Source organism: Sinohyriopsis cumingii, chromosome 11, assembly GCF_028554795.1.
Source record: "Sinohyriopsis cumingii isolate HCF-2022 chromosome 11, ASM2855479v2, whole genome shotgun sequence".
In the NCBI taxonomy this organism is placed as follows: domain Eukaryota; kingdom Metazoa; phylum Mollusca; class Bivalvia; order Unionida; family Unionidae; genus Sinohyriopsis; species Sinohyriopsis cumingii.
Window position 1 is genome coordinate 84,646,442 of NC_142971.1, and position 288,358 is coordinate 84,934,799.

At 34.5% G+C, this 288,358-nt stretch overlaps 3 protein-coding genes across 3 annotated transcripts; all 3 read right to left on the reverse strand.

The window, feature by feature from the left end:
* Window positions 1–1,705: 1,705 nt before the first annotated feature.
* LOC149788890 (plexin-A4-like) lies at window positions 1,706–98,287 on the reverse strand. Its single transcript, XM_089973563.1, has 19 exons — window positions 98,213–98,287; window positions 91,443–91,733; window positions 79,375–79,521; window positions 78,863–79,100; window positions 70,298–70,446; window positions 65,969–66,105; window positions 65,209–65,268; window positions 62,658–62,732; window positions 60,976–61,042; window positions 59,898–60,065; window positions 55,975–56,122; window positions 50,595–50,756; window positions 43,075–43,205; window positions 40,734–40,817; window positions 29,535–29,689; window positions 21,656–21,803; window positions 20,215–20,355; window positions 10,361–10,441; window positions 1,706–9,139 (listed from the first exon to the last, which is right to left on the reverse strand). Exons 1-19 carry the CDS (start codon window positions 98,285–98,287, stop codon window positions 9,005–9,007), a joined length of 2,592 nt encoding a protein of 863 aa, XP_089829689.1. The 3' UTR covers window positions 1,706–9,004.
* Window positions 98,288–99,609: 1,322 nt separating this feature from the next.
* LOC149788891 (hepatocyte growth factor receptor-like) lies at window positions 99,610–130,592 on the reverse strand. The gene is made up of 4 exons (XM_089975023.1): window positions 130,080–130,592; window positions 125,617–125,783; window positions 113,279–113,449; window positions 99,610–99,754 (listed from the first exon to the last, which is right to left on the reverse strand). Exons 1-4 carry the CDS (start codon window positions 130,200–130,202, stop codon window positions 99,634–99,636), a joined length of 582 nt encoding a protein of 193 aa, XP_089831149.1. The 5' UTR covers window positions 130,203–130,592; the 3' UTR covers window positions 99,610–99,633.
* A 5,793-nt stretch (window positions 130,593–136,385) lies between these two features.
* Window positions 136,386–201,162, reverse strand: LOC149788892 (plexin A3-like). The gene is made up of 8 exons (XM_089973564.1): window positions 201,068–201,162; window positions 194,500–194,611; window positions 178,718–178,813; window positions 170,012–170,104; window positions 158,373–158,463; window positions 154,330–154,514; window positions 139,537–139,682; window positions 136,386–136,428 (listed from the first exon to the last, which is right to left on the reverse strand). The coding sequence occupies exons 1-8, from the start codon at window positions 201,160–201,162 to the stop codon at window positions 136,386–136,388; spliced, it is 861 nt and encodes a 286-aa protein (XP_089829690.1).
* Window positions 201,163–288,358: the final 87,196 nt, after the last annotated feature.

Here is a 288,358-nt window from a genome sequence, read left to right on the forward strand (position 1 = left end):
TATAGAACATAAAATCCCTGAATTATATCCAGCTTATGCAGTTACTAGAGATATGCGAAAAGAGCTCCTGAGAATGATATTAATCAGGAAATGATTCCTTTGGCTGACAAATTTATTGGTCATTCTTTTGATGACGTCATGTTTGCTCCTCGTATTCATCAATCAACATATATTGATTGCAATGATCCTCTTTTTCCTACTCATTCTCTTTATTCTAATTATTGTGAGAAAAGAAAACCACTCGTCTTCTAACATTAGCAATATCCTGATATATCCTGTCAAATAGCAGAAAAACAATGAGAATGTACACAAGTCTGCAATTTATTTCTGTGTCCGTCTCTTACAAAAGACCAAGTCAGGCAACCAATGTTTTCTGACCACAATGTTTGCGTCTACGAAATTTCCAGAGGCAATTCTTTTGAGGATTATTAAAACTAATACCATAGTAAAAACGTCGTCAAAGGTTATTCGTTTACCCTTTTGTCTTTCCAAAATCTGTGTAAACTGATCAATGGTCACATTTTATGTCTGGAAGTTATTCATGATTTAAGCATACAACAATTTATCAACTTGACAGTCAAGGTACTTTAGAAATTTCATTTAACTTTGAAACATTTGATCATATTGGTTTGATACAGGAAAAGATTGTAAAGAGTTCATTTGTTGTTGCATACTGTTTCAGAACCAGTTCAAAAGTCTTTAGGTTTAGTCCTTTTGTATTAGTTTTTGGACTTTTGTCCTTGGTCTATTGAAGATATTTCAACAACAACAAAAGAACTTCTTTCAAATGAAGATTCAGAAATTAAGCTTCTTGACTATTTTATCTGCCTTAAGATATAAATTGTCAAAGGTTTATGAAGTAGGAAGAACTAATCTTCACTTTGCTTAGTTAAAAGTGAACTTATGGTATAACAGATATACAAAGGAAATGAGTTTTCAGCTTGGTGATAGAGTTCTGGCTCTCCTGCCCTTTCCTCAAAATCCTATTCAAGGTAAGCATTATGGTCCTGATACAGTTGAAAAGAATCTACGTGACTTGAATTATATCATTAACACTCCTGGGAGGCGAAAAGAGAAACAACTTTGCCATAGAAATATTTTCAAATAATATATTATTAGTGATAACCCTGTTAATCATTCCATGAATTTAGTTCTACCTGTCCCACAGAGGGAGGATTTAATTGATAGTATGCATTCTGACTGTACTGACTTTGGTGTGACCAATCTCCGAAATTCAGGTATGTTGAAAAATAAATATCATAAACATTCACATCTACAGCCATAAGAAACTGAAAACTAAAACAACTATTGCATGATTATGATCACTTGTTTCCATGTCGTTTAACATGAATAAATAAACTCTTCCATGACGCTGAAATTGCAGACTTTACACGTATGAAAGGGAGTTCTTAGGAGATGTATCCTCTAAAGCAGGCACGTTTTGAAGAAAAAATCCAATATTTTCTGAAGAATTATTTCATTGAATCAAGGAAAAGTAACTGGAGTTTACCATTATTCCAGTGCCGAAAGCAGATAACTCTTTCTGCATCTGCACCGACTATAAAAAACTGAATGTCACCAGAATGATTCCTAATTCCAAAAATCGATGACACATTGAAAAAATTGGAAATATATATACACACACACACAAACACACACACTCCTCCAAAGAGAGGGGTATAATGAATAACAAATAAAAATCAGTGAAAGTTATTACCACTAGTAAAAGCTAAATCTTGGCTCTGTGGAAATTTTTTTTACTGGCTATAAGTGTCAAACAAAGTTTTTGACGTGTAGACATTTTGATAATTCTGGCTGGAAAAAATTAAGATTATCATTTACACTTTAACAGTTTATTGTAACTCTGAAAGACTCAACTGCAAAAGATGAAACTTTCCCATGATGCACAGGGTTTACAAGTACAATGGCTAAAAATGGAAGCAGAATACAGGATAAACAGATCTAAATGCTACGTATGCACGTGTTTCACATAATCTACATTCAGGATAATCAATTCAAGACAATGTTCAGGATAATCAATTCAAGACAATGTTTTAAAATTTGAACTGAAACAGGCTGGTCCTTGTTAATGCAAAATGATGTAGCAATAATGAGACATGAAACCCTTTGCCTATATATTGGTCTAGCATCATTATACAAGTCTTTATGTCATATGTAGAAATTAGAAACATACCTACAAACAAGCACTTGATGTGGCAAGGAATGTTATCAAAAATTACAGTAGAATATACAGTAACTCATGTTAATTTTGGAACAACAAAAAGAACCATTAAAACAGGCAAGTGTCTTATTGGGACTGAATATTAAAAAGAATATTGAATACACATATTATTTCATGTACAGATAAATGTTATCAGAGTTGCCACTAAGACAGATTTCAGTAGAACTGTCAATTAGGGTTAATTAGCTGAAAAGACATTATTTTGTACAAAATGCTACTATTTTGGAATAACATACAAAAATAATGTATAACATTTAAATGCGATTACATTACATTTACAGATTGTTATGACACGTCCTCTGTACATTTTGATGAAGACATACTGATTCCTTATAAAATAAATTCAATCAAATGGGGCAAAGGAGTCCAATGTTAATGTCAACAAAAGGCACAAAGGTAATAAAAACATTTCAGTTCAGTTTCATTTGGATAAACTTAAAATTTCCTCCAGTAAAATTCTGAAAATTTTGAGCCACTCTTAGCTCTTTTGTGAGCTGACAGAAAGTTCATAGAAGCCACTGTCAGCTGTATTACTCTGAATTTCCCAATAATACAATCGAAATTGTAAAGATGTTAATGACGTATGTGTATCTATTTGACTTCAAAACTCAATCTGAAAAACCAGCATTTACATTCTATACTTTCTTAAATGAAGAATGCCATTTTAGATATAATATTCTGGTGGTCACATTTCTTTAAGGTGAAAAAATAAGATATGTACATACATGAAATATTCTTGAATAAAAATATATTTCAAACAAATCCTCATTAGATGTTTAATTATATACAGTTATGTTCACAAGCAATCACAATAACAATATCCTCTGAATAATCCATCATAAAACACTGAATGTTTTGAACAATACATCATCACCATCGACTGTTTTGAACAATCCATCATAAACACTAACTGCTTTAAACCAAATATCATAAACATACTATTGTGAACAACTCATCATAAACATAGACTGTTCTAAACAAGCCATCATCAACATAGACTGTTTTAAACATGCCCTCATAAAACATACTGTTTTAAACAAGCCATCATAAAAGATACTGTTTTAAATAATCCATCAAAAAGTGACTGTTTTTAACAAGCAATCACAAAGAGACTATTTTGAGAAAATGTACCTTAATCCTAATGAGAAATTTAATGATGAATCTGGCACAGAAAAAAAGTAAAAATAAGAAGAATCTTGCAAATTTAAAAAGTTCAAAAAAGTTTTACAAAACAGTTTTCCCAAGGCTAAGCTGTTTTGCATCAAATACAACAACATGCATGTAAATATGTATTAATAATTTTAAAAGTTACAAAAATAGTTTAGTACTATACATCTAGCTGAAATACTGAACTACTATGAACAACCTTTAGCAAAAATATGGTTAAGAACACCCTACCTGTAATTGTTTGAACAAAGAACTTTTCAGTTCATGCATTCTGCATCAGTCTTCATCATTAAAAATAGTGCAATGCTTCTCTCTGTTTCTTAAGAACACACAACTGAATTAAGTACAAAAGTCTTATTCCAACATCTTTCACTGAAGCAAATATGGCATTGCACAACATTATTCCTTTAATGCCTGTCCTTATTAAAACTTCCATGACCCAGGTTACAAAAATCTCAGACTTTCCTGAAAACTAAAATGCCTTTACTTATCCTTAACATATGGAAACCAATGACAAATATAAAAGTCATTATAAAAGTACATAAATCATGCAAACACATGTATTTGATTATAAGACATGGGGCTCCACTTAAATAAAATATACATTATAGGGCAGTGACCTTATATTTTGTTAAAATTGTTAATAAAAACAAATTAAAACAAGAAGTGTAACAGACAAAATAAAATTAAGACAGACTAAATGCTAATGCAAGTAGATGCATGAATGCTTCTAGGTTCTGAAATAAGAAAAATAAATTGTCAATGCATGATGCTTGTCAGATTGTCAACAACATCTTACTAACCAAACAAGAACAAAAATAGGGACAAAGAAAGAAGCATTTTAAAACTCCCTCATGACCTCTGTTTTTCTAAGTGTTGTTATAACAGATGGATTGGCATTATTTTCAGTGAAATCATTTTTGTTCGAAACAGTATATAATGCCAAATGTAAATAAAATACTTTGTGATATTTTTGTTTTAAATAGTATCTATTGAAAAAATACTCTGAGATACTTTTGGTCTAAACCTATCTAATGCAAAAACACACTTTGTGATATTTTTGTTCTAAACATTATCTAATGAAAAAGAAATACTTTGAGATATTTTGTTCTACTTAAACCTTAAATGTATAGCAGGGAAAAGATTAATCATCACAGATATCTTTCATTAAATAGTAATTAAACAGCCACAAAAGTGGGGACAAAGAAAGAAGCCTTTTCAAAATTCCTCATGACCCTTGTTTTTCTAAGTGTTGTTATAACAGATGGATTGCATTATTTTCGGTGAAATAATTTTTGTTCTAAATGGCATATAATGCCAAATGTAAATAAAATACTTGGAGATATTTTTGTTCTAAACAGTATGCGATGCAAAAACAAATACTTTGAGATATTTTTGTTGTAAACAGTATCTAAATGCAAAAATATACTTTGAGATATTTTCTTCTAAATAAGCCTTATATGTAGAGTAGGGAAAAGATTAATAATCTCAGATATCTTCCATCAAGCGATGTTGAAAGTCAGTTGAGATCACATCAGTCTGCTGATGAAGTCCTTAGTGCAAGGACATAAGCTTCAGGTTAGTTTTCTCTATTTTTGTGTATCTATTTGAAAAGTTAAATACATTGTTAAATATAAATATTACTACACAGTTAAGTTTTCACTAAAGCTTCATTTGATATATACTATAATTTAATTAATTATGAAAGACGAATATATACTAAAAAACTTCCACCATTGTTAGCAATTACTTTTTTTTATACCTTTATCTTTATTTAAGACCGATAATGCCAACTCAAACACTATAATATCTCCTGACTATAAAACCTACCATATTTTATGTAATGTATCATACACAAAAAGCAATTATTAATTTCAGTGTACGAAAAACTATATGTAAACAAATACATAATGGTACAAAGACACAAAGTAAACATATTTTCTGTCTCATTCTGCTCTCAACTCAAGAACCAAATTACAATAAAAAATAAAAGCACTCAAAAACTTTTTGTTGTTATTAGTGAGCAAGAGAGAGGATAATGTCTCAGTGTGCAAGCTCATCTGCATTTAGAGCATATGTAGCTGTTATGTTGTGTAGTGTTGGTAAAATGATTAAGATGGTTTCAGGCCAGACCCTAGGGCAAGGCAAATGAGGCAACTACCTTTGGCCTTGCACTTTCAGGCGCCCCACGCTGCTGATGGAAATCAATGCCCCAATGCAATTTTTTTTGCTTGGGGCCATGCTCATTGCTTGCTGCCTTGGGTCCTGCACATCTTAGGGATGTTTCTGGATGGTATGAACATTTATTAGTTATGGGTATTATTTATTAGCAAATTGTACTCAACGATATGAGTCCACATTGTCAAGAAATTAAGCTTGTATTGTTAGAGCAACAATAATCTCATTATCAAATTGCAATACAAAAAATAAAGAACTAAAATCACATTTTTGTTAATGCATGCGAGCGTGTGTGTGTGTGTGCATGCAAGAGAGAGATAAATGAAACAAAATTTTGACACTGCACAAGGACCACATTTATTCAGGGCGGTTTTTATTTGTAGCTTTTGCAAAGAGAAGCAAGGCCATATTTTCAGTTACCTGACAATTGTGATAATCATCATGTATTACGACCCTACAAAATATATTCCAATATGTTTGCAGACATTATCATTTTGTTCATTCTTTGATCTCTGGCATAAATTAAAAAATTCATAGCTCACAAAGAGTATCTGTCAGAGACTTCATTAAAAGTGGTCACAATCTGCAATCCATGAGATATGATGTGACAACTGACACAGGTCAGAGGCACAAGGAAAAAGAACATGAATTCTGATACTGGCAAATTATTTATAAAAATTGTAGCTTGAATATACCAAGAAGAAAGATATACAAATATTTATCAAGTGTGATAATTTTGAAGTTATTTTCAAGGTGATGGCTATATAATAAGCATGTAATTAAGTATCAACAAAGATATACTTCCAGGAAAAATATCCTCTGTATGTAAAAGAAAAATTTGCATACATTTTACCCTTTACCTTGTATAACAGCTTTCTGATGCCTGTACCACATTCTCAAAGAAACTGATATTGGATGCCTGTACCACATTCTCAAAGAAACGTTACTGGATGCCTGTACCACATCCTCACAGAAATGCTCTTGGATGCATGTACCACAACCTCAAAGAAATGCAACTGGATGCCGGTACCACATCCTCACAGAAACACTATTGGATGCCTGCACCACAACCTCAAAGAAACACTACTGGATGCCTGTACCACATCCTCACAGAAACACTATTGGATGCCTATGTTTCAGCAACTGGAATTCTGTTTACAGCACACTGTACTGTGTAGCTTTGACACATGTACACAAACTGCTACACAGTACAAGTTTATAGGAAATAATGCTGAATGTGAAAGTTTCAAAAGGAATGTGAGAGTAAAAACATACATCATATACCACAGGGAGAATATACAGTCAGCTTATATCAATCCAATATATAGCAGATATTAACAAAGAAAGAAATGTTTCCAGAAAAATACACCCTGCAGATAATTAAAATATTTAAGTGAAAAGCTCATATATAAATTCAAGTGAACTAGTGCTTTAAGCCTAAGGGCAATTTGATTATGTTGAGCCCAGGATTGAAGCATGGCTTTTAAATGTGTAAGCTTGACCCATATGTCAAAAAGCTGCACAAGTGTGTTGCAAAATGACTTTGTCAAGACTGATTAGGATTCATCCCAGGAATGAATAGAACCCACAGAGATTTAGGAAGTCATCACTTACTCATTACAGCACACATGGATAACTTGTGAGACCACTTATAATGTGGGGGATAGCTGTGGATCATATTTTTTTGCTTATAAAAAAATAGCCCCCCCCCCATTTCCCTATTTGCAGAATACTAACAAAATCATGATAAAAATTGGCAAATGAAACCTTGATATCTCACTCACTTAATCATCAAAAACTGGTTAGTGTCCAGAAAATGTATTCTAAATCATCCAATTTATTCCAAATTTGAGTATTTTGTTAAATTTTCTTTAATACAACCCCCAATTCTTGGTATACTGTAAACAGTAATATATGACAAAACTATAGATCAATTAAACTGTTAGCAATGCTTACTGATAGCATCACTTTAAGAAATTAATACCAATTAAAATAAGTCTTGTCAAGTGAAATTTGTGCTTCAGTTTATGTTTTGATTCTGTTTCAGAGTAATCATAATTATTATAATGTGCCCTCTTGCATTCAAACGTGAGAAGTGTCATTTGACTATCACAGTGATGTCTAAAGGCATTTCAGCAAGAACCTGCTTAAGTACCAACTGTGTTTTCATCTTGCGAAAGTGGTGGTTATTGTTAAATCAATTAAAAGCTCACCTGCATTATACTATTGCATTAATTAGTGTTATGTATCAAATCAAGTAATGTGGGTAGAATTTTTTAAAAAGCAATAAATGTATGGAAATCCTATTTGAGAAAGAGTTAGGAATTATGGTATTGTATTAACTCACTTCAAAAGACTATTCAACAGAACATTGCAAGTATGTCTAAGATAACTAAAGAATCTAGCATTAATCAGTAGTTTATCATATTCATTTGCAAATATGATCAATGAGAGGAGAGGAGAGTAACCAAGCATTATATGCTTACTTTCACAGATAGGATTCATTATGGAGAAGAGAGTTCCAAAGTTTATAGTGAACTTAAAATTCCTGATTTGGCACTCAGATTTGCTCAAGACTGTTAAATTAAAAAAATGTAATCAATGGCGCATTAAAAGTAGATTACTGAATCTACATTTGCTTGTGGTAGTACTTTCCAAATAGATCTTTCTAGATTAATTACTGTACATAGACCAGCGTCAGCGAAACTCGATTAAATGTAACAAGATAGTCACTAGAGCACATTAAATAGTTCACTTTGACCTATATTTGCCTGTGGAGGGCAATACCCTGCAATGTAAATACACACATGAAGTATCAACACTGTAAGCAAAATGGTGTCAGAGAAAAACTGAGGCTGATGACAGAAAAGTTCTACTTATGCTTCACAATCAAGAAAAAAGGGAGGAAGCAAACATGTGTATATTAGTACTGTATTTATCAACACACACATAAGTATATCTTATGTTTATGTATTGGAATAGGCAAAACATCATTTACACTTCAATATGAAATACAGCAATGCTTACCTGATTGATTGTTTAAATGACTATTTGTGCATCTCTTCAATGTAGCATCTCACACATGGCAAGTTGTGTGTATGTGTGCGTCTGGGTGATCAACTAGTATTATAATAATAATATTAGTACATAAAATGTTTATCAAACATTACTTTTGATATTCTGAAATTGTTAATCAATATGAAAAATATTTTTACAATATACTGCCTGGCAAAATCATCTTTACATTTTATTATAGACTTGCATTTACATATGCACTGCACATAAGTCAGCTTCTAAGAAAATAAAGCAAAATTTAAAGTGATCCCTTTCTTCACAGAAACTGCTTTTGTGTGTGTAATGTTATAATTTCGATTTAGTCCAAAACCTTCATACAAGTCAATGTACTGCTGATGTGGATTAATCATGACCACCAGGAAAATCAGAGTAAGTTGTTTTCTCTTCACTCTCTTGTATTATGCTGACAAGTTCATCCAAACGGTCTGCCAGCCGTAAAGTTCTTGCCTCTGGGCTCTCTTGCAAGTCATCAATTACCTTCAAATAGAGATCAGGATAAATGCTAAGTGAGATAAATCATCATCTGATGATGATGATGATCATGACAATAATCAGCATTTAAAATCTATACTTGTAAATAGGCATTATATCCGATGATATACATGAGGCAAATTGACTTTTTCTACCCAAATTTTATTAATTTCACTGGGTAATTATTAAAAATCAATCACTAGTTAATTTTCTATTGTTTGTGTCAAGACTCAAAAGTATGTTTAATATGTTTAATAGCAATGACAGACTGCACCATTTGTGTGTGTTTGTGTGCATGCATGTGTGAGAGAGATTTTTGTTGTTGTTATGGGGTTTAATGCGATTTTCAGCAAAAGATATAACTGGTGGAGGAAGAACTCAGGAAAACTGCATGATCAACTATGTACCCATGAGAACCTACACAAGCTACAAATGCCCTGTGGAGAATACTTTACCTCTGAGAGGAGTTTATTAAAGCAAATCATCTGCATAACTAGCAAAACTTTGTCACAAGACTTCACAATACATATGATTTGACAGTTTACATATTATAATGTAAAAGCTCAAAAATGATTTCTCCAGTTACAGCTCAGCACTGTGTATTCATTTGTCAAGTAAAGAAACAATCAATAAAACTATTTTATTTTCTCCAATATGAAACAGGTGCAACTTAATGTTGATTATTTATTTACATAATACACAGAATAATAATATCATTACTAGACCATATCTGTTTTCTGGGTAATGGTGGAAGAAACTGAGTTTGCAATTAATTAATCGGTTAACATATCACATGTTTTTTGCAAAGCTACAGACTGTGACAGTGAATATGTAACCAGTCTCATCTTCATGTGACCTCTACTTAGATAATTCCGTTGAATATAATGTAAATGCTTCAAATCAAGGAATTCATCTGCAGCACTGATATTACAGACTTGTGATTTGTTTAACATAGTTCATATGCAAACATATGCTTATATTATACTCTTTTGAATAAGTCAAATGTCTAAGAGACCAGTGTTTTCTAAGTCAGTAAAGCTGATATCTAAGTCAAATTGACTTTCTCTTGTTGTGAGGGTATTGTACTAACAGAACATAGGATCATCTGGTTTGATGATTCTAGCATGAACAGAACTTGAGAAAGTCAATGAAGTATGAAATATGAGGTGACCTACCTTTAGCATTCATCAAAATGAACTAAAACAACAAGACAAAAACTTGACTTACATCAACCATAAAGTTGTCAATGACTTTGAAGATCTCATACAATGCTGATATTTTATTGTAGGCCAACTCTTGGTTTTGTTTCTGAAATAAAAAAGGCAAAATGTCTTTTCTTTAATCTGATTGTACTAAAGGCAACATTTTGACTTATTCTGGATCCATACAGAAGTTTACACATGTATACTTGGATGAATGCAGGTTATCATTTCACCGAGACACTAAATAATTTTCCATGTAAAAGTATCAATCTTTTCTTAAACAAATGTAAAGATTTGCATTTAAATTATTCAATATTCAAAGTATTTTCATTTCAATTGGTTCTGGACTAACATGTGGGATACTTTGGGGCAGGGGTAAACTAATGTTTATCATGTAATATTACCTGATGCTGTTGCATAGCTTACTCTTTTCTGGGACAGATGGATGATGAGAATTCATACTCCCAAAAAGGTAACTTTCCAGAAATATTTTGGAAATCATCCTTGTGACATGGCACATGCCCAGTATTCCTCACCCTTTTCCAAGGGCATATATACACCACTTGTGGGGGATCACAGTGGGGTGGGATGAGGGAAACTGACAATAGCAATAGATAAGCAATACATTATTAAAATTAGTTCAACACCCCCACCCCTCATTTTAATATCAGCACTGTGTTATCTGTTATTTTGTAGATGAATTTCCAGATCAGTGGGAGGCTGATGACCCACTAAACTGGAAAAGAAAAAGAAGGAATTACTAACCCTAATGGTAGAACTGTACAATACTGTAAGATTGTATCCACTTGGATCACTTTCTGTGCCACAACTATGGACCCCAGACAAAAACATTGTGTTTACTTTGGTGCACATCAGAATAAAGATCGATGGAGGAGAGAAAGGTAGTGTGGGATCACTGAAAGGTGGCTTTCATCACATCCTCCAAAGATGAATGAGTTAGATAGGTCCATGATTTAGCAATGGCTCAAACCTTATGGACTTTAATAAGCTCTTTCAATTGTCATGACAATCCACCTCTAAACAGTGGAAGCAAAAATATCAGCCAAGCCTTTTAACGGAAGAAAACTATAATTCCTACTCTTTGTTCTCCCTTTAGTGGCTGTCAAACAGAAATGTGCAGCCCTAACTGGGTATAGAAATAAATTTTGACCATCCCCAGCACAGATACAACTGAGACTGGGATCTGTAAAGGAAGTGAAGGTACTGAAGGAAGCTTGATTTTTTTTTAAAGAAACTGACTCATAAATGCAACTGGACCACAGAGAGTTCAAGTTCCATAGACAGAACATGAACCTCACTGCTTTGTATCAAAGATACTATGGAAAGCAATAAAACATCTTGAGGGCAAGGTTTTTGAAAGACGCTTCACCAAGGACTTAAGGGGGGGGGCAGTTAAAATCACAAGACAAAAGAGATTCCATGTCAGCATTAGAGACTGAACCACGAATTTTTTTGTTACTCAAAATATTTGATCACGACTGCAATATGAGATTCTGAACTAATGGTCAGGCCTATTGAAAATTTGTGTGTATTCGAAAGGGCTGCCCTATTAACCTTGATATTATAAACTGAGCCCTGTCTATCTTCACAAATGACAAGAAGAAAAACGGCCACTGTGCTCTAAGATTAGAACATTTTTTACTGCACCAGTTGCTAAAGATTATAGACCTTGGATGTAGTGTGTCTACTGGCCTTAGCGTTGCACTTGGCAACTTTGTTTGAAATCGTGTCCTGGTGGATAGATCATTTGAGATGAGTCAATCATAAGGTGGAGAATATGGGGTCTGTTTTGTCGTGTGGAGCAATGTACATAGCTGGTCAATCAGAAGGTCAAAAAGATCAGTGAACCATGATCATTGGGGTCACAGAGAGGCTCAAAATGAGCTCAGTAGTACTTGTAGGATCATCCTGAAGGGTGGGAAGTGAACAGATGATCCCACTTCCTAAATGCTCTTGTCTGTGACTGAGGAAACATAAATGTGAAGATTGTTGTTTAGCCTTGTTGCAAATAAGTCCACCAAGATCCTTGAGGACCATCCTGTCCCTCCTTGATGGACTGTCAACCAAATTATTCTATTTTGTGAAGATTATTGTGAACTCAAGGGGTAATCCTTTCCAATTTTTCCCAGTCAAAGATGTTTAAAACCTCCATGCAGTGAGAAGGAACATATGTGCCTCAAATTTACCTGAGGTATACTATGAAAATGTGTTGTTGGAGGAGACCATCATGTGGACATACTCCTAATAAGTTAAGAACACTGACCTCATTTCCAAATTGTTGATGTGGATGGCATACTCTTCTGGGAACCATAAACCCTGAAGAATTGGCCTGTCTGGCTCCAGATAAGTGCCACTCCATGAATATGATGCATCTGCAGAACAGAAAGGAGTGGGGTTTGGGGGCATGCATTTGGTCTCTGACAAGAAACTGGGCAATATGATCTGTCATATGATGCAGTTTCCAGTTTGCTAGGAGACACTGGTGGAGGTGCTGGTGCAGTCTGTCTAGAGGAACCAGATCTGCTGCTGAGTTTGATGTTGCTAGAAGGAACAGATCTCACAAGGTCTGGGCTCTGAGCATCTTTGTCTACTCTTTCCTGCAGGACATGGACTAATCCCCTTCTTTGTCAGGAAATTCATCCCCATGAATATAAAATCTTGAGATTGAAACAGTTCGAATTTCTCTAGGTTCAGTAATAGACACAGTCTGGTCACAATGGAAAAATGTGTATGAGGGATTGTAACCAGCCATTGGGGATCAAACAGTCATGAAATATACTGGAGGATTGGGATCCACAGTGACAATGGGTGGATGACAACTTCTCCCAAAAAAGCTCAGATTGTGGAAGCTAGGTCAAATGGCAGAGTGCAAAAGTGTAACACCTCTCTATCAAAGCAAATCCATTAAGTCTTAAGGTATTCATGACAGAGACTGTCTCTCTCCAAGTTGCCATTATCAATAATTATTGCAGAACACAGCCATTGCTGCTTGTGTTCGGAATGAAGACTTACATAAAATCTATTTGTTGTATTATCAATGGTTAGTCAATTTTAACTATAAAAAAAAATCAAACCAATCACCATTTCAGGAAAATCGCAAAAGGAACATTGCTCAAAATTATTGGTGAGCGATAGTTATGAGGAATGTCACTTTTCATAATTTCCTGGGCCTCAGCCTGGATGAAACTCTATCTTGGCATATAAATATACCAGAAAAAAACTACAAAAGCATCAGACATGTTATACATACTACAAAGTTTGGAATTTGCTTTTTTTATTTCATCTTTACATAATCTATTTTTGGAGCACAGTGATATTATTCAGGTTAAGCAGACCCAGTATAAAAAATGATATCGAAAAAATATAAACTGAAGCAGGAATCATGTGCAAGTCAACCAAATCTACATCATATGCTAGAATATCAGAGGAGATAAAAACTTTCAACAAGATGTTACAAACAAAGATATCATTTTTCAAATGCAACAGGGCACAAGTCCTAGAAACCAGTAGGGCCTTAGTTTTTAAATGCACCCGGGTGCAAGTCCTGGATACCAGTAGGGTCTTAATATTTTCAAATGTTCCAGTGCAGGAGTCCTGGAAACCCTGGGGCCTTAGTTTTTTAATGTACCAGGGCACAAGTAATGGATCTCAGTGGGACTTTAGGCTTTTCAAATGTACCTGGGCACAAGTCCTGGAAACTAGTAGGGCCTTAGTTTTTAAATGCACCTGGGTGCAAGTCCTGGATACCAGTGGGGTCTTAATATTTTAAAATGTTCCAGTGCAGGAGTCCTGGAAACCCTGGGGCCTTAGTTTTTTCAAATGTACCAGGGTACAAGTCCTGGAAACCAGTAGGGCTTTAGTTTCTAAATGCACCTGGGTGCAAGTCCTGGATACCAGTGGGGCCTTAATATTTTCATATGCACCAGGGCATGAGTCCTGGAAACCAGTCGGACCTTAGTATTTAAATGCACCCAGGTGCAAGTCCTGGATACCAGTGGGGTCTTAATATTTTCAAATGCACCAGGGCATGAGTCCAGGAAATCAGTGGGGACTTAGTTTTTTTTAATGTACCAGAGCATGAGTCCTGGATACTAGTGGGGTCTTAGTTCCCACAAGTGTCCAGCAGGTTAGTAATAGCCATCTTTGTGAGATGTAAGGTGTAAGAATGATTGCCAACTATCAATTTTCCAGAGCTGATGTTCAGGAAAAACAATACTTATCACATAAATTATTTGTACTGAGAAAACAGAATTTGTTTTTCTATGTCCTGATATTTACATTAATGAATGAGGACTGTATGCCGTAGGCAATTAAATATTACTTATTTTTGTTTGATGATATTTGACTGGGTTAAAAAATGGGCAGTTGGTTATCTTATTAATTCCACAATCAAATATATAATCATTCATCCTTTTCAAGCAAAACCTTGAAAAAAGGCATCTTTGCATATTTATTTTTTTCCTTTCTTTTTTCTTTTCATTTCTGAATACTTTTAAAAAGTTAAAGTGATCTAAAAAATTAGGTGTAAAAAGTTACTTTTGTGATATGTCAATGTTAATAAGCAAAATCTACCCTTAAGCATTGTAAACCTTGATAGCCTGGATTTGTACTTTAGATGTATTGTTAACCTAGATTGCCTGGATTTGTACTTTAGATGTATTGTAAACCTAGATTGCCTGGATTTGTACTTTAAATATATTGTAAAGTTTAACCTAAATTGCCTGGATTTGTACTTTAGATCTATTGTAAACCTAGATTGCCTGGATTTGTACTTTATATGTATTGTAAACCTAGATTGCCTGGATTTGTACTTTAGATGTATTGTAAACCTAGACTGCCTGGATTTGTACTTTAGATCTATTGTAAACCTAGACTGCCTGGATTTGTACTTTAGATCTATTGTAAATATGGCACATTATCCAACACTAATCTTTCCTGTGGAATAAACATAAAATGAGTCTGGATTCCTTGTTTAGTTTGAGGAATACTGAAAAATATCTGTAGAAATAAGCTGATGCTTGAATATGGACAAGTTTTAAATTAAAAATTCCTGCTAAAGCCTTCCATGTACTTTAACCATATCTATTTATCTGACAGCCACATGTTATGGAAACCTATCAACCTTCTCCACATAAATATTCCTTTCTAAAATACAGGTAACAGCGACATATTCAAGTTTAAGTATTTCTTGGATATCCATCCTGTGCTCTACTTGCATTCACTCAAAAAATTGCTTCACACAATTTAATTGACAGTGCTTTAAAAATAATATATTCTGTTGGCTAAACAAAGCTCAGAGAAGATGAAAATCCAGGGGCCATAACTCTTCTGGTGATGACATTGAATGGTGGAAATCTAACTCATTCAGAATCTCATCAATATAAAGGTGCATGATAACCTTTCATTAATTTGGCATATACCGTATTTATCATTTATATTGGGTCACAATAAAATAAATTTTTTCTTCTTCCTGTCCCAGAACTTATGATAAAACTTTTTTTCACTTAGGTCATATGTCCCAAGATGTAAGAGATGAAATAAATTTGTATTGCATTTGTGCTCTTCCCCCCCCCCCCAATTGCAAGGTGCAACAAAATAAATATATAAAACACTTATCTGATAATAAAAATAAAAAAAAAACTAACCTTATATTGTTATCATTTATTCCTTTTTTCAACAAGAACATTAAGAAATAAAATATATCCATGAAATCCATATACATGTATGTAGCATAGGCTTCCATACTGTAGAGTGTATTGCCTATGTCCAATAACACATGCCACGTTGTTCACTGACATGAACATTGAGCAACAAATTGTGTGTGGTTGTGCTTGAAGGTTTGAATATGTTATCTGGACTGAAAACTGGTTCCAGGAAAATCACAAACAAGAAGGAAATAATTAACCAATATCTTGAAGACAACTGTCATTATACATGACATAGTATTAGGTGCAAAAAAATCAAGACTGAATTATATCCAGGTCTACTGTATGACAGTATCTTGCAAATAAAAATCATTATTTGAACACACTTTCACTTGATCATAATTAGTGACAATCTTTTTGGCAGCATGGGTTACAAAAGTATCATTACTATTGACCCCAAGACAGCAACGCTCCTTTATATTAATCATAACTACAGATGCCAAGCAAATAGAAGCCCAGGTGGTGAATAAACATAACTGGCAGCAAGCAGTAAACTCCTTCTTCGAACCTACTGACAGGACATAAAAGACAAAGGTTATTTTTATTACAAATCAAACTGACTGCAGAAGCCGACTTTTGTTATTATTTTTTTTAAAGGACATCACTACAAAGGTTATTTTATTGCAAAGCAAGCCAGCATCAGAAGCCAACTATGAATACTTTTAAAGAAGCCAATTTTTTTTTTTGACTATACAAAGACGGCCAAGATATGGAAGCAAACTTTTGTTACTTTTTACTGGTATTCATGGGAATTCTGAAAATAAATTGAAACAATGGAACAAATTTTAAAGCAACACAATACAGTGCTTCTTGAATGGATGTCGATGACTCAGCATCACCCAGAATATTTGGAGAAAATAAAATCATGTGATGAATTCGTGAAGGCCAGAAGACAAAGAAGCAGACATTTTTGCAAATGAGAGGGAAGTAATCAACCAATATATTGAAGACAACTGCCATTCATGCATGACACGGTGTTAGGTGCAAAATAACCAAGACTCAATCATATCCAGGTCTACAGTATCACAGTATCTCACAGATAAAAATCATTATTTGAAAAGATGTTCACTTGAATGCAAGTAACAATCGTTTCATTAGCACAGTTTACAAAAGTATCGTTACTATTTACCCGCTGACATCAATGCTCATTTGTATTAAATGTAATAGTTCTACAGATGCCAAGCACATAGAAGCCTGTGTGGTGAATAAACACAGCTGGAAGTGAGCAGTAAACTCCTTCTTCAAACCGTCTGACAGGACATCAAAGACAAAGGTTATTTTTATTACAAAGCAAGCTAACCTTGGAAGTCAACTTTGGGCACTCTGAAGTCATTTGTTTTTAAAGGATATTAATACAAAGGTTATTTTATTGCAAAGCAAGCTGACATTGGAAGCTGACAATGGATTCTTTTAAGTGTGCTTATTTTTTTTTTAAATATGCAAAGACGGTAGAGATATGGAAGCTAACTTTGGTTCCTTTTCACCGGTATTCATGGGAATTTTTCAATAAATTGAAACAATGGAACAATTTTGAAAGTGGCACAATATATTGCTTCATGCATGGACATCGGTGACCCAGCGATGCCCAGAAGATTTGGAGAAAATAAAATCATGTGATGAATTTGTGAAGGTCAGAAGAGAAGCTGATGATTTCACTGATAATATGATCATTAACATGGATGAAATTCTAGTGTACTTTGATGGCATACTTGGATGTACTGACGATAAGATGGGGGTCAAAAGTGTGAGAATTAGACTGGTGCATATTTGAAAAAACCTGACTTTAGTCCATGCAGTTTCTGCTTCAGGTGACGTGTTGCCTCTAGCAATTTTTCATGGTATTAGAAAGCTAAAAGAACATATTTATGTACCAAAAGAATGGCTTGTTCATGTGCAGGAGAAGGGTTGTGTTGATGAGATGTTGCTGCAATGGATTAACGAGTTTTATCTCCAGTACAGTTTTATATTTTTTTAAATAAAATTTCAGTTGGAGTGCATTTTATGACATGTAATTTTCGAATGATTTAAAAGGTGTCCCACAACTTATGACTTGAAAAAAACTATGTGTCCCAGAACAGAGAGTGCAAAAATAAATTACTTTTAAAATTAATTTATGGTGTCCCAACATATACGGTAAATATGGTACACAATATTCCTGAATAAAGTTATGCTGTGGAAAAAAGTTAGGGGGATGGGTAAGCAGGTGCCATAACTCTTCTAAGCTATAACATGGAACACTAGAATTACACTTGAGTCTAAATTAGTTCAATTGGTCTTGTCATTATTAAAGCAAATTTGTCTGACATCCAACAAAACTTAGAGGATGGACAATCTGGGTCCATCACTCCTGCAAATAATGTCATGGAAATGATAGTGACTCAAGAGCTCGTTAACCTGAAGCCTTTGAAATTCAAAATCTGGTTGAAATCAAACACAACTTTATAAATTTATATTGTGGAAGTAGTCATGAGAATTATCACGGAGCCACAACTCTTCTAAAACACACACATAATATGAGACAGTGTACACCACAGACTGTATCAGAATACTCTAATCAGTTTCAGAACTATGCTGAGTGGATGAATCTGCTGTAGTAGGTAAGTAATAATGAGGGGAAAAGGGCAATAACTCTGTCATAATTGGAACTGACAAGACACCCAAGCACAATAGACAAATAATGAGGAAAAGGGCAATAACTCTGACATAATTGGACCTGACAAGACACCCAAGAAAAAATAGACAATATACATATCCTCCACCTGTCATGGTTTATACCCTTAATGTGAATTTTATCAGAAGCATTATAATAATGTGAGAAACTACTGATGTCACAAAGTGTTCAGCTGAATCGATTTAATTAATTTGTCATTGAAAAGTGTTTATATTTTCTCTAAATCTTTTGCAACCTATCATTTTTCTGCTGGGTTTCAAAATTTGTGTGTATCTAGAAGTTTGTCCATGATCTGTGTCCCTGTAATAAAGGCCATATGACATACGATTGGAATGTGACAATTAGATTTTTTTTTACCTCCATATTAAAATAATCCAATGAAGAATTTCATAATGCATATTTTTCTACTGGACTTATTTTTTAAACATGATATAAAAAGTGTATGTTATAGTAACCAAGAATTTGCATTGGCTCTGTCATCTCAGAAATATCTGTGGTGGGTTTCCTACTAACAAAAAGGAGAAAGAAAACCAACATGCAAATAGTGGCCCTGGTTTTATCAGTTAACACTAACAGCGGGGTTACAAATTTGAGGCAAATATGACATTAGATAAATTAGACAATTTTATTGTATTTCATTGGATTTGAATTTTAGTATTTATTTAAATCTCATTTCATCAATCATTTACTTTATAAATGATGTCAGGATCTTAAAACAAGTGCATGAAGTCATGAGAAATATGGCACACAAATCAAGGGCATGCATGAAATTGGGTTGGTCAATGATATCAAATGACATCCTAGTATGTGTAATACTTGTATAGCTATGCTGGTTACAAGAAGTATGAAAGGATGAACAGACTGGTTTATAAAGAGACAGGTTAAATGGTGATTATGATAGTATTACCGCATCTTGATGTGAGTCTCTAATAAGGGTCAACCACTATTTTTAATATTAATTAGTTAGGCAACTTTTAACTGGTCCAGATCAATCCTATACAGAAGCTCCATTCAGGCAGATGGATATCCAAACAAATAAATGACTACACAATTTGAGGACTGTACCTTATTGAGTTCCTTATACAAACAAATAAATGACTACAATTGTGAGGACTGTACCTTACTGAGTTCCTTATACAAATAAATGACTTCAATTGTGAGGACTGTACCTTACTGTGTTCCTTATACAAACAAAGTGACTACTATTGTGAGGACTGTACCTTATTGACTGTGAGGACTGTCCCTTAATGACTGTGAGGACTGTACCTTATTGAATTCCTTATACAAACAAATAAATGACTACAACTGTGAGGACTGTACCTTACTGAGTTCCTTATACAAACAAATAAATGACTACAATTGTGAGGACTGTACCTTATTGAATTCTTTATACAAACAAATAAATGACTACAACTTTGAGGACTGTACCTTACTGAGTTCCTTATACAAAAAAATAAATGACTACAATTGTGAGGAGCGTACCTTATTGAGTTCCTTCATGTCCTGCTGGAAATCTATTGCAGGGATGGCTGTTGCAGACTTCACATCTGAGTAGAATTCATTAACCTTGTCACGGTACTCATCCATCTCAGCAGTGAACAGTAATTTGTGGGTAGCAGACTCCTGGAATGTTACAGAACAGTATCTTCAGTTAATGTTCAAACAAACCTTTGTTCAAAATAATCATGAGGAAAAATTTATGATGAAGGAATGACTTAGCACTGTTAAGTTCAAATCCAAACTTATATATTAACAGTGAGTACTCATAGTTTTAATCAAAAGCTTTCTCCAACATTTACTCATTCAATCCATTATCCATCCTAGATGACTAATGTTTCTTCTTATTTATTCTATCCTATACCTTAACCTCAACCAAATTGTAATGCTTTAGGGAGTATCCTACTTAAATTACAAAATGTTCATCATGAAAGAAATGAGAACAAAATATAAACCGTAAAAAATGAGGACAAGAAATCCATTACTGGCACTATGTCCAGATTGCAGTACTTTCTATCCTGTGTCCTATTGATCAAAGTACATAACACAGTATTGACAGCATTGACGAAAAGAAGTTTAGCAAAAAGATTAATGTGGATCACTGGAACATGAGTCAGTTGTTTTTAGTGAAGAGAGTTCTACTATTCATGAAACATATACTTACCCGACTTTACAGGCAACTGTATCTAAGAAATCAAGCTAAACAAGGAGGTTAATTCATGTCACTGCATTTGAAATATAGGACATAATTACCTAGTATGTAATTAAGTTTAAAGCACTCCTTCATGTTGAATCTATACACCAAGTTGCATTATTTTGTTTTGTCTAAATGGTGTAGTACCATGCATCTGATCAGGTTATATTACTATGCATAGAGCACAGTGACGAAGTTTCGATTGATTAGGTATACAGCTTTATACCATGTTACATGACTCTGCAAGCAATTGTGTCAGAGGAACTAATATAAATACAAAGTCTAAATCAAAGAAATTTAGCTTAAAGCAAAGGTGGGCACTATTCTGAGAACCAAAATATATATATTAAAGTGATCAACCAGTTTTTACTTTTTGGTATAGTACTACTCAGGACAAAAATGTACAAACCAAGCCATTTGATTATCTAAGTAACAGTGACTGAGAAAATGACTCAAGCATTCACACTAACCTTAGTGTCGATCTCAGACAGACTGATATCAACAATCTACAAGCAGAAATTGCTTTGAAATTTTGCCATATTAAAATCTATCTCAAAAATAAAAAGTCAATAAACAATTTTATAATTTATGATAACCTTCTTAATACTTGAGATCTACATGGTTATTTTAAGCATCAGATGAGTCATTTATTGGCCTTAAACCTATAAAACAAAGAGTCTGAAATACTTTCCACATGTCCCTATTGTAAAAGCTAGGAAACAATAGACCAACCTTGTTAAGATTATGGGAGGTGGTAGAAAAGCTATCGATGAAGGTCTGACTGATGACCTCCAGGCACTGGTCTGTGTATCCCGGCTTGTTGATGTCAAACACTACATCTGGCTTGGTGATAAGAAAAGCCCAAAATCGGATTGGATAACTGAAAGCAATGTGTGACTTTAATTAATGGGGGTACAGGATTTGCAGCTTTTTATGCATCTTCAGGCATCATAGATCGAAGTCTTAAGTCATGGTTACCAAGGAAAAAATGTATGTTGAAGTGACTAAACCTCTTTTGGTCAAAAAGACAGAAATTCACATTAATTTTCTTTAATTCGTTTATTCCTTCTAATTACAAAGTATAAAACCATCAGACATTTCTGTGAAACTCTAACATACCAAATTTAGTAGCAAAACTATTTTGTTACATTGACCAGTAGAGCTAAAAATGACCTTTTCATTGAATATGCCTCATAAGCAAGTAATTGTAAAATATTTTGCTATCTAAAAATAAACTGGTATTTAACTTGTTTCAATTTGTCTAACTCTTCATAAATCATTGTCCTCCAGAATCTACTGCTCACCCATAATTTAAGTAAAATGGAAACAGCTGCTACTTTGAATAATTTTGTTTATAATTAATATTTAAATGCTCTAATTAATATTCAAATGCTTTAATTAATATTAAAATGCTTTTATTTAAAATAATACCTTTGCAAATTTACAGAAATATTCTAGTCACTTTTTCTGCTTCTAGTTATCAAAATGAGAAGCCATTGTTTATAAATAATAAAACAAGACCAGAACATCAAGTTCATGATATTGAAAAAAACTGTGACTAAACTATATATATATATATATATATATATATATATATATATATATATATATATATATATATATATATGTATATACCTAATCTCTTTAAATTTGATAGATTTCTAAAAATAATAAAAATATTTGCAATAATTTCACCTGCTCATCCATGATGGAAAAGAAATCTGTTCATTTTAACACTGGAAGAAAGGATTAATGTCATTGAAAGAAATGAAAAAGGGGAGACCGCTCGCAAAATTGCCGTCAGCTTAAGTGTCTGTAAAAGTTCAAAATGTAATCAAAGACAAGGAGTCCATTAGAAACGAATGGCAGAAATGTGCACAAGCACAGAGGAAATATGCCACGGCATGATGGACAGTTTACGGAGACCAAACAGCTGAGTAAAACATGTCAACAAAGAAGTATAATGGATTTCTTAAAAAACAAGTGAATAAGTGTATAGAATAAGATATATACATCATATCTAACTGTTCATTTTTTGTACATATTAATTTGATGTTGAAATATAAATTTTATTCTCGTTGTTTGGTAGATGTATATCTTTATTATATAAAGATATTTTGAGAGGAATGCATGCAATATTTAACAAGATTTATGAATAAAGGATATGATACATGTACAGTGAGTATGGGTATTATTTATTTTTCAACACTGCTAACTACTGACCCTGAAAACCAGTCCATTTTCACACACCTCTTATGAGAGACCATCTGTCTTGAGAGACTGCTTTTGGTTGGCAGAAGGGGCGGTCTCTCATAACAGGTTTTACTGTATAATATTTTTCCTAACTATTATTATCTGGGATCAGCATGTAGTAAATTTTAAGGTCCAATAAAGCTACATTTAGTACAACCAACAAAGATCTTCTTGAACTTCACCTTTAGCATCTTTCTAGTTTGTCAATACAGTGAAAAACTGTTATACATGCTTTGTTATTAAACCAAATAGAATACTGCAAGCTTGTGGCATGGCTCCTGAAATTTCATGAATTGCTTGAAGTTCTTCAAAAACTTTAGTGCCAAAATCAGATTTAATAATTTGGCAAGATAGGTTATAATCTTTATGAAAATATCATTGCTTCTTCCTTATCTTGAGTTAACTCTTTCAAAAGTTGATAATTGTTAATTACTCCTGAACCATTAACAACAAATCCATTAAAACTTTTTCGGTGTTTGTCTTCAGTACATCCTTGGTAGAATCATTGCTGAATCAGGGTAAACTGACAACACTCTGATGTTTGCCTGAATACATACCCAAGCACCAAACAATGTGGTGGTCTACAAATGTTTCTCACCTGAATTTATAAATCAATTAATATACCAACCTATGTGAGGAAAAACAAGAGATCACCAATGCCTGTGCAATCAATTATCAAACACAACTGTTGAAACATGTTTATTGCCATACACCCCTCTGCCCTTCACCTTAATCTCATCATTATAAAGTCAGAAATGCAGACATCAGTTCCGAATCACTATCATGCATGAAAGAAAAGCTTCTTTGTCATTCTAATCCAATAGTCTCATGTTTTATACATGTCCTGTACAGCTGTACTGTTGTAAACCATTGACTGGAGCAGAACCATTTAAGTTATAGGGCTGGTGGGATTTCATATTATATTCAAAGGTATTATTGCTCCCTGTTTTTGCTCTGCAATAGTGCAAAGTCAGTTATACACTTCTTCCAGGCAATTATACAAACTTTTTAAATTGTTCATATCAAGTACATTATAATATCCATATCAAAGACCAACTGTATGAATTTCAGTTAAAATATTCTGCAAGACTAAATACAAGTTTTTCTTTAGAAACTCCCAATGTCTGATTCATGCATTTTTATGTCAGCAAAATTATATGTTTCTAGCAAATATGAATGTATGTACCAAAGAATGGTTTCTCTGCACCCCAATTTATTAAATATGTATTAACTGTTTCAAGTCTTTCTCATTTAATGTCTATCAAGTTGGTAACTGCATCAGTGAAGTCCATAGTTTTGCAGACACATACCCTCCCCCACTCCATCTTGTAAGGTTAAGAGGAATCATGTGCAATACTTTCTTCAGTTAACCGACTTGGTTGGATACTGCATAAAGCAGTGCACAACAAGATGCCACTTGTGTACCAAAACTGTTGTGATATAGCAAATTTTACAGTACTCTAATTTGGTATCATTAAAGCAGTATTACCACAGCCATGTGCTGGGATGTACCTCTTGTTGAAATGAGTGATTTACTTTTATTTGATTATATAAGTTACTGAATTGACCCTTACCACAAAGTGTGGCACAGACGCACTGTGGCTAGTACAATATCTTGTCTTATACACATGTTGTACCTGTTCTTTTGAGTGCTGAGGGTAGCAGATAGGCCTGATAATAACCTTCCTTGAAAATATTCACATTGATTAAATGTCACTTGGTTTAAAATCAACTGACTTATCTAAAAGATTATTTTACATTCAAGCTGTGAACCCAAGTCAGAAATGTGCAGCTGTCCAACTGAAACAAAAACCAATTTGTCCCAAACATGGCCTGACTATAAATGTCATTTATCATGGATGCTGGGCTGTCAGGATTGCTTCAGCCATAAAGTTAGTAAAATTCTGTAAGCAGCATTTTGAGATGAAGTTGTTTAAATGTTTTTGGATTTTTAGTAATGGTAGCCATATCTGATGGTATTACTTGAACAAATTTTAAAACCTTTCATGCAAGGGTACTCTCTTTCAGATTTAAGGGAAATTCTTTTGAGCAGTTCTTGACAAAAAGTTTGTCTAGTTTTGGTTAACTGTGTCAATATTTAATAGTGGATTTGTCCCATTTGTGTACATTTGAAGGCCATTAATTGCAATGATGCTTTCTGTCAAATTTGGTCAAACTTGTTGAGTGATTTTTGAAATGTCATTGAAATATTTTTGTAGTTTTAGTAACAGCAGCCAAACATGATGGTAGATCAGCACCACGTGTTCTCTGATGGCAGATCAGAATCATCTGTACATTTTGAAGACAGACTAGAACCATCTGTACACTTTGATGGCAGACTGTTACCATCTGTACACTCTGATGGCAGGCCAGAAATATCTATACACTTTGATGGCAGTCTCACACCATATGTATACTCTTATGGCAGATCAGCACCATTTGTACACTTTGTTGGCAGATGAGGACCATATGTATACTTTGATGGCATACTGGCACGATCTGTACACTTTGATGGAAGATCAGAATTATCTATATACTTTGATAGCAGACCAGCACCATCTGTACACTCTGATGGCAGGCCAGAATTATCTATACACTTTGATGGCAGACTGGCACCATCTGTATACTTTGCTGGAAGACTGGCACCATCTGTACACTCTGATGGAAGATGGGCACCATATGTACACTTTGATGCAGATCAGCACAGAACAGGACCATCTATACACTTTGCTGGCAGACTGGCACCATCTGTACACTTTGATGGAAGATGGGCACCATCTGTATACGTTGATTGCATACTGGCACCATCTGTATACTTTGATGGCAGACTGGCACCATCTGTACACTTTGATGGAAGATGGGCACCATATGTACACTTTGATAGCAGATAGCACAGATCAGGACCATCTATACACTTTGCTGGCAGACTGGCACAATCTGTACACTTTGATGGAAGATGGGCACCATCTGTACACTCTGATTGCAGATCAGCACCATTTGTACACTTTGAAACCTCCTTAAGAATGGATGCCTTTTGTCAAATTTGGTCATATTCTGATAAATAGTCTTCGAGAAGTCATTGAAAGGTTTTTATATTTTTAGTAATGACAGTTATAGCTGCTGATGGATCCCCACGACTTGTATAAATCTGAAGGCAGTTATACCATGATACCCCAAATAAAATTTGGTAAAACATTCCAATGATCAATTTTTAAGATAAAGCTGTTTAAAGGCTGCTTAACACATTCTGAAAGGTCCTAAGAGCCAGCATATTCCATGTAAGATCATGTAGAAATTGCTCCAGTTTTTTTAAGAAGCAAAGAATAGTGAATAGATGATTGAAGACAAATGATGGACAAAATACCATACAATAAAATGGCTTGGTGAGCTAAAAATGGAATATATGATGACATGTAAAGGTACAAGGCATGAAATTATGTCAAGGTGACCTACATTTGATTCCTCTGTAACCAATAAAAAGAATCGTATAGAGGAACATAAAGCATTACTAATTATGTATACCATAAACATAAAGCATTGCTAATTATGTATACCATGAACTTAAAGTATTACTAGTTATATATACCATGAACATAAAGCATTACTAATTATAATAACTATGAACATAAAGCATTACTAATTATGTATACCATTAACATAACACATTATTAATTATATATACTATGAACATAAAGCATTACTAATTACATATATTATGAACATAAAACATTACTAATTAAATATATTATGAACATAAAGCATTACTAATTATATATACTATGAACATAAAGCATTACTAATTATATATATCTATATGTATACTATGAACATAAAGCATTACTAATTATATATACTATGAACATAAAGCATTAATAATTATATATATTATGAACATAAAGCATTACTAATTATATATACTATGAACATAAAGCATTACTATGAACATAAAACATTACTAATTATATATATCTATATATATATACTATGAACATAAATCATTACTAATTATATATACTACGAACATAAAGCATTACTATATATATATATATATGCATCAAGGTCATTTAAGATACATCAATGTGAGTGGTATTAAAAAAAGCAGACAGATATAGCTCTAAAATGTGACCAAATAATCTGGAAGTTCTAGTTTACTACAAAATACAGAGGGAAAAACCTCATTTTTTGGACCCAATTTCTTTTCACGCAAAATTAGCTCGAGGTCAGAATGCGATTTTGTGTCCTGATTTTAGACCTTTTGGCCTCAGATCTAAGGCATACCAGTCTAAAATGCACACAGACAGGTGATTCTTTGCAAAAACTAGGATAAGGTGGGCATTTGGAATAAATTGTGGTCTCCATATGAAAATGATGGGTCCATTAAGCCAAAAACAAAAAAAAAAAAAAATTCCAACTCTTACCTTTCTGCTCATGCGCAAGCAAAATAACCAATGGAAAATTATGTTTCTAATACAACTAGGCATTAGTCTCATGGAAAATCGGTTGAAAGCCGATGTATTACGATGCATTCAGAAATAGCCCCTCAAATGTCTTTCCTACGCACATTTCAGGCAAAAACGACAAAAGCCTCTGGGCTGAATGAGTTAAACTATGTAACAGAAAGCAAATCCAACAAGTGTAGTAAAATCAACAAATAATTTATTTCCCTAAAATACAAAGTGAAAATTCAAAACACACAGTATTGTGAATTAAATCCCATAAATTCTCAATGTTTATCACAAGTCCCAAAGTAAAGAATGAATTCCAATGATACTGAATGTCTTGATTTATCATAATCATACAATCCAGAATGTCTTTGAATGAGTCCTCAATAATTCCAAAGTAGTGATTTACTCCAAATATTCAACGAGCACTTTGCAATTCCAATGAATAAATTGAATAAACAATGCCTCTTAAATTATATCTGAACACAACTATAAGCGACTCAAGAGACTGATCTTAAAACAGGAATGAATAACTGTTTACCAAGTTTCCTCTGTATAGACTGTCACTTGACCTATGATGCAATGGTATTGTTTGGTCACTTGACCTATGATGCAATAGTATTGTTAGGAACAGTAATGATTTCTAATGGAACATTCCATCAAAAAGTAAACAAGGCCTGAACTTAAAAAATTGATAAACTACTTATAATCGTGACAAAAATCAGGTAGACAAAAACATGACAAAAATCAGGTAGGTAAAAGACTATACTCTCAATCACGAACAAAGATTAATCATGCAATATAAATTAAATACACATAACAGTATATATATCAATAGCATCAAGTATTACTAAGTATATAATAAGACCATTAAGTATTACTAAGTATATATGCTATGATCATTAAGTATTACTAAGTATATATACTAAGTGCATTAAGTATTACTAATTATATCTATTAAGACCATTAAGTATTTATAAGTATATTTACTAACAGCATTAAGTATTACTAAGTATATACTAAGATCATTAAGTATTACTAAGTATATACTAAGACAATTAGGTTTTACTAAGTATATACTAAGAGCAAAAATATTACCAAGTATATATACTATGAGCATTAAGTACTACTAAGTATATATACTATGAGTATTAAGTATTACTAAGTATATACTATGAGCATTAAGTATTACTAAGTATATACTAAGAGCATTAATTATTACTAAGTATACAATAAGAACATTAAGTATTGCTAAGTGTATACTAAGAGCATTAAGTATTGCTAAGTATATATACTAAGAGCATTAAGTATTACTAAGTATATATACTAAGAAAATGAAGTGTTTTTAAGCATATATACTAAGAGAATTATGTATTACTATATATATATATATATATGTGTGTGTGTGTGTGTGTGTGTGTGTGTGTACTAGGATCATCAATATCATTAAATATACAATTGCAAAAAGCAGGTGGTTCCTTATGTAACAACTCTAAAGATAATCATATCTGTTACCATTTCGGAAAACTTAATTATCTGGAAATTTAATTTGTTTCCAATAATGCTACACTCCTGGACTACAACCTTACCTCAACCTTTTAACTTTCATGACCAACAATTTCCAAGGCTGCTCGTTTTGTTTTTGTGACCCAATTTTCCTCTTTGCTGACATTGTTGTAGGCAAGACAACAAGTTTAAACTTGTATGTCACTACAAATAAGATGATCATATTGTTCTTTTACAACAATGTTTAACGCATTTTTGTCTATATGATGCTGGGACCTTGTCTGGCCTTGGCAGGTAGCCAACCCATGACCCTTTGATTGCAAATCTGACACTCTACCAACTGAGTCATGAGCTATCATGTCACCTTACAGTATAGGAGGATAACGACAAATGTGAGCTAAAATATGTACCTATGACTTTTCCAAACATGCAGTGTATCTTCGTCTAATTTATGCTGATCTGCCAGATCATCCAGTAGATCGTAGAGGGTCTTCACCATGCTGGGAACTCCATTTGCATCAAGAATACTGTCAAATAATTCCTTTATGTATGGCAAGATGGAGATCTGAAATGAATCAAATTTGATCAGTTTCAAAGAAATAACACTTCTGCATCTTTCGTATGGAGACTAAAGATGTGTCCAGCAGGTACAATCTCAAAACAATTCCAGAATTCAGTCTCACTCCACAAGTCTACATTCTACAAGAAAAGAAGCTGAAATGCTACTGTTTCTTGCTGATGTTTTGGATGGTGATAATAATAATAAATAAAAACTGATGATAGTAATAATAATAATAATAATACCTTTCAAGCTTTAATAAGAAGTATAACAATATAATAAAATAGTAGTTTTTATTAAGTTTAACATGTCTTATGTATTATAAATACTAAATTCTATTAGTATTGGTAAACTGTACATACTTATGATATATTTCTAAATATTGTAATATTTCCATGATTTTACATGAAGTGGAAGAATATTTCATTGAACAGCGCTGAAGCACTATTGGTTTTTCTTAAACTGCCCTATGCTTGGTTTCGGTTGATGAAAACTTCCATGTGATGTTGACCCGATGGGTAAAATGTGCCGAATAAGGCCTGAAAAAATCAGCAGGTACTTTGGTTAGCTCCATGCAGAATTGATGTACAAAATCTGCACAGACAAAAAATCTAGCCTATCATACAATGTAAGCCATTTTAATTCTGTACACAGTTCTTTTGGTGAAAATTAAAATGGTGCATATAAAATAACACATGCTGCCATTTGTCTGAAGTTTATAATTTTGTATCAAGATGAGATTTGGCAGAGTTTCCAAAAACAGTAAAACAGGAATCAAATGTTGGAAGATTATATGCACTGTAATACAGAATATGAGTTTCTGTAAATAAACTTTTTATTAATTTTACTGAGTAAGGCAATTTTTGAAGATGGTATTTTACTGAACACAAATGGGACCAAGTAGAAATTTTAGTCTTGATGGGTTTTTGGTTTACCAAGTTCTTCAGACATCAAAAAAAAGATGCAAATTCAGTTATGTCCCCTTAGAACAAAATGTGAATATTGGTTTGTACCAACTTTGTTTTACTAATACATTAATCATGGTTTCTATTGGTATTTATTGAGTTACTGTTTACACTAAATATTTATTGAGTTATTGTTTACACTAATTTTGTTTCAACAGGAGCACATTTATGGAAACTGACATTTTTATGTTGCTAGCTGGAAAATGTGAGACAACATGGTTGCAAAATTATTTTTTGCTGGTCTTTGTTGACACTATTGTGAAAGGTGAGTACGCCTGTCTTGTTCCAATTCCAAAATTCACTGACTGAGGATCATTTAGGTGTGTAGTATCAGACATGGATGACCAGCCAAAAAATATAAGCTGCTTCGACTTGCACAACCAATGGTTCTACAAAAATATAACTTTCAAGGCTGATGCTTGAGGCAGGTATAAAGACTAACATTTTCCTCTTGTCAACACTGGCCATAATCTGTGCAATTGCATGTAATGGACATGGTTTATTTTATGCTTTTTTTGGACCTCACAACTGGGATCTGGCAGCTATTTAGTCATGCTTAAGTAAGGTTTTATGGGGTTCATTTTAGGACAAGGGATTTCAGTTTACTCAATACTTCTGTATTGAAATTAAAAAGGAAACAATTCATTACCAGTATTGAAATTAAAAAAGGAAACAAGTCGGGACCAGAAAACCATCTTGGTTTAAGAGGATTCCAGTTTAGTGAGGTTCTGGATATGGAGTTTTGCTGTATTTTCAACATGGTAGTCTCAATGTAAATTATTATCTACAGATACACATAATGTTCGTCATCCATGACATTTTCCAACTTACAAATATTTATTATGAGAAATAGTTTTGATTTCTCAAACTGATGTACCCAGCATTATAAACTTTATTCTATATGCATGTATTACCAACTTATTTTGTTGTGCCTAACTTTGAACTCTAATAAGGCTGGAGTCCTTAGCATTGGAACTAGATATATACACATCTGCAAGCAAATCTGTATTCATGAATTCAGTACTTAACAAAGGATTGGATGCATCAGTAGCTAAGAGGAGAAGATATAAAACAAAACACTGAGGATAATACAATTTTGTGAGTGAATACTGCCATTGGCTGAAACATGTGATTTAGGTCTGATCTAGAAGAATACATTGATAACCCTGTAAATCATCAATCAAAGTAAAAACATAATATTTTCTGTGTCATCTTAAATGATCTTGCTGGAGAAATGATTCAGCAGCCTACAGATGAAAGAATTGTGCATAATTCTGTGCATACACTTTAAAATCTGTGATTTGTAGAACCCTACATAATACTTTCCATTTTCGGTCAATGCACATACACACCCTACAGAATACTTTCCATTTTCAGTCAATGCACATACACACCCTACAGAATACTTTACATTTTTGGTCAATGCACATAGAACCCTACAGAATACTTTCCACTTTCGGTCAATGCACATAGAACCCTACAGAATACTTTCCATTTTCGGTCAAAGCACATAGAAGAATTCTGCAAAACCTTTGAGCAAATGATTACCTCTTACTGAATGAAATTACCAGATCTCAAGCTTACAGAATATGATCACTAGATCTCAAGCTTACAGAACATGATCACTAGATCTCAATCTTACATAATATGATCACTAGATCGCAAGCTTACAGAATATGATCACTAGATCTCAAGCTTACAGAACATGATCACTAGATCTCAAGCTTACAGAATATGATCACTAGATCTCAAGCTTACAGAATATGATCACTAGATCTAAAGCTTACAGAAGATGATCACTAGGATCTCTTACATCTGCGCCAAAAGATATCACACGTGTTCCAATTATAATTTGGACATTCCCGTCATACCATTTATACTCTCTAACAAGTCGACCATTCTTACTGAAAATTTAATTCATGCAGAGTATGGGTTGTCTTAGAAGTGCAACATACAAAACGTTGTATAAATCGAGAACAACGGAGAATTCAGATGCTTGCAATACACAAAAATACTAAGAATTCAAATTTAATGTTTTTATGCCACTATTTTTGATCAGAAATGTGTATATGGTATGCACCGTGTTCATCCTTTCATCATGGTATTGTTTATACAATACTTGTATCAACAGTTATTTGGATTTTGAAATATTGCTGGTAAATTAAATACTATCCACTGCAAGCGTCAAGTCAATGTAGTTTACTGTGGTGTTAACCAATGTGGGTATGTGAGGAAGCTTGCCAGTAGGTTCTCGTGGGTCGGTAGTTCTTTCTGGGGTTTTCCCAGATTCTTCCTCCATCTTTAATACTGGCTGCCATGTATAGCCTTTCGTTTGCTGAAAAATGGTGTTAAACCCTACAACGACAACAACTGTGGTGTTTGCTAGAAAGAATATAGCTTCCACTTTTGTGCAAGTCCTAACAACCTGTATTTATAATAATAATTGTGTTTTGCTGTATATACACTGTATTTTATACAATAAAAAATTTGTTTTAGTTGTATTTTGGATTCTTTATTTACAAGTAATATTTCCAAGTCTTCTGTCAGTGCATGTGACCTGAGCCCTGGCATGCAAAGGCAGTACTCACTTGTTTTCAGGCTGACAATCCTTTTAATCTAGCTACAAATTAAAAATGGGTATATCATATATATTTACAACAAAAATCAGGCTAGAAAAGATGATGCAAAATATAATGCGCATATTGAAAAAATAAATAATTTTTATATGGACTTACGTATACAACAACAATCTCAACCTAAGCCACAAAATCCTCCATCAAAACTTCCAGAGCCACAAAGTTTTAAAACGAAAAATTCAAGAACAACCTCAACCATAATCTTTTAAACTACAATCTCTGAAACCACAAATTTTACAACCACAATTTCTACAAGTAATTAATATTAAGAAATAAATTTATGACTAAGGGGCATGAAATCAAAATACTTAGACGCAGTAAATAATGCCACATAAGGATACAATCAAAAAAAAATATGCAAAACCTCAATATGTTGGATCTAGGACAAAAGATGATTGGGTTAAAGATGTATATTCCATATTTACTAATAAACTTGCTGAAGATGACGACACTAATTTTAATCAATATAGAAAGAATGTAAGACAAAGAAAATCTGGCACACCTCCTGGTGCTAATGTAAGTGGTTTTGTTACTCAAGGAAGCAGCCTTAATACTTGTCCTAACAGTGTTCTTTCTGATGTTGAACTATTAGAAATTCTGATTGGAGGAAAACGAGCTGGAAATAATTCTTCAGAAATTATTAATGAAATATCTGATATATGTTGAAAATTATTTGCAGGAGGTATTATGCATATTAATTTTTATTAGTCTCTCATTTATGAAATCATCAATGATAATTACAGCGATTGAAACTTGTGATTAATCAACTTGTAATTTAAAAAATGATCATACATAATGGTCAACATGGACCTGTAATGGTCAGAATAATAAATTCACAATTATCAGCGTACAAAGCAATCTATGGAGATGGACTCGGTGATGTTGTTCAAGGTTTATTTAACTCATTCGGCCCCAATCCCGCTTGTAGGTATGATGAGGCTGTACCCTTATTCAAGGTCATTTAAGATACACCAAAGTGGGTGATATTCCAAAAAAGCAGACAGATATAGCTCTACAATGATAACAAATGATCGGGAAGTTCTAGTTACGTTACAAAATAAAGAGGGAAAAACCTATTTTTTGGACCCATTTTTTTAAAACCAAAGTTCATTCATGGATTAGAATGCGATTTTGTGTATGGATTTTAGACCTTTTGGCCTCAGATCTAAGGCAGACTGGTCTGAATTGCATACAGACAGGTGAACCTTTACAAAAACTAGGATAAGATGGGCATTTGGAATAAAAAAGTGGTCTCCATATGAAAATGATGGATCCATTAAGCAAAAAAAACCCCACAAAACACAAAATAAATTAATAAAAAATCCAACTTTTACCCTTCTGCTCACGCACAAGCAAAATAACCAATGGAAAACGATGTTTCTAATACAACTAGGCATTAGTCTCAGGCCAAATTTGTTGAAAGCTGATGTATTAGAATGAATACAGAAATAGCCCCCAAAATGTTTTTCCGACTCGCAATTCAGGCAAAAACTTACAAAAAACTCCAGGGCCAAATGAGTTAAGAGAATAACTCCAAAACCAATACCAATTGCAAAACAATTAGAAATGAAAACTATTGACACTATTGGCAATAAAGGTATCAGTGCTGTTGGCAATGTTGTCAGTAAAGCATTTTCAGCAATCAAAGAAAGATTAGCTCACTTATTATGAAGAAAACCACAACCAGTAAAATTACCCAGTGCTGAAGTTATGACTGCAAATAACAGTAAAAAAAAGAAATCAAGCTGCAAATCCAAAATTAGCAGAATTGGATGATATACTCAGTCAGAAATAAATACAAATTTAATAGCAGGAAGTGGCCTTCTAGCTAGATGATCATAATTATAACAAAATGTGTAAGCATATATCCAATCTAGCATTTGATATGGATGCACCAATGCTTAAAGATGAATATGTTCATAATTATTAGTATTATTCCTATGAAGCACAACAGCCATATCAACGTGGACGAATTGAATTACAAGTTTAGGATACAAGCAGATATTTCTTACCAGCTGAAGCATTTACTGAAGTAGAAGAAATTGTAACATATGTCGTCGCTAATTTACCATATGGAGCTGATGCCATAGTTGGTTTTGTTAATAATGGTATTATGACATTATTCAGAAGTGCTGTGTACATGACTGATGGAAAAGAGATTGAATCAATTCCAGATAATGTTGATGTTGTTACAACCATAGTAGGTCTAGCGAGATATTCAGATGATTATACAAGATCAGCTGGTTCGTCAATGATGTTTGCAAAGGATAATTTGGACCATCCTAATGACAGACATTTAATGGCACAAACAGCATGGAACACTGCGACTGATCCACAACCAGCTGGAATAGATGCTGATGCTAATTTGATATTAAGACCTAATCCAGATTTTAATTTAGGATGCAGAATTCATTGATTAATGTTGAAAGGTTATCATTGAAGATTTTCATGCTCATTTCTATTGTCCCACGTCTTTGGATTTTGTAGAAATGTTAGAAAGGTAATTTTCGGAGCTAAGCAAACAACTGTACTTGTAAGAAAAGGTGAAGACAATGATGCAATCTGGCGACCAAATGCTGTTGCTGCTGGTAAAGTAATATTATTTAAACTTTCACTGTGGATACCAGTAATGACCACATTACTTGTTGAAGAAGAAAAATCACATGCTTTTATGAATTCAGGTGGTAAATCATTGTTATCATGGTTGACAATGACTAGAGATAGTGTTCAAAGTGTAGTTGATGGTTTATTTACATGGCATATAGCATCACAACAAGGTGTTTCTGCACCACGACATATATTTATTGCTTTACAAAATGCTGAAAGGTTAAACTCTCAAGAACGAAGTCCAATGTTATTTGACAGACTTGGAGTTAGTGAGTTTTATTAAGGATAAACGGACATCAAGAATCATCTGAAGATATATTGTTAACCTTGATCAAATTTACATACTGCATGTATGTCATTATTTAATGACTTTGATGGGACATGATCAAAATGTTGACATTGGTTTACAAATATCACAGCTAAATTTCACAACACTGTATCCAATCTGTTACTTTTCACTGTAACATATAAATTTATTTAAACAATCTGTCGTTGAGATTCATTTTCAAGCTTGCATAAACACCAGTGGTGGTGTTAATTCCAGAGCAATTGCAGTTATACTCAGTGATAAAGCAATGTTACTTGAATGTACTGGTGGACAAATGAGAGTTATTGATGCACCAGTAAAAAATATGTAAATTAAATCACTCACAATGTCATATCATCATGTTAGCGTTACTCTGACTCCTGGTCAGATTAAAAAACTTTAATCAAAATCAGCAAAAAATTGTGGAATACAAATATCACTAAAAGAAGATCAGATCACAGGTGGTCAAAATAAATCATTATCAGAATGTCAACTCAGGCATTTCAATGATGCCAAAGAATCAAAAACCGGTGTTAGACTTAATCTTTCTGCTGTTGTAGTTAAGACTCAATTAAAATGAGTGGTATATTTCCACTTCTTGCAGCTATGCCAGCTATACCAGCTTTATTAGCCGCTGTAGCCCCAGCTGTTGCAAAAGCAGCTGCACTTGGTGCTTTTGGAGCTGCTGATGGATTAGCAGCAAAAAAAGGTACTAGGACAAGGAAGAAAAATAGGGAATGGCTCTAATATTTATAGCTACCCCTCATTGGTAAGGAAAGGGTTTGAGACTTCCAGGGACGCTTTGCTGATTCTTCCTATGTCCAATTTTGATTTACTCGATGCTACTAAAAAATTAAATATAAAAAATTAATGGTGTTTTTATGCATGACAAATTACCCAAACAACCAAACAATTGTGAAACCAGTATCATCAATCTCAATAAAAGTTCTGGTTCAGGTACTCATTGGGCTGCATACGCGATTGATCCACGTGGAATTATTTATTTTGATTTGTATGGGTTGGCTCCACCAAAAGAATTTTTAAATTATGTAAACACAATAAAAACTCCAGTCTGGTATTCAACATTACCAACACAAACAATAACCGATCCACCAATATGCGACCGTAAAGTAATTTCTGTACTCAATGCTGTCATCATCAACATTACCACCTCATAAAGTCGTGTATGAATATACAAGCAGACGGTCCATCATTTCAAACAGATCTTAAAGTATAATAGTTGATATTTATGGAAGATCTTCTAATAAACAAAAACAAAAAACCAATGGAATAACCTATGAAAATGTAAGTAAACAGATTAGTGATGAAATATTTGAATTATTAAATCTTGCAAATGTAGATCCAAATGAAGTTGTTGTATTTCAAGATAAGCAAGGAAAATTAAAAACAAGCATTCTTTCATTGAAAGATATTATCGTTAAAATTATTGGAATAACTGAAAATAGCATAGCTGTGTTTGATAGCAATGGAAAAACTAAACCCAGTGTTATTTTGTCAATGATATTAGATATTATTCGTGGTCTGAGTACAAAAATCCGGTGATATCATGACTGGTTCTCTCAATATGTCTAATAATAAAATGACTGACCATGGAGAACCAGAATCAGACATTGATGCTGTAATGAAGAAATACATCGATAATAAGAACCACCCAATCATGAACTCATTAGTTTCAGTTAATAATGAAATGACCTCATTTAGAACTGATTATTCTAATCATGTACAATTGTTTATGAGTTTTGTAGAAACATAAATAGATCCATTAATGAATTTTTTGGAAGTCAACCAGTCATCGACACTAAAGTCTCTGACAAAAAAATTACCGACCTTTCAGTATATACAGTTGCGTCTGGACAAACATTATGATCACCACTTAACAAATCCATCAAACATTGTGCTGAGGTTACCGGTATATACAGGTTCACAGTACCTGGCATTATGACATTTACAATATCTACCACATTTCATGGTGTTCCACTGACTCCATCAGGTGGATCTCCTGGATATATGTTATTGATGTTGGAACAAAATGACGAGGAAAACATGGTAATCTTGCAACCCATTTGCAAGATCTCATATCTTTCTGAATTATTTCCTGCACATATTGATATCCAAATAACCGCTCATCAAGTGTTCCATTAAATCGTTCAACAATTGCCTAATCACTATGAAATGCGGAATGTCCTTGTCTAATTCTGACATTATATTTTTTCATCAGAGATGATACAGCACCAAGAAATTCTTTGCCAGAATCAATCTGTAGCAACTGTGGCCATCACAAGGGTCCTCATTGATAAATTCATTCAAAAGCAGATGCAATTTCAACTGCTGTACAGTTTTAGTTCATAGTGGTTCTGCTTTTTTATATCTGCTTGCAAAGTCAATGACCGTTTATGTGATTTGTATGCACAAGATTTACATCTAACAATTTTAATAGTATCTTGTGGTAAAAATAAAATATCTGCCTGATGAACTTCATTAGAAGTGCTGACATCAAAATGTGCATGCTAACTTTTTTAGGTGATGGTAGTTAGATTTGCCATTTTGCCTCTCATGCTAACCAATTTGCAGCAAGAGAATGTGTAACATTTGCTGCATCAGCGAGTTTACTAATCACTGTTCCACCCCTCCAATATCCTCTTGGGCTATACTAAATCAATTCAAGTATGTTATAATATTCGGTTGATTAATTACCAGCCCCTAATACTAGTGTATCTTTCATTGCAGATCTTACCAACTAAATAGCTAATGATTCTCTGAAAGATTTATTTTTTATGGAATTTAACAAGTGAATCAACTTCACATCTGCAATATTCATTGTTGTAAATCTTTACTTTAATAAGCTGCATCACGGATGTGACATGATTTATTTATTTGTTTGATTATAGTGACATGCACACAATTGTTCATGTGCCACTGCATGAATGTGACATGCTTGATCAATTGCATTTATTGGATACTCTAAAGATCTTGGTTGATCTCGCTTGTCAAGTCGGATATCAAGTTGGGTATTTAGCCCATGGAACTCCTGGTAATTTTACTAATGAAGCAGTGATATCAACACCTGTCTTCGTAAAAATGAAATAAATTTATATTTATTTGTACCACATTTCACACATTTACCTGTAAGTGCAGGTTTTTTATTTTTTGTTATTATTGTTGTTAAAACACTTGTGGTGGTGGATGCTATGCATTGAGCACAATATAGATCCATATTTTTTTTATATATTTGTACAATAAGGATGTCATTGATTTCTCAGCAACACGAAAGCTAGAACCAGTAAAACATAGTTCAGCATTACCAGATTCAATCAGAATGATATTAATAGGTCCATCTGGATCGGGTAAAAGACAATTATAAGTTATATTTAATGGCACCATCCGTAGATGATCCCAGATGTTATGTTGTGCTTAAAGATTTAATGAAAATGCAAAATTGTGGACGAGGACAACAATGATATTATTGATTTTATCACTGATATTGATGAAGCCCCACTTGTGGATGACCTCGATGGATTTATTAATAATCTTGTTGTATACTATGATGTAATGCTGGGAAAAAAATCAAATCCAACAAGAATATTTTCTTGAGGCAGACACAAAAACACAGATGTGATTACTGTTACTCAACAATATACACAAATACCTAAAGTGATGAGAGATAACCTTAATATTTTAGCTGTGTTTAATGGAGTCGATACACATACTCTGAGAAATATTCATCAGACTTGGTGTTCAGGGGACATGGACATGATTAGGTTCAAAAACTTCTTTTCAAAAGCACAATCTGCTCCACATGGATTTATCACGATAAATTTACATGATTCTCGGTTGTAATATCTTACAGGTCTTGATAAAACCTTTGGTTGAGAGACTGATATAATAATGATTTAATTACTCACACATTATAGAAGCAACCACAAATAAGTGTCACGGTAAACAAAACATTGACATTATTAACCTTTGATTTTCATTTTTCATAGAAAGCTTTAATTTTCAAAAAATGGACCTGCCAGCAAATGGTTTGTTCACCTCTCTGCTGCTAAAGTTGCATTTTGTCTAATTAAACAGGTCCACATGTTACTTTGGACTGAAACTCATGCCCGACATAATGGGGTTATAAATTTAATAGGGGTCGAGACAAGCGGGTGAAAATGAGCATAACAAAGGATTGTTTGGGACCGGACCAAAACACTTGACATACACGAGTTCTAGAGATAACGGTGGTCAAGATAAATGGGTTCGACTGTATCTATCTAATTATCTATCTGTATATATCTATCTATCAATATATCCAGTTGGGGTAGTTTATTTTTCCAAAAGTGTAATTCTGAATCACCTTTAGATGGATCTGACCTGCAAAATACAAGACTTAAAGGAGCATCAAAGAGAAATTGGCTTTTTGTAGCTCAAAAATGTTTGTGTCTGTTTGACGTTAAAAGTGAGTATATGTTACTAGACAATTTGAGACACTTCTGTTTTCTCCCTAACAACTTCATATGCACAATTCCTACCTTCATACTAAGGAGTCTGTTGAGATACAGTTCTACTAAGTCTTTGGTCTTGCCTCTCTTCTGAGACTCATCTTCCGGTTTCACCTGCAAGACATGCATAAACTGTTCTAATTTATGTCTTGCTTAATTTGCAATACTATTTAGTACCAATCCACATGGACTCTTTAGAATCATGGATTGGTACACCGTACATACCGTATATGTGGTTTATTATTATTTATATGTCAACATGACAACATATCACTTTCTGTGAATTAGATTGGTCAGAATACACCCATGAAAACATTTTGTAGTACTCTTATTTTTGGCTGGCTGTTGCTTTTATAATTATCAACAATATGACAGTTGCCATCTAACCAGTAGCAGAGTGGACACTGGAAACAAGCTGCCAACTATCAGAGAAACATACAGTACATGCACTGTAGTCATCTCCTACCATGTGCGATTTGATGATAATGATAAAGAGGAACAAATCCCAGCAGAAAGAAGACAAAGTATGATCCCTCCAACTAAATTCCAGCAGAAAGAAGACAAAGTATGATCCCTCCAACTAAATTCCAGCAGAAAGAAGACAAATTATGATCCCTCCAACTTTAGCTCAGCCATGACTATTGCTACAGATGGCAGCACTGAGCAAAGTTCATGAGATTGTCATAAATGAAATATCCATAACATAGAATCATACAAACTGTGCCCATTGCTCTGTAAATTTTTCACAAGTGTTAAAACAAACCCAAAGAATTCATTCCAGTGGTTCCTTTCAAGCTGAAAGGCAGCTTAAGTTTGCAATCTGGAATCAAATTAGCAAAGCAGAAAGTAGAATAAAGTAGTACACAGCAAAGGATTACAACATGTGAAGGCAATGGAAAGTTTCCCAGAAGAGCTGAGGTGATCCCTGATAAAGAAATTGAAATACAAAAGAGATCTCAACTGTAGATTCAATTAACACAAAATGGCACTTTAACACCACACATTTTGGACAGACAAAGTTATGTCTTGGGGTGATACTAATCAGAACAATGACTCATATGGCCAGGTTTCCTTCTGTGAACTTCCACATCCATTGGACACCCCTTAGCTCCAAACTCCCAAAATTGGAATGCTGCTACATCTACCAATAAATAAAATATTGCAAGTGTTGACATACACCATGGAGGCATGAGAGAATAGCAGCTACATTGAGATACAGGTACATGATACCAGAACTCCAGTCATTTACCTGGCATAGTGAATTAAGCTATGTCAACAGATATTTCCAGTGAAAGTGATGAACATTTCAAATTTACATACACTTGTTAATTGTTATGTGAAAATCAAAGAAAGTGTCTTTCTTTAAATATGGATAAGTGCTTATTGTCAACTTGAAAATGGGATCATTTTGTCATTGCTGTATTTAAGGCAGCAGCATGAATTGTTCTAAATTATTTTCTGTTCTTCTATGTGTCTCTCATTACTAATCTCTTAAAATAAAAACAGATTCTCCAATCAGTAATGACTAAATGAAGAACATTGTCAGACAAATTCCAGCGTCTCTATGGCAACAAATGTTAGAAATTATTAACTTTTTTAGTAAATTCAACATTAAATCATGATTTGTTTGAAATCCTCTGTGTATGATATACAAAGACTATTTAAAAAGGACTATATAAGATGCTAATAAGGATGAGGAGTCAGTGTTCTACAACCAACTGGTATGATGTTACCCTTAATATTTATTACACTATCAAGTTTCATCTGCATAAGAACACTAACCCATAAAATCTCATATTAGCTGGCTTTCTGACCTTGACACATCCATTCCCTTAAGTGGAATAACCATTATATTTCATAAGATTACACTGGCCATTATTATTTATAAAATGTCTAAGACGGCATGAATATAATTGTATATTTTCTCTCTCACAACAGCATATAAGGATTAATGAAATTCAGATTCTTCACTTTACTCTGCTTGAGCCATCACAGAACTAATGGAAACTCAAACTGAACCCCAAGAGATCTACAGCTCAAATCCTAATCACTTTGGTTATATGATGAATTCCCATATATTTGTAATCCAATTTCATGAAATCAGAGTAAAATGTTATAAAGAACCAATTTATTGCCCAGAATTCATAGTCAAATTTACACACAAAACCCCCAGTGAACTTGGACTTTGTACATACTAGTTTAATTTGGACCTTGTGCAAACTGGTTTAATCTGGACCATGTACAAACTGGTTTAATCTGGACCTTGTACAAACTGGTATAATCTGGACCTTGAACAAACTGTTTTAAACTGGACTTTGTACAAACTGTTTTAATCTGGACCTTGTACATACTGGTTTCATGACCAACTCACCAGATGCCACAGCTTAATCTCCCGAAGACTGTCTACCTCAGAGGTGGTGCTTTTGGGGCTACCGGACATCAGCCGAAATGATTCAGTGGCTCCAGTCATCTCAGAAGTAATCTGTTTAGGACTAAGGTTTGCTACAATAGAAAAGTAATACAGTAAACCTGTCTTGAAAGATCATCCTTTTGCTAACAAACAATTGGTCTCCTGAAACTGATGGTCTCATATTTAGGTCATCAAGTTATAAAACATTTGATTTTTCATGAAAAATGTGGTCTTTCATGAGTGGTAGTTTTCTAAAACAGAAACCTTCCATGTCAGGTTTTACTGTGCACAAAACTTTGTTAAGCACATATTACAGTATTATTACAAAAATGTACAGGTTGGAGAGTGATTCTCGCCACTTTTTCCTCGTTCTTTCATAACCATCCACTAATGACCGTAACTTGCTCCTTGGCAATAGAATACATAAAGACAGAGCCTTTAACAATACTTTCCCTCATGTTATTGTTGTTGTTGTAAGACTTTTTACGCCATGTTTCAGCACACGATATGCTATACATGGCAGCCAGTATTAATGGTGGAGGAAGAACCAGGGAAAACCCCGGAAAGAACCACCGATCCACGAGAAGCTACTGGAAGCTTTCTCACATACCCACATTAGCCGATTCCTCGACTCGAACCCATGCAGACAGAGGTGATATGGCAGTGATCCATAACGGATAGCACTTTAGACCATTTGGCCACTCTGGGCCCCTCCCTCATGTTAAATGTGACATCAGCAACATGAATGGTTTTACATGGGGAATGTTAATCAAGACGGTCTTGGTGATGAACTTTGCAAAAGAGTTAGTACCAATTGTCACCACATGTTTATTAGATTATATTTGCTCTTTAATTAAATGAAAATATATTTATTTCAGGTTATTGAAACTTTAATTTGTGTTGCTTTGTAATTCAAAATAATATTTCTTTACATGTTATGAATTATGATAGGAATGTAAGTAGTTTTAATTATTCATTGGTTGAAAAACTGTGATATTTGTAAAACACACTTTAACATGAAAAGGTTACAATAACATCTACTTCTTTGCAGTATTAATAAATATCTTGAGAAAATGAAGTTTAAGGAGTCAATGATATTTCATTTGAAATATAATTACATATGCAACAGGCATTTGTTTCTGCTGAGAATTCATCTGTTATCATTTCACAGTGAACAGCGAGGTGAGTAGTCAAATCATTTTTATAATGGACACCAATTTTGTGTAATTATTGGGCTGCCTCATTGGAATTAATTATCAGAAAAATCATGAAAGCAAATACACAATTAATAACAGGAATAAAAATAATTATTATAAATTGTTGTATTTCTCCAGAATATCATAGATGGTATCAGTGCTCAGTTTTTAAAATGAGGAAAATAATGGGCTTTTTCTAGAATTCCTGGAAATTCTTTTAAGACATTGAGTTAAGTCCCTTTGAAAGACTCTTGCTATCTGTAATAGTTCGTATGCATGATAACACAAATAAGTTTGAACTGATTCCTATTAAACCCAGATTATGAATATGTATGAAGAACACCAAATGACACCTTCAGTAAGCAGGGTGTATGAAGAACACCAATGATGCCTTCAGTAAGTAGTGTGCATGAAGAACACCAAATGACACCTTCAGCAAGTAGTGTATGAGAACACCAAATGATGCCTTCAGTAAGTAGTGTGTATGAAGAACACCAAATGACACCTTCAGCAAGTAGTGTATAAGAACACCAAATGAAACCTTCAGTAAGTAGAGTGTATGAAGAACACCACATAATGCCTTCAGTAAGTAGTGTGTATGAAGAACACCAAATGATGCCTTCAGTAAGTAGTGTGTACGAAGAACACCAAATGATGCCTTCAGTAAGTAGTGTGTATGAAGAACACCAAATGATGCCTTCAGTAAGTAGTGTGTATGAAGAACACCAAATGATGCCTTCAGTAAGTAGTGTGTATGAAGAACACCAAATGATGCCTTCAGTAAGTAGTGTGTATGAAGAACACCAAATGAAACCTTCAGTAAGTAGGGTATATGTAGAACACCAGATCATGCTGTCAGTAATTAGGGTGTTTAAAAATAAATAAATACTAATTAATGAGACAAAGATGAGTAACATTTATTTTTGAGAAATGCCATTTTTTTCAAGTTTATAATCCACTGCAGTTTATTATAGTCACTGTGGATCCTACAAAAGTAGTGTGTGTACATGAACAGGCAGTATGTCCAGTTCAGTGGTCAGTTTTTGTATGATGTGAATATATCTACAAAATGATATCAGAATGGTCCTAAGGATGTTTCACCTGAAGTATTAGATATTTCAAACAAAAGACTGGTTTTAAAAAATTATTTTTTTCTTAGAAAGAGGTAAAAAGTATACAACAAATGAAACAAATACAAGCCTAGCAAGGTTTGTAATGTATATTGTCAATGGGTTACTTGTAAATAGCTAAGCTATCAGCCATAAGCCTAATGTGCAGATTGGGGGAAAGGTTGAGTCTTTTTATCATACAGCATCATTTCTCATTGTATGCTATGTAAACATTTAGAAACTTTGGTAAACATTGTAACCTTACACCAGGGAGTTCATTGACATGAAAAATGAATTTTGTCTTGTCTGTGGATGGCAATACCTAGGTATCACTTTTCCACCAGAGAAAGTGTTGTCAATACTATTAATGTCATGTCTTAAAGTTCATTCATTGGTAGACATGAAATTGAGAGGATTTTAACCTTGTCAGTGTGGGGCCCCGAGTGGCCGAGTGGTCTAAAGCGCTGTCCATTACGAATCACTGCCATCTCACCTCTGTCTGCATGGGTTCGAGTCTTGGATTCGGCTAATGTGGGTATGTGAGAAAGCTTGTTAGCAGCTTCTTGTGGGTTGGTGGTTCTTTCTGGGGTTTGCCCGGGTTCTTCCTCCACCATTAATACTGGCCGCCATGTATAGCCTATCTTGTGCTGACAAATGGCGTTAAACTCCACAACAACAACAACCTTGTCAGTGGATAGTAAGACACTGGTATCACTTTTTCACCTGTGACAGTGCTGTCAGCAGTGTTGAGGCCCATTGTTAGAGGTAGAGAGTTCATTGACATGACTTGAGAGGACTGTTGTCATGTTTGTACTGCTCTGATGTCAGTAGATGTAAATATGCTTTCATGTGTGTGAATGCCCATAGTGATGCCAACACTGATGACTACATATTACTATGCTTTTATGTGTGTGGATGCCCATACTGATACCAACACTGATGGCAGTACATACAAATATGCTTTTATATGTGTGTGGATGCCCATACTGATGCCCACATGGATGGCAGTACATATAAATATGCTTTTATGTGTGTGGATGCCCATACTGATGCCAACACTGATGGCAATACATATAAATATGCTTTATTATGTGTGTGAATGCCAATAATGATGCCAACATTGATGGCAGTACATATAAATATGATTTTATGTGTGTGGATATCCATACTGATGCCAACACTGATGAAGTACATATGATTTTCTGTGTGTAGATGCGCATACTGATGGCAGTACATGCAAATATGCTTTTATGTGTATGGATGCCATCACTGATGGCAGTATAATAGCTAATAGCTAAACTCTACTTTGTAGAGCTAACAATGCAATCTTTACACATGCAAATGGCTTTGTTTCAATTACTGCATATCAATGCTGATAAAGTCAGTAATCATGTCAACACATGCTGGTACTTTTGGCTGTCGCTGATGATGTACAGACCCATGTAATTCTTTGGTTACACTAGACTAGGGATAATTTTTGGGGGTATTTTCGGGTTTAAAAAATGGGATCCATGCCTGACATGGCGTTATAAGCGGGATCGCAAGTTATCAGGGCGCTAGTTATTGAGGAAGTGGTGTATTGAGTTCTTGTCATGTACATCAATATTGCACTATAAAACAGTATCATTATGATCCTAAGGATATTTTAAAGACATTTACTGATATATTCAACAGTGACAGGTTTTACAAACTAAATAATGTCAAAATAAGATGTAACAGACAGTTATTAAAAACTAAATTTTGTCAAAATAAAATATAAAAGATGTTTAACGAACTAAATCATGTTATAATAAGACATAAAAGACAGGTATTGCAAACAAAATCATGTTATAATAAGACATAAAAGACATGTATTACCAACTAAAGTATGTTATAATAAGACATAAAAGACATGTATTACCAACTAAATTATGTTATAATAAGACATAAAAGACAGGTATTGCAAACAAAATCATGTTATAATAAGACATAAAAGACATGTATTGCAAACAAAATCATGTTATAATAAGACATAAAAGACAGGTATTGCAAACAAATTCATGTTATAATAAGACATAAAAGACATGTATTACCAACTAAATTATGTTATAATAAGACAAAAAAGACATGTATTACCAACTAAATTATGTTATAATAAGACATAAAAGACAGGTATTGCAAACAAAATCAAGTTATATAGGACATAAAAGACAGATATTACAAACTAAGTGATGTCATCAACAGAGGTCAAAAAACATGCAGCAAATGAAATAATTGCAACCTGAGCCTGAATATAAATAGCTAAATGTTTTAAGAGCTTGGGAAAGGTCCAGTTTCAATTCAGTTCAATTAAATATTTATGTTCAAGTTATTGCATACTGAGTATGTAATGTTATTTGTTCTTGAAGAATAACTGCAGAAGGCATTCAATACTACAGTGTGACCTCCCTATAAGACGGTAGTTGGGCAACATAGAACCTGACTGTGTTATAGACTGAACAGTGTTATAAGCAGCTAGGTCAGTTAACTGAAGACAATGATGCATGTACCCTAAAATAAATTGTGTGCGGTGGGTGGGTGGGTAGGTAATAAATGCAGGCAGTAAAATATGTGCTTCATCATCACAGTTACCATCTTAAATCAATGCATATTAAATGAGAAATGCACCTGTAGTGAAACAGAGAAGGCATATATAATATTTTAATTTATTTAGAGAACCACGAATTGCTACATATATGTGAATACTCTTTATATATACATGTCTAATATATAGCATGAATAGAGTATCAACAACATGTACTCACCCATGAAACTCATCATATATGCTGAATCCACAATACATGTGATTCCATCAAAAATATGCAAGGTTTGATTTTCAAAATAATATTTCTTCTTCATAACAACAGAGCACAACAAATATTCAAGTTGCAGCATGTAAACTTTCAATGATCAATTTAATTTGATCTCTAAGATTCTGCACCCAGAAAGATGCTGGCAGCAATTCATTTATTTAAATGCATGTGGCTAGCTGATGACTTCCACTGAAAGCATCCTTATTTAATGAAATAACACTGATCAAATAATGAGTAATACATCAGAAAGATATTGTACACAAAAGCACAAATTTGGAATTGTTACTCTTTAAGTATGGCACAATCTGACTTGTACTGGGGCTGTGACAGCATGTGGCATTAGTACTGGGACAAACACCTATCACATTATGATTAGGAAAGCCTGACTCGGACTGTTAATAGTTCCCAATGACAGCATATGGAATTTGTGTTGGGACAAACACCTATCACATCATGATTAGGAAAGCCTGATTTGGACTGTTGCTAGTTCCAAATGACAGGATATGGTATTTGCTCAGACCTAATGGCTGGCTGGCTGGATGCATATATACATCTATGTCTGCCATGCATAATTATGTAATAGTTTGTGTCATGGTGTATCTAAGTGCATGCATCTATGTTAATTCATAACCTTCATGACGAAAAAGTGTTGACTGGTATTTGCTTTTATTTGCTCTAATTGTTGTTTATGTAACTTTATCAGAGCTTGTGTTTTCATATTTACATTCCACTTTAAATGAGTATTACATAAATCTGACTAGTGCTAGTCTGTTGGTAGAATTTGAACATGCAGCCTTTTGGTCTCAAGTCTGACACAATAACCACTAAGCCAAGACAAATAAAGGAAAATTACTGTCTGATGATAATTAATGAAGTGTTCATTGCTTCGTTAAATTAATTTATTGCTTTCTCAAAGAAAGTAGAGAAGATTCAGTACTGTATATTAATGTGTTTGACACAATTTCTAAAGCACTAAGCCACTGTTTCTGGAAGTCATAATGCACATTTTACAACCTGCAAAACTGAACCAGAAACATGATAACCATGTAATTTAGTTAGCAATGTACATTTTCTAGTCAACCGAAGACTGCTTTAAAGAGTTGTCTAGATATGTTCATTACAGATGTATTTTGGTTGAAAGTGAAAGTTTTATGCAATCCAGACCAAACATAATATTTTAAACACCAGACATAATCTTTTAAACACTGAATTTATAGTTGATATATAGTTTAAACTGTCCAAGTGTTTAATGATCTTCTGGACAACAAACATTTTCATGATCAGCCACGCTTAGCACAACAAGTGCAATAATAAAAATAATAAAAACAAATAAAACATTGCCAGGGCTAGAATGGCAAGTAGCCAACTGGAGTATTTAATACAAATATTGCCAGGAATAGAATGACTAGTGAACCATTGGAATATTTAATAAACATCAAACTCTGACAAGACAAGAATGGATAGTTGCAACCCATTGGTATATTTAATAAAGAACCAATAAATGACAGCAATCTGTAATTGGTGTGTGTGTGTGTGTGTGTGTACAGACACATTTATTTAGAGAGAAAGAGCAAAAACAAGCTATGAATAACCCATAAGTAACAGGTTTTATATATGTTTGTTGAATTACTACCATTTGTTTATTAGCAGTTACTAATATTTTCACAATGCATGGTACAATTATTGGTTATAAAATGTTAACAACAGTCTGACCTGGCCTGCATGCCCCCAGGCTTAGATAATGATGGCAAGTAAAAAAAAACTTTAACACTGATATTAATCTAGCATGTGGACAGACATATGAATGGACAAGCATGAAGACACTTAAGGCTAAAGGCATGTCAAGCATGGTGACACCTAAGGGATAGCCATGTCAAGCATGGTGACACCAGGATAGCCATGTCAAACATTGTGACATCTAAGGGATAGCCATGTCAAGCATTGTGACAGCTAATGGATAACCATGTCAAGCATTGTGACACCTAAGGGACAGCCATGTCAAGCATTGTGACACCTAAGGGACAGCCATGTCAAGCATTGTGACATCTAAGGGTAGCCATGTCAAGCATTGTGACACCTAAGGGATAACCATGTCAAGCATGGTGACACCTAAGGGATAGCCATGTCAAGCATTGTGACAACTATTGGATAGCCATGTCAAGCATTGTGACACCTAAGGGATAACTGTGATAAGCATGGTGACACCTAAGGGATAGCCATGACAAGCATGGTGAAAAACTTCTGCCAAGGTGGACTCAATAAAAACTGGGGCCATGACACAACGGTTTGAATCATGTATATGTTACAGCATAGTCCCTTACACTTATGACAGTACTTTTACATACCATAGTCCTCCTCTTGTATATTTGTTTCAACCAGTGCCATCTTGCAGCCATCAAAAACATTATAGTGGGCTAAAGTATTCAGCCGCTTCCATCCATCTGACACATGATTGGAAACATCAATGTCATGTAGCAGCAAGCAACCGCTGCTCCCAGCATGCCATTCTGAAATCATCAAAACACAGATAAACATGAGTCTAGTAATTTCATACAAATCTGTATTTGCAATCTTTCATTCAGCCCATATAAAAAAATTAAAATCACATTGACAGATTCAATAATATGAATGATCACCTGCAAAAAGGCACATATTTAACATATTAATTTTCTCTAGTTTTAAGCACATGTTAATAATTTATCATATTGTGATTTAGCATAGTTTATAGTGAATTTACAGACATAAGCAAAATAAAAATGCTTACTTAAGCTAGTCAAGTGTTAAATGTAGGTTACAGAGATCTTCTTTTGAACCATTTCAATCATAAGTCCAGCACATTTCCCACTGCATAACTGTGGTTCCTGCCTTCATCAGACATGTGGGATGGTGCATTGGGTCTATTCTACATCCCTAAGCCTGCAGGTCATATTTTGTGATGGTGAGTATTTACTCATCAAGATACATCCCCAAGCCTGGAGGTCATATTTTGTGATGGTGTATATTTACTCATTAAGATACATCCCTAAGTCTGTAGGTCATCGTTTATGATGGTGAGTATTTACTAAGATACATCCCCAAGCCTGCAGGTCATATTTTGTGATGGTACATATTTACTCATTAAGATACATCCCTAAGCCTGCAGGTCATATTTTGTGATAGTGTATATTTACTCATTAAGAAACATCGCTAAGCCTGTAGGTCATCATTTGTGATGGTGTATATTTACTCAATAAGATACATCCCCAAGCATGCAGATCATTGTTTGTGATGTATGTTTACTCATTAAGATACATCCCCAAGCATGAAGGTCATTGTTTGTGATGGTGTATATTTACTCATTAAGGAACAACCCAAAGCCTGCAGGTCATATTTTGTGATGGTGTATATTTACTCATTAAGATACATCCCTAAGTCTGTAGGTCATCGTTTGTGATGGTGAGTATTTACTCATTAAGATACATCCTTAAGCCTGTAGGTCATATTTTGTGATCATGTATATTTACTCATTAAGATACATCCCTAAGCCTGCATGTCATATTTTGTGATGGTGTATATTTACTCATTAAGATACATCCCTAAGTCTGTAGGTCATCGTTTGTGATGGTGACTAATTACTTATTAAGATACATCCCTAAGCCTGCAGGTCATATTTTGTGATGGTGTATATTTTCTCATTAAGATACATCCCTAAGTCTGTAGGTCATCGTTTGTGATGGTGAGTATTTACTCATTAAGATACATCCCTAAGCCTGCAGGTCATATTTTGTGATGGTGTATATTTACTCATTAAGATACATCCCTAAGTCTGTAGGTCATCGTTTGTGATGGTGACTATTTACTTATTAAGATACATCCCTAAGTGTGTAGGTCATATTTTGTGATCGTGTATATTTACTCATTAAGATACATCCCCAAGCATGCAGGTCATATTTTTTGATCGTGTATATTTACTCATTATGATACATCCCTAAGCCTTTAGGTCATCGTTTGTGATGGTGTACATTTACTCATTAAGATACATCCCCAAGCATGCAGATCATCATTTGTGATGTATATCTACTCATTAAGATACATCCCCAAGCATGCACATCATCGTTTATGATGGTGTATATTTACTCATTAAGAAGCATCCCCAAGCCTGCAGGTTATATTTTGTGATGGTGCATATTTACTAATTAAGATACATCCCCAAGTCTGTAGGTCATCTTTTGTGATGTATATTTACTCATCAAGAAACATCCCCAAGCTTGCAGGTCATATCTTGTGATGGTGTATATTTACTCATTAAGATACATCCCTAAGCCTGTAGGTCATCTTTTGTGATGGTATTTTCTCATTAAGGTACATCCCCAAGCCTGCAGGTCATATTTTGTGATGGTGTATATTTACTCATTAGGATACATCCCTAAGCCTGTAGGTCATCATTTGTGATGGTGTATATTTACTCATTAAGATACATACCCAAGCCTGGAGGTCATATTTTGTGATGGTTTATATTTACTCATTAAGATACATCCCTAAGTCTGTAGGTCATCGTTTATGATGGTGAGTATTTACTAAGATACATCCCCAAGCATGCAGGTCATATTTTGTGATGGTATATATTTACTCATTAAGATACATCCTAAGCCTGTAGGTCATCATTTGTGATGGTGTATATTTACTCACTAAGATACATATCCAAGCCTGCATGTCATATTTTGTGATGGTGTGTATTTATCGTCAAGATACATGACATCCCCCCACTAAGTTATAGTTTTATCAGTTTTTTCGATAATTCTATAATGACCAGAGCTTGAGAAATAAACTTAAAACTTAAACTCAACCAAAATCAATGAAGCATGAAATTTTAAACACAGTGATATATTTTTCTGATAAAGGTGTAGCACTCACCAAAATGCATCCACTCACTAAGTTTTGTGATTTCATGTATAAAATTAATAGTTTTCAGAAAGGGTTAAACAAAAAATGGAGAAAAAGAAAATATGATAGTTTTAACAATGGCACCATAAATGGTACATTATGTGTCTGCCATATAGTAAATAGTATTATTATACATTTTTATGTAAAATCCTTATTCAGTGATTTGATACTTGGGTACTAAAAGATACAGGATTTGCTTAAGTCATATTCAGATCCCTTGCCACTATTGCTAAGCTACATTTTCAAACAATACTGAAACAAACTATTTCATTGGTCAATGATATCATTGGGTGTTTTGAAAGTTACATCATGGCATGTGCTAGACTAATGGGTGTCAATATGGTGTCAGCAGGATTCATTTTCCCTTTTGTGATGTGCGATTATGTTTGTGTTTTGTCATTTAACTAAAGTTAGTTTGAAGAACTATTTTTCTTCTTGTTTTGATTAATTCTGGAAGACAAAATGTCAAAATGTAGCTGTGGTTCAGGGAAGGATAAGCTATCTGCAAAGTGGGAAAATCCCAGCAAAATTTAAGAATACATGAATTGTGGAGTTTGAATTTGTGAAGCTCAGCAGTAGGATGGGGCATTTTATTAGTTGCACATGCTACAAACACCATACCGACATGAGTCATTCTAGAGAGTACAGGCATCTTTGACTCTGTTAACACAGCAACATCATCCAGAATTGGGACAATGCATTAAAGCAGAGCTCAATCCCCTAAGAAGCTAATGTATTTAAACAATCACTGACAAACCAAGTCACAAGAGTTGAAGTACATTTCTGCAATTGTTTTGCAGAGTGAAATCTGCCATTTGTAGTTGCAAATAATTGTTCAGACCTGTATGTATGACATTCCTTCACAGCAATGCTAATGCACAAAGATCATTTTCTATGCAGAGAAAAATTCAAAAATATCGTTATATAAGTCTGAACAACAATACCATCTAGTCTCATATGAGTGCAATACTGAATACAAATTATAATGGCATTATATTCACCACTACCCCCCAAATGATCTATGAACAGTGGCAAATACTGCATCTGATTAAGACTGTATACCACTGCCTAATGGATTTTAAATGTAAAAAATTGTGAAATATGTATTTAATATATGTGTGGTTATGATTAAGTGAGTGTGGGCACATATGTGTATATATGTTTGTGATCATGATATTTAACAATGCTCAGTGTACCAGCTAATTTGTGATCATGATATTTGAGAATTCTCAGTGTACCAACTAATTTTTGTTTGTAATGGTATTAAATGCTTCAAAGAAAACATCCTAGTTTGTTTATTCAGATCTGAACTTTCAGTCATTTTCCATAGGCTCATTTGAGTAGAGAATTTATAACCAACTGTACAACTATATTTTATTGGGGGGGTCGCATGCACTGAACCCCTTATTCAATTCTCACTCCACAGCAGTGTTTAGGAGGTTATGCGTATGTAATTAATGATGGCTCCTTTGCTGATCACCATACTGACATAGGCAGGGTCATATGATGCATACTGTACAGATGGCACCTTTGCTGATCACCATACTAACATAGACTGGGAAATGATGCAAACTGTACAGATGACACCTTTGCTGATCACCATACTGACATAGGCTGGGTCATATGATACAAACTGTACAGATGACTCCTTTGCTGATCACCATACTGACGTAGACTGGGAAATGATGCAAACTGTACAGATGACATGTTTGCTGATCACCATACTGACATAGGCTGGATCATATGATACAAACTGTACAGATGGCACCTTTGCTGATCACTATACTGACATAGACTGGGAAATGATGCAAACTGTACAGATGGCTATCTGCTGATCACCATACTGGCATAGACTGGGAAATGATGCAAACTGTACAGATGACACCTTTGCTGATCACCATACTGATATAGACTGGGAAATAATGCAAACTGTACAGATGGCACCCTTGCTGATCACCATACTAACATAGACTTGGAAATGATGCATACTGTACGGATGACACCTTTGCTGATCACCATACTGATATAGGCTGGGTCATATGATGCAAACTGTACAGATGGCTCCTCTGCTGATCACCATACTAAGATAGACTGGGAAATAATGCAAACTACAGATGACACCTTTGCTGACCACCATACAAACATATACTGGGAAATGATGCAACCTGTACAGATGACACCTTTTGCTGATCATCATACTGACATAGGCTGGCTAATATGATGCAAAGTGTACAAAATATGGAGGGAAATCAGAGATTCTTACCAAGGACAACATCATCTACAAAATATGGAGGGAAAACAGAGATTCTTACCAGGGACAAAATCATTTACGTATTATGGAGGGAAATCAGAGATTCTTACCAAGGACAACATCATCATTATATTATGGAGGGAAATCAGAGATTGTTACCAAGGACAACATCATCTACATATTATGGAGGGAAATCAGAGATTCTTACCAAGGACAACATCATCTACATATTATGGAGGGAAATCAGAGATTCTTACCAAGGACAACATCATCTACAAAATATGGAGGGAAAACAGAGATTCTTACCAAGGACAAAATCATTTACGTATTATGGATGGAAATCAGAGATTCTTACCAAGGACAACATCATCATTATATTATGGAGGGAAATCAGAGATTGTTACCAAGGACAACATCATCTACATATTATGGAGGGAAATCATAGATTCTTACCATGGATAACATCATCTATGTATTATGGAGGGAAATCAGAGGTTCTTACCAAGAACAACATCATTTATGTATTATGGAGGGAAATCAGAGATTCTTACCAAGGACAACATCATCTGCTGCTCCTCTGTTGGATGCAGGGAAATTGATGTAGATCTGGGCCAGGCATTTATCCTTCACCTGTGTTATTGTGTCACAATCCAGTACGGTGCATTCATAATATTGGTCCAGCACACTTACACTCAATTTCTGAAATAATACAGAGAAGTCAGATAAAATTACAACTAGCTGGAGAAATTCTTATAATGGCATCAGAATAAACATGATATGCCATACAGATAAAAGATAATCAGAAACAGCATTATCTGCTCTGTGAATCATATAAAATAGAAACTTTTATGTTAAACGTAGAGGACTCTATAATCATGTTTACTTGGAAAATTATTTATTTATGCTATAAGATCTTGAGGCAGAATTATTTGTTGTGTTCAGTGTTTAATTTGGGCTGGAATTTATTTATTCTACTTATTTATTCACTGGAAATGCAAAGTGCTTATGGATAACATTCTTGAGGAGATATATTAACTTGGAATTATGTGATTATAATACTATGTATTAACTTGGAATTATGTGATTATAATATGTATTAACTTGGAATTATTAGGTGATTCAACAAAAGACTGGCACCATTTTCATTGAGGATAAGATAGATATCATACAAAGCCTTTCTGTGAAAATCCTATGTCAAAATGACCACCCATTCAGGAGTTGTAATGATTAAAAGATTTTAAAGACGGGCAATGTGGCAACAATATTAGATCACTTTTTAAGAATATTCTCAAACTTATATAAGTGAAATTAAAGAGATGATGATAACAATAAAAACAGCTTTTTACTGCTGTATTTTTATCTTTTGATGTCCCAAAACAGTGCAATGCCTATACAGTCTGGCGGAGAATGTAAGTTGGTGAATAACAAATAATGATTATGCCAAAATTCTAATGATTGGCATCTATGACTCAGAGCTGCCTGTGTAAATTTGCAATTTATTAAATTTTCTGTAGAAATTACACTTGATTCATCACTTTATTTCTCATCTTAAATCACAATATTTGATACCTTTTTGTGACATACAGTAGTTAATGCTCTATTTATTGTGTGGTTTGTTGAGATAATGACTGCAATCGAAAGCTTGGATACTGTTAGCACAAGTCCAATGCACTGTCAAGGTAACTTTAATTTTTTCTTTCGAAAATAAACTTGGTTCTTTTATGTGATGTTACAGTGAGCAATGCTTCAATGACTCAGCCTGATGTTTTCAAAGGTAATCCATGCCAACCAAAGCTTTAATGTTTCCAACATAATTATGATACTCTCTCTGGGTAAATTTTAACTTAGACACCAAGATGTATTCAGAGGTGTCAGGCATTAGCAGAAATACTGAATCTAAACTTTCACATAACATTTTGTTTTCGATCTTGAACCTGAATGAATATAGAGACTAAATATCAACATGGGTCACATAAGAAACTCCGACACCATGAGAGTCAAGCTATCAGCCACATACAGATACTAAGCATTGTTCTAATGTAAATTAATCAAATCTCAAATAACAAAGGACCATTGGAGCACTATTTGATATAAAGATAATTTATACGCTATAAAATGCACAAGATGACTATCTTAATTTATGGCATGATGACCATCCACACTGAATGGTGAACATCTAGACTGAGAGTTCCAAAATAAGTCATGATTACCATTATGAATGACAGTTCCAATAACAACCATGGTGACCATCTGGGCTAAATGTTCCACAGCAGACATGGTGAACATTCAGTTTGATGGTTCCGACACCATCTGGACTGACAGTTTTAATATCAAACATGGTGAACATTCAGTTTGATGGTTCCAACACCGTCTGGACTGACAGTTTTAATATCAGACATGGTGATGATCTGGACCAACAGTCATGGTGATCATTTTAACTGATGGTTCTTGGCTGACCATCCTGACTGACAGTTTCAACATCATTTGATAAAAATTGAAAGAATTCATGCCAGGATGCTTTGTGTCAAACATTTTTTTGGTATTATGTTGTGTCATTTTGAGAAGATGTCAAGTACAGATTTAAAAGTTTATCTCTCTTTAGTAATGGTTGTCATACTTGATGCTAGATTGGAATCGTGTGAACAATTTTGAAAGATCATCTATGCTGGGACACTTTCTATCAAAGGTGACCAATTATTATATGCTCATTTTTTCCCCGTTAACTTTACATTGTCAGAATCGTGCAGTATTACCCGATACTGAACCTGTGTGGCAATACACATATAGCATTCATGTGCATAAAGGAACTACTTTCTATTGTAAACAAACAATGGATAAAGACGCCAGCACTTTTGATCTGCAAACAAATCATTTATGCTTGCGTAAGAGGCGCTTTACGTTGTGGTTGTTTAAATTTGTTTCTGAATGAACTAAAACAGAATTTTCGTGGGCTGCCACATACCAGCTGCTTTGGCACATTCCACGCTGATACAATGTTTCAGATTTAGGCTAGCTACAGTATACAACAGATGCAAGAAAAGGTCCTTACAAATAACATACAAGTGACAAGTCATATACTGTCTTCTTTAGCTGGTGAAAAGAATGGTAAGAAAGATAAACTTACAGTTTTACATCCAGAATTTCCTCAAAATGTACTTTCTTAGTTCTGCAAATCTGAATTACATGAGCCATGTTATAGGTTCTCAATCTTGATTACACATTTCGAAATTGTACTGTAATTTCGATTTTAAGTGCAATTACATCCTCCTTGTTGCACTCAAAATGAAATAAGCATTAAATTCCATAGCGTCTTTTTGATGATTGCAATTGAAAGACTTCATATTTTTCCCACAGTATGATTTCAAACAGTCAATGACAGAAACAGGAACACATTCACAGATGTCCCTAGCTTCTTCAATCCCATTTATTTCATGTGGAATTGTCACATAAAAATCCAGTCCATAATCATGAAATTTCGTTGAATCAAAAGAAATACCAAAATATATTCATTTCAGATCAAATGTTAAAGTTGTTGCAATGCACATTCATTCACAATAGGACTCCAAATTTCAATTTTAACAATTTTCTTTCGAAAGTTATTTCGAGCACGCGACTAAGTTCAAATTTATCTGGGTTGAGTTATGTGCACAGTAATAATGTTGTTGTTGTGTAATGATGAATATGCACTTGTGTATTTAGTTTGGAAAATGACACACATTCATTTATGTTGTTCTTGTAGTGTATTTTGTTTATATAATTAAGCCTTAGGTAGAGTAAGAAAATGAGCATATAATGAAAAGGTTACTGCATTTATGTGGGGAAAATATGAACTCGTTTTGTGAGATGGATATACTGCATATTCCATCCAAAAAGCTCGTTCATATTTTCCCATACAAATGCAGTAACCTATAATTCCAGTTGAGTAGTTTTGGAAGTCATCTAAAGGTTTGTCTGTCTTCATTAATGGCAACCAAATTTATGGTGGATCAGCATAATTAGACTAAATATGAAATCCTTCATGCCAGGATACTTATTGACAATTTCGACAAATTGAAAATACAAACTGTTATTGGATGGCACATAACAGATAAATGATATTACCATGGCAACCAACTTGGCCTTAAGACCTGGCCAGACAAATGACCATATCATAACAAGACTTGGCCTTAAGCCTGGCCAGACAAATGACTATACCATAACAACAGACTTGGCCTTAAGGCATGGCCAGACAAAAGACTATACCATAACAACTCACTTGGCGTTAAGGCCTGGTCAGACAAATGACCATACCATAATAACACACTTGACCTTGAGCCTGGCAAAAAATGACCATACCATGAAAACACACTTGGCCTCAAGACCTGGCCAGACAAATGACCATAGTATGGCAATTAACTTGGCCTTAAGGCCCGGGAAACTCAAACATACATCTCATTTTGTGTTTCAAAAGTGAGTTAAAATTTTCTAAACAGACCAGTGAATTGGACTCTAAAACAAGTTCACTTCCAGTTGCTGACTGTTTCTTTAGAAGCTGATTCTCTGACAGGGTGTATTTGGCATGGCCTGTGAGCTGGTCAATAGGTCCCTTCTCCATCCGAATCTGGATAGCCTTCAACATCATGTACAACGAGGAGCCATGTTTCTGTAGATGTGAAGCAATGCAATGAAATATCTTAGAATATAACAATGATAACTAATATGCTCTTTTTTATATTTAACACATGGAAAAAATATTTAACACGTGGAAAATTATTTAACACATGGTAAAATATTTAAAGTTGCAAAGATAAGAGAGACTTAGTCAAAGCTTTTCAATGAAGACAATAAATTAAAAATTTAGACATTTCCAAGATTTATGCAGATAAGTTTTATATAATTCTCATTATGTGCACAGTACCACTGTCCCCAACTATAACATACCTCATTATAATGTGACTACAGATATAATGTGATACTAATATGCACCCCATGAAAAATCACACCAATGTGTATAACAAATTAGGCTAAAAGAAATCACAGTGAAACGTAGTCTTTTATCTCCATTGCCATTTCAAAACACCATTATTAACAAATTTTGATAGTGAACACTATATCACAGCTGGGAATGCACACTATATCACAGTTGGGTATTTTTTACTTTCTTAGTGAAACATGCAATGTAAGTTGCAGCAACCTAATTTTAGTTAATGGCTTTAGTACTCATCATGATGCAAGTACATATTAAGAAGTTATATGGCATTTATAAGTAATTATGCCTGGAAAATTACCTAAATGCAAACCTACCCAGTGTTCACACAATGGATGGAAGTATGGCTGGATGTGCAGAAAGACATCATCAATCAACAACCCAGAATTGCTTTGCAATCTGGTAAAAATCTAATCCATTTAAAATTAGACCAAAAATAAGTTTCCTCAGTGTTTTAATATTAAATCTGTCCGAAAAAAATTTAGAATTTCTTTTCTTTTAAATCAAATAACTAACTCTTAAGTGAATAATAGAGTAGTATCTGATAATAAAAAAAACAGGTTTAAAGAGACACATGACATCTAACCTTGAGATATGGGTACAGGCATAATGAAATCAGATTCATCAGAAGCTTTTCTGTTACACTTTCACATCTGAAAGGATATATGCAAAACTATAGTGCAATCAAGTGTCTCAAAATAGGTTGTTTAAAATCAAACATAACTTGAGCCATAAAGAATAATAATGATAATGCTGCTACTAATAATAATAACAAAAACACCCTATCAACAACAACAGTGATAATAATAATAATAATAATAATAACTGAAAGAAGGTAACTCAATTAGTAAACACAGGCATTCCACAGAATAGTTTGTTCTGCTGGCTCATAGTGCCATAATCCAAATAGCCTTGCAGAGATGGAAGAGGAAAAAAGTATGAATTTATGCATGCACAAAATTCAATGACACATCAGCAAAATACTAGACATAAGGTTGCGGAATAAGTTTAAGTATCAAAAAAAAAAGTTATACAAAACAAAGATAAAAAGAAAAAAGGTAAACAATTCCTGAAATGCAAAGTTTTCAGTAAAGCCACATGCCACTAAAATGTCCAAGGCCTCAGCTGGAACATCATCACAGGATAGTAAAAGGATTGTTTCTAACTCAATTCAATAAAACCCATGCTCAATTTGGTTCCACAAAACTGCTTCTCTCTTGATGATTTAATGAAAGCTTTTCCATTCACACACCACAAAACCTTTTCTGTCTTGATGAGAAATGAAAACTCGTACATTCACACATCACAAAACTGCTTCAATCTGATGATTAATCAAAGCTCTTCCATGCACACACCACAAAACCTTTTCTGTCTTGATGAGAAATGAAAACTCGTACATTCACACACCACAAAACTGCTTCTCTATTGATGATGAATGAAAGATTCTCCATTCACACACCACAAAACTGCTTCTCTATTGATGATGAATGAAAGATTCTCCATTCACACACCACAAAACTGCTTCTCTATTGATGATGAATGAAAGATTCTCCATTCACACACCACAAAACTGCTTCTCTATTGATGATGAATGAAAGCTCTTCCATTCACACACCACAAAACTGCTTCTCTGTTGATGATGAATTTAAGCTCTTTTATTCGCACATAACAAAACTACTTGTCTCTTGATGATGGATGAAACCACTTCCATTCACACATCAAAAAACTAATTTTTTCCTAATGATGAATGAAAACTCTTCCATTCACAGACCAAAACTGGCTTGAAAGTTCAGATAAGCAAAAGGATAACTGAGCATATTATCTGACACAAATTAACAAAAATTAATATAAAAAGTCAAGCAAAGCGTAATCACTGAATAAACAAATGTGAAAAGTCTAACAGAGTGTAAAATATAAAATTAGAGTGTAAAATATAAAAGGTCAAACAGAGTGTAAAATATAAAAATTCAAACAGAGTGTAAAATATAAAAAGTCAAACAGAGTGTAATCACAGAATAAACAAATGTAAGTTGTAAGTTGAACACAGCATGATTACTGAATAATCATCAAAATGTAATGGGATCAAATGACTTTGCAAATAAATAGGAAAAGAGGAGCAGAAAAACTCCAGTGAATTTCTTGTTACTGTTAGAAGAAAATAATGTAAGTATTAATAAAAGTCCCATGCATTTTTAAAACTTTTACTTCATGGAGAGAAGGAAGGATCATGAATATGGAAATCTGAATAAAAGCTTTATAAATACTAACCTTCTAAAAAGTGCCTTGTGGGATTTCTTGTTAATGGACTCTTGCACTAAGTCTGGTAGTAAAATTTCAAGAATTCTGCAAATTAAATAACCATTTCTCAGGAGGTGTGATAATATAGAACTGGAAATCAATTACAGTTAACATTTTCTCACTATCTAACAAATGGTTTTATAATGTAATCAAGTCAAAACTTCATACCAAAGTTATCAGAAAAATTAGTCTACATATGCTAAGGCTTGTGTACATATCTTAATGTTTGTGTACACATCCTAAGGTTTGCATACATATGCTAAGGTTTGTTTATATATCCTAAGGTTTGTGTACACATCCTAAGGTTTGTATATATGCTAAGGCTTGCATACATATGCTAAGGTTTGTGTATATATCTTAATGTTTATGTATACATCATATGGTTTGTGTACATATGCTAAGGCTTGTGTATATATCCTAATGTTTGTGTATACATCATATGGTTTGTGTACATATGCTAAGGCTTGTGTATATATCCTAATGTTTGTGTACATATCACAAGTTTTGTGTACATATGCTAATGTTTGTGTACACATCCTAATATGAGTATACATATGCTAAGGTTTGTATATATAGCCTGATGTTTGTGTACACTCAGCCGCTCTCAAATGCCATAGATCATCATCCAGTGTCTCACCAATTGTACGCTGATGACACCCAAATATACAAATCTAGCCACCCAACTGAAGTTGATGCTATATCAAAGGTGTAGAGAGGTGCATATCTGGTGTGAAATCATGGATGACATGCAACAAGCTGCAGATGAATGATGATAAAACTGAGGCCATTATGATTACAACACAACAACTTTCTCATTCACATCTTTTATCTCAGACAATAAATATCTGCAACACCAACATTAAATTCACACAATCAGTACAAAACCTAGGTGTTACTCTGGACAGTATTCTCACATTGCACCAACATGTCATGAACATATGCAAGGCGGCATATCTTGAGCTGAGATGTATCAGCTCCATTTGCAAACAAATATCTTTCAGATGATGCCACTAAAACACTTGTGTGTTCATTAGTACTTTCAAGACTGTATTACTGTAACTCAATTCTGTCTGGTTCATCTCAATATCTACTCCAAAAACTTCAAAAAGTTCAAAACACAGTTGCTCGGATCATAGAGCACACCTCCCCACTGCTCTGTACCCTATACTGGCTATCCATTCGATCCAGAATCAAACACAAAATCTGTTTTTTGTGCTACATTTCACTGATGGACTCTAGTCCAACTTACTTATCTGACCTCACCCAAGTGTACACACCAGCAAGATAATTACGTTCCTCTTCTGACAATCGTATGCTCATTATTCCCACTTGAAAACGAAGTCATATGGACAGTGTTCTTTTGCATACCAGGGCCCAGCAACGTGGAATGAATTGCCCACTGAACTTAGACACAAAGATACAGTGATCCCATTCAAGAGTGCTCTCAAAACTCACTTATTTCGACTGCAAGAACAAACTTAAAGACCTAAATATATTTTCTAATTTCATGGTGTTTGTGTTTGTAATCAGATCATTATATATGTTTTTTATCTTATAGGTGTTGTCTAATGTTGTAAAGTGCTTAGAGCTTCTAAAGATTAGGCGCTATACAAAGTCCTGATTATTATTATTATTATTATTATTACTCATCACAAGGTTCATGTACATATTCTAATGTTTGTGTGCACATCCTAAGGTTTGTGTATACATCGTAAGGTTTGTGAATTACTGTCAATCATTATGTATATGCATCTTCTATCATGAAAAGCATAGAAACAAATTTTATTCAAGCTTTAATCAATCAAAAAAACATATAAATATTTATTTTAATACCTATCTCACTGGATATCGTATGATGAAATGACTTTAAGAACCTACAAACAAATCTCCTATAGGTCATTTTTGATAAATCTGCAGTGTTAATCCAAACATTTTTGTAAGACAGTATAATCCAAACTTTAGGAATAGAAGAATATATTATTTTATCTCAAGTAACAAATGCATAAGAATTTATTCATTACTGTAAATATAATAATTAAAATACCTCACTTATGTTCTAGTTATTGAGCTCTACGGGTGGGGGGTAGCTATCTGAAATGCATGCTGTTTCTTTATAATCAACATATTTTCTATCGACACTTAAGATGGACTCAATCTACTGTTTACTACTGCCCTATTGACACGTAAGATGGACTCAATCTACTGTTCACTATTGCTCTATTGACACGTAAGATGTACTCAATCTACTGTTTACTATTGCCCTATTGACACGTAAGATGGACTCAATCTACTGTTTACTACTGCCCTATTGACACGTAAGATGGACTCAATCTACTGTTTACTACTGCCCTACTGACATGCAAGATGGACTCAATCTACTGTTTAATATTGCCCATTATCTACCATGAGCTAGCTATACAGGGATTAATCTGGACTGGGCAAAATAACACTGCTAATTTGATCTGGTTTACATGGACTTTGTTACATAAAAAGGCAATCAATAAGGTACTTAAATACAAACTCATAAAAGTATTCCATCTTCCCAAGAAGCACAACACTCAGCACTGAAGAAAAATTGGCCCTGAAATAAAACAAACATTAAAGCTGTGAAATGACTGATAGGTTATCAACCCTGACAGAATGCAAGACAAAGAGTCCTTTGAAAGGACTGATGCTCTGACAGAATACAAAACAAAGAGTCCTTTGAAAGGCTGACAGAATGCAAAACAAAGAGTCCTTTGAAAGGACTGATGCTCTACTAGTAAAAAATAAAATTTCCAGGAAACCAAGGTAAGATCTTTCTTTTTTAAACTGCTTATTGTTGAAACCATCAGGTATTCTTCAGCAATAACAATATTTTCAAGACAGCCACCATGGTGAGCATACTGCAACTGCAGTTTTAAATTATGACCAACAATGTGTCTTAAGAAATCTATTGGTGAAAACCCCAAGCTGAAAAACTGAAATTTTTTAAAATCCCTGATAACATCATATTCTTGTTAGGCATATCTTGAGCTGAGATGCATCAGCTTCCTTTGCAAATATCTTTCAGATGATGCCACTAAAACACTTGTGTGTTCATTAGTACTGTACTATTGTAACTCAATTCTGTCTGGTTCATCTCAATATCTACTCCAAAAACTTCAAAAAGTTCAAAACACAGTTTTAAAATCTTAATGGATTTTCAGGAATTACATTTTATGTTTGTTAAACAAATTTATACATGAAATAAACAATAAATCCAATACAATTAAATGATACTATATGTAATGCCATTTTACCTTTCCCTCTGAGAAAACTTTTTCTGTGGCTGTCTCTCCATGGTCTGAATTAGGGATTTGAGGAAGAATTTGTTGTATAACAAATCTTCCAAAATATCTGTTCCCTTTTTAAGTCTAATCCTCATATCATGAGAAACCTGAAATAATCAGCAATTTATTATTACTGGAAGCATCTGGAATCATTTTTAACTTTAAGAATAAGAAAGAATCACTGTCAGTAATAAATTATAAACAAGGGTCTGTTGAAGAAAAGATCTTCTACTGGTTGAAAACAATTTTGAGGGAATCCAACACAAGGAAATTGCAACATTTCAACTGCTGAATGCTGAAACCATATGATATACTTGAGAGATAACAAACTGGCCACTGCGGTGACCATACTGAATATACACAGCACCATTCTAATTTAGAACCAACCAAACATCATTTAAAGTCTTTTCATAAAGAACCCCATGTCAATATGACCATTCAATCCGGAGGAGCAATAGTAAAAGGATTTTGAAAATGGCCATCGAGACAGATATACTGGGTGTATATACGACTAAGACAATTTTCATTTAGGGCCAACCACACATTCTGTTCCCATCACAACCTCCATCATAAGAAGTATTCTGGTTAAAACTCCATGTCAATATGTCTTTCTTTGCAGGAGAAGTCTTGCTATCAAGATTTAAAAGATGGCTGCCTTGTTGGCCATATTTGATGTAAGACCAACACCATTTTTATTTAGGACCAACTAGACATCACAAAAAGTTTTTCAGTAAAAAAAAACACCATCTTTAAACAACCATCCATTCAGTAGCAATAACATGATTTTCAAGATGGTGATGTGGTGGACATATTGGACGTCTGAGTCACGCCATTACAATTTCGGACCAACTAGACCTAGGATAAATGAGTGTGAAAAGTTTTGTTGCAAGCCTCCAAACAGTTTAGGAGAAATATTGATAACAAACTTGTGACAATGGAGGGATGGGTGACACAATGAACACTTCTGCTCTATGAACAGCTGAGCTAGAAATAAATAATTTCTTGAAAAACAAAGGAAAAGGAACAAAATATCCAATCTAGGTTTGTCAGATGAAGCAAAATAATTGATACCTCAGTGCATTTTATATTACATTGATGGGAGAGAGAAATAGAGAGAATGAGAGGTAGTGTGTGTGTGTGTGTAAAACAAAACTTAACCACTTCAGTAATTTCTTCTAGGATTAGTACGTATGTTTATAATAAGAAGTCTCCAAATTTTCCTACTTTAATTCCACTAAAGAATATTTCATGTGAACAGGTGGTTTTATATCTATGTATTTATTTACAATGTAGTTTTGGAGATAATCCAAACGTTGCAATTCTGAAATAATTTCATTACTGTTATTATTATTATTATTATTGTTATTATTATTACTTGGTAGTTGCAAAAGAGAAGTTTGTAAAAGCAGTAGCATCCATATTGTATGTCTTGGGTTTAATGGTACATTAGACAAATACTCACTGTATATTGCCTATCAGAAGGATATTACGAAAATGCAAAATGAAAGAACTGAAGAAAAAAAACTTAGGAAGATACACTCTTCCATATCAATGTAAACATGTAGACTAGGACAAAGGTAACGATGTTCAAACTATGTCAGAGGTTACAACAGTAAAATAAAAGACAACGTTGAAAAATAACATCTTTAAAATATAGGGTCATGACTCAAAAGAATGCATTGCATTGACAGATAACATTGGCAGAGTAGGCACTGTGGCCAAGGTTCACCCTACAGATTGCATTGACAGATAACATTGGCAGAGTAGGTACTGTGGCTGAGGTTCATGCTTCAGATTGCATTGACAGATAACATTGGCAGAATAGGCACTGTGGCTGAGGTTTACCCTTCAAATTGCATTGACAGATAACATGGCAGAATAGGCACTGTGGCTGAGGTTCACCATTCAAATTGCATCAACAGATAACATTGGCAGAGTAGGCACTGTTGCTCAGGTTAACCTTTCAGGAGCTTTACATGAGTCAGGTATATATGTATCATGTAAGATAAGCACAATTCCACCTCATTGCTGTAATTAGTTCTATCAGGGATGATAATTTCCAATGATGGGTTCGATATTCTGAAGCCTGTCTGTTTAGTTTTCATTCCATGTATTCTGCCCAGTATGAAAAACATGCTGCTTTATGGAATATTTTGAGGTCGGCAGATGGAATCTTCTACTCAGCAACGGCTGACTGCAGAGCAACTTTGGCTGTTTTCTGTACACTTCTATGACCTCAATTAAAAATGTAAAAAATGCAGAATCATCATAGTTTAACTCGCTAAGTTTTGCATAACAAGTCTCCAACTTTATTGCATGCTGGAAAGTCCTACACTATCAGTTGAAAGCAGTTGATTTATCAGTCATTATTCCAGTGACTGCGGGCTGTTTTTCCAAGTTCTGGAGATGTCATCCTCTAAAATAGTGGAAATTATCTGAATGAATCACATATCTGCTGTAACGTCTTGGTACAACTCTTGAGTAATCACTGCTCCATTCTACTGAATTAACTCATCCAGGAAGTGAAACTTGATGATGGGAAGACTTTCCTTCACAATGAAAAAAGCATTCAGAAATAATGTCAAATCTTTATCTGCACTGTATTACACTATCAAATATCAGCAGAATAATGCTATGTTTTGCTGCAGTTCTGAGTCAAAATAGAATAAAAGTTCATGATATCCCACATGGTCAAAAGGAACTGTCTTCTGAAAATCTGCAGCACTAGGAATGTCAAATTTGTTCTTGTGCTTGTGTTTCTGACATACCAATTAACTTGTCTTTCTGACACACCCTTTAACTTTTCTTGCTGACATACCCATTAACTTGTCTTTCTGACACACCAGTAACTTCTGTTTCTGACATACCCATTAACTTGTCTTTCTGACACACCCAGTAACTTGTCTTTCTGACACACCCAGTAACTCATCTTTCTGACACACCCATTAACTTTTCTTTCTGACATACCCATTAACTTTTTTTTCTGACATGCCCATTTACTTTTCTTTCTGACACACCCAGTAACTTGTGTTTGTGACATACCCATTAACTTTTCTTTCTGACACACCCAGTAACTTGTCTTTCTGACACACACAGGAATTTTTGTTTCTTAAATAAACAGTAACCCAGTAACTTGCAAAACAATGTATCCAAAGTTTTATAAGATCATAGCCATGATAATTAGTCAAACAATACTGTAATGAAACTTGCTGACTTATTCTGATTAAAATTTGTATTCCAAAATCCAATATGATCATATTAATTGAATGTCTAATAAGTCATGATTTAACGTATTTGATTGGTTGTCATAACTAGTGAACATCAAATTAACAAAACTCCAATGGTGCTTTGATTAATCATTCTTGTTCTCTTTTGTTCTTTGCATCAATACTTATCTTCAAAGCAAAGCCATGACAGTAATTACTGTGATAAAAATAATGACATTCCGTTATAGAAGTGTCAGTGTATTCTCTAATCCACTTGACAGTACCCATAGCAAGAGAGTACAGTGTATTCTATAATCTACATGACAGAATGCATAACAACTGAGTATAGGAGTGTTAGTATATGCTGTAATCCACTTGATAGTATCCATAGCAAGAGAGTATAGGCTTGGCAGTGTATTCTGTAATCCACATGACAGAATGCATAACAATTGAGTATAGGAGTGTCAGTATATTCTGTAATCCACTTGACAGTATCCATAGCAAGAGTGTATAGGCTTGGCATTGTTTTCTGTAATCCACATAACAGAATGCATAAAAACTGAGTAATAAGGAGTGTCAGTGTATTCTGTAATCCACATGATGGAATGCATAGCAGTAATGTATAAGAGTGGCAGTGTATTCTATAATCCACTTGACAGAATGCACAGCAGTACAGTACAGGATCAACAGTGTATTTTGTAATCCATACGCTTGGTGAAAGCATGATGCCATTAAAGGAGGGCTTTAACTGACTGATGCTCAAAGCAGATGAGTTTATATAAAGACTGGCCATCCTGTTCTAGTTTCATCAGACTACGACTTAAATTAACTTCATTTTACAGATATTAAGTTAAATGTAAGAAAAAGAAAAAGATATGTTTGCAATCTCAGAAGTTCAAGCATTGTGCAACCAAATATCATTAATGTCAGATAGGTATGGCATATTGTATTTCTGTAACACTAATACATTTAGACAAACTAATATGCACACACACACAGACACACACACACACACAAACACACACACACACACACATATATATATATATATATATATATATATATATATATATATATATATATATATATATACTTGAGGGTCCCGCATAACTGTGTGAGTCGCCATGTCTGCTGTGGGGAAGAGCAGTTTGAAGCTGTAGTACTGGTAGTCACGATATGGAAATCCCCTCTCTATTAGAGAACTGGTCATCTCCTTAATACTGGTCTGCAGATCTGCAAACTCTGAATAATACATAATAGTAAAGTATATAAGTGATGTGGCTTAAGTCTTGTACTTCTAGCTTTCTCTCCATCTGAAATAAAATTAGTTACCTGTAAGTGCACATGCATTAGTTTTGTTCCTTCAGGTTGCAGAGATCAAAGATCATCCTGTGTAATAATCAAAGTGGCTCATTGGTCAGCATGCCAGATTTGCAACCAAATGGGTTCAAATTCAAATCCTATCACACTATAAGCCCAGCATGCCTATCACAATGAGCCACCATGCAAAGTCTTTACACACATTGTCTCAACACTATATAATCATGTAATACCAAACAAATCAAACCAAGCAGCTTGAATGTTTGCTTGGCGTATTGGTGGGATGGGATTGTAAAGGTAGTGATATAATGGGTACTGGATAACTCCACATTTAATTGTGCATTATTATACAGTGATGGAACTAACTTGTCTAAATCGTCATAACACTTGCCAATTTTGTGGCAGACCACCTCAGTAGAATGCACAAACACATACCATTCATGCTTAAGCTTATCAAACAGATTCATAATAATCCTAAGCACCAGATTTCATTCCAATCTGTTAACAAGCAAGGCATTTTGAACTGTAAAAGTCAACCCTTGATAGATGACAGACAAAGGGCAATGCACAAAGCACAACAAACCTTAGGCCATACAACCAGTTCAAATGAGCTAATTGTAAATGTATCAATCCAGAAATGAACTGTTAGATGTGAATATCAGTGAGAATCCTTTGGAAAGTCAAGTGTCTAAATGCCTTGTTCATTTCATTTTCACTGAGTATTATTTTTATGCTTTTACACAAAATTAATTTTCATTAGTGTTTAAGGTCATGGATATAAGCAATTAGGCCCTTAGAGCAAAGATATTTACATTATTGGCAAGTTATGGTTTGAAGCAACCATGAAACACATACTAACTGATGCACCACGAGTGACAGTAATGTAAGACCATGCAGCTAAAACATGAGATCCAGGTGAGTTTGAGTTTGCTTGCCTAACTGATATTTGCCTATGAGGCAAATGCAAGAGCAGCTAGTAAATCTGGTTCAAAAGGATGCATCCGATCTGAAAATTTAAAACTTCATTTACTGGTTTTGAGAATAAAAAAAAAATTGCCATCGTCTTCTCTTAAGACACACTTAACACTGAAAGACCTTCAAGCCAAGATGCTCTGTGTCAAATTTTGTCATTCTCTGTTGAGCAGTATTTGGAGAATTCATTTATGGAGATTTCAGTTTTAAGTACAGAAAGCCATGTTGGATGGCAATTGAAATCTTTTTCATAAAAAAAAAGCTTTGGTCAAATTTTGTCAAAACTAATAAGCTGCTTTTGAGAATAAATCATTAAAAAATGTTATTATATCTTTAAGTGTGAGTTACTGAAACCTCTTGGCAAAATAATTTTCGTATTTGGTTCATTCATTCATTTTCACATGTGAAAAATATATCCTTATATTTTCATGTGTGATAATATAAGATTTCACATCATGGCTTGCAACACATGACTGTGTGCCTACAGAAGTTGTAGCAACAAAAATGAGCACTTTGTGAGCTAAAACAAATAAATAGAAAACGCATTATATTTCAGATATGAAAGGTAATTTGTTTTAAAGATATCTAAATTGATGCTGTTCACAGCTATATGGGGTTTTATTTCCTTACTTCCATGACAACAACGATAAACTCGCTGTGATTCATTGTTAAATCAGACTTACTTTGTTGTCAGATATAATCTAAAAGTTTACAAAATTTCAAAAATGTAACTTATTGTTGCATATTATGTCTTTCCAATCCTAACACTATCTTGAGTCACTGTTATGTTTTATACATCAGCCTAGGAAACTGAAGTGAATTTACAAAATGAGGAAGGGGTATTTCAATCGTTTAAGCTTTGATTCTGCAGCAAATCTGGTAAATAAGAAAAACAAAACTTTCTTTTCATCATACGTACCAGATATATTTCACCTTGTGGTGTGAAAAGCTATATATTTTAACTTTTGCCTTAACATATATTTTTTGTACCACATGATGAAAAAAGAAAATATCCTCTATATTTGATGTGAAGCCAATGCTAGCATGACATCACCAACCTACCTTATATAACTTACAGTTGGCTTGTTAACTAAGCTGGGTTATGTAATACTGTAAGATTATAACCTACATAAACTATTTATTTAACCTGTTGATTTTAAACTAATTTAACTTATTTTACTAAAATCGTATAAACGTTCATTATACAGCTATAGTTATAAATAATATGCACACTGTATTTGCAGTATGTCTTCAGGTACTATTTGTTTATGGACACCATACACCAATCATACATATATCAATCAAATATCAACCATTCATAAATAGTCATCAATCATATATATATATATATATATATATATATATATATATATATATATATATATCATACATATAGACACCAATTATACGAATATCAATAAATATATATATACCAATTATACATACATATATCAAATCATACATGCATACTTATGTAAATCAATTATACATACATATATCAATCATACATACATATTTATTAATAAAACATACATATATTAATCATACATACATGTACCAATCATACATACATATACCAATCAAACAATCATATATTAATCATACATACATATATCAATCATACATGCATAAATCAATTATACATACATATATCAATCATACATACATATATCAACCATATATATGTAAGTCAATTATACATACAGATATCAATCATACATACATAATTGAATCATACATACAGAAATCAATCATATATATATATATATATATATATATATATATATATATCAATCATACATAAAGAACTACAGGTTCTGTGTTTTTTGTTGTTGTGCATACATAAATCGGAGTGCTAGGCTAATCAATGCTCTTCCTATAATTCCATGCTATAGTTTCATTCCAATTATGAAGATTATTTCATAACTAACCATGTTACAGATTCAGTATTTTATAAAATGAAAAGATTCTGTGGTGGGCTTTTTTGGACATTTACAGTACATATTTTTTTGAATATCTCCTGATATGATCTTTCTTGGAGGTCATGCATAGAAACAGGGCTCCAATTAAGGATGCTCTCTGCCAATACTGGTCAATCTCTGCTGGGTGGCCATATTAAATAGTAGATCAGCATCAATGGAAGGCTTTCATGCATTCTATCTATCAAAGTTGGCTAAATTCCATCAAACAATTTTTGAGATGGTGGCAGGACAATAAACCCCTGGTCATTTACCTCCCCCTATATCACTTACCCCCTGGATAACTACCCCCATGACATGGTCATTCCCCTGCACATACACTGAATAAAAAAGAAAAACCAGAAGTAAGAATGAGGCATGATATTAATGACAAGAAGATGCCTTCATGTGAGAAAGGTGTTTAATCAAACAAAGTCATATGTTCCAATACAATATGGGGCCCCGAGTGGCCGAGTGGTCTAAAGCACTCTCCATTATGGATCACTGCCATCTCACCTCTTTCTGTGTGGGTTCGAGTCTCGGATTCAGCCAATGTGGGTATGTGAGAAAGCTTGCCAGTAGCTTCTCATGGGTCGGTGGTTCTTTCCGGGGTTTTCCGGGTTTTTCCTCCACCATTAATACTGGCCGCCATGTATAGCCTATCGTGTGCTGAACAATGGCGTTAAACCCTACAACAACAACAACCAATACAATATATTACCTGTAAAGAACAGGCTTTATGACCTTAAGTGGCATGCTTCCTTGTGACTTGGATAAGTTCCAAAATTCTTTAATTGTTCAGGCATTGTGTCATTAATCCACCTATTCAGTGTATAACAGATGTTTCTATACAATATATTACCTGTAAATAACAAGTTTTATAACCTTAATTCAGTGGCAAACTTTTTTATAACTTGCATAAGTTCCATAACTCTATAATTAACCAGGTACTGTATCTTAATTTGTCTACTGTGTGTATAACATATGCTTCTATACAACATATTAGGCATGATGAGGCCATCTGATAACAAGGATATGCCAAGCAGTTAATAATTTTTTGACTTATCTGTCATCAGCAGCTGTCAGAAAATGTTATATTGCATGCTAAACTGAATTTGATCCACATCTTGTGCATCTGCAGATGTATTTCAAATATGACCGATTTTTAGATGATTAAGTATAACAACAATTTTGAAGCGAAAAACAAATGTATCATAACTACCAGAAGTATTAATGCAATAAAACTAATACATAATTGTTGTCACTTACATTAAATTCCAGTTATCCCTAGTGTACACTCCTAACTGTGACTCACTTTGTACTTTTCAAGTTCGTTTGTCCTAAACATAAAATACAATTCTTTTTCCTTGTGATACAAAATTGTTCTGTTTCAGGAATTACAAAATAATGCAATATTCTAATAATGTGGTATAAACTATCACGGGGGTAGATGTCCAAAAGGTAATTGACATGGGTGGGGTTAATTGATGGGGGGGGGGGGGTAATAGACCAGGAGGTCAATGACTGGGGGGTAATTGTCCTAGAACCTTTTCAGATGCCATCAGTGAAAGGAATTTCAAATGCCAGAATGCTTTCGGTGAAACTAACTTAAGGAGTTTTTATGATGATGTTGTTTAAAGGTTTTTCATACATTTTTTTATATAGAAATTGCAGCTACATTGGCTGAAGAATTAGCATCACTTGTAAAAACCTTGAAGGCTTATACTCTTTTCTGACAGATATGGCAGTGGATTTGAAATTATTGCCATTTTTCAAATTAAATTTTTTAAATTTCTGTATTAACATTTTGACATTCAAGCCAACATGCACTCTGTCCAATTTGGTCAAATTCCACTGAGTGTTTTTGGAAAAGATGTATGTAGCAGGCTTGTCTATTTTAGGTAAAGGCAGCCATACTGGATGGCTAATCAACATCATACTTGAAAGGACTTAATACTAGGTTTGGTTTCTTTTAAATTTGGTCAAATTCTGTTTATTGTTGCTTAAGAAGAAAATGACAAATAAGAAGCTATTTGATGTTGTTAAATTTTTTACTGTAAATAAGAGCCACAATTCTGGATGGCATGTCATCTGCAGTTGTATAAACTAGAAAGGCTGTCATGCTGAATGCTTTCAGGATGAAATTGGTTTTGTGATGTAGGAAAAGAATTTGAAATTAGTAAATGTTGCCGGATGGATGTTAGAAAATGCACAATGGATACAAGCCATCAATACCACATGCTTACCTAGCCTCAAGAGCTAAAATGAAACTGGTGAAGAGCACCATCAGATTATATAGTTTAATATGACACATCAGGTACTAGATGGCTCAGAAAATGTGTCAAAAAATGATACTAGAAAAGCTCTTGAAGCTGAGATATGGACGTGCTGGTTCCATGCATGATCTAGTTGTAGCCAAGATATGCATGAGCTAGTTGTAGCCAAGATATACAGGAGCTTATCCTAGCCAAGATATGCATGAGTTCATCCTAGCCAAGATATGCATGAGCTGGTTGTAGCCAAGATATGAATGAGCTGATCCTAGCTAAATACATATCAGCTAGTCCTAGTCAAGATATGCATCAGCTGGTCCTAGCCAGATATACACGAGTTGGTCCTAGCCAAGATATCATGAGCTAGTCCTAGCCAAGATATGCATGAGCTGGTCCAAGCTAAATAGACATGAGCTGGTTGTAGCCATGACATGCATGAGCTGATCCTAGCTAGATATACACAAGTTGGTCCAAGCCAAGATATCCATGAACTGGTCTTAGCCAAGATATTGATGGGAGCTGGTCCTAGCCAAGATATCCATGAGCTGCGCCTAGCCAAGATACGCATGAGCTGGTTGTAGCCAAGATATGCATGAGGTGGTCCTAGGTAGATATACACGAGGTAGTCATAGAAAAGATATCATATGCTAGTCCTAGCCAAGTTATGCATGAGCTAGTCCTAGCTAAATATACATGAGATGGTCCTAGCCAACATATGCATGAGTTGGTTGTAGCCAAGATATGCATGAGCTGGTTCTAGCTAAATATGCATCAGTCGGTCCTAGCCAAGATATCCAGGAGCTAGTCATAGCCAAAATATGCATGAGTTGGTCTTAGCCAAAATATCCAGGAGCTGATCCTAGCCAAGATATGCATGAACTGGTCCTAGCCAAGATATGCATGAGCTGGTCCTAGCTAAATAGACATGAGCTGGTTGTAGCCATGACATGCATGAGCTGATCCTAGCTAGATATACACAAGTTGGTCCAAGCCAAGATATCCATGAGCTGGTCCTAGCCAAGATATTGATGACAGCTGGTCCTAGCCAAGATATCCATGAGCTGGTCCTAACCAAGATATGCATGAGCTGTTCCTAGCCAAGATATGCATGAGCTGGTCCTAGCCAATATATGCATGAGCTGGTTGCAGCCAAGATATGCATTAGCTGGTTCTAGCTAAGATATACGTGAGATGGTCCTAGCCAAAATATGCAGGAGTCGGTCCTAGCCAAGATATCTATGAGCTGGTCCTAGCCAAGATTCGCACGAGCTGGTCCTAGCCAAGATATGCATGAGATGGTCCTAGCCATGATATGCATGAACTGGTCCTTTCCAAGATATGCATGAACTGGTCCTAGCCAAGATATGAATGAGCTGGTTGTAGCAAAGATATGCATGAGCCGGTTGTAGCCAAGATATGCAAGAGCTGGTTTTAGCCAAGATATGCCTGAATGGTCCTAGGTAGATATACATGAGTTTGTCCTAGCCAACATATTATGAGCTAGTAATAGCCTAGATATGCATGACCGGGTCCTGGCCAATATATGCATAAGCTATTCCTAGCCTAGTTATGCATGATATGGTCCTAGCTAGATATACATGAGTTGGTCCTAGCCAAGATATGCAAGAGTTGGTCCAAGCCAAGATATGCATGAGCTGGTTGTAGTCAAGATATGCATGAGCTAATCATAACTAAGATATGCATGAGCTAGTCCTAGCTAAATATACATGAGCTGGTCTAGTCAAGATACGCATGAGCTGATCCTAGGCAAAATATGCATGAGGTGGTTGTACCAAGATATGCAAGACCTGGTCCCCAGCTAAATACGCATGAGTTGGTCCTAGCCAAGATATCCTTAAGATGGTCCTAGCCAAGATATGTATGACCTGGTCCTAGCCAAGATATGCATGAGATGGTCCTAACCAAGATATGCATAAGCTGGTTGTAGCCAAGATATGCATGAGCTCACTGTAGCCAAGATATGCATGATGGTCCTAGCCAAAAATATGCATGAGCTGGTCCTAGCCAAGATATGCATGAGCTGGTTGTAGCCAAGTTATGCATGATGGTCCTAGCCAAAAATATGCATGAGCTGGTCCTAGCCAAGATATGCATGAGCTGGTTGTAGCCAAGTTATGCATGAGCTGGTCCTAGCCAAGATATGTATGTGCTTGTCCTAGCAAAGATATGCATCAGATGGTCTGAGCCAAAATATGCATGAGTCGGTCCTAGCCAAGATATTCATGAGCTAGTCCAAGCCAAGATATGCATGAGATTGTCCTAGCCAAAATATGCAAGAGATGGTTATAGTCAAGATAATCATGAGCTGGTCCTAGCCAAGATATACATGAGCTGATCCTAGCTAGATATGCATGAGTTGGTCCTAGACAAGATATGCAAGAGCTGGTCTTATCCAAGATATGCCTGAGCTGGTCCTAGGTAGATATACACAAGTTGGTCCTAGCCAAGATATGAATGAGATGGTCCTAGTCAAGATATCCATGGGTTGGTCCTAGCCAAGATATACAAAAACTTGTCCTAGCCATGGTATGCATGAGCTAGTCCTAGCCAAAATATGTATGAATTGGCCCTAGCCAAGATATGCTTGAGTTGATCCTAGCCAAGATATCCATGAGTTGGTTCTAGCCAAGATATCCACAAGTTGGTCCTAGCCAAGTTATTCAAAAAGTTGTCCTAGCCAAGGTATGCATGAGCTGGTCCTAACCAAGGTATGCATGAGTTGGTCCTAGACAAGATATACAAGAGCTGGTCCTAGCCAAGATATGCATGAGCTGGTTGTAACCAAGATATGCATGAGCTGGTCTTCACTAGATATACATGAGATGGTCAGATCTCAGATGTGCATGATGAACTGATCCTAAAGCTATAAGAGACAATCTAACAGGTAACAAGACAATATACTTCTGATTTTAAAAACGTCATTTGTATACATGTATGTATAACAATAAGTCTTCTACTGAATGACATCTAGTAAATGATGTCATTAGGTTGCATTGAATTTACAATAATCCATTTTAGTATTTACGAATACATATATCCAACTGGATGTTGAGTTTTAATTGTCTTTCAGACGGGTAAAAGCAGCAGAGGTCAATCAATGTCTTGATTACATACCTTCTCGACTGACATTCCTAATTTCCATTTCCCAGTCTTCAATTTGTTTTTCCAATTCCGCTGCCTTCCTGCTGAGTTGTCGAGATTTTCGTAAACAAAAAACTGCAACCAATACTAACACTAGAAGCAGAACTCCTCCAATACTGGCAATCACACCAATGATAGTTTTTGACATTGTTTCATTTTCAACTTCATACTTCAAATAGCCAACAGTTTGCTTGAAATTGCCAATCTTCACCTGCAAAAAAAAGACATTCAAGATATTCCATTCAACACTGTTATTTTTGAGGGGTAGGAGGGATGTTGGCACCCACACTTCATGTCTAAATTATACGAATATAGCCAATAAAAACTTGAACCAAAACAATTGGAAATGTCAAGAAAGATAAAGATGTTTAATAGATATTCTAATTTTGACTTTGTTAGTCATATCCTGAATGAAACTTCAAATAAAAACAATTTGATATAGAAACATGGTGTTAAATGAAAGTAATGAGTGATGGTGTACATACAGAAACATCTGGAAACTGTTGGTCTGATCCGGGCTGCTGAGCTGGAGGACTGCATGATATGTTATTCTCTGTAACTTCCACCAATGTACAGTTTCCATAGCCAATGGTGATAATGATATCTCCTCTCTCCCACAGCAAGTTATTGCCCTGTTGAAAGTAGAAAAACTGCAAATAAATCATAATGTTTAGTGCAAACAATTAATTGCCCTTCACATGAAATCTGTATCCTCATTTGTGATAAATATTGCTTCCCTGATGGCCCCTGTTAACTAGATAGTCACTCTTTGGGTCTCAACAAGCTCATAGTTTACTGTCTTTATAAATAGTGGAAGTTGTGTATAATGATCATAAAGTAACAAAATTATTTGGCTTGGTATCTGTTGGCTGGAATAATTTGTATCATTATAATTGTTACATGGCTGCAAGAAGAAAAAAATCATGAATATTCAGTGTCTGGTTAATAAAAGTTCCATGATATAAAAGCAGAAACACGATAAATTTGTTGGATTCCAATTTTGTGGTTTCCATGGGTGAGCTAGACTACAAATTTAAAAGTCAGAACAAAATATCTGCTTCTTTATTTTTTTGGAATAACATGGTTTCCTATAGTGCTGAGAATGTGAAATGTACATTAGGATAACATGGTTTTCTATAGTCCTGAGAATGTGAAATGTACATTAGGATAACATGGTTTCCCATAGCGCTGAGAGTGTGAAATGTACATTAGGATAACATGGTTTCCTATAGCACTGAGAATTTGAAATGTACATTATTATGACATGGTTTCCTATAGCGCTGAGAATGTGAAAAGTACATTAGGATAACATGGTTTCCTATAGTGCTGAGAATGTGAAATGTATATTTGGATAAGTACATGAACAACAAGGAAAAATGGAACTAATTTTTTTATGATTACAATTTAATCTGAATGCAAAAAAAGTTCATGAGCATGAAAACTAGTGTAAGGTTGTAAAGACTATACCTGATGTATAGCAATATTTTGCAAATTTATTCAATGTCCGTGTCCTTCTTAATTTTCCAAAGCACATATTATTCCCATATTCCCATTTATATATATACATTTTTGAACATAACAACAAACTGTTAAATAATCAATCAGCAGAATAGTCCTGCTTTTTCAAAGCCCATTTCAGTCAGGTCTTTCCAATGAGCTGTTTTGTCATGTCAAAAGATAAGCCACTTAGTGTGAATTGGCTTAATGGAAGATGATTTCTGGTCTCAATGCACATCTTCACTGCTGTCTGCATCTTTGCAGTTTAGGTTTAGCATATTTTGTAACAATTTCTTCAGCACCAGCCATCGCAATGTATGCATTAATAACACCAGCATTCATCAGAGCTTTACAGGTCCAACTCTGGACCAAAACCCTGGCTTCGTAATGGGACAATTTTGGCAGGATTGTTTCACACAAAATAGGTTTACAATCAATGGCATTGTTTGGCACATAACCCATAATTGTTGAGAACTTTATTCTTTGATAGTGAACCTAATTACTTAAGATTACAACAATGGTATTCCACAATTAAATTTCCATGTCATATTATCACTGCACTTGTAACAGCAGGACAGAAAATGTAAATTTCCAATAAAGTCATGAATTGGAAATCTCCTCAAAGTCATTACACACTTTGTTAGAGCTGTGTACCAGTATTGTATTATACCATGGCTACCAAAGAACTTTAACAAATTATAACTGATGAAAGTGAAAAGTTGTCCTAATAAAATATATTAATTAATCATTATTTTCTTATGACATCCATTGATCAAATGTGATATTAGAGTGATAATATGAAATGTTTTTCATTTCTATTTTCTCATGCATAGAACATGTGTACTTAGCTTTGAAGGGTCACCCCATTGCACTCATTAAAATATTTGTATTAATGTGCAGTGTTTAAAAACAATAGCATATTGCTCCAGGCACTCATGGTGCAATACTTGCATAACAATTATATTTTTTTGCCTGTATTGTTTTTCTTTCTAAGATCAGCCTGTATCTCAGGTTCTACTTAGATAATTATTCAGATTTTCATAAAACAATACAAGGCCTGATGTCCTTTAGATACAGTGAAAGGCAATGCTAGTAACGTACAAGGCCTGATGGCCTTTAGATACAGTGAAAGGCAATGATAGTAACAGTACAAGGCCTGATGGCCTTTATATGCAGCGAAAGGCAATGATAGCAACTGTACAAGGCCTGATGGCCTTTATATACAGTGAAAGGCAACGATAGTAACTGTACAAGGCCTGATGGCCTTTATATGCAGTGAAAGGCAAAGATAGTAACTGTACAAGGCCTGTTCACCTTGTATACAGTATAAGGCAATGATAGTAATTGTACAAGGCCTGATGGCCCTTATATACAGTGAAAGGCAATGATAGTAACTGTACAAGGCCTGATGGCCCTTATATACAGTGAAAGGCAAAGATAGCAACAGTACTAGGCCTGATGGCCTTTATAGACAGTGAAAGGCAATGATAGTAACAGTACAAGGCCTGATGGCCTTTATATACAGTGAAAGGCAATGATAGTAACTGATTAATCCCAGCTGTACTTTTTCCATAACATACTCTGGAAAAGGACATAATACCTTGGAAAAACATGGAAACTGAAAAAATGAATTATCTTGCATTTATCCTGGAAACCCTGGATACTGGCCATGGAATGGCTGGACAATACCTGAAAAAGTATGGACAGTTTGGACTTAGAATCTTTTTTGATACATTTCAGCCTGGAAAACCCCAGAAAAAAACTTAGTCAATTTTCAAGATTGGCACTTAGAATTATATTTCATTTCTTCTGCTCAACAGATTAGTTATATGTGCAGAAAAAACTCGCCAATTCTCATAAGCTTCTCATAAACTGAACATAAGAACCTTTTTAGAAATGTATGCAAATAGAGTAGTTTTTACAAGCTCATATGTGATAGATATTGTTAGCCAAGGAAAAACTAACCAAATTATCACATGTATAGATCTTGCTCATGTGAGAATTTAAGTGCTCTCATAAGAAAGTTTAACATAGAAAACATTCTTTTCAATTAATCTATGCTTGAAAATAAAGCAGAATTCTAATTTCTCATGTGAGTTATCATGTTGGAATACAATATTACTCAATGTTGATGGAATATATTATTACTCAATGTGGTTGGAATACCATATCACTCAATGTGTCTGGAATACCATATTACTCAATGTGGTTGGACTATAACATTACTCAATGTTGTTGGAATACCATATTACTCAATGTGGTTGGAATACCATATTACTCAATGTGGTTGGACTAAAACATTACTCAATGTGGTTGGAATACAACATTACTCAATGTGGTTGGAATACAATATTACTCAATGTGGTTGGAATACAATATTACTCAATGAGGTTGGAATGCAATATTACTCAATGTGGTTGGAATACAATATTACCCAATGTGGTTGGAATACAATATTACTCAATGTAGTTGAAATACAACATTACTCAATGTGGTTGGAATACAATATTATTCAATGTGGATGGAATACAACATTACTCAATGAGGTTGGAATGCAATATTACTCAATGTGGTTGGAATACAATATTACCCAATGTGGTTGAAATACAATATTACTCAATGTAGTTGAAATACAACATTACTCAATGTGATTAGAATACAATATTACTTAATGTGGTTGGAATACAATATTACTCAATGTGGTTGGAATATAATATTACACAATGTGGTTAGAATACAATATTAATCAATGTAGTTGGAATACAACATTACTCAATGTGGTTGGAATACAATATTACTCAATGTGGTTGGAATACCATATTACTCAATGTGGTTGGACTATAACATTACTCAATGTGGTTGGAATACAATATTATTCAATGTGGATGGAATACAACATTACTCAATGTGGTTGGAATACAATATTACCCAATGTGGTTGGAATACAATATTACTCAATGTAGTTGAAATACAACATTACTCAATGTGATTAGAATACAATATTACTCAATGTGGTTGGAATACAATATTACTCAATGTTGTTGGAATATAATATTATGCAATGTGGTTAGAATACAATATTAATCAATGTTGTTGGAATACAGCATTACTCAATGTGGTTGGAATACAATATTAATCAATGTGGTTGGAATACAACATTACTCAATGTGGTTGGAATACAAAATTACTCAATGTGGTTGGAATACAATATTGCTCAATCTGGTTGGAATACAACATTACTCAATTTGGTTGGAATACAACATTACTTAATGTGGTTGGAATACAATATTACTCAATGTGGTTGGAATACATCATTACTCAATGTGGTTGGAATACAATATTACTCAATGTGGTTGGAATATAACATTAGTCAATGTGGTTGGAATACAACATTACTCATTGTGGTTGGAATACAATATTGCTCAAAGACAAGATTCTAATGTTTAAGTACCCTATCTGCACAGCATATTTGATGAATGGTATATAAAACTGAATTTTTAAACAATTTCAAGTAGTAATTGTACAAGAAATAATTTTATGCAAATGATGCCCTGAGTTAAATTAATCATGAAGATTGTTTTTTATTTCCACTAATTCTTTTTTGTTATATTTAATAATACCAGATTTATACATTTCTGAATGATGTAAATATCAAAACTTTTAATAATAATAGTAATAATAATAATAATAAACAACTCCAGTATTTATAGATTTAAGATAAGTAAATAATGTGATATTAATTTCCTGTATTATTCATATCCATACAATATCAATACTTAAAAAATCATTATCCATTCTTCTGAATCTTTTGCTTCTTACCATTTTGCTGACAGAATAAAAAACAGCTGTCAGTTATTTTCATATAATTTTGTTTTCTTTGACAGATGCCCATCCCATTCTGCTAGCATTCTGTACAGAGTTATGTTTCACTTTTTAACAAACAAATCAAACAATAAAATCATGCAAGAGGAAATGTGGTTTTCTGTGAAGAGACCTAATTTGGTATTGAGACCTAACATTAGTTATTTCCCTAGTTTACAGCCTGGAGACTAGTTTACAAACCTTCAAATATGCAGACAACATATATGATGTAATTAAATGACAGAACTACCATGACAAACTCGTTTTCAAAATGGCTCCATTCTTAAGACTGAACCATCACAATATTGCTTGTTAATTCAGGAATTTTTATTGCAAGCAGTATACCAATCCATGTACAGTAACTGATCATACAACCCATACAATAATTTAAAGTCACTGAGTTACTACATGTATGGTGAGTAAAATCAAGACTGTTGAATTTTCCCAGTTTTTGGAAATGCGGTTTAGGGCCGTTTTATAATTATACTGTACTCACTACAATTGCTGCAGTTGTAATGTTGCTTCACATAATCACTGAGATAATAACTTTGTAAATCAATATTGTTTATAGCTACACCTGCCAAACTAGTTTTTGATGCAGTGATGTCAGTTATCAACGCTCAGTTGACAAGATTAGCAAATCTCATGCAAGCTTTCTATACTGAACAGCCACAAAAGTTAGCAAGTTAATGCAGGAAATTTACTGCAAGCAGCACCACCACATGTGCACCAACTGATCCCAGAAGCTCCAAAATAATTTAAGTTATCATGTTGGTGAGTAAAATAAAGGCTGTATTACATTTTGTCAGTTTACAGGACCAGTTTGGTAGCTGTAGGGCCAATACATATGTCTGCTGCTGCACAGCTTTCATGTAAGATTTAATATGTTAGATGAGATTTTGTAATCTTGCTTCATGTAATCATTGAGATAATAACATTGCAGATCATTATTATTTATGGCTGCGGCTCCCAAACCACAGTTCTCCATGCATTGTTGTCAGTTATCACTGATGAAATTACAAATTCCAAGCAAGCTGGTTGATGTAATTTCCGTTTTTCTTCTCATGTATCAAATTCTGCAATTGTTCAGGGGTCACTGCACCTACTTGTTTCATTTTTAAACAAGACTGAAGTCATTCTATTTCAACGTATCAAGTGAGTAATTTCATTGCTTTTATTTTGTTCACAGACATAGCCTAAAGTACTAATTGTTTGACATATGGCCCTTTCAAAATGGATGTCAAAAACAGAATTTGGGATCTCTTTCAATTATCATGAATAACACTTACAGGTGTTTATTAGAAAATGTGAAGTGATTTTTGAATATTGAACTAAGAAACGAAATGTTTTTGGGAATCAAGTAAACAGATTTTTTGGGCAGGCTAATACAGTGTAGTAACATGCTGTTGTAATGTATTTCAGTGGATGGTACCTGAATCATAAAAAATACAAGAAAGCAAGGGAGGATGCATGATTTTTTCTGAGAGGACTTGTTTATAAGAGGTGGTTAAATGTTAACAGTGCTCAAAGAAATTTATTTTTAGATACAGGCCCCTAAGACTCAAAGAAATTTATATTTAGATACAGGCCCCTAGGGCTCAAAGAAATTTATTTTTAGATACTGACCCCTAGGGCTCAAAGAAGTTTATTTTTAGATACAGGCCCCAAGGGCTCAGGTGACTTAAAAAAAATAACAAGCCCAGACTCAATCTATACAGGCCTGGACTGCAATTTCCATGTATTCAAAATTGCCCCTTTCTCAGTATTAGTTTTACACATCATTACAATTGCTACATTTCAAATATGAAAAAATAAAACAAAATCATATTAAATTGACTTGTGTTTTTACTTGAATAAAAAATGACACTGAAAGCAATGTTTTCCACCAGGTCCTGAGGTCATCCATTGTCTAATTACTCTAACAATATCTGTCTTACTCGGTGGATCAACAGTGTTTGTGATCATTAACATTGGAAGTGTTTTGATTTATATACAGTTTCCATTAGCACATTTTAAGTTGTTCACAGATGCCCCTTAATTTGCTCAAATATTATTTCATAAATAAATCAGAATACTTGCACAAGGTTTTTGCCACAAACGTTTTTAGTTGGTCTTTTCTATTTATCTCAAGGTCAGCGATTTTTGTAATTAAAGACTCAAAAGTCAACACAACGACATTTGACCCCTTTATTACTTATAATACCTGAAAAAACATCCTGCATGTGGCCTAAACTCTTCAGATTACAACAACAACAAAGTAATCGGTTAACAGTTTGTTATCTATACTCACTAGCTTTAATGGCATTATGTGGCCATTCATATTTGCACCAATTGGTGGAACAGCATCTGTTTCCACTAGAATGGTTCTGGCTGGCTTCTGGCACATAAATATCCAAAACAGTCATTTAGAATCACATGTATGTTAATGCCATGTGAGAACTAGTTATTGTAACACAGACAATCTGTTCCCCATTCATGGATTACAATAATTATGCCTTGATTTGTACTCAAAGTTTACCACTTTCAATATAAGTATGGGGTAAGGGGCATATATGGGGATAAATATTAATAATTTACCAGTTTTCCAACATCTTGAAATTAAATTTAAACATTTCATCAACATGATCAATGTGTTCTCAGATGAATTAGATTTTTTGACAAGCCCAATGGGCACCTCACTTAGAAAACAGTAGGGGCTTGATCTGAAATTAGAGGGGCCCTGGGCATTGGACTATACGACTTTTGAGCACTGAATGTAATTCAAATGGCTAATATTCTTCTTTTTCACCTAATAGCATACAATCTTAACAGATGGAATGGGGATCCTGTCAGGGTCTCAGTCAAATGAGTGTGTGTGTGTGTGTATGTCTGATTTGTGTTTTAATATAGCTTTAACAATTTTTCAGTCATATCACTATGACTTCTGCAGTGTGGCAGTTTATAGTGATGTCTAGTACTGAGGCATCATGCCACAGACATGTAGCATGATGTCCTACCCAGTCACATTATCCTGACACCTGAGGCCGACCAGTCCTAACACAAACCTCTTAATGCAGACTGTCAAACGAGGCAGCTGTGAGTACCATTTGTGTAAGTCTTTGGTATGACTCGGCCAGGGATCGAAACCCATGACCTCCCACATCCGAGGCAGATGCTCTAACCACTAAGCCACCAGAGCGGTCTTCTCAGCCAAGTGAAAATTATTTTCTATGGAAATCTCTTATCTTTGTGAAAAAATTTCATGGTCTTCCAGTCAAATATTAGTTCTGTTGAGGCTAATATTCCAGGATTTTCCATGCAATATTCCAGGGTTTTCCAGCATAGCCTGGACAGAGCCTGGAATATTAGTCCGAATACTCCATGGTTTTCCATGCTAGAATTTTCCATAGTTTCTATGCAAGAATTTTCCAAGGTTTTCCATCCAATATTCCAAGGTTTTCCAGCCTACCCTGGATAGAGCCTGGAATATAAGTCCAAATACTCCATGGTTTTCCATGCTAGAATTTTCCAGGGGTTTCCATGTTAGAGTTCTCCAGGGTTTTCCAGCCTGGAATATAAGCCCAAATACTCCATGGTTTTCCATACTAGAATTGTCCAAGGGTTTCCATGCCAATATTCCATGCTACTCCATGTCTTTTTTCCATGGTTTTCCAGTCTACCCTGGAAGAAGCCTGGAATATTAGTCCATACACTCCGTGGTTTTCCATGCTTTTTCCTGGAATACCATGGAAAATCTACAGCCAGGTTATGTAAAATGAAAGGGGATATGCCTAGATTAGATGTGTTGAAAGTTTTTCTTAAGGAACACTATAATTTGGAAAAATATTTTGCAATCAAATCTGAAAAGAAAGAAGCATTTATGTTGATTTAGGAACAATTTGAACATTTATTCCACCAGTAACTAAGAAATGTGTTACAAATCAAAAGCATCATGTTATAGTGTATAATATGTTTGTAATACAAACTAAAACAATATTTAATTTAGTCTGAGTTGATGGTAAACAGGAACAAAAGACTATAATATCAGAAGCTCTGTCACCTAGATCCTGTATATTTGTATCTGTTTATCTCAATAGTGTATAAAAAACAGAGATTGTATACTGCATCAATGTGTATTTGCATGTGTTTTTTCTACACTACATTTATTGTCCCTAGATTATGTTAGATAATAAGCTGACCATGGAATGGTTCCCCCAATGGTCAAACAATTATAGGGAAAATAAAATAAAAACAGAAACTGTTTTAGTGAAATATCTTGTTTTCAAGAACAATTTAAAGGGTTTTCCAGCTAAATATTACAGTTCTGTCCAGGTCAATGATTCAGGGTTTTCCAACCTAACCTTGACAATGCCTGGAATATTATCCAAATACTCATTTTTTCCATGCTAGGATTATCCAGGATTTTCCATGCTGATTGTCCATGTTTATCCTTGTCTGTTATCCATGGTTTACCAGCCTACCCTGGAAGAAGCATGGAATATCCAAATACTCCAGGGTATTCCATGCTATTATTCTCCAGGGTGTTTCAGGGTTTTTCCTGGAACACCATGGATAATCTACAGCCAGGATACAGTATGTGATGAGTCTGCTAATACCAGTATATTGCAAAAGTGCAAGTTATTTTAATTTGAATGAAAATGGTTGGTTGAGAAAAATAATTTATGGTCATGTTTGTACCAAGACAAGGAAATCCCAGTCATAGGGTTAGATTATTTGTCTCCCCGAGGCAGACAGGGGATATCCTGGTGTCCGTGCGAAACCCACCATAGATTATATTAGTTTCATTCTCTGCAATAGAGGTTGCAGACACGATGATAACTTCATTATGTTGGTCATCTTATTTGCAAATAGTACTAATAAAAGCATTTATATAAAGAAAATGAGTAGCCAAAAGAGAAGATGCTTATAAAATGAAAGATTACCAGACATTTTCAGTCTTTTCAAAAATGCCAATTAAGTTTTTAGATAATATTAATTTTGTTCTATTATAAAAATACCAACACCGATTGCATCAAGTTAGATATATTTTGAGCTTATCACTGGCAGGCCAATTTAGGAGAAATGATATCCAGCAAACTAATACATTTTCAGAGTACTAGACTCATTGATTGCTCTCACTGCTTCACTCCATGCATACATTCTTAACATTTTTTAAAAAGCTATTTTTAACAAGAAACATGATTTGTAATTTGACCAACTAAAAATCATATGTAATTTAACTGACAAAAAATTATGTCATTTTACCACCAGAAAATATAAGTAATTGAATCTCCTAAAAATTATATGTAATTTAATCACATAAAATTATATATAATTTAACCACCTAAAATTATATGCCATTTAACCACCTACAAATTATAAGAAGTCTGACATTATTATGAAAATGCATGTGTCAATAGATTTCAGTGCAGAAAGACATTTATTTTCACTGGAAAGGTGACAATAAAGGTAGTCTATCTTTTTACATAAAACATGATAGTGTATACTGATCTATAATCTGGAGCCAGCCCTTTCTGAATCATACCCCTACCTTGGATCTCTGAAAATAATTACCTGGCACTTTTAAAATTTAGCTCAAAATAATTTAATCCCTTCAAACCCTTATACATTTTTTAATTATTCCTTCCTCACCCATGTGACTGGAAACAGACAATGCAAATAATACATTTTTAAATCCACGCTAGTTTTAGAAAAAGGAGCAATCTAACGTACATGATGAGGTGCATTGGCTTGATGAGGACTAGTATGTAGGTTTTAATATAATAAACATTCTCAGTATATATATATATATATATACAATTTGCACAAAATCCATCGCTACACTGGCTACAATTAAAATGTAGATGAAACCATGGTGACAAAATATTCAGAATCTTTCAAATGTACTATTAGTACAGTCTGAACTTCATTTTTTTAAAAATATCATATCAAAATTAATAAACATAAATTATGATCAGTATTATCCTTATTCTTATTAAAATAAATGTACTGACTTGCAAATTATGATGAATACATTACAGACAATCTGTACAAGATTATTTCCATTTCTATATTTTTATTAGTATTTTATTCCGAGTTATCTGAACCTTTTGATTATTACTTAGATTCTAAATGCATATGTTAATAATTCTTTCTGTCTTTATCTATAATAATAATAATAATAATAATAATAAATTACTTATTTACTAATTGTTATTAAAATTTTCAGCATCATAAATTCCATTCAAGTCTGAGTCAAACAAGTTTCAATAATAATGATACTTTATTAAGAATATTTATTGTCGACAGCTTGATAATTATGTGAAAAAGTGAAAAATTCCTGACTTCACTTACAGTACATCTTTGAGATTCTGAAGATATTGTCACTATGACTTTTGTACCCATTTTAACTGTAGCTGTTGTAGTGGTTTATATCTAGCAAGCTCTGTATAGCATACATTATCTATTGATGTTTTTCTTTTTGTCATCTATGCACAAATCCACTTCAAGCCCTTGCACTTCATCATGAATAACAAGTCACTGTCTCCCCAAAACAGCATGTGGAAATTGTGATAGCTTACTTGGTAGAGCATACGAATTATAATGCAATAGTCATGGGTTCAATACAAGCCAAGGACAGCCCTGGTGTCTCCTTGTGAAAGGCACTTTGCTCTGATTGGCATGATATAGACAATAATGTTGGAAGTGACATTAAAACCAACCAACCAATGAAAATAGCAAGAATTTAGAATTCTACATGCTATTCACATGGTAACCAATCAACCAATGAAAATAGCATGAATTTAGTATTCTACATGCTATTCGCATGCTAATCAACCAACCAATAAAAATAGCATGAATTTAGCATTATATGTGCTATTTACATGCTAACCAATCAACCAATGAAAATAGCAAGAATTTTGCATTCTACATGCTATTCACATGGTAACCAACCAACCAATAAAAATAGCATGAATTTAGCATTCTACATGCTATTCACATGCTAACCAACTAACCAATGAAAATAGCATGAATTTAGCATTTTACATGCTATTCACATTTACCTCTTTCAAACTGATACATTCTACATGGACCCAGGAAGAAACAAATTTATTTTATTTCATAATTAATGAAATTGTAATATATAACTGTAATACAGAATGTTTTCTACAAAATGTTATGCAACAGTCTAAGCCAAGATACTTGGTTTACATACCTTTAATGTGAGAGTTCTCTCTTTACTTGTGGAGAAAATTTTAACTGAGTTATCTCCAGTTAGATTAAGAAGGGAAGGATCCACAGTATAGGACAGGGTAAAATTTGACTCAAAGCCATCCATCTTAATCACTATCTCAAAGCAATCATAACACAATCTACTGGTGCTCCTTCTTTTTCTTTTGGTACTATTGCTTTTAACTTGGATAAGGTTCTTCTTTTGTTCCTCAGGAAGTTCAGGAGTGTTACATATCATTTTGGTGCCATTATCAGACACATCACAAGGCTGTTCCTGGAAAAGATAGTGAATATGGTGCACATTACACTGTACATACCACATGATTTGAAAGCAGTCAAATTTGCTTTCTTGTTTTATCTATATGTCATATTTCCTAAATCTACATATTGTTTTTTGCTGATGTCTTGTACTCAGTATGGAGAACTTAAGACTCTTAATTTAAAACCATGAAGCTAAGAATTTCCTATTTGAAAAAGTGACAGCAGACCTATAATAGTAACATTTTTGTTGTTGATTTACAGGGATGATAAAAGCAAGGGTTCAGTTCTAGATGCAGGCTCAGTCTTTAGTGCGTGCAACAAGAGTTGTTCTAACAGAATGACAATCTAGAAAAGAATGTGGGAATCCCATAGAGGTCCATTTATACCCTAATTTTCTTCTTTTTAAATGCTGAGTAATGAAACAATGTTAGATAATCTTAAGAAACCCACCATAATGAATTCAATGAAAAAAATCTACTCCTATTTGTCTGAGTTAACATTATGGTGAAACAATCGATATATTGATACATCAATATTTGTACATATCGATGCCAATATTGACACAACTGGTGAAGAATTTATGCAAAACAATACTTACCCGATATAGGTTACTTTAATCTTCATGAATAATGAATTATTTATCATTTGCCTTTTAATTCTTGAAACTAAAAACTCATCTGAGACAGCTGTAGCAGACACATACATTTATTTATGTCAGTAACAAAGAAAAACTGCTGAAAACACCCACTTGCCTTAAATTGACAAATTAGCATACACAATGTGACTTACTCACATGGTGTGACAACCTCCCACAATTCCATGCAGATTATTTTATCCCATCAACATGCTCAGTCACTCATAAAATATATCAACTTAAGGAAGACATTCCAGATTTGTTTCCCCTACATGATTAAAAAACTTTACTGATCTATGAATAATCACTTTTATGCGAAGTTTCATTGTTGCTTCACACCTTGTCTACTTGTATCAAACATGAGGCTACATATCCCAGATGTCTTCCAATGAAATATGTTACATTCAGTTCTGATTGGTGGTTATTGTTTGTTCAAGTCAAGAGTAAAACACCACCAATAAGAACTGTAGCTTATTTAACACATGACACATGAGAAGTATTCACATCTGAACTTATCCTAAATATACACAAAACAAGAGAAAAACTTTGTGCAAACATGGCTATCAAATTATATGCAAAGTACTTATATCGTACATGGAGAACAAGTTTGGAATGTTGCTGTTTTAAGCTGATATGTGTAATCAATGACTAAACATTCTGATGGGATAAAAAGTTAACAAAGAATTGGCAAAGGGGCAGTTTCAAACTGCACAACTTATAATCACAATGTTAATTTGCAGGAAAGAATTGGGTGCTGTCAATAATTTCCTTTTACTCTCACAGTGTCTATGTCTGCAGTAGTTGTTTTGCAACTGCAGGAAGGAAATGGTTACTGGTTATTCTCACTCCGATGTTAGGACTTGTTCTAGATAACAAGTCCAAGTTCTTGTTCTTGTGTGGGAACTGCATTATTTCTTCTGCTTTAAATTAGAAACAATATACCTTTCAAATTTAATTGAATGTTTAAGAAGCATTCGTGCAGTGCAAATCAAAGGGTGTGGTAACCAAGATGAGACCTTGCAATGGGGAAGCCTAAAATGGCCCAAGAGGTTGAATAAAAATCACTGACACCTAACAGGTAGTCGGTTTGTAAGTATTTCTCTTGTTAAATTTGAGAATAGCATATGAACAGATGACAGGCCTATTTATGTTTGTAATTCTAGAAATATAACCAATATATCAACACATACATAACAGCACCACCATACAAGTGAGGGACCTTCTAAAGATGAAAAGACCATCAAGTTGATATGTGTATTGATAATGTATGATATTGTATGCTGTGTGTTATAAATTATATCAATACACAATAATTTTAGGTGGTTAAGTGACATAATTTAACCCCTAGTTATCATGTTCAGAATATAAGTTCCAAGGTCTAAATCTTGATCTTAGAACTTGATATTATGGATAAAAGATCATGGAACCTGTCTCTGATACATTCTGTTCTTACTACTTATTTACAAGAGTTGTATCCACAAGCCATTACATTTTTATGATGAACCCATTTAAGGGATTCTGCTGCAATTACCGCAAACCAGGTATGATAGAAATCAATTCAAACTTGCTTATCATACTTAAGTCACCATAGGTTAAACTCTACATCAAGCAAATTGTTCTTGAAATGAATGCTGACAAAATATAAAGTCAGAACAAAACCCATTTTTAAAGTGATCCCCCTTTTATAAGGCCAATGCTGAAGAAGGGATTCAGCAGTTGGCCTTATAAAACGGGCGACCTTTCCAGAAGCAGATCACACAGATTGTAGTAATAATTAGATATGAAATATAAGGGGGCATGACTAAGTTTTACATAGTTGCTATTTTTCATTAAATTTAACGGGCATGGTAAGTTATCACTGTAATCAAACTTGTATCATGTGATTTAAAATGACTGGTGCAAAACCAAAGTGTGAAAGCATCTGGCTGTAACCATAATTGTTTGTCCATTCCATTTTCTTGCTGCTGTAGAATTGTAATTTTACAATGTTTATTGGAATCTTTCTGGCATTTCATAGCAGTAATCAAAGGATTGTTCCTCATTTCATTTAGTCAAACTGCTTTCACATTGACTTTTAAACTGAGAATATCTGATGACATTTTGCACTTTTAGGAACTACTTTTATTACTTTACTGGCAATCTGTAGTTATTACACAAAATGCTTGTGTTTACAACAGAAGTAAGCTTGTAATGTGATCAACTGGCTTTAGTCCAGTTCCCTTTCAAGTACATTTGACCATCCATGAGTAAGAAGCCTCAACAGCTCCCATACAATTTTTACATTATGGTGACCGGATCTCACATTGACTTGAGCCGAACAATACAGTGAGTCTCAGTGGTTAGCTTTTGTTATGATAGTTATTAATAGTAATAACAGCCAGTAATTATCAGTGTGACACAATCTGACATCTAAGGAATACACAGTTGTAAGGATAATCAGATTACTTGCCTCTTTGTATTGGTTAATGTTAGGTACTTCATTGGTATGTTGGAACAAATGTCAACATGCTGAGTTTTAGATCAGCAAATATTAGTGACATTTTTATATGTAAACCCCACTATCTGGCCACTCTTAAATAGAGGATCTCAAATGATTAATGATTTAATACTGAATTTATGAAATGAGTTGAATAATGCCCAGCTTTTGCGAGCCTTGGCAAGCAAAAGGTGGACATTATTTAACAAGTTTCATAAATTTGTTATTAAATCATTACCCATTTGAGATTCCTTTTATCACATAGTTTTATTTCAGAAGAAATTATTTAGACAGAAAGAAGAATGAATAAATTTGTTCATTCTGACAGATGCTGTAACGTTCATTTTTGTGCATAAAAAGTATTCCCAACAAAGTTGAAATAGTAAAAGTATATTATACATTTTTGCTAACAATAAATCAAAGAATAAACATCCATCCAAATAAACTGAACATTTTACAAAAGGCGAAACATTTGTCAACACAAAATGATGTCACATGTTTGATACGGTGCACAATACCAGTTTGAGTTGGCCTACACAACACAGTGCCAGTGTTTATGTTGAAAGTCCACATCACAACAAATGATTACATTCTTGTGATATTTTTGTGCAAAGATTACTGGTTGCAGAAACACACATATTTACTGTAATGTATTTCTGACCGGATATTTGCAGCATTTGATTTAGAATATTAGACTGTACAAAAGACGTAAACAAACCTCTTTTTGAGTTGAACTTGCATCACATATTTACCACATAAATATGCTGTGGTTGGATAAAATTCCGTCAGCTGGGGAGACCGGTTTATATTTATATTCTTCTGTGAACAAAGGTAAGTTTATTTACTTCAGTAAGTTCACATTTAAACCAAGCTTGTATATAGGGTGGATTTCATGCTACAAATATACTGCCCCTCCCTCTCCACCCCCACCCGCACTATCATCTGAGCAATACCCATAGTTTTTCTTGTTGTTATTGTTCTTGTCTTGGTTTTTTTTATACACTTTTCATGTTATGATATGTTATGCATGACATAACAAATCCTTGTGGGAGTAAATTGGCAATATTGAAACAAATGACACCATTTTCCCCAATTCCCTTTCATGCGTCAAATAAAAAAATGGCAGCCAAAAATGTTCAATGAAAACAAAAATTCCAGAAGGCGGGGTTAACATTTTTTCCCATGATCATAGCCAATCAGCAAAAAGAATAATGCACAATAATTTCATTGGCATATTTGGACCAATCAGAATCACATAAAGTGATATGAACACATGATATAATATCAAAAATATTAAACTGCACACACTATAGGGAAAGTGTACTATGTGACAAGATGTAAATATGACATTTCCATCTGTAAACCTCATTACCTACCCATTCTTACAATGTAAATATGACATTTCCATCTGTAAACTCCATTACTTGGCCACAATTAAATGTAAATTTGACAGCTTTTGCACTAAAATGCAGCCATGAGAGGTGGCCTTCCTAAAGGCAAACTTTTGGACACAGAGTCATCCATGCCTAAAGATTCTTGCCATATCTAGCTGGTGGTCATTGGTCACAGGGGTCATTCAAGAATAGGACCACTGTACAAGTTGCTGTGTTCATAAGGTGACTGAAGTACAAAAATCTAAGAAGTTACATTTGAACTTGACCTCAAGGCCAAGGTCAAGTAAGGCTGAAGTTGTTTTTAATAGTGCTTAGATATACCAGGATACTAAGTTTGATCAAACCTAATCATAGCTGTAAAAGTTACTTTGACAACAAGCCATTACAGATTAACCAGAGCCAACTAAATGTCATGATAAGTCCTTCAATGACAACCATCCATGTAAAAGGAATAGTGACAAAAAGATCTTCTGGATGCAGTGATTTTTCCAGCATTTTCACAGAGAGGGGAGGTTCACCTACTAGAATTTTTATAAGGGAGTTTGTATATTTTTGGAGGAGGGATGGGAGGGGCAGTTTTATATGGGGAAACATTTATGAATAGACCTCATAAAATATGTTTCAAAAAATGTGTTTGTGATAATTCACTCTTAATGACAAGCATAAACTTTATCCTAGTTATCAGCACAGATGCATAAATTGTCTTATTAGCTGGATTTGTACAGCCTCATGATTCAGTTAGTAAATATGAACATCACGGATGGGAAGGTCTTCCTCCCAAGATGAGGGTGTCTCCCATCCCTCTCATCTCCCAATGAAATGTCCAGTGTATGCAAAATTATTATTGAAAAATGTTTCCTTCATCTTTTCACAGTGTAGTATATTTACAGTGATCACATGAACTAACTTAAGAAGGGCACAATGATTTAGTTGCTAATTTCAAGCTGCATAAAAAAATTACCATCCCTTTGACTCTGTCAGCAGGCTCAGTTGGCTTCATTATCTTAAGTTTGTGGACATCGATTATACCTTGTGTGCTAAGAGGTAATTACAAAAGGATTAAAAAGATGAAATGATTATAGTTGGATTACTAAGGAATCAATCTGCATTAAATAGAGTGACTTCGGTGTTTAAGGTTTGTTCAGATGTCTATGTGTTCATTATCTCCAAATGCTAAAATGCTACACTCTAAGCAACCCAGACACCAAGTTCAAAAATATCTGCTATGGTTGCAAGAATGAGTGGCATCATGCAGCAAGTTAAACATGACAATGTATATGGCATCAAAGAAATCCATGTTAGTGGAATTTGAATCACATGTGGATAAAGACATATTTGTGCCAACTTTATAGGTGAACAAAAACTCTTGTTTACTGCAGCATATCATTTTTTTCAGATCTGTGAAAATAATCTTCCCTGACTCAGAAATCCCAAAACAGTTCTATATCGACAGGCAAAAGCTACTGATATAGTGACCAAAGCTTGTGTCTTCATTGGGACAAGATAGTAAGAAATGAGCCACAATGAAAAATTTTCCATTCTCGTGGAATATCCCCCCTCTTTTGAAATCAAAACCCCAACCAGATTTTGCAAATCTCCCTTTTGTTGTCCTAAGCTCACTTCTGTTTTGTCACATGTATGAATGCTTTTAATAACTAGATTACTTAATGACTCTATCCCATTACTCAACTTCAAAAACTCCCTAGGTAAGTACTTGATTATGGCTCTTGATCTACAAGTCAAGCACTCATGTGATCAGAATGAGCTTTGTTATTACTCAATATGCTCATGGAAAATTCATTCACTATGATCATTTTTAAGTGTGGGGGGTCCTTAAATTTAGTGACGATTCATGCAATTGCGCATCACGGTGAAAATACTGAGGTGGCAGCCATACTTAAGATCAGAGCTTCACATTTTCATTTTGCAAAAAGTCCTTCACTGAAAACACTAAATTATGTAACAAACTTTTCTTAAGAGGAACATACATGTGAACCTCCTGCATCGAAGGGTTTAGCTCCTGAGATGACCGGTGTCTCCTTGCCTTCAATGAAATTTCCCATGTAAGCATGATTATTGTAACAAAATAAAATAAATTCCATTCAAGTTCACACATTTCTGTCAATGTAATATATTTGTGGTAAGACTGCCTGTAATCGTATGACTGCAAACTGAATGAAGCACAGCAAAAACAATTCAGTATATTTGTGCTAAGACTGTATGATCAAATGACTACAAACTTACTGAAGCATGGCAAAAACAATTTAGTATATTTGTGGTAAGACTACCTGTGATCACATGATTGCAAACTGACTGAAGCATGGCAAAAACAATTTTGTATATTTGTGGTAAGACTACCTGTGATCACATGACTGCAAAATGACTGAAGCATGGCAAAAACAATTTAGTTGTTAATATCAAGCAGCACCACAAAATTGCCCTTTCATTTCATTAGCAGGGTCACTGTGACTTTGTTTGGACTAAAATTCAACAAACAATTTATTTACCTAGAAAACTAAGTGAAAATTCAAAAGACACAGTACTGTGAATTAAATCCCAAATAATTTTCAATGTACTATCAGTCATATTGGTTTTATTCTATGAAATCATTCAAATGATATTGTGTGGAAATGGAATTCATGATACAAAGGCAAATTTTAAAGTCATACTGGGGTCCAAACATGGTCCATTTTTCAATATGGAAATTGGTAGAAACAAAATTTCATCTTCTTTACTCTGCTTTCAATCCATAAAGTTCTTCAAAAGTTATTAAGTGACTAGCTGGACAGATATAGTAAAACTATATGTTCCCCAAAAGAATTTGACATTTTTAAAAGGTTACTGAATGGAAATGAAATCTATGACACAAATGACAGAAATAGGTAACACTACAAGTCCCCCCCATATAATTTGACATTTTTAAAAGGCTACTGAATAGAAATGCAATCTGTGACATGGCTGACAGAATTAGTTAACATTACATGTCCCCTGCAAGGAATATGACATTTTAAAAAGGTTAGTGAATGGAAATGAAGTTTGTGACATGACTGACAGAAACAGGTAACATTACATATCGCCCCCATAAAATTTGATATTATAAAAAGGTTACTGAATGGAAATGAAATCTGTGACACAACTGATAGAAATAGGTAATACTACATGTCCCCTCAATAGAACTTGATATTTTAAAATGGTTACTGAATGGAAATGAAATCTGTGACAAAACTGACAGACACAGGTAACACTACATGTATCCTCCACTGAAGTGGACGTTTTAAAAAAGTTATCAACAAAAAGAAGACTACAACAGAGACAGAGTTTATGATTATATTTACGGCAGGAAACAAAACAATGCACACCAAATGTTGTTAATGTTTGGGTTATACTCCGCAGCCCCAGACAAACTAAATCATCTATCTATATAGTTTTGGGCTCTTTTACATACCGTACTGCTATTCCCAGCCATTCCAATTCTGATGTGATGGGCATTATTAAGGTATTTTCCTGTAATTGTAAGCTTTATTCCACCACTACAAAAGAAGATAAGATTTATTTCATGAATCATTTTTCTAGCACTAAATTATGTAAGCATAACATGTAAAATTACATCCCTTCTGAGTATGAAATATTCAGTCCTAACACCTGCACTTATATTCAAGTGTGAGATTAAGTTAAAAGAAGATAAGGCCAGTCAACAATGGTGACCTTGACACTAATCATCCCAAGAAACTATCTGGACACTTTCTCATTGTTATTCATTCAACCAGCAAGCTCATTCCTATGAAACAGAAAACACGTTCTTCTGTTGTAATTTCATTCAATAATAAATAGTTAAAATGCCAACTCAAAATCCAATATTGTCTTTTCCATTTATCTGAACAGTTCAGAAAGGAATAATGTCTCAAGTTGTTCAAGTTTTTTAGATCATTTATTTTCAGAAAATTCACCTGCTTGATTTTGTAATGTTGGATATCAGACTCAAGTTATATTTTGGATTGGTTTGTCATTTTATTGCAAAGCAAACACAAGTAGCTTATTTAATGCCGATGTAATTTGAGTAAAGTGACTTGCCCATGGATGCACCATGGTAGCCAACCCAGGCAGATAAGACAGTAGAATTTGAACCTGTACACGTTTGGGTAAGAGTCCAGCACACTAACCAGTGAACCACCACAGCTGCTGCCTCTGTTAGTCGGCTGTTACAACATGCAGGAGGGTAAGTCTTTATTTTATGAAGGAAACTGAGTTAGCTATAATAGATTATTATCCACTAAGGCCCTACAGATGGATATGAGATTATAAATACAAAACAAACAAAAATAATAAAAATATAACAAACATATTAAAGTCTGCTTAAACAAAATAAGCATAAAAACACAAAGTGTATATGATATGTATTAAATGAATAAATGGAGTGCATGTATTGCAATGTTTAGAAAGAAAATTCTTTTTTGAGACAATGGTCATACATTTTTGTTTTAAACACACTTAGATTTGTTTCTCATCTAATAGGTTTGGAAAATTCATTCCATGATATGGCACCAAAGTAAGCAAATGACTGTTTTAAGTATTTGTTTTTAGTAGTGTTGTTCTGGCATTTATCATTTTTAACTGATCACAATTTGAGTTTTTGGTACTGTTTTTCTGACTTAAAAGGAAACATATCATGTAAACATTGTGGTCATTCTTTACAATGAACATTATTATCAACTTTTGTTACAGTAATTCATAGTTAAATTAAGCCATTTCAATCTCAAGAACAGAATTTTGGTATATCAGATAGTAAAGTCAGGATAATTCTTGCTGCCCTTTTTGAAGTTTGTGCATTGTTTTAATATTACTATCAGTCATATTTCCCCAAAATGTACAGCAGTAGTCCAAAAGAGGATGAATGAGTGCACTGTAAAATAATTTCCAATATCTGAGTGGTTGATAACATTTTATCCTCTGTAAAAGATTGAGTTTTGAGATTACTGCAAAACGAAGATGTTTCAGTTGCTTACACAAGTCCAAATTCTTAACAATATGAACTCGCAAAACTTTTCTGTATAAACTGTGCCAATTAGATTACTGACATTGCCAATTAGATCACTGCCATTGCCAATTAGATCACTGCCATTGCCAATTAGATCACTGGCAATATACAGCTCAGGATTTGTTCAGTAATAAATCTTTACTTAGTTGCAAGCAACACTGCCTTCATTTCTAGGGAATTTATAACAATGTTAATCAGTGAGAACCAATATTTGACTTAATATAAATCTTCACCCATTTTGTTTTGAAGGTATAACATGAGTTTTAGGATGGCAAAGTTGTATCATCAATCTTAAGGTCAGTTTATGTGGCAAGTCATTTATAAACAATATGAATGATACGTGCAACCATCATCTATGATTTAATGTTTCCTTTATCAATGATACAAGCAACCATTAGCTATGATTTAATGTTACCAAAAGGAATGATACAGGCAACCATCAGCTATGATTTAATGTTTCCTATATGAATCATACAAACAACCATCAGCTATGATTTAATGTTAGAAATATGAATGACACAGGTAACCATCAGCTATGATTTAATGTTACCAATATTAATGATACAGGCAACCATCAGCTTTGATTTAATGTTACCAATATGAATGATATGGGCTTTGACCATCAGCTTTGATTTAATGTTACCAATAAAAATGAAAAAGACAACCATCAGCTATGATTTAATGTTACCATACCAATATGAATGATCCTGGCAACCATCAGCTATGATTTAATGTTACCAATATGAATGACACAGGCAACAAGCAGCTTTGATTTAATGTTACCAATAAGAATGATACAGGCAACCATCAGCTAACATTTAATGTTACCAATATGAATGATACAGGCAGCCATGAGCTTTCATTTAATGTTACCAATAAGAATGATACAGGCAACCATCAGCTTTGATTTAATGTTACCAATAAGAATGATACAGGCAACCATCAGCTATGATTTAATGTTACAAATATGAATGATACAGGCAACCATCAGTTTTGATTTAATGTTACAAATAGGAATGATACAGGCAACAATCAGCTATGATTTAATGTTACAAATATGAATGATACAGGCAACCATCAGCTATGATTTAATGTTACAAATGTGAATGGTAGTGGCAATAATCAGCTTTGATTAATGTTACAAATATGAATGGTACAGGCAACCATGAGGCAATAATCAACTGTGATTTAATGCTACCAATATGAATGATATTGGCAACCATCAGCTTTGATTTAATGTAACCAATATGGATGATACAGGCAACCATTAGCTAACATTTAATGTTAGCAATATGAATGATACAGGCAAATATCAGCTATGATTTAATGTTACCAATACAAACGATACAGGAAACCATCAGCCATGATATAATGTTACCAATATGAATGAAACAGGAAACTATCAGCTATGATTTAATGTTACCAATATGAATGATACAGGCAACCATCAGTCATGATTTAATGTTACCAATATGATTGATACAGGCAACCAACAGCCATGATTTAATGTCACAAATGTGAATGATACAGGCAACCATGAGCTTTGATTTAATGTTACCAATAAGAATGTTACAGGCAATAATCAACTATGATTTAATGCTACCAATATGAATGATATTGGCAACCATCAGCTTCTATTTAATGTTACCAATATGAATGATACAGGCAACCATCAGCTTTGATTTAATGTTACAAATAGGAATGATACAGGCAACAATCAGCTTTGATTTAATGTTACCAATATGAATGATACAGGCAACCATCAGCTATGATTTAATGTTACCAATACAAATGATACAGACAACCATTACCCATGATTTAATGTGACCAAAATGAATGATACAGGCAACCATCAGCCATGATTTAATGTTACCAATAAAAATGATACAGGCAACCATCAGCTATGATTTAATGTTACCAGTAAGAATGATACAGGCAACCATCAGATATGATTTAATGTTACAAATATGAATGATACAGGCAACCATCAGCTTTGATTTAATGTTACCAATACGAATGACACAGGCAACCATCAGCAGTTATGATTTAATATTACCAATACAAATGATACAGGAAACCATCAGCCATGATATAATGTTACCAATATGAATGATACAGGAAACCATCAGCTATGATTTAATGTTACCAATATGAATGATACAGGCACCTAACCATCAGCTATGATTTAATGTGACCAAAATGAATGATACAGGCAACCATCAGCCATGATTTAATGTTACCAATAAGAATGATACAGGCAACCATCAGCTAACTTTTAATTTTACCAATATGAATGATACAGGCAACCATCAGCTATGATTTAATGTTACCAATATGAATGATACAGGCAACCATCAGCTTTGATTTAATGTTACCAATATGAATGATACAGGCAACCATCAGCTTTGATTTAATGTTACCAATAAGAATGATACAGACAACCATCAGCTATGATTTAATGTTACTAATATAAATGATACAGGCAACCATCAGCTATGATTTAATGTTACAAATGTGAATGGTACAGGCAACCATGAGCTTTGATTTAATGTTACCAATAAGAATGTTACAGGCAATAATCAACTATGATTTAATGCTACCAATATGAATGATATTGGCAACCATCAGCTTTGATTTAATGTAACCAATATGAATGATACAGGCAACCATCAGCTAACATTTAATGTTAGCAATATGAATGATACAGGCAAATATCAGCTATGATTTAATGTTACCAATACAAACGATACAGGAAACCATCAGCCATGATATAATGTTACCAATATGAATGAAACAGGAAACTATCAGCTATGATTTAATGTTACCAATATGAATGATACAGGCAACCAACAGCTATGACATAATGTTACCAAAATGAATTTATACTGGCAACCAACAGCCATGATTTAATGTTACCAATATGAATGATATAGGCAACCATCAGCTATGATTTAATGTTACCAATATGAATGATACCGGCTTTGACCAACAGCTATGATTTAATGTTACCAATATGAATGATACCGGCTTTGACCAACAGCTATGATTTAATGTTACCAATATGAATGATACAGGCAACCAACATCCATGATTTAATGTTACCAATATGAATGATACAGGCAACCAACAGCCATGATTTAATGTTACCAAAAACAACCTGCTATCTTAGAGGTATTAGAATCATGAAAATGAGAACATTTGTACTTTTAAAATTTCAATGCAAGTATAGCATGTCAGCCATGTCAAAAGTCTTCATAAAGTCAAGGCATATAGTACCAACAGATTCTCCACTGTCCATGGCAAGCAACTATTCATCAACAACCTTTGCTAGCATAGAGTAACATGAGCGGTTTTGTTTAAATTTAGACTGGGATGGGTATTGACATATCAGTCCCTAACCCTCCACCTTTATCTGCTACTAAGAGAAACTTCCGTATGATAAATAGAACCAAACTAATGCACGACATCCAAGCAAACCTAACAACCTGCTTACCTCCAACAGCAGAACAACTCGATAACTGCCTGCATTCATTGCTATACAAACATGCCCCAGCTACCAAGTGCAGAGTATCAGTTCAAAAGTGTTCTCGATGGTATAGCAGTGTTAGGGACCTGCTTCACACTGCTAGAACAGACCGCCATAAAGCTGAGAGGCTTTGGCTTTCCACAAGACTCACTACTCATAAGCAAATATATAAAGCCACTAAGAAGAATGTCACAAATATAGTCCATGCAGCGAAATCAGCCCACTACACTACTAAGATCATCGAAAGTTCCAGTTGCAAAGAGCTCTTTGAGATTACTAACAAGCTAATGTCAAGGAACAAATCTACACTACTTCCAACTACCTTCTCTCCAGTCGACCTTCCGGACATGTTTGCAAATTTTTTCCAAAACAAAATACCATTAAAGATAAGCTTGACACAACAATTTCAATTGACTCGTCATCACCATACAGTTGTGATGCAGAATTTGAGAGGCAACCATTAGCAGCATTTGAATCTGTATCTATGGATTTCGTACGTACAATCATGATGAAGAGTGCACCAAAGTCATCTGGACTTGACCCAATTCCAACATCACTGCTGCTTGAGTGCTTAGATCCAGTATTGCCTTCACTAACTGATGTTATTAATACATCTCTCTCATCCAGGGAATTCCCATCATTTTTCAAAACTGCCATTGTAAAGCCTCTGCTGAAGAAACCAACACTAGACCATAACGATTTAAAGAACTACTGCCCAGTTTCTAATCTCCCATTCATATCAAAAATCTTAGAAAAGATTGTTCTATCCCAGCTTGTATCTCATCTGAATTCAAACAGTCTTTTTAGCAGTGTATAATCTGCATATCGCCCTTTCCACAGTAATGAAACTACTCTTCTAAAAGTAGCTAATGACATTCTCTCTGCGTTGGATAGCGGAAAGATTACAGTCCTCATCTTCCTTGATTTGTCTGCAGCATTTGACAAAATAGACCATGATATATTACTTCACCGTCTCCAGCACGTATTTGGCATTCATGACACAGCCTTACTGTGGTTCAAGTCCTACTTGTTCAACAGGACACAAATTGTATCTGCAAATGGAATACACTCCAGCCCAGTTGATCTATGTTGTGGTGTTCCACAGAGGTCTGTTCTTAGACCTGTTGTCTTCATTCTATACACCCAGCCTCTCTCAAGTGTCATAGATCATCATCCAGTGTCTCACCAATTGTATGCTGATGGCACCCAAATATACAAATCTAGCCACCCAACTGAAGTTGATGCTACCATCAAAGGTGTAGAGAGGTGCATTTCTGACGTGAAATCATGGATGACTTGTAACAAGCTGCCGATAAATGATGACAAAACTGAGGCCATTCTGACCACAAAACAAAGACTTTCTCATTCACATCCTTTATCTCAAACAATAAATATCAGCAACACCAACATTAAATTCACACAATCAGTACAAAACCTAGGTGTTACTCTGGACAGTACTCTCACATTGCACCAACACGTCATGAACATATGCAAGGCTGCATATCTTGAGCTGAGACGCATCAGCTCCATTCGCAAACATCTTTCAGTTGATGCCACTAAAACACTTGGGTGTTCATTAGCACTTTCAAGACTGGACTATTGTAACTCAGTTCTGTCTGGTTCATCTCAATATCTACTCCAGAAACTTCAAAAAGTTCAAAACACAGCTGCTCAGATCATACGTAGAGTACCACGATCAGAGCACACTTCCCCGCTGCTCTGCACCCTACAATGGCTATCCATTCGATCCAGAATCAAACACAAAATTTGTTCTCTGTGCTACGTTTCACTGTCGGACCCTAGTCCAACATACCTATCCGACCTCACCCATGTGTACACACCAGCAAGATACTTACGCTCCTCTTCTGACAATCGTATGCGCATTATTCCCACATAGAAAACAAAGTCAAATGGACAGCATTCTTTTGAATAAAAGGCCCCAGCAACGTGGAATGAATTGCCCACTGAACTTAGACACAAAGACAGAGTGATCACATTCAAGAGTGCTCTCAAAACTCACTTATTTCGACTGCAAGAACAAACTTAAAGACCTAATAATGTTTCCTACCTTAAATATTCTCAGCATGTTCTTTTATGTTTTCTAACTTCATGGTGTTTGATTTTGTAATCATATCATTATATGTTTTTTATCTTATAGGTGTTGTCTAATGTTGTAAAGCACTTAGAGATTCTAAAGATTAGGCTCTATACAAAGTCCTCATTATTATTATTATCATGAGCGAATTGAATGGTACATCGACAGGTAGCCATAGAGATGTATGGAAATAGAGTAAAGATTGTTTATAATGTTTCACAGCAGGCTGGGCTTTTAGAATATTATAATGGTAAAACATTATAATAACATTTTCAAACATACGTTTGTATGAATTATATGTTATCTTGAAGGAAGGAAAAGACAAACCAGTAAATTTTTGCATTAGATGAAAATCAGTGAATCATAAAAATTAGTTTTTTGTGACATCATCTTTTTGTTCAATAACTCGGTGGTTTGTTGGCAGTCACTTATTTCACAAACAATATCCTCATGGTACAACAAATTTACATTTCTCTGTAAGCATAACACTATGGACCACTCTGGTGGCCTAGTGGTTATTTTACTAGAAAAAATTAGTTTCTTCTTGGACTACATCACCAAATCATAAAACCTTTGGAGAATAGGTAAGTGGCTGAGGGAGATTTATCACCTTCCCCTTGAAGATGCCATCTCCAGTCCACTAAATTATGTGATACAGCTTCTAGATAACCCAACTGGAGAAAACTCCCATTTGTCAGCGAGCGGCTTTAAAATGGGAAAATATTCGCGAATCCAGCAGAAGTTGTGAAGCCATGTCTTGTGAAACTGTAAAATGACCTGGAAAGGTGACCTGTTGTGCCACAGCTATAGGTCCTACAAGATAGAGTTGAGCCCTTTGGGATGAAAGATCGCTTAGATAAAAAAATCTCCATCCCACAGTCTGGATAAAGTCAGTTATCAGTTATAAACAGCTCTGGTCAAATGCCATGCTTGTGGCAAATGCTCTAGCCTTGTAAGCCGGAATACATAACAAATTCATTGGAGATGTGGTTATTGCTAAATATGTAGAGTAAATAACCCACATAATCCAGTATGAAATGGAATGCAGAATGAGTGCAAAGTGAACATAAATAAAATGCAAAATCAATGCACAAGAAACGGAGGAGACAAATGATAAACATAGAATGAATGATAATTGAAAACAGAATGAACATGAATAAAATAAACGAATGGACTTGAAAATACAAAATTCCCAATGTTTGATAGTCCTTTCACATAATAACTGAGGATCAGATTCTTTACACTTTCAAACTATTTTTCTCCTCTTTCATGTGATGATATTGTTCCTGCAAAGGAAGATGTAGCAAATGTAACTGACATAATGTCATTGGTGGTTGAATCTGAACAATTTTATAACTAAATGAGATAACAAAATAAAATTTGCTGACAAATACACTACAACAGTATTTTACACTTAATGCAGTTACAATTATACTTTTATTTATTAGTTATTTACATCACTTGCATTTATGCATTTTCCAATTCATTAAAGCACACTTTTAATAAGACAAGATGTACATGCTACAGTTCTATCCCTTTAACACTCTTGAAAATGGAAAATATGACACATGTAAATTCATGTTCATTTCGTGTTGCTCCATGCAAATGAAAATGAACAAAGACAAGTAATATGCACAAACTCTAACTGCACTTCTGTGACCATAAAAGAACAATGAAATGGGATGTAAACAGACGGAATATAAAAAACAATTAAATGGGATGCAAACAGAGGGAATATAAACAACAATGAAATGGAATGTAAACAGAGGGAATATAAACAACAATGAAATAGAATGTAAACAGATGGAATATAAACAACAATGAAATGGGATGTAAACAGAGGGAATATAAACAACAATGAAATGGGATGCAAACAGATGGAATATAAACAACAATGAAATTGAATGTAAACAGATGGAATATAAACAACAATGAAATAGAATGTAAACAGATGGAATATAAACAACAATGAAATGGGATGCAAACAGAGGGAATATAAACAACAATGAAATTGAATGTAAACAGATGGAACATAAACAACAATGAAATGGGATGTAAACAGATGGAATATAAACAACAATGAAATGGGATGTAAACAGAGGGAATATAAACAACAATGAAATTGAATGTAAACAGATGGAATATAAACAATAATGAAATGGGATGTAAACAGATGGAATATAAACAACAATGAAATGGGATGTAAACAGATGGAATATAAACAACAATGAAATGGGATGTAAGCAGAGGGAATATAAACAACAATGAAATGGGATGTAAACAGAAAGAATATAAACAACAATGAAATGGAATGTAAACAGAGAGAATATAAACAACAATGAAATGGAATGTAAACAGATGGAATATAAACAAAATGCAAGTGAAATACTCATTTGGTAAATTTATCTGTTTTAGAGTCTGTCACTGAATAATGTCATGAAAAAATGTTTCATATTGTTTGTAAAAAAATCTTTAACTGCAGTGCACAATTTCCAAAAATAACAGAATCAAAAGCAGGAAGATATGATTTAAGCTACTTACATTTCCCTCTGTTTAAGAAACTATACACAGGACCAAAAACATTATATCGCTTAATATTGTACTGTCTGCTAACACAGTAATAAGAATTATTTAACTTCTCATGAACAAATTAAACTCCCATATGAAGATGGATCTGTGGTGGTCTATAGCATCGTGAATGAGAGCCATGACACCGCGTGTTTTTGATTATATTGGATGTTACAGCAAATCAGTGCAATCCTGACTAACCTTGTGAAAATGTGACTGAAATTTCAGCGAAATTTGCTGAAATGTCCTTTGTTCACCAAAATTATGGTATTTCACCAAAAGTCAGCCAGATTTAGCCAAAGTTTATAAAAATATCAGTGTGATTTTGTGATTGTAATCTCACTAAAATTTCAATGAATAAAATATCACTGAGAAACAGTACTTTACTGATATACAAAATGAACCTTTATCCATTTTAACCATTTATTTTTGTTTCGTATACATTTTTAATTATTTTCATCATTTTTGTTTCTGGTAGCTCTGATTTTACTGTTGATTTTGGGAACAATAACTTCTATCCACATCTTTCTTTGTCATTTTTCCTCTTTTTTATTGTTTAACTTGAATTGGATTTAACTGCCCCTGGATGACAAGATTGTTTTCCATTTTAAAGCAGAATTCCACTTTTCTCATGACCAATTTTCCTCGATATGGACCGTTTTTTCATATCATCTCCGTAGCTGTTTCTTTCATAAAAAAAAACAGTCTGTCTGTTCCATTCTGCAACAATCCTTATAAAAGTATTTGTTCCAAATATTATTTAGGAGATGATCACTATAAACAGCTTTTTCATTGGTCAAAAGTCTGTACTTGCCCAATCAATCATCATGTAACATAAACAAAGGGAAAGAGCAAGCTTGCCAAACATGGCAATTCAGATTTTCCAGTTGGACATGAGTTTGAATAATAGTTTGAAAAATATGTGGAAATGAGAATGGCTTGAAAGCAAAGTCGATGGCAATGTAGCTGGTCAGTCTGTAATAAAACTGAATGCCAGGACTAGCATTTTGCAATTTTTGCCATACAGATTTGAATTACCAACTTTACTGTACAGTAACAGCTCACATGTTAAATGATAAGCTATAGAAATCCAAACTGATTAACTTTGGAATGTAAGTAGAGACAACGTATAGATCACTCGGGGTAAGTGATGATATTGTTGCCAGATATCCATGTCTATCAAAGATGGTCATCTTTGTAGGGTTTCATGGCCCACAAGTAGAGTAATCTTTCAATGTCATGAGTGATATTGTTTTTATATTAGCAAAATATTTTAGTTGTGTTATGAATCTGAGTAAAATCAGTTATTTTAACTTGTTAAACATTTGTCATGGCTGTTTATGGATCGGGGGCTCATTCAAATGATCAAAATAGCATCAGTTTGTACATTCAAACAACGTTTGCAGTATGATGTTCGCAAATACTGTGACTCTCATAATTATAGCAGCTGTATAATTGTTGTCCATTTATATTTTAATATTACAGTTTAATAAAGTGCCGTATTATTTGTATCCACTATTTCATTTGAAACTTATTGAAATGTCTTAAAAATTACTGAAGCTTCTGTTAAATACTATATATAGTAACTCAGAAATTTCACTATTTCAGTTAAATTTCACTAGTAATTCAATGAAATTTCAATGAAAATTTTCGTAAAAATTTTAGTGAGATGTCACCAAAAGTTTAGTAACATCTCACCATAGTTTAATTGAAAGTTTAATCAGATCTCACTAAGATTTCACTGAAAGTTTTGGTCACTATTTTTGTGAACTCTAACCAAAATTTCAGTTACATTTTAGTGAGATCTTACTAAAACTTTAGTGAAAAGTTTAGTCCAGACTTTTATGAAATTGCAACAAAATTTGAGTGAAAGATTTGGTCAAAATGTTTGTGAAATCTCACCAAAATTTTAGTTATAATTTTGTGACACCTCTAAAAAATGTTAAGTAAATTCTTACTAATATTTTGCCCAAAACTTAAGAACCTTACCTGACTTGGCACTGTAAACCCTAATAAAAATGTGACTGAAATCTCATGAAATTTCTTAAATTTCAGCACATTTTCACTAGGGTATACTGTGCCAAGTCAAGTAAGGTTGTTAAATTATAAAATATAAAAATGACCACGACAATATAAATGGCATGACAATAAAAATACACCTTCTACAGTACAGCTGATATGTAGTTTTGGAACCCTACACATTGTGTGTGGGACTTAATCTCTCCAATTCACTCTGTGATAACACTTTGCGATGGAGTGATAAAATACTTGCAAATATCCACCACACTTCAGCCGACAGGCCAATGTCATCTTCACCATGGATCAGCTGATCGGCATTATTGATTTACATTTGTAACATCCAATCAGTGAAGATGACCCATGGGCCCTTACAAGAACAAACAAATAATAGGAAATATACAGATACAACCATGCAGAATGTCTTAAATTTGTTGAACATATAAGATTTTAAAGTTTTCAACAATAATTTATTTATTTCAACAATAATTGATTAATTAGGATTAATTACCAACCTTCCGCTGTTAATAATGGGACCATAATTTGAGGTGTAAAGTACAACGCACCAAGTCAGATGGCTTTATGTTAGAAACATTGTCATCTGATGCTAAAAAAAGTGTTTACAATGATCACTGTCATTATTTCTGCAGAACATCTGCTCAAGCCAATTCTTTATTAAAGAGAGGCCATTTAAGTTTCCAAATGGTTACATTATTTGAAACAAATTTATCTCAAGATGAATAAAAGAAAAATAAAATACCCCATCAGAAAGAACAATAAATTGAATGACCAATCCCATACAGCATAAATGTAATCAGAATTGAATTAAAGTTTGTAGCTGTGTACATCTATATTCAACCTTGTGACTGGGTCATATCTTTTCAAGGACAAAACGTAGTTCGCATTTAAGTGTAAATTCTGTGTTTTCTGTTTTGTTGTTGTTTTTCTTAAACAGAATCAACAGTCATTGGGAATTTAAATGTTCATACTTCCAAGGATGACTCTTCATGTTTAAACAGTAGGATAACTTTGCACTCTTCTAGAGAAAACCAACAAGGTCTTGTCAAAGTCTGTGCCTAAGTTTGTTCAGATTTATTTGAATAAAGCAGAAACGTAAACTTATTGCAAAAGGTGTCATTCAACCTTTTGTAAATGAAAAAAGTACAGTAGTAATAGTACAGTTTTTGAGGCATTGCAACTATGTTAATATTACCTAAAATTTGATTTGTTATTAAATCTATTAGATAATCTTCAAATAAACTAGGAAATGTCTATATTAATCTGATAATGATGTCGATAAAAGTGTCTCTGTCTCTTTTCATAAACCTCTAAAGAGCATGCTTGCAGGAGTCATACAGTAAACTACAACCATTTGATAGAGACCATTCATTGATGACTTAGTGAGAAAGCACGGTGTGCAGAGCATTTCTCCCCAAGCTGCCGCATCAGGATGTGCAGAGAGATGGCGGATGGTATTTTTTCTTAATCATCTCCACTCTCTCCACCCCCATCACAATGCATGGAGTTCCAAAAATACACATCAGCTGTACTGTATATGGGGAGAAAACCACCAACTTCAATAAAAAAGAAGAAAGGTGAGGAAACAATTATACACTTCATTTTCTAGGCAACAACCTGGAAATAGTTAAAAACAGTTCTGAAATATTAAAATCATTTAACAGCATTTAAAGAAGCAAAAACATTTAGGTCGATATTAGTTATCAACCAAACCATGCACAACAGAAAGTAAATGCATGAATTCAATTTCAGATATATTTATTTGGTGATTTTACTTTTCCAGACTTACAACTTACCTTGCCATACTTTTGTTGGGTTGAGTTTGTTCTGTTACAGGATTTGCCAAATACGTGAAGCTTTTGGGAACAGTTTTATTTGTCTGATTATCAAATATCAAAATGATGCTTGTTGTTGCAGTCTTCTCCATTTGTGGTGTTCTGCATATAATTTTGTCTTTAATTCCAGCCCTGCCAGAAAAAAAAGAGAATCTTCAATGAAATTTAAACATTACATATTACTAACTCATGTAACCAAGTTCAATGACAAGGGAAAGGGGCTGGGGGGATGGTGAAGATGGGCATGATAGATAGAAGAAAATAAAGTACGTTTAAAAAGAATCAGTAATACATATTTTTTAAAATCTGACAATATGCATGCCGAAACTTAGTTGGGGGCTTCTTGGGGGAGGGGAGGTAAAACTAATTTAAATTATGTAACACTTACCTGCTACTATTGCATTGCTTCCATTACCGGGACTTCACCCTCTGGAGGGCCAGAATTAAATAGAACTTGATTCCAGTCCAACTCCTTCATCATTACGAACACAGGGATTTCTTCTTCTTTTGACTTGGAACTAGAGTACAGGACATCAGAGAATGATGGGCAATTGGAATCTTTGCATTAGCAGCAGGCAAGTATTTCACAATTAAAACTAGCTTGACTCACCCCACCCCTAAGACTATGTGTTAACAGCATTAATACATTACTTGCACTGCTGTATTAGTGAATTTACCAGTTAGGAAAGAGGGTGATAGCCTCAACAAATCTTGCAGAGAAAACAAATACACTTATCCATATGGTAGGAGTGCTCACTAATGTAAACTGGTTGAAGACTGGGCCTCCCCAATCACACATCTAATGTGTCAGTGTACAGAAAGAGTTAAGGATATGAAATGGGACTCTGGTTAGAAACCAAACCCAATTTAGACACCTAGGCAGATATTGGTGAAAGTCAGCTATCAGGAGGATTGGAGCTGATAGCAGGTCCTTGTGTGGTCACCAGCTTGCTAGAAACAGAAACTGGAGTAGACACAAGTGAAGCCTCCCTAATCTCTGCAGCCAATTTCAGAGTTCCCAGGAAAGAGAGGTAATGGCAAGCTGACAATGAATTCTTGGCCAGAAGACCTATTATGAAGGCCAGCATATGGTCAATTCTATCTAGAGAAACATGAACTTTCCCTAGGCTGGTGAAAAAGTTCTGAAATGGGATCAAATTGGACTTTACCAGGTTTCCGATAAGACCAAGACGAGTTTCTGTCAACCAAGAGAGGGACAGACCCTTCTGAAGAGAAGTTTCTGAGGATGCTGTGCATCAACTAGCCATAAAATAATTAAAGACAGATATCCTTAGCGATCTCATGTGGGTTGCTACTACCCCCATGTACCTCTTGGTCAAGAGTTATTTTACGTGTGGCGGGAAGACTGGGATGTAAAGGAATGCATCCTGAAGATCAGATGAGACCATCCAGTCACATGGCCTTATGTTGTTACTGACCATGGTGGTAGTCTCCATTGTAAGGAAGAGAAAAGCACTGCAAGAGAGGATGCAACTACCTAAGGCTGATCACCTCCCTCCTATGTGGAGGGATGAGTCCAAAAAGACTTTATCCCTCTAAACCTTGCCTAGTGTAGGATGGGCAGGAATGAGCATTGAACTCAGGCTGCTTGTGAGACTGTTGATGCCATACCTCCTTGAAGAACTTAGAATAAGGTCCCACAGGGAGGTCAGGGTGGGTTTACACTTCCAGCCAGTTTCAACATCTCCAATGCAGCATCCCTGTCAAAGATGAAGAAGCTCTGCCAAGGGATTTATTAACATGTTGAGCGAATGACAAAATATCTTCACTATGGCCTAAACCAAACACTGAAGCACAACTGGAGACAATGATTACTCCCTCAAGAGAACATGTTAAGATTAAAGATCTCTAGTACCAAGGCATCACAAGTGTTTACTGGAAGGTCAGCCCAGGCCCCAGCTATCCAAATTTGAGACATGCACACGTCCAAGCGAAGAAGGCTTAAGAGCTAATCTGGAGAATTAGCTCAAATAGCTGGATTGAGAATACATTAGATGGAGCATAGCACAAGAGACAAATAACACCTACTGCTGACTGGCAAACCCCTAGTGCCAGGAAAACTTCTGTGTCAGCTTAAAGACCATCATTGAGTGCAGAAACTGGAGATCTCAACGAAAGGAGGCCACAGAAGGCCTCTACAGAATAGAGATTATTCTTATCTTCTGTGCGAGAAGATTTTAAACAAACATTGGGTGGTGGGGGGCAACTTCATTCATTGTCTCAATGAATGTCCAAACTTCCTCTCCCTCCAGCACCCGATTTGAGAGATGGGAAGTAGCTGGGGACCAATCGAGGCAGAGAGACCATTGTCACTGGTTCCTCCAGAAATTATTTGCATCTGCCATGATGGAAAAGACATCAATATCCTAAGTCAGCTCCTGAGATGAGTAAGGACTGTCCTTAACAGTTTCTCACTCCAGAGAGGGAGACATTAAAATGGGTTCCTATCTTCCCATAATCACTCACTGGAGGTGAATAACTCTAGCAGTTGTCCTCTGAAGCAAAATGATATCTCTGATCACTGCCTTGGAGGTTAGTGGCATTTGCCCCTCCTTTATGTTAGGCAAGACCAGATGCAATGAAGCACCCATGACCAGTCATGTGAGCATCACCCTGAAACCAAGACAGAGACATAAATGATATCATGGGGATAAAGGACAATTTGCTTCCCAGTATAGGTGATGCATACTATAGGAATCAAACAGGACCACTGGGTAGGTTGGGATGCCGATATGATCCCCATCCGTAGTTTATCATGTACAACCTGAATCCTTATTCCCATAGCGATCAAGAAGAAACATAGAAACAGATGTGAAATGTAATTGATCCCTTTCTCCAGACTGAAAATCAAAACCTGGTAATCAGCGACCAATGCTCAAAGTCAGTGATCAGTAAGTAGATCACTGTTGACTGGTACCTAGTCACTTGTGAATTGTGCCCAGTGACTAATGCTTGGAAAAATAACAAAGACCCATCCAGTAATGAAGATCTGACTAACAACTCCATTTCAGATCACCACTCTTCCTTCTGAAGAAGGTGCAATTTGCTCTTCTCTGCCAGTGGGACATCAGTCTTCATAGGGCACTGCTCATCAGTAATTGGGAGGTGCAACTCACTATCTGGTGTTCTCCTTCCCTTTGAAAGGAACAAGGAAGGATCCCCCATGGACACTAATGGTTTGAAATGAGTGCCAGGGATCCCTGGGCTTTGGAAAATCACAACGGACTTTCTAGAGCATTCCTGCCCCACATGGGTTAATATTACATCAATATGGGCTGCGATCCAGACACTTCATTTGAAAAGGGTGGGTTATCCAGTGATGAAGATGAAGATGTAAGATGTTTCTTCCTCCTTCTGTATGTGTGGTGACTTTTCATGAAATCTTATACTCGATCAGTCCAGAGACAACTAATCAGGCACAACCTGAGCACAGCAGGCAAAAGGGGTGTGTGTCTGATGGGACCCTCTTGTAGACTCACTTATGCAAACCGAGTGACATAGTAATCACTAACGAGAAAATAAACTCACAGAAAACAAACAAATTCTGGGAATCATAACAGGACAAGTAATGGATACTCTGGCACATAACTAGGATGGGGAAGAACTTTTTTAAAGAAATGTACAAAAACCCTATCAATTTTACTGAGAAAACAATCAAATAAATCAAGGACTAAGGAGGATAAATACCATATGTTGGCTATGACTAAGGCATCAGACTGGGATCATGTTCTTTTTAATTCTGGCCCTCCAGTACTGAGTGGAGGAGGGAATAATTAGCTTGGACTGGAACTAGGAGTTCTGGTAAAGGAAAGCAATTTATGTATTACTGTTATTACAATGCATTTTAATACTGTTTCTTGCAAAATAAATCTTGAATTTCATTGCAAGTAGCATCATAGATGAAAACAAAGTGGCAAAATTATCTATCTATCTATCTATCTATCTCTCTATGTTTCTATCTATCTATCTTTGAAAAGATATTTGGAGAGTTGACAGGGCATCTTAGAAGAAAAGGATACAGAAATGCTACACTAAGAGGGTTATTAACGAAACTAAACTTAAATAGGAGCACTTCTAAAATATAAACCAAGACAACCAACAAATGTGTCCCCTTTCCAGCCCAATGCCCCAAACTTAGAACAGATCATTTGGAAGCATTGGGAAAAGGCTGAATCATCCAAATGTCTGAAGGGCATATTACAAGACATTCCAATGGCTGTGTACTGTAGACTTAAAGATCTGACAGCCCATCTAGTACATGTCAAGTCAGCTTCAGGCACATACTGCTGCAAAGACAAGAGTTGCCTAATTTGCAAACATATGCCAAAATCAAATCATTTATAAGTTCGATGACAGGTGTTATCTTCACTATTACTCAGAATCAGTATACCATGTAGATAGATTATTTAACACAAACTGAAAATGGGGTGGGGTGTGGGGTCAAACTGATTTTAACTAAGCAATACTTACCTGTTGTGACAGTGCAGCTGGTACTCTCATGGGCTGCAAATAACATGACTGTATGACAAGAATTTGCCCTACTAATAGGGTGGACCAGATGATTCCAGAACACAATAGATCATGCCAGGACAAAGTATAGATATGTTGCCCATGCACACTGTCCTTCGTTCATTTAACACACAGCTTAGTTTACTGGGGAATTAATGTAGTACAGGAGGAGGGAATGTGGCAATAGCAACAGGTAAGTATTACATCATTAAAATTAGTCCCCCTTCAACACAGGAAGGGACTTATAAGCTCCCCTTATAGTATATGCAACCCACGTTGAATTGGTAGAAGCTGAAAGACTACCTGAACCATTAAGGGTGTGTAAAAAATGTCTCATAGCCTTTATTTTCCATTTAAAAGTTGCCAAAATAAAAGCATAAGTTCTAAATGGGCATAAAAGTATTATTGGATCATCCCCAGACTGAAACTGGTGATCTCAATCAGGAGTGGAGCAACCGATAGGAGTTGGTGCTAAAAACCTGGTTGGCAAAGGGAAGAAGTGGACTCGTAGATCCATAGAACTTATACAGCCTGTTTCTATGGATAGGCCAAAAAGCTTACTCCATCGTCATGAAGATGCTAATGAGAGCAAGAAAAGAGGCTTGAGGGTAAGCTTCTCAAAGGAAGGTTCATCTCAAGGTTCATTAGTTAGAGATTATACATGTGACTGAACCAGAACAATATATCAGTAGATTTACACATTTTTATCAGTAGATTCTGTTCTAAATATGGCTTTTTATCAACAACAATTTTATTCATTTTAAGTGTTGTTAAAAGAAGAATAATTGCTCCAGTGCAATAGTTGGCATATACTTTTGTTATAGAGTTTCTTCCACCATATACTATCTTAAACGTAACTTTGAAACATAGTTACTTCCTAACTGTACCCACTTATTCTTATTACCAGGAATTGTTGAACTTGTAATATTTAATTTCCTTTCTTTCAATTTAGAGAAAGTGTGCATTTTGACATTTTGACATTTTGGCATTTTGACATTTTAACATGAATTGACAAAATAAAAAGAACTGCCTTAAATATTTATCTCTAAAACAGCTTGACACCAAAAACAACAATTAAACAAGACAAATCTTTAAAACTATTTTGGGATTGATCATTTCCTTTCAGTGGGTGGATATTCTTGCTTACTACAGGTTTTTAAAAAAATAATGTATGTAAAAAGAAGAAGAAAAAAGTATGGCTTGAAGGAAAATTCCAAGTCACCACCTCCAGAAAATTGATGACTAATTCTTTTTGCAAATGTTTCTACCAAAATCATTTTTTCCAAAGTCTTGACCTTTCCATCTCACTTCTACTAAAGTTCAGAAGTTTATTTTATTCTGAGATGCACAAGCCATAATGGCGCACCTTTGCTCTCTTTGTAACTATCACACCTTGATAAGTATTTGGCTTTAAGCTCTCCAATTACGTTATTACTTTAATCAATTTACAGCTTGTTTTGCATGTGTCAGTCTTATCAGATAACTTAGCATACATTATTGCAGAGATAATTGCATGGGTGTAATTGCATGGGTGTAACCTGTCCCCAGTTGACTGGTTCTAACTGGTTTCTGTAATGTATGGATAGAGTGCATCAAAATGCTGGGGGGAAGAGTTATTCTTTTTAAAATCTTTTAACTTTGAAAAATGGTAGATTACAACAATAAAATGGCATTTACATTCAATGTCCTTTAAAAAATGTATTTTAGTCATACTGCCAGTAAAATCAAATTACGAAAACCACAAGATGTAAGTGAGATTCCGACTACGCATCAGCAAGCTAAACTTGGCAGCCTGAAATAGCTGAAGAGGCCTGCTAAGTGAGACTCTCATCCCAATGTCCTTGTGAATATAAAATTTGAATGTGTTGGGTTGCCCGGTAGCCCTTGATCATTACTTCTCTTCAAAAGGGAGGAGAATAAATCAATCACTGCTCACAGAAGGACAGTAGGATTGACACATTTAATATTGCACCAATCTCTAAGGATTCTCCACTTGGCATCAAAGACGTTAGATATGGATCATCTCCTGGACTTAATAAGGAACTAATAACAATAATAATAATAATAATAATAATAATAATAAGAAGAAGAAGAAGAATGACTTTATTTAAAGAGGGTAACACAACTAGCTAAGAACTAATCTACCTTGAGGCCCTCATACCAAGGAATTTATTTATTTTAGCTGCATCTCTGAAGCCACTGGATATATTGGGTTTGGAAGAAGGAAATAAAGTGGGCATTTCTAATTTCAACTGGAATACTACTCCAGAGCAAAGTTCCAGAGTATTGGAAACATTTTTTTTAAAAAATAATTCCTTATTTGTTTTGGGAATTTTTTACTGTTTGGATTGACATGGATCGCTGGTTTGGAGTTTTGCCAGGTAGCCTATACTGGAATAGTGATTGTAAATATTCAGGAGCACTATTATGGGATATACTGTACATTAATTTGGCTTTTCTCAAACAGATTTTGTCTTTCATAGGTAATATTTTTAACTTACCAGCTGAATTTTCTTTGCTTTCTTTCTGGATTGATATTAGCCCAATGGCTCTTTTTTGAAGATGTGCCAGCTTTGCTGTTTCTATCATTTGAATTACACAAGACTGTATTACAGTAGCCTAAAAAGAGTTGTATGTTTCTATAATCTGACAATACAAACCCGTTTGTTTGTACCGCCCCTACCGATTTAAATTATGGAAACCTTTAATGTGATAAAAAGTGCAAGGAACTTAATCAATTCATTCGCTGATTTATAGTTTCTAACCTGACTGTGAGTAGAGTGGCCCTAACACCATCATTTTTGCGCATTTCATGCTTAACGGAAGTTTTCAGTGTAATAGATGGACATGCTCAGATCCATTTCCAGTTTCTGGACAAGTCCATTTTCAGCAAAGGGGCGTATCCCGACTACAGATGTACATGCATAAGTCGTCTGCTTCCGATATTTACAATATCGAATCAAGCAAAGGAAAATAATGACAACTGCAATTTTGCTTTTCATGTGGATTTAACAAGTGGATTAATTTCTATGTTCAAATATGCAAAGGGATATAATTCCAAACTCTCAACGTTATGCAATTTACACAATTATTCATCAGTTGCTGAACAGGATGAACTAAGTCATTATGTTTTCTGATGGAAAAAAAACTAGCCTATAGGGTATGCAATATGGCGCTGTGTTAGTATGGAAAGTCCGTTAAGCATGAAATGATGCAGGGGATTCCAGCATTAGTGTCATTCTGGTCACAGTCAGGTTAGAAATTAAAAATCAATGATTCAATTGACTTAGTTCTGTGCACTTTTTATCACATTAAACGTTCTCATTTTTGAAATCGGTAGGGGGTACAAACAAACGGGCATGTAAAGTCAGACTATAGTTTAAAAACTGGTCCTGGCAGATATATTGTTCAAGATGAGGCAAATGAAAAGATGGAGAATATGCAGGCTGTTTTGCAGAGAAAAGTGCCTGTACTGCAACAGGACATCCATACCTAAAGACCTAGGATGGTCCACAGTGGGGCCACAGGGGTGTTATCAAAATGAACTGAGATGTGGAATTCCTTACTTGTGAAGTACAAGAGGGATTATCCTGATGGAGAGAAAGGCATGATAACACAATAAGGATGAAAGCATCCATTGCCCAACTCCTCTGCATGGGTGCTAGGAAAACCAACAAAGGGAGCTTATTGTTTAGCTTTCAAACAAGTGTGTCCCCCAAGCTTGGAACAGGGAATCTGATACAGATTGGTGTAGAGACCATTTGTGAGAACTATCAAGTCCATGGCAGAAAGTGAAATGGATGAGTCAACAACTTGGTCGTTGCTCTCAGCGCCTCTAACAGGGACAGGATCTTGACTACTCAGACGTGAGGGACACAGACTAATACCGTTTGCTTGGTAATGCATCACCACATAGACAAAATCTTCAGACGGAATAAGCTCCAATTTCTCTAGGTTGGGTAGGAAATCCAGCCTGGTCACTGTGGACCAATAACAAAACAGATCTAAGGGTTTCTATCTGGCTCACTGTGGATCAATGAATCATCAAAAAAGAATTTAGATACCTAGTGACATTTGGGCTGAACAACCTCTCTAATGCACTCTTCTAATGAAGGGAGTGCACCTCTTCCTTTAATTACACCGGATTCAACTTGTGGAAGAGCATGGCAGACCCAATTAGACAATGTGACCCCAAACCTGAAGCTGGTAACCACCTCTATAATATAAAAGACCCAGTCATTGAATGTTATGCCAGAAAGACTCTGAAATAGGGTCTAGATAGTGGAACGTACTGGAACCAAAGATGACCACTCAGCAGGAGAGGAAGCAGGCCCCTATTGCTACCCACCCTTGTCCTTTTGACAGAGGGAAAGACATGCAAACTTCCCTATCTGGGCCTTTGTTGTGCTTCTTCCTAGGGTTCAACAGATGAGGTGGAGTTTTCAAATGGGATGGGGTTGTTGCTGTGATACAGCCAGCATGGCTTTAAAGATCTCACTGATAAATCCTTTGGGCGATTTCAATTTTGGGCCAGTTTGAAAGACAAGGAACAGATGTGAAGGACCAGGAAACAAAGAGGGGATGAACTCACCAAAGATATGTTCTGCTTCCAGGGCAGCAGCCTCAGAAGTGTTTAAACCGAGAGGCATGCCCAAGTTCCCATGGAAATATACACCCGAGTTGTTTCAGCATCCAAAGTGGGAGGAACATGAATTAACCATATAGCTTTATACAGATACTAAGGGTCTCAACGTCCGGGGTGGGGTGGGGGCAGGAAAGGCAGGATGATGCAACCCAATATCCATTAATCGTGTGGGAGGTAAGAAGGATCTGATTCTTAACCCCTAACATGGAGTTAATGTCTTTCTCTCTCTCTTTGACATGAGGTCATGAGGAAATCGAGGTCCACAGCTCACAGCATCAACCTCTATACCATGTGGCCAAGATCCTAAAGATTATGTCTGTATGCCAGGGAGGAAAGAATAAATAATTTTCCTGCAGTGGAAGGACTCACATCGCATATAAATTTTGAGGAATTATATGGAAAAAAGGTGGATACCTTGATCTGAAACCCCTCCCTAGTCTGCTATCCTTACAATGATTCCTAATCCCCAATGAGATGAAACCAGACTGGAGAGAAGGTGGTCTAGATCTGTCTTTATCCCCAACCAAACATGCTCATCTGACTGGTAACCAATATCCAGGAGCCCAGTGACCATTCCATGCATGTTAACTGGTTCCTAGTGCCCAGTGACTGGTGAAAGACCAGTCAGGCAACTCAGATCAGCAGAAAAGCCTTGCCCAGATCTGATAGACTTAGATCTGAGCTCTCCCCGTACCAGGCGGTTCGATCCCATCACCAAAAATGGGCCCTGGGGACTTGAAGAGAGCTGCTGTCTACCATAAAGGGTGGGGGGGAGGTGTCAGCAGTTCATTTCTAACCTTCACCGAGCTGTGGATGAATAGTGGGTACTGAAAAGGGAGTGGTGGTGGGACTCACTCTCTGCCATTCTGGATGAAAGGGGGTCCCACTACTTCCTGTGGGAAAATGGCTCGCTCTTCATCCTAATAGAAAAGATAGGGTGAAACTTGTCCTTCACAGGTGGGTGTGATGTGCTCTCTGCCCTCGTAGAATGGGGTAGGTGCTGTTCCTCAATATTGGAAGGCGCAACTGTTTACAGTCTCCTTGAGAAGGAGTTCACCAACCCAGAGTCTTCATTAATTTAAGCAGCATTTAACTGCTGTGATGAAAACAAGAATGAAGGACAGAATGCATGGGAAACATATTTATTGGGTGTCCCAGGGGTGATCTAGTGTTCTAGAATTTGCTGCATCCTTAATCTAATGGAGGATGAATTCTCACTATACTGTTATGGTGTGTGTCTGACTGGATTTTTGATGTAGCTTTTTTTAAAAATTCAGTCATATTGCTATAATGTCTGCAATGTGGCAGTTTAAAGTGATGTCTAGCACTGGGGCATCAATGCTGCAGACATGCAGCATGATGTTCCACCCGGTCACATTATCCTGACACCAGGCCAACCAGTCCTAACACTAACCTCTTAATGCTGAGCGAAAAGCAAGGTAGCTGTTAGTACAATTTTGTAAGTCTTCGGTATGACTTGGCCTGGGATTGAACCCAAGACCTCCTGCATCTGAGGTGGACGCTCTAACCACTAGGCCATCGGAAGTTATACTCTCATGGTATTTTCCACAGGAAAAATATCAGCTATGAAATAGCAACAGGTTTTGTATTACTGATATTAAAAAGAATACTGATTTCTTATTGAACATATAGTCCAAACATTTACATTTTAAAAAATATGACCAAGTTTTGTATTAAAAGGCAAGCTGTTCCAGACAAGAACCCTTACAATTTTAAGCTCTGCTTGAATTGCTGTGTTTTAGGTTTCTGAAGCAAGAGCTTTCCAACATTTGCAGTGTGTAATGCATAATGAGATTTTATCTGCCAAAACATGCCTATTAAATAAAGTGATACATTTCCATTTACAGCCTTCTATATTAAACAGATTTTATGTGATCAGATCTTTTGTCAGTTATAAGCTGAACTTAATTTTCAGAAGATCAATCAAAAGGCTTACCTAAAAGTATATCTGCTGCTCTTTTTTGTCATTTTAAAATCCTATCAAGGTCTTTATTGCTCTGCATTACTTTATACACCATAGCAACACATGCTTTATGATTCAGTATAACTAAAACTCAATGACAATTCTAATAACTTATGGACTTACAAATGGATGGGCCTGATATTAGGAATGTCTCCATTCAAAGTACTGCTTTAGAATTTCCATATATATATATATACATATATATATATATATATATATATATATATATATATATATATATATATATATATATATATACACATACATATATTCATGCAATTTACATTTGTACCTTCTAAAGGAGACAGTAAGTTTAGCTGACAATGATTTTTCAAGGTTGTCACTCTAGCATTTTTGTTCACGGAAGCATTTTCAAATTTTTTCCCAGTATTTTGCTTTTTTCACATGAAAGCATACATGAATGCATTTGGGATAAATGTATCCAACATGAGTGAACCTTAATGACAACACATTTAATATGATAATCAAATTCCAAGTCCTTTCTTCATCATAATATTTAAGGTCAAAGTGTCTAAAATCCTAACACAAACTCTAGTTTCTGAACAGGTAACCTTTGGCCTTTCAGAAAAAAAGAACTGGTCTAAAAAAAAAATCTTTTGTTCCACTGTATTTTTTAACACAAGTAGAAAGTCTACATCATTTAGTCTTTGTTACATTTGTTTCAGTGATTTTCATTTAACCAGATGCTTAAGTGCAAATTAGTTTTTTTAAATAAATTTGGCCATTTTGCCTAAGCATGTGCAGAAGGAGCAAACTTGGGTTTGTTTTTATTTTGTTATTTTTTTATTGAACCCATGATTTTCATGTCCTGGCCCCCTTTTACTCCAACTCTCAAACATATCCTACTTTTTGCAAAGTTTCATCTGTCTGTTTGCAGTTCAGACTGGTCTGCTTTAGATGTAAAGCACAGAAGTCTAAAATCCAGATGTAAACTCCAGTTTTGAAACTAGTATTTTTTGGCCTAAAACAAAACAGGTCTCAAAAAGTATGATTTCTCTGCTGTATTTTTTAACACGAGTAGAAAGTCTACATTGTACAACAACATATTTCTCTTTCTGTAATAATACTTTCTTTGATTTATCATACATGATGTCAATATTGCAGCATTAATTATCTTACAGAGTTCCAACAATCTTCAAAATCGTGCAGCTGCTATTAACGGGTCCATCAAAAACAAAGATCTTGATGTTTTTGTTACCAATGAGGACGTTTGTACCACTGATGGTTATCACTGTTCCCCCTGCCAAAGGGCCTGTGGTAGGTGAGACATCTGTGATGTTTGGATCCTAAATAAAAATAAGACATATATCCATCAGACGAAAACAGAAGTCCTCTGCAGACTGGTGTTAAGAAGCATTTGATAATGAAACATCAAAAATCAAAGCAAGAAAAACTGATATTGCCACAGTGACAATAAAAGTGACATTGCTACTGTGGTCATACCACCTCTGGAACTACTTTCTTCTCCCATTTAGGGAATATACATATTCTTACACAAGATGATTTTCCATGCTTCATTTTTCTTCTCTCTTCAAGGCATGAACAAATAAATGTGCCTGAAATTTAAATGTATGGGTATATTATAAAGCAATGAAGTAAAAGAAAGCTGCCACATTAATCATCTATTATACAAACCATCCCTGACTGAACTTACCATGCTCTGTTTCTATTTGATAATCAGTGTCATCTATTATCAAAATACCTCTTCAATGTCACAGCCATCTAATTGTTTTACGAGTGATGGGACCACCCTATATGTTGTTATACATTAAATTCTGTAACTTGAAGAATGAATGTTGCTGTTTGGCTGAAAATTTTAACTTCAATTTTTCTGCAGAAGTCTATGTATATGTAGCATGAGCATAGATTTTATAATTTTATATAATTCATATTTTAATTAGACTGAAGTAGGTATTTTATTATTTGATGTAATTAACGTTCATGGATGAGTGAAATAAAGTCATCAGTTGCAATTATTGTGTTATCCTCATTTTACATATATTTAGCCCTCTAGGCAACCTTGGGCCAGGATTACCTGTTGGAGTTTTGTTCACTGAGCAATGAAGCTACCCTGATTACTGTTCAGGCTGGGTTGTTCTATTGCAGTGCTGTCCAACTTTTTTGACACCATGGGCTACTTAATTTTTTTATTTGAAGCCAAGGGCCACATCAGAAAACTGAAAAGCAATGACTATATAGCTGCTCAAGCTATGGCGGGCCATTTAAAATCAGCCCGCAGGCAGCGGGTTGGACAACACTGTTCTATTGTATGAAAAGTGGTAAGTAACTTTCTGATTGGTTAATTTGCTACTTGTCTGTATAAACAACATAGCATGAGCAGCATAATAGTGGTGGTCATTCCATTGGAGCTTCTGAAGGCTGCTGGTTATGGAATTGCAGTAAGAAAAGTGCCTGATGATTCTTTTGCTTCAAGGAAAATGTGACTTGACCTTTGTCCCATTTGATACGATAAATAGATTTAGAATATGGTTAATGTAACAGTTTATTTTATATGTACTCTGTATATTTCTCCGAAATGTATATTGATGTAGTTTTAGCACCTTTAAGTCGTTATCAACCTGCATATTTTTTTCTGAGGTTATCGTTCTGTCCATACTCATGTCTGTCTTCTCTCTACTTTTCCTCTACACACTGATTGTTGTGTTTAGGTTTATTTGGTCCACTATCTCTCTAGACGGATAATTAATAAATATATAGGGATAGTAAGTCATTCGTATTTAATGTACTGTAAACAGAATCAATGTATACATGGAGAACAATAAGGCACTGATGACGGTATTATTTATAGCTGTAGTAAATGTATTTTTATTGTATTTGCAGGGTGTAACAAAGCCGGAGAAATGTAATTATCTGGACTTGCATTGTCTATTCTGTGAGTAGAAAGCAAGTGCTGTAACATTTGGAGCCCACTGTCGGACAAATTATGCTCAAGCCAATGTTGGGTATATGGGTATGATGGAACCAGAACTGGATCAAGTGGATTAAACAAGAATAGACAGAGACGCAATTCCTTTCAGTATCACACTGACAGTGGATGTGTACATGTCGGTACTCCAGCCATATAGATTTATAAAAACATCATATAAGAATACACATGGAACTCCGGCTGTGTTTATTCTCTGCTTCATTCATGGGATTCAGGAAATGTATGTGTGAGTATTTTCATTAATAATCTGTGGATCATCTGAACCTTGTGATTGACAGTGATATTATTCCTGTGCTTATATAAACTGATATTTATACACTGTGACTAATTAGGACACTGTATAATTTGTTTGAGCATTTAACCTGGACCAACTTATTCTTTGAAGTAGGTAAGAATGGTTATCATCAGTACAAGTTGAATTAATTTATATTTATTACACAAACCTATATTTTAAGTCTATCATACAGCAACCCATCATAACAGATGCTCATATTAATGGAATTTTCTTCCTGAACTTTAATTTTGTTGCCACTCATTTTATTTCTCTTTTGTACAATTTTAGGAAATATGTTTGTATAGTTATTTTACATCTATAAATCTGCATTATGCCAGAATTAGAATACAGGTAGTTCTGGTTCAATTGATTCTAATAGAACCTATTTTCCCATAGCCTGTTTTTTTAAATGATACAATATTCACTACTGACAACACAACAATTGTTCTTACAAAGTGATCCTTATTGCAATATTTTTGCTGAACTGGCCCTATATATATATATATATATATATATATATATATATATATATATATATATATATGTTAAATTGAAATAAATATATATTAAATCAGATATAATTAAATCAAATATACATAACACTACCAAAGGTTCATCAACCAGATAACAACTTTATCCAGACAAAAATCAATGTCGAACAATGAGCAAGGCTAACTTATATATACTCAAAACATGAAAATGCAGTTACAAAATAGCTTCCCAACATATATTACTATATATATGCAAAAAAAAAATAAGCCCACAAAATTTCATTTCCTTATATCAAGTAGTTTTTGCACAACCTAGCTCCTTAGCTTCAATATACAAACATACTGACGGATGATGGGACAAAACAAAATTTCTCCACTGCAATTAGTGCGGACATTAAGATGGTGGTGGCAGTGGTGGGGTGGGAGATGGGGATTTGGGGGCTAAATTTTACAGATCTGGCTTCAAGTTAATTTTATCCTAGCATTAACAAACTCGTACTGTTTAATATAGACATTCCATAAATTCTTATAAATACTGATGGACACAGAACATATATAATGAATACTGAAAATAAAGCTGGCAGTAAATACATCTTCACCACAATTTTGGTCTTTTAAATATTGGGATTGGAACAAAATGTCTCACCTCATAATACAAATCTCATGTCAGTTTATTTGTTGAGTGGAATGGTGCCATACTTACAAGTTCCTAAATTGGATAAAGTAAAAAAAAAACTGGATACTTAATAATGTTGCTGAATATGGGCAGTTGTTTCAAAATAATGATTAACTGCACAAATCAACTGCCAGAATGCAAAATTCAATATATTTCGTACATAATATACACTTTAAGATCTCTTTTTTCTGTGAAATATCTCTTATTTCATTTTTGTATATAAAACTGCATAATACCTGTCTATCCCAATTTTTTAAAAATTGTTATAGGGTTTAATGCCAGTTTTCAGCACAAGATAGGCTATACATGGTGGCCAGTATAAATGGTGGAAGAAGAACTGGGGAAAGAACCACCAGCCCACAAGAAGCTACTAGCAAGCTTTCTCACGTACCCACTTTGGCTAACCATAAGACTCGAACCCACACAGACAGAGGTGTGATGTCAGTGATCCATAATGGTGACTTTTTACTTCTCTTTTCCTTGTTTTGATATTCCACCCCATATTTATAATCAGAGTGAATGAAAATGCCATCCCCAAAAGGAGTAATATTTCAATTTCCATATTTATCAAGTCAGAATAATAACAGATACATGCATAAACTTGACTACAACATCATACATTTGTTGATACTTATTCCCATTTTTGAAAGTTTCCATTTGTGCTCAAAATACTTTCACAACTTGTAATCAATTCCATGGTCACATGAACTTTGTGTACCTGACTGTAAATCCTCCTCCTACTCTACTTCAATTTCAAACAAAGACATGTATTATTGTTTACCTCTCCCTTTGCCAACATTCACAACTAAAACTTTACTCTATTTATTTCACCCTACCAGTTATATATTATACAGAAATACTTCATCATGTTTATCTCTTTTTCTTCTCTATTTCTTTTTCACAACTACAAATGATATCATTCTTTTCCTATTCCTAATATGTTGATCTCCAAAGCATTCCAAATGTTATCACTCTTTTCCTATTCTTAATATGTTGATCTCTAAAGCACTCCAAATGCTATCACTCTTTTCCTATTCTTAATATGTTGATCTCCAAAGCATTCCAAATGTTATCACTCTTTTCCTATTCTTAATATGTTAATCTCCAAAGCATTCCAAACCTTACCACTCTTTTCCTATTTTTTATATGTTGATCTTCAAAGCATTCTTACTTTGCATCCTTAGCATTATTTACCTTATAGGTGAAAATTCCATTCTGTCCACTTTTGCCAAGCACACTAATAATGATGGGTCCTTGAGTTTCTTTAACACTGGACATGGTTATACAAGTCACACTGAAAAGAATGATTTGGAACATTACAGAAAACCCGTTAATTAGTCACTACCAATGAGTCATCACATGAAAGCATAATACATGCTCATCCACTCATCCAATTTCTATATTTATTCATATTCAAAATTTGCAGTTAATCTATGTTATGGGTAACCTGTCAAAATGTACAATATATAGTCATTAATAAGAAAGCTGAGTTATAGAGCATGTCAACTGTTTTTATTTCTGTTTGCAGACAACACTTCAGTGAATTCATTCCTACAAAGTCAGATTTAAAAAGGTTGACTTTATTTAGTAGTTTTTGTAATTTCATGTGGCTGCTATGGAAAAACAAAAACATGATCAGGAGCTTGTAAGAAAAAGCCACTTCTGTGGTAGGAGTTGGTATCATTATAACTGTTTAAGTGACCATGTACATGTAGGTCACATCAACCCCATTTTTTATGTGACTCAGCTTAATCTCAGTATACACAAACAATGCAGTTTTGCTGGCTGGAATAGATGTCACAGTGACACATTTCTCTTTAGAAGTTTGGTAACAATAGGTGAAAAGGTTCTAGAATGGGAGCCCAGACACAACTGTATAACCATTTCGCATTAAATCCAGTAAAGCATGTCACAGTGACCCAATTTTTGTGCAGATACATGTTCATCTTTAGATACATACAAATTATAAAGTTCCATGTCAACTTGAATAACACTCATGAAGAATGAGCACATTTTTTGAGAATTTGACAAAATATAAACTTTAGTGCCCCAGTTTTAATTTATGACAGCCATTGTAAAATAAATCATCAGTGGATAGTTTAACATTTTAATGGTAATAGAAAAAAGGTGATACATTAAAACATGGACATGTGTGTGTATGTGTGTGTGTGTGTGTGTATATATATATATATATATATATATATATATATATATATAACCTAGAAAGTACAAATCCAGTTTGGTGAAATACACATCTGACAATGACTTCCTTTCATCATGATGACATTCATGACTTCCTTTCATCATGATGACATTCTCATGATGACTTCCTTTCATCATGATGACATTCATGACTTCCTTTCATCATGATGACATTCTCATGATGACTTCCTTTCATCATGATGACATTCTCACGATGACTTCCTTTCATCATGATGACATTCTCACGATGACTTCCTTTCATCATGATGACATTCTCACAATGACTTGCTTAAAAACTGTAGACATATCACACATACATTATTTTCAATATGCACAAGTCCATGCTTTCAGATAATATTTCTCCATTTTTAATAATCCTAGATGCAGCACACATGCTCACCTCAAAGTGACTTGCTTGAAACATTTAGATATATGATGGAGTGTTATTAATACACACATGTCCATGCTTTTATAAAATTGCTTGGCAAGGATTTACAAATCAATTTGTCCCAGGACAATCTCAAATTTGGTTCAAGCAAGTTCACGTTTCTAGCTACTTGCCTGTGGGCAAATCATGCGAAAATGCAAGAGAAAAGGAGAAAAAGGTTATGTTCCATCCATAATGATTTATGGTCTGCAAGTTTTACACCCTGTGATATCACCATATTACATATATCAGCAACTTTGTTTATTGTTTAGTATAAACAAATCTTTCAGTTGTCAGTGTAAATAAAGAACTACAAACAGTTAAGCTTTCATTATTTCTCACATAGTTGATGAGATTAGACTGCTATATTATCTAGGCAAGATAAACATTTCTAGCTTTTATGCAGGGATGTAGGGATTTACACATCTTATAAAAGTCTGTTTGCCCCAGGGATTTACACAGCTTATAAAAGTCTGTCTGTCCCAGGAATTTACACATTTTATAAAAGTCTGTTTGCCCCAGGGATTTGCAAATTTTATAAAAGTCTGTTTGCCCCAGGGATTTACAAATTTTATAAAAGTCTGTTTGCCCCAGGGATTTACACATTTTATAAAAGTCTGTTTGCAACAGGGAAGCAGAAGCTGACTGAAAATACAACTGTTTTTTCTTTTTGTCTTCTAATTATATCTGTATTTTAACCCTTTCTCATCTACTTATCTATTTATGTATACTTTTTTGGAAACTTTAATTGTCAGCAAAAAGTTTTTAGGAGTCAACAGTTGCAAAGAAAATAAAAGTCAAAATAAATATTCATGTAATGTGATAGCCATAAAATAATTTCATATCTACAAAATATCTCCTATTTTATCTTCTGATGTTGGGATGTTCCATTCGTTTTACATTGTTAATATTCAACCATTTTACAATCACAGATTTAAAGATGTTGTCTCTAGCTTTCATTGCTTTGTCTTCTGCTCCTAAGGCCCACAGTATTATGTCACTGAACCTGAACAATGTGACTGTGTTTCAATAATAAATATGTTGTTCACTTTTTCTGACCTCTTAAAAACCTACAAATGGGAGAAATATTTCCCACTGACATATAACGTAGCAACCATGCACACTTTATTGTCTTATGTTAGAAAGACAAAGGACATCAGGACAAATTGCACACTTTATTGTCTTATGTTAGAAAGACAAAGGACATCAGGACAAATAATCAAAAGACAGTGTCATATTATTCTCTGGAAGCTGGGACTTCAAGCACTTGTGTCAGATGCTGAAAGGTAGTTTTATCTTTAACTGGAATTTATACGAATGAATCTAAAATGTGTTTCTTTTGCATTGCATCTGTTTCTGCACCTGTGAAAGGAAAATGGTCTACTTAGGACATTTTGAAAACTGCTGACTGGAATTCAGCAAACTATTTTAGGTATTTACCCCATACTATGTATCAGTTTCACACCTGGAATGCCATTTCACACTGAACTTTCACAACAAAATATTCATAACGGAATATTCATAATAGAATTTTCGTAACAGAATATTCATAAAGTCAATAATCTGGCATGCCATACACGCTACATCTTGTACAATAATCATTTTCTGAATTGTGGGTAATTTGTTGTTGATATAGGATGTGTATTTACTTAATGCATATTGCATGTATATACACTATGTGGGTTCATTATGTATGGATGAGTATCCATCTTGGGAGACAAAGGAAAGAAAATGAATATATTCTTGTATATGCATATACATGCTGCTAAGTATATGTATGCATGTGTATGTATATGTGTGCATTTGTATATAAATAAGTTCCTTTGTATGAAGGTGCCTCGATAGATTAGTTCTTCTGCTAACTGTATCATCTTCTTTAAATAAAGTCATTATTATTACAGTATTATGATTATTATTATTGGGTATGCTTTGCTTCAGTATTTAAGGATGATACAATTGCCATGGCAACCAAACCTGCCTAGAATTTATCAAATTTATAGCAATTTACCAAAATTATCAAATTCGAGTTTTCATCTTTTGTTCCTAATTAGTTGTGCTTTAAATTATCTTAATTTACAATTAAGAAACAGACCATTTAGTTTTCATGTCTACATTTGCCAAAACATTCCACAAAAAATAGGCATGACAGGTGTTTTGTTTTAAATGAAGTGGCAAGTCTGAACACTTGCTGACAGTACATCTTTTTTGCTGCATATTCCAGGTTTTTATTTTTCTATGACATACTCCAATAATCTTATGTATGTATAAAAGAAGTGATGTTTTGGTTGAACTATTATTGGCCAAAAATTTGAACAAAAAACTTGGTTACCAAGAGAGAAGTTTAAAAGTGCAGCAATAATATTAAGAAGGTATTGAAACTATTGTATAGCATTTCCCTCCAATTCAAACCTTTTCAGTTGTGTTAATATGAATATCTACATGTAAGTTGAAAAGAAGATAAGTAGACTTACGACTGAAAATTCATTTGAAGAAACAGTGAATATTTGTTAATATCTATGTTTCAGATAATAATTACATAATCAACTTACTCAATATACATTTGGTTTAAAACAACACCATTTTTGAAACAAACCAAAGAATATGACTGGCATTAGTTGATGCCTGTATTTCATGATTTGGCAGTATTTTAGACTAAACTACTGTCCCTGCCAGCAAATGTACAAACATTTTTACAAACATCATTATGTGGGCAATAAAACACATCGCCTTTTAGGCTTTAGTGAGAAAACAAGCTTTCTGGTTTGAAACTGAACATTCGCGTCATATAGTAATTAAATTTCAGGCATATATCTTAGCAAGCAATTCCAGGAGTCAGTAAATAAAAAAGGTACATTAGTTAAGGAAAACATTACTGATATAAGTTGTCAGTACATTAATAAAAGAAACCAGATCCCACTGAAGTTATATCAATATAAAGCTTCAAGTCCAATAGTAAAAATAATGGGAATAACTGTATGGAAAAAAATAATGGGCCAGAAGCCTACTAAATTATATTTATACCTGATATTGAAAAATCAAAAGATACTATAAACTCCTCAGAATAAAGCAGCATATCAAGGTAATCATTGCACAAAATGAAATGGGGATAGTCTGATAATCAAGGGTCATAACTCTGCTAAAGATGATATTGCATACTGAACATATACCGAAACAACACTGATAATCCAACTCAGACTTGTCTCATTAATATCAAGCTGCATACTCAATTTGTTGAAAATCCAATAAAGGTGTCCTTTAAGTGTAAAAGCATGTTTAGAAGATGGATAAGAAATTCAGGGTTTTTTAAATGATGTATCATCAATATCAAACTGCATACCAAATTTGGATAAAATCAAACTAACTTTTATTTGAGTTAATAAGCATATTTCATTTTTTAGACAGTGAACCTGACTGTTAACCCACAAAATCAATATGCTTCTTCCTCACCTAAATGTAAATCATCCACAAAGTTTGGTCCATGTCTAAAGCTACTGTACAGAAACTGATTGGTGTACTGTTTGGTCCATGCCTGAAGTAAAGCTACTGTACAGAAACAATTTCTTTTAGTCAGACCTGTTATTTTTAACCCCAAAATAAATAGGCTTCTTAGAAATGCATGTAATAAACCAAAGTTTGGTGAAGCAGATGGTATAAAACTAAAGTCATTGTGTGAAAGAGAAAGAAATGAATAGATGTACAGATGGATGGCAGGCATTAAGACATTACAGATCTTTGAAACACTAGGCTCGAAGAAAAACAACAAGGCATAAAGGCAGTATTGGAATATCAAGTACTTGTTCTCAACCAGTGCAAGGTTAGAGTCACTTCTTGAGGAACTCCAGATATTGTGCACCAACTGCCCAAAGAAATTAATCAAATTTTAAATGAGATTTTACACCATAAATAGACTTAAATAGAAAGAAACACATTTTATGAACAACAAAGCCTGACTTATATGATGATAACCATGTGATTAATCATGAAGGTTTTGAACTGAATTACAGTGTCATGTGGCCAAAGATTTTTCCTAATTTCAAAAACCAGATTAATATTTTAGCAGCTTTGTTTGTATATCTGTTGTACTGATGGATTATAAGACCTGTAACAAAATGTTTTTGACATTAAAAATCTAATTTGTTTTTTATCATGTTTCTTGGTCATATCCACATGTTGGAAGCACACAATCTGAGTGGTGTACAGTTTGATATTTTAGTACATAACCTCATTCCAATATCTGCTCACATCTACAACTATTTTTGTGAAGCCTTAATAACAATTAATGAATCTGGTTCAGAGGCTACTATTTTTGTCATCTATTTTACTACATTGCCAAGTGGTACTGATATAACTCACCTAGCTTACAGAACAGCTAACCACAATTCACTAAGCAGACTGTCACCCAATGTAAACTATCTCCCAACCTTTTATCATGTTGATTTTACTTTATATATAAGATAATATCTTGCCCATTATAAAACTTGTAAAACGTCAGGGCTTTTATTAGTACTAGCAGCATTTTGATAGTCATAACTGGTAAAAACTTGGCTATTTTCAATGTTCACAATTAAACTTCATGCTCTAAAAAGAAAACATTTACCCACACTTCCAAAATATCACTAGCAAGAAAGTCACTTTTTTTCAGCTAGCAATATCAAAATTGTAACTATCAAAATGCCGACTTGCTGGTGTAATTTTCTAGCCCTGAACATCTTGATGATACAACACTATTTAACAACTTGCTCAAAATCAGATCACAAATAGAGTCACTACTATGTCAAACAGATGCAAACATTTCATTAACACATAGCGATGTCATTCATTATCAAAACTGTCACTGAAAGTGATGATATAAGCCCTTATTAAACGTTTTATCAAATCAGACCAGAACTATTACCTCCAGAATGGTAACCAGCTCTGTCAAACATATTAATAAGCATTATTCACAGTCCTTACTGAACTCGTCTGACATTTTGATAATATCAGCTATGTAGTAATTAAACTGATCCAGATAAGATTTTTTCTTACCAAAGACTTTTTGATGCAAGAACATATGACATAAATGATCAGATCACATAAATTGAACATTAATTTCTGTGTGTGTGTATATATATAATGATACTATTGTTTGTGTGTATATATATATATATATATATATATATATATATATATATATATATATATATATATAATGATTCTGTTGTTGTGTATATATTATATAATGATTCTGTTGTTCTTTTTACACATGCTAGTGCATCAATGTGGAGGTTGGAAAATGTGGAAAATAATGCTCCCTTCAACTAAGCATATTTGTGATGGATGAGGAGCATTATTGGAGTTAAGCCAAAGACCATGAACATAGTCCCTGCCTGCTTTTTCATTGGTCATGGTGATTATATATTACATGTTTGTCTATCCTAAGTTAACAGCAATCAATAAATGTACTGCAGTATTTAATTCATGTACAAAGACTGCTGTACATATACATTTCTAATGATTATTGTGCATGTATATGGAGGTAGCAAAGGCACATATATCAAGTAGTCTCATTTCTGGAGTAAACATAAAAAAGATATCTTTATGCATGCAATCAGCTGCTTGCCTCTACCCCACTTGACTTATGAACCATGGTTCTCAGCCGTGAACTGACATCAATTTGCACTGGTTGTTAATTATATTCTTCTCCAATTATACTGTTCTTTCATTAATAGTTTAATTAGATTGATTATGTTATACAGATGGGTGTCGTGGCTTTTTTTCATGCACACAGATATATATAAAATAGTCTGGGATTTTTTAGGTCAAGATTACAATAAGTTTTTAAACTACTGCCCAAAACATATGAAAATAGGTAAGAATCATGGGCTATCCTTGATATACTATAAAATGGAAGCATCTGATCAAACATAAAATTTTGCATACATGTGTAATATTGTAATTCATGACATACAATTTATTCAGTAATAAAGACTTCCTAACCATGACAGTAATCTAGATAATATGAAAAATTTAACGTTTGATCAGATACTTCCATTTTATAGCATATCAAGAATAGCCCATGATTCTTTACTGTGATGGTTAGGAAGTCTTTATTACTGAATAAATTGTATGTCATGAATTACAATATTACACATGTACTAACAAATATTAAGCATTATTTTTACCACAGATATAATATTCTACATTGTATCCCCTAATATGTCCATGTACATGCAGTTTTGATCACTAGTGGGTGCATGTACTCAAAATTACAAATGTATGGGAGAATGCTGGTTAGTTGGCTGACTTAAATATAACAACAAAATCATTTAATTCTTGCATTCTAAATAAAATAAAATGGTCATAAATGAACCCATAACAAAATGTATGGTCATAACCTCATCTAAGAAGCATTTTACTTGAGATAACAATCAAGTAACTGAAAACATTGAGATGATAAGCTTTAAAGGTTGATAGCTGGATAAGATTTAAAATTGAATAAATATGTTGACAATGTCTGTAAAACACTTACATGTAAAAAAATACTTTGTTAAGTAAAATTCAGAAATACCTACCTAAACAACTAATAATTTACAATGATGCCAACATTCTGACAGGTACTGACTATTGTTTGACAAAATGGGGAATGATAATTTACAATAATGCCAACACTTTGACAGGTATTGACTATTGCTTGACAAAATTGGGAATGATAATTTACAATAATGCCAACATTCTGACAGGTACTGAGTATTGTTTGACAAAACTGGGAATGATAATTTACAATAATGACAACATTCTAACAGGTATTGACTATTGTTTCACAAAATGGGGAATAATAATTTACAATAAAGCCAACATTCTGACAGGTATTGACTATTGTTTGACAAAATGGAGAATGACAACTTACAGTAATGCCAACATTCTGACAGGTATTGACTATTGTTTGACAAAATGGGGAATCTGCACTAAGAATCAATTAACAAGATTCAAAAGTGAACTGCTTACTTAATTCTGAATGCTAATTTTGATACACCATCTGAAACTCCGTTTAAATGACAAAGAGTGTGTGTGTGATTGTATGTGTGTGTGTGTGATTTGGATTTTGAACATAGCTTTAACAATTCTTCAGCCATATCATTATGCTGTCTGCAGTGTGGCAGTTTAAAGTGATGTCTAGCACTGGGCCATCATGGCACAGACATGTAGCATGATATCCCACCCAGTCACATTATCCTGACACCAAGCTGACCAGTCCTAACTTTAACATCTTAATGCCGAGCACCAAGCAAGGCAGCTGTTAGTACCCAAGACCTCCCACATCCAAGGTGGATGCTCTAACCACTAGGTCACTGGAGCAGTCTGACCAAAACTAAGTGAGTGAATAAACTTTGATCATGCATTGCATGTTTACAGATGTGTAAAGTGTAATTATGGGCCACATACTTTAAGATCAACCTTACAAAGCCATTTCACAAGACTAATACTGAAAAGCTTAGGTGTAGGTTGAAACATTCTGAAGCAATGATACAGACCTCTTACATGCATATTAAAGATACATATTAAAGGAGCAAAATCTGTTAAAAGTTGTAAAGAAAAAAACATGACATTTTTTAACCATGCTTTTTCAATAATTTGTTATACTTCACCGCTTGAAACCTTGTACTTGTACAGTACATTTCACCATCTATTATTTTGTTGATGTGTTGTGTTTGGTTTTTTTTTTATGTTAGAAGACCTGATTTCAACACTGCTAATCATTATGCAACTTTCTGTTCATGAACTAGAACTTTCTGGTATATAAAAAAAAAGACTCTAAGTATGGGTCAACTTTGGTTCTGTAGTCTACTGTGAAAGCTAAATGGTTGTAGGGAATACCACTACAACAAAAGCTTATAACATGTTCTAAGAAGCATTCCATTAAGTCAGATTAAAAGTGACTCTGTAGTTTGAATGTTTAAAATGTGGGCAAGGATACAATGCAGATCATAAAGCAGACCTATGGTCATGACAGCCAATTTAAATAGATTCTATTAATGTACTTACGTCCCTCTAACATCAAAAAATATTTCTCTTTGGCAATTTACTCCAGCAACTGTGATATTATCAATCTCATTAGCAGAGATTCCAAAGTTTTTCCCTTTAATTGTGAGAACAGTTCCTCCTCCAACTGGTCCATCACTGGGCTCAAACTGCAAGCAGAGAAAGAATTAAAAGACCAACAGTTTTAAAGAAAGATGACCTGTAATCATTAAATCTTAAAACTGTGGACATAAACGGCTAAGTGGCCAGAGCCAGGAAAGTGCAAGCCATATATTTCATTCTAGGTCAAACAGGCACCACTTTGAAAGTCCGGTCCAGTCCATTTTTCTACATACTGGAAAAGATCACCAAGGACACCAAAAAGTTGTACACAGTATTTACTGCAAATATTTACTTTGGGAAAAATACAAGTTGGTTTATCTTCTATGGTTTTGGTATCTTAAATCTTTGATAAATGTCATGGGCAATTTTGCCATCCTATGTCATGAACTTATGAAATAATATGGGCAGTAGATATATACTTGGAGTATGAGATTTTCAGACCAATTAATGGTTTCTAATCCCTAAACCTCATCTATATCCTCCATAACGTTTCCCCACTTGATATGTTTCACACATGGATGGATCTGTAATTATAACCCATGTGCACCCTCAAGCAAAGCTTCCAAGGTGCTCTGTACATGTATTATGTTAACCTTAGATCAGTACAATGATGCAGATATTTACTCAGATTTTTCTGACTGTAAATCTGCTACCTGTTTTGGATCACTAATGCCCAAATTATGTATGTGTGTGGAGACAACAGTGGTTTTCCATTCAACCCACACCATTCTGAACTCACCCATGCTTATTGTTTTATCTTGATAGCCATCAAGTACAGCTTGGCATTTGTGCCAAGATTACTTTTTGTCACTACAAGAAGTTCTGAATAGACACATAATCAATGAATGTATCCATAATGAAATTATTTTTCAAGCACCACCAGTGACACTGGTTAGTATTGATATACACACAAAACCAAATCTGACTGGTGTACCTATGATGGTTGGTGCAGTCACCAACTCTAGCACTACCATGGTCAATGGTGGTCAGGGCAGTGATTCTAAAAATACATCTAGGATAACACATGCATTTGTATTTCAAGAGTAAAAGAGTTTTCTCAACAATTTCATCTCCCAGCTGTTGTTTTGCTTTGATTATTTTCTTGTGTGGGTAACTTTGAGGGTCCATCATAGTTCCTCTATTAACATTGTGTCATGTGTATCTATAATGTGTGATTAACTTTTATCCATGACTGTAGGTTTCAATTTAAGATAATGGACATTTGTAAATAACATTTTTAGATGGTTAACTTTTACCAATGTTTGTAACTTATAAATGAGCTGCTTTCTGATTTCTGAGTTCAAGTTTCAGCTTTATTTAAAAAAACAATTAAAATGTTCTGGAAGCAAACTTTTGACCACAATTTGGTCTTTTTCTTGTGTGTTAGTTTTTCATATAAAGTTTGAGGTAAACAAAATTATTCATTCTGAGTTTAAGTTCAATCTGTAGAATCATTGTTAGTTGTGTTTTGATATAATCTGAGAAGAATCATTTAAAATATTTATTGAAAATACAAAGTGTTCATTGACTTCTGGACTAATAAACTATTACGAGAATATTGTGAATTCATTCAAAGATATTTTGGATTATATCTAATAAATCAAGACTGCTGATAAATCAACCTATGCAAGATTATTGTACATCAGCATATTCAAGATTTTGAATTTATTTGGAATATTCTATACTGTTGGACTTGTGCTTTAACATTAAGGGTTATTTAGGACTTAATTGACAATACTGTAAGTTTCTTTAAATGTTCACTTTGTGTTAAAGGGAAATAAATTGTGAATTTTACTAAACTTGTTGGTTTCACTTCTTCCTGTTACTTAGTTTACGACCATAGAGTTGTAACAATTGTCATTGTGAAGTAAAAATGATTTATAGTCTGGCTTTGTTCAATTGCAAGGTGCACACTCACTTCTACCCAATTACCATTTTCATTGGTACAACTGCTAAGCAATCAAATAAAATATCTACCTGGATAATATTTAAGTCTCAGATGATTGTGTATTCTGAGGGCCGTACACGACATCCATATGGAACCATAACCAACATCCACACAGAACCATAATCCATGTCTATAATGAACCATAATCCATGTCCATATGGAACCATTATCCATGTCCATATGGAACCATAATCCACATCCATACTGAACCATAATCTATGTTCATATGGAACCATAATCCAAGTCCATATGGAACCATAATCCATGTCCATATAGAGCCATAATCCACGTCCATACTGAACCATAATCCATGTCCATATGGAACCAAAATCCATGTCCATATGAACCATAATCCATGTCAATATGCAACCATAATCCACGTCCATAGTGAAATATAATCCACGTCCATACTGAACCATAATCCATGTCCATATGGAACCATAATCTTCATCCATATGGAACCATAATCCATGTCCATATGGAACCAAAATTCATGTTGATATGGAAACATAATCCACATCCATAATGAACCATAACCCATGTCCATACTGAACCATAATTCATGTTGATATGGAACCATAATCCATGTCCATATGGAACCATAATTCATGTCCATATGGACCATAATCCACGTCCATACTGAACCATAATCCATGTCCATACTGAACCATAATCCATGTCCATATGGAACCATAATCCATGTCCATATAGAACCATAATCCATGTCCATACTGAACCATAATCCATGTCCATATGGAACTGGAATCCACATCCATACTGAACCATACTGATTATGCTAGTAAGATATGATTCTTTTTGTTTTTGCCCAAATATTTTTACATGGACAAGTGGATAACTGTTGAAAATTAGCTGAGATTTATCTCTTTTTGATTGAGTCGATGTTGGTGCAACATAATCAGTGGGGAATATATTGGGAAAAGGGGGGCATTGCTAGTGAATTCTACTCAATTGCTGGTGAAACAATAATTGAATGTTTTTACTCAAGGCAATGTAGTCAATGACTTGGTGTTTTTGCGTGCTAATGTGATGACTCCAACATGACCTCAAGTTGGTATTAGTATATCAGTGTTGTTCCGACTGCTGATTTCTATTTGGTCAATAACAAGATTATACTTCAATGTTAAACACAAGGGTTCGTTGACACCACTCTTATGCAGATAGTTATCAATGAGTGAAAAAAATCACCATTGATGTCAGAATCCCCTGTCAGCTTATCCAACACCCTATTAGTAAATTCTGCAACATTGTGACCCTTCAGAATCCATCATGTGTATGTATTGATAAATCTTAAACACAAATACCCAAGATGGTTAAGAGTGCCTCTGGATAGATGCCAAGTCCTTTAAACTGAATTTCATCTCCAGGTGACTTATTAAATGGTAAAAATGCTGCATATGTGAAAGTTACTGGAACATTAATGGTTGTGGTGGTATGCATTAAAGATGAACTAGTTTGCCAGTGATCATTTACTAAGTCTGCCATTGTTGCCTACCACCCTCTAAATTCAGTGAAATATGATCCAGAATTGTGCACGTTTAAGATGAGAGGTTCGGGTTTATCAAAACTATCACTGACAACAGCGAAACCAAGTCTACCATTTCCTAAGTGTGTTCCTCCATTTATCCGATTATAGTGGCCACCAATTCTGCACTGGGAAAACGGCCTTATAAGATGGGTGGTCTCTCCTGAGGGGGACTAAATATTTTGTGAAAAGTATATGTAATGTACGTAGTAAGAAAGCTACATAATTCAAAGCATTTAATATCTTCATTTAAAAGTAATATTAATTATTAAAGGTTCTTCTTGTTATAATAATATACTTATTTACGCTGAATGTACATTAATAGTTCTTATTCTTGGCATAAGTGTGATATGCAAGCAGGTATTGTTGTCATGCACATTAAAAATCATTCAAAAACGTCATTTATATGTTTGCTCCATTTTCCTACTGCTGCTGAATAACCTCATTATCAGTTACAACATTGTTATTCGAGTCTTTTTAACATAAAATTGTTTTATTTGAGTCTTTTCAGCATACAATTATTCGGAAAGCCCCCCCCCCCACCTTGCCCAATGTCGTCGAGCAGAATAATTGACTTTCTTCTAAAATAATACATCTCCATTTACGTGATGACATGTTAATGTTTGGTAATGATTTATTCAGATATTGCTAACTGTATGTGATTTAATTATGCAGATGAAAATTTTGTCAATTGGACGAAATGCCTTCTTCGTAAAGGAACCGATAAATGTGTTATAACGTGATTTTTCTGTCTTTGTCTGGTACTCTGTTTTCTTCAGTGTTAATTTCCCAGTGTGTGTGTTAATGCACAAAATCTATTTATAGCCTATGCTGACCCTGTTATGATCTTGACAATTACGTTTGTTTGTAATCATCAAAGAGAAGAACTCGACAGATATGTGAAGCTGAAAACTCTATCATAACATTGTTGAGCACATTTCCTGTAAATGTTGGCTTTTATAGACAATGTTATAATATTAACTGTTACATCTACTTTAGTCAATACTTCTTTCAGCAATGGAAACTTAACATTGGGGACATGTATCGACAATAGAGATAATCTGATTACTTACCTCACGTCACAACATGAATTAATTATTGGTTCTGGATACATCATGTCATTATGCCAATCAAAATTGGTCGACGCCACAAAGGAAGACTGTTTCCACTCATGCTTCACTGACTCTGATGACTGGGTAATTGAAGATAATTTTTCTCTTTTTTATTGTCTAAAAGACTATACATCCACTAAACATCTTTAACAAAGCCATTCTGGATGCAGTTCTGATGGCCATTAATAAAACTGCTTTTGCAGCCATTAGAGCTGCAGCTACCAAAAGCACTGGGATCATAGTGAGGAATGGAAATATTCAACTGCTATTATGCACTACCATCACATCTGACTTTAATAACTTTAATGTCACTGAGGTGTTCTTTTGTTTGGCCACCTTGTGCTGGTCAAGCTGTGTTTTATATAGCCACAAAGGGGTATTTCCAGACAACTTTGCCAAAGAATTCTTTAATGTGAGCCTGCTGTCTTTTCTTGTTGCACTCTTCATTTCGTACACTCAGGTTTTCACCAAGTCCAACTTTAAATCTGTGATATGACATTATTTTTAATTATGCTGTTTAATTACAACAATTACAGGTTTTCCACAGATGTGTCAATGACCCTTTACAGCCACCTATGCATTCCAACATCTTTTCACAGCAATGAATCTGTAATCACGAATGTGGCCCTGAGTTACACATTTATGAAAGTGCTCTTCTGACATGCACATGTGATATGATTGTGAAGTCAAGCAAAATTTATTTGGGAGTTCCTGATGACTGTTTGTAATCGCAAAGAAACTTCAGACACTCCTACCTGGTTCAGTACTATTGCACACAATCCATAGTTTAAAATGCTATGAATACGTGTCTCAGTGTGCTGGTAGTTATTTGCCATGATCACAGCTGATACCTTGTGGTGTAGTTATTTGCCATGATAACTGCTGATACCTTGTTGGGTAGTTATTTACCATGATAACTGTGAACGTTGCCTTCATATGAGTCTGTGGTGAGTGTGAGAAATGACCATGTTAATGATCCTCCAAACTCATAAATGACAATAAATGTGTTTCTGCAGCCTTTGGAGAGATTATCACAGGCATCCACAATGTCAAGTTTTAAAATAAAACTTTGCCATCAATCTCTCCATGATGCCAAATTGCATCATTGCTGCTTGGTATGATGTGACTGTTTGGCTCCAAAATATTGTTGTGGTCATCACAGCAAACTCGAATATATGACTGAAAGAATCCCACAGAAAACAAGAATCAATTAAGTTGTCCTTGACTGTACAAATCCATGACTGTAATTTTGGACTGCTACCAATTCAATTACAGCAGTTATTTTCACATCTCCTCCTACATTTCTGGCATTTGCAATGGTATACAGAGTAGGATCCACATGAAAGGATCCATCCTTGTCAAACATAATAAGATGAGACAGTTGATCTGGCATAATCATCAATGTACCTGGCAAGTCCAAGAATCATCACTGTACCTGGCAAGTCCACTAATCATCATGGTAATGTCAATATTGCTCAAACATGCTTTGATTTCCTTTACAGTTATGAGATAATGTATGCTGCTCAATAATGCCGTCATATGGTTATTGACAAATCCAACTCAGGCACCACCAGGACAATTCAGCATTTTCCATTGATTTCCAAGAAGGCCTCACACAGTAGAAAATACAAAGATGTATCATCCACTTGTAATTATATTCAGTCTGTTTGATTAGGAACCTAAGCCAGGTATGAATAATACTGAAAGTCTCTTTTACTTTCATCTGTCATCACAAGGATATCCATATAAAATGCAGTATCAGGTACTTCTTTGAATTTTGCCACTACTTATACATTATCAATTTCATTAATACCTTTTTCAACCAATCTGCAGAAGCACTTTTGATGCTATCAATGACAAGCATTTCAACTTGTTTAGCAATTAGTGAAGCATGCAAAAATATTGCCGCTAGCAACTTAGGTCCACCTGTGAATATTCCACTACCAATATCACTGAGACCATATCCGTAACATGTCATGATAACAAGATTTCTAGCATTGTCAGCACACACATGTATTGCATACATATCCACATATGACTGTTATTGTATTAAATAGTCTGATCTCTTATGTACTATGTCTCCTCGCACAGATCAAACCCATGCTTTTCCTGGTTGTTGTTGTTGTTGTTGTAGGGTTTAACGCCATTTTTCAGCACACGATAGGCTATACATGGCGGCCAGTATTAATGGTGGAGGAAAAACCCAGGAAAAACCCCGGAAAAAAACACCGACCCACGAGAAGCTACTGGCAAGCTTTCTCACATACCCACATTGGCCGAATCTGAGACTCGAACCCATGCAGACAGAGGTGAGATGGCATTGATCCATAACGGAGAGTGCTTTAGACCACTCGGCCACCCTGGGCCCCGCTTTTCCTGGTAAAACAAGGATGAAACTAAGATATGTCAACCGGGATTGCTTAAAGATACAAAGGTGCAGAAGGAGTAATTGACATCAAATCACCTGGGGTGACATTTAGGGTTAATCTGAGCAATAAGTACCTTCAGATGCTATTCTTCTGGAAGTACGGCTTTCATAACTGCCATTGATGGCATCACTGGTCAAACTGATTCATGGCGGTAATCCTGACAATGTCAGGTACAATACTGGAACTGATACCATCAAAACCTACAGTCAGAATTTGTTGGTGCACTGGAATCTTATTAATATCATTGGACCAATCCAGAATTATTTTCAGTGACGACTGTGCAATGGCAACCACATACTGTGGAGTTTCAAAAGGTATGGCAGAGCTTAGTGTAGACTCATGTTTGTATATGTAGATTCTAGAATCATGCTTGGTCACCAAAGAAATTGTCAGTCAGATATCATCACTGTACATCACAATCAATCTCCTACACACCCAGGACAAGTTAAATAACATTCCAGGTAGCATCTCGCCCGCCTTCTGACAAAAACACAAGTGAGTTTTTTAGTTCAAACCCACAAATGGCAATCAAATATTAGGCCAAATCAAATAAACATGCAACAATGTTAATGCTATTTCAATATGCAGGATTCCCACTCAGTAATTGGCATTGCAAAAACCACATAAAATTCCAGTTTTGTTGAAGAGACTGTAGTCATCAAGGTAGTGCATTGCAGCATTGGTTTGTTGAAGAAAGAGTTGCCAAAATAACAAGCTTGCCAACATGTATTTTTAGGTTCAAACTATCTTTTTTTCTTTCCTGTCCTAGGATGGGAAATTAACCTAGTGTGTTGACAGAGTTGCTAATTAGATAAATACAACCTTAATCCTTTAGCATGTAAAAGCAACACCACTACTTTGTTTTTCACAGTAGACATTCTGCAGCACTATTGTTTTTCTCTGTGAAGACTACAACTAGTGATACTTGTTCAGTGCATTGTTTAGTCTGTATCATCATACCATGCAACTGACATCTGTTCAGTTTCAGCAATCCTTTGATGTGATTTCAAGGACGTCAAACTGTCTCTTACAGACCCCAATCTCAACCTATACATAAATAATTGCCCAAGTTAATGAATAGTCAGTGTATTGTCAATTACAGTGTACTTTGTCACTTAGATATCATACATGGCTAATTTATAAAATTAGGTACTTTCACCAATATGGGGAAATGAAAACATAATGCAATTGAGCATTAAAGTTAACGGTTATAGACTTTGCCGTGAAAAACAACACTTGTTCTGCTAAATGTGAATTTGGTGTGTTAGAGAAACAAATATGTGACTGGTGCAAGAAAGAGTCAGTATTATTTAATAGTGCCAGATGTCTTAAGAAAACCTGAATAATGGAAAGCCCTTTGGCAAACTGTGAGTTTTGGTTTGAAAAAATGGGTTCTAGAGCAGTGTGTTTCACGCACAATTGATGCAGTCTGTGAAAACTCTCACTCACTGACCACATTTCACCACTTGCAGATGGGTCTGACTTGCAAAAAATACCTCAACTTATAGGAGGGTTATGGAGAAATTCCCTTTTTGCAGTCAAAAGGTGGGGGGTATCGACATATAGTTGAATCAATTTATAAATGAGTACATACAGTAGCACCAATTTATGAGAGTGGGGTAAGGATGATCCCAGTAATTACATGCTAATTTAAGTTTTATTAACACTTTAAAGTCTATGAAAAACATTAACATCACTTACTTCTAACTGAATGATAATCTTGTATACAATGTGCTGTGCTAGTTTTAGGATTTACCATTCCTGTCAAACAGTCCTCACATAAATCCAATGCCAGTGTTCAATGAAATAAATAAAGGAAATATAATTCATGTTTTTACCTTTTCTTTAAAAATCAGTTGATTATAGTAGATCATAATATCCTTATCTCCAAATTACAATGCTATAATTCTGATGACAACACAGACAGAAGCATGTATATATAGGCAGCACTGGTTTTTGCAGAAGGGTTAGTAGTGGGTCCATTGTTATTTTTTAACCAGATTAATGATCTAAGAACACCCATATGCAGATGACGCTACATTCCTGCTTCTATTCATCTTTAATTACCATCCAAACCATGTTAAACACATCTCTGAAGAGGAATGATGTAGAAATAACAAAATCGTTCCAAACCAAAACAAGACTAGGCAAGTTAATAACAAAAGCTCAGAAATTGGCTCACATGGACCAGAAGTATCTCAGTTCACATCATGAGAATGCGACCGTTAAAATGTTAATTATAAACTTCCTGGCATTCATGCTGACAGTTTTCTTCTTTGGATTGTACAGTAAATCTACAGCATTTACTAATCGTTTTAAAAAGTATCCACAGTTTACAATAACTGACACAATGCTGTTTAATCTAAATGATTACTTAAAATTTCCCCCTATTTAACCATTAGACCTACCAAATAGTTGGCAGCTGTTATAATGAGCAAACCATACCTAGGTCAACTTGTAACTACCAGTATTTCATTTGCTGCACATCATTAACTTCTTGCTATGACAAGTTTTAGTTTGTAAGACATGAATTTATTAAATACATCAGTAAATGTCAGTATTCCATTATCAACAAAGACCATTAAATCAACAATTCATTCTTGCATTAATTACAATGTACATTGTCATAATAACCACATGGCTATGCAGTGTTATTAACACAGTAATTAAACATGCTTAGTGCTTTGGTTATCTAGCTGAAACCAAATTGAGGGCAAGAATGGACAGAAGAGGTCACATCAGCTCGTTGTAAAATGTGATGTTTTGTTATGGTGACGGCCTTAATAAGGATAACTAATTAACGATAATAGTTAAAGGTATGGTCTGTGAAGTCATTTGTCCTTTTGTTAATAAACACCAGTAGATATTGTAATGACAATAAGAGAACTTATGCACATGGGTTCCTGCATAATTTTTTTGCATGCGGGGGGAGGGGGGCAGTCAAGGGTTTTTGTAGGGAGGTTCAATCAGGCACGGCCGCAAGAGTTAGTAATGTAAGCAGTCTGAAACTAAAGCTGATATGTACTAAGCATTTTGAACTCAATTTTATGACCTATTTTCAGCTTCATTTACACAATTAAAATTATCGGAATTTATATATATGTCTATATATTTTTGCAGTATGATGGGGGGGGGCATGTGACCCCTTTGACCTATGCTGCGGGTGTCCATGTTTATGCATCAATCATTGTATTTTCTCACCAAACAATGAATTATTAATTTTTGTAAAAACAAAATAGCAATTCAGTATTTTCGATCTTTTTTGCAAATGTAAATCTTCTTAGTAGAAATTTTATGTCCGATAATTTGATGTTTTTATTCGAAAGTGATATGGGAATAATCATTATTTTATAACTGGACTGTGTACAAAAAATTAAAGGGTAAAAAAAATACGTGAAATACGATATAACCAATTCTTATCAATTTCTGCTTTTCCCTAGCAGTGTCACATTCAGTCTAAAATACGCAGACACATACTTGAAGATAAGAACAGAAAAATCCAACTGATCAATCCTCTTAATCAAAGATGAAGAATTAACTGAAATGGAACAGGTAGTTCTTGTGTCAGTGACAGTCACATGACTCTTTGTTTACACATTTACTATGGCAACCATGTGTAAACCTCAAAGCCTAAGTGCACAGGTTAATAATGTACATAAAAGGCTTTCTTGTAAAATAACATTGCTTGCTAAAATTAAGAAATAACTTCTTCCTGATGTCATAACAGAATCCTATATTTAATGTATATATTCAACCAAGGCAAAACTATTGTCTTATTACACCTCTCCCTCAATAGTTCATGCCCAACAGGGTCCATAGACAACACTATAAGCAAGGGCATGAGTTGCCGAGGGAAAATGAGTGATCATATCCCTGCTGGACATACAGAAAAACTGCAGGATGGAGGGTAAATGTACTGTTTAATATCTGGTAATTTGTTTTATATTCGTGTCGAGAATACTTGTCAACACTTTTTATAATGAAGTTGTTGGTTATTCTGTATGAATTACATTTATTTTCAAGATGCCCAACATCTCAAAGATCGTTAACATTATTCCAACCTGTTTCAAACAGCATTCAAGTGCATGCAAGAACATTTGTGTATTACATCACTGCTTTTTGTTGTTGATTATTTTGGTTTCCTACTCCTTATGTGGCCATGAAGTACGAAACAGGGAGTCAATTAATAAGGACCAGACTAACTGTTAATACACCAAGAAACAAGATTCCTTTCTCCAAAAACTAGTGACACTTATTTTGTGAAATAATCATCTACATCAAAACTAAATTATTGTATTGCTCAATTAGTAAAATACTGATGCCATGATTTCATTGCAAATATTAATGATACTCCTCCTCATTCCTGAGAACATCACTTCAGGAATTCTCTGAAACTCATTTCTCCACAATGATCCTATCTCTGAAACAAATCTCTTTATTTGACAAAGCTTGGTTGCCTTGCTATCTTTGATCACATTTCTGAATGAGTATGTTAATTTAAGGTAGATTAATTATATTACGTACACAGTAATATTTATAACAGTGTTTCATTGATCAATTGGAATGAGTTCAACCAATTTATGACCTGGCTCTCTAGATCTGACACATGTTGGATTTGCATGCCTTTTCACTTTTCTTTTATTAATCCTCCTTGATTTGATACAAAAGAGGCAATTAACATGATAATACAAAGGAGGTCACCTTTTAATTCATCGCAACCATACAACAAATACTTCCACAAGTCAGATATAAAAACAAGGTTGGCACTTAATTAATTTCTCATGCTCATGGACATAGCTGTAATGGTTGATTGATGCATTTTATGTTTCAATACATGAGGGCACATCAAATTTATGATGATTACACTTAAACTGAACTAAATCATGGGACTAAAATACAAAATTTGCTTGATAAAATTATATTTAAATATTTTTTAATAAAGTAATGCCTCAAGCAAGCATCAGTAACATTTTCATTGATACTTTTTTTTTGTTGAATATTGTTATTTACAGTGTATAAAGAAGGACACTTGGAATGAACAAGGAACGAAATACATGACTTCTTAAAAGTTGATAATTTCAAAATGTTCCAGTCTACAGTTTTTGACAATAAAACAAGAGATACATCAATGTTTCATTTACCATTTGTGGTCATGATTTTCAACAAGTTCAACAATTAGGGGTGACATAATTTTTTGCACTTTCTAGTAAAATAAAAACATGGGGTCCACGCCCAACCCTGCATTTTAAGCGGGTTCATAAATTATTGTGGTGTGAGTTATCAAGGTATTGGTGTATGTGAAAAATAGTTCCAGACAAGACAGTGACAAAATTATTAACTTACAATGAAAGAACAGCATGAATATTTCTCAGTAAACTGTTTCATTTACAGTTTGAAACCCTGATATAAAATTAAGTTTAAAGGAATCTGACAAAAAAATTGGTTACATAAATCTATTTTAGTTTATAAATCTCTAAGTGGAATTGCATGACAATATCTACAAGACATTTTGAGCCATATACAATCTAGTTGATAATGCACTACACTTGTTAGATCCTGGTAATATTTTGCTACCAAAACTTAAATTAGAAAAGCTTTAAACTTTATGGGGTTCTTGTCTGGAACAGCTTGCCTATTAATGTAAAATAATAACATTTTCTCAGTGCTATTAAACATCAATGCTTGGACTAAATGTCAAATAATAAATCAGGATTTTATTTCGCCTAGCATTAAATAACGTATTTACAGATTATAGAGAAGGCCATAAAGGAGAATAGTTTTGTATTGTTACCTTCTGGAAATAAATCACAATTATTATTATTGTTATTATTAACAAATTCTGCATTGCACCCCATTCAGACCATTCACAAAGTCTGTGCCAACTGTAATGTTTTCTATATTTTCATAAAAGAAAGTTATAAATCCACAATAAGAAAAGTCATGGGATAATCTGTCATATATTGGTGCTAATAGGTGGCCTTCAAACCATACAAGAATCTTCAATACCTCTTTTGATTTCAAGATGAGATGGTTTCAGTAACACTTTGAAATTAATATTTACCACACAACCAGTCTGATTACCATCTCATGATACAACCTCTTTAACAAAGACAATGAAACCACCTTTTCATATACTGTCCAAATAGTAATGCCTTTTGGTGGACCTTTAACACTTTTATAAACTGTTGGACAAACACACAAATTGAGATAACCAATGATACTATCCTGTTTGATTTTAATATAAAAGATAAATCATACAGCAAAAGCCAAGTGGCTTATTTATTGGTTTAAATTGAAGAAAAACAATCTTTATTTTTTCTGTATTCATAAACCTTCTAATAGTCCTTTATTAAGAAAAACGATTTCTACAAAAAGTACAAATTTAAGATCTTTAAAATGTACTGGGATCCTTGAAGAATAATGAAACATAAATCATTGTAGCAATGACCACTATTTAGTTTTTTTTATTATTTTTCTTTCCTATAACATTATCTTCTCTGAACATGAAATCTGTAATAAATGATTTAAATGTACATTGCATGACTATGTTTCTTCTCTGCATTTCTTCTTTCACTCCCTGTTTCCTTCACCTGTTCTTCCTTTCCTCTTATGCTGATTAACAGTCTACACTTTCATAAGTGGTCTATACCCTGCTTGCTGTATCAAATTAATTACATGTCAAAATATATATTTTGACTTTGAGGGCTGTTCCAGTTAAATATACCTGGGACCCAGAGAATACATTTTTTATGTGAACTAGCCACCCATTGATGCAATTTAGAATTCTATCATGTTCATATGAACTTTTTCATGAATCATAGAACCACTGCATATTGTTTTAAAATGGTGCCTTTCCTGGGTATCATGTAGATTAAATGGAACAGCCCTGACAAATGAATAGTTATGCTTTTGTATTTAAGTTTTCTTGATTGTGTCACTAATAAAATTTGTATGAGGTAATTTGAATTATTCCATTCAAGTGTTTATGTATTCTGTCTTAGAAATATTGTGAATTTAAAGAAAAATGTTAGAAGAATGGTGAGACAAGTAATTAAGAAAATACATGCATTGTTTGCTGGACCATCTATAGTGTACATGTATTATTTTGTACAAGGTAAACACTTGAAATCATTATAATGAGTTGTCAGTCAGAAATTAAATCCACTGGCTAGACTGACTTTGACTTTTAAAGTATGGAACCACAAAATAATTCCAACCAAGACAAAATATGTGTGTGTGTGTGATTTGGATTTTTAAAGTAGCTATAACACTTTTTCAGTCATATCGCTACGATGTCTGCAATGTGGCAGTTTATAGTGATGTCTAGCACTGGGGCATCATGCCACAGACATGTAGCATTATGTCCCACTCAGCCACATTATCCTCACACCAGACCGACCAGTCCTAACACTAACCTTTTAATGCTGAGCACCAAGCGAAGCAGCCGTTAGTACCATTTTTGTAAGTCTTTGGTATGACTTGGCTGGGGATCTAACCCACAACTTCCCACATCCAAGGTGGATGCTCTAACCACTAGGCCATCAGAATTGTTGACAAAAGATGAAATTCAGTGCAATTTCATGAAAGCCAGAGATATTAAGTGCTTAATTAAAATTTTGAGTCATGAACAGAATATGTCTATGACATGTTTATGATACCTACTGAACTTATTTCAGGGGGTCCACATAGCACAAACTGGTTCACGCAGTGAGTACTGTGGAAGCAACCTGCTGTGGAAGATGTGCTGTTGACACACCAACGGCAACGGTATGGGCCATTTATGTCCACTTCATATTCTCTACACTGACTGCAGTTTGGACCAAGTTTGTCACACCGGTACACCTCCACTGAAATGTCAAGAAGAAAATTCAGTGAATATTTGTCCCACACACACAATGACAAAGTCACAATTACTCACAAAAATGAAATCTGACTGTGACCTTCAAGACAGTAGTAAAAATAATAATTAGACATCGAATGTATAAGTAAATTTCATTGCTCTATCTCAAAAGACATCAGAAAAAGGGCAGAAAAGGGTTTTAAAAAAGTTAATTAGTGACCTTGACCTTAAAGATAAACATTGACTGTAATACACTAGATGCCATCAAACTGAGAAACATAAGCATAGTATATTTCACCACTGTTCCTAAAACAGCTTGTACAATGTAAACCGAAAGAAACCTAAAAAATTGACACATAACCTTGACATGGGAACAAGACCCCAAATATACAACACATCTTCCAATGACAATATATAAGTATACCAAAATGTGTCCATTTATCTTAAAATGCTCTTAAAGTTCAAAAGCAAAAGGGCTTATGTGACCTGAACTTAAATATTGATGTGTGACCATAACTTTGAATACAGGAACCCCAATTCATACATGACACACCTTTTAGTGATGATATATAGTCTTGTGAAGTTTCATCACTTCATCTGAAATTGCTCTGAGAATACAGAATGGAAATGAACGTGTAAAGAAAAAAATTATATCACTTGAACATTTGTATCCTAAGGGACCACACAAGACATAGCATAGGTCATGTGACTGGTCAAAATATTCAGCAGAAATGAACACATAAAACAAACAAATATATATATATATATATATATATATATATATATATATATATATATATATATATATATATATATATATATATATGCTTTGTAAATACTTTGGAGTTCTTTTTACAAGAATAATAGCAACATTTGTGGGAATAGTTGTATAAAACCCTTAATTATGTTCATTTAAAGGTTATCTTTGACAGCAAGAACCATAACTCTTCCCAGTATGTGACTACATACAAAATGCAAACAAGGAAAACATTATGACATATATTAAGTTTAAAACCACATAAAATTTCATTTTATGAAAAAGCAAACATTTAAAACAATGAATCAGAATATATAAATGTAATGTTACTCATTGTAAAAAATTTATTACAAAATATTAATCCATTTTTTATTAAGTATAATATATTTTCAAAGCTACACTCAACACATGTGACTGTTAGAATTACTGAGCTATTATCAAAGTCAGGCATCAACTCTGGGTAAGATACTCATCGTGAGACGCTAGTACATTAATGACTTTTTTTCAATTTAATCCATTTTGCCAAATTTGGAAGAAAGGAAAACCAATTTCATGTCATTTTCTTTGTGAATATCAATATGAATACGGACATATTGAAGAACAGAAAATTGATTTATCTTGTTTCTCAATTTAAAAATGTCTTCAGTATATCTGTTACACCTATGCTTTCTTACATACCCATTTAATCTTATATGGCTGATCTGGCATTCAGTACAGATGTCAATCTGATTCTGTATCGCACACCTAAAATTCCTGTATTGCACACTGCCTGAAACTACTTTTTAAAACTTGAAATATTCAGTTATAGTCCACTCATAAAATACTGTGAATGATTTCTTGCTATATGTTTTAAATTATTAAAAAATGCCAGTACACATTTGTAATTTTAAGAAATCCAGTCATACTGGGTGAAAATGGATTCCTTTAACACTGGGGATAATGAGGAGTGCCATATGTAGCAATGAGGAGTTTAAAGGATTTTCATGGAATCTACCATTAAGAAGAAAAAAAAATAGTTTAGGTTGACAATACGATTTTCGAAGAAGTTACAACAAGTTCTTAGATGAAGACTGTGCAAATAGACACCAAACGGATGAGAGACTGAGCGAGAGAGACCAAGTACTTTGTAGCTGAATTATTGTATTGAAAGTTTCAAAAATCCAGACAAAGCATGAATGATTCAGGGAGTCATATCAGGATAAAAAGATTATTAAGGGACAGTAACTATGGCTACAGCATTTGAACTTCAAATGAGTTTTCTAACTGCCAGAAACTGTTGAAATGTGCAGTGAACTTAAAATAGTTAAGAAACCAAAGAACAAAAACTTCTGAACCTGCTGATCTTACTACAGCATTGATGATACACAGAGGAGACATTCCTTTCAATTTGTCTATTAATATTACTGAGGAATCAAATTTGTAAATCTGATGATAAAACAGGAAACATTAGAAAATAGTGGCAGATGTGACACAGAAGCTGTTTTGACTGTGAAACTTGCCTAAAAAATTTCTTTGAAGGAGAGTGTGTGTATTTAGAAAGAAGGGTGTAAGAAAAAGGGTCACTTGCTGGACCAAAACCTATCTTCCAATTTGAGAAATAAGGAAAAATGTCCACTTACCTATGACTGCAGTTTAAATCCATGCATATGTCATATACAATATTTTTAAAAACTCCAAGTTAAAGAGTAAATAACCATATCTGCATTACAGACAGACCAATGATGCAACTGTAGAGAAAGTTATGGTTATGTACAGGTGGATTTTTGAGAAGGTTGGACAATATCTTTCATAAAATAAGTTTTCTAAAATTTTAAATTAAATTTTTTTAAAAGAATGTGTGAAAATAATAGGGAGTCAGAGGAAAGAATTTGTTTGATGTGGCAAATAAACATACTGTACATCTCAGCCTGACAATCTTGACATTCCTATAATGCTATCAAATTCATTCTCTCTGCATACTATATACTTTGTAATAACCATTTCTGTATGTTAATTCCTGAACAAAATACCAGGACATATATGACATTCAGTGTTGAAACCAGTTAAGTTTAACATATGAATGTCTTGTTTATTGTCTCTACCAACCAGCATTCCTTTTCCTTACTGACATAAACTTATCATATTTATAGGTCACTGTATTACTCTTGACCTAAACAGTAAATTTACTTTCAATAATGGGATATTTTCATGGATTTAGTGGTTTCCATGAGTCAAGAATTTCAAATCCAATCAACAATAATTCATCTATGAGGACACTATGGCACATTGCCCTAAGAAAGGCATGCCCACAAAATGAAGTGTTATGACTCTATGGTCTTAAAGTAAGAGAAAGAAACAAAATCAACAAGTTTGTAAAATCAACAAGTACTTTATTTCTCTATGTTACAAAACAAAAATTTAAGAGGATCTTAAAGTATTATAAATAATATCCCAAATAATCCTAAAAGTTTTAGTCCAACAATAAATATAGTGTTCCGAATGTATTCCAAGAATCTTGAATGTACTGATTTACCAATAGTCTTGATGTATCACAATGATATTATCCAGAATGTCTTTGAAGGAATTCACAATAGTAATAATTTTATTTATCAGAACCTTATACAAACACCTAAGACACAATATTATGACCAGGATGTGGGTCATAAGTTAGCTGCCAGAGATTTCTAGGATCAAAACGCCAGGTCAACATGTTCACAGATATTATTTTAAAGGACAACCCAAAATCACAGACAAAGGTAAACAAACATTAGCTTAAACTATAACCTACAATCGTGGATAAGATTTATGTACATAATACAACTGTACATAAGATGAAGGAACAAGAAAAATTACAATTCTCAAAGCACAAAACTAAAAATTAAATGGAAAACGAATTCACATTCAGTACATCAAATTAAACAAAAATGTGTACATGTGTTTTGAGGAAGGGGGAGGGAGGCAGACAGAAAAAGAGATCCAAAACTATTATTACAGTGAGATTCTAAATTCTTAAACAACCAACCAAATTTATATTATTTTAATAAAATATAAATAAGTTATTTGGGAAAGAAAAGAAAAATGGGAAGTGTGCTTCATCATTACTGAGTGTATGTGCGATTCATTACTTACCTCTGTTTCCATACTCATCATCCACAGAATGGTTATTAGGATACAGCAGCTTTATGGACAGATTCTGTGTGGCATTCTTAGCATTTCCTATCTGTAGAAAAACAATGGAAAATGCCTAAGTTTCATCAATTAAAACTGTGGAGAATAATAAATATGTTAAAAGGTTATTGTATAAAATTCTTCCAAATGCTACACGCACACACAAGACATGTAGCTTGCCACATTTTTACGGGTAGCATGTCCTAAGTAGAGATAACTAGCCTCTGATGTCTTTTTTATCTTCAGTTCCATGAATAACAGTATCAGGAATGAAAATATCCTAAACCTTACTCATAAATTACAAGAGCAATATGAATGCACATTATACACCTGCCCGATGTTTAATAGTTCTCTATGCTGATAAATGAATCTTTGTACTAAAACTAAATTTCTTCTTTCTGTCATATAGATCTTTACCTTTGACCCCAAAAATGAAATGGTTCCTCCTTCCCAAGTCAAAATTGCAAACTTGTTTTACAAACTCCTAAACAAATTTATGAAGCATGTGACAAGCTTGGATTTGGAACAATTCGTCACAAGAAATATATATGCATGAGCTTGTTACTTATCTAAGAATATCATATGCATGTACAAACTTGTTACTAGCTTGCACAAGCTTCTCGCTAGTTTGTAACAAGCTTGCGCAGATTCGAGGCTGAGTGAAGAACAAACATGATGCTGGGAAGTCATGTACAGACTAGATAGTAACACTCCATATTATCATAGAACAGTCCCTCGGAATGCAGTATGGAAATTTTGTAGACTTCAGGGAAAGCATTTTACATGGTGTATAGAAGCACCATCTGGAGCAGCACTGAAGGCAAACAGACCACTTGGTTGAAATATAATTTGCTTAAAACAAAACATCATAAGAAAAAAGCATGTACTTTGTTTATATATATGAGGTCGCACCTTCCCTGCTGATATTAATTTATCCAAATATTTTATCAAATCCGATTCGATATCGTGTTCTGGGATCATGTAAATTTCTTGTTATAAATCCATGCGGAGAAGCTTGCGCTCGTGAAAAAAGTGTCTAAATTTATCTATATCCATGTCACCGCCACACCAAGTTTGATGAATATTTCACAACGTATGTGTATCAACTCCATTAAACACAACTAAAATATTACAGTTGTCTCTGATCACCTTTGGTATTTGTGTGTATCGCTGAGTAACATAAATCACATCAATATTTTTATGCCTACCTCAAGAAAAAATTCTAGCTGGATTTGATTGTTTATTCAGCATCACATCATTGTATACAACTAAATTATTAATAAATCCATCAATAGAATCTACAGATGGTGTTTCATCAATATCAGTTATAAACTCGATAACATCGTTATCTTTGTCCAATAATCTTGCATTTTCATTAAAATCTTTAAGCACATCATAACATCGTTGATCATCTACAGACGGGGCTACCAAATACAACTTATCCCATTTTAGCCATCTCATTATAAGAATAAGTAACAACTGTGTCTTTCCACTTCCAGATGGTCCTATTATTATCATCCTAATCGAGTTCGGTAACGCAGGATGGTGCTTGACAGGTTCTAGTTTTCGAGTCGCTGAGAATTCAATTATATCCATATTATATTAACATATGAATCTATATTGTTTACACTGTAGAACTAAAACCGCAACTAATGATCTATCCATGGTTACAACAAAAAATGCGAGAATAGCATATGGTGGGAAATGTGCAGTATGCAACAGAAAAAAGTTTTCTTTTTTACCTAAGAAAGATGGTGGTGATATTGCTAAATTAATGTCAAAGTTCCCAGGAACTCCGTGGGCTAAATACTAAGGAGAAAAACATCTACCAGGATATAATTACTGTGGCCCTGGAACCCGACTTGATATCAGTCTTGATAATCACAATCAACCAAAACCAGGCGAGGAACCAATAAACGCTATTGATAAAGCATGTCATGTTCATGATGTAGCTTATAAAAGGAAAAACCTATAAGACAGACATATTGCAGATGTGAAATTGATTCATTCATTAAATTCTATAAAAAAATAAAAATATAAGAGAATCATTAGCTAATTGGTTAGTAAGATCCGCAATGAAAGGTAAATTAGCGCTAGGTGCTGGCAATATATAAAATGGAATCGATTTATTATTCCCCAATTGGATACTGGAGGGGTAAAGCAGCAATTAGTAAACTTGCTGATGCAGCAAAAGTCAAGTACTCTACAACCGGAAAATGGTTATCCAAACAAGCAATATGGCAAATTTATCTACCGCCACCTAAGCAAATTCGATTTGCACATTTCGATGTTAGTGTTCCTAATGAAGTTCATCAGGCTGATATATTATTCTTACCACATGATGCCATTAAAATTGGTCGACGTCAAATAACATATAAATATGTGCTAACTGTTGTTGATGTTGCAAGTAGATACAAAGATGCAGAACCATTATCAACTAAAACAGCATCTGAAGTAGCCGATGCGTTTGAACGAATTTATCAACGAGGTGGTCTGCGATGGCCACAACTATTACAGGTTGATCAAGGAATTTCTTGGTCCAGTATCATCGTTGATGAAGCGACATAATGTCAAAATACGACGAGGACATACTGCAATTCATCGTGTTCAAGCAATTGTTAAACGATTTAATCGAACACTCGCTGAGCGGTTATTTGGATATCAATACGCGAAGGAATTTATTCAGGATACGAGATCTCGCGAATGGGTGGCAAGATTACCAAATGTGATAACTGCATTAAATAATGAGATTACTCGAACAACCAACATGAAACCTATTCACGCAATCACAAAAGCGCATATACCAACACAAGAACCTGATTTTTCAACACAACCAGTATTAGGTAATACCACTGTCAGGTATTTATATGAACCCGGTGCACCTGAAGGTGGTAAAAAAAGAGTGACTGATCATATTTGGAGCATTACAACGCACAAGATATTTAGCGTAACAAGATCCACTGGTAGACCCGCAATCTAGCAGTTGAAATGATTCAACTGCTGCTCAACGTGGATTTTACATGAACAATTACAAATAATTCCTGAGGACACACAATTACCACCCAAATCACTTAAATAGCACCTCTACGTCGATTACACTCAAGACAGGTCAACATAGTATTTTCTCGTGTTTGACCAAGACTTATTTTTTCTATCTACGGTAAATTGTCTTGGATCATTTTTCAGATACTGCCATAACATTATACAATTACAACTTGAACAATGATTATTCTGTTGTTGTTTCAGTGTGTTAATATATTCAATATCAAGATCAAAATCGCGGGGGTTTTTTTTTTGTCACTTTGTATACAACCAGCCATTTTTTATCTTATTATATCACCGTCGAGGTCATCATTGATCACTGACGAGTCCATGACGTTTCTCCGCAGTTGAGATATTTTTCTAACGATCCAAACAACTGTATCAATAATAGTTAATCCCTTAGATGAATGAATCGTCATCACGTATCCAAGCGGCCACGGGGATTTATCAGCATGTAGAGCATCTTCAACAACATCAACATCAACTGCGACAATATCATTCAGCACAATATTCTGTTTCCCCTGTCCTGGTATATCAACGTCAATATTTTGCCGTCGCGTTTCTGCTGGTCGATAACATAACGGAACTGGCAACGTTGGAAATTTTTCTCACTGTAACTGAAACAACTCCCGATGAAGTGTATCACGAACTATCTTTCTACTTGCAACTATCAAATCGTTTGGTCTCCACGTTTGTAGAAAGTCGTTCATGGGTGTTTCTGAAATTATCTCCCGCATTACCTCACACTGAATTTTATTCGGTTGTAGTCTGATTAATTTTTTAAATTCCTTTAATTCTGCATCAAGTGCTTTATGATCATCATTTATTTCTCGTAATAATCAACAAAATTTCTCAGCCAATCATGTGGAGATGGTCCATCTATAGGTGGTGGTTGGCCGTGACCGCCGTACATTATCACAGCAGTATTTCTTGTTAATAACCAATCGAGAAACTGTTTTTAATACTTCCAACGACACAGTACATATTTCATCCCAAACGATAATCCTCGGAATATATTTTTCTCCTATTCGATCAAAAGTCCATGCATCACCTTTGTACCTAAAAAAGCTATGATAAGTACATGATTGTACTCCTCGTTGTTTCATTTCTCGCACGAGTCTGTGTGTAGGTGTTATGATAAATACTTGCCACGCTCCAAATAATGATTATAGATTTTCCACTGGTGCATCAATGATTCTCATTCGACCACTACCACCCTCAAGTAACATTGCTTTGTCACTAAGTATAACCGCGATTGCTCTGTAATTAACACCACCACCTGTATTCACGCTGGCTTTAAAGTGTATATCAACGACAGATTGCTTCGATAAATCAAGATGCTCCAGCGAAAAATAATAAATCGGATACAAAGTTCTAAAATCATGTTGTGATATTTGCAAACTGGTATCCACATTTTCATCACGTCCCATGATGTCATCAAACGATGATATACACATGCTATATGATTTTGTTCATAATTTAGTAGTATATTTTCTGTTGGTTCTTGTTGTCCGTTTATCCGTAAAGAAACCTCGGTGACATTTAGTTGGTCAAATATATGAGAGTGAGTTTGTGAGTTTAATCGATTAATGATTTTGCAGTGCTATAAAAATATGTCGCAGTACAGAAACACCTTGCTGTGATACTATATGCCATGCAAACTGACCGTTGGTATCACTTTGTGCACTATCTGTGGTTGTTGTTAACCACGACAACAGAGACTTACCACCTGTATCCATGAAAGAAAGCAATTTTTTGTTCTTCTGTGATCGTTGGAGTCATTACCGGCATCCACAATGATAGTTTTTTAGTACTACTTTACCATCATCACCAGCAGGTCTCCAGAGAGCATCGTTATCATCACCTTTTCTCACAAGAGCAACCGTGTGTCTAGCTCCAAAGATAACTTTTCTAACATTTCTACAAAATCCAAAGACGTGTGATAACGGAATAGCACACGAAAAATTTCTCCTCCCTGTATTCAACATTGATCGGCATGTTGCAAATCCCAAGTTGAAATTTGGGTTAGCTTCATGAACCACTGGCCACACATCAGCATCAGCGTTATTGGCATTGTTTCTTGGTCGTCTTATATTATACTGATCGCTTTCAGGGTGATCGGAATTATCTTTTACAAACATCATCGTGGGACCTGCTGATCTTGTATAATCATCAGAGTATCTTGCCAACCCTATTATTGTTGTAGCAACGTCGACATCTTTCTGAATCGATTCAACATTTTTTCCATCAATCATATATATGGCGCTATCAAATAGTGCCATAATACCATTGTTGACAAAACCAACTTTTACTGCATCTGTGTATTCAGTATTATCCGATTTTATAATTTCACCTTCTACCTCAATAAAAGCCTCAGCGGGTAAAAAATATCTACTTGTGTCATGAACTTGTAGTTCAATTCTTCCATGTTGATCTGGTAATCGTGTATCATAGGAATAAAACTGATAATCACGTACCGATTCATCCTTACAGACAGGTGCTTCCATATCAAATGCTTCATTGGATACGTGCTTTAACATTTTATTATAATTATTTTCGTCTAACACCAGACTCATTGTGTTCGGGAAATTCCGCTTCCTGATATTAAACTTGAAATATTATTCCTTGGTTCACCGAGCCCTTGATCTGCTAGTGCTGCTAGTCTCTGATGTGCAGCTTGATTTATTATTTTACTGACATCTGCGGGCATAATTTCAGTACTTGGTAATTTTACTGGTTGTGATTTTTGTCTTATTAATCGTGCTAGTCTATCCTTGAATGCAGAGAATGCCCTACCAGCAACATTGACAACTGCACCAGGAGTTTTTCACGAACAATATCAATAGCCTTCATTGATAATTGTTTTGCAATAGGCGCTGCTTTTGGGGCTGTCCTTGTAAATAATCCTCGTACAGCATCACCAAGTCCATCTCCGTAAAATACCTCGTAGACTGGTAATCGTGAGTTCACTACTCTGACAGGTACAGATTTACGATGATTATTGTGTACAATCATCTTATTTTATTTACCATTTATCTAACAACTAGTCACTGTAATCATCAACAAGTTCATCGATAAGTTCTCGGTAAACACCGATATCCATAATACCACCTTGAAATAATTGCCGACAAATATCAGTTGCTTCATTAATTATTTCTGGTGAGTTATTTCCGGCACATTTTCCCCCAATGAGAACTTCTAACCGTGACACTTCATTGATGATATTATCAGGACAAACATAATTATTTTCTCCTGATGTAGTCAGGAAACCACTTCCTACAGCGCTCGGAGGATCATCATCATCCTTTCCTGCTAACATCTCTTCCCTTTCTCTTTTAAACTCTTCAATTTTTTTCTTCATTTTAGTATGTTGTCGGGCGTATAATCGCTGCAGGGGTGAAGGCTTTTGTTGCGGTGAAGAAGATTGTTGTTGTTCTATCTGTTGCAGAGGTGGAGGAAGTTGATATGAAGGTTCCGGCTGTTGTTCTATTTGTTCCAGTCTCTCTCTATTAAGTCTTTTTATTTCTTTAACAAGTGCATTGTATCTATAATCATTATTTTTTACTTTATTTATATTGTAATATATACGATATACCCATCTAATAAAATCTTCGTTGTTTGTTTTTTCATAACCGGGTTTTAAAATATCAGATTTATTAAATATACTAAATAATATTTTTTCAGGTAATTTTTCTTTTTTAGTATCTCCAATATCGTCGATAGACACTTCGTTAAATTTTGCAATCAATTTAACATTTCCTCTTCCTATTTTAGGTTTAGGTGCAAGTTCTTTTTTCACGTTCGCGACTTCAGTATGAAGTTTTCCAATACCTTCAAGTATTTCTTCACTGACAGGTGGAAGCTGAGCTGCAGCTATATTAGTTGGAAGATCTTTTAAAATCTTTTTTGTTTGTTTGGTTCTTCTTGCTATTTTTTCAGTTTGTTCTGCAGTTTGTTTTAATACTGGAAAAATACCCTTTTTCCTCTTCTCATCCTCCTCCTTAATATCTCCCCATATAGTTTTTTCAGCAGCCGCTGCAGCTTTTTCAGTAGCCGCTGCAACTTTCTCAGTAGCTGCAGTGACGGGTTTAAATAGTTTTTTAGTGTCTTCTTCGTACTCAACTTGTGCTTCCTGCTGTGCTTGTAGATTTTTTCTAAATGAATCTCTAACAGAAAGGAATTTCTTAATTGCTTCTAATCATTCTCAAGCTATTATTGCAGTATAAAATTCCGGATGTACCATTTTATTATAACAATAATTTTTTTAATTAATAGCAGCAGAGAAGGCGCGACCTCATATATGTAAACAAAGTACATACTTTTTTCATATGATGTTTTGTTTTAAGCAAATTATATTTCAACCAAGTGGTCTGTTCGCATTCCCTGCTGCTTATGGAAAATCTTGAGGTACTATCACATCCTAAAGAAGGCATCCCAGAGAAGACTGTCAGGATTATCCAGCACCTCAATAAAGACACAATTGGTCATCTCATACAAAACAAAGAATTATCTCCTTTCTCTGCTGACAATGGCATCAGGCAAGGATGCTTACTTTCACCGCTAGGGGTGATGAAGATGGCAGTGGACCAGCCATGGGGAATACAGAGGACCTTGACCAAAAAACTGGAAGATGTGGACTTTGCAGATGATATTTGACTGCTGTTACAATACTCCAACAAATGTGAATAAAGACAACTTGCATAGGTGATGCTCTACAGTTTTGTATTTTGCATAGGGTTAGAATTTTAAAGAAAAAGTATTTCCCTGGCTTTCCTCATTGGTTATACTGGCTATTTCAAAAAGACCTTGTATATCTTAGGTATAGTTGAAAGAAAAACCTTTAATTTCCTTTATTTTGGTGTATGATTGATGGGTGTAATATGGGTTATTGAGTATACAGCTTGGCCTTACTCCAGTTGTGCACCTTTTAAAAAAGTGCTAGCTCCACTTGGTCATTTTCACTTCCTGAACATCATAGGTAAAATGTATAAAAAAGAGTCAATAACTTTTTTTTTACATTTAATGTATTTGGCAATTCATTGATTGCACTTTCAGAAGCTGCAATTGTCTAGTCTGGCAAAAATCATTTTTCCTATTTTTATAGCTGCTATGGATAGTGTACTTTAGACTAATTCAGGGTGATTTTATTTGCACAAGGGAGCAGTCATTTTAGTTAGCAGTGTGCTTAATCACATACAGTTTCTGAAAGTACATTATCCAAAGAAATGTCAGCCACATTAAAGTAACATAGAGGTATGCCAACATTCTCTCCACTGTGCATGTTTTAAATGCAAACAACTTCACCTTACATATGTCATTTTCTCAAAAGTACATAATTACTGGTGAGCGCCCCCATACCATACCCTGAACAACTGGTCTGGAAATCAATGCCAAAAAGAAAACAAAATCCCTGTGTGTCAATAAAAGCCAGGATGCACCTATTCTCTTAGAGGGACAAGCCAATGAGAATATTGATAAGTTCACATACCTTGGCAGTATTGTGAACAATTCAGGAGAAACATAAAAATGTCATGGTCAGGATTGCCATGACACGCCATGCCTTTGCTACTTAAAGGCAATTCTTGAGGAATGATGACATCCACATGAAAACAAAGCTAAGGCTGTTCAACTCCAACATCAAATCAGTGTTCATCTATGGGGCTGAGACCCAGAGATATACAAAGAACCTGGAACATAAGCTATAGGTCTTTGTCAATACTTGTCTCTGACAGATCATGCATATTATGTGCCCAGACTGAATACCAAGCCAGGACACAACAGAAACCCATATCTGACACCAATAAGGAACATAAGTGGAATTGGATTGGACATACCCTGCAGAACCCAACATCATTCACAATATCCTGGATTGGAACCATGAAGGCAAATGCAGAAGAGGATGACCAGTCATGACTTGGTGAAGAACCCTGGACAGTGAGCTTAACACCCTCATGTCCTAGAGGGAGGCAAAACAGTTAGCTTACGACTGACAAATGAGGAGCTGCACTGAAGGCACTATGGGAACAAAGAGTAATGATGATGATGATGATGATGATGATGTTGATGAAGATAATGTATACAATTGATCCTTTTTTTGTCAATAAATCTGAGCATGACTAGTTTTTCAAGCATTATTTAGAGGACAGAAATGATTTGTTAGAAAATCTCTGAGCCAGCCCTCACCCTCTCACATTTCTAAATTTAAACAGTGGGTATGTATTAATGTATGTAGTGTATATTTCTCTTAGAATGTATGAGAAAATGTCCTTCTTTGATTAAATGTACACCAAAAATTCTGCTGTTAAAAATAACACCTGAAAAGTGATCACAGGCATGGATATAATTTGCAAACCTAATCATCCTAGTGTTGTTGACTGACCACAGGATTACATTAATAACTGCATTTGGCAAGCACAGCAGAAAATAATCCTGATTTGCAAAATGATCAGCTCAATGATTATGTGCTGCAAGATTATAAGGTTTTTTTCATGTATCATATGAGATTGTGGGGGGCAAAACAGTACAGCAATAATATAAAGCACCCATCAAACTGCAGTCCGATGGAACAAAAAAAAACAACATTCAACACTTAATTTTACTCACCAACATGAAAACTCCATGATCTTTTGGTGTTGCAGTTATCTTCTGGTTATAGTATCAATTGCTGTACATTTATTGTAAATTGCTCGTAACAACATTTTCCAAACTAAGGGTGAAAATATTAATGAGAAAATCTTCTGAAAAATTAAAAATGGAACCTATTTGAGAGTGAGGCTGCTGCAGTAATTCATTGTGTCAAATAAGCTTATAAGTTGCATGGATATTTCATTTTCAGTATACCAGTCTCGTGACTGTCAACAAGGGAAACAACTGCCAGTACTATCCATTACCGAATCCATCTCTATATCAGAAAAATACACATTTCTTCTTGTGAAGTGCTTTAATTATATGAATATTTTATTCTTTTATTTATCTGAAATTTAGTAGTTTACTCCATTATAGCAGAGTGATCCAACTACAGGCCCACAGGCCACATTTTACTGTGGGCTGCACTCATACAAAATGTCAGTTCTATAGTTATAATTACTTTAAATATATCATGTATGGCCCATGGACTTTACATTTTTGGTCCATATGGCCCACAGTGTTGAAGATGCTGGACCACCCTGCATTATAACATGTTGGCAGGACTGGATTGGTATCTCTCTCTCTCTTTCTCTCTCTCTCTCTCTCAAAGAAAACAACCATTATTCCAGGATATAAATTTTTGAAGTTTCTATTCAGTATGTAACATTAACAATAACAGGGATAGGCATAACATCCTTGAGAACAAGAAGAAATGAAAACTAGAAGATTAAGAATGAATCTGTATAAATAATTATAAATTATAAAACTAATATTTTAATCAATTATAATGCATAAAAATTAATAAGGAATAAATAGCGTTTACATTTAGTTGTCTATTATTATTATTATTATTAAAGGTTTTAAAATGGCCACATTTAATTAATTATCTAACAAAATGAAATTACTGGAAATTAAAAGACAATCTATGTTTCATGAAGGTATTCAGAATATGGTTTAAATTCCTTATTTCATACAAATATAGTGATTTTAACTACCAAACTCAATTTTGTCTGTGCTCCGGCTAGTCTAAGTGTTCTCCTGTTACATTTAAGTTGTAGATGATGCAAAATGTGCCTGGTGATAATTTACAAGAAACACATATTTGGTATTTATTGCTTTTTAGTTAAAAATTCAAGCTAAAGAGTAAATAACCGTATCTGCGATGTAGAAAGATTGATGATGCAACTGTACAGTATATTTAGGTTGGCCCAACTATGGGCATGGGGATTTCTCAAAGGATTGTACAATATCTTTCATAACTTGCCAAATGCCTTATTCATTTTCTTTTTAATTTACAACAAATTAATTTAAAATTTAAAAGAATATGTCAGTAAAAAGGGTGTGATGTCTAGCACTGGGGCATAATGGCACAGACATGTACCATCATGTCCCACCCAGTCACATTATCATGACACCAGGCTGACCAGTCCTAACTAACCTCTTAATGCTGAGTACCTAGTGCGGCAGCTGTTTGTACCTCTGTTATAAGTCATTGGTATGACTCAGCCAGGGTTCAAACCTGCAATCTTCCACAGCTGAGGTAGATGCTCTAACCACTAGGCTACCAGAGTGGTCCATCATATCCTAAGCTTGCAGCAACCTTTCTGCAAGGATGTATTCTGGTTTGTAAATTAGCTCTACTGCAAGCAATCACAATGTTTGGTAACTGTAGATGGTGGTGAATTAGAGTTATGGTTACTATATTTTCTATATTACATTAAGAAGTGGGCAAATCAAAGAGTTTGTTAAACAAGTGTATTTGAAAGTATTTTCTCAGTCATGTATCATAATTTAAATAATTTTCCAATTTAGATAAAAATGTGAATGTTCTGTGAAAGTGTATTATCATTGTCTTCCCAAACAACAAAAAAACACATACACATATCATCTGTCTTTATCTACCATTTTACCCATTTTGTTTTAGTACTTACATAGATTGGGCATGTCACCAGCATGTTTGTTCTGTCAATGCTAGCTGGAAGGTGTGCACTTTCATCTGCATTACATTTATAGTCTCCAACATCCTGGAAAAGAGTTTTAAAAAGGGGCCTTAAATACAATTTTGATTATTCAATTTAAACAAAACAAGAAAAGTACTACTTAAAACCATTTTCATATCTTAAATGAAACCCACCAGAACTACAATCTCTAATAATAATAATAATAACAGTAATAACAACCCTGGCTGAGTCTCTTGGGTAGGTCTCTGATGCTAAGAGTCTCTTGGGTAGGTCTCTGATGCTAAGGACTGTCAAGGGGACAAATATTAGCTGAGTATGTGCATTCATGTTTCGTGATAATAAGTATTACATAGATATAGGTCAATAGTGTCCTTGGGGAATAGACCTTTGGGGACAGGATAGATCCCAGGACAAAAGTCAGCTCTATGATATAAATTTGTCTTTTCATGCCCAGAAAGTATATACACCAACACCTCACTAACTCATGTCCCAGATAACTCATGACTTCACTTATAATGTGCGAACTGTTGTGGATTCCATTTTTACCAGAAAATACAAACAAAATTGCCCCCATCTGTTGAACATGAAGAAAATCATGACAAAAACTGGTAAATGTCCTGAGATATTGCTCATTTTGTCATCGAAAGCAGTGGTTAGTACCTGGAAATTTTAACTGGCATCATGAAATTCATATCTTTTAATAAGAAATTATATTTTATTTATTGTCCAAATAACATTCTCAGTACACTGTAAGTAACAATATTCTTTGAAATTTTGATTATGTTACTCATGCCTACTGGTGGCAACATTGTAATAAATAAATACCAGTTTAATACAATTTGTTATGTGAAATTCATGTGTAGCTCTATCTTTTAAATCGAGTTCAGTGTTCAGATCATAAATGTAATATGCCCTCTTGTATTTAAATATGATAAATATCAATCAACCATCACAACTATGTCCACCAGCATTTAGGCAAGAACCTAATGAAGTGAAGGCTGTGTTTTGATTGCAGACATATCTGTTTTGTTGGCACTAAATTAAATGCAGACCTGCTTCATATTATCATGTTAATATGTAGTTTTATGGGGTGGGTTAATGTAATTTTAGTTATGCAGTAATTTATGGCTATTGTTTAGCATTGGCACAAACAAAGAAACAGCTAAACAATAGCCATGGGTAAGCTATTGCTGCTATTAAAATGTAGATTGGGGGGGGGGGGGGTAAACTAATTTCAATTATGCAATACTTATCCATGGCTATCATTTAGCATTTTCTTTTCCATGCCAAAGCTAAACATTACACATGGGTAAGCTATTACTGCTATTAAATATGTTTTTGTATCAAATCAGATAAAATAGGTGGAATGAAACAAAAGTTAAGACATGACAAATTCTACCTGCATAACAGCTAACAAACACAACTGTGTGTCAGTTAATCTCTTTTCAATTAAACAATCAAACTTTGTTATAATATTGTTATGTATGTAATATAATTAAACTACCTTCAATGGGGGCATGAGTGGCCAAGTGGTCTAAAGCTCTTGCCATTAAAGATCACTGCCATCTCACATAGACATCTGCATGGGTTTGAGTCCCAGGCTTGGAAAATGTGTGTATGTGAGAAAACTTGACAGTAGTTTTCCATGGGTCAGTGGTTCTTACTGGGATTTTTCCAGATTCTTCATCCATCAGTTATACTGGCTACCATGCATAGACTATCATGCACTAAAAAATGGTGCTAAAACCAACCCAATAACAACAACAACAACAAACTACCTTCAATTAGCCTAGTCATTTGCAAATGTGATCAAAAATAGCAAGGTAATGAAGTGAAATGAGTACTTGGTTAATAAAAAGCTTTCTTTTACAGATGTAGTTCATTATAAAAAGTGAGTTCAATAAATTAAAGTGAATGCAAAATTCCTTAATTAGCACTCAGATATTTCCTGAAGGATGAAAAGAAGATTTGCTAAAAATATCAATGAAATCAAAGAATCAATGTTCTACTAATAGTAAATTTTAAAAAATGAATCATGTTTTGTTGTGAATTAACAAAAAAAATGCAGTGAATGAATACACAATGCTTCACAAACATGTGATGGTTATCGAAACTTACTGGAGTAATGTTATTAACAACCTCTCAGAACTTGAGTGTCTTGACCATATAGATAATTTACATATTAACATAGGAACAACTTCATTAGAAAAAAAAAATCCTTTTATTGAAAAATAATTGCAACTTGATTCAGTCATTAAACAGACCCAATACCCAACCATCCAACATGCCCTGTGCCAGGTTTTCTCCAAGTCCAGTGTGGAGGGTTATAATCACCATCTTAACATTCTTTGAGGTCCCTCAGCACTCACACCTTCAATTATAGTGCACAAGTTATAAAGTGAAAGATGTACCAGTAGCAATTTCAAGGTAAGGATCTCAAAAATTACCAATTTATCAACCAGGGTCTAAGCAAAAATGAATAAATTACATCACCATCATGCAAAAATAAATGAAGACCAAATGAAAAGAAGGCAGAGTGGGTTGCTAGAAGGCAGCTTCAATGACATCATAACGAAAATAATTATTAAAAATAATGAAGCAATATCCCTAACCTCATATGAATGAATGAATCTTCAAGAGCTTGATAAGTTCTTTTTGACAAAATAATACACACAGAGATGCACGCTGATACAGCATCAGAGGTACCTCATGTCAGGGGGGCCCCAAGTGGCCGAGTGGTCTAAAGCGCTCACCGTTCCGGATCACTGTCATCTCACCTCTGCCTGCGTGGGTTCAAGTCTCAGGTCTGGCTAGTGTGGGTACATGGGAAAACCTGCCAGTAGCTTCTTGTGGGTCGGTGGCTTTTCCCTGAGTTTTCCAGGGTTCTTCCTCCACCAGTTATACTACTAGCTGCCATGTATAGACTATCTTGTGCTGAAAAATTGTATTAAACCCTAGACCAACAACAACAACAACAACCTCATATCAGGAAAACGTGACATTTTTTCCCTTATGGTGATTAAGCCAAATAGAAACATAAGGCTCTAATGGGTGAAAAAGTCCACCATGATTAATCTCAATACAGAGTAATTGTGACTAGAGATTACAACATAACTTTTTGGCAGGAAAACCAGGCTGGTGTCAGACAATTACCAAACAACATATAAAATATTCCACCTGGGTTTTAATTAGTAAGAGATTAGTCTTTGAAACCAAAGTAACTGATCTGTTTTGAATGATCAGGATCCAAACCTATGGTTGCCCCAAAAGAGAACTTAAGGTATTGGACAGGTTGATACACAACCATTAATACTAGAAAATTCTTCAAAATGAAAGAGAAGAAAATCTGCAATGGCTGATCAAACCAATGTACTGCCTCCTGCAACAATTACAGAATTCTCTCTACTTGGCATCATCAACCATGGAAGTCAACTGCCTTCTAGCCTTTGCAGTGCAGTCTGAAACACTGCTTACAAACTGGTCTTGAATTGAGCCAGTCATGAAGGTGAAGAATATGAGCATTTCTCTGATGGAGAGAACCTATGTGCTGTGTCAATAGAATTCCTCTCCATCAGTAACTCCTTGGGGGTATCTACCAATAAAGCAGAGATCACTGAACCATGAACATTCCTGCCACATGGTGGGCAGGGAGGTACTATCAGGATAACCATAATGCATTAGTCCTGACTCTGCTAAGAAATTGAGAGATTTCTGAAAGGTGGGAAGAAGTAGACATACAGTTGATCTCACATGAGACTAAAGGTATCTCCTGCCCATGCACTTTGACTAGGAACAAGCAAGACAAAAAGTGGTGGCTTGTTGTTGAATCCCATTGCAAAATGACTTAGAACTAGCACATTAAAAATGTGGTAGCTTGTTGTTGAATCCCATTGCAAAATGACTTAGAACTAGCACATTAAAAATGTGGCAGCTTGTTGTTGAATCCCATTGCAAAATGACTTAGAACTAGCACATTAAAAATGTGGTAGCTAATGTTGTTGAATCCCATTGCAAAAGTGTCTACCATTAGCTCTACAGTGGAAAATGACTCTAAGCTGCTGAAAGGCACAAAGACAATTATATGAGGGATACTCTTCCCAGCATCAGTAGGTGTCCACAGAATATTTCTCCCTGTTATGTGGTTAACTTTGAGTGTAATCCCCTCTAATACTTTCCATCTGAGAATGTTCCAGTCATCCAAGCATAGACAAGTGGCATGAATTCCTCTTTGACACTTTCCTTGACTGCCATAATTCTGCTTATGGGACTGATGCACCTTGTAGTGCTAGGAAAATGGACGACATTATTTGGTTGTTTATATGACACAAAGATTCCTGCCTTGATCAGATGCTGTGAAAGAGTAACATCTATGACACATGGTTAAGTACCCCAGCAAAAATCTTAAGTGTTGGTATACAGGAAAGACTTTGGTGTGCATCAGAACTCTGTCAAAAGACCTATCCTGATTTAGTCACCAACAATATGGGGGACCCAAACACCCCCAAAGGCTGAGGAAGCTTCTCTTTTTGAGCAAGTTAAGATGGGCCTGAAACTGTAGTTACTAGTAAGAAATGGAGTTGTTGATTTCCGAGATCCTGAGAGGCCACAACAGAAATTAAGTTGTTGAACATCCAGTGGAGATACCCTCAATATGTAGCTTATGTATTCTGGCAAATCCTTTTAAGTATTTAAGCCAGCTTTCCAAAGGAGGTTGTGAGACTTCATTGAACGTGCCATCAACATCAACTGAGTGTCTTTTCCATGTGATAGCCTCCAAATGTCTCTGAAATGCAACTACAAGCAGAGACTCCTCCCACAAAGGAATAAAGGTGCCTGCTGCAAAGAGATACACATTTGAAGCTATGGTAACCAGGGCTCAAAACCAAAGCTCAATCACTTCAAGTGTCTTGACAGGAATATAGGTCAATGTGCCCGTCAATATCCCCACCTGACACACTCCTGATGAAGGATAGAAGGCTTGAGTGGCCAAGAAGGTAAATGCACCATTAAGTTAATCACTGTAATAATGGACAGGAAGATGGAAGAAGAAAGGAACTGACCAACCCCTCTGCTGTCTGGCTGCTATCTGACCCTGTGTTGAATTTTGCACTATGCCCTTTAGTATAGCTAAGTTTATTAGCAATAGAAGATCAAATTCTTCTGTGCCATCAAAGTAGAATGATCCCCTGTCTAAAGACCTGGAAGGCATTTGATGCAGATCCAGAGAAAGAATATAGTTAACTTTGTTTATTACACTATTAGGTCCATCTTGTTCACCTTTTATCTACAGACCAGCAGGATGGGTTGATGATGGGGGTACTAAAGGAGGAAAATAAACTGGTGCAAGCTCCTCAAAGTCATGGGAGATGTAATATTTCTCGTCCTGTTTCTGTTGAGGTGGTGAGGTTGGACTATGTGTCCTCCTCTATCCTTGGAAAAGGGAACAAGAGTGGTGGCACCACATATTTTTCTTTGATAATGGAACTGAAGAAGAAAACATGGATGGCCTACTGCCTGCCAATCTACCAACCAACATAACCAAGATAAGCTCATGAATGGCACCAAGATCGGAAAATCAGACATGCCACATGTTCCATGCCCTGTTACCACTGAATCGGAACATATGGAACAAAGCTGTTGAACCAGCTCCTTTTCAGACTTTCTAACAATTAAAAAAAAGACCTTCATAGAAAGGATGTCTAAATTTTTCCATAAGTTAAACCAATTTTTCGTAGGGTTTATTCAAGTATTGTGTGCTGTTATTGTCAACTTGGAACACATGTTTGACACTTATAAGACTGGTCTGATGCAACGTAGGCAATATTATAGTCAATTAAAAAGTTTGCAAAGTAAACTTTAGCCCTACTGTTCTCCAGTTCTAAACCACATGATCAATGACTTGTTGCTAGATCTCACAACTCGATGTAATCTTTGTGGATTTTTTAAATTTACACGGCAGTGGCAATTATCTCACCTGCCATGAGAAACACTCAAATCTATACACAACATTATGTCCAACAAATGTACCTGTCGCCTTTCCCACTTTTACATAAGAATGGTCAATTATCTGAATATTGGGTAATTTTTATACTTCTGTGCATATTGACAAGACTTTTTAAGTGGCTGATTGCCCCCTTAACCTTCATGTTTTTATCTGAAGGACTATATTTCCAGATTTTGCAATGTGGTCTACATGAACAAGAGTGAATTAAACTATCTGGGGCAGATAAGGCTTGCTGAAATGATGACCTTAAACTATTGACGTAGACAACGGAGGCAAAAGTAGCAAAAAATAAAGTTGTTTGGTGAATTTTGGTTATGTAAATATCCTAACTTTACAATGGTCCAAAAGCTTGATCATGCAAGTGGTCTACATGAACAAGATTGAATTAAACTATCTGGGGTTCATCCTGTAAGGTAACCCGGGCAAAAAGAACTCCACCGAGTCTAAATTCTGGATCCAGAAAACACCCCGACAAGTCAAGATCTAGAATTTTTTATATATTTTTTGTCTCCATTCTCCATAGTTTCATGGTCATTTCAGTAAGCTTTATGACAAAATCATAAGGGTTGCCATGTCTGCCTTTCCCTAGATGAGGCAGGTGCTCTGTAGTCACAGCTGTGAAATTAATATGTTACCAGTTGCTTCATTCCCAACATCTCAATTGGACTGACAAACCCTCAAATTCTGGGGCTGGTAGGTCAGTGGTGTTAATCCTATGTTCAGTGTCTGGTAGACAAAGCCTGGTGGCAGGTGCCTAGTTATCTGCCAGGTGATCAGTAATAAATAACTAGTGATCACAGCCTAGTGCCCAGTGGGGTGAGTGGTAATAAATGCGAACTACGGGTAATATCAAGCAAACATCCAGGTGAGCTAAAATGATACAAATGACCAGTGAAGGTGCACCCCCAACAAACAACAATATTCTGAATGGTTGAATTAACTAAGGCATCATAATGGGACTACCGGTATGTTTTTTTTTTTTGTTCTAGGCCTCCAATTACTAACTGGATGAACTTGACCTTGGAATGGTGACTAGCACTTGACAAAGACAAAACACATAATAATAACAGATAGTGGACTGCTGCTATTAAATCAGCTTTCAAATCATAAGACGCTTTTTCCTTTTCTTAAATGTGACAATTACTATAGTCATACTTGGATGAGTTATCTATGTCAAATATTATTTTAAAATGTAGTTTTATTTCATTCATTTGGGTTTATGACATTATTTTAATTCTTTAATTCAGTAGATGGCTTGTATTTTAGTAAAAGTACATGTACTGTATGTTGTGAAATTTCCATTCATAAATCAAAGCCAATTGCCAACGTCAGGTCAGCAACTATGTCAAAGTACATGAAGAATTAGTTTGAATGCAGGTCACGAAAACATGACATGATCCTAGAAGAGCATCTTTACTATAGATATATCATATGTGCTCCTAACTGTTGATTGGCTCAATAGTTAAAAAAGGGTCAGACCATGATTGTTAATATATTTGACAATAAAATGATTTAAGAGTTCAGGAATCTTTTCTAGTTACTGTATTCAGATTTGTTTATCTGAGATGCATAAGATAGCTATATAAGAAAATTAAAGCAAACTGTTATCATTCCTCAGTTATAATTAGCCTTTTAAGAGATGACAGGAATTGTAATTTATTTTTCATTTGTTTATTAAATTAAATTGCAGAGAGGAAATTTTAAAATTCTAAACACAGTACCTTGCTGGACTATTGTGAAATTATTGAAGGACTTAAATATTTAATAATAATGTTGGATTATGTGAAACAATCAAGGACATTTATGATATTTTACTTTCATGGATTTAAAACTATAATTTTCATTAGTGCTAGCTCATAAGTACATTAGAACTTTTATTTGGAATATCTATGGATCATTTCTGGATTAATGTGGAATTGAGAGAACATTTAGGATAATATTCTAGAAATTCATACACTGTAAGTTATTTTTAATTCTTCCACTTTTTAAGATTTTATATTTTATGGAAATAAATTTATATTTTGGAAAATTGATAGCTAGCTGGGTTTTACCTTGTCTTGTTACTTAGTTTAAGCCCCTAGATGTAACAACTTTATAGCCTCTCAATTCAGTAGATGAATGGAAGATCATGTTTTCCTACTGTCGGTATGCTCATTAATGAATGAAATTTGGTATGCATGCTTGCATCCACACATAAATTACTAGATTAGATTGTCATGCCATTACAGTAATTTTTGCATTTTTTCTACACCCTGGAATCTTTGAACTTTCTAAGTCTGCATTGAGGGCACACTTGTTTGACAACCACAAAACTAGTTTTTGTTTTTTACATTGCAAGAACTATGGTAGAAAACAACCACACAGCTGGAACTGTGGTCATAACATCTGGCACATAAACATCTACAGGCAACTTGCAACTTGTAAACTATCTGAAACTATCTTAAAAAGTCTCCTACCTTCCAGCTTGATAGGCTAATACAACATTGAAATGCTATGCATGGGCTAATACAACATTGAAATGCTATGCATGGGCTAATACAACATTGAAATGCTATGCATGGGCTAATACAACATTGAAATGCTATGCATGGGCTAATACAACACTGAAATGCTATGCATGGGCTAATACAACATTAAAATGCTATGCATACTTTTAACATTGCAGTACTTACAGGCAGATTCTTTGCATTTAAACTGTAATTAGAAAGTACACCATTTGCAACAAGCAGTTTCCCTCTGCTGTCCAACAACTGGGGACAATCCTCAGCCTAATTTAAAAAAGATATCAGTATTAAAACTATGTATGTCATATATATATATATATATATATATATATATATATATATATATATATATATATACAACTTAACTGTTCATATATTTTTTCACACACATGTTGTATCTATGTATAGACCTAGACCAATGAATTTGAAATAAAAATTCTATCATTGTCTCTTTAATACTTTATTAACATAGAGTTAACAAACCTACAGTTCATTTACTCACATAAACATTATTTCAATGCTTGTAAGACATGAAACTCTAATTGCATCCATCAAGTAACAATCTCTTGGCTGGGTTACTTGCATAAAATTGTGGTTTGTACATGTCACAAATTATGCACTCATTTATTTAACAAAACTTTTATATCTTTTCTCTAAAACTTCACTGTGGTATTTCTAAAACTGCTTAAGTGAAATTGAATAAAGAATATGTTACATTTTTGCAAGAGATAACACAGTGCAATAAAAAATAAACATACAGCAAAAAAAATGATACTTTATTATATACATAGTGTCCAATAAATAAATGAAATTACCTACAGTAATATTCAATCTGTAGTGAAAGAAATGCAATTAAAAAAGAGTAAATAATATGCCCATCTCATTACCTTTCATCATTAATGACCTTGACATTTGTAATATAGACTTTTCTACTTTCATGGATAAACTTTCATCAAAACTTGTGTAGAAGGTAAAATATGACAGCCTGGATAAGGAAGAAGGCCAGTGATATATCTGTTACAGTGTCCCTCACCATGAGGCAGGAAAAGTTATATTATACATTGATAGAGGTTACTAAACTATATTTTCCTTGCAGTGACTTTGACTTTGTGGCTGAGGGTATAGGTATAATATGTGACACATTACCTAGTCATAATATATAACTGCTTAAATGTTCAATACAATATTTTCAGTGGTTTCAAAGTCATGCTAAGGACAAGGATACAAGTTTGGGTTACATTCTCCCTTGCTGTGATCTTCACCTGGAAGCAGCGGGCACGGCTATTATATGGGACACACCATCTATACATGTAAACTGCAAATGTTTCATTAAAATATATCAGTGGTTCAAAACGTATACTCTAGAAAGGGACACAAATTACATAATAATATTTTCCCTTGCTGTGACCTTAATGATGAGGTTGAGCTTTTCTTGTTTTGTATTTAATGCCATTTTTCATAACATGACAGGCTACACATGGTGGCCAGTATAAATTGTGGAGGAAGAACCTGGCAAAAACCACTGACCAAGATACTAGCAAGATGTTTCACATACCCACATTCGCTGAGCCTGAGATTTAATACCATGTCAACAGAGGTGAGATGGCAGTGACTGGTGAAGGAGAGAGCTTTAGACCACTCAGCCACCTGGGACACATAGCTATACAATGCAGCACACTATATAAATGTGATATTTTACTAACCCTTTATTAAAATATCTAACGTGGTTTAAGAAGTTATAATCTGGATGATAATACAAGTCATGCTCATGTTTTCCATTGCTTTTACCCTGATGTTAAAGTTGGAGGCATGGCTATGGTAGGTTACACACCTCTATACATGATAAATAATGGGATAAAGCTTGCTCATTAAAATATTGTCAGTGATTCAAACAAGAGATTCCAGACAAGGATACAAGTCACAAACTTGCATTTTCCTTTGCTTGACCTTGACCTTAAGGCAGGCAACCTGAATCTGGTACATGGACACACACAATTGTCTAATCATAATATACACTTGGGCAACTTATCAAGAAAATCTCTTCAACTGTTAAAATGGTTTGACCAGGCAAGGAAATCTCAAAGGACAGACACACACAGATGGATGGGCAATTCCATAATGCACCTTACCCACAACAGTGGAATTTAGTTTAGTAACAGAAAGAAGCAAAAGCAATGATTTTATTAAAATCAATAAATAAATTTCTTTCTCCAAGCTACACAGTGAAAATTTAAGAGAAACTTGCAGCATTGTGAATTAAATCCCAAATAATCCTAAATGCTTTATACTAAAAGTATGGAGTGTTCCAAATGAATTCCAAGATTGAATTTGCTGATGTGACAATAGTCTTGAATAGGTTGATTACCAACAGTCTTGATGTATTACAATGTTATAATCCAAAATGTCTTTGAATGAATTCATAATAATCCCAAAATAGTGACTTAGTCCCAAATTTCCATGAACGCTTTGTAATGCCTGGTGAATACATTTAAAATACATGATTCCTCTCAAATTACATATTAACACAACTGAAATGATTTTAAGATAGGAATGAATAACAGTGTAGACCACCACCATGAATAAAAATCTAAGGCAAAATAAGATGACCAGGATGTGGGTCAAAAGTTTGCTTTCAAAACAATTAAAGTTTTAAATAAGGCTAAAACCTTGAACTCAAATATCAGTAAACAATGTTTAAAAAAACGATAAAAGTCATGTACACCATCACTACTCTACCATCAATCATGGACAAAGGTCAAGCACTCAATATAAATTTAATGTAGATAACAACAGAAGTTCAAAAAGTATTAATTGCATACTAAACAAATTGAGCCGGGAAGGCAATATGAAATATGCATTATTAAATCTGACAGACAGAGCTGCCATAGGAGGTCACTATAATAATTGAGAGAGCAGAAATATTAAAAACCTATTGAAACTGAAGTTTTATCATTTTAGATCAATGAGAAAGTTTCCATGAAATTTATAGCAATAATTGAGGACAATTTCTGATTATTTGTTTTGCTTTTTATATTTACTAAGTGTCCAATTATCATGATTATAGATTCATAAAAAAATATTCTTCTAAATTTGAATAGGCTGAACAGTTCGCATGTGCTCAATTGTTCCTCTGAGTGATTTCAGCTCCACAAACAACCCACTGTATACATGTGGATTTGTTTTAATCACAGTATGAAGTACCTAATCAATTACAGGCTTTTTGCTGCACTAACTACTGGTACACTGATTTATTGAGCTGTGAAATAAAAATAATTACCTCTATCATTTGCCAATATAATATGTCACAATGTATTAAACTCAGTAACAGGTCTTAAGTGTATAACAGCTTTAAAAAGGATATGCAACAAAGTGGGTGAAAATGTGTCCCTACAAAAGCAAAGATTTTGCAACTTGAGAAAAGCATATACAAACTTTCCTAATCAGAAGGGTGAACAGGGGTAAAAGATCTTTTACTGGACAACAGTGGTTAACATCTAAGAAATTTCCAACTTATCAATGGTACAATGATAACTTTTCATTTTAAACATTGTTACTATACTAAGTTGGAAAATGTTCTAGCCAGATATTTGAAAATGGCAAAAGTGTCAGCAGTACAGTTCACAGTCTACATGTCTACCATATTCAGACCAAAATACAGATGCAAAAGGAGGCATGGAAAGAATAAAACATATGCCATGGTCATACACCTGTGCAATTTTAAGATTAGGTACATACAGTTGAAGAAAAAAAAAAACATGTTGATTCATCTTGTTATTTTGGGAGGTTTTGATAACCAAGTTGGTGATTTTGGAACATGTGATATTGAAGAATTAGCTAGATATATTTGCTACGTGAAGGTGAGAGTACATTTGTATGCCAAAATGAGTGGTGGTTTCTGAGCCTACAAGCTTTGATGTTTAGGCCTAGAGACTACATCATATATGGACATTTTTTGGTAACATACCAAACGGCCAATTTCATTCAAGTCAGATAATGTGATGGCTCATTTGCCTACAGAAAGTGACTTTCTGAATGGGAAGTTCCAAATACTCCCCTACTTCTGTGTCAGATGAAGCAGATGCAAGCTGATATGAACACAGTTTTGTTATAGGCAAGTTTAGAAACTATACAGATGGAATAGGACATTCTGGTGTGTTCCCCAATCTGTCTTTCACCTGAGGTATCTAACATGCAGGATGAAAATTAGTTGATGGTCAAATAAAAGCCTAAAAACTGAGTCTCCTCTATAACAGGGATAAGAGAGTCATCAAGAAAAGAGTTTGGGGTTATTGTTTCAGGCCTATGTATCATCTATTGAATTTGTAATATATTTTCTTTGCTTTGTCATTTGGTTTTATGATACTGATATTTTAAAGTCTTTAATTCAGTGGCTGGCTAACACTATAGTAAAGTACATGTACACTACATTGTAGGAATCTCATTCATGAGCCTAGGCCGATCACTAAAAGGTCAAATCAACAACTATGTCAGTCAAGTATGCCATGCATTAATTCAAATGTAGGTTACAAAACATCACATAAAACTAAGAGTGCATTTGCCCTTTTAGAGCTATAGGGTTAGGGTTAGGATTAGGGTTAGTTAACCCTAACCCAAAACCCTACCCCTATCATGCATGCCCTAGTTGTTGATTGGTTAAATAGTTTGAGAAGGTCAGAGCATAACTGAGTTATTTTGAAACAATATGGTTTAATTGTTCTAAAATCTCTTAGTGAATCAGGTTATGTTGATTTGCTGCACATTTTAAGACTGTATAATGAGAATAGATGCACCATGTAATCATTCTTCAGTCTATACTGTACCAGCATTGTAAGAGTCACTGAGAAGAAATAGTGATTTATTTATCATAATTGCTTGTTGGATCCAGCAGAGTGGAAAATCTTTAATTTAAACAGTAAATACTAATCATATCGTGTGCAATTATTCAAGGAGTTAATGATTTAATTCTTTCAGATTAAGTGAAACTTTTAAGGACTGCATTCATATTATTGTATTAAAGTAAAAACATTTGGATTCAGAACTGTGATTCTTCAGTGGTGTTATCATGGTAGCACATAAACACATTAGAACCTTCATTTGGAATACCTTTGCATAGTTTCTAGATTAGAGGAAAATTGTTATTACAAATTAGGATAACATTCTAGAAATTCATAAAATGTAAATTATTTTTCATTTGTTCACTTTGTTTAATGTTATATTTTATCTTAATAAATCTATATTTTGGAAAATTGAATGCTTGTTGTTTTTGCCTTGTCTTGTTACTTAAGTTTAAGCCCCTAGGTGTAAGTCATTGTAAATTCCATGTAATTAGCAAAGGTGTTTTGAAGCTTGAACCTGCTTTGTTCACTTTCTGAACACTTTTTATAGCAAATCTTTAGTTGATGGTCAACAACATGATTATTATTTGGCATTTGAGAAAAATGGGGAAATAAGACAGATGACTTTTGAAATATACCAATACCTCAATTGGCCTAACAGGGCAGCTAAAAAAAAATCTACATATCTTACATATAACACTTTATTTTGTTTACCACTACACTTTCTTTTGTGATTCTTCAATAGTAACATGTTTTATTTTAAAGTCAAGAATCCCTTTAGGGGACTGAGACTCTACTGGCAAATATGATTTTGTATGAATTAATGAACAAGTAGTCTGTTTCCTCCAGGCTTTTTTCTTTTTCACTTATTAGTATCAATTTGAGTATGAAGCCATCTGAAAGTCTTGACAAACCCAAACAATGATGAAGATTAGTAAAAAAGAAATGAGCTCCAAGCTGCCCTAATATCACTCACACGGATTATGTAACTTAACAGTTGACCATTTCATGAACCAGAATGGCTGAAATGTACAATTGCAAGAACAAAACCTATGAAAACTATCTCCCTAGTGTTTCCTCATGTCAATTAATCTATTTTACTATAGTCTGACACAAATTCTATAGACAGAAGCTTAGCTAGTAATCTTAGTCACACGCTTTTAATCAACATCATCAAAGATTTGATGACATAAATCTATTTATAAAGGTTTATCAAGATTGAATGATAAATTGATTTGTTAGCTCCTGATAGGTAACAAGCTCAGCCAATGAGATGCAAATGCATCTGTCTCATTATCACTGATTCCAATGGTCCTATAGACCTGCCAATGAATATAATAATAAGAACTTCATTACCAAGTTGGAGCAAAACTAAATTGAAATGTAATCTTCAGTGAATCAGATACAAGATTACCTCATTATTATGCACTGATATGTCTCATAATCATATTTTTCCAACATCTTGGCTGTTTAGCAAGTATGATTAGAAATATGGTCTGTCACAGTGGTACAAATCTCAACCAGTCATATACAGGATCTACCCATTAATATGCCTAGATCTCACTCATATTAAACCTCTTGAAGATATAATCCCATTTAACAAGTTTGATCAAACTGTGATAAGAGTCACTCAAGCGTTCATAAACTCAACCAATCAGATGTAAGATCACCTCATTATTATGTATGATCTTGCTATTAAATTCACTCATATAAGACCAGTCAGTCCATTTGACAAGTTTGATCAAAATCAAGTCAGAAACATTGTCTCAAAGTTGTAACAGGTTCAGCTAATTGCATCCAAGATCTCCTGATCAAGTCTTAACTTGTAATTGTAGTTTATACTCAGTTTTCACTGCCTTGAGAGTTTCTTCAATGTATCTATTTTAGAAGGTATTCATTAATAGAAGCTGACGAGAAGATGCCATACAGTATCTATTTTAGAAGGTATTCATTAATAGAAGCTGACGAGAAGATGCCATACAGTATCTATTTTACAAGGTATTCATTAATACAAGCTGACAAGAAGATGCCATACAGTATCTATTTTAGAAGGTATTCATTAATAGAAGCTGACGAGAAGATGCCATACAGTATCTATTTTACAAGGTATTCATTAATACAAGCTGATGGGAAGATGCCATACAGTATCTATTTTACAAGGTATTCATTAATACAAGCTGATGAGAAGATGCCATACAGTATCTATTTTGCAAGGTATTCATTAATACAAGCTGACGAGAAGATGCCATAGAGTATCTATTTTACAAGGTATTCATTAATACAAGCTGACGAGAAGATGCCATACAGTATCTATTTTACAAGGTATTCATTAATACCAGCTGACGAGAAGATGCCATACAGTATCTATTTTACAAGGTATTCATTAATACAAGCTGATGAGAAGAAGATGCCATACAGTATCTATTTTACAAGGTATTCATTAATACAAGCTGACGAGAAGATGCCATACAGTATCTATTTTGCAAGGTATTCATTAATACAAGCTGACGAGAAGATGCCATACAGTATTTTACAAGGTATTCATTAATACAAGCTGACAAGAAGATGCCATACAGTATCTATTTTACAAGGTATTCATTAATAGAAGCTGACGAGAAGATGCCATACAGTATCTATTTTCCAAGGTATTCATTAATACAAGCTGATGGGAAGTTCAAGATGCCATACAGTATACAGTATCTATTTTACAAGGTATTCATTAATACAAGCTGCTGGGAAGATGCCATACAGTATCTATTTTACAAGGTATTCATTAATACAAGCTGACGAGAAGATGCCATACAGTATCTATTTTCCAAGGTATTCATTAATACAAACTGATGGGAAGATGCCATACAGTATCTATTTTCCAAGGTATTCATTAATACAAGCTGACGAGAAGATGCCATACAGTATCTATTTTACAAGGTATTCATTAATACAAGCTGACAAGAAGATGCCATACAGTATCTATTTTACAAGGTATTCATTAATACAAGCTGACGAGAAGATGCCATACAGTATCTATTTTACAAGGTATTCATTAATACAAGCTGACGAGAAGATGCCATACAGTATCTATTTTACAAGGTATTCATTAATACAAGCTGACGAGAAGATGCCATACAGTATCTATTTTGCAAGGTATTCATTAATACAAGCTGACGAGAAGATGCCATACAGTATTTTACAAGGTATTCATTAATACAAGCTGACGAGAAGATGCCATACAGTATCTATTTTACAAGGTATTCATTAATAGAAGCTGACGAGAAGATGCCATACAGTATCTATTTTACAAGGTATTCATTAATACAAGCTGACGAGAAGATGCCATACAGTATCTATTTTACAAGGTATTCATTAATACAAGCTGACGAGAAGATGCCATACAGTATCTATTTTACAAGGTATTCATTAATACAAGCTGACGGGAAGATGCCATACAGTATCTATTTTACAAGGTATTCATTAATACAAGCTGACGAGAAGATGCCATACAGCATCTATTTTACAAGGTATTCATTAATACAAGCTGACGAGAAGATGCCATACAGCATCTATTTTACAAGGTATTCATTAATACAAGCTGACGAGAAGATGCCATACAGCATCTATTTTACAAGGTATTCATTAATACAAGCTGACGAGAAGATGCCATACATCATCTATTTTACAAGGTATTCATTAATACAAGCTGATGGGAAGATGCCATACAGCATTATTTAGTTCTCATTCAGCTAAAAATATCAAACAAGGTCATTGTCTAATATAAGAATGGTAATTTGAAATTATCTACCAATAATATTAAATAGTCACATTGCCAGTAGCTAAAACTAGCAGCAACACTTTGCTACAAGTTGTCACTGTTTTCTAACATTTCATATTTTTTACTTACCCCCTCCCATAATCTATCATGAGAGCTAAAATCAGCAGCACCGCTTTAATACAACTTGGTACTGTTTTCTAACATTTCATTTCTTTGACTTACCCACCCACCTTCTCTAGCATCAGCCTTGCTGTTTATGTGTATGTGTGTTTCTCTGTGTGTGTGTGTGTTCATGTGCACGTGCATGTGTGTGCATTTATATGTGTGGTTTTTTGTGCCGTGAGAAGTATATGTATGCAGGGTGTGGAATTGCGACCAGCAAGCTGGTCTGATGCTGGTCCAATGCAAAAATAAATGGAGCCAGTCCATCTGGCTCAATGATTTTTAGGTATATAAAGTAAATTTAATCAACAAATTATCATATTAAAAGAAATAATAGAAACCATGTGGAAAATAAATAATGAAATCCGTTTCTGATGACCACTTGCAATCTTCAGCACCACAATCCAATCTGCTGTGAGATGAAAATGGAAGTAACTAAAAAGGATAGTCTGCATACACTTTCAACTCTAGCCAAAATCTATTCTGCATCTACGCAATATTTCATGGCACATGCAATATCTGATTCCCAATGTCAACATATGGAGATATTTGAATGCACTGAAGCAACCGTTGTCTAAAAAGCCAAATATAGCCAAAAAAGAACTATTAAAGAGGAATATGATATAATAAATGAAAACTTACAATCCACTTCTGGAATTCATTTCTCTAAAAACAAATCTAGTTCTGATGCTGTCATCGACGACATGTCATTTTTGCATCTTGCGTCATAAAATGTAGAACCAGCTTGTTATAGACATGAGTAGCATTTTCATGTTACAGGTCCTGTGAGTTTGTAGGATTTAATGGCAAGTTGAGTAGCATTTTCATGTTACAAGTCCTGTGGGCTTGTATGATTTATTGGCAAGTTGAGTAGCACTTTCATGTTACAAGTCATATGAGTTTGTAGGATTTATTGGCAAGTTGAGTAGCATTTTCATGTTACAAGTCCTGTGGGCTTGTAGGATTTATTAGCAAGTTGAGTAGCATTTTCATGTTACAAGTCATGTGGGTTTGTAGGATTTATTGGCAAGTTGAGTAGCATTTTCATGTTACAGGTCATATGGGCTTGTAGGATTTATTGGTAAGTTTCACATCCTGCATATGTATAACTGGACATCATTTCACTCCCTTGACTGTATTGAAATTTGCTGCAATTTTATTCAGTTGCTACATGATTATTCTATTTCTGGAATAAGTATCCATTTGCTTTGAAACTGTTTAATTTAATGTGTAATGTGTTACACTAAGCTGTTGGTTCTTTCACTGTGCTTGTTACAACACATATTTATGTTCAACAACTATATTATTTTCAGTAATACATGCATTTCTTTGACAAGTAAGGCTATGTCTAATATTACAGGTAAATATCATTAATTAAGTTTTAAAGAATTAGTATTGTAAACTTTACTTCCATGTTTACTAAAACACAAAACTCAAGATTTTTATTTTTATGAATGAATATAGGTGGATCCAACTTATTATCAAACTCATACATGATCTTCATTATAGAAGCCTATATTCCATGCCTGATCAACCTCAGATCATAAACATGCCTTCCAGAGTGATAACAAGCTGCTCAGCCAATGTGATGCAAGTTCATTTTATTAATATGAATGGGTATAATAAAAAAGTGCCTTCATACCTAGGTTATTTCTGCCCAATCCGCTTCAATTTTATTAAACAGCTTTCAGAAAAAGTGGTACAAAATGATTTTCTATTTTTTGTTATAAAGGATTTTCTGTCGTTAGTAGCATACCGCATATTGGAATAGAAGATCAGCATAACTTGTACAAACCAAGAAGGTCTTCATGCTAGAATACAAATTTAGTCAAATTTTCTTAAGCAGTTTTGCAAGACAAGTCTTATTAAAATTTTGGAGGATTTTAATAGGGGAGCAGGAATAACCCAGTTACTGATTGTCATGAAACTTGATTATTCAAAGTAAACTTGATCCACCTCACAAACCTTATACTGAAACTTTTGTCAATTTTCTTAGGGAACACCTTTAATTATTTGACTCAATGGTTAATAACCCTTTTCCTATGTCTAAGTTTTGTATACACTTCAAGTTTCAGCATTCTGAGTTAGCAATATTTTCAATACCGTAATATAGGACTTATTTCTCATTTTTTTAATAGTAATTTATGGTCAGAGTTGGTTTCAAATTTATAATGTTCAAATTTAGTGCATACAATAGTATTATATACTTTACACATGGAGTTTGATACATTAATATAAAGAGTAAACTAATTTTGTTAGTTGTCTACATAGGACACACAATTGTTGGGAGTTGGTCATCTGTGTCCAGAACACCCCCGTCAATTTGTAAAGAAAGAAAAGCAAGTTTCATTGGTATGAAAAATGTCAGGAGGCTTTGATAAGTCAAGCGCCATATTTAAGAGTGCACACGTTCTTTCAGCTCCAAACTTTAGTCAATCATTTAAAATGTCTGTTGATCAAGTGATGTTTGGGTTGATGGAATATTGATTCAAGAATACAAAAATGATGTGGATCATCCAGTTTGCTATTTTTCTATAAGAAAAAAAATTATAATAGAATAAGCACCATAGAAATTATTCACCAATCAAGAAGGAATCTTTGGCTTTGATACTGGCTTTGCAACACTTTAAAGTGTATATTAGTTCAGCTTTTTCTCTGATTGTTTTCAGTGATCACAACCCACTTACTTTCACTTGCAAGATGAAAAATAAAAGTCAGAGACTGTTAAGGTGCAGTTTGATGTTGCAAGAATATAACATTGACACCAGGCACGTCCAGGGAAAAGATAATCTAACTGCAGATGCACATTTACTTTCATAGAAGTATTATATTGCTTCATGTATATTTTGTGTCATTCATACGACTCCATTTAATGTAATTTTAATCACATGTATATCTGACTAATAATTAAAATGAAAGCTTTAGTGTATAAATCTTTCTTTTTTATGAGGGAAGGTGTTATGTATATCTAAGCTGTATTGTTTGTTATATTTCCTCTAAGGTTATATGTTATGTATAATTGTAATTTGGACCTGACCTTGTCCAAACCTAAGTTCATGTTGTACCTGGCCAGTAACTTTTATTTTGTAAACAAAAAATACATAGTTAAAATTTTTCTATGAGTCTGGGTTGATCATTATCCATGTTTATTTCAGAGAGGGTCTACAACATTGGAATTCCCCATGAAGAATCTGCTGTACCTAATGACATATTAATGTTGGCATGTTCTTTATTAGTTTTAGTAAATGACCATGTCTTGTTGACAACTTACAATATTCAATAAATGCACTTTTGAACCTCATCCTGGTTCTACTGTTTTCTCATTTTTTTATGTAATGTTGTTTACATGAGAAATTGCTCATTATTACCTTTAACATCATAGGAAGAATCAGTCTTACTGTTATGTTCAGTATTTCATTTAGGTGGAATTATTTATTCAAATTATTATTCAATGGAAATATTGGAAAATGTGATCATATATAATATTCTTGGATTGGAACATTAATTTGGAATTATAATGCCTTCAGACAAGAACATTTCTGGATTACATTATTGTGATATATCAAAAGATTGTTGGCACATCATCAGACTTCAGGCCATTGACACATTAACATACTGAAGACTACAGGCACTTCAACATATCCAATATTGGAATTTTTTATATCATATCTCTTGAATTAATAATAATAATAATGAAAATAATAATAATAAAAATAATAAAAATAAAAATAATAAAAATAATAATAATATTTTATTTATAGAGGGTGTCTCATTTAGACAAGGACTGTTCTCCCCTGAGGCCCTCTTAAGAAGAGTATAACAATGTTCATTAAATGAAAGATAACAGCAATTACTGTTTATTTTACTGTGTTCAGTATTCAGATATTAAATTCCATTATAATCAATTAGAAATACAAACATACTCATTACATCTCTCCTTAAACATGGTAATACTTTCAGCAAATTTTACAAGCAGTGGAGTTTGTTCCACAGAATTGTACCAGAGAATTGGAAGCTTTTTTAAAAAAAAATATATTCTTTCTTTTGGTGCTTGAATGCTTCCACGTGACATTGATCACAACTGGTACTGTGTTGAAAAAGACCTGAATAAACCCTGAAGATACTCTGGTGCAGATCCATGTAGACATTTATATACAAGAACTGCCTTGTGAAAATCTATCCTTTCATATATTGTAAACTATTTTAGTTCTGTAAACAATGTTTTTGATGGATGATCAATAAATGCATCTAAAATAATACATGCTGCTTGTTTCTGAAGTTAATAAATCCTGTCAAGCTGAGATCTGGCACAGTTTCCCCATGCAGTAGAACAGTTATCCATTATTATAAGAATATATGAATTGTATACACTGCAAGTTTCTGTAGATAAATATTCCTTGATTCTGCTAACAGTTCTGGATGACAGTGTTTTACAAAACCTGTCCATATGGTCATCCTACTGTAAGCGATTATCTACAGACATAAACATTATACATTTGGACTGGTGATAAATCTATTAGGACTATTTTGGATTTCATTCTCATTACTCAAGTTCTTTTGAAATTTTCATTTTGTATTCAAGGGAAACAAATTATTTGTTGAATTCTTCTAAACTTGGTCAGAGGAATGACCTTGTGAATGACCTTGTGAAAAGGTCAAAAGCTCAGGAGTGAAAAACAACTTATTTTGATACAGAAATGTGTCCATGGATAGTCTCATTTAACAGTCACTTTTATGCAAAGTTTCACTGATGCTTCACATTATGTCTACATGTACTGAATATTAGGGCTACACTTCTGGTGTGTTACACAAAGAAATATGTTACATTCAGTTCTGATTGGTGGTCATTGTTTGTTCATTTCCAGAGTAAAACAATAACCACTAGTTAGAACACTGTAACTTATTTGCTGTGAGGCACACTAGAAGCATTACATTAAAATCTGATCAAAATAAATACGAAGCATCAGACAAACTTTGGGCTATCAAATAATCTGTGAAGTACTTAAATCACACAGAGAACAAGTGTGGAATATCTCCTTTGTCAATGACATGTCATAAGTTACTGAATATGGAAACAGGATTTTTTAAAAAAAAGTTAGCACAGAATCGTCAGGGGGACAGATTCTAAACCCATGAGTTATAGTCACCTTATTAATTTGGAGAAGGAGAATGGGTGTTGTCAATAATTTCTTTTTTTCAATTGCAGAAATGAGTGTCTGTGTCTGCAGCAGTTGTTTTGCACCTGCAGGAAGTAAAATGTGAAGGATCTGGTTGTTAGTCATCTTTGCTTCCATACTTGGACTTATTCTCCATAATACTTTCCTTGCACAAGGAATTTGTTCTATTCCTTCTGCTTTGAAGATAACACCATAATACCAACCATGTTTTAGTGAAGACACACAATTAATAATAAAATGTTTTAAAAGCATTCACACAGTTTGAAACAAAGGGCTTGATGACCAAAATGAGTTTTGCACTTGATCAAATAGAGCAACCTGAAATGGCCTAAAAGGCTGGATAAAAGTCACTTACACGAGGTATTTTGTCTGAATGAAATTTCTGTATCCTGTCATGTATGAGAATCGCATATGAATAGATGATAGGTCTGTCTGTCTGTAATCTGCTTGCTAGAAATAAAATCAATGTCAACATATATAAAATGGCACCACCATACCAATGAGAGACATTCTAAAGATAAAAAGACCATCGAGTTGATATGTGTATCAATAATGTATCCTACTGTAGGTTATGTATTGTGAATCATATCAATACATGACAGAGGTGTATCATTTCATCCCAAGGAGACACCCAGGGCAAATTTTCATACAGCATATCCTAAAATCTTTTATGCCAAGCTTGATCACAATTAGCTTAGCTGCGATAGAGAAGAAGATTTTTAAATAATGGTTTTCCATATCGCTGTAGTGGAAGTGATACCATTGGCAGGGAAGACATCCAAGACAGAGTTTTAAAAATGCATGTACTTTCAAACAGAGTTTTGAAAGAGCATGTACTTCAAACATTCCCATGATGTTTAATTGATCTGGCTCAGCCATTCTGGGGAATAATTTACAAACAGGAATTCGATATGGTTGCTAAGGAAACTACACTTGCTAGGAGATTCAACCCAACCACAAGACTGACACAGATTGATCTAAGAAATATTGCTACTTAGTTATATCAAAAAAGATTAGCTTGTTCTGGCACGCTGATAACAGGTTTCCCATTTGGCTGCAAAGGAAGCCACACTAACGCTAAAGAATTCAATCAAGGCAAAAATTTATAGAGCATTCCTTAAAAATACTCACAAGTTTAATCAAACCTTGTTTAGTCATTTCTTAAAGAAAAGTTTAAAATAAGTATTCCACCTAGATGCAAAATTCCACAATGTTGTCATTAGAGAGACACCCCAGACACAATATTAATACAGTGTGTCAAAATAAAATAAACATTGATACTAAGTTTGATCAAAACTGGATAACTTTTTCAAGCGAAACAAATGAAAACAGATTTTCCAATGGCTGGAATGGAAGTCACAATTTTGTCAAGAATATCATAAGAAACATTTTAACAAACTTGTATTGAAATCGTTTTAGACATTCTAGATAAGTTAAAAACAGATTTATCATCAGTTCCTAAGGAAGTCACACCATGACTAGAGGAACCAACCTGATACAAATTTTACAAAGCATATCTTTAGAAACATTCCTACCAAGTTTCATCAAAGTGAATGAGTTGTTCTAGAAAGAAGTCTAAAATAGATTTTCCATTTTCATTGTTATTAAAGCCACATCATTGCTAAGGGAGACAATTCAATGAAAAGTTTTGTACAGCAAGTCCTGAGAAACATTCCTAGTAAGTTTCATTAAAATTGACCATTTGGTTTTCAAGAAGCTTAATAGATAACAGACTATGCATGAAGGATGCATGACAGATGCAAGGTCTTAACAGCCTGGTGAGCTAGAAATTAGTGATTTTTCAATATGCACATCTTTAAATAATGAACTAATATCTACCAGGTCTCACAACAATCAATCAAAAACTGAAGCTAATTTCTTTTCGCTCACAAGGTTGTGGAAAGGACTTGAAGGAAGGAAGATAATACACTTGCAGTCCGATATACCACTGACTCTATGCAGTAAGTGTATAATTAACTATAAGTAAAGTTGAGAGCTTCCCATTACCTGTTTGTATGTAAAATTTGTGGAACAAGAACCACTGGCACTGCACATCACTGTATTACTGGAAACACACCAATTACATCCACCATCACTTTCTGATGTACAGTTTTTACACCTGAAAATATAGAAATAGCATGAATTAAAGTTATATAAAGGTGGGTAAAGGTGGATAAAGGTTCATTATTATATGCTCATTTTTTCCCCCGTTAACTTTACATTGACAGAATCGTTCAATATGCCCCGATACTGAACGCGCGCCACAATACACATAGCATTCACGTGAATAAAGGAACTACTTTCTTTCGTAAATAAACAATGGACTCAGACGCCAGCACTTTTGATTTGTAAACAAATCATGTACACTCGCGTAAGAGGCTCTTTACGTTGTGGTTGTTTATTTGTTTCTGAATGAACTAAAACATGTTTCGTGGACTGCAAAAAAACCCCAGCTGTCTTGACATTTTGCGTTGATACAATGTTACGGATTTAGGCTAGCTACCTTGTATAAATGACGGATTCGGTCCTTATAAATAACAAAGCATATACTGTTTTCTTTAGCTGGTGATAAGAATGGCAAAATAAAATTTACTTACATTGTACAATTTTACATCCTGAATTTCCTCAAAATGTTTTCCTTAATTCTGCAATCCGAATTACATGAGCCATGTCATAGGTTTTCAATCTGGATCACACATTTTGAAAGTGTGCTGTAATTTCGATTATAAGTGCAATTGCATCCTCCTTACAGCACTCAAAATGAAATACACATTAAATTCCATAGCGTCTTTTTGAAAATTGCAATTGAAAGACTTCATATTTTTCCCACGTTATGATTTCAAACATTCAGTGACAGAAACAGCAACACATTTGCAGACGTAAACACGCATCTCCCGCGCCACTTCAGTCCGATGTATTTCATGTATAATTTGCACAGATGAATCCAGTCCAAAATCACAAACTTTCGTCGAATCGAAACAAAACACCAAAATATATTCACTCCAGATCAAATGGAAAAGTCGTTGCAGTGCCCAGTCATTCACAATATGACTGCAAATTTCAATTTTAACTAGACATGCCATTTTCTTTCGAAAGTTATGTCGACCGCGCGACTAAGTTCAAATTTATCTGGGCGGAGCTATGTGCGCATTAATAATGATGTCATTTTGTAATGTCAAATCTGCGCTTGTGTATTTAGTTTGGAATACGGCATTCATTCATTTACGTTGGTTCTTGTAGTGTATTTTGTTTATAATAATTAAACCTTAGGTTGAATAAAAAAAAAATGAACATATAATAAAAAGATTACTGCATTTGTATGGGAAAATATAAACTCGTTTTGTCGGAAGGATATACTGCACTCACAAGTTCGTGCAGTATTCATTCCGAAGACTCGTTCCTATTTTCCCATACTTTTGATTTTCTGTTCATCACATAGAAGTTGAATGTCTTTTGATCTTGGCAAGTTAAGCATCTGACTAATAGAATCAACAAGCTAAGACTGATGTATAATTTTTAAGTCTGTGATTATTTCATTTATAGGATGGAATAAGGTGAGCTGGATAAAGTAATCATGTGTAGAACATAAATTTAGGGGTGAACAACATACACCCTGTAACTATGATTTTGTTGTATACTGCACATAAAACAACAGCAACAACAATAATAATAATAATAATAAAATGGTTTTTAGTGAAGGGTATTTCTTCAAAAACCAGTTTAAAAGGTGAACCTGTTCACAGTAGTCACCTTTGCACAACAGCCAGTTTTGCCTCTTCAAGTTAGTGACCATTAGTGACAGGTTTGACTGTATGTGGCTTTCACATATGTACATAACAATTATATAACTTAAGTCTGTGTTAATACTGGTGTAAGTAGATACTAAATATACAATATGCTGTCAAAATGCATCAAAAATTATCAGTAGATTTTTACTTGACACTTTAACGTCTTGTGATTATATATAAACCAAAGTTGTTCATGAGCTGAAACACACAAGATATACCCATCACCTTGGCATTCATTGATATCTTTCAAACAGTGTAGAAAGTACGCCATAACAATCCAGTTTTGGCATATGATCCTTAATCCCATGATGTACCTATCAAGGCCAAATTGGATGAAAATGTTAAATGGTATGGAAATTTGAGCACTGTGGCCACATCATATGCTCAATATCAAGGTGAAAATGTCATGATGACCCAGTTCTTATGTCTCCAGTATGTACAAAGATGCATCCTTACTGTAATTTTCGTGACAATAGGACATATATTTTGGCAATTCAAACCTATACACAACTGTGACTAATCTTATTTAACCCAAAAATGTATGTCTCTTCAACTCAGTTATTTTGAATGTCAGATGCTCTTCCCAAGCAAACCCAGTAGAAGTTTATGTCAGATGGGTTAAAGTTATAGGTCTGACAGGAAAAATCAGAACAATATTTATGTAAAATTGTACCTAAATCCTGAAACATAAGTTATGGTGACCAAGTGTCATAAGATATACATGCAGGGTTAGTGGCAATAGGTGAAACGGCACTAAAGTTAGTGTCCATAACACAATTTTAAACAAGTTTGTAACAAAAATCATTTGATGGGACTGACCCTATACTGACCAGGATGACTTGCAGGAATCCAAAATAAGACAGTTTCTTCCTTTATCAGATTGGGATTGAAACCATCTGGTGGCTATACTGGATTTAAGGATGGATTGGCATGATTTTCATTCTGAACCAATCAGACATAGCAATTCTTTTGGTTAAAGCCCTGTGTTATATCACCATCCATTTAAGAGGACAGTGATAATGAAGTTGTCAAGATGGGCATCGTGGTTATCATACTGGATGTAAGATTAGCATCATTTCCTCTAAGGATCAACAAGATATCATAATAAGTCTTGTGATGAAAAGCCCATGTCAACCTGACCATCTATCAGGAATAGTGATAACACAATTTTAAATATGGCCAGCATGGTAGCCCAATTGGATGCCAAATTTTTGTTTGGGGCCAAGCAACTCTTTTGGTGAAAACCCCATGTCTATATGACAAACCATTTAGTAGGAAAAATGATAACAAGGTTTTAAAGGTGGCCACCATAGCAGCCATACTGGGGGACAGAGTGGCATCGGTTTCACTACAACCAACTATACATCATAAGAATTCTTTTCATGAAAATACTATGTCAATATGACCATACATTCTGAAGGTATGCTGATAGCAAGATTTTCAAATGGTCATCAGTGTAGCCATTATGGGTGTCAGACAACAATTGTCATTTGGTACTAACTAGATATCATAAGAAGTCTTGTAGCAAAAAGACCAAGTAAATACCACCATCTATTCAGAAAGAGTATTGATCATAAGATTATCAAGATGGATATCACGTCAACCAGTGGAAATTAGATCAGCACCATTTTCCCTTTGGACCAACAAGACATTATTGGAAGTCTTTTAAAGAAAAACCCATGATGGCATGCCCATCCACAAAGAAGTAGTTACAGTAACAAGGTTTTTGAAATTGCTACCATTGCTGCCACATTGGATGCCCAAGGGACACTATTATCATTTATAACCAACTAGTATTTGGGATGACCTGTTCTTTCAGTGGCACTTTTCCCAACAGGTAAGGAGGAGTAGAATAACAAATTTCTACTAATGGATGGCAGATATTACACTGAAGGCCATGGCAAGAGCTATTTTGATCTATGATCAGCTGGGATTATAAATCATGGAAAATGGATACCATAAATACAGTTTGGACACACATGATCATCTTAATATGCACCTGCAATGTTAGTTCGATGTCACAGATTAAGTGGTACATGAGTTATAGCTCACTGGTATAAAAAGAATTCCATCAACCTTGAGTGCAATGTTACAAAGTCTTAAGGAAATAATAATATCATACTATGGCACCAACTGCCCTGATTTGAATAAGGGACTATTCTGGACTATTATTCCCTTCCATGATTATGCAGGAATATCAGCTCTCCTTAACGTTGCTTTCAACAAGCTCTTCAATCTTTAGTTGAAGTATTTTCTGACAAACAATTTCACCAAGTCCTATGATATATGCATCCAGCCATGCCAATAATACATGCATCCAGCCATGCCAATACTACATGCATCCAGCCATGACAATACTAGATGCATTCAGCCATGCCAACACTACATGTATCCAGCCATTCCAATACTACATGCATCCAGCCATGCCAATAATACATGCATCCAGCCATGCCAATACTACATACATCCAGCCATGCCAATACTACATGCATCCAGCCATGCCAATACTACATGCATCCAGCCATGCCAATACTACATGCATACAGCCATGCCAATACTACATACATCCAGTCATGCCAATACTACATACATCCAGCCATGCCAATACTACATACATCCAGCCATGCCAATACTACATGCATCCAGCCATGCCAATACTACATACATCCAGTCATGCCAATACTACATACATCCAGCCATGCCAATACTACATACATCCAGCCATGCCAATACTACATACATCCAGTCATGCCAATACTACATGCATCCAGCCATGCCAATACTACATACATCCAGCCATGCCAATACTACATACATCCAGCCATGCCAATACTACATACATCCAGCCATGCCAATACTACATGCATCCAGCCATGCCAATACTACATGCATCCAGCCATGCCAATACTACATACATCCAGCCATGCCAATACTACATACATCCAGCCATGCCAATACTACATGTATCCAGCCATTCCAATACTACATGCATCCAGCCATGCCAATAATACATGCATCCAGCCATGCCAATACTACATACATCCAGCCATGCCAATACTACATGCATCCAGCCATGCCAATACTACATGCATACAGCCATGCCATACCAATACTAAATACATCCAGCCATGCCAATACTACATGCATCCAGCCATGCCAATACTACATACATCCAGCCATGCCAATACTACATACATCCAGCCATGCCAATACTACATACATCCAGCCATGCCAATACTACATACATCCAGTCATGCCAATACTACATGCATCCAGCCATGCCAATACTACATACATCCAGCCATGCCAATACTACATACATCCAGCCATGCCAATACTACATACATCCAGCCATGCCAATACTACATGCATCCAGCCATGCCATACCAATGCTAAATACATCCAGCCATGCCAATACTACATGCATGGTGTGAACATTTAATGAACAATGCACTATGCTAAAATTCAAAAGCATGACTAAATTTGTGTTTGCAAAAATATGACCCAATGCCGATCAAAAAGTAAAAGTTCAAAAAATATTAAAATTTAGAAAATTTGCATACATTGGCAAATTGGCATTGAAATCTATAAAGGCTATCTAAATAAGCAAACTAACATCTATATCAAATCTAATTTGTAAGCCAGACATTGTTTTGTCTACTTGTATTATCAAGAGAACTGTGAAAATTATATTGAATGCCCACCAATAATTCTTGATGTAGGCACTAGTAGGGTATGGCTGGCTCTGGAAATTACTGACCACTGTGTCTCAATGACTGGACCTGTTGGTCAAGGTATGCAATCAAGAACCAAACTTATTGTGCAAAAACATTATTTTCTTATTGTACCTACCATGATCATGATAGTTGACCCAAAATCTGTATGTTTTATTTATTACACATGTGACCTTTGACATTTAGACCCAATTACTTCCTCCGTACCTTACATGCAAGCACTCCATAAATTTCATTTAAGGTAAATATAATCCTAAAACTATTTTTCTTCTTCTTGACCAATAAAAAATCAATGGACTTCTGTCTTGCCCAAAGAGTAAGTCATCCACATAATTTAGTGAAGGTTCGTGGTCAATAACAGAAAATTTTGTGCAAATACCCATTTTCTTCATTTAGTCACAATGACCTTGACATTTAACTTTTCTTCTTCACTCAACAAAATTTTTGGTCCAGATCTGTGACTTAGAACTAATGTTGTTGTGTAGAAATCAATTTTTAGTCACAGTGACTATAACCTATGACCTTTTGACCCAAAATCAATAAACTCTATCATTATCCCAGTTCAAGCCATCCACAAAGTAATGATGTAGATGGTGTCAAACTGGCGTTTTGTATCCCAAATAAAACATGATAATGGTCAATATCATAACATGCTCTGTGGGCATGGGAAACATTCTGACATTTTACTTGAAACAGGTCAAGTATTGTTTGAAAAGAAACTGAAAGAAACTGAACAACAGATGATGCCTGCTGAGCACAGGACCATACCTAATCTCAACTGGCATCCTAGCTGATAACATGCATGACAGCCAATCAGTCAATTAACTTATCCATATACCCTGATGTTTGACAAAAATAAATCCAAAATGTTGATCAGATCAGAGTACATTTCAAATCTAATGACAATATCTTTATCAGCAATGCATCAACAAGCAGCTGTTAACCAATTCATCACAGACACTGGGACAAACCATTAGCTCACTCAGTGGCCTGGAGGCAGGAGAGATAGAAATATTTACAATGAAAACTGAATCAAACTGTAATATTTCTTACCTTGAGAAATTTGAACAGTTGTAGAAGAGGAAAGGCAGCGATGTCAACTTAGCAGTCTGATTATTTTTCATCACATAGACATCCAAGTCAGCCATTGTGTGTGCTACATTGGAAATAGAAGATGATATGAGGCTTTTAGACTAAAACCAGTGACTGTTCCTATGAATACATGGAATTTCCTCCAAGTTATTTGCTTCAGAATAATCCTTGAAGACAAGTTTCTAGAAAATATTTCCATACATAAATACTTTAGTTCATAATAGACTTAAACAAAAAGCCCAATGCATCTTGTCAACAATTCTTCAAATTTTGTTGAATTGGTCATAAGAACAATATAAAATTGGAAGGCCATTATGCCATGCTGTCTAATTAGCTGAATTCTGTTCAGTAGTTTTTGAAAAAGAGTCATTTAATGATCTTGTTATTTTTAGTAACAATGGCCATATTGGAAGGCATCATTTGGATGACTCTGAATAGGAGTTATGCCAGGATCCTTCCTGTTGGATTTGGTGAACTTCTGTTCAGAAGTTTTTTAAAAGAAGTCATTTTGCTATAAATGTTCTAAGAATAATTAAAATTTGCATATAAACCCAGCATAACTTTTTGCCAAATCTATTCACAATGAATGTTCGAGGGATGAATGCTTTTGGTACTGCCATACAGGGTAAAATATATAATTTTTTCCACTTGGAAAATCCTACAAGATGCAAAGCACAACTACTGCATAACATCCTTATTGGCATTAAATAGTTCTTCACTGAATATCCAGTTTCTTTAGAATGACAATATTTACAGATGCCCACAGACTTTTGCTACTTAAATCTGTGATTGTTATACAAGAAGAGATAATGGACTAATATACACTATTCAAATTAAGATGTTCATTTGGTTCAAATAGCCAGTAGTGCTGACTCATGTGTTAAAAAAATTCGCATGTACCATCATGTCCGTACTCAGTCACATTATCCTTACACCAGGCTGGCCAGTCCTAACACTAACTCACTAACACTAACGCAGCTGCTAGTACCATTTTTATGAGTCTCTGGTGTGACTTGGCAAGGGTTTGAACCTATGACTTCCTGCACCCGAGGCAGAAGTTCTAACCACTATGCAAACATGACATTAAACATACATGCATGCATGCATGCATGCATACATACATACATACATACATACATACATACATACATACATACATACATGTTTGATTCCATAATACACTGTAACACTGCTGAAAGAGAACTGTAAGACATGTCACAATCAAGGATATAAACGTTTGGACATGCAATTCAAAATGAAGAAAGGAAAATCCTCAAATGAAAATACTCAAGATTAACAGATAAACAAAATTAGACAAAAAGCCTCTTCCATGCGCCCTTTATATTTTTACTGCCAAATATAATGTACCAGAAGGTAATATCCACATCTACTGGAAGGATGTTGGCCACAATGATGTGGCAATAAAGCTAACCTAATGGTCAAGTTCATTACTACAATGTACACTCTGCAGGCAGACAGTACCATCATTCAGTCAGCATGAAGTGGATCCTGCCGGTATGCATAAAAAGGAACTTTAAGACTGATGCCTTTTCTACTGAAATGTTCTGAATCCATCTTTGAAGAAATTACAAAAGTGCCTGGAAAAAATACTTTCATCACAGGGCAGAGCTTAACATTTGTACAGACAATGAATTATTTCTAACTATCAGTATGGATTGTAAGAGTTTATTGACTCCTGTATCAACATATGTTCTCTCTCATTTTCTGTGTGAGTTAGGGTTACAGGCTGTACTATTCACCATGTGCATTGTTATGATAGTGGTGTGTGACCTGTACTTCTAACTTCTAATAAGTGCTTCTGATTAGTAACTAACAATACTTTACACATTCATATTCAGTGTGGATGTGGATGTAGATGTGGATGTGGTTATCCAAAAAGTGGAAGGACATACATGAATACAGACATGCTGACTGACATAAAGAAATAAGAAAAGATGAATAAGATTTTTTGTATGAAAATAGTGTCTTCCCACTAGATTTTCTAGTGAAAAATTGGATAAATACATTCAGTTTTCATAATATTTGGTCTTTACACTTCCTTCTTTCTTGGTCAGTTTTAGTGACACTTTGAACACATTATTGTCTGAGGAAATGGGATCTAAGTGCCAAAGAACACACAAGGCAGACAGCCTATACTGGTTTACATATATATCAAAGCTGTAACCCCTAGATTAGAAGTCTGATGCTCACCTTTGCTACTATGTCCCCTTTCTAAAATTTCAATATCATACAGAATTCACATTTGTGGCTTTAAAAAAGAAACTTGGAATTCATTCACTTCCAAGATAACCATGTGTAAAAAGTTTTAACATTTTAAACTAAACACAACAGTATAACTAATGGTATCAAAAGTTATGAATCAGCACAAAATATGAATATAAAGCAAGTTTCCTAAGAGCTGCAAATCATGTAAGATGCACCATTTTGAGCAGACAAAGTAAACTTCAATTTTCATTTATACTGAACCAAAACCTATACAGTAAAGATGACCATTATGGCCAAGCACATCCAAAAATCATCCATTCCAACAGAACTTTATTCATTTTTATGTGACCTTCAATTGACTCTTTTTTTTTCTTCAGTCAGTATTGATGAAGCATTTGCCTTTTGGAGCTTACATACTGCATGGCAAATTAATTAATCCATAGACAACTTACTTGTTACTATTGGACTTGTACAATATAGTGTTTCATTTTCTCTCATTGCAACATCAGTTGAAATGTTTCTCCCATCAGTACTAAAAATGCATGTGTATGTACCATTCTCAACTGAGGGTAATGAAGTAAGTCTGATCTTCAGTGTCTGAAAAAAACCCAAGATCAATACAGAATTAGTTGTTAATTTTCCTTGCAAAACATCAACTTTTAAAAAATCTAGTAATGGTTTTCTCAGATATAAATACAAAATAACATATTTAAAATACATGAAATAAGGGTCTCAATCATGAACAGTACTTAGACACCAGCAACAATCAAAAGTGTGGTAATATCGCATAGTTGAGATCATATTATACTGTGTACACAGTCTCTACAACTGTATATAATATCTACACCAAAAATGCAATAACAAAATTAATGCTGAAGTTGCATATTCTTCTCTTAGGATACGGGACTGGTTGCAAATGATTTCAAATAATGGCTCAAAGGTCCTTAACTAAATATGAGAAATAAAAATAGTGAATATCAAGATCAAGATGTATTAATTATGTTTGGCAATGAAAAATCTATCCAATATAATGTAAAACAGAGGCTTCAGGTTTAAAGAAATCATACACTCTTTGCTATATTTACAACTCAGAGTACTAGTAATGGCATTGTATGGCATCTCAGTGCGATGGTAACTATATTAGAACAACTAAAGGAAAAGTTAACAAAAATAATAAATGAATAGCATAAAATTTAGGAGTAAGCCCTTCCAAATAAATGCAAATATACAGTATCTTATGTTATTTGTTTAGGCTCAAATAAACAGTAACACGAGTGAAAACAACAAGCTTTGAAAAATATAACAAATAATTTATTTCCCTGAAAAAATTCTGTAAAAATTAAAAAATATATGAACTTACTGTTTCCAGAATCAAATCCAAAAATAATCCAAAAATAATCCACAAATAAAAATTTTTGAAGTCCTAATATTAAAATGTTCTAATGATTCCAAGTTTGAGTCCCGATGAATCCAAGATGGAAGGTGATGACCTATGCTGTAGCCTGTATTGTGTTGACATCTACAGTTCCTTATAGAAACATAATAATTAATCCTCCAGTATTGGAAATCCAAATAAAACTTTCAAGAAATGTCCTTGTTCAAGGGTTCTGTATGAATACAAAAATATTTCCAGAGAAATGAATTAATCTTTTAGAATCCAAATAATCTGAAGAAAAATTAACAAATAACTCAAAAACTAAAATATTCAATACTGGTCACAACAGAAGAAAACAACTTGACATCAAGTGTTTAAAAGCCTGGACTCTGAACTCTCTTTCTCTCTAAATATCACTATTAATACTAAACATTTTGCAATTTTGGAAATACCCAATTGCAAAATAGAGGATCATGTGATTATGTTTACATATAAAAGTCACATAGCTCCTGTATGTCCTTAATAAGAACCAATAGTTTTACTCTGAGAAAAGTTGTTTACTTGACGCTCAATCAAGGCCAGGGACAATGCCAAAAATAGAAACAAGTGTTTCTATTATTAGGCATCTAAGGAAAAACTCAGGTCAAACTGAAATTTCTGGAAAATATTAAATTCCTAGGAAACAAAATTACATTACATTGACATGTATAGAAAATAAAAAGATTCCAAAACCCACAAACAATCAAATCAAACATAACTTAAAATATAAATTAGATCAAATATATGTAAGAGTATAAATATAAATTAAATCAAATATATGTAAGAGTACAACAAGATCAAATATAAAATATAATGATGCTAAAATTCCATAAAATGTATATCAAATAAAAGATAAAAAACACAATTAAAATCCCCAAAACATGTTTTCAAATTGTTTTTATACAAACTGCATTCCCTTTATTACTAAAAATATTTGGGGAAGATGTCCATGTTGGATTCAAGTTCTAAATTATTTCCAAAGTAATCAGATATGTTTTGAATCTTCCTGAATATCAATACATTTGTTGTCATTTTCATTTTAACTATATTTCTGAAGCCAATGGATATTTTGAGTTTGGAAGAAGGAAATAATGTGAAAATTTCTCATCTCTATTGGAATAATATTTGAGAGCAAAGATCCCAGATAAAGGAAACTACTTCTGAATAATTCCTCATTTTTGGTTTGGGAATCTTGCATTGTTTGGTAGACATGGATCTCAGGTAGGGAGTGTTATGAGATACATGTAGCCTATACTGGCGTAGTGGCTATAAATAGACAGGAGCAATATTATTGACTATCGTACATGTAGAATATACTGGAATAGTGACTATAAATAGACAGGAGCACTATTATTGACTATCGTTCATGTGGCCTATACTGGAATACTGACTATAAATAGACAGGTGCACTATTATGGACTATCCTGTACAGTAATTTATCTTTTCTCAAATGGATGCAGTCCTTAACAGCTAATATTGATTACTAACCAGTTAATTTTACAATGTTTTCTGTTTAGATTGATATTAGCCCAAATGATCTTTTTAATAGTCATGTTAGCTTTGCTATGTTTTTATTATGTGAATTAACCCGCCCACCCCACCCCACTTTTTTGCTAATATTTTATATGTTCAGTCCATAATAGATTATTATCTACAAAAAAAACAAATATTCATTCAAATATATAAATGAACCATTTGCCAATTTATCCTTCCATATTAGACATAGTTCATCACTATCAAGACTTGATCGTTTTTGACATGTTGAGATAAGCAATATTTTAGTTTATCAGTATTAACTACGAATCAGTTGCCTGCACACCAGCTCACAAGTTTGTTTAGGGTAGCCTGTAAAGAAATTTTCAGTTCATGTTTTGTGTTTTGGTTGTCTCTAAATGTGTCATCTGCAAAGAGAACAAGCAGTCTCTTGCAAATCAGCATCCAAGTCCTCCAAGATCTTATGATATAAACATATTTACCAAACTGTATAGAAATTGGATGATAAATACAGACTTTAGAGAGGTAATGAGCTCTGTCAATCACGTGCAAGGTATATCATTAATATAGCCTACATTTGAAGTTTGATCAAACTAGTTCAGTGCAAGGAGTACTTAGTATCACAAAACTTGATGTTATCCTTCATTTTAGTGTGCAAGCTTTCTGCCACAATGTGGATATACAACTAATCAGTAAGAGCCATTAACAGTTTCATTCTGTCATGTATTTATTTTTCAAATTCTTGTTCATGCATCAGCCATTTACAAAACTCTCCAACTGCAAATCCCTGGTAAATTAATTTTATTGATTTCTTTTTCTTATTTTTCAAACCAACTATAGTAGTGACTACCCCTGGCAGTTGGTACCCCTACCAATTTTAAAAAATAAAAACCTCAATGATATAAAAAAATCTACAAAACATGATAATTTCATTCATTTATTTATTATTTCTAATATGACTGTTAACATGGGATCCCTAATACTATCATTTTGTTGCCATTTCACACCAAATGGAAGTTTCTTTACAAACACAAGCATCCATATTTGTGTCAAAGAGTCTTTTCTTTCTGATAACAGGCATAAGTAGTTCATCACCTTACATAAGCTTTAAATAATTCAGAAACTTTAGAGCTGTATATTGAGTTAAACCACCTACTCTTTTCAGTAGGTTAAATTTGTTTTACAATTATCAAAATCAGACATTTGCAAATATTGAATGTGGACAATAAAACCTTCCAAATTATGTGTTGTACTAGAAGTTCAACTTTCAATGAAAATGGGCTTTTCCAGGAACGGGAAAAGGACAGTGAGCTGGCTCATTGTATACAATGAAAGCTCTCATTTGGTTTGAAACAAAAGACGACAGTACTAGGGACCCTCTGGTAACAATCCAGTTAGAAATTATCAAATAATGAATAAAATGGCTGGTACGTTTTGTGGCTATTTTTTCAAAATCTTGATGTTTCTCTCTTTTTTTAATCACAACAGGGATGGGTACTTAATGAAGGGGGGTAGGTGGAAAGTACATTATTCTAACTCATTACCAATAATTTTACTCCTTGCAAAAATATTAGTCTTTCTATTATTTTTTAAAAACGTACTTCCATTTGAAAAATATTTACACTTTTCTTCTTTTCCTACAATTTTCCATACAAGCAATCATTTTTCAGATATATCTGAGATGCTTAGATAGGAATAGAACTTGTCTAATGGAGACTGTTTCCTTAAACCTTTCAAAAGTAGCCATGTATTGGTATTGGTAAATGTCTTTTCTTAACTATTTATATGTTATGCCTATACAACATTTCAGTATCTCTGCAAATTATTCATCACTCAAATTTGTAAACAGCTAATTTATAGATTGTCCCAGGAATCCAAAGCTAACAACAAACCTGATTATCTTTTTAACTGTTTTCTCTATCCTTATACATATTTTTCTATCCTTATACTTATTTAATTTGTATTATTTGTTGGCTTTTCATGATTATATGGAATGTACATTGCCTTTTGAACCTGACCCTATCCAAAATCAAGTTCACTGTTTACCTGATGTTATGAATCTATGTTCTCAAAATAAGTAATAGAATAGAGTGAAAGACAACAAACTTTGTAAAATTTAACAAATATACTTTGTTTCCCTAGAATACAAAGTGAAAATGAGAAAAAATAACTTACAACATTGCTAATTAAATCCCAAAATAATCCAAGAATTACAGACACGAGTCCTAATGATTTAAAGTCCTGAATAAAACTTGGTACAAGTACCAAAGAAATCCAAAAACTGAAGGCGATGATATGTCTGTCATAGCTTATAGTGACGACGTGTCAATCTTTTGTTGAATCACAGTAATATAATTCAGGTTTGAATTCAGTGTAAAATCCAGTTAATATCTTTATCAAAGAATTTTACCAGAGCACTTTTGTATTTCCAGAGAACATAATCACTTGAATTCCATAATTTGAAGAAAAAAGGTTGAAACCCAAAATTACTGGTCACAACATATAGTATAACCTACAGGTGCTAGACCTTAAAGCATTAATGACTACGTTCTCACAGATACAAGATTATACAGTTCTCTACTTGACATCATGTCACACTTAGCGTTTTCTAAAAACAACCATTGCCTAATGGAAAATTACCTTCTAAAAAGATCCTGATATTTGCAAAACAATAACCTGGATTATGTATAATTCACTTAGTAAATTCCAAATCTTTCACCAAAATAAACATATTTACTTCTTCTAATAATTTTAAAAATGATTTTAAACCCATACAAATAATTTAGCAATGTATTAGTTGTTTACAATGAATAAAATAAACAAGTTAATTTTGGTCATGCAGAAATAAACTCAGTTTTAGACAAGGTTAAGTCCGATATACAATGTTACATTACAGTAGCATAGTATGAAATAAAATAAAATAAAGCTAACTAACAAACAAAGCAAACTGAATAAGCATAACACTTCCCTTCATAAAGAAAAAGAAAGATTTATGCAATAAAGCTTTCTTTGTACTATAAGTCAAATATCCATGTGGTTAAAAAAATAAGCTGAAATCTTCTGAATGACGCAAAGTATACATGAAACAATATATTTCTATACAGGTGAAAGTGCATCTGCTATTAAATTGTCTTTTCCTTAACATGCCTGGTGTCTATATTATATTCTTGTAACAACAAACTGCACCTTATTAATCACTGATTTTTCTTTTTCATCTTGCCAATGAAAGTAAGGTTTTTTTTAATCACTAAACACAATAATTGGAGAAGGAACTAAATTAATGTAGACTTCAAATTGTTGTAATGCCAATGTCAAAGCCAAACATTCCTTATCAACTGTTGAATAATTTCTCTGGTTTTTATCTCATTTCTTCGAAAAATAGCACACTGGATGATCTACACCATTTTTGTCTTCTTCAATCATTACTGCTCCAACCCCAACATCACTTGCATCAACATACAGTTTAAATCATTTACTGAAATTTGGAGTTGTAAGAACTGGTGCACTCCTAAGTAAGGCCTTTAACTTATCAAATGCCTCCTGAAATTTTTCAGGAAAGGAAATTTGGATTTTTGGCTCAATAAATTTGCCAGCGGTTCAGCATTTATGGAATTTCCGATAGCATCCAGCCATACCTAAAAATCGCATCAGCTGCTTTTTACTAACAGGCACAGGGAATTCAGAGACAGCCTTAACATTATCATCTACAGGTTTAACTTGTCCATGTCCCACAATAATATGTCCTGGAAATGTTACACAAGCATGGCAAAACTCACTCTTTTGATAAATTGTCTTTCGATGAATTTCCGAATTGTTGCTAAATGATCTTTCCAGGTGTTTTGTAGGTGATGACATCATCAATGTAAGCATCACAATTACCTAGACCAGATGTAAGCATGTTCATTAAATGGTGAAAAGTACTAGGCAAACCTTTCATCCCAAATGGCATCACTTTATATTGATAAAGCCCATTTGGAATCATGAATGCCAAGAGTTCCTTTGCTCTTTCCATTAGTGGAATTTGCCAAAATCGTTTCAGAATGTCAAATTGGTGTCCTACTTATCATTTTTAATATTATAATGCAGTCATCGATTCCTGGTAATGGAAATGTTACTGTTTAATCACACTGTTCACATTTCTATAATCAGTACACATGTGAAAAGTATTAGCTGGTTTCAGAACAAGTAAACATGGTGAACTCCAGTCACTTTTTTTCAGCTCTATGAATGTATTCTCAAGTAAATATTGAACTTCTTTTTTCAAATATTCTTGTTTGAGGGGACACATCCTGTACAGGTGTTGTTTCACATTGGTGGAATTTACAATTTCATTGTCATGTTAGATTTTATTTGTTCTTGTAGGAACATCTGGAAATAAGTACTCATATTCAAGTAAGAACTGTTTTAGTTAATTCTTTTCTTGTTGCTGCAAACGTGAACGTTTCTGGCCCAGATTATTCATAATTTCTAAATTTCGAAGGTTTGTTACTCCAAAATCAATACAGTCCAATTACATTCCATCCCTTAAATCCCCAGTGTGTGGGACAGGTACAACTAGATCAATTGCATGATTAACCTGGCTATCTCTGTCCACAAACTCCTTTAAGATATTTATATGGCAAATTTGTTTTTGTTTTCGCCTCCAAGGAGTATTTATGATATAATTTAAATTATTTACTTTCTTTTCTACTGTGTAATGTCCATAATACTTGGCCTGAAGAGATTTTGTGGTATGGGCAAGAGAACCAGAACTCTATCACCAGGCTGAAAACTCATTTCCTTGGCACTTTTATCATATCTTAATTTCATTTTTGACTGAGTAGTGCAGATTAGTTCCTGCAACCTCACAAGCCTTTGACAACTTATACTTAACATTGGAAACATACTCGAGAAGACTAATTTCTGTATCTTCATTAGAAAGAAGTTTCTCTTTTAACAACTTCAATGGTCCACGCAAAGGATGTCTAAAAACTAGTTCAAAGGGACTGAATCCTAAAGATTCTTGAACTGATTACTTTACAGCAAACAATATTAAATGAACACCTTCATCCCAATCTTTACCCGTATTAAAACAATATGACCGAATCATATTTTTCAAAGTCTGATGAAATCTTTCTAAAGCACCTTTGCTCTCACAGTGATAGGCAGAAGACTTAAATTGTTGGATGCCTAATTCGTACATAACTTGCTGGCAAATTCCAGACATAAGTTTTGACTCTTGATCAGATTGGACAGATTTGGGAAGGCCAAATTGAGTACAACAAACTTTATCAAAGCTTTTACTATTTTAGTTTTAATATCCCTCAAAGGAACTGCCTCTGGGAATCTTGTTGATCCACACATTATGGTCAATAAGTATTGGTTATCTGACTTCATCTTAGGTAAGGGACCTACACAATCAACCAATGCAGGAGTAGGTTGCAGATGAACCTTAGGTATCTTCTGATTGGGTTTTCCTACCATTTGACAAGTGCGATAAGATCTACAGTTTTTACAAACATCACTTTTAAATTTTTGCCAAAATAAGTGATTCAGAATCTTTTGATAAGTCTTATTACTCCCTAAATGACCTGCCAATGGAGTTTCATGAGCCAGACTTAAAATATCCTGTCTGTATGACTTTGGAACTAACATTTGATAGTTCACTGACCTCTCGTCACCAGCAGGCACCTCAGGTGGTCTCCCTTTTCTCATAAAGTAGCATATAACAAAATAAGATAAAATAAAGCAAAACTAACACAAACTAAGCAAATCAAATATACATAACACTGACAGGGAACATTAATATTGTAAACAACATAATACATAGCTAATATGTATATTCAATAATAGATCATTATCAATGGAAACAAGTTTATTTTAATAAGAGTCTAGGACATTGGTATTTCTATGGAAATACCTCATCTACCTGATGTTTACCATGTCCTTTATTATAATTTTAGTAACATATTGTATCTTGCTGACAACTTATAATTTTCTAAAAAATGAACTTTTGCTCTCATCCTTGTTCTACTATTGTGCCTTCATTTTTTATATAATCTTGTTTAGTGGAGAAATTACTCATGCTTGCACTTAACATCTGAGGCAGAATCAGTCTTACTGTTGTGCTAGTATTACATTTGGGTGGATTTATTTATTCAAATAAGTGTTCACTGACAAAGTGCTCATCTATAATATTCTTTGACAGAAATATTAATTTGGAATTATAGTGGATTCAGAAAGAATATTTCTGGATTATAATATTATGATACATCAAAAGACTCTTAGCACATAGCCACAATCCTGGATATTTGCACATTACCACGTTCAAGACAACAGGCCATATCAATACATTCAATATTGGAATTTAATTGGAATACCACTGGAGTTCAGTTGAAACTTTATATATTTTACTTGCTATAAATCTTTTAGGAATATTTGGGATTTCATTCACAATACTGTAAGTTCTTTTTAAATTTTCACACTGTTTTCTAAGGAAAGAAATTATTTTTTGAATTTTACAAAACTTAGTTGTTTTCACTCTTTGCAGTTAATTTAAGACAATATATTCATATCACTATTTATTTATTTTTGGACCTGTCAACTATGAAATCCTTGCTAAAAAATGTATTTTTCATCGCTGCTTGGTTTGATTTTACCTCTTCATCTGGATCATATTTTACAAGTGTCTTGATATACTTGTCATACCCAGGTAAGCTAAGAATGATGTTATTTATTTTGAATATCTAACATTTATATATATACAGAATCTATGATGAGGTTTGCACTGAGACAAGGAAATCCCAGCCAAGAGGCACATTTTTGTCTCCCAGCGAGGCTTGTCTGGGTGCAAACCCCAAAGTAGATTGTTTTTCTCACTCAATAATTTCCGTTAAAGTGAAAATAATTCTTCACTTCTGCATTATAGTTCACACGCAAATGTTTTTATGTGGCACATTAATACCTATATGATAATGAGGGTTGTTGCATGCCCATTCCATCCGAAGTGCACAATTTTTATGCATGACTAAATAAAATATAACATAAAACGTTTGATAGTATTCAAGTATTATCACATTTACTATATAGATGTTATATGAAATTAACAATAAATAATGAATATTTATTACAAGAAAATGTTTCATTTCCATCATTTCCAATTTAGAAACGTTATACAGTATTGTAAATAATGAAACGATAGTGGGTACACAATTCTGTATGGGCCATAACAAAGAGTTACATGTAGCATGAGTGACAGTGCTTGGATTATTCATGGGTAATTAAAAATCTGTGTCACCATCGTATATAACTCTCCTTTTCTTTGGAGGAGGTGAAATTGTTTGTGACATACTGATTGCAAAAATTACCCCTCTATATGAAACACCTTCCATATGCAGACTCTATAGGATAACCTTGTGCGGATCTTATCAAGTTCATGGTTTCTTGAAAAATTTATATTTTCTTCCTTCGGAAATATGGCAAGTGTAGCTATTAGTAGTGGAAGGATATGCTACAGGGAAATCTGCTTGTGGAATAACGTGTGGACAGATAAATGATTCCTTCTCATTGGTAATTGCATTGTTTGTCATTAATGGTTGTAGGTACATGTTTGATTTAACAGGGGCACGTTTATGAGTATTGCTCTCCTACCTTAAAGAGTCAAGATGTTCCCTAGCCTGTAGTCAATTTTCTCTTTGTTTTATATTTATCAGTTATTTTAAATCTTATTTTTGTAAGTTATTTGTTTCTCTCCTCCACAAACTATTTTGGTCAATTTCCCTAAGTGTCGGCATTTGTTTGATTAGAGAATAAACTCCATCAGGCCAAGCAGAAGATAACAATGGTTGTGTCCCTTGATAAAGTAGTCTCTAGTGCATGAACACCATGCCTGAGATGGCTGGTCTGAGATAATCACACTGAGATGGGAAAAGTAAAGTTAGCAAAACAGGTAGATTTCTCTGTCACGTGGGTGAGAAATTTATATATATATATATATATATATATATATATATATATATATATATATATATATATATATATATTGTGCTGTCACGGCTCCTCTAATGGAAATGTTTACAAGCCTCTGTTGTATATAGATGCAGGACTAAGAATTACCGTATTAGTGTTGACAGAACTAGCTTTTGGTGAGATTGTCCATGAAATACATCTTGCTAGAGTGGGAATCCAGGTGTTGCTTTCTGTTGTGGAACATGACATGATTGTAGAACATCTGGAAATAGTTAAGAAAGCCATCAAAAGCGGTTTATCTCCAGTGATAAAGTGTATAATAATAAATAAACATCTGAAAGATGAAAACATTATTTAGGTAATTTGGTAACTATTATGATGTGCAGGGAATTTCAGATACAATATATAAAGTATACACAACATGAGGTCATCATAAACCGGATTCACGAGAACAAATTTTGTATCTTTCTGATTAACTACCACTCAGTGCTTGTTGACTATCATGTAGATTGTTTTTGAAGAGTCCAAGAAACAAGAAATGTGTTCATGAAATGTGGATGCTCCACCACTGTGCCTGAAGACTGATTAAAATGCAAATATGAGGGAGAGATAAACAGATTGAGAAGCATTAATTTATCTGCATCATATCTTTCACGAGCAATTTGCTTATTGTTTTATTTTTTTAAAAACATCATCATTCAGTTAATCATAAACATCTGTGGAAGATAATGCATGATACATGATGCAAAATCAAAGTATAGATGTAACTAACATAAAGCCTCATTTATAGATGTAACTAACATAAAGCCTCATTTATAGATGTAACTAACATAAAGCCTCACGAACTTTTTTAAAACTATATTTTGAATAATGAATCTAAATTCTACGGTACTACTAGAATCTATAGATGCATTTATGTCCTTATTACTGTTGTAGTTCACACAATGTATATTTTTAACAATTATATAAAGGTTGGTAAGATTGTACTCACTGCTGTGAAAGAAAAAAATATTAAACAAGTTAATAAAATAAATCATGCTCACATGAGACTAAAGTGAAACAAAATTGCACAAGTTCCAACAGTTACCCTATGCATGAGTTCATATTGATATAAATTACCATCCCTTTAGACATGATAGAAGGGTAATCAAACATGAGAGAGCATAGTTGTTGCATGAACATACAAAAACAACTATTATCGCTAAACATTAACGGATTATGTACTGTTTTGAAAATATAAAGACAATAAGAACGTTAAGTTCACTGTCATAATAAATTGCTCTAAGTTGTGAAGAAAGATGCATTCATGCACTTAAGAACAGACATGTGTGCCATTGATATTTTATTTCAAGTGCAAACTGAAAACCTAACAACACAACAGCAGCTCTGCTGTAGGTTTTTGTTTTTGCTATTATAGTGACAAAAACAAAGTACTCAGGGACAGGTGAACAGATTATATTTTTATTGAATGAGGATTTTATTGAATAATGCAGTATAACAATAAGCATTTGATTCTCATATAAGAAAAATCATTCATAGAAATTTTCGCATTTATCTGTTTATTGTCTTGCATTTGTTGTATAAGGCAAATAACCCGAGTTAAAGATTATTTGTTACTGAAGAGAGAGAAAGAGAGAAGAAACTTGCACCAAACTATTTTTAATAACTGAAATTAATGAGACCTATACTACTAGATAATAGAAAACTATTTTTCTCCCTTAATGTAGAACTACCTCGTATCAATATTCATTCCTGCATGCTACAATAGTCCAGTTTCACAACACCTGAAAATAATGATATTGCAATTCCAAAACAAGACTCTCACTGCTGGAAGATTAATATTATATTCTGACCATACTTGTACATGTAAAAATACGAATAATTCATGTATGCATCAAACATGTTGATTTTTATTTCAAATATCCAATTAAATAACACAACAGCTTCCAATTTTGGGAAGGAAATAATGCGGAAAAACCCAGAGAGTGTTGTGAAAAGTATTTTGTATTCAACCTTTAATTTAGAAGCATTGAAAATATGGTCAGATAATGAACTAAACGCAGTAACAGTATACACAAAGGCAGGTCTTAAATACGCAATGGAGTTCTTGTACAAAACGGAATGAAATGGAACAGTTTTATCAGAGATGGAACTCTAATATTTCCCTTTTATAATATGTATAATACATCTTCGAAACAAACCTTTAAATAAATGCTACTGTGTTGTAAAAAGCAGTCAAAAATTTGGGATTTGGAACAGTTTTAGGTGGGCCACATGTAGCTTCAAGAACACACACAAACACACATGAATCAATTATGTAGGATAGGTAATGAAGTAAATTATTTTCATGTTTTTAGCTTTGCTGAATGTTTTGATAAGTAATATATTATTTATTTCCATTACAAAATTAAAATAGGGGCCCCGAGTGGCCGAGTGGTCTAAAGCTCTCTCTGTTACAGATCACTGCCATCTCACCTCTCTCTGTGTAGGTTCGAGTCTCGGATTCGGCTAATGTGGGTATGTGAGAAAGCCTGCCAGTAGTTTCTTATGGGTCGGTGGTTCTTTCTGGGGTTTTCACAGGTTCTTCCTCCACCATTAATAATTTCCCCCATGTATAGCCTATCTTGTGCTGAAAAATGGCGTTGAACCCTACAACAACAATAACAACAACAAAAGTAGAATACTAAATGTTACATTAACATAATGAGTCCAGCCTTTATGGTTCGAAATGGAATTCAGCATATGAAAAGGAATTATGGAAGTAATTAATTGTATTTGGCCCCAAATGGCCAAATTGTCTATGGCACTCGCCTTTACAGATCACTGACACTTCACTTTTGTCCATATGGTTCGACTCTCAGGCTCGGCCAGCATAGTTATCTGAGAAAGCTTGCCAATAGCTTCCCATGGGTTGGTGGTTCTTGCCTGTTTTTTTTCTGGGTTCTTCCTCCACCAAAATATACTGGCTACCATGTATAGCGTATCATGTGCAACAAATTCATAACAACATCCAGTCTCTATTAGGAAGAAACCATTTGCTCTGTACTTTAAAAAAGACCCTATTTCATTCTTTATTTCACCTGGAACAAATTTATCTTTAGACGAAAAGAAAAATGTATCTCCGTCACAGACAAAGTCATAGCTGATTAAGTTAAATGGTCAGTCCCTTACAGTGCATATGCAGTCAAAACTAATCTTACTTTTTTAAAGTTGAGTTTATTCAGTTTTATGATTGTGCCATTACTGCTTAGCAACAAAGTGCATGATCTGCATTTCAATGTAAATTCAATGTTGGGGGGGGGGGTCCTAAAAGAAATTATGTAAGCAGAAGTAGCTGTCGTCTGGAATTTAACTGTTCTTATTTCAGAGGATTACCTTTCCTTGTAACAATAAGATATATTTATGCTGTTCAAGAGGAGCCAAGAGGTGTGACTCAAGTCAAGTCAATGCAAGAGGTGTGACTCAAGTCAAGTTAATGCAAGAGGTGTGACTCAAGTCAAGTCAGTGCAAGAGGTGTGACTCAAGTCAAGTCAGTGCATAAGTTTATGGGGTGAAACAATACACAGCCTAAAATACAACACATTATTGACAGACATATCAACTTGATGATCATTTTTATCTTTCAGTAGTAGAGTGGTGCCATTTTACTGTTATTGACATATAGGTTGTGTTTCTAGTATAATGTAGACATATCATCTACAAATTTTAATCTTGTCAAGATAAAAAAAAAATGCTTCCAAAGAGAATACCTGTTAGGTGTCAGTTAATTTTATTCAACTCTTAATGCCATTTCAGGCTACTCCATTTGATTAGGTGCAGGGTTCTTCTTGGTCATCACGCCGTTTGTTTAGCATGGCCTTGAAACCTTTTATTGCTTATTTCATGTCTTCACTCAAATTTGGAAAGTATTACAGTGTTATCTTCAAAACAGAAGAAATAGTGCAATTTACTCATGGAAGGATGATCTTACATTGCACAAGTCCAAGTGTGGAAAAGAGTTTACTAACAAAACAGAACAAGCCCAAGTATGGAAAAGAGTTTACTAACAACTCTTTTACAAATCAACAAGATGACTCTAACCAGTGTGGTTTGGAAACTGCTCCTTTGCTGAATTTGTACAAACATTTTTATTAAGATGTCAGCAGGTTCAGTCACTGACTACATATATCAGCATGAAAAGAGACATTCCAAATGTGTTCCTGATGATACGTGTCAGCACGAAAAGAGACATTCCAAATGTGTTCCTGATGATACGTGTCAGCACGAAAAGAGACATTCCAAATGTGTTCCTAATGAAACGTGTCAGCATGAAAAGAGACATTCCAAACATGTTCCTGATTTCAGTACTTTATATATCATGTGCTGCCCAAAATGTATCAGTTTCAATGACAGTACTTAGGGTGTGTCACAAAATTTGTGTTGCTTTATATATTATTTTTTTGGGGGGGAGGGCACCAGACAGATGCCCCCCCCCCTCCCCCCAGCCAAAGAAGTGGAAATTGTTTAAGCATTGGTGTATCCCCAAAGGTGTGTTGTATGTGTTATTTTTATAAAACTAACGGATTGTTTTCCCGACTCTTCCGTGGGCCTGTTCACTTCGCGTAGCGCCATGTGACATAGCCCCAAGGCGACATTATCTTGTACTTTCCCCATAGATGGCCCCTGTCTCCCTTGTTTAGAACTAATTAATTTCCACAGAAATTATATATAAAAAAAACTTAAAATTTTGACAGACTACTATTAGAATTCAAAAAGTTTAAACAGTTGCCGGGGGGGGGGGGGGCTATGTCCCTTTTGGGTAACTATCCACTGGGGATATTATCATTGCCTCTACCCTACCCCTTTTAATCACCTGTACTATCTGCCTATTACTATTATTTGGCCGCAGGCCCTCATTGTTGTGACAATATAATCGCTTATCGCATATACTGTTCTTTTATGAAAGTTGCCATCTAAATATAAAATGTTTTGTTTTCTGTAATTATCGTTTTTATTTATTTCTGCTATGGCTTTTATTCTATTATCCTTGCATTTTTCACATTGTGTCATGGTGTGTATTTTTGTAAAGGGCCCTTTTTTGCACAGTGGACATTTTGGCGGTACTCTGACCATGTGCCGTCTCAATGCAACCTCTCCCTTCAAACATGCATCGTGCATGTATTTGAAGCAGAGGCTTTGAATTTTTAGGGAGCCTAATTTGACCCAGTGCCCCCACACTCTGTTCCAGTTTATGTGTATGATTTCTTTCTCTACTTTACTAATGTCTTTCTAATTCATTCTAATGTCTTCTCTTACCCAACTGTATGTTAATTTTCCTCTAGCTCCCAAAGATCTTTTTTGTCCCTGTACTTTAGCAATAGTTCTTTAATATTTCTGAATTTTCTGGGTATTTACAGTTTCTTGGTTAGTTTATATATATATATATATATATATATATATATATATATATATATATATATATATATATATATATATATATATCCATTCTGTTTATTAATGTAAATCCGTACCAGTATATGTAAATTCCTTCCCATGGAGACTGGGGTTCTACTTGTATCCTTTTAAATATGTTTAAAATATTTGCAACTTTTAGTAGTATGGGGCTAGGTAGTGATAGCCTCCCCCTTTCTCTGGCCCTATATAAGATTTCTTTATTGATATAATGCATTTTAAAATCCCAAATAAAATCTATTTTTTATTATCTATTTTATTTAGTGTTTGCCACTTGAGATCGTTCCATAAGGCATAATGGCGTCAGTACCCAGATTTTTCAATTGCTTCTTTCATTTTATTTACAGTTTTCCTTCTCATCTCCTGCTCGAAAATAGATTCCTAATGCTTTGACCTTTTCTCTGATTAGGTTTGGGGTAACCCTTGGTGATTTTCTCTCCAGTTTCCTATTTTTAAGATTTCAGTTTTGTCATGATTGATTTGGGATCCTGACGCTTTTTCAACAACAACAACTCCCCACAGAATTTCATATATAAATCCGTGGTGAGTCCATCTCCACCTGGGGATTTTCCTTTAATGAGAGTTTGGATACTTCTCACAATTTCTTCTTGCGAGATGAAATCATCACATAAGTCTTTATGTTCTGTTGATATCATCTCGCACTGAATTTCTTGTACATATTCCTCTATTGTACCATCTACAATAACCTGTGATGTATGTAAGTGGCTGTAAAATTCCTTCATGTACTGTAAAATTTCATGTTTGTCTGTTGTTCGCTTATTTCCATTTATTTTCAGGCTATCCATATCCACCCCCCCACCCCCTTATCTCTTCGCGTTTGTACAACCCCTCTGTATTCTTATATCAATGGGTGTATTTTCCTGCTTTTATTTCTCTACCCCTCCTCTTTTCTTCTATAATTTTATTAAGTCTATCTTTTAGATGTTTATCTAGTTCTGTTGTGTTGTTTTTCTTTACTTGTAATTCGATTGCTTCCAGTTCCATTTCCAGTTTTTTTCTTCTTTTTTGTGAACTTTTAATTGCAATATTTTTAAATTTTAGTTTAAAAAGGTCCCATTCACTAATTATATTCCTATTTCCGTTATACATGAAAGTTTTCATTTTCTTTTTTTTTTTCTTGTTTTACGAAATCTGGATCTTCTAACATTTTGTTATTTAGCTTCCAACTTCCTTTGCCCCAGTTGCTTTTATTTTTAAATTTCAATCTTATATATATATATATATATATATATATATATATATATATATATATATATATATATATATATATATAAGTTTATGGTCGGAAACTTTGAAATATGTTATCCCTGCTTCTCTATGTGTTTTTTCATCATAATTAGTACATGAAAACTTATCTAGTCGACTGCCTTTTTAATTTTATATTCAAATGTGTATTCCTTCCGAGGCATATTTAAAAGTCTGTATACGTCAGTAAATTTATGTTTTTTGATACAATTCTCCATTTCCGGTTTAAACCTCATATCGTTTGTTGTTAAATCCCCTGCCCTATCTTTATTGTCCCCTACCCAGTTAAAATCCCCTCCTAATATTACGTTTTCCAAAGTATATTTTTCTAGGTATTTTGTTAGTTTCCTCAAGAATTCTTGCTTGTGATACTTACTTGCAGGCATGTATATGTTTATAAAATGTATATTTTCAATTACTATATATAGCAGTCTACCTTTGAAATCTTTGCTCTCTTCTATCCTTTCCCAGTTAATCCCCCGTTTATCTTTTATTAGGGTTGCCACTCCCCCTCTTGTAATTTCTCCTTCATAATTGTTTGTTATTAATATCCCATTTAGGTGGTTCTCACAATAAGCTTTTAAATCATTTGTAAACCCGTTATGTGTTTCCTGCATAAATAACATGTCATAAGTTAAGTCTTTTCTAAATTTTGAGAGTTTCTCCTAATATACTCCGTTTATATTTATTGACAAAACTTGGAAGTTTTTTCCTTCCATTTGTGTCTTCTCCAGGTTGTCGCAGTAATGGTTGTTAATAATATATTTTAGATAGTCGTTTCCCAATGGTGGGTTTATATTTTATTTAGAATTTATTTTATTCAATGGGGGCACTGGTATCAACCCTCCCCCAAGCGGTGCTGTTGGGAGAGGTCTCTTCCCCTGTTGTATTACTTTCTGTCTTATTTGTTTGGTCAATTGTGATTTCCGTTGTGTCCTTATTTATTTACGTGTCTTGGGTGTCTTGTGTATCGCTTTCGTAATCGTTTCCGGTTTCAAAATTTTCGTCTTCTTCTTCTTCGCCATTTTCATCATCATTTTCCTGTTCACTTCCTGTTTCGTTTTCTGGCTCTCCTTCCTCGTTTTCTTCTGCTCATTTCTTTTTGAGTTTGTTTTTTATTTTCATGGTCACGTTTTTCTCTCGGTCTGCGTTTGGTGTGTTACTTCTGTTCCCCTCCCCCTCTTTCTCTTGGGGCGATTCAAGGCCTGAGTCCTCTTTCCTTTTATCCTAATCCTTTTCGGTATTGGAGTGGACGCTAATGGTTTAATCCCTAACAGGTCATTTTCTGTTTTCTCTGCTAAACTTTCTTCTTGTATTCCTTCCTCTCTTAGGCCTTCAAATCTATTTCTCAGTGCCAAACTCTCTTCCTTGCCTGTGGTCTTTAACTTTCCCGTTTTGTTTAGGCTCAGATAGTGTCCCATTCTGGTGTTTTTTGTTCATCTCCTTGTATCTCCGTCATGTCAATGCTTGGTAAGGAGTTCGCTGTGTCAATTTCCTCCTCATTGTTGATGTTTCCGTTATATCCTTCCTTTTCTTTCACTGCACTGATTTTTTGTATCAAGGTTAGTATCTGGTCTTGTGGATCTATCATCTGGTAATTCGCCGGTGCAGCAGCTTTACTCGCATACGTGGCTGTATTTGATGCAACAGGCTGTGCTGTAGGGCCGGGGCAGGGACACTCTCTAAGGTCCATGCCGGTTTGGAAACATAATGGGCATTTCCGGTCCTGCTCTGATCCTTTATACCAACTCTTTGGTCTAAATCCAAGTACATAGAAGAACATTGGAATTTTTTTGGCATCTTCTCTATCTACGTATATCACCCTGATTCCAGACTTTATTGGTGCGAAACACCATATGGTAGCCATTTTATAGGTGATAACCTTGGCGTGAAATTTTTCCTCTATTTTCCTCACTACTTCTTCAGTTGTGACTTCGAGTGGTAGGCCTATGATGTGGACTTCTGTTGCCCTGGGCTCAATTTCATGCACGAAAGGTTCTGTTTTCTGTACCGTCGCTGTCAGTCCCTTTATGTCCATAGACGTCATTTCCAGTAAAGGGGATGGGTGCTTAGGGTAGATAGCATATTTGTTTAACACCCCGTTTTGTACCCCATCTATTTTGCCAATATTGATGCCCATTGTTTGTCATGCCATCAGGATTCCTCCTTGTTTTGGTACTGATGCTGCGTTACCAAACTCAAGTGACTGACACCCTTCTGGGTGGCACACTATTAACTTCCTGTCTTCTACTCTTGTGTGAAAAAAAAACTGATTCAGTTTTGACCTTCTCGGTACCGCTCTAGCGGGCATTGTTTCAGTTTCAACTGAACCCATTATAAGTAATTGAGCAATAATTATACAAATACAGGTCACACACCACTAATGTTTTTTTTTTTTATCTGAGAAATCTATACTGATCCAAAAACAAGGCGGTAACGCCCTACCGAATTTGCTTGCAAGGTATTAAATACTCCTTTACTACAAATATTGCCTACAATCCTAACCAGGAATGAAGGTCATTAATTCAACAATGGAAAATTTCAGACAAAAGTACAATTTGTGCATCGTTTCCCAGCCGGGATACGAGCACAACAAACAACATATAATGAAAATAAAAATAAAACAAGAAATAGCTTTTAGTCAACAAATTTCTTACAAATTTCTTATCACTAGTCTATCCTAGGTTTGCTTTGTACGCGCCAATGCTACAACAGACTGTACTTCCCAACAATGAGTATAGTTTGCTTTGTTCGCGCCATTGCCGACGATATAACAACAGACTGTACTTCTCAAAAAGGAGTATAAGAATCGTCTTGCTTTAGACCTTTTTCTATTATTTCAATACCAGTACTTAGGGTGTGTCACAAAAGTTATGTTGCTTTAAAGTTATTTCTTTTCAGTTTCAATGACAGTACTTAGGGTGTGATGTGATGTGATGTGATTTTGATTTTTAACGTAGCTTTAACAATTTTTCAGTCATATCGCTACGATGTCTGCAATGTGGCAGTTTATAGTGATGTCTAGCACTGGGGAATCATGCCGCAGACATGCAGCATGATGTCCCACCCAGTCACATTATCCTGACCAGTCCTAACACTAACCTCTTAATGCTGAACGCATCCGAGGCGGACGCTCTAACCACTAGGCCACCGGACAGTACTTAGGGTGTGTCACAAAATGTATATGTCGCTTTAAAGCTATTTCTATTCAGTTTCATTACCAGTTCTTAGGGTGTGTCACAAAATGTATATGTTGCTTTAAAGCTATTTCTATTCAGTTTCAATGCCAGTACTTAGGGTGTGTCACAACATTTATCTGTTGCTTTAAAGCTATTTCAATTCACTTTCAATGACAGTATTTAGAGTGTGTCACAAAATGTATCTGTTGCTTTAAAGCTATTTCTATTCAGTTTCAATAACAGTACTTACGGTGTGTCACAAGATGTATATGTTGCTTTTTAACTATTTTTATTTAGTTTCAATGACAGTACTTAGGGTGTGTCACAAAATTTATATGTTGCTTTAAAGCTATTTATATTCAGTTTCAATACCAATTACTTACGGTGTGTCACAAAAGTTTTCTCTTGTTATAAAGCTATTTCTAATCAGTTTTAATGCCAGTACTTAAGATGTGTCATATAATTTATATGTTGCTTTATAGCTATTCTTATTCACTTTCAATGAATCTACTTAGGGTGAGTCACAAAATGTATTTGTTGCCTTATAGCTAGTTTTATTCAGTTGCAACGTCAGTACTTGTGGTGTGTCATCAATTTATCTGTTGTTTCAAAGATATTTCTAATCAGTTTTAATGCCAGTACTTAAGGTGTGTCACAAAATTTATCTATTGCTTTATATCTATTTTTTATTCATTTACAATGACTCTACTTAGGTTGAGTCATAAAATGTATCTGTTGCTTTAAAGCTATTTATATTCAGTTTCAATGCCACTACTTAGGGTGTGTCACGCAATTTATTTGTTGCTTTAAAGCTATTTCTTTTCAGTTTCAATACCAGTACTTAAGGTGTGTCATAGAATTTATATGTTGCTGTATAGCTTTTTATATTCACTTTCAATGTCTCTACTTAGGGTGAGTCACAAAATTTATATGTTGCTTTATAGCTATTCCTATTCAGTGTCAATACCAGTACTTAGGGTGTGTCACAAAATTTATCTGTTGTTTTAAAGCTATTTCTAATCAGTTTCAATGCCAGTACTTAAGGTGTGTCACAAAATATATCTGTTGCTTTATATCTATTTTTTATTCACTTTCAGTGACTCTATTTAGGGTGAGTCACAAAATATATATGTTACTTTAAAGCTATTTCTATTTAGTTTCAATGCCAGTACTTAAGGTGTGTCACAAAATTTATCTGTTGCTTCATAGCTATTTTTATTCACTTTCAATGACTCTTCTTATGGTGAGTCACAAAATGTATATGTTGCCTTATAGCTATTTCTCTTCCATTTCAATGCCTGCACTTAGATTGTGTCAACAAAATTTATCTGTTGCTTCATAGCTATTTCTATTCAGTTTCCATGACAATACTTAGGGTGTGTCACAAAACTGATCTGTTGCTTCAAAGCTTTTTATATTCAGTTTCATTGCCAGTACTTAGGGTGAGTCACAAAATGTATCTGTTGCTTTACAGCTATTTCTATTCAGTTTCAATGCCAGTATTTAGGGTGTGTCACAAAATATATATGCTGCTTTAAAGTTTTTTTCTTTTCAGTTTCAATACGAGTACTTAGAGTGTGTCACAAAATTTATATGTTGCTTTAAAGCTATTTCTATTCAGTTTTAATACCAGTACTAAGGGTGTGTCAAAAAGTGAATAAACTAATGTTAGTTCTGATTGGTGGTTATTGTTTTACTCTGGACTTGAGCAAAGAATAACCAAACATCAAGCTGAATGTAACATATTACACTGTATGACACACCAGATGTGTGGCCCTCATATTCAACTTAAGTTGACAAGATGCGAAACTCTGCATAAAAGTGGTTATTTATTAATCAGTAAAGAACTTAAATCATACCTTGAGAACAAATCTGGATTTTATTTTTTATGTTATACGCTGTCAGTGGCTGAGCATACTGATGGGATAAAATGATCAACATAGAACCAGCAAAGGGGTGAGCAGATTTCAAACCAAGTGAGATATCACCTTGTGTGTGTTGATTTGTAAAAGGCAAGTGACTTATGTCAATAGTTTTTCATTGTTACTGACATTAATAAATGCACGTGGTTGCTATTGCTGTCTTACAAACAAATAATAATTATTCATGACTGCTGAAGAATAAAGGAACTTGTGTATGGTAAGTATCATTTTGTGTTGACTAAGAATAAAGTAACTTGTGTATGGTAAGCATCATTTTGTATTGATTAAGTACAAAGTAACTTGTGTATGGTAAGCATCATATTGTATTGATTAAGAATAAAGTGACTTGTTTATGGTAAGCATCATTTTGTATCGATTAAGAATAAAGTGATTTGTTTATGGTAAGCATCATTTTGTATCGATTAAGAATAAAGTGACTTGTGTATGGTAAGCATTATTTTGTATTGATTAAGAATAAAGTAACTTGTGTATGGTAATCATTATTTTGTATCCATGAAGAATAAAGTGACTTGTGTATGGTAAGCATTATTTTGTATTGATTAAGAATAAAGTAACTTGTGTATGGTAAGCATTATTTTGTATTGATTAAGAATAAAGTAACTTGTGTATGGTAACCATCATTTTGTATCGACGAAGAACAAAGTAACTTGTGTATGGTAACCATCATTTTGTATCGATTAAGAATGAAGTAACTTGTGTATGGTAAGCTTCATTTTGTATCGACGAAGAATAAAGTAACTTGTGTATGGTAACCATCATTTTGTATCAACGAAGAATAAAGTAACTTGTGTATGGTAACCATCATTTTGTATCGACGAAGAACAAAGTAACTTGTGTGTGGTAGCCATCATTTTGTATCGATTAAGAATGAAGTAACTTGTGTATGGTAAGCTTCATTTTGCATTAAAAATGGTATTAAACTCAAAACAGCAGCATATAATATCATATTATATATGATTTGAACTCACTTTCCCTCCAGAATACACCAGCCACAGTGCGGATTGTTCGATGCTTGACATTCATCGCAAGTTGAATATTTAGAGCAGTTACTTGCAGCAACTTTCACCAGCTGGAAATGAACTAAACAATTTACATATGTTGTTTTCTTTTCAGTGATAAATGGCACTGACTTTTGGTTAAGTAGTAATCATCATTTTCAACATAAAATATAAAATGGTAATAAGATATTCTGAACTGGTGAAAGGTTCATAAGCACTTATAGCATTTATTAAATACTGAAAAATAAATTTCTGAAAGTAAAAATAACTAAAAAAATTCAGTAAAACGTTACACATTAGTTTAATAGTTAATCTAAGTCTGCCTTAAGTTAATCAGCCATTGTAATATTTATATTCTTTTTGACTTCTGTAATTTCTGCAAACCAAAACAACAACTGCCATCATATTATATAAATTATCACTAGAAGTGATGTCCACTGGAGTATCGACACTCCAGCGGGCTCCGTTTCTACTGATGATTTACACAATTAATTTTGTGGTATTGTAAATAGAACAAAGATTCTGTAGATCAAAATAAATATTCTTTGATTCTGCTAGCCATTTCTTTTTCTCTTCTTTTATTCTCCTCTTTAAATCATATGTCTTAATGTATCCAAACACTCGGTTACAAGACAATGGTTTATTTCAGAACTCGGATGCTACAATTATAAATCACAACAATACTAGTCACATGACCTTACAAGTAATTACACCGGCATCACCAGCATCACCAATGACAGAGCGGTATACATACTGCATTCTGACATGTTACAGTGAATCAACCCATATTATTCCCTCTAATCAGTTACAATAGTAACAAAACCAATCTTGATAACAATGGCCAATTTACCTTAAGTTTGATTAAAATTGGATCAGAATCACCTCTTAAGTGGTTGAAGCTCAGACGAACAGATGCAAGATCATTTCATTACCGGGTAATATATACAAACCTTGCTCAGAATATATCTCTCTGGCCAATACAAGCCTATTTCCCAAATTTTATACAAATCTTACCAGAAACAGATTTGCTAAAGTGTTAACAAGTACATCAAATCAGATGTAAGACCACTTAATTTAGGTGTGAATTTTGCTCATTAGAAAATCAAGTCTTAGATCATGTCCTGCCCGTAGTGTTCCACCAGAAGTATACCTTGTATTTGCATCCCTTGTCATCATGGCTTTCCACCAGGAGCATACTTTGTATTTGCATGTCCTTGTCATCATGCTGTTCCACCAGGAGCATACTTTATATATGCATGCCCTTGTCATCATGGTGTTCCGCCAGGAGCATACTTTGTATTTGCATGCCCTTGTCATCATGGTATTTCACCAGGAGCATATCTTGCATTCCTTCCTATCGTAGTATTCCACCAGGAGCATGCTTTGTATTTGCATGCCCTTGTTATCATGGTGTTCCACCAGAAGCATACTGTGTATTTGCATGCCCTTATAAAGTTCATGGTTTCTCGGAAAATTTATATTTTCTGTCTTGGAATTATGGCAAGTGTTGCTAATAGTAGTGGAAGGATATGCTACAGAAAAATCTGCTTATAGAATAATGTGTGGACAGATAAATGATTCCTTCTGCCTGGTCATTGCATTGTTTGTCATTAATGGTTGCAGGTACATGCTAGATTCAGCTGGGGCACATTTTTGCTCTCCTGCCTTTGAGAGTCAAGATGTTCCCTAGCTTATAGTCCATTTTCTTTTTGTTTTATCTTTATCAGTTTTTTTTTTTAATCTTATTTTTTGTAAGTTATTTGTTTCTCTCCTCCAGAAACTATTGTGGTAAATTTCCCTAAGTGGCGGCATTTGTTTGAGCAGAAAATAAACTATATTAGACAAGCAGAAGACAGCACTGCTTGTGTCCGTTGATAAAGTAGTCCCTAGTGCATGAACACCATGACTGAGACAGCTGGTTTGAGATAACCAGACTGAAAATTAATGTTAGCAAAACAGGTAGATTTCTCTGTCACATGGGTGAAAGAAAATATACTGTCACAGTTCTATTATTGAAATGTATTCAAGCCTATATTGTATCTACATGCAGGACTAAGAATTACCGTATTAGTGTTGATAGAACTAGCTTTTGGTGAGATTGTCCGTGAAATACATTTCGCTTGAGTGGGAATCCAGGTGTTGTTTTCTGTTGTGGAACATGACTTCATCGTAGAACATCTGGAAATAGTTAAGAAAGCCATCAAAAGAGGTTTATCTCCTGTGATAAGGTGTATAGTAATAAATAAACATCTCCAAATGTTAAACCCATAAAGATGAAAACATTATTTAGGTAATTTGATAACTAATACAATGTGCAGGGAATTTCAGATACAATGTATAAAGTATGTGCAGGGAATTTCAGATACAATGTATAAAGTATACACAACATGAGGTCATCATAAACTGGATTCATCAAAACAAATTTAGTATCTTTCTGATTAACTACCACTCAGTGCTTGTTGACTATCATGTAGATTATTTTTGAATAGTCTAAGAAACAAGAAATGTCTTCATGTAGATGCTCCACCAATATGCCTGAAAATTGACCAAAATGCAAAAAAGAGGTTCATTGAGAGAAAAACAGACAGAGAAGCATACATTTATATGCATCATATATTTCACAAGCAATTTGCTTATTGTTTAATTTCTAAAAAAAACATCATCATTCACTTAATCATAAACATTCTATGGACAATAATGCATGATACATGAGGCAAAATCAAAGTATAGATGTAACTAACATAAAGCCTCATGTATAGATGTAACTAACATAAAGCCTCATGTATAGATGTAACTAACATAAAGCCTCATGTATAGATGTAACTAACATAAAGTCTCATGTATCAATGTAAATAACATAAAGCCTCATGGATAGATGTAACTAACATAAAGCCTCATGTATAAATGTAACTAACATAAAGCCTTATGAACCTTTTTAAAACAATATTTTGCTAAATGAATCTAGATTCTACAGTACTATTGGAATCCACAGATGCATTTATACACTTATTACTGTTGCACTTGACACAATTTATATTTTTAACAACTATATAAAAGTTGGTAATATTGTACTCACTGCTGTAAAAGATATAAATATTGAACAAGTAATAAAAAAATGATGCTAACATGGGACTAAAGTGAAACAAAATTGCACAAGTTCCAACAGTTACCCCATGCACGAGTTTATATTAAAATAAATTACCATTCCTTCTGACATCCAATCACATTATGATAGAAGGGTAATTAAATGGTGAGAGAGCATAATTGTTGTACGAACATACAAAAAAAAACCAAACAAATATTGTTGCTAAAAGTTAACTGATTATATACTGTTTTGGAAATATAAAGATAATAAGAAAGTAAAGTTCAGTTTCTATATGTTGTGAAGAAAGATGCATTCATGCACTTAAGAACTGATCTGTGTGCCATTGCTGTTTTATTTCAAGTGCAAACTGAAAACCTAACAACTCAACAGCATCTCTGCTGTATGTTTGTTTTCTTTGCTATTATCTTGACAATAAACAAAGTACTCAGGGATAGGTGAACAGAATATATTTTTATTGAATGAGGATTTTATTGAATAATGCAGTATAGCCATAATCATTTGATTCTCATAAAAGAAAAATCAATGATATAAATTTTTGCATTTATCTGTTTATTGTCTTGCATTTGTTGCATCGGTCAGATCACCTGGGTTCAAGATTATTTATTATTGAGGACAGAAAAAGAGAGAAGAGACTTGCTCCAAACTATTTTGAAAAAATGTAATTCATGAGTCCTATACTACTTGATAATAGAAAACTATTTCTCTCCCTTTATGTAGAACTATCTCGTATCAACATTCATTCCTGCATACTTGAAAATAATGATCTCACAAAATCTCACAATTCCAAAGCAAGACTCTCACTCGTGGGAGAATAACATTATATTCTGACCTTATTTGTACATGTAAAACACGTATTCTACATGTATGCATCAAACATGTTGATTTTTATTTCAAACATCCAGTTAAATAACACAACAGCTACAAATATTGGGAAGGCAATAAAGCGCATAAACCCAGAGAGTGTTGTGAAAAGCATTTTATATTCAACCTTTCAGTTAGAAGTATTTAAAATAAGGTCATGATAAGGAACTAAACGCAGTAAGAGTATATACACAGGCAGGTCTTAAATGCACAATGGAGTTCTTGTACAAAATGGAGTGAAATGGAACAGTTTTATCAGAGATGGAATTATAATATTTTCCTTTTATAATATTATAATACTGTACGTCTTTAAAACGAAGCTTTAAATCAATGCTACTGTGTTGTAAATATCAGTCATAAATTTGGGATTTGGAACAGTTTTAGGTGAGCCACATGTTGTGTCAAGAACATACACACAAACACACATGAATCAATTATGTAATGAAGTAAATTATTTCATGTCATTAGCTTTACTGAATATCTTGATACGTAATATATTATTTACTTCCATTACAAAAGTAAAATACTAACCATTATACAATTTGCATTAAAATAATGTGTCCAGCCTTTATGGGTCGAAATGGAATTCAGCATATGAAAAGGAGTTATGTCTGTAATTAATTGTATTTGGCCCGTAGTGGCCAAATGGTCTAAGGCACTCAACTTTACAGATCACTGACACTTCACCTTTGTCTAGGTGGTTCGACTCTCAGGCGTGGCCAACATAGGTATCTGAGAAATCTTGCCAATAGCTTCCCATGGGTTGGTGGTTCTTGCCTGTTTTTTCTGGGTTCTTCCTCCACCAAAATATACTGACCACCATGTATAGCCTATCATGTGCAACAAATTCATAACAACATCCAGTCTCTATTAGGGATAAACCATTTGTCTGTAGTTTTAAAAAAATGACCTTATTTCACTTGAAACAAATTTATCTTGAGATGAAAAAATAAATATCTCCATCAGAGACAAAGTCAAAGCTGCATAAATTAAATGGTCAGTCTCTTACAGTGCATATGCAGTCAGAATTGATCTTACTTCTTTAAAGTTGAGTTTATTCAGTTTTGTGACTGTGCCATTACCGCTTAACAACTTAGTGCATGGTCTTCATTTCAAAATAAATTCAGTGTTTGGGGAGATTTCCTAACATTTATTTATGTAAACAGAAGTACATGCAGCTGTCATCTGGAATTTAACTGTCCTTATTTCAGAGAATTATCTTTCCTTGTAACAATAAGATAAATGTATGCTGTTCAAGAGGAGCCATGAGGTGTGCTTCAAGTCGTCAATGCATACGTTGTAGGGGTGAAACAATACAACTCTGCCATGTATTGATACAATTCTAAATACACGGCCTAAGATCCATTATTGATACACATATCAACTTGATGATCTTTTCATCCCTCATTATTGGAGTGGTGGCATTTGATTGTTCTGACATATAGGTTGTGTTTCTAGTATGATGTAGTCTTACCATCTGCAATTTTTATTCTTGACAAGATAAACAAAAAATGCTTGCAAAGAGAATACCTGTAAGGTGTCACTTATTTTTATTCAACTCTTAATGTCATTTCAGGATGCTCTATTTCCTCCGGTGCAGGGCTCACCCTGTTCATCATGTCTTTTGTTTAGCATGGCCTTGAAACCTTATTGCCTATTTCATGTTTTCACTAAAATTTGGAAGGTATTATGGTGTTATCTTCAAAACAGAAGAAATAGTGCAATTTTCTCATGGATGGATGATCTTACATAGAACAAGTCCAAGTATGGTACATAGTTTACTAACAACTCTGTACAAATCAACAAGCTGACTATAACCAGTGTGGTTTGGAAACTGCCACTTTGCTGATTTTGTACAAACATTTTCTTTTATGATGTCAGCATGTCCAGTCATTGATTACATATATCAACATGACAAGAGACATTCCAAACATGTTCCTGATGCATGATTGCAGTACTTATCATATCATCTACTGGTCACTTTTGCACAAATTTTATCTGTTGCTTTACAGCTATTTCTATTCAGTTTCAATGCCAGTACTAAGGGGGTGTCACAAAATTTATATGTTGCTTTAAAGCTACTTCTGTTTAGTTTCAATACCAGTACTTAAGGTGTGTCACAAAATGTATATGTTGCATTATAGCTATTTCTATTCAGTTTCAATGCCAGTACTTAGAGTGTGTCACAAAATTTATCTGTTGCTTTAGAGTTATTTCTATTCAGTTTCAATGCCAGTACTAAGGGTGTGTCACAAACGTTATATGTTGCATGATAGCTATTTCTATTCCGTTTCGATGCCAGTACTTAGGGTGTGTCACACAATTTATACGTTGCTGTATAGCTATTTCTATTCTGTTTCAATGACAGTACTAAGGGTGTGTCACCGAGTGAATAAACTACTGTTAGTTCTGATTGGTGGTCATTGTTTTACTCTGGACTTGGGCAAACAGTAACAAAAATCAAACTGAAGGGAACATATTTCACTGCATGACACACCAGATGTGTAGCCCTCATATTCAATATAAATTGACAAGATGCAAAACTCTGCATAAAAGTGGTAATCTAATGATCAGTAAAGTACCTAAATCATACAAGGAGAACAAATATGGACTGTATTCTTTACGTTATATGCTGTCAGTGGCTCTGCACACTGATGGTATAAAATAATCAGCATGGCATTGGCAAAGGAGTGGGCATATTTCAAACCAAGTGAGACGTCACCTTGTGTGGGTTGATTTGTAAAAGGCAAGTGATTGATGTCAATAGTTTCTTATTGTTATTGACATTAATAAATGCATGTGCCTTCTATTGCTGTCTTACAAACAAATAATGATTATTCATGACTGATGAATAATAAAGTAACTTGTATATGGTAAGTATCATTTTGTATCGATTACAGTATTCACTTCTTGTACTGATATAAGAATCAATCTGGAAAAGATAACAACACATAGCTATGACAGTTAATTGTTTCACCGCAAAGTTTGTTTAAGATTTCTTTAAATAAAGTAAAAATGTAATAGAAGCCAATCAACGTTTTCTAAATATATCTACATACGTATTGAATATACAAGACTGTTTGAAATTATTCTTTTGTTGTTCAAAAATATATAACTGACACAAAGATGACTTATTCTTCAAAAGGAATACAATTGTAAATCACTTGTAACAGCTGTCTTTCCATGGGTGATTTTTTTAAAAAAAAAGAATATACAAATGTTAATCAGTAATTTCAACCAGCCACCTCCAAAAGAACAAGGTATAAGACTATGCCGATACTATGTACCATATCTCATATGTATTTGAGAAACAGTGCATACTTTATTTATTAAATGAGGCATCTCACATACTGAAGCTGTAGCTACTAAAATACACAAAATATCTACCAAAAAGAAGTATAAAAGTAAAATGACCTGCAATACTGCAATATAATAATAGGGACTCTAAGTGGCCGAGTGGTCTAAAGCACATGCATTTACGGATCACTGTCATTTGACTTCTGTCTATGTGAGTTCGAGTTCTGGGCTCAGCCAATGTCGGTATTTGAGAAAGCTTGCCAGTAGCTTTGCATAAATTAGTGGTTCTTACAGGGATTTTTCCATGTTCTTCCTACACCGGTTGTATTGGATTCACTATTTTACCTATCTTGTGCTGAAAATGGCATTAAAATGGTATTAAACTCAAAACAGCAACATATAATATCATATTATATATGATTTGAACTCACTTTCCCTGCAGAATACACCAGCCACAGTGCGGATTGTTCGATGCTTGACATTCATCGCAAGTTGAATATTTAGAGCAGTTACTTGCAGCAACTTTCACCAGCTGGAAATGAACAAAACAATTTACATATGTTGTTTTCTTTTCAGTGATAAATGTCACTGAATTTTGGTTAAGTAGTAAACATTATTTTCAACATAAAACGGTAATAAGATACTATGAACTGGTAAGTACTTAATAGTATTTATCAAATACTGAACAAAATGTTTCTGAAAGTAACATTTACTAAACAAATTCAGTACATCATTACGCATTAGTAGATTACTGGATTTAAGAGTGCCTCAAGTTAATGGGCCATTGTAATGTTTATATTCTTTTTTACAGCTGTAATTTTTGCAAATCAAAACAAAGAACTAAATCATCAGTAGAAGAGAAGTCTGTCGGAGTGTCATTTGTGTGGTATTATAAAGAGAACAAAGTTTCTGAAGATCAAAATAAATATTCTTTGATTCTGCTAGCCATTTCTTTTTCTCTTCTTTTATTCTCCTCTTTAAATCATTTGTCTTAATGTATCCAAACACTCTGCTACAAGACAATGGTTTATTTCAGAACTCGGATGCTACAATTATAAGTCACAACAATACTAGTCACATTACCTTACAAGTACCTATACCAGCTGCATCACCATTGACAAAGGGGTATATAAACTGCACTGACATAATACAATGAATCAACCCATATTATTCCCTCTAATGAGTAACAATAGCAACAAAACCAATCTTGATAACAATGGCAAATTTACCTTAAGTTTGATTAAAATTGGATCAGAAACACCTCTTAAGTGGTTGAAGCTCAGACGAACAGGTGCAAGATCATTTCATTACAGGTAATATACACAAACCTTGCTCAGAATCTATCTCTCTAGATATCTTGACAATACAAGCCTATTTACCAAATTTTATACAAATCTTATCAGAAACAGATTTGCTAAAGTGTTACAAAGTACAGCAAATTAGATGCAAGAGCACTTAATTTAGGTGTGAATTTTGCTCATTAGTAAAATCAAGTGTTAAAATCATACCCTGTTTTTCATTCAATGTGTTCCATCAGTAGCATACTTTGTATTTGCATGTCCTTGTCATCATGGTGTTCCACCAGGAGCATACTTAGTATTTGCATGCCCTTGTCATCGTTGTTGTCCACCAGGAGCATACTGTATATTTGCATGCCCTTATCATCATGGTGTTTCGCCAGAAGCAAACTTTGTATTTGTATGCCTTTGTCATCATGGTGTTCCACTAGGAGCATACTTTGTATTTGCATGCTCTTGTCATCATGGTGTTCCACCAGGAGTATACCTTGCATTCCTTCCTATGCCTTTGTCATCATGGTGTTCCACTAGGAGCATACTTTGTGTTTGCATGCCCTTGTCATCATGGTATTCCACCAGGAGCATACCTTGTATTTGCATGCCCTTTTGATTATGATGTACAACCATATGCACACTTTGCATGCCCATTTTATCATGGTGTGCCACTATAAATATACTTTTTGTTCCCTTTTCATCATCATATTGCACCAAAAGCATACTCTACATGTCCGTTTGATGACGGTGTACCACGAGAAGCACACTTTGCATGGCCATTTCATCATGGTGTCTCACCAAGAACACTTTGCATACCCTTTTTTATCATGGTGTACCACCAGGAACACACGTTTCATGTCCTTCTGATCATCGTACACCACCAGGAGTAAACTCTGCATGAAATGTTTGATAAAGGTCCACCACATAGATTATAATTAAAGTTTTCTATTTCTCCAGGTGTACCACTTCCGTTGTATGCTTTACATTCTGTTTTTCTGTTTCTCTAAGAAATATTTATATGTTTTGGCTTTAAAATTGTTTAGGTTTGTTTCAGATTTAATTATTGTTGAAAGTTCACCAGAGTAGGAGAATCACTTTTTTTAGCATACTTGTTTTTGTCTAAGATTTAGTAAAGTTATTATTTGTGATTGATCTCAGCTGAGGTCTTTCATGCCCTTTTTCTATCTTAATATGATCAAAGGGAATTATTGTGTGAGTGAAAAGAGTTAAAATATGAATATGAAGGAACTAACAGACTAGCAGTACCAATATCAGGTTTCTAACCAGGAACAAGTTGAGTGTACGTTATAATGTGAAAAAAAACTACAATATTGGGATGATTCTGGAAGAAGCAATGACAAATCTGCGTAAATGGGTCAGCATCATGATAACCCTGGGTAATTGGGTCAATTCTAATGTAGTTTAGTTGTGGTATGGTCTGAGGGAAAAGGGATGGACTTTCAGTAAGGGCTAGCCAATCAAATTCTGCATATAATGGAAGGGGATGCTGGTATATATATATATATATATATATATATATATATATATATATATATATATATATATATATGTATGTATATATGTATATATATATATGGATCAACAGAGAATGAGGTCAATATACAGACAGAGATACACAAGATTAGGACTTAATATATAGAGAAGGGAACAGAGAACAGATACGTTGTCATGAGACCCACGATGTGAGATGGGAACATAATAGAGAAACTTCACAAAGGGAACAAAGGGATTTATTAAAGGATGAGAGATAGAGACAATGATGAAGAGACAAATATTACTAGAATGGACAACTGCATCAAGAAACCATGTAGCTAAACTGTAGTGTAGAACATGGAGAGGTGGGCAGAACTTTAGTATGTGCATTTCTATGTAAAAATGACTTAGTGTCATAAATAATATACCACTAAGGCTTCCCCTCACCCAAAAGCCAGATGAAGAGAATACTGGAGGTCAAATTAAATTCAAAAAATTTTGTAAATATTTTGGATGGCTTTCATTCCCTTCAGTTTTAACACTAAACAAAAACTGTATTAAGAGAAACAGATTCTGCTGCCAATCAAAAGACATTGCTTGTGCACTGTGCTAATCATTCAAATAACTTCTAAGCTGTGTTGAAGAATGGTAATTTGTTGATATAGTGTTACATTTGTTCTTGTCATACTTATAATACCAAAAGAATTGCATAATTCTTCCCACTGCCTCAACATATTGATTCAGAAATAAATAATTTTTATACATTTTTTACATTAGGATTAATAGTATTTTTCAAGTACAAACATTAATACTTGAAGTGAAAGTCTACATCCACAGTATCAACGGGAGCAGTTTCAATCCTCATAAGTAATATCTCTGTCAGAGTCTTAGTTAAATGCTGTTGCAGACAAACGTACAACAAACTGTTCACATGTTGGGGAATTCATCACTGTCTACTATAAGTTCTGTTATTGCACATCTTTCTGGTCACAAAAACAGTTTAACAGTCCAGCATAATACAGAGTCATATAAATGAAATTCTGAATTAACTTTGTGGTCAAGTACCAATTTTTCATGAATTTTGTGGTTGCTGTCATCACCAAATTTAAAGTCCCAGCAAAGCATTTAGTCCATGACAACAATACGTCTCCCTTATCAATCCATGAAGATGTCATTTTTACAAAAACACAAAATATGTATATCTGTAGAAATGAAACAATTAACATAATCCGAACTCATGCATAGAACAAGAGTCACTCCAAGGGACTTAACACTGTGCAAACTGAAAAAGAATTTCCAGTAAAATTCAAGACAAGATCATTTCATTCTTTTTAACTCCTGAATACAGAAACAATCTCTGATATTTGAAAGAAACTCCAACATAACAAATTTGGTAACAAAAATATTTTTTTACATGTTTGAGTTATCCTGTTCACATGATATCTATATGAGGTTGGTTAAATCTATAATGTATAGTTCTTTTAAGAAAAGAAGGCCTCATGGAAGATTAGTCAGTTGACCAAATTAGCTTATTCTTTAGTCATTATTATTATTATAATCATTAATATTATTATTATTATTATTATTATTATTATTACACCACCATATAGCTGGTCTGGAAGAAAATGGACTATCATCTTAGCTATTTTCAGCCAAATACATGATATGTGACTTGGTGGTTGTTTATACCTGACCTCTTTGCCTTTTAATTGCCTCTATGACAAGTTACTGCATAAACTGCACCAAGAAAAGTTTTACATAAACTTAAAGCAGGACTGTTTACTGATTATACATGCCATGGGAATATAATGAAATGGTGCTTCCGTTTGTTATTGTTTTCGTTTCTGTTTTTAAGGTTACTGAAAATCGTGTTTTTGAAAACATGACTGTGTTATTAGGTTCTGGTGTAAAATGCAGTGCTACTAGCATGACCAGTTCCCTTTTGGCAGGTATGTATTCATCAGACCTCCAACATGGTAAAATAGGGACCATCTAGAAAATCTTACTTTTATAACTCCATTAGCGTAAATAGTGGAGCTGACATGGAGTTTCTACTCAAACACTTCTTTAAGTATATAATTGGTTCTGAATGTTGCAAATCTGACCACCAACATATCCACCTTTTTGTGAAAGAGTTTTGAAAACCAGACCTAATTGACCTTCGAGTCAAGTCAACAAGTGAGCTTCTCAAGACAGTTGCTTAATAATATAGGTCAATTTTGTAATTAGTTGCATTCAATAAACAAGTTGATATACAGAACTACGACAATATCCACTATATTTCCTTCTTTCAAACCCAACATATCCAGTGGATTCAGAGATGTAGTTAAAATGAGAATTAAAATATCTGTATTTGTTTTCACGAATGCCTCAGGGCAGAATTAAGTATACCACCCATCTGTTTGTCACTAATTGCATATTGCATTTATATTGTCTTTGTGGGTCCAATATGTATGGGTGAGTATCCATCTGTTGAATGGAAAGAAAGTAAATATATTGCTGTCTATACATGTACATGCTACTACCCATATATATGCATGTGTGTGTATATGTGTGCATTTGTATATAAATAAGTTCTTTTGTATGAGGGCTTCAAGGTAGACTATTTTTATCCAGTTGTGTTATCCTCTTTAAATAAAGTGATTATTATTATTATTATTATTATTACTATTGTTGACTTTAAGAGCAAAGGCTAACTCATTCTTTTAGCTGTATAGGTTTGTGATCATGAAAACATAAACAAGTGAACATAAATCAATTCTTTTTTCTTGATATAGATCTGACAAATACCTAGAATGATGCCACTTAAATATCAATGTGGCCATATTTGATGTCAGATTAGTATCATTAAATAACTATTTGGCCATATTTTATGTCAGATTAGCTTCATTAAATAACTATGTGGCCATATGTGATGTCAGGTTAGCATCATAAAATAACTATGTGGCCATATTTGATGTCAGATTAGCATCATTAAATAACTACGTGGCCATATTTAATGGCAGATTAGCATCATTTAATAACTATGTGGCTTTATTTAAGGTCAGATTGGCTTCATTTAAACTTAGGAACAACTAGGCACCATAACAAATATTCTAATGACATCTCTATGTTGATATGACTTTCTGTTCAGGAGAAGTTGCAATAACAGGATTTTCAAGATGAATTTTTTAAACAAGCTTTGAACGATGCATGATGAGGTTGTGTGTAGTATCAGAAAGGTAATGAAACTGGTCTCCACCACTCACCTATCACAAGCATATGAATTGTGGGGTCATAAACTGCAGGACGTGTGGGAGCATTTTCTGTCTGCATGATCTAACAATCTCTTCTTCTGACAATGAGCTAATTATCCAAATGCTTTAGTGGTAGATAGTTTGCTGCCCTCTAACTGTCTGTCCATGTATCTCTCCATCCAAACCACAGAGGCAGAAATTCATGAAACTTTGTAGTTATGTTGCAAGTGATATAATTATGTACACAATTGGAATCAACCTTGGAATCTGCCTATTGGATGCCTAGACAAGGCTCAAAGGTAAGATACACCAGAAATTTCAATCAGAGTACTAGCTATAATTATTCTATTACCATTGGTAATAAATACAGTCCCAGCAAGAAAACACAACATGCATGAAAAAGGCCTTTGCTTTATCTCTCTTGGGTCACTACATGGGGTTGGAGGAAGCATGTAGGTGGGTTTCAATTTAAACATTTTGCAAAATCATTTCTGGTTTATTAACAAAGTTTTGAAAATAATCACCTTTTTGCTAGTAAGAAAGTAGTCCACATCTTTCCCACGGTGTATGGCCTCAACTGGCTGACCACTGTCCACATTATAGTTGCCATATTGGACCGCCAAACTGATGTTAAACAGAGCAATCTGGATTATAGAAGAAACAAATGACTGTACTATTGAGAGAAAGAATGAGAAAGGCAGAATGTGACAAATGTTTTCATCCACAAAGGCAGAGATTTATGTAAAGCTGTAAATACATAATGATAACAAGCAAGGTTGACCAATAAATTTCTTTAAAATTAAACTTATTCCTTTTTTCATCGTTGCTGTTGTTGCTGCTGTTGCTTCAATAAATGATGTTGGATCAATACAATATATTTATTATAAGAAACACATCTCCACGGGTTTTCAAGTTAGATGGCAAGCAAGTGTACTCTCATACATCACCAGTAACATACTGAATACACGGTCAACAAACTAAAGCTAAAAGCCAGAATTTAGACAGATAGACATTAGAATGCAGAGTTTTCAAAGAATGTCCATCTATAACAATTGGAAATAAAATTATGAAATTACTAGTAATGAATAACTAATGAATGCATTGCAATACATATACAACATACTGGATAAAGAACTTCAATCTGATATTTGAAATTACACAAAGTTCATAAAAATAAACATATTGCAGCAATAAGGCAAGATTAAATATTCGATTTAAACTGTAATGTCAACGTTTTTGATCTCAAATACAGCAGGATGTGCATTTTGATGGAAATGACTTAGATGTATACATAAGTAAGACTTTGACTCTGGGGGCAATTTTTCTATTCAATATCACAATATTTGGCTTTAAGCACATCCAACTTTGGGGGCCCCAAGTGGCCGAGTGGTTTAAAGCGCTTTCCGTTACGTATCACTGCCACCTGTCCTCTGCCTGCGTGGGTTCGAGTCTCGGATTCAGCCAACGTGGGTATGTGAGAAAGCTTGCCTGTAGTCGGTGGTTTTTGCCGGGAGCTTTCCCGTGTTCTTCCTCCACCAATAATACTGGCCGCCATGTATAGCCTATCGTGTGCTGAAAAATAGCATTAAACCCTACAACAAAAACAACAACACCATCTGTACACAATTTTCATAAATTGAAATTTAAGATCAATATTTCAGCATTCAGTATCAAAGTAAATGTTTAAAAACGGATGGTTTGGTTTTGTGCAATTATCCTATCAAACTTTACAAATAATCAGCATGCAAAATTTGAGTTGAAGTTTGTTCAAAGTTGAGACTTAAGCAGTTCTACCTGCATCAATTTGATTTACATGTAGTACTGATATTTTATTTATTAGAACTGCCATGGGAGCTGAATGATTACTTGAAAGGCTTCTACAAGGGTAAAATATGTCATCCAAACATTAATTTTCCACTAAGAAACAAAATGACTGCGAGCAAACACATTGAAAACTCAGCCTGAGTAGGATCTATTCTCAAACATTTCATTGAAGGATGTATGATAACTTCTAAACAATAAGACTAAAAATGAAAATTTGCAAATGATATGTTTAAGCCCTGCCTTTACATCTTCATCAAAACTCCCCTAAGTCAAAAAAATATCCCCCTTTTTTATTCAAAATGGTGGGAAGAATTTCGCATCTAAATATTCAGTTGTGGTATAGACAGTTTCTGTGGCGGTACATGTTCAAGGAAAAATTCCTATAAAGCTTGAGCAAAACTGACCCAAAGGTTTAGGAGAAGACATCACAAACACATTTTCCAATTGTTCCTACTGTATGGAAGTCACAAGGTTACTCAGAGAGCCACTAACAATTCAAATTCTGCAAAACATGCTATAAAAAAATTCTACCAATGGTATACTGTTTAAGTCACATGGCAGCTAGAGAAACAACTACAAACACAAGTTTAATAAAACATATCATGGGGAACATCTATCGATTTGTTTCCTTCAAAATTTGCTTAGTTGTTTTGGAACAGTTGTCTGAAGTATATTTTTCACCTGGTTGTTACACTTTTCGTCCGGCTGCTATTGGAAGCTAACAAAAATATAACAGTTAAGTAAAATATTACCTAAGAAAGCGAATTTCTAAGTAAGTTATGTTTCTCTGAGATTACTTACACAATGGCACTATGCTAGGATTATTCACCTGTTACATTAAATCCAGCCCTACTAAAAGACGAAAATTGTCTCTCCCTACCCATTTGAACAAAGGGCAATAGCTCTTGCCCATGATCCCCCTTGGCACCACCAGGTGTCCCTAGTGTTCAGCTGAGTGAGATACGAACGAGGATGTTCGCATGGTGTGGTGGTTGGGTGGGTTTTTAAGTAATTTGATTGGGTACGTATTCTCAGAAAAACGTAATTTACTTAAAAATTTGCCTAATCACATTACGTTAGGAGAATAAGTAATAGGAGGGGATGCTGAGCATCCGAAATCTACATCGGGCATCCTTCTAGAGAACAATAGTTGGATTCCCCATGTGATGAATACTCCTAATTACATAAGCAACACAGCTTGAGTTCATTTGACCTGTGATCCTAACATACAGTTATGAAGATTACTAATATGGTGGTCTGCTCAGTTAAGGACCATGGTGATCATGGCCGTCACATCCCAGGCACAGCTACCTTTGGATTGTTCAGAGAGCAGTAAGATTGCCAATGAGGCCAAATCTAACACAAAGAATGTCGCTATGATGTTCCAGCTCAGACGTTGCATGGAACATGTTCTTATCCACTTTGTAGGACAATGGAGCTGACATATGGATGGCCGCAAAATTCTCATTGAGAGCCAGAAGGTTCAAACTAAAGGCATTTGAGTGCATCTGATAAACCTGGCATTCTGAGAGAAAACACCTTAGAGTTGCCCTGGTTGCCAATCCAACCCGAAAGCCGGTCGTTAGTCTCTTCTTCCTCCTCAAAATCAAGTGACACCTTGACTTTGTAATGCTAGGCAATGATAGGGGGTACAGGGCATTCCAAAATGGCCAACAAACAATAGATTTCCTTGAAGATGGCTTGAAAGCTGGTAAGGTGGCATGGACGACTCAGACCGGTCACATTTGGCAATGTCACTAACTCTCCATTGAGGGTAGGCAGTGAGTAATGGAAAGTCCAACATGACTGCGACTGTTAGCTGGTGTGAACGGTGAGTGGCCAGCCTTTGTGCTGGTGGTATATAAGACAGTCTGGCAATCATCGGTACCAGCCGCTTCAAAGGCCTGGCTGAACGGACAGATTTCTAATTGAAATAACCAGCATAGTAGCAATAAGATGCCGATGGTATGGCTAGATGGACAGATCTGTTATTAAGATGAACTATGCATATGAACTATGACCATGTCAGCAACAACAAAAAATTAAAGCGTAAACTAGTAATGCATTGAAATTAGTAAGTTTCTAAAACACTGTCGTAACTAACAAAGTCTAACAGAGACGGGAAAGTTTCATATAAGAAACCTAAGGCCCTGTTATGAACTTATAAACAATGCTTAGTTAATAAATAAACCACAATTCTATCAAAACAACATGAAGTACAACTAAACTAAGCACAAATATCAAGCAGCATTTTATGATTTTGCTAACAAGAGCATCATAATGGCTGGAGTAAGCAAACAAAGTCAAAGGTATGCTAACTAGTAATGACCTTGTATATGGTCAACAATAGCATGGTGGTCTTAAATAATGAAGTCCCAAAAGATGACAAAATCACTCAAATTGTCAGAATTGTAAAATAATGCATACAAAATGCAGTAGATTGATACATCTGCATAGTAAATCCAAATGGAACATTGGATGGGCCCACAGGAACACAAAAACGACTGGAATGTCGGAATATTAATAGTACGACGTGGTATGTACAGCAGTGAAGCTAACCACTAGCGACATCTGTCTGTGACAAAGGGAGGTAATGGGCAAGGGTTATGGCCCTTTGTCTATTGAAATAGACAGGAAAATATAATTTTCATCTTTTTGTAGGGCTCGATTTGCGAGGTAGCTGGCTAACATTCATAATGTAATGTGATTTGTGAATGTATTCAAAGGAGAAATATTTCTCTAATGTTTCATTGATATTGGTCTAGTAGTTTAGTTGAGATGTCAACAAATATATTCTACCTTGCTACTGGAAGACAATGCATGATGCATATCGGGCACAAATTTTGAAATCAAATCAGATTTTGTCTCTGAAACACTTATGCCCCTGTTGCACTCATTAAAATAATAAACCCAAATATGAAAATAATGCAAACTTCATTAAAATGGCTCCAGGTGATCTATATACAGATTAATAGACCCACTAAATCATTTACATTGGTCAAGCAGTGTGTAAGTAATTTATCCTGAGCAAGATTTTGTACTAAAAAAACAATACAATGTGCAAGATGCCAACAACAATATAAGATATCTATAAATGTGGAAAAAATTGCTAAAATAGCATAAATTTTAATTAAACCAACAACATATACATATAAATAGTCCTTCCAATTTTTGTTTGTCATTTTCAGAAAAATCATTTCAAATAAAGTCAGACTTTTGGAAAAATATAATACTGGTATGACTCTAGATCATGTAACAGGAAAAATTGAAACCAACAGTGTATGTAAAATCCACAAATTATTTATCTCCTTCAACACAAAATGAAAATTCAAATGACACAGTATTGTCAAATATATTCCAATAATCCTAAATGTCCTCTCTCAAGTCCAAAAGTACAGAAAATTCCAAATGAATTCCAATAGTCTTGAATGTCCCAATATAACACATTGATGTAGTCCAGGCTGTCTCTAAATGAGTTCACAATAATTCCAAAGTAGTGTATATAAATCTTAAAGGTAAATGAGCATGATAGTAATTCCAGTGAATAGTTTTTATAAATAAGTATTCTTGAATTGTATCTGACACAACTGCGAACTGGAATGAATCATTTGTTTATCAAATTACTATTTATACATACCTCAACTTGAACTTTAACATAAAAGAATTTGATGATTTCTGATGGAAAAAAACCTAGTCGAACTGTTAACAAAATTGACCTTGAACTCTTTCCAATTAAATATGTTGTTTACAACTTACAACCATGGACAAAATATATGCACATAATATAAATTAAATATGCATACTGTAAGACTTTTCAAAGATTCCTAATTTGTAAATCTGTATTTGCCAATAATTTTATCAGTATTTCCCTGGGGCTCAGAATGTAATGGCTGATCTGCCCTGTTTATAGACTTTGAGACTAAATTGTTTTTGAGAAATACCTATTTTATGGATGTATTTTAAATGCATGCATTGAACCTAATTAGAACATATATCAGTTTAGAATTCTTTATGTAGACACTTTAAATAGTCAATAATCTTTAAAAATGGAGGCTTTTTGGAGTTAAAAAATATGAGCAGCCAAACGAATCTATGTCTATTTTCAAATAGTAGCAATTTGCTGATGTTTTCCAAGTACCTTTATTACTGCTTCATTGAAGTATTGATTATTGCCAAGAGAAGGTAACAACTCATATGACTTATCCCACACACCTAAGTACTTGCCTTGATCTGTTTTACAGAGTAATGCTTATATTATATGCTTATATTATATGGTAAAATCTAAAAGATTCACAGAGATAGTTTTTCAAAATCTTGTTAGATTTTATACACAAATTTCTGAAGTATAAAAATCAAGACTTAGCAAAAATGATGATTTGGGTCTTTTTTAGATTCAAATATGTATAAAAAGGCTTGAATACAATAATCATGGAATAAATGACTCACTCTGCAATTAGACTGAAAACATCATCCATCAAAATTGTACATAAAATACATATTATTCTAGAAGACCTGATGAAAAGATTGGCCTGTCGACCAGATGAACTTCTTAAAATAATAATAATAATAATAATAATAATAATAATAATAATAATAATATTATTATTATTATTATTATTATTATTATTATTATTATTATTTCTTCTGACAAATCATTTTGAGAACAATTAACAGAGTAATAGATTTGGATAGCTCTTTCACCAACTTTCAATGGTGTGCCAATGCTTTACAATTTTATACCTAAATCACAGCATCTAACACAATATTTCTATTTCCATGACATAAGAAAGACAGATTGGGAAGTCTGCCATGTTGAACTTGAGTTATACATGATTTTGCTGCATATTCCTCCCAAACAACTTTGTAAACAGATATTGCAGAAAACAACAATGCATAGTAATAGATTGAAAATGGTTCAAGAATTCTCATTAACCTCCCTCAAGTCAATTAACCATTCTTAAAAACCAGTCATTACTCAAACAAAAGCACCACCAATAAAGTGTTCACTGAATTATGGAAATGATGTTTGTCTTGGGTCTTTAGCCAACACCACATTAATTTGGTCTGTCAGTGTTATGATCCTGGATGCAAACAAGCAAACACATTACTTGGTTTTCATTTGTTGATTTTACAAATAATGCAATCTAATTCTTTTCAAAGGCAACACTTGTGAAAGGGGCATACTGATGAATAGACATAACTTTAATACCAATACTGTAATTCCTTAAAAGTCACAACTTTCTATACATAGAGAAGTTTTGATTTAAAATAAAAGATAGAAATGTTAGCAACCCACCTTCTTGACATTTCCTGTGTCTGTTCCAACTAAAAGCTCAGAATGTCCTCCTGGCAGACTACTACCAGCAATTTGTCCCAATATTGTGTCACTGGCAGTGAAAATAGCTGTACTGTTCAATTTCACATCAAAGCTTGTCAAGAAACCAAAGGATTCCCATTTATTACAGCTCATGTAATCCTTCACGAAAGATTCCTATATCCAAAAAAATGAAACAAAATAAGTGACTCAACATCAGGATTAAAATATAATATTATGGCAATAGTAAAAGAAAAACAAAAAAAAAAAAATGCAAACAAGCAAGCAAAATGAAATCTCTAGGGAAAATATGCTTTTTCCCAGAAACTTGACAAACATTTGATAGACTTGCAGAATAGGATAAAATGGAAATATTTATCTTTGTATTGTGTGATAATGTATTGGTATTTCAAGATGCTGCAATATTCATAACATACCAGACCTAAAAAGGGGAAAGTTCTCTTTTTTTGCCACAATATATTACTTCAGTTTCCTTTAAAACTACAGAAAGTACCCATAAAGAATAATCAAATTTCCTCAAATTCTGTCAAGCTATTCTTGGGAAGAATTTTTAAATGTTTTTCAATAAAATTATTAACGGCCAGCTATGGCAGATCAGTATCATCTGTACAAATTTGAAAGGCTTTCATGCAATGATACTTTCTGTCAAATTATGTCTGATTCTGATTACGTAGTTTTTCAGATGATGTAGGGCCATATACCATAAGATGAACAGGCCATATAATGCCAGGTGAGCTAAAGTACTGTGTAAAGATTATTATAAATGTATTTAGACAAATAATTTTATAGTAACATCCAACACTTCTCACTGCTTGCTTCTATAATTACATCTACTAATTCTTAAAATTACTAAACCAGATAACAATTCAAATTGCTCTGGTATACAACACTTATTTTTCCTTTATTAATCCTAACATAAGAGTTGGAATTGTTTTTTTGTTTTCCAAATTCTGTCAGGCAAAACAATTATGACTTATAATTATCAATATTAAATAACATATGTTAGATGTTAATAAGAACAACACAAGGTGAATTCACTTAAAATTAACTCATTTCCTTTGTTCTTTGTTTCTCTCCCCCTCTCATACATGTGATAATTCTCATTCCTGAATTTTGGAATCATTGGTCAAACAAATCTGGAATTTTCAGGAAAAACGTTGAATTTTTGTCTAATCATCTTAATAATTAGCTCAAGTAAAATGTAATTTTTCTTTGAAGTGCATTTCTTACATTTGATTTTATTCATTTCTACTGCCGAAAATTCAAACCATCACCGTGACTGTTATTCTACAATATCTTCAACATATCAAATTTGGCAACAAAATATTTCCTTATCATTCACAAGCTACCTGTTTGTGCAGTACATAATGCTTTGTCATGACCTTTGACCTTGAACCTAATATAATTGATAAATGATCATTTAACTCATGGCTCCTAACCTTTGTTTGGCCCAACGACATACAGTAAGATTTTAAGAAAACAAAACATGTTGATACAATCATCAATTCAAGAGAAGTAGTGGTGACAATACTTTCATAATAGTTACCATGGTTTTCATGTTGGAGGTCTGACCAGTATTATTTTTGGCAGGGGAGCATCAAGATATCATGAGAAGTCTTTTAGTGAAAACCTGAGAGCACCAGGCAACCAAGTGGTCTAAGTTGCTTGCCATTACAGATCACTCACACATCTCAACTCTGTATACATGAGTTCGAGTGCTGGCTTGACCAATAAGGGTATGTGAAAAAGCTTGCTAGTAGCTTCTCTTGGGTTTGATGTTTTACCCAGTCTTCCTCCACTAAATATTCTGGATGCTGTGTATAGACTATCATGTGCTAAAAATGGCATTAAACCCCATAAAAACCATTCTTTGTGAAAACCTCATTAAGATATGGCTATACCGTCAAGATAACAAGATTTTGAAGATGGTCACACCTTACCATCACAATGTTTTCGTAGGACCATCTAGATATTGTACGAAGCCTTTAAGTTAAAAACAAGGTTCAGTTACATGTATATTGTTTTTACTGCGTATGTCCCTAAAAGAGCCTGTCTCTGCAGCAGATGAGGACGAGGGTTATCCACAAGGTCTTCTCATAAAGTTAAATGGGCAATGGTGTTGTACGTTTGTGTTTTGAAAAATATGCTAATGCTGGCATAATGGTTGATATTGGCTAGCTTTGTAAGGGCTGTTTAATGATGTCTAATGACAGAAAGAAAAGGTCCAGTAATCAAGTAGAAAAAGTGTGTCTTTCTCCATGAACGTTTTAGCATTAGCAAGTGTACAAATTAGGCTACCCTCAGCGCATAGTCGTCAGGGTTGAATAGGGATACAGCTGCATCTTTTTGCTCCAAACCCCAAATTTGTTGTATGCCTATAGTATGACAAATAATAACAACTGAATAAAAATTATTCCAAAATGCAAATTTATACACTTTACATGTAAAAATGTTCTTGCCACAGCTGTATCAGTCAACAATCATGGTACAGTAAGGCTTAAGGTATCAAACATTGCTTGCTGGAAAATGGAAAAGCAGGCTAGTTGACGGTTGATATGAACTGTCCATTTTGTATGTTGAGTTATTCACAGACGCATGTGTTTAACACACCTGCCATCCAGACTATTTCCTTCTATGTGTTACAGCTTTGCTTGCATTTTCTCTGTGTTGTAACAGTCCATGGAAAGTGTGGTGTTCCACCGACCTCATGTTGAGGACAAGGGCTAAACTATTTGGTAAAAGGTGGCATAATCAACCAATGATGCCTCCATGCCCTCGAGATACTCCCCTGTCATTATCTTTGGGGCCTCTTTCCTCCCCTGGTACGTCATCTGTCTATTGGCATATATCTGATTTGGGATGCCCATGACTGTCACTAACAACTTGCTGATAAATAGATTGAAAAAATGTTTGATATCATGCATGAAATTAGCAGATTCTGTTGCATCCTCAAACAACAAAGCGTCACCTTCACACCCTTTTTGCATGCTCAGGTTGATATTCCACACAGGGTCACACTTGCTAAGCACCATCTTGTGATGACACAGCAGTCAGTTGTAAAGGATAGCCATCTATTATATATATTACTGCCTGATCATGCATGCTAGTTCCAAGTGGAAAACATCAAACTCTAGGGATATGCCAGCTATGGTGTAGCTTGCTTGCTTATTCATGCTCTGGATTACCTAGCTGTAGCCATGAAACATCAACTCAAAGGAGAGTAAAGGCTTCATCTGGTAGTATGCATATTACCATTCAGCAACTCAGAATCATGAGATATGTAAAAGCAGTTCCCGAACACAGCAGCAACATCTGGATGGGTTATTAGCAGAAGAATTGCCAGTGCCAACATGTATCATGGCAGCAGAGACATTTTGTAAAATCTGATATGATGGAGAGGCAGTCTGACAGACCAGATTGAAAGAATGGCATGTGATCATTCAGCAGCTTGAAGTAAAGCTGCATGTAAAAGATGTTCCCAAATGTGGCTATAACATATGCATCAGGCAGTGTATGGCAGTGGAAATGCACGTTTCAAAACATATGGCAACACAGTTGGCATTTTGTTTACCCTGATAGATTGTGCTAGTTCACTATGTGTCTATCAACCAGAGATCCCTCTAGACACCACAAACATCTGCATTATCAATATAGGCCACTTCATACCATTCAAGCTTTACACTGACCTTATTTGATGTGGGGTTTTCATGACTGTATCGTCGGTATCAGTAAGAGCTGAGCTGCCATTTAGAGCCTAGCAATACCAGGGACAAAGACATCACGGAAGTCTGGAAATATGAGGGCAGCAGCTGCTTTTGTACTACTATGGTGCCTGGGTAATTGGTCACAACAATACTTCGAATTCCCTGTAACCCAAGCATGTATCAGAGGAAAAGAAATTGGTAGAGTTTATTTTCTGGATTAAAACACGCTTAAGTCTTAACAAACTGGTGCTACTGGAGTACAGATGTACTTGTTTTGATATGTTAAGATTTGTTGTTGCATGAGCAATCACAAAAAAACATGACGGAAGACTCTGAAATGATCAATTTTGGTGGTCATAAAGTGAATTTGCCCAAGGAAGATGAACTCACTTACCAATGAGGCCTATGAAAGAGAAGTGCTATAATTATATGGAAATCCCTTCTTGGGCAATAGCAATAAGGTGCCAAATCAGTGGAAGCATGATGAGGAATCAACAATGGGAATTGAATAATGTCTACTCAAGATCAATGTGTACCATAAAACATGGGTTTTCAGATCTTTTGAAGTTGAAGTTTTCTCAATTCCAATCCATGTCTAGCTGCAATTCCTTCTATTTCACTTGAAAACCTGAATTGCCAATCAAACCTCAAGCAATATTTTCCAAAATTTCGTTTTCCACCAATTCAGAATTAAAATATTCTTTATCTCTTGTTTTTTTAAAGATGCTATCACTTCAGAGAGATCCAAATGTCTGTCAAATCATCCGTTTTCAAAGACTATAACCATTCCTAGTAGGATTTAATACAAAGTTATCCACTTTAGATGATATTGTGTATACTTGATGGTTTCACTTAACATTTCTCAAATGTGTGACATTAAATATCTTTATCAGAAACAATAAAAAGTTTTTGTTCTTAAATGTCAATTAAAATTAATCTCAGAAATGTTTTTTAAGAAATTCGTATCCCAGATCGGCCTCCAATTTATCTTATGACTCTATGGTCTTAAATTAAATAACAGAAAGAAACAAAGTTAACAAGTTTGCAAAATCAAAAACTAAATTTATTTCTCTAAGTTACAAAGTGACAATTTATATGGAAGTTACATTATTGTGAATTAAATTCCAATTAATCCTGAATGTTCCATCACAAGTCCAAATGGAAATAATTTTCCAAATTCCAATATTCTCGAATTTGCTTATGTACCAATACACCAGACTTGCTCCAGAATCAAAAGTTTAGGAGAAGAAACTCAGAGCTCAGCACAGCAGCCACACCCACACCTCATTTTTGTAAATTCAATTCATTTTCAGAGGCTGACAATATACATGTAAATGACTTAAGAGAGCGGTAGGATTAGGTTGACCTAATCTGTCACAAAAAGTTACATTTCTGATATTTTGTAAACTATTTGACCCTATCTCAAAACAAAGCATCTCCAGTCAGCAATACATCAAAGTTTATCACTGTTGTCAAGTAAGCGAGGGGCAAAAAACTTCATGCCAAGCGAACAGTGCCTAGTAAAATTTCTTCATCAAAGATTAACTTTAATGTCAAAAATGTAAGTTTCTATTTATTTGTTCTAGCTCGCAAAGCTTTTGTTTTCGTCAATAAGTTTCTATATTTAACAAATAAGTATATAACAAATTATGATATTATATATATGTTCATGCACTCATTAATGCTGGTGCAGGTCTTCTGGGCTGGAAAGTTTGTGTTCAGAAGAGCTCTGTCGTAAGCCAAACAATTTGCACATTATACTGTACATGCTCTGTACATGGTAAATAACAAAAAGTTTATTAGTTCCTATAGGTAACTGACTTACATTCTGTAAATATACAGTTATCATTTATTATTATTATTATTATTATTATTATTATTATTATTATTATTAAAATGTTCCTATAAAACTATAATCATGTCTGCTAAAATATCAACTTACATTTTGGTCATTGTGCCTTTAAAAAATTCATATCCATGTATTTATAAATTGTATCATAAGGACATAAATTTCCATCATACCCTGAGAGAATCCTTGTCTGGGGCTCAATTATCATTTCCCATATTACCTTATGTACATATAGATAGTTATGTCAGACCTGTGATTTGCTGGATGAGTGAGAACAGCTAAAGAGGTGGGTTTTCATAAAATACGGACACCTGGTCTTTCAGTTCTTTCTGTCTTCCATACTGTACAAGACTAACTTTATCTCCTTTTGAGAAATTGATGTTTATATTCAGATTTCAAAGACAGTTTGCAAATGTAACTGATGAGCTGAAAAGAGTACCCAGTATCTTCTTAAACTTGTAATATCTTGTGATTCGGATTTAGGGTGTGAAGATGTATCTAATTAATCTTTAAATCAATCCTTAAATATATACCAACACTTTAACACTATAATACAACCAGAAACAATTTACCAAGAGTAACAATAAATCTATATTTCTGTCAACAACAATGTTATTTCTATGTAAAGAAATACCTCAACTGTATACTTATATGTACTGAAATCAGTAATGCACCCAACAGATCTAAGTGTTTCCACGTAACTATTGTTTTGCTCATAAACCAAATCAACATTAATGTCACACTTTGAGACAATCCTTCTTTGAGCATCAAATTATCCTCTCCTGGATTTCCTTCAGTATATATAGACAGATGGCACTCGTATTAGACCACCATTTTTATGCATCAGTACCAACAGCAAAAGTGGCAACCAGGGTCTTGTTTTCTTCAGATGAAGACTGCTTTTTTCTGGGATTTATGTTGTACAAGATTGAACTTTATTTCCTTTTTTGAAAAATGAAAGTACAAGTAAATGTTATAGTCATCTTTATAAATTCTGATCAACTTTGATAAGAAATATGAGTTATCATCATTTGTAAATTTCTGGTTTGTAAGAGAGCAGGCATGGTTTTCAGTTTGAAACATCGCTCTGAAGTAAATAAGATAATTGAGCTTGTTCTATGATTTCAGAAACATATATGCGATCTGTGTTCCAGTTGGTTAATGAATAATGCATAAGTCTTTTGTCATACGTTAATTCAATATACAATTATATATTTATTTGTAAGCAGACCAACAGTTGTTTCATTCCAATTCTATTGCACACAAACAAATCGCTGGTAGTGTCACTGATTGATGGAACTAAAATATGGTTCACAGTAAATGTTATGTGTATTTAATTTGTATTATGTGTTAAATTTATCCATGATTAAATGTCACTGTGCTTAATGTTATGTAGATTAAGTATATCTACTAGGTTTGAGCTCTAGATACAGCTCTGATTCTGACCTAAGAATTTTCTAGCAACAAGGTTTGTTTACTGTTTGATGGAAATATCCATTAAGATGACCCTCATACTGGTCCTCAGATTGTGTCTTAGGTATTTATATTAAGGTTGATTATAATAACTCATTCTTTATCTTAACATCAGTCTAAGTTGAATCAATTTGTCTTTCATTTAATATTTGAGAAGCTTTATTTATTTATTTCAAGTATTCACTAGAATTACAAAATGCTCACTGATACTTTTCAGACTAAATTATTATTATTGTGACTTCATTCAAGAATATTTTGGATTATATTATTGTGATACATCAAGACAATTAGCACACTGCCACATTCCAGGCTATTAGTACATCAGCAAATTTAAAACTGGAATTAATTCAAAACACCACTTTTTAAATACTCTATACTTTATGACTTGTGATAGAACTTTTAGGACTTTTTGGGATTTAATTCATAATACTGTAAGTTCTTTTAAATTTTCACTTTGTATTCTAGGTAAATAACTTATATGTTGAATATTGTTTTTACAAAACTTCTCAGTTTTCACTCTTCTCTCTTACTTAATATAAGACCATAGATTTGTAACAGTAATGCACCGTAACCCATACAACAAATAATTTGGGTATTATTATTTTTCTGTAGAAAATTCTTACTGTGACATGAATTGTACTCTGATCAGACCTGTGATATTCTGGATGAGTGGCAGTGCACAAAAAGGCAAACCACAAGAAGAAGATCACGTTTTGCTCAGTTCTATCAGGTTTCAACATGTGTCATACAAAACTGATTTCACCTCCTAGCAGAAGCCACAGCAGCTCTAGTTGGAAAAGCATTACACTCATAATCCAAGTGTCACCAGGCCAGCCTCAGTGTGTCCTTGGGAAAAGCACTTAGTTCCCATTTCTTCAGCATGATATAGCCAATAATGTATTAAATGCACCATTAAAATCAACAAAAAATCATCTCCTTTTAAAACAAAAATGTTCATATTCAGATGCTAGAGACATTTAAATGAGAGTATGCTGTGGAGGTGAGGAGTTGAAAAAGATACGAATGTATCATTTCTTCTTGTTGGAGCAGGTGATAATGTATCTATTCAATTTTCAATCCTGAAATGAATCTATAAATATTTACAAACATTGTGGCACTTGGCATACACAAGCAGTCCAAATTTACCAACAGTAATAATAAATCTCTAGTGCCATCAATAATAATTCATTAACTGTTCAGAGCAATATCTCACCTGATATATTTAATGAAATTGGTACTTACATTCTGGCATGGTGGCCTATCAGCAGGTCTAGCTATACCAATATATGTATAGCTTTCTTCGTAAACCAACTTGTCATTTCCATCACACTTTGACAGAATCCTTGTTTGAGCCTCAATTATCCTGTCTTGGATTTCCTTCAATGTATATAGACAGATGGCGCTCATATTAGACCAAGGATTTTCTGGATCAATGCCAGCAGCAAAAGTTGCAACCAGGGCCTGATTTTTTTCCGATGTAGAAATCTTGTCTCCCAGCTCTATCAGGCTTCCATGTTGTACAAGATTTAATTTATCTCCTTTTATGGTCTTACACTCCAACTCTAAATCAATGTATGAGTAAAAATTATCATCATCTTTACAAATTCTAATCAACTTTGAAACTTGAGGTGAGTTAATGTCATTTTCAAATTTCTGGTTTGTAAGAAAGTAGACATGGGTTTCAGTCTGAAATACGGCTCTAAAGTAAATTAGATAATTGGACTTAATTCCAAGTTGTCTTCTTACACTAATATATTCTATGACTTTAAAAGCATCTTTGGGGTCTGTGTACATGTTGGTTATTGGATAGTATGTTTGGTTTTTATCTGTATCGTTGCTATACAGTCGTCCAACATACAAAGTTGTATCATTATTTGTAAGCAGACCAAGAGCTGTTTTGTACCGATTCCCATACACATATAAATCACTATTAACATTACTCACTGAAACACTGACAAGATTTGTAGCATTATACAATGCACACTTTCCCTTGTTATCAATACCACAGACAATCAGGGTATTATTATTTGTCTTTAATAAAATCTTGCTGTAGCATGAATTACATGTATATTGAATTGAATTCAGGATACTAAGGTTATCAGTATGCAACTTGTACAAGTCTCCATCTCCACCTAAGTATAGAACACCATTTTCTTCATCCACCACAATGTTCCTTAGATTATCATGGCTAAAACTGTTCTCTGAAATGATCCTCCCAAAGAGTGATGTAAGGACTGTCAGACTCACAAAGGACAGTAAATTAATCTTAGACATCATCATGAGTTCCATTACCTGGATGTTCCTGAAATTGATAATTACACATGCAGAAATTACAATGACCTTTTATCAAGTTTTCATTTATTACTAATTCGTTTAGTTATTTATTTCCCCCAAGATGTCGGTCTATTTATGACAAATGAACGAATGGATTTATGATTAAACGTAAATTATCAGACAACAACCTAACCTTTTGAAACATTTGAGATGGGATTATCTTTGAAGCATGGTGATTTTTCATTTATACTGAGTGTAACAAGTTGTATGACACTGTAGTGTCTGAATGGAATTTAGGATGGCCAGGTTATCAGTATGAAACTTGTACAAATCCCCATCTTCATCTAAGTACAGAACACCATTTTCCTCATCCACCACAATGTCCCTTAGATTATCACGGCTAAAACTGTTGTCTGAAATGGTCCTCCTACATAGCAATATAAGGATGGTCAGATTCACAAAGGACAGTAAACTAATCTTAGACAACATCACCAGCTCTAGAATATGAATGTTCCTGAAACTGATAATTGCACATATAGAAGTCAAAATGTTATTTTCAACAATTTATCTAAATTTATTTATTGATTTCTCTTATGATTAGCCTAATGAGATTTTCTTGTATCAGTGATAAAAATGTGGAAATGGATATAGCATGTACAAGGCTTTCTTAAATAAACACTTACCAAATGATTGTAATAAATGGAGATGGGTTTGTCATTGGAGAAGGCAAATGAAAACGAAATTAAGTGGACTTGCAGATACCAAATAAGTGTCTGGAGAAATTTCCAACCATGGAGAAGCACATACTAACCCTTGAATTTGACAGCGCTAGAGATCAAACCTGCGACTGCAGTAACAGAGAGCAACTGGCTAAACTGACCTTTTCCCAAAGACTTCAGACTGGAACTTCCTTCACACAAAATACATTCTTGGAACCTAAAACTGACGATCTGAATATATATATATATATATATATATATATATATATATATATATATATATATATATATATATATATACACACACACATATATATATATATATATATATATATATATATATATATATATATATATATATATATATATATATATATATATATATATATATATATATATATATATATATATATATATTAAGGGATTAGTATGTGCATCAAAAAGAACCAGTTGGAGTACATGGCAAACATGAAAACCTTATAAATTTGGTTCATAATCCATACTATTACATCAATGATGGATGGATGCATGCATGCATGCATGTATGTATGTATGTATGCATGACTGAGTGACTGACCTTTTTATTTCACCTCAAAAGAGATTTCAATCTGTTGTTTTCATTATTGCATAATAGTAACAAGAACATTAAAGTGACTATTAATAAATAAATACACAACACACTAAACATGTAATATATTGACACAAGTAAAACAAATTGCTATAAGTCCTCTGCATTAAAATTATATTTTGTGCCTCAATCTTATTAAAATCATAGCCAGCATGAAAGCAAGGGAAATAGGCAAAACTATGTATTATTTTCAAAACAGTTCTTTTTGAAAAATATCCAACAATTTAGACATATGTATGAGATACACTATATAATTAATATTTGCAGTATGCCATATATTGTATTTGAAATCTTCTTGCTATAAACTAGTAAAGTATATTAAACACGGAGCTATTATATACATGAAATAGGTGTAAGGCACACAAGGAGAGAAACGTATGTAGTTGTACAAAGTATGTATGTATGTATGTATGTATGTATGTATGTATGTATGTATGTATGAATGCCCGAATCATGCAAATATATGTGTAAGGAGTACAAAATACCCTAGAAATAGAAAACTTTAAGGCGAACACAATAAAAAAATACATAAACGAGAAAGCTCGCAGGAAATAAAGTGTAAAAGTAAGTACGATCGAAAATAACATGAAAGGAAAAAGTAAACATCATGGAAGATCTGGAATTATTTACATTTCACTGACATGTTTTAAATGAATTGTCGCTTTGGTTAGCTCTCGGAATCTAACAGTTGTGAATACTATTGATGGCAGTCAAAAATGAAATGGATTAATTGAATTAATATAATGCCTCAGCGCAAAATCAGAAATCGTGTTCAAGCTTATTTGTTTTTCTATTTGTTCTTCTGTTTTTTCTGGTTCTTCTGCCACCAGATGCATGAATTGTTGTCATATTAGGCCATCCATAAAGTCAAAGTTTTCCATAATCTTACTCAAAAGGATGTGAAGTAGATAGAGTTCACTGTCCTGACAGAAAAGCCAATGTGAGTCAACATGTCCGTTGCGTCTATTATTTGATGAAACTTAATAAATATTGCGTTCATCATGTATGACCTGGCAGTAAAGAAGCGTATGCTTGGCTCTATCTGCAACTAATGAATTATACAGTTTGCAGTTATATTCATCCTCGGACGAAACTGAACACCTTGCTAAATAAGCAATGTTTACAAAAGTTTGACCATGAGCAGTCAGAAATTTGAAGTTATTTAATCTTTAATATCATGGTGTTTGCATGTGTTTATTATAGGATTTGACTTAGTACCGTGAGTCCCGAAACGATTATTAAACATTTAAATCATTAGATTGTAAAATAATTAACAGTCATATTCTGACCTTCTCAAATGTTGAACCAGTCAACAATAAGTGCATGCATGATACCTCTACAGGCCAAATGTACTCCATTCAAACCTGTGTGGTGTAATTTACCGAAATATTTGTTGACATAGCCTCTGCAAGAGGCCTTGATTTACGAATGAGAATTCTACAGGTATTGTATATGTACATTTACTATACCAAAAGTCTGCCACTGAGTTATAGAATTAAAATAAAAAACGTCACAAACTCAAATGTATTAACTAAAACTCTATTATAATTTAATGTATGATACAGATATCCCTAACAATATGTATGTATGTATGTATGTATGTATGTATGTATGTATGTATGTATGCATGCATGTATGCATGAATGTGTATAGTTTAATGACACGTCAGCAAAATGCCGGCCATAGAGTGCATATTAAATGCTGAAGACCAAAGAATTACGAGAAACTTTAGGACTATAAATTCATTTGCCTTAGGTCCCAATGTGATGCTTTGTACCGAACGTTCTGCAACAAATTTTTGGGTTTCCATGGGATTTCACATTTCACATATTTATAGCTGAACGATTTCTCAGTAGAATCTGCCCAATTATTTCCCCCATATAATGGGCATAAAGAACTAAACCAGATATAATATACCATTTGCCTAGTTGATAAGTCCCTATCAGTCCACCGATGAAACATGTATTTAACACAACCACATACCACATATTTATATAGAAAGGTACCGGAACTCCAACCGCATTGTGACGTGTAAGGTGTTATCCATAAACAAATGTTTACGGTGTTGAAAGCAAACCTCATCCCAACCCCCAACTCTCTGCTGTTCTTACTCTGCTTTTTCTGAGACTGGTAACAGCACCAGAAAATCCGTTGAAGCCCTTATGCATACAAAATAAAAAGGTATTTTCTTTATCACCGGTAACATTCCTGGATTCGTAGAAAGACTTTTCAGGCACTTCATCCCTAACCTACGTCTTAGAAAATGACTAAACGATTATCTTGATGTTTCACTTTTCTCTAAGCTTCTTGTCCTGGGGATAATATGCACAAATACTCACGCAAACTGATTGACTTCGCAAAAACATTAAAGACATGGTATGCATAATATGAGTAAACTTTTAGAACAACAATGCACGTTAAGTACTGACATCTTCATTGTCAGTTCATGCGACGTACGCCTTTTTGGCAAATAAAGACATACCCTATAAGGACAACTAGGCATGATTTGGTCAAAATGAGTATGGCAGAAGCAAGCTGTAGCGAGATTTGAAGTTTTGCTCAGCATGCATCACATCCAAATGTCAAGCAACAAGGACAAGGCCTAGATCCCCAAACAAGCCTTTATATTATTCACATCCGTTGCGTACGCTGAAGACAAGCAACAAATTTGAAATTTCCACGAGCCAGGTTGGTAGAGGATGATATGGCACCGGCAGTGCAGAATACGTCGAACTTATTCGCCACCATTGGGCACCCCGTTGCCCATCCAGTGAGGGCCACTATTTGTTCATGGCCTACTTCCCCCGGGCACTGGATTTATACCTATCGAAGACGGGGCGCAGGACCTCGGCGGCTTCAATGAGGCAACAGAACAAGCGCACACAACACCACGCATATCGCAATGAACCTACGAGATCTCGATCCGTCACTGGAGGAACTCTGACGGCTATTCCTCGATGTGCCCGACAAGGAGCTCTTAAGCTTTGCCTTCATCACGTCGGTCATGGCTTACGAGCAGGAGGCAATTGACATTAATGGGTGCCAGGCGTCGACAATGCAACTATTTTGGGGAGATGTGATAGACGGGCATGCAAGCGATGAACCGGCTGCGAAAATATGGCGTAGTGTGCACAGGGCAAACGCTGACTCACAGCAAGTTCGGACCAAAAGTTGGCGGATGGACCCCGGTTTTCCAGATGTGATGTAAGCTGTGTCAAAACCTGTATTATTACTACGACTTTTTCCCTTCCGGATGGCCATCAGCCTGCCTAGTGATAAACTCTAAGCGGATTTCGTCTCGACCCTGTGAGAACTGAGCCGACCTTTTATCATTAGTTATAGTCACGGCGATATGGGTCGTGAGGATCGCTATTCGGGTCTCGTTAGTGATAGTTGTACTATTATTCATATCGTCCAAATTAAGTGTAAACTCGTCCTCGGTCAGAAAGATGTCCCAAAGAGCTTGTGAAACCAGATCGCTCTTGGTATTAAGCTTGCTGTCGGACAGGGTTCATATCTGATTGTGCTTGTTAAGTTTCACGCGCAGGCATCGCACATCATACTGCCCGGAATACAGGCTGCAAGTGAACAGCACGCCTTCCACGGTGATCATGGTAGGGTCGCCACTATTGTAACCAGCATAATAATGCCTGCAACCTCGACACATATGACCAGGGTGCTCGAGGCCAAGAGGTCGTTAAAGTTAATGGCAGGTCAATACCTTTGGCAGAGCTACCATCGCTTCTAAATTCCAGTCCGGAGCTGAGTCTTAATGTCACCGACTTATTTTCCAACAGTAGTTGTGAAAGGCATCTTTAGAGGTTACCACCGTTGACGGGTTCATCGCAATGCAAGCCAGAGACGCGTGTTTAAATCATCTAGGTTATAACTTTTGCAGGCACCGTGACATTGAAGTGGACATCCCCTGTAAGGTCGGGGCATGGTAGAGATAATGGATGACATAAAGGAAAACCAACTATTAACAAACTTTACTTCCTCGAACGCAAACGATATGGTAGTCCTGGTTTGAACATGCGGATCACAGTTTTCTGTCCGCGTTGCAAGAGAAAAGTCAAACTCTTTGTCAGGGTTTGTGATCGTAGCAGCCTTTCCCGCTACAGTCAAATAGTAGATCGCCAGTCACCAGGTCAGCCCCAAAGAGAGGCTTCCGCAAGGTAACGTTGGGATCACAGCACTCGACATACTGGCTTTGTTTCTAGAGTAAACAGGATGAGAAGCAGACCTTCAGACGACAGTGCAAAGCCGTCAAGTTGTTGAATTGTTAGGTCTCACGGTCATACCAATATAAGCCTTCGTAGATGGGTCTTGAGGGTCCACTTTTGCCTCCAACTCTACGATTCTACCTGTATGCTTGCCAAATCGGGCAGTCCACAGGGAAGTATCATTAACGAGAGTCTCTGACCTTGACCACAAGAAGGTCGATTGTTGGATGAGAGACATCAATTTATTTTGACGCAGTCACGTATTGCAGGTCTACTTATGACTTTCTGTCAACGTCTTTGGGAGCCATACGATTTTGTTCCCATATATTTTCCATCATATTGCCAATCATGACCACCTTGGTAAACATGGCCTAGTTAACAACGGTCCGTACCACCGGAGGACACACACCTATACCTCGAACAAAGCCTTGGTGATCGACATAAGCTTTGGTCTCCGCGTTGTGGATATCCGAAGGGTCCAGCATGTCAATGACCTTGAACAAGCTCATGTCCAGGTTGCCTGTCATAATGTAGCCTGACTTACTGACCATTCTGGCCGCCGTAGGCATTGTTCGACGTTGTCCAGGGCAACATTTCTAGATGGTTTATACTCGGGCTACTCATGGGTTGGTAAGCCCTCGAGCTCCTCGAGGAAAGGCTGTGGATGTAAATAATTCCATTGCGAAATGGTAGCCACACAATCATTGCGGTACACGTGCAGACGATGCCACAATAACAATGTTGACCAATCTTTCTTCACCTACATGTTTATCGGTGCACGTTATTTCATCAGATAGGAAATCGAAGCGATTCTTGAAAACGCTGACACTGCGATGACTATTATCGGAATCACTAGATATGGTGATGATTATGCGAAATCCCTTTATTCATATATGATGTTTTTCAAAGTGTTACGAGTCTATCCTGCTAAAACAAGTAAAAGAAAACAGTGAAAAGCAATAAACTTTGTAAATTTCAAAAATAATAATTACTTCCCTAGACTACAAGGTCAAAATTTAAAAAACAAGAACTTGCGGTATTGCGAATTAAATCCCAAAATAATCCTAGAATCAAGGACACAACTCCTAATAATAAAACTTCTGAATAAACATTAGTGGAAATCCAAAATAAATGCAGCGCTGAAATTATTGATGTGTCTGTGATGGCTCGCAAATTGTTGACGTGCCAGGAGTCTTTTGTTGGATCACAATAATATAATCTACGGATTAAATCCTTATTTGATATTTCACTGGAAATCCAGGTCTCTATTCGCAAATGTCAGAGCATTGTTGCATTTCTAAAGTAGAAATAATTTGAATAACTCCAAATCAAATACTGTACACAAGAATGATAACTTGATTCTGCTCAGATGCTAAAGCAATATTAACAGACTTTCTGAAAACTAGCTATACTTGGAATGTCCCTCACCAAAATCCTCATAAAACATGCAAATCATCTCATAACCTAGTTTTATAAAAAATACAATATCTTTGACTCAGCTTAACATAATGATCTTCATTCTAATAAAAATTGTTTACCAAAAATGTCACTGATTTTTTTGTTTTACAAGGTCAACCACTAGATACAACGTTTCATTCCAATAGCATATCATGAAAAAGTTTTTTAAAAAACTAAGTCGCAATCAATGGAAACTAAATATTCATTACACAAAGATACATGCATCTAATCACGCAGATCATAAAATGGATACAATTGCCTGAGCTAGAAATTATTTAGAAAATGCTGACGCTGATATGGAAAGTATGATCATTAACAACAACCCAAATTTCAACTCTGGATTACTACAATGTCGGTTACAAATTCGTCGGCTTTAGTTGAGGATTTTTTGCTATTCCCCACAGTTACATATTTGGGTTTATAAGGATACATTTTTAAGTTAAACACACAGTCACATTAATTCGTAAGAACAACGCTAGCGATGCAATTTGGCGTACAGGAGCTAGTCATGGTAAAGTTTTATTAACAACATTGACTTTGTTGATGCTTGTACCAACCCCGTCACTGTCAACAGAATCACATCTACTGTCATTTATGCGATCTGGAATCTCATCAACCCTGTCGTTTCAGCTCATACCACGAATTTGCACGGAACAAGTACTATTTCGGGACCAATTATATGGCAAATCAGGACCCAATATGACCTTTCCTTACGAAAACACGTGTTCGTGGCGTTTCAAAATGAAATCGAGATAATTACCAAGAGCGTACCAAGATAATAATTGACATTTAAACAATAACTGAAGTTTTTTGCGGTTAAACTGTCATCAGGAACCATCCGAAGAAATGTTGCTTAACTACACAGAAAATCTAATTGTACGTGCATATCACAATATGTGGTCATAGATGGACCAACATCAAAACAATGACACTGGTTTGCACATTTCCCAATATGACATTTGTACATTATACCCGATTTATTAATTTTCATTGGAACACTTAGAGCTATTCAGTCAATCCGTTGTCAACATGTATATCATGCATCAGTAGTTGTAGAATCCAACGGGTGGTTATAATTGTTATGCTGTGATTATTCCTGACAAGAAGCTGTTGTTAGAGGATTGAATTATGGTCCTCCATGCGCCTATAAAAAAATTGGAGAATTTTCTATTACTTGAAGCAGTTAAGTTTTAAAATATTAATGTCCTATTATTAAGTTAACGTCGGCTTTAGTGAAAAGAAACTTATGAAAATGTACAACACGATAAGAAATGATTGTGGGGATCACAATGAAACTTTCTCCAACATAATCAACTGGAATTGTCCCAGTGTATCATAATGTAGCCAAACGAAATAACACCTCGGTGACATTAAAATTATTCAAATCAGGGATGATGCAATTGCATAAAAAGAAACCGGTGGAATATTCCCATTCCTTGTAGCGATTCTAGCGTGATGACACAAGCAGCTCCAGGTGTGCAAAAGTCGCAGCGTTAGTGGCTATCGGAAAACCATCAAAAGGCAGTCGGTGGACAAATAACACATTGTAAAAATAAAAAAGTAAAAGCCTTCCATTACCAGAAAAAATTCGAATACCACGATGAATTGGTCTTCGATTAGCTGGTACAACTCGCAAAGGCATTGTTAAACTGAATATGACAACAGGACCTGGCACTCATTGTGTTGCACAGTTGGTGACACATTTATTGTATTTGAACTCATATGGATTTGAACCACCACCTGAAGTTGTCAATTATTTAATAAAAACCAGACAAAGTCGTCTACCAATATGTTACTTAACTATACCGGTGAAAACTCGGTTGGACAGGATAATATATGACTATCTTCTTGTTGGATTGTTACGTGGACTTGAGAGTTCACCAACATTGCGAACGCTTATTGATTTTACATTAAAGTACACTTAACATTATACAAAACGTCTATCAATATTTTCGGATCTTACAGTTTGCAACCAAAGCAGATTTAACTGAGTTCATCAGTAGGGCTGTTGTTTGTGTTGACCCTAACGAGCTTAACATTTTTCAAGATCAAAATGGTAAATTACAAACATCTAACGTTGACAATGATGTTGTTTCATTCTATAAAGCACTGGTGCATATACAATAACCATGATTATTGAAGTCGGAGGAATCAAAGACGTTGACATCACGACAGGCGGTCGATTTTTATTTTCCATGACGTAAATGGTTATGATAAACCTAAATCAAACATCTTAAAAGAACCCGAGTGTAGATCGTATTTATTCCTCTGATCGGTTTTTACTAGTAGGTTGGGTTCAATAGCAATATTGAAAAATGACATCTAGTCTAAAAATTTATGATACGTCATCCTCAGCATCATGATTCAAAACAATCTACGCATATGACCTCAGTATCTTTGGTCGTTTGGAGATCAAATTTAGTCGGAAGGACTAACATCATTCCACTCGGGTTTTTGAATGCCTTTGGCGTTTATGTCAAGATTAAATTGATCACCATATATCTGATTGATTCTGACTGCGGTTATGAGCTTGTGTAACTACCAACGGGCTTTTTGATTAAATAACAACGGATGTTAATGTCGAAAGCAATTTTGTTTCACTTGTTGACGAATATCTGCTTCAAAAAGGCGTACAAGAGCCTCATATACATTCAAATATAACCTTGTTATAGGCCAAATAAAACTCGGCCGTTTAAACCACCCTGATGTACCACTACCAATTCGAGGCCAAATTAAAATCAAATCAAGTGCACTTGAAAATGTTTAATCGTTCTCTGCATCACCAGGTGCGAAAACACTCGTGGATTGTTTCTACAACGAGGAAGTGGAATTCACGGCTGAATACACGAAAGTTACATTTTCAGCGAATATGTTATACCAACATCGATTCAACTAAAACAGAAATGATCTCGACTGTTATTTAAAAAAATTCTGGGCGAAGACGAGAATGGTCTTTCAGATATTTTTTAATGGTATAACCGGTATTATTCTGAGTAAATGCAGTGCAGGGACCCCCAACGTATAATTGCCTTAAATTTAAATATTCTCCAAGCAGATACTTATATGTTACTGCATTTGTATGGGAAAATATGAACGAGTTTTGGGATGGAATACTGCACGACCTTAGGAGTGCAGTATATCTTTCCTACAAAAGTTCATATTTTCCCATACAAATGCAGTAACCTTTTCATTATATGCTCATCTTTTTTATTCTACCTAAGTTTTAATTATATAAACAAAATGCACTACAAGAAACAACGTAAATGAATGTATGCCGGATTCCAAACTAAATACACAAGCGCATATTCATCATTACACAAATCAACATTATTACTGCGCACATAACTCCGCCCAGATAAATTTGAACTTAGTCGCGCGCTCGACATAACTTTCGAAAGAAAATGGCGTGTCTAGTTAAAATTGAAATTTGGAGTCATATTGTGAATGAATGTGCATTGCAACAACTTTTCCATTTGATCTGGAATGAGTAGATTTTGGTATTTTTCTCGATTCTGGGAAAATTCGTGATTATGGACTGGATTTGTATGTGACGATTCCACATGAAATACATGAGATTTAATAAGCTAGGGAGAAGCGTACTGACATCTGCAAATGTGTTTCTGTTTCTGTCATTGAATGTTTGAAATCATAATGTGGGAAAAATATGAAGTCTTTCAATTGCAATTATCAAAACGACGCTATGGAATTTAATGCTTTTTCATTTTTTGTGCAGTAAAGACGATGCAATTGCACTTATCGTTGAAATTACAGCACAATTTCGAAATGTGTAATCCAGATTGAAAACCTATGACATGGCTCATGTAATTCGGATTTGCAGAATTAAGAAAATACATTTTGAGGAAATTCAGGATTTAAAACTAATTATATTTTATTTTGCCATTTTATCACCAGCTAAACAAGAAGAGAGTATATGACTTGTCACTTGTATGTTATTTGCAAGGACTTTATCTTGCGTCTGTTTTATAATGTAGCTAGCCTAAATCTGTAACATAGTATCAACGCAGAATGTGCCAAAGCAGCTGGTATGTGGCATTTTCGAAAATCTGTTTTAGTTCATTTAGAAACAAATTTAAACAACCACAACTTAAAGAGCCTCTTACGCGAGTGTACATAATTTGTGTACAAATCAAAAGTGCTGGCGTCTGTTTCCATTATTTATTTACAATAGAAAGTAGTTCCTTTATGCACGTGAATGCTATATGTGTATTGTCGCGCGAGTTCAGTATCGGGTAATACTGAACGATTTTGATAATGTAAAGTTAACGGGGGAAAAAAATGAGCATATAATAATTTCTATTATTGCATGGCAATTGTACTAGTGAAAAAAGAGTAATTCGTTTGAAGTGCGTGAGAGTGTTGCATCTCACCAAGGTCGTCCTGGCGAGCAGTTATACTACGTGATCACTTTATTAATAGTAAAGCTGATATACCTGAATGTTACCAACGCGAAAAAATAAATAATTGACACGGAACAGCAACTGCAATACGAAATCACCATGATAGTCGCGTTAATCATGCAATGCAAACAAATGTGTATAGTAGTAGATGCGACCTATGGGTCAACAACGTTTAGTATTGGTGTGGCTGGAATCACAACGATGACAAGCATCATATGTGCGCCAATGGCGCTTGTACTTTTTACCTCTGTGAAACGTCACACGCAGTGATATCAGTTTCTAAAAATAGCCACTCGGACAAGGCGAACCGGTGTAATGGCATTCAGTGTTCTTTTCCGTGATATTGTTCGTATTATTGTTCTTACTGAAAATCATGTACCAGACGTTAAATTTGTTCATCTGAATACAGATGTGCATTCCAATAGTTTGCTACAGTGGTGCTTAAGCCTGCAGACTGTATAAATCATATAATCAAATCTGATGAATCTTTCTAGAACACTATAATACACAAATTGCTTGCATTTCATCACAGATATACCAAGAATATTTTGAGATGAAAATTCCAATGGAACTGCCAACCCCACCCTACCCCATTAAATAAAGCCGATGAAGTATTCCTATATTTGATTCATGTTTTAACATACACACAGAGAGGGAGGTATGTAGGAAAGTGACTATTTCTTATATTTTGTTTAGCGCACAAATTACACTCTGCTTAGTTGATGTGATATTATGCATGTAGAATCTAAAAATGTTTAATATGTATTCCATAAGCTTAAAAACAATGTATCGATGTTTTCTTCGTTTTTTTTTTTTTTTTTTTTTTTTTTTTTTTGTTGGTGTTGTGGGGGGGGGGAGTATTATGCATTAGTGATTTTATTAACCTTCTCTGATTCTCTGAAAAGAGAAGAGAAAATTTATATGTTTATTTCAATGTCCGTTTTACAAACAAATCTTAATTTTGAATGACAGTTTAGAACATATAAGAATACATTATATTCATTAGAGATATGTTGTTGAAGGGAACAGTACTGGCTGATACTATGTAAATAATACATTTCCTTGATTAAAAGCTATATACAATTGCATTTTCCAAGGGAACTACCAGCCCCGTTCCCCCCCCCCCCATTAAATCATGTCGATGAAGTATTCTTATATGTGATTCATGTTTTCAATAGAAAGCGGTGTATATAGTAAATGATCATTTATTACTTTTTGTTTAGCGCATAAAATTACACTCTGCTTATTTGATGTGATATGCTTGTATAATCTAGAAATGTTGCATAGATATTCCATATATTTAAAAACAATGCATCAATGTGTGTTTTTGGGGTATTATTTGTTTGTTTTGTTGGTATTATGCGTTAGTGATTGTATTAACCTTTTCTGATTCTGATGTGCTAATCTGTAACAAAGTTAAGAAAAGAAGAGAGTAAATTTATGTTAACTGTTTTACAAACACATCGGGAGGCCCCGAGTGGCCGAGTGGTCTACGGCGCTCTCCGTTACGGATCACTGCCATCTCACCTCTGCGTGGGTTCCAGTCTCGGATTCGGGGCAACGTGGGTGTGTGAGAAAGCTTGCCAGTAGCTTCTCGAGGGTCGGTGGTTCTTTCCGGGGATTTCCCGGGTTCTTCCTCCACCATTAATACTGGCCGCCATGTATAGCTATCGTGTCCTGAAAAATGGCGTTAAACCCTACAACAACAACAATAACAACAAACAAATCGTACTTTTGAATGAGTTTAGAACATATAAGAATGCATTATGTTTCGTCAGAGTTATGGTGTAGAAAAGAGCCGGACTGGTTGATTATATTTATACTGCGTGGGTAAAACATTTCCTTAATTAAAAGATATATACTATTAAATTTTGTCGGGAGGTATACTTTTCTGCATGTATTCATGGAAACAACAACACAAAAACTGCTGTCCTTAATGACAACAGCCAACCTTAAAATAATACATATTTTGCACAGAAACACTAATTGAAAAGAAAACAGAGTAGATATAAATAAATATTATTGGTTTCAACACATTCATTTTGGACACATACATACATACATACATACATACATACTGCTCAGATGGCCTAGTGGTTAGAGCGTCCGCCTCGGATGCGGGAGGTCGTGGGTTCGATCCCCGGCCGAGTCATGCAAAAGACTTAAAAATGGTACTAACAGGCGCGCAGTATTAACAGGTTAGTGTTAGGACTGGTCTGCCCCGGTGTCAGGGTAACGTGACAGGTTGGGACATTATGCTAGGCATCACTATAAACTGCCACACTGCAGACATCGTAGCGATATGACTGAAATGATTTTAAAGCTACGTCAAACAATCTAAATCACACACACACACACACACACACACACACACACACACACACAAATGCATATATAATATGCACATAGGAGAGTTGTACTAAACGAAGATTGGAAAACAATACAAACGGATGACAAAGAAATCAAATGTACAAAATTATTACTGACACGCTCACATATTACAGTTGAATATATGAAATCATTATATAGTGAGGGATGTGCAAAAAAAAGTAATATATTTTTGCATACATGTCGCGAATTATCACGTGTTACTAAGCGTCTCTCGGTGCTTTGTCCGAAAACAGTATGGCGGCAGCCGGGCACAATGATGTTATGGTCTATTTTTAGCACAAGGCAGATTTAAGTAAAGCGCCATGGGAATTATTCTTTGGAATATATCGATTGTAACAGGTGTCTCTGACGTGCTAATATTTCGATACAATTACATTCACGGATACGTATTTAGGCGGATTTACACAAAAGTCTAATAATTTCCTTCAATCTAAATATATATATATAAATACCAAAAAAACAATTTGCCATGTCACACTCTCACACATATTTAGCATAGAAGTGTAATAATTGTGATATTGACTGTTACTGATATAGATGACGGCCTTCTCTATCCCATGCCTGTCCTCTTGTTTAGTCGCATATTGGTCACTTTCGCTGATTACATTCCGTGGTTGCGCGCTTACACAAATGGCTTTGTACCAATATAAGCAAAATCATGCGGGATATATGGCAAAGACATATATCAGCAGCAACGGTCTAAATCACCCACGTTTATACTATTCTTGTACTTCTAAACATGACAGTGCTACTCTCATTTGCATTGGCAAGCAAAATGCTTACATGCTTGTTCAGTATACATCATCGTTTAAGCTAGTTAAGATGGGTATACAGATAGGTAAATAAAATATATAACATATTCTTCCAAAATCAACCTGCAATTAGCGACCTGCTGGAATTATTAACATATATGACACCATTCTATCACTTCAGGCATGACTCAAAAATAGCAAATAAACGATTTGAATTTGAAAAAAAGAATCGATTTGACCATGGAGGGGATGGGTATATTCATCATATATTTCATACATTAAATATGAAAATTATTATCTTGAAACTAGAAGTATTAAACAATTTGGCTAGCAATTTCAGTACCTAACTCAGGCTATGTCTGTATAGAGGCAAACACATCCACTGTAAGCTGGTTTGACAAATTTTAAGATGAACTGTTGTTTCATATGAAGCAAAACTAATGAGTGACTTCAACATCGATTTCCTTAAATCTGTTAGCAAAACGGATTATTTGATCTAATTGACTAACAGTTTGGCACAAATAATAAACCACGCAAAATGAGTGACAAAAAACAGATCAGCCATAATTGACGATGTTGCAATCTGGCGCTCTATCGTTGATGCCTGTAAAGTAAAACTGACAAAACGTTCATTGTGGATGCTAACAATGATACCTTCATTGACCGAAGAACAACGGCTGCTCTTTTTTATGGACTCAGGTGGTAAACCAACATTTTCATGGTTGACGAGGACCACAGATAGTGTTCAAAGTACCATTAATGGTTTATTAACATGGCCCATAGCATCACATCAAGGTGTTTCTGCACCGCGACATATATTCATTGCTTCCCAAGATACTGCTAGAGTAAACTCACAATTACGTAGCACAATGATATTTGACAAAATTGATGTTACTGAAATTTCACTAAAAATAAAAGGACGTAAGGAACTATCTGAAGAAGGGTTATTGAATTTTGAGAATAATCCTGTTACACGTGCATATCATCGTTTGGTGACATTCATAGGAAGTGGTCAAAATGTTGATTCTGGTCTACAAATATCACAAAGAGATTTTGCAACGCTGTATCCTATCTATTACCTTTCGCCTTCACACGTGAATTTATTAAAACAATCTGTCACTGATATACACTTTCGAGCTCGTGCTGCAAGAGAAGCTTTTGCTAATTACAGAGCAATCACTGTTATGCTCTCAGACAAAACAGTGCTGCTTCAAGGTGTTGGTGGACGAATGAGAGTCATTAACGCGTCAGTGGAAAACATGTAATTGGATCGCTTTCGATCCCCAGTGCACGATTAGCAATTAAATTATCCATTCTTTATAATGTCTTAGCATCACGCTAATGTTACTCTGACTCCTGATCAAATTAAAAAGCTACAATCAGCATTAAAAATAATTCTGCAATAAAAATATCGCTCAAATCAGCACAGATCACAAGCCAACCGAAGGGTCCAAATAAACAATCCCTGACATAACGTCAACCCAAGCACTTCAGTAACTCCAAATGATCAAAGACCGGTGTTAGACTTGATCTTTCTGCGGACGCCATTAAAGACATTGCCATGACGGGTGGTATATTTTCACTTCTGCAGCTATACCAGCGTTGATAGCTGCTGTAACCCCAGCTGTTGCAAAAGCAACTGCGCTTGGTGTTGTTGAAACTGCCGCTGAGATGGCATTAAAGTAAACAACAGGCCAAGGACTAAAGACTTCAAAGAAAATGGCGGGGCCTAAGACAGCCAGGAACCCTCCACCATTAGTGGTACGGTCGAGGTCTGAGATTGCAACGAACACTTCTCTAAACATGCTTCCCATGTCCAATTTTGATTTACTTGATGCTGCTAAGAGATTAAACATCAAAAACGCCAGGTGTTTCTTTATGCGTGATCAATTACCAGAACAACCAAACCATTTTTAAACCGGTATCATTAATATCGATGGAAGTTCTTGTCCCTGTACTCATTGGGTTGCATATGCGGTTGACCACGTGGAGTTGTTTATTTTCATTCGTATGGGTTGGCTTCACCAAAAGAATTTTGAAAATATATCAGCGGTAGAATGCATAGCACTACGATCTGGTATTCAACATTGCCAACACAGACAATAGCTAATCCGCCAATATGTGGCCTTGAAGTACTTGCTGTGCTCAACGCTGTGTCGACATCGTCAGGAGCACCGCCTCATAAAGTCGTGCACGAGTATACCACCAGACAACATCGTCGTGCAACGTTTTAAACAGGTCTTAGTGTAGTATACAATGTTAGATATTTACGGAAGATCTGCTCTGAGTCTTACTCAGGACAAGCCCCAAGGTGACATATTCAAATATGCAACCCTTGATGAGGTCAAGGATGAGCTTGTTAATTTTTTGCGTTTTGCAGATGTGGACCAAAATGAAGTTGTTGTTTTTCAGCATCAGCAAGGACGGTTAAAAACGATCGATATCCCGTTGGAAGATATTATTCTGCTTGTTCCAGGTGCGACCGAAGATACCTTAGTGATGTTAGCTAAAAACGGTAAAATTAAAAACTCAGACGAACCAATTCTAATACTGATGTGCGAGATTACTGGACGTATCAAAAGAATTGGAGAATTTATGTATTGTGATCTCAATATGAGCAGAAATACAATTATTAATGTGAGAGAACCAAAATCAGACGATGATGTGGCAACAAAAATATGTGGATATCAGCAATGACGCCACGATCAGTAAATACGTTGCTAACACCTGTAATAAAATGACTGGTTCCCTCAATATGTCTAATAATAAAATTACTGGTCTTGGAGAACCAGAATCAAACGATGCCGATGAAACGAAGAAATACGTCGACAATAGCAACGTCCCGATGATGACATCGATAATGATGGAATTACCACGTTTAGATCTTATTATGCTAATTATGTAATAACGTTTACATATTTGCTGATAAATTACTCGAATATATAACGTTGCTATCAGCGGCAACACAAACACACGCCAAATCATCATCGCTGACATCATCAGGACTCAGTGATGGAATAATATCAGATCAGGATCCGACATTTAGATCCCTGATTTAAATAATAATGTCGCAAACTGATTAATGTCGGTGCGATTACTAGAACAAATTGTCGCTAACAACCACCAACAATCACGGAGATATCAACAAGCTCAACCAAGCCTGAGTTTGAATTTAGCTTTCCAACGGTAATTCCAGCCAAAGAAATAGCTCTAGCACAATTGCGAGTATATTACATCTGGCCAAATATTATAGCAAAGTCATTCGGTGGGTCGCAAGCTAATAATTCATTAGTATTTGTGTATTAGAATATATACCAGAATGGAATGTTGTGGGCATACCTACGGGCAGTTATCAAATCGAACAGATCAACAATTAGTTCCAGCGAAGATTCAAATCTATTACAAGAAAAAAATCCAAGATATCTATCACGGTTCATGGACTCCAAACCAGTGGATGTTCATGCATATTTTCCTGCGACTGATGGTACAAGACTTCATAAAGTATTAAGAACTATATATTACTATGATGATAATAGAAATCCGCATGTCGATGAAGGTTATATTAACTGATTCCATACTGCTATTAAGCCTGAACATCAGCAAGTAAGAAGCAAATTGCGACAGTTGTTTTCCAGTTGCATACAAGAATGTAACGACGATCTAAAGCAACAAATCATATTGCAGTGGTACAGCACCTAAACCAGGTTGTATCCGACCTCAAGTTTGTCCATTGTATTATTATTGATACAGTGATTTATACTGGTGATAACTTCGCCGTGATTTCAAGTCCTTATTTGACGACAATTAAGCAGCTGTTACTCTGACACTATGCGATTGCAGAAGCAGAATTACCAACATTTATATTCCAGGATTCAACTCCGATGAGTTGACAAAAACCGTTAGTGATATCATTGATGAATATTTTCCAAAGATACTAGAATCATGGAGAAAAATATCCCCTCCTCCGAGTATTTTCAAACATAACAATGATCCAGACGGTCGTGCTCGTCATGTAGCACCAACGATTTTAGTCAGTTTGGTGTGTGATGCGATCGATATCAGCTACCAGACTCAGTCAAGGTCTGCAGTAGACCTTGAAAAATCCATGCAGGCACAGCAGGGATATATCCTGTACTCATTTACTCCTGAAGTTCCAAATGGACATTTAATTGTGTCAGTACCTGTTAATCCGTTTTATCTGAGATGTCATAATTCGCTATTGTCACGGATACATTTCAGACTTACTGACCAGCACGGACACATTCTTGATTTAAGAGGTGAATCTTTGACGATAGGTTTGTATGTGAGATCCTGACAATAGCCAAGGAGTAAAAACAATCCCGCCCGGAATTACCAAAATCAGACTTGGGCCCATGCAACTTTATAACGATGATAAAAAAAAATATTTTGTGCGGTATTATATAATGCACCAACACACTAGAGTTTTGTATATAACAAAACGGAACTCGAAAATGCCGTCAAAACAATTTCTGCACTTCCCCACACAGAAAAGTTTAGTGTTAATGCACTTATTGATGATTATGGCGATAAGAAGCTTTTGTTAACGCTGGAACAGTTAAATAAGCTACAACGAGAACATGTTATTACAGCTGTATGTGATAGGAATCAAATTCAGAATTACGCACATTCATGCCTTAAACGGTCCAAATTACAGGAAATACTTTATGGGTTGTCCAAAAATTTAAATTCGTCTGATAAATACCCAACCAGAAAAAGATTTTCCGACCAAAAATAAATACTATAAAGGCCGCCGATAAAGTCAAGGACAATAATCCCTGATATAATTGAAGGGGGAGAGGACAATAGTCAAAACGCGAGCTTTAATTCGGTGTCACAATTTTCACTTTCGTAATTCGACTGTTTAGAATTCGATTGTTGACAGTCATACATAATTTTTTTCAACTGTCTTACATGCGCACTCACAATCTTTTTGTTTCGTATTCTTGAGACAACTCTGATCTAATTTTCTCAAAAGCCTGTGAGAGTGGAACTAATTGCCGGACGTTTGTATCGTCACATGCAGAAGCTAGAGATTGTTTCATTGCCTGTTGGACAATTTAATAAACCTGTTGGGGTATCCTGTTTTCTACATCATGGGCATACTGATAATTTTTAATTTTATGCACGTCCTCCCCATAATCAAACCCCGGAGAATGCTAAATCAGCACCCACCAGTGTTTGACATGGTGGGAAGGTGTACTTTATTATTACATTTTTATGTTGGGCTGAAGCCGCCAATTATTAAATGTGATTTATTGCAACCGTCCACAAATTTGTCAGTCACTGGATTGGAACGCTAATTTCCACACGTCGAGAGTGAAAATCCGCGTGGCTAACCGCTCGGTCACGGAGCCTTCTTACTAATATATGTTACAAAAATTATCGTGTAGTTACCAATACCTGGCCTATTCTTACGATGGATTCAAGCGAGGCTACTGTATAATCTTTAGGCAGATCTTCCATGAATTATCTCTCTTCACTTGGAGTAACATACTAAAATATTATTTTTTGTCTGCATTTCTGTGAAAATGCTGATTTGGTTATATTATCTGAGACACAACAAACCTAATGACGAAAATGTTATTATTTGGCCTAACTGGCAGATTTAACTGGTCTGGGATACTCCTTATTATGAGTGAGCGTATCCTGTGACGGCACTTGTTATTGACATATATTATCCTCTGAATGATAAGCCTAGCGTTGTTGATCTTCGACCAGAGGAATTTTCGACTTTGAATTGTGTTGTTAAAACAGTTATAGAACATTTCTCAAACGCGATACGTGGAAATGGTTTAACGGCTCTGAGAGGCAAAGCAATAAAGGAATAGACCGAGCGCGTTCAAGAAAATGCAGAGACGTTGCTGAATTGAAAAAGAAATTAAAATTTACAATAAGGGTGAAGACACTGACCGGCGAGATTTTCTACGAATCAAAATATAAATCAAATGGAGCTTCGATAAAGATGGTTGGTCATAACGCGCACGCGTGGACATTGGGCGTAACATTATTTCCACAAACTACAACTGTTACATTTTTTGACGGTGATGTGTTCGATTTTATCTGAAAATAAGAGTGGCCCTGTATCAGTGTGGTTGTTTCAACGTTCCGAATGTAGAAATTATGATCAATTTGTACGGCCTAATGGAGATATTTATCGTACAGAATCTCTTAATTCAGAGATGATGAAGATTGCGTTGAAATACAAGAACGATACCAATATTATTGAACGATTACTTAGTAATTGCTTCAAAGTTCCGTCAGTTGCCGCTCACTTTCCTATGGAGAGAAATTCATTGAGGTCACACCAGTTGAAATTTCTTGAAAATATACAACGCAGTTGTGTTGACTAAGGACACAGCTGATTGCGAAATAATAAATATGATTATAATGATGTTATCTTAGTTGATATGGATGCATGCTACCCTGGAAGCTTTCTTGGAATGGGAGAGTGTGTTAAACATTTTAAAAGATTTGGACATCCAACACACGAGAAGAGTCGAGTTGCGATAAATGGACCTTTGCCAGATTATGACCTAATTATTAATTATCGACGATGCTGAGCTCGATTTCATACCTGCTGATACAACAGAGAAAAATATATTTTTGCAAATTGAAACAATGTTAACCTATCAGAATTAACCAAACTAGGCACAGATGTGAGCTACATTGATGGTTACTCATCACAGTTTACTCATTTAAGATCTTCGATGTTAACATATGTTTCAGTAAACATTTTATCATGATAAAAAAAATTCCTGATATCGCGGTTAGAGTTGCAACAAATTCATTTTATATCAGTAAAAATATGCAGGATAGTTAAATGAAGTACAGATCGGCGTTGATGTACCATGTGACAAATCGAAAATAGAAAGAGAAAAGATATTCAGTTATTCTGAATCTGTTGATTATAAACCTTTTGAGATAGGTTATAAAAATGCTCAAATTTCACAACCATCATTAGCACCATCGCTGGCCAGGCATTACACTTTATCTTAATGGGCCGGGCGTGTCTGGCAAAACAACAAGAGATATAAATCTGTTTAGGGCTTTTGATGTGTTAGTACTAACTCCGACACACCGGCTTGTCACAGAGATGAAAGAAAGAGGTGTTAAATCTTATACTTATCAGTTTATTTCGATGGAAAGAAGATGCATGGACACCGGAACGAAGGGGTGAGAAATACATTCCTAAGATAATTATCTGGAATGAGATATGCACGGTATCCATTGACGTGTTAAAACTATTTCTTGATTTGTTATTAACCCGGAATACTGCGGTTATCGTGTGCGGAGATCATGGTCAACCTCCATCTTTTTTCGGCTCATCTCCGCATGACTGGCGGAAAGAATGTTTAGATTATGATGAGGAGATATTTGATGATCACAGGGCACTTTATTCGACGCTATTGGAGTTTAAGAAGCTAATCAGTCTGCAACCGAATAAGATTCAATGTGAGATAATGCGTCAGGTAATTCCAGAACAATAAACGACGATTTTTGGAATTTGTGGAGACCTGCTCATATAATAGTTGCAAGTCGAAGATAGTTCGTGATTCACTTCAGCGGTAATTATTTTTGTTTCATAAAGAAACAGTTTCAGATCTACCTGTACCACTGTGCTATCGCCCAGCAGATACAAGTAAACAAAAAATAGAAGTTAAGAGTCAAGGAAGAAACAAAAGCTCGTTCTTAATGATAGTATAGTTGTTCCTGTAGATGTTCCTGAGAGCGCCTTAACGATTAATAAAACTCCACGAACTCTAGGGTATGCTATACCTATTCATTCATCATAAGAAATTAACTATTTCGGATATTAATATTTGGAATGTAGATGACGTATAGAATGTCAAATTTAGTTTATCTAGCAGTATCTCGGGTCAGAATAATGTCTCAGTTACGGAGGGTTATCACAGACTGCGCAATGAATAATAATCAAACTCAGGAAATCAACTCGTCCTTGTTAAACAGGTAAAGAAAAAATTAGCTGGTTATCAGCGATGTTTAAAAAAATAAGCGCGACTTTGATCTTCATATTGAATTTATCATGACTCTGAAACAGCAGAAAAACAATCATTGTGCGATCTGTAACACTGTAATGTTGTGGCAGTATTCAAATAACAATCCAAGACAATTTACCGTGGATAGAATTAATAGTGGTATCGGCCACACACGTGAAAATGTAATGCTGACCTGTCTTAAGTGTAATCGACGCCGAAGAGCCAGTGCCTTATTGCTAACGAATCACCCTTGACAAGAGTGAAAGCGGTGGTAATTGCGTTTCTGCAGGAATTACTTGTAATTTTTCAAGTAAAAATCCACTTTGAGGAGCAGTTGAATCCAGTTTGTAGATTGCAGGTCTACCCGTGGATCTTACCACGCTGAAATTTGTATGTGTAGTTACACTCCAGACTGGGTCAGTCGCTCCTTTTTTACCCCTTACATCAAGGTCCCCCGGCTCATGTAAATATCTCTCAGTCACATTGCCTAGTACTAGTTGTTTTGAGAAAGAATCATGTTGCATAAATGGTATGTGTTTCATCGAGATCGCACTGATGGGTTTCGTAGAAATTTCACGAGTAACTTCATTATTTAACGCAGCTATCATACTTAGTAGTCTTGCATCCCATTCACGATATCTCTTGTCAGCCTGAACTTTACTCATGGATATTTCCTGCGCATACTACTATACAAACAATCGCTCAGCAAGTGTTCGATTAAATCGCTCAACGATTGCACGATCACGATGAATTGCGGTGTGTCATCGTTTGATTTTGACGTTATGTTGATGCATCAGCAACGTTCCTGTACCAATAAATTCTTTGCCAGGATCGACCTGTAGCAACTGTGGCCATCGCAGGCCGCCACATTGATAAATTCGTTCAAAAACAGATGCAACTTCAGTTGCTGTCTTTGTTGATAGTGGTTCTGCTTCTTTATATTTACTTGCAACGTCAATGAAAGTCAACGAGTATTTGTATGTGCACGATTGACGTTTATCAGTTTTAATAGTGTCATGTGATAAAAACAAAATATCTGCCTAATAAATCTCATTGGGAGTGCTAACATCAAAATAAGCGTACTGAATTTTGTAGGTGGTGGTAAATAAATGTGCTCTATCGCCTGTCGTGCTAACCAATCTGAAGCAACAGAACGTGTGACACCTGACACATCAGCAAGTTTGCTAATCGCTGTTCTACCCCTCCAATATCCTCTTGGGCTATAATAAATTGACTCCATATAATAGTTATCAATGATTAATTACCGGCCCCTAGCACTAGTTTACCTTTCATCGCAGATCTTACAAAAAAAAATAGCGATCGATTGCCTGAGAGATTTAATTTGTTTACATCTTTAGAGTATGAATCAACTTCACGTCTGCAATATGTCATTGTTTTAGATTTTTGTTTTTATACGCGACCTCATGAACGTGACATACTTGATCAATCGTATTTATTGGGCACTCTCCAGGCTTGGGTTAATCTTTCTCGTCAAGTCGGATATCAAGTCGGGTTCCAGGATCACAATAATTATATCCAGGAAGATGCTTCTCGCTAGGATACTTAACCAATCGAGCCCCTGTTAATTTTACCATTGTAGCAGCGATATATCCGACTGGTGCATGAGAGATACATTTGTATTTTTGTACCACATTTCACACACTTGCCTGTAAGTGCAAGCTTTTTATTCCTCGTCGTTATTGTTTTTAATCCACTGGTCTCACCGATGTTAGGGTGGGTGCTCTGCATCGACACAATATAAATCCATATAATTATTATATATTTCTAAAACATGAATGTCATTAATTTCTCAGCGACACGAAAGCAAGAGCCTATCAAGCATCATCCAGCTCTACCAAATTATATCAGAACAATTATCATTGGTCCATCTGGGTCTGGTAAGAAGCAACTATTACTTAACCTGATAATGAGATGGCTCAAGTGGGATAAGTTGTATTTAGTGGCACCATCTGCAGATGATCAGTGATGCTGCGACCTGCTTAAAGATTTTAATGAGAATGCAAAGTTGTTGGACGAGAACGGCAATGATATTATTGATTTTGTCACCTACATCAACGACGCGTAGTTGGTAGATGATCTCAACGGGGGCATAAACTGTCTCGTCATATACGATGATATGATTATAGACAAACAATCAAATCCAGCTCGGATATTTTCCCGAGGCAGACAAAAAGCACCGATATTATATATGCTGCTCAGCGATATACTCAAATACCTAAAGGGATCACATATAACTACAGTCTTCTGATTGTCTTTAATGGTGCGGATACCCACGTACTAAGAAACATGTACCAGACTTGGTGTTCAGGGGACATGGATATGATAACGTTTAAAACCTTCTTCTCAAAAGCGCAAGCGATTCGTAATGGATTTATCACGATAAAGGTACATGATCCTCGGTCGCGATATTGCATAGGTCTCGAAAAAAGTTTGGCTGAAAGACCTCCCACCTAACCGCTACTTATTTTACCATATACAGCAGCAGAGAGGGTGACGACTAACAGTGAATGTCCCGAGTCGGTGAACGAGGATGCACACAAATTTGACTTTCAACGTCAAGAGAAAAAATAACAGATGTGCTAACCCTGTAGAGGCCTCGGTTTAGTACAACCCGGTTAGAGGTCCCGCTTTAGCGTTATTGACGCTTATCTATTCATTTTCATAGGAAGTATTATTTTCAAAAGCGGACTGCTCTAAAAAGTAGTCTGTTCAGCCTCCCTACTGCTAAACACCGTGATATTAAAAATTCAATAACTTTAAATTTCTAAGCGATCATTATCAAACATATTTTTATCAGTATAGATGCATCTTCGATGATAGCTTCTTTGCAGATGAAAGAATATGAGCCACAGCATTATCTAAACCTACATTTGTTTGAAACATGTGCTTTCAATTCCACACGAAAGAGTCAGGTGCTAATTTCAGTAATGAGTGTTCCAAAATCAAGACTGTTAAAAACTTAAATTCCATCAATAAAGCAACGTCTCTATATATATATTTTTTTCAGTTACAGCTAGGATGAGCTCTCGAAAGATTCTTTTTACTAAAATCTAATATAAATTATCAAAAAGTCCTGGCCAGCCAAACCTATATATCGACTCTATTTTATCTTCACCCATTTCCAGACTGGCTCCAATTTTTCCATGGAACTAGTACGTTGTTATCCTCAACGGGACTGCAACCTTTGTGTTGGACTACGAATATCGGAAGAAGATTCAATGTTAGTGCTGCATTAAACCATTTTTGGAGCAGAGAGAAATCCCAGGAATCAATAAATAACGAAGAAATCTCTGAAAACACGAAATCTCCTTATCGCTACTATAAATTAACATGATAAAATTTGAAATAAAAGGCATGTTAAACATTTTATTTTGTGAAATTACTTTGACAGTGTTATTCATCCCATGGCAGAATGGGCTACTTCCGCCTGATGGAGTCCTGTAGAAAGACTTTGTGGAATATATTGGTGAAAATAAAGGTTAATTCGCCGGATTAGAATGATGCGATGGTTGTCAGAAAATTATGCCTTGGTATGTTACTGTATTTTAAAATGGATATATGTAGCCTTTCAGTCTTTTGGCGATTCTGAAACTATAAAGGACGCATGACAAAAGTCGAATCGAGCGAAGGGTGGGGTCACGCTTGCTCTCCTTGTGTTAATTTATTGTAGGCTTAGTGATAAGGTGATTTCGTGTGTCATGAGATTTCATCTTGCTTTATTGATAAAACGTCAGACTCCTGTGGATAGATCAAGGCCAGATCTCTAGATATGTGTCAACGACAACGTAACAGTGTTTATGTTGCTAAGAATAAATGTTCACCAAGCACGACTAATATTCCTAGTGCGATGTGTGCAAGTATACGGCAGCACTGACTAGAGGAAAGTAGACCTACAAGCGTTGCTTCCTTTGATTCTGCAAGGTTGTCAATTACTCTTATTTTGTCTATATGTCATCAGCAGATCGGGCGATACGTTAGTCAGAAACTGCCGTATTTGTCTGTGTTCGTTTACAGGAACTCCCGTATTGATCTATGCATTCGTTACTCAGAACTGACGTATTTATTCATGCATTCGTTACTCGTGAACTAACGTAATTATCTATTTATCTATAAGTTCCTCAGAACTACCGTATTCATATATGTATACGTAACACAAACAACAGCATTCGTCTGTGTTAATCTATTTTTTTTATTGACTGTTAAGTTCATTTAGACACCAACAGCAGACTGCCACTATGCTAATATTACCAGTAGAGTATAGATAACATAATTATTTGTGCAGCATCTATTTTGGTACGAGGAAGTCATCTTCTCATTCATTCAACAGAGCAGTGAACGCCTATAAGAAATCCAGAGTACAATTTAGATAATGTCGCCAATCACCCTCAGCCCACCACTCAGTGAGATCCGGACAACATCCGAAACGGACAACTATCGTGACTCTTTATTGTGGACAGTTAAAATGTGAAAATCTTTTTATAACCCCCGGAAAACACATTTGTGATAATCCGGTTCTTGATTAGAGTGTGCACAATATTTTTAGGCATTTTACTCTTGTTTTATGTTGAACAAATTCGAGCCCCATATTGTTAAGCTTCATTAAATTTGCCGTACACATTTTTTGTTCTCGTTCATTGGCCTTGTTATTGTTTGTTGAGTGTATTTCCGAGTAAATGTTCATGTAAATTATCACATTCATTTTGCATTTTCTCATTGCTGGTGAATTCAATCCCAAATAGACATTGTACTATCCTTACTTAGGGATAACTGTACAGATTTAGGTTGCGAAGTTCTAACTGTTGAACATGGATGATGACTCTGTAACACTGTGGTTTTATTTGGTGCATTCCATTTATCTCCTTTTATTTTCTAAATTAACGATTTAAAAATATCACATCCATATATTTCATTCTAGCTATATAACCAGCTCATACGATTTTATTTCGTTTACTCCTTACAAAAATTCGAATCATACAGTTACCAACTTCTCCTTAATACTTAGTAATACGCTGCTTCATGCATAGAAAATATTGCGTTTCATCCACTTCGAATCTGTTTTGATAACTTATTAAAACAACTAATAATAGCTTAATTAATTTCTATGTGTATGAGCTTAATATTACTATTATTATTATTATTATTATTATTATCATTGTAAACAGGAAGGCGTAAATATGTTGATCAGGGTCAGGGTTTTGGAGGTCCATAAGTTAATTGTATAGGCTACTGTGTTGTAAATAAACAAAGCTCATTATTTTCCATTAGGTAATGGTTGTTTTTAAAAATGCTAATTGTGATCTGGGGTCAAGCAGAAAACTATATCATCTTGTGACTGTGAGGATTTTACCAGTCGTACTTTAACATCTATCATTTTAAGTTGTATTATGTCGTGACCAGTTTGGGATGAATTTTATTTTCTTAAAATTATTGAATTCCAGTGATTATTTTCTCTGGAAATACAAAAGTGGTCTGTCAAAATTCTTGGATAAAGACATTAATTGGAATTTATACTGAATTCAAACCAGGAATAATATTTCTGTGATTCAGCAAGAGACTATTGATACATCAGCAATTCATAAGCTATAACAGACATGTCATAGCCTTTAATTTAGGATCTCCTCGGGACACGAAATGAGTTTTATTCAAGCATTTTATTACTAGGACGTGTGTTTGTAATTCTTGGATTATTTTTGGATTTAATTCTCAATACCGTAAGTTCCTTTTTTTCTCATTTGACACTTTGTATTATAGGAAAATAGCTTTTTTAAAAGTTTACTAAGCTTGTTGACATCACTCTTTTCCTTTACTTATTTTAAGAGCATAGACTCGTAACATCTTATTTAAATAAAAACGAATTAGATGAATGTAAACAGGAAGTAGAAATTAGTGTAGCCGATGGGAATACAGAGGGGAAATAACTTGTTAACAATTAAATAATAAAGAGTTGTTCTTAGTCGGATTCAGGTTAAATGCGAGTGATCTGTTCAGGTGACCGCCTTAGATCACGCAGCTACGTGTGTCTAGCAAAAAAAGAAAACATCAATTTTTTCGTAAATGCCTCATCAACTAAAATATCAAATGCTTTGTCAGATGTAATAACACTAGGTGTGACATGAGTAAAACTCGTCTAGTTTATAACCTACCAGAATTAGATACAGTCTTGAAGAAGACTTACTAAAAGGAAACCGAATTAGATGCTTTAGTCGAATTATGATTTTCAAGGTTTGGATTACAAGTTTCGGCATTTTATGTTGCCATGATAATCTTTAAGCTCGTTAGTTTCAAAAAGCAAATATATGAAAACCAGTACATAATTTCTAGTATCGTCGAAACGATTAAAAAAAGACCTTCTTAGTCAGGCAAAAAGTAATATTCTACATTCGTTTTGCAATTATAGGAGCACAAAGTTTTTTTTAGACTAACCAAGAACAGTATTAAAGTCATATATACTATGATCCCAAGACTCCAGTTGCTTTCACCAATATTAGTCAAGTGTGGCGGCGAATTAAGCTGGATATACTGACAAATTTGATAAATTATCATTAACCAAGACTCAACTCAAACATGTTAATACGGCTTTAGAATCAAAAACGGGAGTTCAACTTCATCTTCCTCCGTGTTCCATTAAAGACTCAATTAAAACAGGCAGTATATTTCCATTTCATGCAGCTATACCAGCGTTAATAGCCGCTGCAGCTTCAGATGTAGCGCAAACATATGAACTTGGCGCTGTTAGAACGGACGCTGGAATGGCATTAAAAAAAGCAGCAGGACAAGGATTTTAGAAAAGGGAAAGGGTCTGAGATTACCGAGAACCCCTTATCGGTTCGGGAAAGGTCTGAGACTTCCAGGAAAACTTCGTTAATTCTTCCAATGTCAAATATTGAGTTACTGGATGCTAATAAAACATTAAATATAAAACAATTAAAAGGTGTTTTTATGCTTGATCAATTACTGAAACAGTCGCACATTATTGAAACAGGCATTATTAATCTCGATAACAATTCTGGTCCAGGAACTCACTGCGTTGCATACGCAATTGATCCACGTTGAATCGTTTATTTTGATTCATATTTGTTGGCACCACCAATTAAATTTTTAGAATATACAAACACAATAGAAACTCCAGTCTGGTATTCATCAATACAAACACTAACTGATCTGCCAATATGTGTCGTGAAGTAATTAATGTGCTCAATGCTATATCAAACTCAACATTAACCCCATAAAGTCGTGCACGATTATGCAAGAAACCACGTCGTTTTAAACAGATTTTAAAATATAATGGTTGATATTTATGGAAGATCTTCTCTTAGTGGTAACACTAAGGGCAAGACAGAAAAAAGATGATATTGATTTGTCCAATTACGCAACTAAAGATGAACTTGCCCATATTATGAACCTTGCTGGAATTGCTCGAGATGAGGTCGTTATTTTCCTGATAATTATGGTGGTATAAAGACGAGCAATATCAAATGGAATGATATAGTTCGTAGAGATCTCTGTGCTGCTACAAATAACATTCCAGTATTTACCGACAGCGGTAAACCTAGAGACTTAAGTATATCAATCGCAACTATTAGAAATGAAATTGCAATTAGCGTTGCTAATCGTTTGCGGAACACAAGTGCTACAATGACGGGCGAACTCAGAATGAACGTGAACAAAATAGTTGTTTTAAGAGATCCAAAACCTGATGAAGACGCCACAACCAAAAATATGTAGACACTATATACTAAATTATCCACGTTACGAGCTGAGTATGACGTTCACGTAAATATGTTCACAAATCTTCAGATAAATTTTAGAAAAAAATAATGAAATCGCAGACGATTTATTTGGCCCTCCATTGACTGCTGACGTGAAACTCTCTCATATTAAAACAGCTATATCAGATATTGAAACGATTAGAGAAAAACTAGATGTTATAAGTGGGATTCTTGAGATCGTTAAAAAAATTAATCTGATTAAACTTCCCCACAAGCTGATTATCAACGTGGTATATACAGAGTCATCAGGATTCTGAACATGGTCACAGAAAAAAAAACCACTATCAAACATACCGCAGAAGTCACTGGCGTGTATAGGCTATCCGTGTTCAGCGCTGCAAAATTTAAGATATTTACTACATATCCCTGGCGTTATTCAACCGATAATTTTTCTGGAGTTGTGACTATTGTGTTAAATAGCGGAGACGAATAAATATTTATTCTAGAATCAGCTGATAAGTAATTAACTGCAGCGTCTTATGTGTCTGGAATTTGTGGCTGAAACACCCCAAGTGATTACTGAATTAAATATAATGAGCCTTCCGATCAACGTTCAACGTGATGTAGCACCGCAACATTCTAGATAGATACAATGAAGCACGTGAATGGCAAGCAAAACTGAACAATATATTTGACGAGAATATAGTAAAAATAAAGAAATATCGCAGACGTATGGTTATTGTTGACATAATTGTTTATTCAGAGTCTGATGTTATTGCTGGAACCGGCGTGGTATTATCAACAATAACAATGATGTCACCAGTAGTTGTAACAATTGTGTTTCAACTGCAGCAACGATTGCCGGTATTCTTAATATCGTTGCAAAAAATATGTACGTGCACAAATGCAAAGTTACATGATTATATAATAAAAGTACACACAACGACATTAGCCTACTCCAAATTATCCTCGTTATTATCAACGAGCCTTAGTGATGAAAAAATATCTGATTCTGAGTTCACGGCGATGACCAAATTCTACAAAGAAGCAATGAAGGCGACTGATTTAGAAAATCAGGATTTAAATAACTATGTCAACACGGATAGATATATTGAACTTCCTGATGGTAAAAGATTTCCTATAACTCCGTTTTCAATAACCGATGTTGATCAGAAAACTCTTGATGATATTGTTTATGAATATGATTTCAGATCACTGGCTAATAGAATTAAAACTGACCATTTAAGTATGT

What these genes read in the sequence shown, in the direction of transcription:
- LOC149788890 (XM_089973563.1), bottom strand. Translation starts at nt 98,287, where the DNA reads ATGGGAAATTTCATTGAAGGCAAGGAGACACCGGTCATCTCAGGAGCT. An exon ending in AGCAGATGATGTTGTCCTTG is followed by an intron (nt 50,757 to 55,974) that starts GTAAGAATCTCT and finishes TGATGATTTCAG; the next exon opens with AATGGCATGCTGGGAGCAGC. An exon ending in ACATGAAGGAACTCAATAAG is followed by an intron (nt 10,442 to 20,214) that starts GTACGCTCCTCA and finishes TTTTTATTTCAG; the next exon opens with AAACAAAACCAAGAGTTGGC.
- LOC149788891 (XM_089975023.1), bottom strand. Translation starts at nt 130,202, where the DNA reads ATGTTCCAAATCATTCTTTTCAGTGTGACTTGTATAACCATGTCCAGT. An exon ending in TTGAAGATTGTTGGAACTCT is followed by an intron (nt 113,450 to 125,616) that starts GTAAGATAATTA and finishes TTTTTCTGGCAG; the next exon opens with GGCTGGAATTAAAGACAAAA. An exon ending in CCCAACAAAAGTATGGCAAG is followed by an intron (nt 99,755 to 113,278) that starts GTAAGTTGTAAG and finishes CTTCTTTTGTAG; the next exon opens with TGGTGGAATAAAGCTTACAA.
- LOC149788892 (XM_089973564.1), bottom strand. Translation starts at nt 201,162, where the DNA reads ATGGCTGACTTGGATGTCTATGTGATGAAAAATAATCAGACTGCTAAG. An exon ending in AACTGTTCAAATTTCTCAAG is followed by an intron (nt 194,612 to 201,067) that starts GTAAGAAATATT and finishes CTATATTTTCAG; the next exon opens with GTGTAAAAACTGTACATCAG. An exon ending in TGATGAGTATGGAAACAGAG is followed by an intron (nt 154,515 to 158,372) that starts GTAAGTAATGAA and finishes TTGACATTTCAG; the next exon opens with TGGAGGTGTACCGGTGTGAC.